Below are 288358 nucleotides of genomic sequence, written 5' to 3'. Positions count from 1 at the left end.
GGAGACTTGAGGAGAGAATCTGTTTCCTTGCCTTTTCCAGCTTCTAGAGGCTACCTTCATTTCTTAGTTCACAGGTCCATTCATCATAGCATCTTCAAATCTCTCTCTCAATCTCTCTCTCTCTCTCAGTCTCTCTGTCTCTCTGTCTCTCTCTTTCCTCCTGATACTCCTATATGCTATTTATACTATTCCTTCTGCCTTGTCACATGGCTAACTGCTATCCCTCTTCAGATTTCCAATTCCTCCAGGAAGCCTTTTCCTCTTGAAGGCTATTGTTACACTCTATATACTCTGACTCAAATAACCTTCATGGCCTTTTATAATTCCCATCATAGCAGCAGAATCTAAAAGCACTGTGAGGGCAGACATAGTGTTTTTATAATAGGTTTTCATTAGTTATCAGATGAAAGAAGAAAGAAGAAATTATTTTATGAAATAAAAGTTGGGTCTGGAGAATTGTAAATTTTATTTCCTTTGAAAATTAGCAGCAATCTTTGGGTGGAGAAACTCATATTTTCTTAAGAGAGAAAGAACCAAAATAATCTCTCATATCTATCAATGATATGCTGAAGTTATACTTTATTCCTTAATAGTGTAGTGATTCTTGAACTGTTTCCTGTCTTTATTAAGGGCTTCCACTTTAATAAACTGATTAAGCAAATGCAAAAAACTTCATGTTGTTTTTGGGTTTGACAAACATCATTTTGAATTGCTGACCATGTCATTATCACTACATGTAAATTGCTGACGAACTTAATCTTGATCATGTCCCATAGGATATGGGCCATTAAAACAAAATACTGTTTAATGTTTAATGATGATAACTAGAAAAGGTTTGGGTTCAGATTTTGCATCTTCATTTCAATAGTATCCTTATGTAAGTCTTAAATGCTTCTTAAATTGGACTTTAAGTTTTATGAGCTAAATTCAAGAGTACTAAATTGTCTGAAAATCATCTGTAAGTTCCAACTGCTAAGCTCTGAACATCTGTGCTTTTTTGTGCCCTATTTCCTTTGATTTGGAGTATAGAGTGAAAAATATTAACTCAAAACAAGGAACTACAAAAAATATGCTCAATATAAAAACTGTTTAAAGACAGTAATCATTCTTGAAACTCCAATGAAAACTGTTTTGTAGAATATTTATTCACTTGCTTTCTCTAATCACAGATTTTTTTTTTCTACACAGTCATAGAGTAAGACTGTTTCCTGTAGGCAAGAAAGCAATGCAGAGGTCTTGATAAACCAAAGAAGAGGTTTCTTTATGGAAAAGGACTACAGTAAATACTCAGAACTTCTTTCCTTTAAGAGAACCTTTTAAAGTTCTAATGATATAAAAAGGCAGGAGGTGACTTGAGTCACTGGCTTCTAGCCACATAATTTAAAATTAACTCTTTTATTATCTCATTATTAGAAAAATGACCCATAAATGTCAAATGAGTGTTCTTACTAATAGTACTCTGTTTTGGTGAAGAGTATCCAACCGTAAAATTTGATTTATAAATATGTAAGCCAGAGTTGTTGAGTTTTGAGGAAGTCAAGCATAACACGTAGTAACTATAAGTAGAAATAAGAAGGAGCCACAAAGAGGAATCCAGGATACCAAGGGGTCTTTAAAGTGACAGAGATAATAAAGGACAGCTTAGTGATATAGAGGAAAGGACATTTTAGTTTTAATCAGTGTCTTGTGTTATTAATCTTAGGCAAGTAACATCCATTTCTAAAAGTCAGTTTACTCATCTATAAAAAGAGATTTCTTCCCTAGGAATTAGTGATAGTGACAATTGCCTGTTTCAGTGACTATTGCATTTTTCTGACATATTCTTAATCAAGATATCAAGGGAAGAAGGAATGGGGGTGAGGTAGGGATTTCTCTACGAGAGGCAGTAAACATTTGCTGTATCCTAGTGGTGAAAATGGAGGGCATCAGTTCTCAAATTCTTGTTCATAAAACACCTGTGAGAAAGCAATGAAATTAGCATTAGCCCATATTAGCAAATGCATATAACCCCAAGTCTATCTACAGCCCAGATTCAAAATTGAGGATATCCATGTCTATGATTATTATGCATGTAAGCAGGTGTTGGAATGGAAAAAATTAAGAACTACTAATTTAGAGGGACAGGAATTAGAAAATAAATACCCAGAGATGCTTTAGAAATAGAAAAAAAAATGATAAAAATAATACAACAGGCTCCTTTTGATGATATTTTAGTTAAGTATCAGAGATTTTCCATAGCTTGAAGTACTGAGGAAAAATTTCTTTAAAATGTCACAGATGATAGCTTTGTATAGCTGTGTGAATCCATCATCTTGCAAGATGTTAAACATTGGTAATTCTGAAGAAAGTAAATGCAATTCTCCTAGATTTAATGGGAAATTTTGGGTTGTGATTTTTTTAACTGCAGGCATCACTGCATAGAGGTCAAGAATCCTTATAGGGAAAGGAAATAAAAGTTATGCCACTATATCTCTGAAAAAAGAATTGACTACTTTTCTAAAAGAGACACAAAAGTGGATGAATGAAGAGTTAGATAGTTAACTGGAGTCAGAAATACTGGGAAGAAAAATAAGGATTCAACTCAGAGTGGATAGGTGTTGATATTGAAAGTTTCTCAGATTGCGTATTGTCATTATAAAACATGAGCTATTATGTGATCACAGGTCCCCCAGCCGTGAAACCAATACATTTTTTTGTAAACCAATACAAACCAATACACCCAAGAGCATGGAAGAACTAGAAAAATTTTCAGATTTTTATCTTTTTTTTTTTTTCATTTTTACTGAGATTGTTCAGATACCACACAATTATCCAAAGATCCAAAGTGTACAATCACTTGCCCCTGGGTACCCTCATAGAGCTGTGCATCCATCACACTTAATTTTATTTATTTATTTATTTATTTATTTATTTATTTATTTATTTTTTAACTTTCCCTTCTTTTTTAAATCAACTGTATGAAAAAAAAAGTTAAAAAGAAAACAAACATACAATAAAAGAACATTTCAAAGAGACCATAACCAGGGAGTAAGAAAAAGACAACTAACCTAAGATAACTGCTTAACTTCCAACATGTTCCTACTTTACTCCAAGAAAGTTACCTAATATAGCAACATTTCTGTGGACTTGCTCCTACTATTTCCATCAGAAATTAACAGACCATAGTCATTCCTGGGCATCCCCAGAACGTTAAATAGCTTATCTGTTCTTCTTGGATTATTGTTCCCCCTTCCTTAATTGCTCTCTATTGCTAGTTCCCCTACATTCTACATTATAAACCATTTGTTTTACAGTTTTCAAAGTTCACATTAGTGGTAGCATATAATATTTCTCTTTTTGTGCCTGGCTTATTTCGCTCAGCATTATGTCTTCAGGGTTCATCCATGTTGTCATATGTTTCACGAGATCGTTCCTTCTTACTGCCATGTAGTATTCCATCGTGTGTATATACCACATTTTATTTATCCACTCATCTGTTGAAGGACATTTGGGTTGTTTCCATCTCTTGGCAATTGTGAATAATGCTGCTATGGACATTGGCTTGCAGATAACTGTTCGTGTCACTGCTTTCCGATCTTCCGGGTATATACCGAGAAGTGCAATCGCTGGATCGAATGGTAACTCTATATCTAGTTTTCTAAGGAACTGCCAGACTGACTTCCAGAGTGGCTGAACCATTATACAGTCCCACCAACAATGAATGAGAGTTCCAATTTCTCCACATCCCCTCCAACATTTGTAGTTTCCTGTTTGTTTAATGGCAGCCATTCTAATCGGTGTGAGATGGTATCTCATTGTGGTCTTAATTTGCATTTCTCTAATAGCTAGTGAAGCTGAACATTTTTTCATGTGTTTCTTGGCCATTTGTATTTCCTCTTCAGAGAACTGTCTTTTCATATCTTTTGCCCATTTTATAATTGGGCTGTCTGTATTATTGTCATTGAGTTGTAGGATTTCTTTATATATGCAAGATATCAGTCTTTTGTCAGATCCATGGTTTCCAAAAATTTTTTCCCATTGAGTTGGCTGCCTCTTTACCTTTTTGAGAAATTCCTTTGAGGTGCAGAAACTTCTAAGCTTGAGGAGTTCCCATTTATCTATTTTTTCTTTTGTTGCTTGTGCTTTGGGTGTAAAGTCTAGGAAGTGGCCGCCTAATATAAGGTCTTGAAGATGTTTTCCTACATTATCTTCTAGGAGTTTTATGGTACTTTCTTTTATATTGAGATCTTTGGTCCATTTTGAGTTAATTTTTGTGTAGGGGGTGAGGTAGGGGTCCTCTTTCATTCTTTTGGATATGGATATCCAACTCTCCCAGCCCCATTTGTTGAAAAGACCATTATGACTCAGTTCAGTGACTTTGGGGGCCTTATCAAAGATCAGTCGGCCATAGATCTGAGGGTCTATCTCCGAATTCTCAATTCGATTCCATTGATCTATATGTCTATCTTTGTGCCAGTACCATGCTGTTTTGGCAACTGTGGCTTTATAATAAGCTTCAAAGTCAGGGAGTGTAAGTTCTCCCACTTCGTTTTTCTTTTTTAGAATGTCTTTAGCAATTCGAGGCATCTTCCCTTTCCAAATAAATTTGATAACTAGCTTTTCCAAGTCTGCAAAGTAGGTTGTTGGAATTTTGATTGGGATTGCATTGAATCTGTAGATGAGTTTGGGTAGAATTGACATCTTAATAACATTTAGCCTTCCTATCCATGAACATGGAATATTTTTCCATCTTTTAAGGTGCCCTTCTATTTCTTTTAGTAGAGTTATGTAGTTTTCTTTGTGTAGGTCTTTTACATCTTTGGTTAAGTTTATTCCTAGGTACTTGATTTTTTTAGTTGCTATTGAAAATGGTATCTTTTTCTTGAGTGTCTCTTCAGTTTGTTCATTTCTAGCATATAGAAACATTACTGACTTATGTGCATTAACCTTGTATCCCGCTACTTTGCTAAATTTGTTTATTAGCTCTAGTAACTGTATCGTCGATTTCTCAGGGTTTTCTAGATAGAAGATCATATCATCTGCAAACAATGACAGTTTTACTTCTTCTTTTCCAATTTGGATGCCTTTTATTTCTTTGTCTTGCCAGATTGCCCTGGCTAGCACTTCCAGCACAATGTTGAATAACAGTGGTGACAGTGGGCATCCTTGTCTTGTTCCTGATCTCAGATGGAAGGCTTTCAGTCTCTCACCATTGAGTACCATGCTGGCTGTGGGTTTTTCATATATGCTCTTTATCATGTTGAGGAAGTTTCCTTCAATTCCTACCTTTTGAAGTGTTTTTATCAAAAACAGATGTTGGATTTTGTCAAATGCTTTTTCAGCATCTATTGAGATGATCATTTGATTTTTCCCTTTTGACTTGTTAATGTGTTGTAATACATTGATTGATTTTCTTATGTTGAACCATCCTTGCATGCCTGGAATGAACCCCACTTGGTCATGGTGTATGATTTTTTTTAATGTGTCTTTGGATTCGATTTGCAAGTATTTTGTTGAGGATTTTTGCATCTGTATTCATTAGGGAGATTGGCCGGTAGTTTTCCTTTTTTTGTAGCATCTTTGCCTGGTTTTGGTATTAGATTGATGTTAGCTTCATAAAATGAATTAGGTAGTGTTCCATTTTCTTCAATGTTTTGAAAGAGTTTGAGTAAGATTGGTGTCAGTTCTTTCTGGAAAGTTTGGAAGAATTCCCCTGTGAAGCCATCTGGCCCTGGGCATTTATTTGTGGTAAGATTTTTGATGACTGATTGGATCTCTTTCGTTGTGATGGGTTGGTTGAGGTCTTCTATTTCTTCTCTGGTCAGTCTAGGTTGTTCATATGTTTCCAGGAAATTGTCCATTTCTTCTACATTGTCCACTTTGTTGCCATACAGTTGTTCATAATATCCTCTTATAATTTTTTTAATTTCTTCAGGATCTGCAGTTATGTCACCTTTTCCATTCATTATTTTGTTTATATGGGTCTTCTCTCTTTTTGATTTTGTCAGTCTAGCTAGGGGCTTGTCAATCTTGTTGATCTTCTCAAAGAACCAACTTTTGGTGATATTTATCCTCTCTATTGTTTTTTTGTTCTCTATGTCATTTATTTCTGCTTTAATCCTTGTTATTTCTTTTCTTCTACTTGGTTTAGGATTGGTTTGCTGTTCATTTTCTAGCTTCTTCAGTTGATCCATTAGTTCTTTGATTTTGGCTCTTTCTTCCTTTTTAATATATGCGTTTAGTGCTATAAATTTCCCCCTCAGCACTGCTTTTGCTGCATCCCATAGATTTTGGTATGTTGTGTTCTCATTTTCATTCGTCTGTATATATTTAGCAATTTCTCTTCCCATTTCTTCTTTAACCCACTGATTGTTTAGGAGTGTGCTGTTTAACCTCCAGGTATTTGTGAATTTTCTAAGTCTCTGATGGTTATTGACTTCTAATTGTATTCCATTGTGGTCAGAGAATGTGCTTTGAATAATTTCAATCTTTTTAAATTTATTGAGGCTTGTTTTATGTCCCAGCATATGATCTATTCTGGAGAAAGTTCCATGAGCACTAGAAAAGTATGTGTATCCTGGTGATTTGGGATGTAATGTCCTGTATATGTCTGTTAAATCTAATTCATTTACGAGATTGTTTAGGTTTTCAATTTCCTTATTGGTCTTCTGTCTGGTTGATCTATCTATAGGAGAGAGTGATGTGTTGAAGTCTCCCACAATTATTGTGGAAACATCAATTGATTCCTTTAGTTTTGCCAGTGTTTCTCTCATGTATTTTGTGGCACCTTGATTGGGTGCATAGACATTTACGATTGTTATTTCTTCTTGCTGAATTGCCCCTTTTATTAGTATGTAGTGGCCTTCTTTGTCTCTCAAAACATCCCTGCATTTGAAGTCTATTTTATCTGAGATTAATATTGCTACACCTGCTTTCTTTTGGCTGCAACTTGCATGAAATATTTTTTTCCATCCTTTCACTTCCAGTTTCTTTGTGTCCCTGTGTCTAAGATGAGTCTCTTGTATGCAACATATTGATGGTTCATTTTTTTTGATCCATTCTGCTAATCTATATCTTTTAATTGCGGAGTTTAATCCATTTACATTCAACGTTATAACCGTGAAGGCATTTCTTGAATCAGCCATCTTATCCTTTGGTTTATGTTTGTCATATTTTTCCCCTCTGTCTATTAATATCCTTTATTGTACCCATACTGAATCTCTTTAGTACTGAACCTTTCTCCAAGTCTCTCTGTCCTTTCTTTGTTTCTCTATCTGTAGGGCTCCCTTGAGTATCTCCAGTAGGGCAGGTCTCTTGTTAGCAAATTCTCTCAGCATTTGTTTGTCTGTGAAAAATTTAAGCTCTCCCTCAAATTTGAAGGAGAGCTTTGCTGGATAAAGTATTCTTGGCTGGAAATTTTTCTCACTCAGAATTTTAAATATATCATGCCACTGCCTTCTCGCCTCCATAGTGGCTGCTGAGTAGTCACTACTTAGTCTTATGCTGTTTCCTCTGTATGTGGTGAATTGCTTTTCTCTTGCTGCTTTCAGAACTTGCTCCTTCTCTTCTGTGTTTGACAGTGTGATTAGAATATGTGTCGGAGTGGGTTTATTTGGATTTATTCTATTTGGAGTTTGCTGAGCATTTATGATTTGTGTATTTATGTTGTTTAGAAGATTTGGGAAGTTTTCCCCAACAATTTCTTTGAATACTCTTCCTAGACCTTTACCCTTTTCTTCTCCTTCTGGAACACCAATGAGTCTTATATTCAGATGTTTCATATTATCTATCATATCCCTGAGGTCCATTTTGATTTTTTCAATTTTTTTCTCCATTCTTTCTTTTGTGCTTTCATTCTCCATTCTGTCATCTTCGAGGTCACTGATTCGTTGTTCAACTTCCTCTAGTCTTGTACTATGAGTGTCCAGAATCTTTTTAATTTGGTCAACAGTTTCTTTATTTTCCATAAGATCATCCATTTTTTTATTTAGTCTTGCAATGTCTTCTTTATGCTCTTCTAGGGTCTTCTTGATTTCCTTTGTATCCCGTACTATGGTCTCATTGTTCATCTTTAGTTCTTTGAGTAGCTGCTCTAGCTGCTGTGTCTCTTCTGATCTTTTGATTTGGGTGCTTGGGCTTGGGTTATCCATATCGTCTGTTTTTTTCATATGCTTTATAATTTTCTGTTGTTTTTGGCCTCTTGGCATTTGCTGAACTTGATAGGGTTCTTTTAGGATTTGTAGACCAATTGAAGTCCTTATCTCTAATTTATCAGATCTACAGCTTCGTGGAGTACACTTTCTCTAACTAACCAGCAGATGACGTCTACGAGCCACCTGTTCTCCACAAGCCAGTTCTCCCCTGCTTAGCCTTTTTGGTGAGTGGGGGAGTGAGTCTTGTGGGGTCCAATTGGTGTACCAAGCTTGCGTGTGTAGTTGGTGTTGCCTGCCCTGTATATGGGGTGTGTTTCTGGGCAGTCAGGGAAGGCTGGGTGGCTCTAACAATGAAATCTCCCTGGTGATCCTAGAGTTTTAAAGCTGCTGCAATAGTCTAATCCTTCAGTTCAGTCCTGCCACAGTTTGTCTCTGCCACTGACCCACAAGTCCTTGGTATTGGCGTATGGCTCCTGAGACTTGCAAGTAGGCCCCTATTCCAGGCTGTGCACCCCGGGTCCTCTGTTGAGGGATGACTGTGCTATGTCACAGGTGAGTGCCGACCCTCCAGGGTGGTTCTGGGCTGCTGGGCTGTGTAGAGAGGCTCCCAGTCTGCTGAAATTATGGCTGAATGGGGCTTTGTTAATTTACACTGCTCCACCTTCCCAACTCTGGTACAATCAGCTGAGGTTGCAGGGAAGGCTAATGTCCACGCCCAGTTTTGTGGTGTGTGACTGTTATTTGAAGCACTTCCATCACACTGGGTTGTCTGGAGCAGCTCTGGGCTATGGGGCTGGTGATGGGCAGGAGTGTTTCCTGTCCACCAGGATGATGGCTATGAGCGGACACCCTCCTTTTCTTGGGAAGTTGTGGTGTTTAGTGAATTTTCTCAGCCACTGGATCATTGCCTTTTGTCTCAGAGCTCTCTTAGTTCTGCTCTTGTCTTGACCTGCCCAAATTGCAAGTCTTTGAAGTTTTCTGTATTGGGCTTCTTAGAGTAATTGTTTTAGAAAAAGAAAAAAAGGATTAAAAAAAAGGGCCCTCCTCAGAGATCTAATGGGTTATTGAAATGCTAAGAGACAAAGCAATTAGGGCCATTAAGGAAAGGTCCACAGGGCAGAGAGATCAGCTTTTCTTCGGGATTTGCATATGAGCCTCAGGGCCTGAGCTCTGCCCTTCCCCTTTCTATGTTCACCAGAACTCCAAAAATCCTCCGCTTTTACTTTGGAGTTTTTCGTGTTGTTTTTTTCTATGTCTGTCTCCTCTCTGCTGGGCTGGCTGCTCTCAGATTCTTTGGTTTCTGGTCTCAGTCTATCTATGGTTGGAGTTTGGATCAGTAGAATGAGTTTCTGATAAGGGCTGCCACTGCAGTTCTCCCTTCTCCTTCCCGGATCTGACAGCCCCTCCTCCCGCGGGACTGAGCCTGGCAGGGAGGGGCGCAGGTCCCCTTGCCGCAAAAAGTTACAGATTTCGCTGATCTCAGCAGTTCCACGTTTTCATGAGTGTTGTATGAAGTATGCCCAAAGTCAGATGGCTCTGTGGTGTCCAGTCCACGCAGTTCCTGGCTTTCTACCTACTTTCCTGGAGGAGTAACTGAAACATACAGCTCACCAGTCCGCCATCTTGCCCCGCCCCCATCACACTTAATTTTTGTTCAATTTTTAGAAACTTTTCATTACTCCAGACAAGAAATAAAGTGAAAGATGAAAAAAGAAAAAAAGAAAAGGAAACTCTAATCCTCCCCATCCCTAACCAACCCCCCTCAATTGTTGACTCACAGTATTGATATAGTACATTTGTTACTGTTTATGAAAAAATGTTGAAATGCTACTAACTGTAGTATATAGTTTGTAATAGGTATATAGTTCTTCCCTATATGCCCCTCTATTATTAACTTCTAATTGTATTGTCATACATTTGTTCTGGTTCATGGAAGTGATTTCTAGTATTTGTACAGTTGATCATGGACATTGCCCACTATAGGATTCAGTTTTATAGATTCCCATCTTTTGACCTCCAACTTTCCTTCTGGTGACATATATGACTCTGAGCTTCCCCTTTCCACCTCATTCACACACCCTTTGGTGCTGTTAGTTATTCTCACATCTTGCTACCAACACCCCTGTTCATTTCCAAACATTTAATTTCATCCTAGTTGAACATTCTGCTCATACTAAGCAACCACTCCCCATTCTTAAGCCTCGTCCTATATCTTGGTACCTTATATTTCATGTCTATGAGTTTACATATTATAATTAATTCCTATCAGTGAGACCCTGCCATAATTGTCCTTATGTGTCTGGCTTATTTCACTCAGTATATTGCCCTCGAGGTTTTGTCATCAATCCATTTTTTTTTTTAATTTGGTTTTGTTCACTCACCATACATTCCATCCCAAGTAAATAATCAATGGTTCTCTGCATGGTCCTACATTTATGTGTTCACCACCTTCACCACTATCTATATAAGGGCATCTACATTTCTTCCACAAGGCAGGAGGGAGAGTCAAAGAAGGTAGAGAGGCAAAAGAAAGAGGGCGAAAAAATGACAGCTAGGAAGCAGCAAAAGGAAAAATAACCTTAAATCAAAGTAGAATAAAGAATCAGACAATACCACCAATGTCAAGTGTCTAACATGCCTCCCTTATCCCCCCCTCTTATCTGCATTTACCTTGGTATATCACCTTTGTTACACTAAAGGAAGCATAATACAATGATTCTATTAGTTACAGTCTCTAGTTTATGCTGATTGCATCCCTCCCCCAGTAACTCCCCATTTTTAACACCTTGCAAGGTTGACATTTGCTTGTTCTCCCTCGTAAAAGAACATATTTGTACATTTTATCACAATTGTTGAATACTCTAGATTTCACCAAGTTACACAGTCCCAGTCTTTATCTTTCCTCCTTTCTTGTGGTGTCGCACATGCTCCCCACCTTCCTCTCTCAACCGGATTCATAATTACCTTTGTTCAGTGTACTTACATTGTTGTGCTACCATCTCCCACAATTGTGTTCCAAACCACGCACTCCTGTCTTCTATCACCCTGTAGTGCTCCCTTTAGTATTTCCTGTAGGGCAGGAGTCTTGTTCACAAAGTCTCTCATTGTCTATTTGTCAGAAAATATTTTGAGCTCTCCCTCATATTTGAAGGACAGCTTTGCTGGATATAGGATTCTTGGTTGTCGGTTTTTCTCTTTCAGTATCTTAAATATATCACACCACTTCCTTCTTGCCTCCATGGTTTCTGCTGAGAGATCCGCACATAGTCTTATTAAGCTTCCTTTGTATGTAATGGAACGCTTTTCTCTTGCTGCTTTCAGGATTCTCTCTTTGTCTTTGACATTTGATAATCTGATTATTAAGTGTCTTGGCATAGGCCTATTCACATCTCTTCTGTTTGGAGTACGCTGCGCTTCTTGGATCTGTAATTTTATGTCTTTCATAAGAGATGGGAAATTTTCATTAATTATTTCCTCTATTATTGCTTCTGCCCCCTTTCCCTTCTCTTCTCCTTCTGGGACACCAATGATATGTACATTATTGTACTTTGTTTTATCCTTGAGTTCCCAGAGATGTTGCTCATATTTTTTCATTCTTTTCTCCATCTGCTCCTTTGCGTGTAGGCTTTCAGGTGTTTTGTTCTCCAGTTCCTGAGTGTTTTCTTCTGCCTCTTGAGATCTGCTGTTGTATGTTTCCATTGTGTCTTTCATCTCTTGTGTTGTGCCTTTCATTTCCATAGATTCTACTAGTTGTTTTTTTGAACTTTTGATTTCTGCCGTATATATGCCCAGTGTTTCCTTTACAGCCTCTATCTCTTTTGCAATATCTTTTCTAAACTTTTTGATTTGATTTAGCATTAGTTGTTTAAATTCCTGTATCTCAGTTGAAGTGTACGTTTGTTCCTTTGACTGGGCCATAACTTTGTTTTTCTTAGTGCAGGTTGTAATTTTCTGTTGTCTAGGCATGGTTTCCTTGGTTATCCAAATCAGGTTTTCCCAGACCAGAACAGGCTCAGGTCCCAGAGGGAAGAAATATTCAGTATCTGGTTTCTCTGTGGGTGTGTATTAGAAAATTGCTCCACCCTTTGATGCCTCGGGTCACTGTGCTTTTCTGCCCAGCAGGTGATGCCTGTTAGCCTATAATTCTTGACTGGTGTGAGGAAGTGTGGCTGTGTTCCCCCAGGCTCTGGGGTCTGGTTCCGAATGGAAAGGGCCCCACCCCTTTCCTCCTAGAGAAGACAGATCCCCCAGGTGGAGGTCATTAGCATTTCAGTGGTCTCACTCTCTGCTTGTGCTGTCTCCACCCTTCCCTGAGTCAAAGCCCTGGAAACTGAAAATGACTGGGGCTTTCGCCGCTGAGCTGAAAAAGAAACAGATAGTCCCCTTCAGACCCAGTCCAAGGTGCTCCTCCGGCTCTCCAAGGTCAGTCGTCACCCAAAGCCTCTGTCTGTTTTTTGGAGATGCGTACCTGTAATGAGCAGTTCGCACTTGCTACTTAAAACCCCAGTTGGAGCTCAGCTGAGCTATGTTCGCTTGCTGGGAGAGAGCTTTTCTCTGGCACCACCAGGCTTTGCAGCTCGGGCTATGGGGGAGGGGGTCTCACGACTTGGATCTGCAGGTTTTACTTACAGATTTTATGCTTTGTTCTTGGGCATTCCTCGCAATTCAGGTTGGTGTATGATGAGGGGATGGTCTCGTTTTTCCCCCTGCAGTTATTCTGGATTATTTACTAGTTGTTTCTGTTTTTTTGTAGTTGTTTCAGGGGGACTACTTAGCTTCCACTCCTCTCTATGCTGCCATCTTGCCCCGCCTCTGTCTAGTTTAGATTTTTATCTTTTTAGTGGGCTACTGTAGGCCAATTTTTGGGGGTTTTCCTTCTTTTCTAATTGTGTTCCTTGCCTTTGATTTTGGACTATGAAACCCACTGAAAATTTCAACATCCATTTTTCTCTTGTCTTTCTCTTCTAGAAAATCAAAGACATTGAATACAATCTATGTCACCTCTTCTCTTTGATCCTATCCAATGTTCTTGACTGCTTCTGTCCATTTGAAAAAGTAAGTGGTGTTTTTACTTTTCATTGTTGCTTTTTCCAGTATGACTGTTAGAGACATTGAACTAATCTTCTCTGTTTTACTGAAAATGACTTTCTCATTTCTTTCTCTTTCTCAGATATCAAACAAGCACCCCAGAGTCAATCCATTTTTTGTCATGTGTTGATCTTAATTTGGGATATAGTCTTGTGAAAATTCTAAACATTTTAGGAAATGAGAAAAAGACTCTAGTCTTAAAGAGGATTGAGGTTTTCAGAGTTATAATCATTTCTAACTTCTTAATATAATGTAATTAATTAAAGCATCAACTAGACATATCCTGTTTATTGCTCTTTTGGATTAAAATAAATTAAAGCAGAAAGGAAACACAACTTAATTGGCCTCAGATAAGTTGTTACACTGTTATTGCAAAGCTTCTCTTAGAATTTAGTAATCATAATTATCCAAATCTTAATTAGATAATTATTGTCCAGCAGTTTTTCTTGACTTAAGGGGGGAAATTCATCAGAACAACCAACCATATCATGCTGCCTTAGGAACTTTAAATCAGAAAATTTCTTAGAGTAAGTTGTAGAGTGCTTTATTATTTACTGGAGCACAATTTCCTATGCAACTAGCAGAGGAAATATCTGAAAATCCTCCCTGAACTGATATTTGTTCTCCTTTGTCATTGCCAAAGTGTTGCTCTGATTTATCAGAATAAGACTGACGGAAGGAAGACAAGTCATCATGCATGGACGATCTTTCATAAAAATAGACAGAGAAAAGAGACTCATGGATTCTTGATTCTTTCAATTTTGAATAAATTTCTTATCTACTTTTGTTATAAAGGATTATGGAAGGAGGAGAAGCTAAGTGTTTCTACTCTAAACCTTATATGCATTCCTGAAAATTTGTATATGGGGCAGAATGCAAATTTTGTATTTTGAGAAAAATGGAGTAAAATAAAATAAAATTTGTAATCAAAGTACAAACAAAAACAATGGTAGGTACTTCGGGAGATAATTTGACTAGGCCAGAAAGGCAGCCCAGCATGGCTGTAGGCTGCCTCAGGAGAGAGGTAAAGTAGAATAGTTTGTGGCACGCAGACTGTGCAAATGGAAGTGGAGCCCAGAGCCAGCACAGCTTTTATAACATGGGCACAGAGGAAGAACCACCTGCTTTGAGCGTGGATTCTTGCAAAGCTGGAAGGCACCACTCTTGGGAGGAAGATCTGGATTTAGGCATTCATTTTTAATTTATAAAAAACATAATTGAGGAACCAGCTGTACATTCCTCCTGGCTCCTTCCTTAATGAGTTAAATAAATCTTTTCACCACTTCATTCTAAGTCACATTTTTAACTTTTTGAAAATTGTACTTTGATAGTTTTGGAGGATCCACCAAGATGTCCAAAAAGCCTTTACCTCTCATTGCATGTTTGAAATATTATCCTACTATGAAGAAATAAATTAGAAATAAAAAATAGAAAATAAACATCTAGTACTTTAAATATGGCATCCTTAATTTTTTTTCACTGAAAATGCTAGCTTAAAAGCATTTTTTTAAACATAAAATTCCCAGATTCCGTAATCAAAGTGAATCCTTGGAGATTTCAAACTGGTTTGACAATTTTGGTTAAAAAACAGTTATATTTATTTTCCCTGATTTTATCTGTATCAGTTTTATATAAATGTACTGACTTCTTATTCTGGTTTACTGATCAGATAAGTAATATTATTCTTATATAACACTCAAGGTATTAAAAAATAAAATGTGTTCTACTAAATTGAAAGTAATTCTGAATTGTTTGTATCAACACTGATTATCTTCTGGGTGTGAAAGCTGAAACACAATTTTCAGGATCTTCAGTTAATTTTAAGATCTGGATATATGGTTATTGGTAAATAATTTTTGGATACTTGGATAATTTCCAGCAAGATAGAACACTGAAACTTGGATAATTTCTAGCAAGACAGAACACTGAAATGTTGGCCACTGTGCATGGTTTTAGTACACATGCAAATTTGCTTCTTATTTTTATATGATATAGAGTAGCTATAACTTTATGTTATAGATACTGTGATCCTTCTGTAGGAGTAAAGTACTTTCTCCTTCAGGAACTGAGACTGTTGCTGAAGGAAGCCTCTCTTCTGCTGTTGGGTTCAGGAAGTGCCTCAGCTGAAGAAATCTGACTCGCCCGCAGTCACACCTCCTTCCAGGGGAAGCTCCTATCCAATGACTAATTAACATGGCGGTATGTGGGCCCCTTGTACCAGCTTGGGACAGCTCTGAAGGGCCATCCCAGTCCTGGGATATGTGGTCATCTGGGCATATGTTGGGCACCAGTGCCAGCTCTACTTCTCTCCCTGTTGAATATTGCTTCATCTCCTTCCTTCCACAGGTCTTGATCTTGAAAGCACTCCTTAATATTTGTCCTTCATGCTCACCTCCATATCACAGTCTGCTTCCTGAAGAACCTGGCCTGCAGAATTTTATGTTAGGTTTACTTTTTTGTCACTTTAAGAAAATGCCGAAAGATGTGTGCAGTATATGTATTTATGAAATTTCAGGTATGCTAAATACCTATATATGACAGGCAGCTCTCAATTACCTAACCTCTAGTTTTCTGAGATAAAAGTTAATTATTTCGTTAAAAGTTACAATGTGTATGGGTGTTTGCAGCTTTACATGGAGCAATAGTGGCAAAGTAATTTAACTGTACATGAGAAGTTATGAGATGTGTTTTTATCAAGGAACAATATGAGCTAATTGGTGTTATAGAAACGTGTGTTGATGAAGAATAGTCATCTCGACCCTCATGGATCTTGAAAATGTAACAAGGAATTTTCCTGAGGAAACTGCCTTCAGTAATTTGAGAGTGATACTTGGCAGAAACTTCTGAAAATAGGATTTAGATAGACTTCTTTGGTACTTAAGCAGCTATGCAGGAAACACGTCTGATGTTAATTACAACTAAACAAATCTGTCTTATTTCCCAGTCTTTTGTCCATGGAAGACTAATAAAGCAGTATTTATTTTTTCAAAAGACAGAAAATAGATGCAGTTGGCCAAGGCCACACAACTCTGATTTGTCCATTACCTTCTTCATGTATCCTGCAAATCCAGGAAACATAATGATTATCACTGTCTTTATTGGAAGCATTAAACAAAGTTTTATAAGTTCTATTAACTTAGTTTCCTCATGGCCTGGCCACTGCTTATCACTTCTGCCTCATCTCTGCACACTGCTTCCCATGCAACCCCTGCCACCCACCTCGCAAATCACATCCGCTGCTACTGCGGGAGGAACACTGATCGTGCTCTGGCTCTGAGTCAGTCAGGTGGTTACTTGGGTGGACCCCGAAGCCAGTCCTGTCCCTACATTTACCCTGTCACTTCTAAACTGTGTGACCTTGAACAAGTTACTTTGCCCCCTTGTGCCTCTATTTCCTCATCTGTAAATCGGGAATATTGTCACTGTCTGTGGGGATAGTTGCTACAGAGGTGCATCGTGGAAACACAGGATAAGGGCAAAACAGAAACTTTCAGCCAATGATTCCTTTATTGCACAGAATAAAGAGTTCAGAAAGGGCAAATCTTTTTACTTACATAGCAAAAAATGTCCAAAAGAGCAAGGGAAAAAGTCCCATCAGGGCCAAAAACAGCTTCCCAGGTTGGCATCCATAGATTGTAGCTCCCCACGCCCCACTTTGCACTGGAGAAGAGAGACCAATCTGTAACCTTTGATGTGGTGTTCAGCCACCTCGGGAGGAGGGGGCTCTGCCAGTGAGAATTCCTCTTCTGATAAGCATCTAGGGCTGGCTGTTTGTTCCTGGTTTCTGGGTTTGAGGTCTGGCCAGGCCTTTTCATTAGAATTAACATCCCTTTCAGGTTGCAGAATTGCACACAGCAGAAAAGGAGGTGGGGCTAGAGAAAGGCAGGAGGACGGTTTCTTAGCCTGTCCTTGTGACTTCCTGGAGAAAGAGGTCGGGGTGGATGAGGTCAGTGTGATGGCTCCTTAACAGGTGCCTGTGACTTCCCTAACCCTGTTGATCTCACTTGGTTGTGACCAGGATTAAGTGAAGAGTGCCTGGTTCATGGAAGCTCAAATATTCTAAGGCACCCAGTTATTTGGTAGCAGTGGCATTCTTCTTTAGTAACTGCTGCTCCATTTTGCTCTCTGAATCTATTACTGTGTTTGGGAGCATATTAAATGTGTGTGTTTAAACATTTCAAACTCTACTTTATGAATATGCATAATGAAAAGCATTCATTTTGATAGATTACTGGTACATGTAGATTGTTGTGTAATTGTTGAGAAATTGATAAAAATTTTATTTAAAAATATTCCTGTTGCCTAGTGATAGCATGATGCCTGAAAATATCTCTACAAATTTTGTTTTGAACAGTTAAGAGATATATGTGGATATGTTTCTTCTTATACAGAAAAATTAAATGTGTAGATGTTCCAAAGAAAAGAAGCAAATCTCTTTCTTTCTCTCTCTCTCTCCCCCCCCCCCTTCTCTCTTCTCTTTCTCTCTCTAACCTCGAACGGCACAGTACAGTACTGGTTTTGGAAAACATGCATTTTCCAGAATCCTCTGGTAATTGGCCCCAGGTGTGATACTAAAGGAGGGGATGCATTCAGCCCCTCACCCTGGTTCTTACTACTGCCAAAGATTCTCTGTGCTCAGCACTGCTGCTTGTGTCCAGGAGACTCATAAACTACAAAAAGGTTGCAGGAATGCTTTAAAAAGTACCTATTTGTTTTTCTGGGGATTAATGGTACCTTTCTTTGTCTAAGTAATGGACTAGACAAAGAAACATTAGTTGAACATTAGTTAATTGCCACAATGTATGGCAACAATCTGATTAAAGCTCATTTCCATTAGATCAATTGTCTGATTAACTGGTTACCAGTTAGCCTCACCTTGTGTAATTTTTCTCCTCTAAGGTTTAAAAATAGCATGCTTACACAATCCTCCAAAATGCCTACTAGAAGCCAGGTGCCACAACCAAAGTGAAATTATTTATTCTTAGCATTTTATTTGCATTTGAATGGTTGACAGTTGTGGTGAATAGCAGCAAAACAAATATGGGGAAGTGTTTTGGATGTAATTGTTCCTCTTTTGACACTTAATTTGCTGTCACACATTGTCTTTAAAACTCTCAGTGTGATATGCAAAATCCTCAAACATTCCTTTGTTTGTTTGTTCCCTTTGATTCCTCATTAGTTTTGCTGCATTCCCACAGACACTATACTCTGTTCACTTTCTCTTTCGTCTAGATCTTGTTTTCTTCATCGTCTTAACTCCTGTGGGGGGAAAGTATTAATAAACCATAAAAACAAGCTTTAGGGAAACTACAAGGCCTATCCAAATTAAAAATATGTATATATGAAGGATTCAAGAATATTACTTAATTTTATTCTGCTCTTTCAATAAGTCAGTCAATATGTCTTTCAAATTCATTATTTTCTTGTCATTCTCTTTTCTACTCCCACAGTCTGAGTCTCATCCTCATCTGCTCACAAAACTGTAATAACTTCTTAACAGGGCTCACTGTCTCTAGTTTATCCCCTTTCTAGTTTCTTCTATTCACCTTGTCCAATGAAATCCCCACTTCCAGATTGGTCATTTATTTCCTTAAAAGCCAGCACTGCCTATTATTTATTTATTGGGTTTAAACTCCTCAGCCCTTCTAACTAAAGTCAAGTGCCAAATCTCCTACACCATTTGCCTTTCGCCACATGCTTGCTCTCTTCCTTCCTCTGTTGGCTGAATGCAGAGGACCCAGTGGAGAACTGTGAGGTGATAAGGGATTGAAGAACCACTGAGTGAAAATGAAGAGGTTCCCTGAATAACTTTGTGGCCCATTGCTTTCTGCCCCCAACTCCCAGTACCGCCACTGAACTCTGATACAAGCAAGAAATAAAATTCCATCATGTGTCATTGAAGCTTTGGGGGTATCGGTTAAATTAGTCAATCTCTTGTCCCAAAATGTATCCATTTTGGAATAAAATTGTTTCCAGTGTGAATCAAGATTAACAAACTTGTTGGGAGGTTAATATACAGGTTTGGAATTTTGGATGTTCTTTTTATTAATCTCTTATTTATAGCCTAGGAAATCTAATAGATTGTTTTGCTTAGTGAGTAGTCTTATTTTTATAATTCTCTAAGCAAATTACATACAATCTTGCTTTGGACCACCTGAAAATTATGTCTGTTCATTTGTTCAGTCATTCATCCATGAATTCATTCAGCAAATATTTATTTGGCATCTATTATGTCCTAGGATTATAAAAAGAGAAAAGTAAAAAAGGTAATAACTTTGATTAAAAATAATCTAATGGATTACATTAAAATCTTACATTGAACCCATTTGCCATGTAAATTTTACTCAGAATAAAACCTCAACAATACTTTCTCTTCTCTCAGGATCCCAAGTGATTTGTATCTTATTTCAAGGCCTTATCTGAGAGACCCAAAATTGGTCCACTGACTGATTCTCTCCAGAGTTTGATGCTAATGGAATAGTTTTCTTTTTCCAGTATTGATTCTGAAGGAAGGGTCCTTTTTTCCCAAATCCCCACCCTTGTGCAACATCACCATAGGTTTTCTTTTGCTTATTACTTCGGGCAATCCTTTTCATAGCCTAGGCACTGTGATGGCAAAACCATGAACAGAAATGTATAAATATATATAAACATAGACACAGATATATATCTACATATACATTAAAATATATTCCAAAAGTTACTGCTTTAATTTTGTAGTTAGTTTTATATCAACAGGCAATTTTTTTGCTCAACTTGATAATTCAGATTTCAGGCAATTAGTGCTTAAGCTAGTAAGCTAATGTAAATTAAATCTACAGTGGAAATTGTCTCTTCAACGAAAAGGTAAAGTGGAATTAGCCATGGTAAAGAAAGCTCCTCCCATCACTTCTGACAGTTGAGTTTTTTTTTTTAATTTTATTGAGATTGTTCGCATACCATACAAACATCCAAAGATCCAAAGTGCACGATCAATTGCCCACAGTACCATCATACAGCTGTGCATCCATCACCACAATTAATATTTTTTTTTCAAATTTTAGAACATTTTCTTTACTCCAGAAAAGAAATAAAGACCAAAAAAAAAAGGAAACTCAAATCCTCCCATACCCCTAACCCCACCACTCCTCCATTATTGACTCATAGTATTGGTATAGTACATTTGTTACTGTTAATGAAAGAATGTTAAAATACTAACTGTAGTATATAGTTTGCAATAGGCATATATTTTTTCCTATATGCCCTTCTATTATTAACTTTTAGTTGTAGTGTCATACATTTGCTCTGGTTCATGAAAGAGATTTCTAGTATTTTTACAGTTAATCATGGACATTGCCCACCACAAGGTTTACTGTTTTATACATTCCCATCTTTTAACCTCCAACTTCCCTTCTAGTGACATATGTGGCTCTGAGCTTCCCCTTTCCACCACGTTCATGTGGCATTCAGCACTGTTAGTTATTCTTACAACGTGCTACTGTCACCTCGGTTCATTTGCAAACATTTAAGTTCACCCTAGTTGAACATTCTGCTCATAATAAGCAACCACTCCCCATGCTTTAGCCTCATTCTATATCTTGGTAACTTATATTTCATGTCTATGAGTTTACATATTATAATTAGTTCCTATCAGTGAGACCCTGCAATATTTGTCCTTATGTGTCTGTCTTACTTCACTCAATATATTGCCCTCAAGGTTTCTTCATCAACCCAAATTTTTTTTAAGTGTAAGTCTGTTTCTTTGTCTGGGCCATATCTTTGTTTTGCCTATTGTAATTTGTAGTTTTCTATTGTCTAGGCATCTGGTTTCCTTGGTTACCCAATCAGATTTTCTCAGACCAGAATCTATTCAGGTCTTAGAATGGGGTTATATTCAGGGTGTATCTTAGAAGAATGACAGGCTTTCCTGTGAGGCCCCTAGCCGCTGTACTTTTCCTAACCTGTCCAGCAGGTGGTGCCTGTCACCCTGTTGCTTCCAACTGGTGTAAGGAGGTGTGGCCCCTTTACTTTCTGTTTTGGCTGTTTTCCCCTGGGGTCTGGGGTCTGATTTCTAAAGGCAAGGCTGGCTCTAGAGCTGGGCTCCACCTCCTTCCTCTTAGGGAAGATATACCCTCTAAGGAGTTATCTTCTGCATTTGAATCGGTGTTTCTTTTATTCTTACCCCTGACTGGGACAAGCACTGTGAACTGAAAATGGCTGAGGCTCTCTCCACTGAACCACTCAGGTTGAAGGTTGATTCGCCTGTCGGTCAGAGAGAGCCCCTCATCTTTCTGGCTCTTTAAGGTCAGTCATCTCTAAAAGCCTCTGCTTGTTAGGGGTTTTGTCTATGTTTATAGCTTGTATTCAGCAGTCCACATCTGTTATTTATAATCCCAGTTAGAGCTGAGCTGAGCTATATTCACTGGCTCTGGGAATGCTGGTTTCTCCTACAATGAGGGCTTGCACCTCAGCCTCCTGGGGCTCCCAGCATGGTTCTGCAGTTTTTACTTAAAGATTTTTGCTGAGATCTTAGCCATTCCACCCAATCCAGGTTGGTGTATAATGTATGGCCAGTCATGGTTGTCCCCCAGCAGTTATTCCAGATTATTTACTAGTTGTTCCTGGTTGTTCATTAGTTGTTCCAGGGGACTAATTAAATTCCACTCCTCTCTATGCTGCCATCTTCCCCTCATCTTGATAATTTATCTTTTTTGACAGTTGAGTTTTTGAAGTTAGGTAACTAGGCCCAGGATCAAGGAGGGAAAATAATGTCTTCTTACATATTCAGCACTGAATTAGTGGGTAACTCATGACAGGTTTTCTTTTCAACCATCTTTCCCTTTGTCATCTGATAAAGTTTATGTTACCTGAGGGGTTGAAACTAGAATTTGCCAGCTCACCACTGTTGGCTCCATTGCACTCCTATTGGCTCCATATTTTGGCCTTAATATAGGGACATCAAGAGGGTCTTGTTGCTTTATTTCAAAATTGTATTCCACTTCCTAATAACATCAATACTTATCCTTCACATTTTCTGAAATTGGATGCCAAAAGCTTGAAATTTGACTTTTGCATTATTTAAAATAAAATGCTGACTCATGATTTAACAGATGAGCTTGGTCAGTGTCATCCTCAGGTATGTGTAGACAGCTAAATAATTTCTCATAATATGCTTCACAACCTTTTGGATGATGTGCTGGTTTGGCTAGACTGTGTCCCCCACAAAAGTCATGATCTGGTAACCCAATCTTGTTGGATAGAACCTCTTAATTGAGTGTTTCCACAGAGATCTGGCTCACCCAACTGTGGGTGATACCTTTGATTAATTTATTTGATTAAATTATTTCCATGAATTTCTGGACCCCGCCCACTCAGGGTGGGTCTTGATTAGTTCACTGGATTAGTTAAGAGAACTCAAGAGCTGACATAGATGCTTGCTGATGCTTAGAGATGGTTGCGGATGCTGACAGAAGGATATTTGTAGATGCTAAGCTAAGAGATGAAGCCCAGAGTTTGCCCCAGAGAAGCTAAGAGAGGACCCCCAGATGCTTAGAGAGAAATGCCCTGGGAGAAGGAAGCAAGGATGCACAGGAGCTGAGAGAGAGGAGCTTAGACAAAAGCCAAGACATTTTGGAGAAAGTCATTTGAAACAACCCAGGAGCAAAAGACCAGCAGATGCCAGCTAACCTTCAGTGAAGATACCCTCTTGTTGATGCCTTAGTTTGGACACTTTTATGACCTTAGAACTTTAAATGTGTAACCAAATAAATCCCTTTATAAAAGCCAATCCATTTCTGGTATTTTGCATAATAGCAGCATTAGCAAACTGGAACAGATGGTGTAAGGGGTGGGTAAGAGGTAGGCATGAGGTTGAGACATGTCACAAAAGGTCAATAGAAGGGAGAGAAGCCTGGGGCCTGGTCTATGAGCCTGGCTCTGGGAATCAGGTTTGGAAGCGCTAGAGACAAGCCCTCATAGGCTCCACACCACTAACCCTCTTTGTTTTTCTTGTAATTCAGTGGACTTTATTAAATGATGACACTTGTATTGTATTGTCATTAGGTGAGTATGTTTGTTTTCCATGCTAGAAGGTAAAGATTACTTTTGCCTACTTTTGAATTATAAACAATGATATTTAATATAATTTTGGTGACTACAGTAGTGAATAAGTGAAGCTACCACTGCATTTCATTATGTTATAATAGGAAGACTTAATTGAACTGTATGAACCATGATTTCCCATCTAGACCTTTATAAAAGAAGGGTAGAAAAGGAAGAAAATTCATAGTGATAAGGGGAGTGAATGATGGTGCAGTGTAAATGGTGAAGGGTAGGTAAAAATTATTTGTTAAGCTGGAGAGAACAGAAGAGATTGGTAGGTGAGAGGAGATAGCATTTATAGGTCGGGATAGAGAAAGAGCTATAAGAGGTTAAACTTGTTGATGGAATCAACCAGTAAGCATCCAGGATTATAGTCAAATAGTTCCTTGAGCTACCTAACATTATGTTGTAAATATGTAGTACAGTAAACCACAGATTTCTTAGAGGGAAACTGCTCTGTAGATAAGAAAGTCCCGTTATTCCATATTATTATTTTCTCTTCATGTTGGGTGGATGTACCAGTGACAGTTGGAGTCTACTTTCAGCTGAATAGCTCCCATATGCTACATAATGCTGCTGCTGATTAAAATCCTATGGAAGATTCAGACTGTATCTGGAAAAAAAGTAGTCTGAATTCAGTTTATCAGTCTTCTGGGGAACCAAAGATAATCAAATTTCTACCTTCAGCTGCTTTGGGACCAAGCCATTTGCCAAGATGACAATGGATGTGAATCGTGCACTGTCAGTTTGTACACCTGCTGCCTGTTAATCACAAGTTTCTGATATTTTGTGAGTTTTTTTTCTCCCTAGTTACATCTTTGGGCTTTTTCATTTAAAGGCAAGGACACTTCTGTGAAAACTACTTATAGAAACATGTGTCAAAAATTAGAAAGATCTGTAGAAGACAACATTATGGTTGGTATGAGGAAAAACACAATCTTTAGTCAGAGAAATCTGGGTTACAATATGATTTTTAATTTATAGTATATAACCTTCATGAGTGATTTAAACCCTCTGAGATTTGGTTCCCTCATCTGTAAAATGGGAATAATGATATCTACATCAGAGGATTGCCTTACGATTAAATTACCTAATTTAGGTTTGGCATGTGTCCTGGAAAAATCTAAATAGAAGCTTTGTGGGAACACCTACCTATCTGTTGCTCTCAGAACTCTTTTCATAAGCATATGTAGTGAGTGTGTGTGTGTGTGTTTTCTGAAGGAGAAGGTGAGGTTGAGTCTTGTCAGGAAAGTTCATGCATAGAAATTGGGAGAATGGTAGAGAATGTTGTCTGTTTTTTGACTCCGAGTTTCTGCTCAGAAATATTTCAAAGGTCAGAAGCACAACTTAACTTTTACTATTTTAGATTAAACCAAATTGGAACTTAAGTTGGAACCAGCTTTAGGCAAGGCTTGATCCAGGAATTCAAAAAAATGAAATTAGGATTCTATTTCTCTTTCTAATTGTGCTGTCCAATAAAATGCTGTGCATAGACAGAAATGTTCTATATCTGGACTGTAAAATATAATACCGTCATGCAACTACCAAGAAATTGAAGTGTTGTTAATAGCTACCAAGGAACTGAATTTTTAAAAATTTAATTTAAATTCAATAGCCACATATGTCTGGTGGCCACCTCATTAGAGAACACAATTCTAGATCATGCTGTGCTTGCTCTCATTGGCTTTATTCTTAGCAGGCTATCTCCATACAGTTCAATGTGACTCCTGGAAGCTCCAGACTTAGCTGGTTCTTAAAGATTGATTATGATCTCACAGAAAGAGAGAACCCATCTGTGTTGGTTTGAATGTATTATGTCCCCCAGAAAAAGCCATATTCTTTGATGCAATCTTGTGGGGCAGACATATTAGTGGGGATTAAGTCAGAACATTTGGATTAGGTTGTTTGCATGGAAATGCGCCCCACCCAACTGTAGGTGATAACTCTGATGAGATATTTCCATGGAGGCATGGACCTACCCATTCAGGGTGGGCCTTGATCAGTGGAGCCATATAAATGGGCTGACAAACGAAGGAACTCAGTGCAGCTGTGAGTGACATTTTGAAGAGGAGCTACAGCCAAGAGGGACACTCTGAAGAAAGCATAGGAGCTGCAGATGAGAGACAGTTTGAAGACAGCTGTTGAAAGCAGACTCTTGATCCGGAGAAGCTAAGAGAGGACAAATGTCCCAAATCCAACTAAGAGTGACATTTTTGGGGAACTGCAGCCTAGCGAGGATCGTCCTGGGAGAAAGCCATTTTTTAAATCAGAATTTTGGGGCAGACGCCAGCCATGTGACTTCCCAGCTAACAGAGGTTTTCTGGACACCATTGGCCATTCTTTAGTGAAGGTACCTGATTGCTGATGACTTACCTTGGACACTTTATGGCCTTAAGACTGTAACTTTGTAACCAAATAAACCCCCTTTTATAAAAGCCAATCCTTCTCTAGTGTTTTGCATTCTGGCAGCATTAGCAAACTAGAACACCATCCCTTCCTCAGCAGCCATACTAACCCCAAGAAGTATTCTAATTTGCATTGCTTGGGTGAATTATTGTGTGCAAGGGCTATCTTAAGATTGAGTCTGAGTCAAATCCTATAGTGGGACATTAAATTCACTGCCCTTCTAGAATTGCATTGAGTATTGGAGAAACAGTTATCATATAGTAGGTGAAGCAGAAGTCAAAGGACTTTGTGAGGCAGGGCAAAAGTGGTGATAGCCTCCTGGCATAGGTGAAAAAGTACCACTCAGAGTTAATGAATGGGTCATTCTCCCTTCACCACAAGAAGCTTTGCCACCTGAGGGTCTGTTCAGGCAACAGCAGAAACCATGTAATATATTGGGCGGTGTCTCAAAACAGCATCAGAAACACATTCAAGAATGATCATGTGAGGCATGGGCGGCTGTGAGGCTGGCAGACATATGGCCAGAGGGTGAGCGCCACCATCCCCACTTGGCCTGGCTCCAGGAAGCCCGGGCAATGAGCACGGCGGATGCAGCCAGTCTGGAGGCTCGAGGCAGGCATGGGGGAACAGTGGTGGCAGCAAGTGGGCTCTGGGCACTAGGCGGGCACCTGGTCATGATGCAGTGTGGAAGATGACTGCAGGTTCCAGTGCGCTCCTCCTGCTGCTCTCACTCTCCATCTCACTCCAGGCCCATACAGGGGATCTTAGGCCCAGACAGACCTGTAAGGCTGGGTTCTCAGAATGAGTTTACACAGCATTAATCTCTCAAAATATTCTGGAAGGAGAAAAGCTACTCAAAGGTAGGGATGGGGCAGGGCAGGTGGAAGTGAATTAAAAATGATGCTGTTGGAGAGTAGGTAAGATGGCAGCATAGAGAGGAGTGGAAGCCAGTTAGTCCCCCTGGAACAATTCATAAATGACAGAAAAATTAGTAAATAACCTGGAATAATTGCGGGGAGACAAACGTGACTGTCCACTCATCATACACCAACCTGAATTGGGAGGAATGCCCAAGATTGCAGCATAAAATCTGTAAGTAAAAACTGTGGACCTGCAATGAGAGCTAAGAGCCAAGAGCCCCTCCCTCATGGAAGCCTCGCGGTGCTAGAGAGCAGAACTCTCTGAGGAAGCGAATATACCTCAGCCCAGATCCAACTGGGGTTTTAATGTTAACCGCTCAACACAGACTGCGAATCCCCAACAAGCAGACAGAGGTTTTTGGCTATGACTGACCTTGGGAGAGTCAGGAGACATACCTGTCTCAGGACGGGGAGCCCAGAGGATCAGGTGCTATCTCTGGCCAGCGGGAGAATCTGGGGGCTTTCTGTCCCTTCTCTTTCTGTCACCCTGGGTGGCTCAGTGGAGAAAGCCTCAGCTGTTTCAGCTTGCAGTGCTTTGCAGTAGAGAAAGCCTCAGCTATTTTAAAATCGCAGCACTATGACCCAGACAAGGGTGGAGATAGCCGAATCAGAAAAACAAAGAATCTATTTATATGCAAATGACCTCTCTCTAGGGGGAATAGCTTCCCAAGGGGAAAGAGGAGGGACCCAGTTCTACTACTGCCTTACATTCAGAACCAGGCCCCAGAGCCTGGGGTAGGAGATCCATGGGCCACACCCCCTTACATCAGCCTGTGACAGGCTGACAGCCACCACCTGCTGGGTAGAAAAGCACAGAGTGTGTCAGTCTAAGACACACCATCAGGGAAACCAGCTATTGAATATTTCCTCCTTCTGTGACCTGAGCTTATTCTCTTCTGGGAAAACCTGATTGGGGTGGCCTAGGAGGTCACATGCTAGACAACAGAAAACTACAACCTACACTAAGAAAAACAAAATTATGGCTCAGTCAATGGAATAAACTTACACTTCAACTGAGATACAGGAATTTAAACAACTAAAGCTAAATCAATTCAAAAAGTTTAGAGAAGATATGGCAAAAGAGATAAAGGATATAAAGAAAACACTGGGCATACATACGGCAGAAATTGAAAGTCCAAAAAACAACTGGCAGGATCTACAGAAATGAAAGGCAAAATACAAGAGATGAAAGACACAATGGAAACAGATCTCAAGCAGCAAACAGATCTCAAACAGCAGATCTCAAGAGGCAGAAGAAAACACTCAAGAACTGGAGAACAAAACACCTGAAAGCCTACATGCAAAGGAGCAGATGGAGAAAAGAATGGAACAATATGGGGAGCAATGTTTCCAGGAACTTAAGGATGAAATGAAATACAAGAATGTACATATCATTGGTGTCCCAGAAGGAGAAGAGAAAGGAAAAGGGGCAGAGGCAATAATAGAGGAAATAATCAATGAAAATCTCCTATCTCTTATGAAAGACATAAAATTACAGATCCAAGAAGCACAGTGTACTCCAAACAGAATAGATCTGAATAGGCTGACGCCAAGACACTTAATAATTAGATTATCAAACGTCAAAGACAAAGAGAGAATCCTGAAAGCAGCAAGAGAAAAGCAATCCATCACATACATAGGAAGCTTAATAAGACTATGTGTGGATCTCTCAGCAGAAACCATGGAGGCAAGAAGGAAGTGGTGTGATATATTTAAGATACCGAAAGAGAAAAACTGCCAACCAAGTATCCTATATCCAGCAAAACTGTCCTTCAAATATGAGGGAGAGTTCAAAATATTCTCCAACAAACAGACAGTGAGAGACTTTTGAACAAGATCCCTGCCATACAGGAAATACTAAAGGGAGCACTACAGAATGATAGGAGAAGACAGGAGTGAGAGGTTTGGAACACAATTTTGGGAGATGGTAGCATAGCAATGTAAGTACCCTGAACAAAGATAACTATGAATATGGTTGAAGGAGGAAGGTTAGGAGCATGTGGGACACCAGAAAAGAGAAAAGATAAAGACTGAGACTGTGTAACTCAGTGAAACCTAGAGTGCTTAACAGTTGTGATAAAATGTACAAATGTGTTCTTTCACAAGGGAGAACAAATGAATGTCAACCTTGCAAGGTGTTAAAAATAGGGAGGCATTAGGGGAAAGATACAATCAACCTAAACTAGAGATTCTAATTAACAGAATCATTGTATTATGCTTCCTTTAATGTAACAAGGTTGATACAGCAAGGTAAATGCAGATAAGAGGAGGGGAGAGGGGAGGGGTGTGAGACACTTGGCATTGGTGGCATTGTCTGACTTGTTATTCTACTTTGATTTAAGGTTATCTTTCCTTTTGCTGCTTCCTAGCTGTCATTTTTTTTCCTCTTTCTTTTTTCTTTTTCTTTTGCTTCTCTACCTTGACTCTTCCTCCTGCTTTTTGGAAGGAATGTAGATGCCCTTATATAGATAGTGGTGAGGGTGGTGAACACATAAATATGTGACTATACAGGGAACCCTCAATTGTTTACTAAGGATGGAATGTATGGCATGTGAACAAAACCATCTTAAAAAAAAATGGGCTGATGATGAAAACTTGAGGGCAATATATAGAGTGAAATAAGCCAGACACATAAGGACAAATATTGCAGGGTCCCACTGATAGGAACTAATTATAATATGTAAACTCATAGACATGAAATATAAGTTACCAAGGTATAGAACAAGGCTAAAGAATGGGGAGCGGTTGCTTAGTATGAAGAGAATGTTCAACTAGGATGAACTTAAACATTTGAAAATGAACACAGGTGATGGTAGCACGTTGTGAGAATAGCTAACAGTGCTGAATGGTGCATGAATGTGGTGGAAAGGGGAAGCTCAGAGTCATACATGTCACCAGAAGGAAAGTTGGAGGTCAAAAGATGGGAACTATGTACTACAGTTAGTAGTATTTCATTGTTATTTCATAAACAGTAACAAATGTACTATACCAATACTGTGAGTCAACAATGGAGGGGGGCTGGTTAGGGATATGGGAAGATTTGAGCTGCCTTTTCTTTCTTTCTTTCTTTTTTTTTTTCTCTCTTCTTTGTCTTTATTTCTTGTCTGGAGTAATGAGAAGTTTCTAAAAATTAAACAAAAATTAATTGTGGTGATGGATGCACAGCTGTATGAGGGTACCGGGGGCAATTGATTATACACTTTGGATCTTTGGATAATTGTATAGTATGTGAACAATCTCAATAAAAATAAAAAATAAAAAATAAAAAATAAAAGAACTATCATGTGCAGCAGTAACAACAAAGGGTAGGAGAGTGAAAGATAATAAAAACAGGGTGAATGTTGCGTGGCTCCTGTAACCGAGATTCTACTTCATGAGCACATGACAGGCTCCAAGCATTCTCATAAGTGCTGTGGAGCATTTGGTAGGGAGTTAGAAGACATGCAGGTGAAGGTGGGAGTTAAGTACAGGAAATGTGACTTTTATTATTTTTGCAACAATATCTATATTCAAAGGCTGGTAAAGCCTGGGGACATATGTATTACATATTTCAGCCCTTGAAACTCTTAGGTGCTCAAATTTTACCTGCCATTTCCAGCACATGCACACACATATACACCAGATTCACTTCTCCTTGAGTAAGTACAAGATATTTCTCTGCTCTATTGATATTGATGGTATGAAGGGACATGATACAGTTAACTTCAGGATTTAGTGTATCATTTAGAATTGTGAGAGATAATCTTCTGAAACCCCAAGTGTTAGAAAAATCTATTGTTGAGAAAGTTGGAAACAAATCTATAGAAGTGAGACTAATATTCAGTGTATACTTTAAATATAAATATTGTTTTAGACAAGTGGCATACAGCAACTGTCCTGAGTCCCTCAAGTTTTCCTCTATCCCCTGTCATCCCAGCCACTCTACCCCTTGCCATTATCCAACATTTCAAGGTTTGATTTCTGACACAGTCAGGGTCTTGGATCACAGTACCAGCGCCATGCTAAACCAGCTTACCTACTGATTGGTCAGTGCCTGGGCCAATCAGCTTCTCCAAAATACTAATTGCTAGGCACCATCTTTGGCTTCTTAAGAAAACCAAAGATGGTCAGTTCTTGCTCTGCCAATATTTTATTTTGCTTGCTTCCAGTCATACACCCGAATCGTTACTGCCTTGCTGATTACATAATTCTTAAGTCCTCTAGTGACCTCCAAGATAAAAGGTAATTGAATATTTAAGATATGTTGCCTTGTTTGGGAAAGCTATAAAGCTATAGAGTCAACATAATTATAGTCATTGGCTTAAATAGGTTTGGTTGGTTAGGCTGCACTAAAAGTGTTTATGGAGTTTGTTTTGGAGGCTGAGTAATAGTGATTAAAATGTCTGGAAAAAAGTTGTGGCTTTAATTCAAACCAGATTGAATCAATACTTCTGAGCACAAAACTATAGATGTTAACTACCCTAAAGCATTCAGAAAAGCAGAGGAGTTTGAAGTTTTAGGCTATTGGGAATAGGAGTCCATTGTTTTGCAGCCTGTGGATGGTTTAAATTAGGGGGACCATCTGTATTATGGAAAAGTCCCAACTCTTTTGTCAGATGACAGGTTTGTTAAGAAGTTGCATGCAAGAGATGAAACAATAAATACAATAAAGTTTTCTTTAGATGTCTTTTTTTTCAAGACAAGCTGTCCTATTCGTTCAGATGTGGGTCAAAACCTATAGAGGTACCCCTTGTCTCCTCTAACCTCTTGCTTTAAAATTATAAAGAAAATTTTAAGCTCATAAATTCCAAAAGTGAAATACAGATGTCCAATTTCCCTAACTCTTAATTGTGTAGCATGACAACACATGAGCCAGCAACTTAGAGTATGTTCCTTTACTTAGATTTGTTTGCTAAGGAAAATTAAGGCAACTGCTGTGACTTCTGAAAGTCCAAACTCAGCATTTGAAAGTATTTAGTATTTAGCCAAGTGACAGAGCAGCAAACTCATTTTGAGTAAGATATTTAAAGAAGAAAGAAGTGCCATATGTCATCAGCTGGCATAATTTAACTTGCAAATCACATGTTCACAAGAGCTAGTTGGCAGCAGATGGCTGAACTCGTCTATGTTTCAGACCCCAAACCTATCCTTTCCCATTTTATGTTAAAAATCTAATTAAAAGCCATTTTTTTATCCCCAGCAGAATAATTATAAACAAGAATTGTTATCTGTTGGAAACTGCTCTGTGTTTAAGAACCACCCCCCCCCAAAAAAAAACACTGTGTTTTCCAAGAGTTCCAAGAAGAAATTTTTTTCCAAGCTGGTTTATTCAAACTAAACACACCTCATCTTTATCTCTGAAACCCCATGAGCTACTACTTAGACCAAATATGAGTCATTTATTTACTATTTATAAACTGCTATTAATTTAAGATATTTGGTAATTTAATTTCAGTAGTTTTACTTAATTTGATAAAATTCATTGAAAGACAACTTCCTTCCAAATAAATATCATCCCAAATAAGATCTTATAGGGTCTAATTTTAAGCCTTTCAACATATGGTGGTATAATTAATATTACAAAGAAGAATATGTGTTTCATTAACTTGCCTGTCACTGCACCAGTTGTGATGAAAGGACTGACACTTCTAAGCCATTTGTTTGTATATCATAAAAGAGAAGCCAAACCTGCCAAAGGGTCAAACTTTTGAAAGATTAAATCTACAGGTATGTGCTCCATATTTCTATAAATATTGACTATTTCCCACAAATAATCTTGTCATTAATAGACTAATTCAAATTATAATATATAGAATCCAAGAAAAGCAAATGCTATTAAAAGAGTTGTAAATGAGTAATTTTTTATTTCCTTTTTATTTCTCAACATAAAAAGGAACTGAATGCTTTAGTGATAAAAATCAAAGAGAGGGCTCTCATAACTTCTGCTTAGGATGTAGAAAGCTGGAAAGAATGTCTTTCATGCCCTTACAACAAAGAGGACAGATGATCTGTGAGCTTGCAATTTTCCTTGAATTCTCCAGATAGTTGAGGTTATGGGGTAAACAACTAACCCAAAATTTAAGGAAGGGCACCCACCTGAAATAAGAAAGAAAACATGAGTACTTGTTTACATGGTGTAGATGCTGGATCCCACACAGGCCATTCAAAAGAATTCAGCTAAAAATTTTAACAAATTCTAAAAGCTTACTATGGGTTAAACTGAAAGTACTGAATCTGTGGGAGTTGCAGACACAAAGAGAAATTGCACATATGTGCATGCTATTCTCTACAGACCCACTAGGCACTTACGAGAAAGATTAGGAACAGAGTAGGAGACTCAAGAAAGCTTTCACCTTGGGGCAGGCATTGGGAAGGGAAATGGAAACTGTTGTGGAACACACATATTGCCCCATGTATACTCTTTTCCTTTACCTTCCCTATGGATCAAAAGACTTAAGCTGGCTGTAGGTAGACATCCACTGCAGAGGGGGAAGTATAATGAAACACTCTCCTTTCTTGTGGAAGGGGTAGAAAGTATCCTGAGCCCAGACCATTTGTGATCCCCTACCATTGGGAAATGAGTAAGACACAGAAAAGGCTATACCTTCAAGACCTTAACAGACAGTGCCTGCCTAAGACTGAAGTTGAGCCAGAACAACAGAGAATATCTTCCCAATCTGCTCTTTCCCAACTTCCTCCCCATCAGGATAACAACTGACCAATAACAAGTAATTACTGCGGGGAGAAGGAAAATGTGAGAAGAAAGACCCTTTCTCAGTCACAAAAAGGGAAGACATAAACATAAAGGAGGAACAAACATTGAAAAAACTATCCACCCATTCTAAGCAAAAGGTATCATGAGAGGATTTGAAGCTTGTGTTGTCTGAAGGTACAAAACAGCAAACATTTGTGGTGCTCTGAGGGTACAAAACAAAACAAAAACAACGAAGTCATCTCAACTCCTGACTAGATTGACTCAAACACAACAGGAGGAGACAAGGTAAGCCTCTTTCCAGGCATACATGTTATACACCCTGGACTCATGTTCTACACAAAATACACATCTTTCAACTAAAATACAGGATGTACAAAGAACCAAGGAAAAAACCAGTGCCCCATCAAGAGACAAAATGATCAATAGAAACAGATTCAGATATGATCCAGGTGTTGGAACTGTTAGAAAGGGAATTTAAACTAACTTTCACTAATATGACGAAGACTCTAGGGGAAAAGGTGGTCAATATGCATAAATAGAATTTCAGCCAAGAGATGGAAACTAAGAGAAAGAATCCAATGTAAATGTGTGAAATGAAATACCTGGTTATAGAGAAGAAGAATGACTTTGGTGGACTTCCCAGTAGACTCAACACAGTAAATGAAAGAATCAGTGAACTTGAAGATAGGTCAATAGAAAATTTCCAAATTGACAAGCATGAAAAAACAAAGCAACATAACAGTGCATCCAAGAGCAAAGGGACAATAGCACAAGGTCTAACCTGCATGTAATTGGAATCACAGAAAAAGAAGAGAGAGACTGAATAGAAGGAATATTTGAAGAGATAATGTACAAGAAGTTTTCAGAATTAATGAAATATACCAAACCACTAATCTAAGAAGCTCAGAGAACACTATGCAAAATAAATATCCTGTCCCCAAATCATTTAGAAACATAATATTCAAACTGCTAAGACCCAAATACAAAGAAGAAACCTTGAAGGTTGCCAGATTAAAAACATAGATTACGTATGGAAGAACAAAAAGAAGAATTACTACAGACTTCTCATCACGAACTATGAAATCTAAGAGACATGAAGGTGGCATCTCTAAAGTACTGGAAGATAAGGCCTGTCAACCCAGAATCCTATACTCAAAATATCTTTCACAATTAAAAGTGAATAAAAGCTCTTTCAGAAAAACAAAAACAGAGAGAACTCATTACTAACAGACCTGTATGAAATGTTAATGGAAATTCTTCACAAAGAAGTACAAGATACCAGATAAAAATAGAATCTAAACAAAGAAATGATGAATGCTAAAAGTGACATCCATGAAGGAAAATATAAAATTAATTTTCTCTTATCTTTAATTGTTTTAAAAGATAACTAAAGCAATAATTATATCAAAGCATTGCATGTTTATGGCACATGCCAAGTAAAATTTATGACAACAATAGCACAAACGATAGGAAAGAAATTGAGATTAAACTATTTAAGTTCCTTATAGAAGATGATTAATTAAAAAAATATATTTTAGATCTCAGGACAATCATTAAGACATATAAAAAGAGGTATAAATAATAAGCCTAAATTGGAGCTAAGATAGTAGATTTTAATCTAACCATATCAATAATAACATTAAATCTAAACTGTCTGAACATACCAAATAAAAATTAGAGCTTTAAAGACCAGATGCAAAAGCAACATCCAACTATATTCTATCTATAAGATTTACTTTAAATATAAAGGATAGGTAAAAATAAAAATATGAAAAAGATATAGCATGTAAACAGTAATCAAAAGAAAGCTAGAGTGGCTTTGTTACTAACAAAGTAGAATTTAGAACAAGGGATATTACCGGGGTTAATATTCATAACAATAAAGGGGCAATTTAACAAAACACAATGATTTTAAGTATGTATGCACCTAAATACAAAACTTCAAAATATACGAAATAAAACTGATAGACCTTAAAGGAGAAATAAATAAGTAGAGTTGGAGTCTTCAACTCTCAGTTATAGATAAAACAAATAAAAAGAGTATCAATAAGGAAATAGAATACCTTAACAGCACTATCAACTAAATGGATCCATTAGACAGAGATATTGCACCCTATACCATAGCAGAATACATTTTTTTTTCCCTAGTGCATATGGATCCTTCACCAAGATAGGTTTTATTCCAAATAGACCAATATAAAAGAATAGATATGATAAAAGGCATGTTCTCAGACTAAAAGGGTTTTAAACTAGAAATAAAAAACAGGAATATACCTGGAAAATCCCCAAATATTTGTAGATAAACAGCACACTTCTAAATAACCCATGGTTAAAAGAAGAAATAACATGGGAAATTAGAAAGTATTTCAAATGTAATGAAAACAAAATACAACATACCAAAATTTGTGGGATGCTGCTAAAGCAATAGTTATAGGCAAATTTATAGCTTCTAATGCTTTTATTTTAAAAGAATCAGTTTTAATCCATTGATTAAAGCTTCCACTTTAAGAAACCAGGAAAAAGGGGAAACAGGACAATTAAACACAAAGCATGAGAAAGAAAACACTAACAATTAGAGCAGATATCAATTAAATTGAAAATAGAAAAATAGTAGAGAAAATCAATGTAACCAAAAGCTGATTCTTTGAAAGTATCAATAAAATTGATGAAACATAATCAGAGTGACAAATAAAAAAGTGAGAAGACACAAATTGCAAATATCAGGAAGGGAAGAGGGGACATTACCACAGACACTATAGACATTAAAATGATAAGCAGAGAATATTATAAATTACTTGATGTCCATGAATTCAACAACTTACATAAGATGGACAAATTTCCTGAATGATACAAATTGTCAAAGATTTCTGAGGAAGAAATAAATAACCTGGCTAGATCAAATATTTTAAATAACCTTCCCTTTGCTTTGGAGGAACACACTATTTCCCTTTTCCCTGGCTGTTCATGATACAAACATTTTTGAAAGGTAGCCTGGAACCAAAGCAGTCAATGCCTCTGCTTGCAAGATATGCAGAAATGCAAGGCAACTATGGAGAATTTTTTCCTAACAGGATTGAGATCTGTCAAATCTGGGTTGCAATTTTCTAGACTCTGGTTCTCCTTATACCTTGGGTAGAGTCCTCCAGAAGTCTCGAATGAGAAATGGAGAGCCTGAGAATTTTCTAGATCCCCTCCTTGTTGAGGCTTTGAGTGACAACTTCTATCTCTCCATCAGTGTAAGACTGCAGAAAACTCTGGTTTTCAGTGGTTTTCCATTTAGCTTTTAATCCCTCACCCCATCCAGTTTGATCAAATACATCAAAGTGAAAACCTGCAGCATCTGGCACATTTTTCTGGGCCTCCCTCTTCTCCAGGATTTTTGGATCCTTATGATCTAAGTACATTGGCAGCTACAAATTTTGTGTCTTTAGACCCAAGAAATTTCCCAAAGAGCTGATGGCTTCTTTGCTTCTTAACAAAAGACATAAGACTCCTGGAACAGTGACAAAGGCCAGTTTTTGTTTTTGTTTTTGTTTTTATAGTAATAGCAGTAGACAGAGAGAATCATATCATCATTTTCTTGTACCAGTTCCCCAGGCCCTGACACACCAGGGGCAATAAAAAGAGGGTCAGGAGACACCTGCATACACACAAGAGTGTGTTACCCATTAACTGAATTCTTGGCATTTAGCCCTACTCCAGTAATCAACCTGAGGAAAAAAAAATGGCCAGCAGAATGTCAGCTCACCTCTCTGTGGTTCCAATGCTTCGATAATTTTGGCTCTTGATGTTTCAGCAGGCTTAGCCAAACTCTAATAATGTAAATTAGAATGTTTATTTTCACTGTATTTCATCTCAATGTTCTAATTTTTCTTGGAAGGAGTATTGGTTTGCTGCAAGTATCTCCATCTTAGCTGTCTGCAAGATGCTTCATCTTAGTAACACTTGCAATTATGTATTTGTTTCTTGTTTATTTTCCATATCCTTCTTTAGGAATATATGCTCTGTGAAATCATGCTACTTTGAGTTATTTTCCATTGGAATCTCCAATGTCTTGAATAGCACATGACAACTGGTAGGTATTCAGTAATAGTGAATAAATAAATACCTGAATGTAGAATAGATAAAAAATAATGAAAACACAATATAAAAAATTTATTTTCTATTTTGATGTCTTCTAACTTATACCTAGTAGTTTCCAGTTCTACCCAAGTATATTTTGGTATGCATTTTATTGGTAAAAATACTTCATATTTTCAGCACATGGCTTTTTTTCTTGGTAAAAATACTTCATAGTTTCAGCACATGGATTTATTAATGCACAGATCTGTCTTAACTAGAGTTAAAGGAGGTGATACATCAGTGTTCTGTGGATTTGGAAATAGTACTTAACTACCTTAGTACTGGTTTTGGAGGGGGTTCTTAAATACAAATTTTAGATACCCGTAACTTACTTTTTTCTCTATGACCTTAAAAAAGGCATAAATAAAGATTATTTTATGTTCACATTCTGTTTCTTCCCTTCCTACTAGGTTCCTTTTAATTCTCTACAGCTTCATGCTTGTTGCCTTCTTCCTTTGATAAAAAACTATGCTCATTTTGGATCCAGTTAAAAAGTCACCTTCTATAAACCTGCGATTTTTTCCTGGTGACTCAATTACTGTTGTCACTGTGCTTCCACAGCTCTGTGTATGTTTTCCTGTAAAAGCACATGTTGCTTTTATTTGTTTTCGCTTCTGGTTCCTACTTGGTTCTGAGCTCCTTACATAAATATCTTTATATTCTTAGTAGCCAGCACACAGCCAGTCACAGAGAAGTATTTCTTAGAAAATGTTTGTGAGGTGATTTGTGAAGCTTGGAATGTTATCTCTCTCAGGATTATGTATATTTTAAATAGATAACAACAAAATGAAACTCTGTCTAACTGTGGATCTTCTTTAGTTACCTGTGTATAGAAGCCACTTAGGGGAATGAGTTCATCTTCCCAGAGCCACAAGACTCTACTACTCTGTTTATTCCTGAAGGTACACACTTTAAATATTTTTCATAGCAGATATCCTTGGAATCAGCTTTGACTTTCAGCGGGGCAGGTATCATCTAAATGGCATAATTTTAAGCAAACCAGGAAGATTTTTTTTCCCTTTAGATCTCTGTGCAAGCTTGAATCTACTATGTACCCCGGAAGAGCCATTTTCTTTTAATCCAATTTTGTGGGGGAAGACTTATGGAGGTGGAACTTTGATTAGATTATTTCTATGAAGGTGTGGCTCTATCCATTCGAGGTGGGTCTTAATTAGTTTACTGGCATCTTCTATGAGAGGATAAAAGGCAAAGAAATTTTGAAGAGAGTTGAGAGATTCTTAGAGGGAAAATGCTCAGGGCCTACACAGACCCAGATGTTTGGAGATGCTAAGCTAAGAGATGAAGCTCCGAGTTTGCCCTGGAGAAGCTAAATGAGAACCCACAGATGCTTAAGGAGAATGCCACTGGAATCAGAAGTTGAATGCAATGCAACCCGGGGGCAAAGGACCAGCAGACATGCCTTTCTAGCTGACAGAGGTGTTCTGGATGCCATTAGCATTTTCTTTAGAGAAGGTATTTACCTCTTGATGCTTAATTTGGACATTTGCATGGCCTTGGAACTGTAAATCTGTGAACTAATAAGCCCCCATTATAAAAGCCAACCCATTTCTGGTATATTGCATTTCTGACAGCTTAAATAAACCAGAACACTCTTCTACTTGTTTTTGAAATTCCACATACAGTGTTCTATTGCCTGGTTTTAGTTCCACAGTCATGCTGTAGGACCATATGTTAATTTATTAATCAGATAATTTCCATCATGTGAGAGGTCAGCCTACCTAGGTAGGAGCAGAACAGAGAGAGCAGGGATGATAAATGGGGGCACCAAAGACTAGCGGTGAGTGATTGACATCTTTGTCAAAAATTTCATCTTCCTTTGAGATGCTATTTTTATATTGTATTGTTCTAATTTGTTGGAACGCTATACTATGGTACAGATGGGGGAAAAGTTGTGGTTTCAGAAATTTATGAAGACCATTTAGTACAGAAACAAATTTACAGGCAGATGAAATCACCCCAACACTTTATATTTCCAATTCAACTATTCAAATCCAATATGAATAGAGTTTTTTTTATCCTTATTTAGCTCTTATCACTACCAAATAACAAAGATTATAATAGCCTTCATGAAAATCGTCTAATTATCTGTATAGTTTCATTTGGTTTTCATAGGTTGATGGCAGTCTAAATATCTTGGATCATTTGGTATGTTGTTGCACTACACTTGAAAAGAATATATTTTTGTAAACTGCTGTGTCTCTCACTTGCAATATTCACAGGATGCATATACAGGTAAAAGGATGTTGGTGCTAGGCTTTTTTTAAAAGTTAGTCACAGTCAAAATTAAAATCTACAAGCTATTTCTCTACGTGTGCTTAGAATATGAGATATGCTGATTCAATAAAATAGCCCTAAACTTGTGGGGGGGGGGCCCTATATTTTTGCATGGAAGGGTTTAGCTAGATAACAGTGGAACTAGCAATCTGGAGGATGTAGATGATGATTAAACTAGGGATCTTTTTGTCAGTGCCCCTGTCCCACTGATCACATGTGAACTTGAGCTCACTTCAATCCTTATTGAATCTCTGCCTTCCTGGTGGCACTAAGGGGTTCCCAGTCCTCAACTGTAGGAGGCAGAAGAGTCTAAGTATTTAAAGCACAGATCCAGGACTTAAGCCACTAAAAAGTATGTAACCCTGGGCAAGATCCTAACCCCCATATTCTCTGTGTATTTGTAAATACAATTAAGGTTTAAAAATAGTACCTATCTGTGAGACTGCAATAGGGTTAAATTAGATCATGTAGGTAAAACACAATGCTGGCAGACAGCAAACCATTCAATAAACAACATTTACTATTATTAACATTATTAATGTAATAATACTTCCCTCTTCATAATGTTTCCTTAAAGGGGAGGTAATTACTACTTTATGTTCCTGGAGAGAAAATTATGGTGGTGGGGAGAAGAGCCCCCATCCTCATCCTGCTGACCACTCTCCCTGGGTGAAAGACTGAGTAATTTTATTGGTTACATTCATTTCGTAATATGTCCAGCTCAACTCCTTCTCACTTTTAGAGCCAGTTTGCCCATAGAACATAAAATATTCTGGTGGTCTCTCCATGAAGCCTGCCTCTGTGGAGGAAGCTTGCTGTTGCCTAACTATGCCCAGTTAATCGCAGATCCTGAGTCACATACAGCAATGAGATTTATCTATAGTAAGTGTGATAATTTTATCTCCATATGTCTAAATTTCTTCTCTCTTTCTATTGGTCTTGAAGTTGCATGAGGAGGGACAAAGGGGCTATTTCCTTGCCTTCTAGCTCCTCAAAGATTTGTTTTCTAAATTATTGCTGTGTCCTTCCATGTTAATTGCATATCACTGTGGAATTTGTTCACATCTTGAGCTGTGGGTGATGTTTCCCATCTGTAGGCTGCCTCCTTGCCAGGCAGTAGCCATTGCCTGTAAGACCGCTTTTGTTAATGCCTTTGGCCTTGGTCCCATCACAGCTGGCAGGCTTACATGGGAGATGGTGCTGCCTTAGACACTTTTCTCAGTGTTTGTTACTGCCACTTCCATTATTGCCACCACAGAGACATGGACGTCTGGAGGGACCAGCACAAGGCAGCCACATGCCATGCCGCTAAGAAAGCAGCAGTTTCCAGTTCCAGGCACCATGGTCAGGCCCCAGGAGCTCTCCTCTGAAAAAGAAGCAAGATGCTACTCTAAATATTCAGGATATGTGATGTGTCTAATCTACCCATACTACAAGAATAGCTACTTTTCCATGCCCATGTAGATTTCCCCCTGATTAGTTCTACAAATTCCCTCAGAAGCAATCTCATTAATGAGTGTTCAGACATAATCCTTCCCTTTTAGGGAGCCTCTGCCCTGTAGTGAGAGGACCCCTCCATCTCTCTGGGTTTAGCTGACAGCTGTTGAAATGAATACCCAGGTCAGGGTTTGGGAGGCTGGAAGCAAAAGCATATTGTCACTAGTGCAGGAATTTCTTGGCCCATGTTTTGTGTAAACAGCTGCTGCAGTTTCAGTTTTGAACTTGGCAGACCTTATTTCAGATAAGCTTTGCCAAAAATTATGGCTCATTTGCTATATTTTCCCTTCTCCCAAATGGAAAAAAAGAAAGGGTCAAATAGAAAGCTAAAGTTGGGTCCATATGGAGTTGAACCTCTAGCAAATGACACTATTTGTCAATGTCAGATGTTTTGGGGGTATTCTTGTGGCCAATTCCATTTATGTATACATGCATGTATGTATGCATGCATGTGTATATGTAACAAATCATACACAGTGTAAACAACCATGAAATTAAAGGTTTGTGATATTTACTAGTGCCTAGGGAGATTTCTGGCCTAGTAAATTGTATCTGTATGTGCTCCATTGTAATCATGTATTGGTGTTTATTTTCCTCTAAAATTTTTCATAATCAGGTATTCTACTTAAAATTATTTCCCATCAGTTGATTTGTATATTATGTTAAAAATTGAGGAAAAGATTTTTTGGTCTTTGTCACCCAAGAGTCCCCATTCTTTTTTAGTTGCTATTCTTAGTTTGGTGACTATAACTGTTGTGGATGTATTTCTGGATCTCTAGTCTATATTACTCAATCACATTTCCATGCTACAGTCTTTCCTCTCCAGTAGATTTTTTTTTTTTTTTATTGAAATATATTCACAAACCATACAGTCATCCATGGTATACAATCAACTGTTCACAGTATGATTATATAGTTATGCGTTCATCACCACAATGTATTTCTGAACATTTTCCTTACATCAGAAAAAATCAGAATAAGAATAAAAAATAAAAGTGAAAAGAGAATACCCAAACCATCCCCCCATCCCACCCTATTTGTCATTTAGTTTTTACTCCCGTTTTTCTACTGATTTTTTTTCAATTTTTTAACTTTGTTTATCAAAAAATTAAAAACAAACAGGCAAACAACAACCAAAAAAACCCCACAACATTTCAAACAAAGCAATGGATTAAGGAAAACAAATAACCTAAAATAACTACTTTGCTTCCAATATGTTCCTACCATACCCCAAGAAAATTAATAAAACATGTCCAAACAGAGGAGTAAGAAAAACACATAATCTAAAATAACTACATTGCTTCCAACATGTTCCTACGATACCCCGAGAAAATTAACAACCCCTAAGAAAACAAAGGAATAAGAGAAAAAAAAAAACCTAAAATAACTCTCTTGCTTCCAACATGATCTTACTATATCCAAGAAAGTTTACAAACCATAATCATTCCTGAGCATTCCCATAACATTGAGATTACCCTCCATAGTTTATCTGTTCTTATTAGATTATCATTCCCCCTCCACTAATTGGTATCTCTAGGTCCCCTACATTCTACAGTATAAAACATTGTACATTTTTCACAGAATTCACATTAGTGGTAACATACAATATCTCTCTTTTTGTGCCTGGCTTATTTTGCTCAGCATTATGTCTTTTTTTTTTTTTTTTTTTTTTTAAATCTTCATTTTATTGAGATATATTCATATACCACGCAGTCATACAAAACAAATCGTACTTTCGATTGTTCACAGTACCATTACATAGTTGTACATTCATCACCCAAATCAATCCCTGACACCTTCATTAGCACACACACAAGAATAACAAGAATAATAATTAGAGTGAAAAAGAGCAATTGACGTAAAAAAGAACACTGGGTACCTTTGTCTGTTTGTTTCCTTCCCCTATTTTTCTACTCATCCATCCATAAACTAGACGAAGTGGAGTGTGGTCCTTATGGCTTTCCCAATCCCATTGTCACCCCTCATAGGCTACAATTTTATACAACTGTCTTCGAGATTCATGGGTTCTGGGTTGTAGTTTGATAGTTTCGGGTATCCACCACCAGCTACCCCAATTCTTTAGAACCTAAAAAGGGTTGTCTAAAGTGTGCGTAAGAGTGCCCACCAGAGTGACCTCTCGGCTCCTTTTGGATTCTCTCTGCCACTGAAGCTTATTTCATTTCCTTTGACATCCCCCTTTTGGTCAAGAAGATGTTCTCCGTCCCACGATGCCAGGTCTACATTCCTCCCCGGGAGTCATATTCCACGTTGCCAGGGAGATTCACTCCCCTGGGTGTCTGATCCCACGTAGGGGGGAGGGCAGTGATTTCACCTTTCAAGTTGGCTTAGCTAGAGAGACAGGGCCACATTTGAGCAACAAAGAGGCATTCGGGAGGAGGCTCTTAGGCACAACCATAGGGAGGCCTAGCCTCTCCTTTGCAGCAACCGTCTTCCCAAGGGTAAAACCTGTGGTAGAGGGCTCAACCCATTAAACCACCAGTCCCCTATGTCTGTGGTCATGTTAGCAACCATGGAGGTGGGGTAGGCGAATACCCCTGCATTCTCCACAGGCTCCTCAAGGGGGCACTACATCTTTTTTTTTTCCTTGTTTTTTTTTTTTTTTTTAACTTTCCCTTCTTTTTTAAATCAACTGTACGAAAAAAAAGTTAAAAAGAAAACAAGCATACAATAAAAGAACATTTCAAAGAGACCATAACAAGGGAGTAAGAAAAAGACAACTAACCTAAGATAACTGCTTAACTTCCAACATGTTCCTACTTTACCCCAAGAAAGTTACCTAATATAGCAACATTTCTGTGAACTTGCTCCTACTATATCCATCAGAAATTAACAGACCATAGTCATTCCTGGGCATCCCCAGAACATAAAATAGCTTATCTGTTCTTCTTGGATTATTGTTCCCCCTTCCTTAATTGCTCTCTATTGCTAGTTCCCCTACATTCTACATTATAAGCCATTTGTTTTACATTTTTCAAAGTTCACATTAGTGGTAGCATATAATATTTCTCTTTTTGTGCCTGGCTTATTTTGCTTAGCATTATGTCCTCAAGGTTCATCCATGTTGTCATATGTTCCACGAGATCGTTCCTTCTTACTGCCGTGTAGTATTCCATCGTGTGTAAATACCACATTTTATTTATCCACTCATCTGTTGAAGGACATTTGGGTTGTTTCCATCTTTTGGCAATTGTGAATAATGCTGCTATGAACATTGACGTGCAGATATCTGTTCGTGTCACTGCTTTCCGATCTTCCGGGTATATACCGAGAAGTGCAATCGCTGGATCGAATGGTAACTCTATCTCTAGTTTTCTAAGGAACTGCCAGACTGACTTCCAGAGTGGCTGAACCATTATACAGTCCCACCAACAGTGAATAAGAGTTCCAATTTCTCCACATCCCCTCCAGCATTTGTAGTTTCCTGTTTGTTTAATGGCAGCCATTCTAACCGGTGTTAGATGGTATCTCATTGTGGTCTTAATTTGCATCTCTCTAATAGCTAGTGAAGCTGAACATTTTTTCATGTGTTTCTTGGCCATTTGTATTTCCTCTTCAGAGAACTGTCTTTTCATATCTTTTGCCCATTTTATAATTGGGCCGACTGTACTATTGTCATTGAGTTGTAGGATTTCTTTATATATGCAAGATATCAGTCTTTTGTCAGATATATGGTTTCCAAAATTTTTTTCCCATTGAGTTGGCTGCCTCTTTACCTTTTTGAGAAATTCCTTTGAGGTGCAGAAACTTCTAAGCTTGAGGAGTTCCCATTTATCTATTTTCTCTTTTGTTGCTTGTGCTTTGGGTGTAAAGTCTAGGAAGTGGCCGCCTAATACAAGGTCTTGAAGATGTTTTCCTACATTATCTTCTAGGAGTTTTATGGTACTTTCTTTTATATTGAGATCTTTGGTCCATTTTGAGTTAATTTTTGTGTAGGGGGTGAGGTAGGGGTCCTCTTTCATTCTTTTGGATATGGATATCCAACTCTCCCAGCCCCATTTGTTGAAAAGACCATTATGACTCAGTTCAGTGACTTTGGGGGCCTTATCAAAGATCAGTCGGCCATAGATCTGAGGGCCTGTCTCCGAATTCTCAATTCGATTCCATTGATCTATATGTCTATCTTTGTGCCAGTACCATGCTGTTTTGGCAACTGCGGCTTTATAATAAGCTTCAAAGTCAGGGAGTGTAAGTCCTCCCACTTCGTTTTTCTTTTTTAGAGTGTCTTTAGCAATTGGAGGCATCTTCCCTTTCCAAATAAATTTGATAACTAGCTTTTCCAAGTCTGCAAAGTAGGTTGTTGGAATTTTGATTGGGATTGCATTGAATCTGTAGATGAGTTTGGGTAGAATTGACATCTTAATGACATTTAGTCTTCCTATCCATGAACATGGAATATTTTTCCATCTTTTAAGGTCCCCTTCTATTTCTTTTAGTAGAGTTATGTAGTTTTCTTTGTATAGGTCTTTTACATCTTTGGTTAAGTTGATTCCTAGGTACTTGATTTTTTTAGTTGCTATTGAAAATGGTATCTTTTTCTTGAGTGTCTCTTCAGTTTGTTCATTTCTAGCATATAGAAACATTACTGACTTATGTGCATTAACCTTGTATCCCGCTACTTTGCTAAATTTGTTTATTAGCTCTAGTAGCTGTATCGTCGATTTCTCAGGGTTTTCTAGATATAAGATCATATCATCTGCAAACAATGACAGTTTTACTTCTTCTTTTCCAATTTGGATGCCTTTTATTTCTTTGTCTTGCCGGATTGCCCTGGCTAGCACTTCCAGCACAATGTTGAATAACAGTGGTGATAGCGGGCATCCTTGTCTTGTTCCTGATCTTAGAGGGAAGGCTTTCAGTCTCTCACCATTGAGTACTATGTTGGCTGTGGGTTTTTCATATATGCTCTTTATCATGTTGAGGAAGTTTCCTTCAATTCCTACCTTTTGAAGTGTTTTTATCAAAAAGGGATGTTGGATTTTGTCAAATGCTTTTTCAGCATCTATTGAGATGATCAATTGATTTTTCCCTTTTGACTTGTTAATGTGTTGTAATACATTGATTGATTTTCTTATGTTGAACCATCCTTGCATGCCTGGAATAAACCCCACTTGGTCATGGTGTATGATTTTTTTAATGTGTCTTTGGATTCGATTTGCAAGTATTTTGTTGAGGATTTTTGCATCTATATTCATTAGGGAGATTGGCCGGTAGTTTTCCTTTTTTGTAACATCTTTGCCTGGTTTTGGTATTAGATTGATGTTAATTTCATAAAATGAGTTAGGTAGTGTTCCATTTTCTTCAATGTTTTGAAAGAGTTTGAGTAATATTGGTGTCAGTTCTTTCTGGAAAGTTTGGTAGAATTCCCCTGTGAAGCCATCTGGCCCTGGGCATTTATTTGTGGGAAGATTTTTGATGACTGATTGGATCTCTTTGCTTGTGATGGGTTGGTTGAGGTCTTCTATTTCTTCTCTCTTCAGTCTAGGTTGTTCATATGTTTCCAGGAAATTGTCCATTTCCTCTACATTTTCCAGTTTGTTGCCATACAGTTGTTCATAGTATCCTCTTATAATTTTTTTAATTTCTTCAGGATCTGCAGTTATGTCACCTTTTTCATTCATTATTTTGTTTATATGGGTCTTCTCTCTTTTTGATTTTGTCAGTCTAGCTAGGGGCTTGTCAATCTTGTTGATCTTCTCAAAGAAACAACTTCTGGTGATATTTATCCTCTCTATTGTTTTTTTGTTCTCTATGTCATTTATTTCTGCTTTAATCCTTGTTATTTCTTTTCTTCTACTTCGTTTACGATTGGTTTGCTGTTCATTTTCTAGCTTCTTCAGTTGATCCATTAGTTCTTTGATTTTGGCTCTTTCTTCCTTTTTAATATATGCATTTAGTGCTATAAATTTCCCCCTTAGCACTGCTTTTGCTGCATCCCATAGGTTTTGGTATGTTGTGTTCTCATTTTCATTCGTCTCTATATATTTAGCAATTTCTCTTGCTATTTCTCCTTTAACCCACTGATTGTTTAGGAGTGTGTTGTTTAACCTCCAGGTATTTGTGAATTTTCTAAGTCTCTGATGGTTATTGACTTCTAATTGTATTCCATTGTGGTCATAGAATGTACTTTGAATAATTTCAATCTTTTTAAATTTATTGAGGCTTGTTTTATGTCCCAGCATATGATCTATTCTGGAGAAAGTTCCATGAGCACTAGAAAAGTATGTGTATCCTGGTGATTTGGGATGTAATGTCCTGTATATGTCTGTTAAATCTAATTCATTTATCAGATTGTTTAGGTTTTCAGTTTCCTTATTGGTCTTCTGTCTGTTTGATCTATCTATAGGAGAGAGTGATGTGTTGAAGTCTCCCACAATTATTGTGGAAACATCAATTGCTTCCTTTAGTTTTGCCAGTGTTTCTCTCATGTATTTTGTGGCACCTTGGTTGGGTGCATAGACATTTACGATTGTTATTTCTTCTTGCTGAATTGCCCCTTTTATTAGTACGTAGTGGCCTTCTTTGTCTCTCAAAACATTCCTGCATTTGAAGTCTATTTTATCTGAGATTAATATTGCTACACCTGCTTTCTTTTGGCTGTAGCTTGCATGAAATATTTTTTTCCATCCTTTCACTTTCAGTTTCTTTGTGTCCCTGTGTCTAAGATGAGTCTCTTGTATGCAACATATTGATGGTTCATTTTTTTTGATCCATTCTGCGAATCTATATCTTTTAATTGGGGAGTTTAATCCATTTACATTCAACGTTATAACCGTGAAGGTGTTTCTTGAATCAGCCATCTTATCCTTTGGTTTATGTTTGTCATATTTTTCCCCTCTGTCTATTAATATCCTTTATTGTACCCATACCGAATCTCTTTAGTACTGAACCTTTCTCCAAGTCTCTGTGTCCTTTCTTTGTTTCTCTGTCTGTAGGGCTCCCTTTAGTATCTCCAGTAGGGCAGGTCTCTTGTTAGCAAATTCTCTCAGCATTTGTTTGTCTGTGAAAAATTTAAGCTCTCCCTCAAATTTGAAGGAGAGCTTTGCTGGATAAAGTATTCTTGGCTGGAAATTTTTCTCACTCAGAATTTTAAATGTATCGTGCCACTGCCTTCTCACCTCCATGGTGGCTGCTGAGTAGTCACTAGTTAGTCTTATGCTGTTTCCTTTGTATGTGGTGAATTGCTTTTCTCTTGCTGCTTTCAGAACTTGTTCCTTCTCTTCTGTGTTTGATAGTGTGATCAGTATATGTCTTGGAGTGGGTTTATTTGGATTTATTCTATTTGGAGTTCGCTGAGCATTTATGATTTGTGTATTTATGTTGTTTAGAAGATTTGGGAAGTTTTCCCCAACAATTTCTTTGAATACTCTTCCTAGACCTTTACCCTTTTCTTCCCCTTCTGGGACACCAATGAGTCTTATATTCGGATGTTTCATATTATCTATCATATCCCTGAGGTCCATTTCGATTTTTTCAATTTTTTTCCCCATTCTTTCTTTTATGCTTTCATTTTCCATTCTGTCATCTTCGAGGTCACTGATTCGTTGTTCAACTTCCTCTAGTCTTGTACTATGAGTGTCCAGAATCTTTTTAATTTGGTCAACAGTTTCTTTAATTTCCATAAGATCATCCATTTTTTTATTTAGTCTTGCAATGTCTTCTTTATGCTCTTCTAGGGTCTTCTTGATTTCCTTTATCTCCCGTACTATGGTCTCATTGTTCATCTTTAGTTCTTTGAGTAGCTGCTCTAGGTGCTGTGTCTCTTCTGGTCTTTTGATTTGGGTGCTTGGGCTTGGGTTATCCTTATCGTCTGGTTTTTTCATATGCTTTATAATTTTCTGTTGTTTTTGGCCTCGTGGCATTTGCTGAACTTGATAGGGTTCTTTTAGGATTTGTAGACCAATTGAAGTCCTTATCTCTAATTTATCAGATCTACAGCTTCGTGGAGTACACTTTCTCTAACTAACCAGCAGGTGGCGTCCACGAGCCACCTGTTCTCCACAAGCCAGTTCTCCCCTGCTTAGCCTTTTTGGTGAGTGGGGGAGTGAGTCTTGTGGGGTCCAATTGGTGTACCAAGCTTGCGTGTGTAGTTGGTGTTGCCTGCCCTGTATATGGGGCGTGTTTCTGGGCAGTCAGGGAGGGGGGGTGGCTCTAACAATCAAATCTCCCTGGTGATCCTAGAGTTTTAAAGCTGCTGCAATAGTCTAATCCTTCAGTTCAGTCCTGCCACAGTTTGTCTCTGCCGCTGACCCACAAGTCCTTGGTATTGGCGTTTGGCTCCTGAGACTTGCAAGTGGGCCCCTCTTCCAGGCCGTGCACCCCGGGTCCTCTGTTGAGGGATGACTGTGCTATGTCACAGGTGAGTGCCGTCCCCCCAGGGCGGTTCTGGGCTGCTGGGCTGTGTAGGGAGGCTCCCAGTCTGCTGAAATGATGGCTGAATGGGGCTTTGTTAATTCACACTGCTCTACCTTCCCAACTCTGGGACAATCAGCTGAGGTTGCAGGGAAGGCTAATGTCCACGCCCAGTTTTGTGGTGTGTGCCTGTTATTTGAAGCACTTCCGTCACACTGGGTTGTCTGGGGCAGTTCTGGGATATGGGGCTGGCGATGGGCAGGAGTGTTTCCTGTCCACCAGGATGATGGCTGTGAGCGGACACCCCCCTTTTCTTGGGAAGTTGTGGTGTTTAGTGAATTTTCTCAGCCACTGGATTATTGCGTTTTGTTTCAGAGCTCTCCTAGTTCTGCTCTTGACTTGACCTGCCCAAATAGCAAGTCTTTGAAGCTTTCTGTATTGGGCTTCTTAGAGTAATTGTTTTAGAAAAAGAAAAAAGGATTAAAAAAAAAAAAAAAAAAAAACGGGCCCTCCTCAGAGATCTAATGGGTTATTGAAATGCTAAGATTCAAAGCAACCAGGGCCATTAAGGAAAGGTCCACAGGGCAGAGAGATCAGCTTTTCTTCAGGATTTGCATATGCGCCTCAGGGCCCTTCCCCTTTCTATGTTCACCAGAACTCCAAAAATCCTCCGCTTTTATTTTGGAGTTTTTCATGTTGTTTTTTTCTATGCCTGTTTCCTCTCTGCTGGGCTGGCTGCTCTCAGATTCTCTGGTGTCTGTTCTCAGTCTATCTATGGTTGGAGTTTGGATCAGTAGAATGAGTTTCCGATAAGGGCTGCCACTGCAGTTCTGCCTTCTCCTTCCCGGAGCTGACAGCCCCTCCTCCCCCGGGACTGAGCCTGGCAGGGAGGGGCACGGGTCCCCTGGCCGCAAAAACTTACAGATTTCGCTGATCTCAGCAGTTCCACGTTTTCATGAGTGTTGTATGAAGTATGCCCAAAGTCAGATTGCTCTGTGGTGTCCAGTCCGCGCAGTTCTTGGCTTTCTACCTACTTTCCTGGAGGAGTAACTAAAACATACAGCTCACCAGTCTGCCATCTTGCCCCCCCTCCTCCAGTAGATTTTTAGTAGATTTTTTATATTATCATCAGTGATGTAGTTCAAGATATAAATCTGATCATGTCACATTCCCCTGTGTTCAAACTCTTGCTAATTCCTAATTATCTGCTGAATGAGTTTCTTATTCTTTATCTTATTACAAAAGGAAGGCACTTATCTCATCTGAAACTCTGTCCAGCCTTTTATCCCGGAGCTCTTCTTTCTTCCTTCCTATATTTCTTCCTTATCCATATCTCCTCTGGTACCCAGAATTCTAATTATATGCTGTTTTTGGAACATGTCATGCATTTCCATGCCTTTGAGAATTTATTCATGATATTTGCACCAGGTATTACTCCTAAATTACCTTCTCTCTCTTGTCTGCTTGGAGAATTCATACTCATCTTTCAGGAACCAAAATAAACATTACCTTATCAGTGAAGTCCTCAAATTAGTTGTATAATACTTCTTTGTTTACATATTTGTCTTACCATCTAGGTTGTGAGCTCTTCAAGGATGGAGATAGTAACTTATTTATAAAGTTTCTTCCCAGTGCTTGTGCCCCTTATTTGGGGGTGGGGAGGAGAGAGGAGAAAACAGATCTCTATCCTCTTATATGACTGCCTGCAATATTACCTTCCCTTTCTGTTTGTCATTACCACTGGTCTCAATTGCTGCCTAAGGACCCAATATAGGTGGTGGCCTTGAGAGGCCCACTGCTGAGGCACTCAGATTCAACCAGTTCCTTAAGGTACTCGTTAGTCCTTGAGACATTCTTCCTCATCTCTGGCCAACCCCTACTGGTCTCATGGTTATGCTCTTTTCCTCTGGATCCTAACTAAACTCTGTCCTGCACATTGTTGGTCCTTGGCTAGCCTGGGGGCTCAAGTCTCATCTGCCCATTATGATTCAGTTATGTGCATTGAGGATACCATTAGCCTTATTCTGAAGAGCAGGTTCCTGCAGCAAGTTCCATGTGGTTCCATGCAGTTATATGAAAGTTCCATGCAGCTTCCTGAACTTTTCTCTCCCTGACTGCTTCCCCCACACCCCCCCAGTGCAAATAAACAAATTCAGTTTGCCCTTATAACAACATTATATGTACTATTATTACCACACTTTTACTGATGAGGAAACTGAGGCACAGAGCAATACAAAGTCAAAAGAGCCAGGACTCAAACCCAAGCAGTCCCGCTCCAAAATCCATGCTCCAACCAACGTACTGTGGAGTTTTTACATTAAACCTCATACTTAAGTTTAAAGATCAGTTAATATTTGTTTATCACCTATAACATGAAAATTTTTATGTGTATCATTTCATTGAATCCCCCTGTGAACTCTATGAGATACATACACATTAATATTTTAGTGAGGAAACTGAGGCTCAAAGACTTTAAGCACTGGGAGAAAATGGTGGAGCCTGATTTATGATTCTAAAGTAGATGATCTTTTCATTATATACAGTTGCTTTACTAGTTTAAATGACAAAAGTAGTTTTTGGAGGATTAACTTTTAAAAGAGGAACAACTATTCACTTCTTTACAAAAGTATTCATTACAAAGGTAGCTAGAAGAACTGTGAATAATTTTAGGTCCTGAAAGATTTTGCTGTGCATGGACAATTCAACTTCTTTTTTCAGCTGATATTACTAAATGGCCTGACTAAAATAAATAAATAAATAAATAAATAAATAAAGGACAAACTGACATTTTTTTTTAGTGACTCAAACTTCATTGTGTGGGGAAGACCAGAATGAATAAGGTGAACTTTGCATATTCAGCACCTCAACTATTAAAAATATTTTTCACAGAAACTAAGTCTGCCAAATTAACTGTGGAGATTGGTATTAGTTTTGAAGGTATGATCACAACCAGTTTTTACCTTTTAATTAGGACATCAGATTAAGATATTAAAACAACATTACTGATTCCTGTAGAACTTTGAAGTATGTACAGTTGTGTGCATTTTAATCATTTATCTCAATTATGTTTCTCACCTAATAAGCTAAAAAGAAAGTTATTGAAATCAAGAGGCATCATATCAGATGGGAGGTGCTGCTCTCACAGGGAGGACAAGATCTCCATTCCTGTAAGACCCACCCAAAAAGGTGCCAATGGCTCTGTGAAAACTTGGAGATACATTGACACTGTATCTGTAATTTTAAAAGTGAAGCACACAGAAATACTTGAGTTGAAGACCACAATAACAGAAATGAAAAATTTCCTACAGGGTGTGAGCAGCACATTGGAGCTGGCAAAAGAAAGCATAAGTGGACTCAAAGACAAAGCAATTGAAATGATTCAGGATGAGAGCAGAAAGAAAAAGAATGAAAAAGAGGACAGAGACTAACAGACCTGTGATGTTGACACCTTAAAACATACCAATATATATATTATGAGAGTCCCAGAGGAAAAAGAAAGAGAGAAAGGGGCAGATGGAATATTCAAAGAAATAATGGTATAAACTTCCCAATTTTAATGAAGGAAATGAATGTGCACATTGAAAAATCCCAACAAACTACAAACAGAATAAGAAGAGAACCTAACCCAGACATATAGTGTTAAAACTGTCAAATGTCAAAGAAAAGGAGAGAGTTCTGAAAGATGCGAGAGAAGAGCAACGGGTTTATGCAAGGAAGTCCCATAATTACAGTGTTGTTTTCTCATTAGAAACCATGGAGTCAAGAAGGCACTGGGGCAAAGTATTTAAAGTGCTGAAAGAAAACAATTTCCTACCAATAATTTTATACCTGGTCAGACTGTGTCTCAAAAGTGATGGAGCGATAAAGAAATTCACAGATGAACAAAAGTTGAGAGAGTTCAACATCGAGACCTGCCTACAGGCAGTGCTAAGGGAAGTTCTTCAGAAAGAAAGGAAAGGACATTAGACACTGGATTGAACAGCATAAAGAAAGATCTCTTGCAAAAGTAACCATATACGTAGTTATAAATGCCAGTCCTATTTCATTGCATTTTTTTGTGTGTGTAACTCTACTTTTGATTTCTTACTGGTTCTAAATTGTAAATGCATAAGAAGTAATGATATTCCTATGGTTTTGGACATTCAGTGTATAAATATATAGTTTGTAATAAACTAAAAAACAGTGAGGGGCAGAGGGGCACAGGAACAATATATGTGTATGCTATTGAAGTTAAGTTGGGATTAAATCAAAAGTGATCATTATAGAGTTAGGATATTACATTTAAGCCCCATGGTAACCATAAAGAAAATATATGAAATATATATATAGAAATAAATGAGAAGGGACTCAAAATGGTATAATACAAAAATCAAATGTTTGAAAATAGGCATTAAAGGAAGAATTGAGGGAAAAAAAGGTATAAGACTTACAAAGACCAATTGCAAAATGGAGTAAGAAAGTCCTGTAGTATTAGCAGTTACTATAAATGTAAATGGAGTAAACCCTCTAGTCAAAATGCAGAGATTGGTTGAATGGATAGAAAAGCATAACCCAAAAGATGCACCTCAAATTCAAAGGCATAAGTAGGTTGAAAGTGAAAGAATGGAAAACAATATGTACCATGAAAATAGTAACCTAAAGAGAGCTGGGATGACTATACTAATATTGTATAAGATATACTTTAAGTTAAAAAGTGTTGTAAGGGATAATGGAGGTCACTATAGACTGATTAAATGGTCAATTCAACAAGAACACATAATAATCATGAATACATATTCCAGCTCTACATTCATAGCTGGAAACTTCAATACATCAGTTTCTATAATGGATAGATAGAAGATCAAAAAGGAAGTAGAAGAATTAATGATACTGTAAACCAATTAGACCTAACATATACACACACACACACACACACACACACACACACACACATATCACATTTCACCCAACAGCAATGATACACATTCTTCTCCAGTACACATGGTTCATTCTCCAGGATAGACTATAATGTTAGGCCCAAAACTAGTCTTAATAAATTCAAAATTTTAACATCTTCCAATGCATTTTTTTGACCACAATGCAATGAAGCTAAAAATCTATAACAGAAGGAACTAGAAAATCCACCAAAGGATGGATATTAAGCAATACGCTCTTAAACAACCAATATTTCAAAGAAGAAATCACAAAGAAAATTAGGATATATCTTGAGGCAAACTAAAATGAAAACAACAAAATACCAAAACTAGTGGGATGTGGCAAAGGAAGAGCTGAAAGGAAAATTCATTGCTCTAAATGCTTACATTGAAAAAGAAGAAAGATCTCAAATCAGAGACCTAGCATCACAAATGGAGTACCTGGAGAAAGAAGAGCAAACTAAATCTAAAATGAGCAGAAGGAAGGGAATAACAAATATTAGAGCAAGATAAATAGAGAAAAATAAAATAATAATAACAACAGAATCAAAAGTTGGTTCTTTGAAAGATCACTAAAATTGACAAATCTTTACCTAGACTGATACAGAAGAGAGGGAATGCAAATAACTAAAATCAGAAATGAAAGGGGGGATTACTACCAACAGTATAGAAATTAAAAGGGTTATAAGAGGATATTATGAACAACTGTATGCCAACAAATAACCTAGATGAAATGGACAATTTCCTAGAAACACACACAAACTACCTACTCAAGAAGAAATAAAGCATCTGGCTCCTGCTCTCACAGCCATTGCAGTACACTGAGCTCCATAGAGACAGTGCCTGGGCAAGTGTGAGTCAGATAAATGCTGGGCGACTCTGTGCCTCGTGGTCAAAAAATAACTAGACATGGGCAAAGGGGACCCTAAGAAGCTGAGAAGCAAAATGTTATCATATGCATTCTTTGTGCAAACCTGCCAGGAGGAGCACAAGAAGAACACCCGGATGCTTCAGTCAACTTTTCATTTTTCTAAGAGTGCTCAGAGAGGTGGAAGACCATGTCTGCAAAACAGAAAAGAAAATTTGAAGAAATGACCAAGGCAGACAAGGCCCATTATGAAAGAGAAATGAAAACCTACATCCCTCCTAAAGGAGAAACAAAAAAGAAGTTTAAGGATCCCAGTGCACCCAAGAGACCTCCCTTGGCCTTTTTCTTGTTTTGTTCTGAATATAACCCAAAAATCAAAGGTGAACATCCTGGCTTATCCATTGATGATGTTGCAAAGAAACTGGGAGAGATGTGCAGATGACAAGCAGCCTTGTGAAAAGAAGGCTGCTAAGCTGAAGGAGAAATATGAAAAGGCTATTGCTGCATACTGGGCTAAAGGAAAGCCTGATGTGGAAAAAAAAAAAAAGAGTCATCAAGGCAGTGAAAAGCAAGAAAAAGAAAGAGGAAGAGGAAGAAAAAGATGAGGAAGAAGATGAAGTTGAAGAAGAAGACGATGATGAATAAGTTGGCTCTAGCACAGTTTTTTTTGCTTGTCTATAAAGCATTTAACCCCCATGTACACAATTCACTCCTAAAGAAAAAAATTGCAATGTAAGGCTGTGTAAGATCTGTTTTTAAACTGTACAGTGTCTTTTTTGTATAGTTAACACACTACTGAATGTGTCTTTGGATAGCCCTGTCCTGGTGGTCTTTTCAATAGCCACTAACCTTGCCTGGTAGAGTATGGGTGATGGAAATTTAAAGCAGGTTCTTGTTGCACAGCACAAATTAGTTATATATGGGGATGGTAATTTTTCATCTTCAGCTGCCTCTGATGTAGCTTATCTGAAATAATTGTCATTCTGTTAAGTGAATACCACTCTGTAATTGCAAACAAACAAACAAAAGTTGCAGCTGTTTTGTTGACATTCTGAATGCTTCTAAGTAAATACAATTGTTTTTTATTAAAAAAAAGAGAAGAGACAGGTATCTCAACAGTTTAATAACAAGTTAAGTGATTGAATCGGTAAGCAAAAACCTCCCAACAAAGAAAAGCCCAGAGCCAGATGGCTTCACAGATTAGTTTTACCAAACATTCCAAGAAGAATTAACAACAATCCTGCTCAAACACTTCCCCAAATTTGAGGACAAGAGACTACTTCCTAAGTCATTCTAAGTGACCAACATCATCCTAATATCAAAGGCAGAGAAAAATACTACAAAAAAAGAGAAGTACAGTCAAATAGCACTTATGAATATAAAGGCAAAAATTCTGAAAAAAAAAATACTAGCAAACCAAATCCAGTACCACAATAAAAACCTTATACACCATCAGCAAGTGGGATTTATCCCAGATGTGCAAGCACAGTCCAGCATAATAAAAGCAATTAATGTAATGCATCACAATAATAGAACAAAGGAAAAATCCCACATGACCACCTCAATTGATGCAGAAAAGACATTTGATAAATTCCAACAACCCACCCGATAAAACACTCTGAACACTAGGAATAGAAGAAAACTTCCTCAATGTGATAAAGATTATGTATATAAAACTACAGTTAACATCACACTAATTGGTCAAAGACTGAAAGCTTTCCCTCCAAGATCAGAAACAAGACAAGGATGGCTCCTGTTGCCATTCTTATTAAAAATTTTGCTGGAAGTTCTAGCTAGAACGATTAGGCAAGAGAAAACAATAAAAGGCATCAGAATTTGAAATGAGTAAGTAAAACTTACCCTATTTGCAGATGACATGATCCTATATAAAGAAAATCCTGAAAAAGTTTACAAGAAAACTTCTAGAGCTAATAAATGAATTCAACAAAAGGTTGGGCTTTAAGATTAACATGAAAAAATAACTAGTGTTTTTATACACTAGTAATATTCTGAAGAGTAAATCAAGGAAAAAATTCCATTTACAAAAGCAGCTAAAAGAATCAAATATGTTGGAATAAATTCAACCCAGGATATAAAGAACATATACAGAGAAAACTCCAAAACATTGCTAAAAGAAATCAAAGAAGACCTAAATAAAATGAAGGAAATTCTATGTTCGTGAATTGGAAGATTAAATATTATTAAGATATCAATTGTACCCAAAGCAATTTACAGATTCTTGGCAATCCCAGTCAAAATCCCAACAACCTTCCTTGCAAAAATGGAAAAGCCAATCATCAAATTTGTATGAAGGTTAAGTGGCCTTGAGTTGCCAAAACAATCTTGAAAAAGAAGAAGGAAGGTGGAGGACTCAGAATTCTTGATTTGAAAACTTATTACAAAGCTACAATAATCAAAACAGCATGGTACTGGCATGAGGACAGACATAAAGGCCAATGGAATCAAATTGAAAGTTCAGAAATAAACCCTCAAACCTATGGCCAGTTGATTTTTGACAAAGGGGCCAAATCTACTCAATGGGGAAAAAAAATCCTCTTCAACATTTGGTGCTTGGAAAACTGGATGTTCATACGCTAAAGAATGAAGATGCACCTTTACCTCAAACCATAGACAAAAATTAATTCAATCTGTATGAAAGACCTAAAATAAGAACCCAAACTATAAAACTCCTAGGAAAAAACATAGGGAAGTAATTTAGGACCTTATGTTAGGAAATAGTTTCTTAGGCTTTATACCAAAATCATGAGCTACAAAAGACAAAATAGATAAATGTAACTTCATCAAAATTAAAAACATTTGTATATTAAATGACTTCTTTATGAAGGTAAAAAGACAACCTATAGAATGGAAACCATATATCCATTAAGAGTTTACTATTCAAAAAAATCCTATAAAATAGATGTAAAGAAATCCTACAAGTCAACAACAAAAAGACAAACAACCAAATTGAAAGGGGTAAAAGATTTGGATAGACATTTCTCCAAAGAATATATACATATGGCTTAAAAGCATATGAAAAGATGCTCAACATCATTAGCCATTAGGGAAATGCAAATCAAAACCATAATGAGGCACCATTTCACTGTAATGGCTACTATTAAAAAAATGGAAAATAACAACTGTTGGTGAGGATATAGAGAAATTAATGTATTTACTATTAGTGGGAATGTAAAATGGTATAACCGCTGTGGAAAATAGCTTGGCAGTTCTGCAGAAAGTTAAATACAGAATTAAATATAGAATTATCTGGCAATCCCACTTCTAGTTATATACCCAAAAAATTGAAAACAGGGACTAGGAAAGGTATTTATATACTGATATTCATAGTGGCATTATTCACCATTGCCAAAATTGTGATGAAAGGAAAAACAAAATGTGGTGTACACATACAAGGGAATAGCATTCAACCATAAAAAGATATGAAGTTCTGATATATGCTGCAGCATGGTTGCACCTTGAAAACATCATGTTGCATGAAATAAGCCAGCCACAAAAGGACACATATTGTCTGATCTCGGTGATAGGAAATAATTAGAAAAAAACAAATTCATAGTCAGAAACTAGAATACAGGTTACCAGATGTGGGTTGGTGATAAGGAATAGAGAGTTGATGCTTAATTGGAACAGAGTTTCTGCTTAGGATAGTGGAAAAGTTTTGGTAAAGAATGGTAGTGATGGTAGCTCAACATTTTGAATGTAATTAACACCACTGAATTATGTATTTTAATGTGCTTAAAGGGGGAAATTTTATGTTGAACATATGCTATTGAATAAAAAATTTAAGAAACTATAGAGCTATGCAACACAAACAGTGAACCCTAATGTAAAATGTGGATTATAGTTAACAGTATAATTATAACTATTTCATCAATTGTATTAAGGATACCACACTAACACAAAGTGTTAGTAATAGGAAAAACTGCCCATGTTGTGGGGTGGGGGTTGGGGGGTGGGAGGAGTTGGGATGGGTGGACCCTGTATTTGGACTCTGTATTTTCTGCATGAATATTTTGTAAACCTTCAGCACATCTAATAAAAAATAATTAAAAATGGTAGTTGTGTAAGAACATAGAAAAATTTGAGAATAGGAGTTCTTTTCTGTTTTCTTTATGCTTGAGTGTCTTTGCAAGGGATGAGGATGTTACCCTCTGTCATGTTACAGATACAAATAAACCTCTTTAATCAAACAACAAAAGGAAAGGTATAGTATCAGATCACTATAATTTCTTCAAATAGATTTCAATTGGTGGTACCTCAATGGAGGAAAGTTTTTGTATGTTTTTGTTTGTTTTGTGAGGGCTTTTTTTTTCCTATTTTGTCTTAAACACCTAATAGGTTACAACATCAGTAGACACATGGATCTCTTTAACTCCTGAGTTCTATTTTTCCAGTACTGGCTTTCCTGGGGATTTGACTCTGGCCACAACATGATGATTGACAGCTTTTGTTTTTCCCTTTCCAGAGACTTCAGTGCACTCTTGGAGAGAGAAGCAAGGGACCTGACCCTCAGCATGTCTGCCTTTGGACTTCTGAATGTTTCCCATGTAATTGGAAAGCTGGTGGCAAGATACTAGAACCACAAATGAGCTGTGAGGAAAAGCATTCAATTAAGAAAGCAAAATTTCTGCCAAGATCCAACACATGACATATAATCTTAGCATCTGCTGTGACTTGTAAATCCAAATAAGGCACTTCTTTGAAAACTCTGGCACATTTGTAACTGATGGCTTTCCTTGAATGAATACTGAGGCAACCAGATTCACAAGCTATGCAGGGAAAAAACTGCTCATTTCTTAGCTCTGTGCTGGGAGGCTTTCTGGCTTCTGTATCAGCTATGACCTCTAGAATTTCAGCCAGTTATCCTGTTGTGCTTTCAGCCAGGTCATTGTGCTGTCAAGTGAAGTAATCATAGAGTTCTATCTGGAAAGAGGTAGAATGAGTATTTATTTTCATCTTGACTTTTGAATTTTTTTTAAGTTTTCAAGAATAAGGGAGATTCGTATTTTTTTTCTTTATTAGAGAACTTGTGGGTTTACAGAACCAGTTATGTATTTCAGTGCTGTTAATTACATTCACAGTGTTGTGCTACCATTATCACCACCCATTATCAAAACATTTCCTTCATTCAAAATTGGAACTCTGTATATTTTAAGCCTTAACCTCCCAGTCCCTATCCCTATCCCCATCCCATATTTTTAAAGGAAAGCCTTATGTGTCTTAGGCTGCTGACCAGATAATCCTGATTTTGAATTTTTGTATCATTGTAGAGGATTCAGTATTTTAGAATTATTGTGCATTTGATGAAATTGACTGTTCTAAAGTTTGGGAGAGAGTCTTTTGTTAGAATGCAAGTTTTTCTCAGTCCAAAACTTCAGGGGAGATTCTGACTTTGAGAAAAGTTAAATGATTGACTCAAGATTGCATAGCTAGTTCTTGGTAAATCAGGAAGACAACCAATATCCCTTAGCCTTTTGTCGGGAATCTTTCCTCTCACACTGTTTTAAAGGAGGTTTAATACATTTAAAAATTAAGTTGCTGTTTGAATTTGTGCTTAAGCCAGAGATTACTAATTTGCCCTCTAATATCCATTATCCTTTTCTTATCTGGTAATAGGACCCCTAATTTTAACATGTCACATGGCCATCCAGAATAAAGTATACATATCCATGCCTCTCTTCAAGTTATGTGTGGCTCTGTGATTTAATAATTCCATGTGGGGTTAGGAAAAGTTCATAACTGACAGTTTTCACCCTTATAAGAAAAGCCTAACATCCCAATTCCCTTTGCTCTTTCCCACCGAGTATAGCAGTGATGCTGCCATGATCCATTTTGGATCGTACTGACAAGGGCAAAATCCTAAAGATGGTACAGGAAAAGATAGAAGCAGCTTAGGTCCCTGATACCATGGAACTGTCTACCCATCCCTAGTTTGCTTATTTCTAGACTTCTATGCAAGAGAGATAAATATTTACCTTGTTTTAACCACTGATATTTAGATCTCAGTTACAGCAACAGAACCTACAGTGCTATTTAATAATTAACATGTTTTATGCTACTAGTTAATATTTTATAACCACCAAGCTTTTTATAAATACAACATAGAGACATTATGCTTGTGTAAATGTCTGGTAGTCTTGGAATTAAACTGGTGCCATCTTATATTACACGAAATAGCTTCCTATTTCATTCAGAGTCCTCACAATAACCTCCATAATAGGATCCCTGATGTTTCATCTTTAACCTTATCCTGTGTACTGCCCTTTCCTGTCAGTGGGCTCAGCCATCCACCATGCTTACCTGTTTGCTGACCTTCAGACATTCCAGATATGCTCCATGCTCTTTCCTCAGGGTATAATTTTATGTTGTTGTTTTGTTTTGTTTTGCTGTGTCCCTCTGCTGAAAAGCCCTTGCCTTGGAAATTTGCATACGGTATTTCTGTTTCTACGATTTTAGAGTTTTGCTCAATTGTTATCTTCCTGGTGAGGGTGATCACTTCAATAAATTTCACCCTCCACTGCCTGGTACTTCACATCTCCTTTAATTTTTCTCATCCCTTTTATTTCCCTTTTCTTTTTCCCTCGTAGGATACTAGCTCTATGAGAACAGGGACTTTGCCCGTCTTACCCATTGCTGTGCTCCATGCATCTACAAACAATATCTGACACCTTGAAGTCACTGGATAAATACCTATTGAATGAATGAATCAATCAACCATTATGTGTTTGAATAGATGTGAATAATGTTATGATCTATTTCAGGGTAATTATATTATGCTGAGAGCATTGCGCTGTTTCTGAAATATCTATAAAAAGAAATATGTTGGCTCCTCTAGAGGCAAAATCACTTTCATGAGGGTATGACTGATGAAAATTTCACAGACTAGGAGGCAAAGCCCATTCATTCACACACACCACTGAATTTTGTCCACAGATCACTAAACGCTTGTCTAGAAATAATGAGTAGAACCCTAAAATTCCAAGGCTTGTAGGGAAGAATTTACCAAATATATTCTGTAATATAATTATGTATTTTACCATTGTAAATATTTCCTTTCTATTCCCAAAGCAAGAAATTATATGCTAAAGCAGTCTTGAAAATAAAAGTAAATGCAGAACAAATAATCCTCTCCTATAATGCCACTAACCAAAGGCTTAACTAGGGTAGTGAGAATGGATTTATTCCACTTTATTTGTGTTCTGGAAACATCACATTACTTTTCTAAGTCAAACCGAATCTGCCACTCAAGTTAAACTACAAATCCAGTATTAGGAATTTTTAGGATTCCTTCTACCATTTGAGAACTCTGAGCTTGCATAGATTTGGAAAATAGGAGTATGGCTGATTCTTAGCCTGTGGGAGTTGCTATCCATACCACTGTATTGTCAGATATAGCATGTTGTTCCATTGCTTGTTTGCTACTTGATTTTAGATTCTGCAGCTCTGCAAGAGGTCACTGCTGTCCCCCACAGCCATGCTTTCTGCTAACACAAACCCAACCACAGATGCCTTTTCCTCTAGAAAGCCCTGTCTCCACCACTCATGAAACTTCAAAAATCATGTCCTCTTTCCTACATATAGGAAATCTTCTTAAACTCCTTAAACTTGTGTCCTAACTAGGGCTGAAGTAAATGCTTCAGTATTCCAAGACTATGGGTGGTGGTGGGACACACTTTATGGCTTGTGCAAGAAGTTTTAAATTATGTGGTAATAGGTTGTAAGAAGAGAAACAAAAATTACTAAATAAACCAGAGTCTACAAATTTAAGGTTTTTTTTTTTTTCTTTTGTTTTTTTTTTAAGGCAATCTCCTTTGCCTTTTGTAAGGTAAATTCAGTTTTTGAATAATTAAAAGTCTACCAAGAAAGGTGAGAAATCTATGTTTAATCATGATGTTGAGGGGAAAAAAGTAATGTTAAAATCACACACTCAAAATAACCTTTGCCATAATCAGTGTGATTAATAAGAGAATTTATGAATTGACAGAATTATAATTATATTAAGTCCTTCAGTATCTATACAGGATAACTACTTGACTATGTTTTCAGTGGTTTAAAATTTAAAAAGCTTATTAAAACTGAAATCTGAACGTTGTCATGTACAATTATAACTAGGTTTTAAAAAGGATAATAAACTAGCAAAGCAGTAAGAATAAGATGCTTAAGGATTAATTTTGGGGGGCAATTAAACATGGAATAAATATAACTGAACAAATGTTAAAAAAAAGTCCTTTACTCATATATATGACTTTATATGATGAGGTAAATTTTTTGAGAACAGCAAAAAAGTAAGCTTTATTACTCTGCTACAAATATGTCTTATGAGAAATGAATAACAGCCAATTGCAATGAACTTTTAATAGGATAATTTTTTGGTATATTTTCCAAATAAAGTTTTTTTAAAGCTTTTTAATATATATTAGCTTCTGTGCTTTGGAAAAGGTTGGATATGAACACTAATAAATTTATTTTGACCATTTTCTGAGGGTTTACTCAACACCAGAAACCACCTAAAGTAATTTTACATTGTTACATCTCATTTAATCCTTCCAATATCCTTGGGAAATGGGGCTGAATTCCTCAGTCTCCTTCAATTACACTAATGCACACATTCTACCTATAATGCAAGAGCTTATCTGCTCTATTATTCTTTTATCCTTCATCCCTCTCTCTCTCTCCTAGCAACTGCATATTATGCATTGAATCACACCAGTGCAATGAATTGTACCAATGAATAGAAGATAGTCTGACTAAACAGAAAAGCACTGTTTTCCTTTAAGAAATAAAAATCTGCTGCACCATAATCATAAGTTTTACTACATGTTGAACACATCCTATATGCTAAGTACTGTTCTAAGCCCTTTTCGTACATAATAATTTTTAAGCCTCGTGATAACTCTATGCAATAGATACGATTATCACCTCTAGCTTTTCAGACAGGAAAGCGTAGGCAAGACACTTGAAGTAATTCATCCAAAAGCAGTCAGTAGGTGGAGGGGCTAGGATTACAATTCTCTTTGTCTAACTTCAAAGCCTGCTTTTTAAATTTTTTATTGTGTACCATTTCCCTGGAAATTGGTGTTTTACAATAGTCTAATTTAATATTTACATATATTTTAAAGTAAAATTTGCATACAGAAATACACAGATTGTAAGGGTACAATTCAAAGAGTTTTGATAAATGTGTATATCCGTGTAATCACCACACACTCAAGATTTAAAAGATACAAATCACCTCAGAAAACTCCTTGTCCCCCTCCAGTCAATCCCCAACCAAACAGGCAAACACCTGTTCCAATTTTTATCATTATGGAGTAGTTTCGCCTGTTCTTGAACTTTATATAAATAGAAACGTACTGCATATTCTCTTTTATGTCTGGTTTATTTCACTCAGCATAATGTTTTTTGGGATTCATCCATGTTATGTGTATAAGTAGTTCATTCTTTTTCAGCGTCATGGTCTTGCATATCTTTTGTCAGTTTTTAATAGATATTTTCTGGTTTTAATGCTATTGTAAATGGATTTTTAAAAAAATTCATTTGCTATGCTTTTGCTGCTATATGGCAATACAATTAAATTTTGTATATTGATCATGTATTCTTCAAAATTGCTAAATTCATTTATTAGTTCAAGTATTTTTTTATAGAGTCCTCAGGATTTTCTACATAAACATTAATGTCCTCAGAAAGTTGAAAATTTTACTTCTTACTTTAAAATTATGTCTTTTTTTCTTTTAATTGCCTTTTTTACTGGCTGGACATTCTAGAATAATGATGAAGAGAAATGGTAAGAATAAACACTCTGTATCTTAGAGAGAAAGTGTTCAACATTTCACATTAAAATTAGGTTCTTCATGGATGTCATTTATCAATAATGAATACTGCCTTCTAATCCTAAGTTTTTGAGGTTTTTTTTTTTTTTTTTAAATCAAGAATGCGTATTGAATGCTGTCAAATGTTTTCTCTGCAATTGGAATGATTATATGGCTTTCTTCTCTGTATCTGTTACTGTGGTGAATTACATTGATTTTGAAATGTTAAACCAAACCTGTATTCCTGTAATAAATCTTGCCTTCTCATGATGTAATTTGTTTATATATTGCTAAATTCTATTTCCTAAATATTTTATTAAAGATTTTTGTTTTTATATTCATGAAGATTTTGGTCTGTAATTTTCTTTTTCTTTTTTTTAATGCAATTTTATTGAGATATATTCACACTCTATATAATCCATCCAAAGTATACAATCAATGGCTCACAATATCATCACATAGTTGTGCATCATCACCACAATCAGTTTTAAAACATTTTCATTGCACAAAAAGATAAAAAGAGAAAAGAAAACCCAAAACATCCCATACCTGTTATTCCCCCCTATTATTGACCCCTAGTATTGGTGTGGTACATTTGTTACTATTGATGAAAGGATATTAAGATATTACTGTTAACTCTAATCCATAGTTTGCAACAGGTACATTTTTTCCAATATACTGATTTATTATTAACTCATTGTAATAGTGTCTTACACTTGTTCTAGTTACTGAAAGAACTTTTCAATATTTGTACTATTAATCATAGTCATCGTTAACCACAGGAGTCACTGTATTATACATTCCCATGTTTTAACCTCTAGCTTTTGTTCTGGTGACATACATAACTCTAAACCCCCTTTCAACCACATTCACACACAATCAGCACTGTTAATTATATTCACAATATACCAGATTTTGGTATTGGTATTAAACTGGCTATAGAAAATATGCTGGAAAATTGCCTCCTCTGCGTCTGAAAGATTTTCTTTAAGATTGGCATACTTTCTTCCTGTAATATTTGATAAAATTTAAATCATATGAACTGAGGTTTTGGAAAGCAAATTCATTTTCTTTAATAGATGGAAAACTATTCACATTTTCTATTTCTAGTGTGTCAGTTTCACTAAGTTGTGTTTTTCATCATTTTTTCCCATTTCATCAGTAGGTGGCAGAGCTAGGATTACAATTTTCTTTGTCTAACTTCAAAGCCTCCTTTCTTAATTTTTATTGTTGAGTTTATTGACATACTGTTGTTCAATATATTTGTTTATCATCATTTTAATGTCTGCATTATCTGTAGCAGCATTCAATTTTAATACTTGGTGAATTTGTGGTTTCTTAATTTCTGGATCAGTTTAGTTATATTTGTTTTCTATTTCATTAATTTCTGTTCTTACTCTTATCCTTTCTCTCCGTTTACTTACCTTGGGAGTAATTTTCCTTTCTTTTTGTTGTTTCCTAAATTGATAATGTGAGTCATTGCTTTAGACCCTTCTTATTTTATAATGCAAGTTTTTAAAAGTATGAATCTCCTTCTAAGCACTACATTTTCTAAATTTTTGTATGTGGTATTTTAATTTGTCATTCAATCAGAAGTATTTCTAATGTTCATTCCATTTTCTTCTTAGAGCTATGCAATTCAGAATGCAGTGTGGATTATTTAATTTCCTTATATTTGGAGCTTTTAAAAGATATTTCAGTTATTAATTTTAACTAGCATAGGCCTAGCTTGGCGAACATTTCATGTGAACTTTTAAAGATGTTTTTCCTGCCTTTGTTGGATGAAGTGGCCTATAAATGTCAATTAAGACAAGCTGCTTAATATTTTTGTTAGAATCTTCTATACACTTACTAATTTTCTTTCTAAGTGTTAAAACATACAGCTATGATTGTGAATTTATTTATTTCTCCCTTTATTTCTGTTATTCTTTGCCTTTATTTCTGTTATTCTTTGCTTCTTTTATTTCAAAGTGTTATTATGTGTATACTCATTAAGGGTTATTATTTTTCTTGATGAAATGACTCTTATCAATATGAAATGTCCCTCTTAATCTCTGTTAATATTCCTTATCCTGCATTCTACATTTTCTTATATTAATATAGTTATTTCAATTTATTATGATTAATATTTGTATAGCGTATCTTTTTATTCTTTTTCTTTCAACTTCTTTTTTTCATTTTAAAGTACCCTGCCTATAGATAGCATATAGTTAAGTTTTGCTTTTCTTTTCAAGTTGGACATTTTCTTACTTTTAATTGGAGTGCTTATTCATTTACATTTAGTCTAATTATTTATCTGTAATTCTACCATTATGGTATTTATTTTCTATTTGTCGATCTTTTTTTTGTTTCCTACTCTGTTCCTTCTTTCCTGTCTGTCTCTTTTATTTTCTCTTTTGTGTTTATTTGTTTCTTTTTTTAATAAAGTGCTATTTAATACTCAGTTTAATTCTTTTATTGACTTTTTAATTATATATCTTTGCATTATTTTTGGTGGTTGCTGTAGGGATTAATAGCCATAACTTACCACAATCCACTTAAAGTTAACATTGTACCATTTTATTCTCCTGTCTTTTTAGCTATTGTTGTCATATTGCTGTCACAGTCATGTTGAAATTAAGAAAGGATTTTTCTTTTACATTTAATCACATATTTATCATTCTTAGTTTCCTAAGGAAGATTCCGATTTCATCTGGTATCTTTTACCTTCAGTCCAAACACTCCCTTTATCACTTCTTCAAGTGCAGGTCTGATGGTGAGAAATGATCTCAACTCTAACTTATCTGAAAATGTTTTTATTTCTTCTACTTGGGAATTATTTTGCTGTTTACTATGTGAAGAATAAACTTGATGCCATATCCATTGGTTCTTATGCATCATTCATCTTGATAGTCATAAACACCTAGATGCTGGGCAGGTGGGGTGGGTGTGGAGACAGCTAATAAAATAAAGCACATGCACACAGTGAAACTTAAAGGAATATTCCCTTTTCATTTTACAAGGTTTTCCTGCTTTTTCTTGGAGGATACATGGAATCTACGTAAGTGTATTATTTATTTGATCTATTTTTGTTGACTTAAGGAAGGCGCCAAGCTATATACCCTTAGTTTCAAGAATCTTACAAAGCCTAGATCTTCCAAGCTTTTTTTTTTTAATATTCATTTTATTGAAATATATTCACATACCACACAGTCATACAAAGCAAATTGTACATTCGATTGTTCACAGTACCATTACATAGTTGTACATTCATCACCAAAATCAATCACTGACACCTTCATTAGCACACACACAAAAATCACAAGAGTAATAATTAAAGTGAAAAAGAGCAATTAAAGTAAAAAAGAACACTGGGTGCCTTTGTCTGTTTGTTTGTTTGTTTCCTTCCCCCATTTTTCTACTCATCCATTCATAAGCTAGACAAAGGGGAGTGCGGTCCTTATGGCTTTCCCAATCCCATTGTCACCCCTCATAAGCTACATTTTTATACAATCATCTTCAAGATTCAAGGGTTCTGGGTAGCAGTTTGATAGTTCCAGGTATCTACCACCAGCTACCCCAATTCTTTAGAACCTAAAGAGGGTTGTCTAAATTGTGCATAAGAGTGCCCACCAGAGTGACCTCTTGGCTCTTTTTGGAATCTCTCTGCCACTGAAGCTTATTTCATTTCCTTTCGTTTCCCCCTTTGGTCAAGAAGATGTTCTCCATCCCACGTTGCCAGGTCTACATTCCTCCCCGGGAGTCATATTCCACGTTGCCAGGGAGATTCACTCCCCTGGGTGTCAGATCCCAGGTAGGGGGGAGGGCAGTGATTTCACCTGCCAAGTTGGCTTAGCTAGAGAGAGAGGGCCACATCTGAGCAACAAAGAGGCATTTGGGAGGAGGCTGTTAAACACAATTATAGGGAGGCCTAGCCTCTCCTTTGCAGCAACAGTCTTCCCAAGGGCAAGTCCTGTGGTAGAATAGTTTTCTTGGAAACAGAATTATGGTTGACTTACATTTTACAATTCTCTGAATAAGTTATTATCCAGTGTATGGATCCTTTCACAAAACTTGGGAAATTTTTGGTCATTATTTCTTTGAAATATATACATTTCCCCATTTCCCCCTTTTCTCCTTTCTTTATTTCTAGGACTCTACTTCTTATATGCCATACTACTTCATATTGCAAAGGTCATTGAGGGCCTGATCCTTTTTGCTCAGTCTTTTGTTTCTCAGTTCTTTAGATTGGATGGTTTCTATTATCTGTCTTTGATGTTACTGACTGAATTTTTTCCATCTGATCTGCTTTTATATGCATTCAGGAAAATTTTCATATCAGATATTATGATTTTTGGTTCTAGAATTTCCATTTAGTTCATTTTTATAGTTTCTGTTACTCTGTTAAATTTCCTTTTTTATTCATTAAAAGCACATTTTTGTTTACCACATTGATCCTAGTTGTAAGAGCTGCTTCAAATCCCTTGTTTTCCAATTCCAGCATCTTGGTCATCTGATTGTTATTTTTATCAGATGTTTTTCAAAAATGATAATTGGTCACATTTTTTCAGTTTATTTGCTTGCTAATTTTTTTTCCTGGAGATTTTTGATGATTGATGTAGAGGTCATTGATCATTGATTCTGTTATCTTCCTCCGAAGAGTATTGCTTTCATTCTCTGTTAAATTATCTGATTGTAATTGCCCTGAACTTGTGGAACCATAATTTTTTCTTTGTTAGGGCGTGTCTGTGGCAAACCTGAGGTGTTTACCTTTTAATGTAGGAGGACTCACACTTCAAACTCTTATTTCCTCTACAGTTGGCAGCCCCTGAAATCTCTGCTCAATTCTTTTAGCCCTCCAACCGCAATATTCCTCTAGGCTCCTTCAAGTATTCATTAGGTGTTTACTATTCAGGGTTCAGTCAAGAACGAAGGGAAATTTGTATGTTAATCTTCAGTCTTCCTCCATTGTGCCTCCCTCCTTTATAGGATGTCCCTCCTCAATTTCCACCTATTTTGGTGGATTATTTCCTCTAATATCTAAGGAATAAAACAAAACAAAACAAAACAAAATAAGTGTAACTTTTTGCTTAAGTTCTATTCGCTAGCACCAGGCAGATTTGGGAGTGCCTTGAGGGGAAAGGTCACAAATGTGCATCTTACCCTGTGTTTCTCCAGGGTTTTGTGTTTGTTTGTTTCTTCTTTTGGTCTTTCTATAGTGTGTTTGAATTTTTAAAATATTTTTCTCAGATATTATGATTATTGTCTGCAGTAAGAGTAGTCTGCTAACAGGAATCCACATTAACATATTTTAGACTAACTGCCTTAAGATATGTACTAGCTGATAGTCTACACTAGTAGGCCTTATATTTGTTTGTGGGCTTTTTGTTTTGTTTTGTTTTCTTTTCTTTTGTCGCCTACTCTAAAACACATCCTCAGGTCTACTCTTCTGCTAGAGGAACTGATCTTTAAATGCTGGCCATAAGCCTTTCACCTCTCACATCACTGCTTTCCTAGTCTTGCTGATCACAGCATATAAGGCACCAGAGGAAACACTGGGTGATTGTACATGATACTGGCCTTGAGTGTCTTTCTGAGGTTTCTTCTTCCATCTGTTTTTACTTTCTCTCTTTACCTACAGTCCAAATTCATGGGATTATTGAACTTTTTTTCTTACCGCAATGATTTTAAGCCCTCGTGCCACAAAGGAGACTCGCCATCTAAAACAAAAGTCAGTTTCTTGTTTCTTTCTGTAAACATTCAAAATAGCCATGTATACTATGTAAATTTGATAGTTTGCTCCCAAGTTATTTCTGTCCCAATAGAAAAATAAAATCAAGCCAGACAAATCCTTCAATATTTCTATTTCACTGTCATAGTCATTACAGAGAAGATTGGCTTTGTATGAAATTGTTTTTTAAACTAATTTAACATGCAACTGCATGTAAAAGCAAAACATTGTTGGGGGGGTGGTGGTGAGGGGCATTTCTCCCCAAATAAGACTTTTTCACTCTCATTAAAATGGAAAGTGAGAACTAATATAAATGTCTAAAAAACTTTCATACAGCAAGTTTGAACCTTGGTTCTAGGCTAATATTCTACTTCTGAAAAATCATTCTGTGTATTCCTAGTATGGAATAATAAATAGGAAAAAAGTTAAACAAGGATAGCCCAGAGAGAATTTGAGACCATTGTAAATAAAATATTAATATCATATGTAAACAATATAGTGAAGAGTTATGAAACAAAACCCCACATTAAAAATACACATAATCCAAAGAAGTTTATTTTTAATAGTTTTTTCTTTAGTATTATCTGTGGATTTTAGTTTTTCATAATACAGAATTTTTATTCATTTAAAAATGTCTATATTATAAAAATCAATATCAAAATGTAAGAAGAACGTGTCCTGCTTGCCCACACTGATACAGATTTTGTTGGATTTATTTGTTATAATTCTGTCAAAATATTATTTTTTTTTTATTGAATTCCTTTCCTGTTTTCTATGAGCATTTCTAAAGATTTGAAATGAGAGTTTGCATACACTCTTGTGTATTCCTTTGATATAATATGCCCAGACATTTTTCCTCATCAATCCAATATTTTCAGTCATCATTTTAATGGCTTCACTATAGGTAGGCTTACTGCAGTTGACTAGTTTTATTAAAAAATAAAAGATTTTCCAAATTTTTACTGTTACATATTTTCGTCTATATAACCTTGGGCTTCATTACCCTTGTCTTAAAAAGGTAATGATACCTATCCTATGGATTATAGTGAGGGATAAATGAATATTCTATATTAAATGTTTAGTATACTACCTGAAACATATTTGACAAAAAGAAAATGTTAGTTCCCCTTATCTTTTGAAACAAATTCTTAGGCCACAGTTGCCATGCCACACAAGAATGGACACATAGGGATGTTGTAAACATTAAATTGTAATTAATATAAGAAGCATACATATTTGACATCAGATATTTGATAGTAAGTGGATTTGGGGAATATAAATAGTTTATTTACTTTAAATCTCATCACCCCATCTCCATATCCAGTATTTTTTTTCTGCTACATTCCTGTGAAGGAAGTTAGCTAGATTTGGAGGCTTACTGTTCCCCAATGAAATGTCCATATTTTAAAAACTCAAATTACTATCTAAAGTAAGTGTCTAAACTGACAAGCAAGTATCCCACAGAAAATTTGAGAAGCAAAGTGATTTATTAAAGAACACTGGATCCAGAATCAAGAGCACAGTCTTCAAGTTTCCACTTCACTAACATTTTGGTTCAGCATCTTCATTTATAACTTGAGATGTATTCTGTTATCTTATCTTTGAGATTCCAGACCAGAAGCATACACAGGAAACAAATAATTTAAGCATTTCACTTTAATGTAAATATCATGTACCTGAGCAAATATCAAGACTTTAAAAAGAAATACTATGAGATTATCTAATGGTTACAACTTCTTTCACACAGGAAGACTGATAAATTGAAATTTATTTTTCCAGAATAAATAAGAGTGAAAAATAAAATAATTTCATCTCATCTCATCTCATCTCCATGTTCTTATAGCCTTACATCCTTCAGAGAACATATTTTTATTTCATCATTTAAAAAGAAAAGTTTTATTGAGTATAACTTCCAGTTGAAAACTAAGAGTCTTAACCTATCAGATATCAATAATTTAGAACCACTTCAATAGGGGAACTTCTAACCAAATGATTCTATCAGGGCTTAAATATATTTTTGCCAGATTAGTTAGTAATAACATAGATATCTATTTTCTAATTATATTTAGCTAAATCAGTATAACAGCAACTAAATGAGTTTAAATCAGATTTTCCTGGGAAAATTTACAATTGCAATCTAGAAACTCAGTTTTAAAATCCTCAGCTTCAGAGTGAGAGTAAGGGTGCCTCCACACTACGGAATGCAAGTAAATTTCACTGATGGGTTATCTAATGCTAATGGAAGAACTAAAACCTGGGGATGATTGAGTTAAATTTGCTTAGCTTAAAGATCTTGAGAAGTAGGTGCACTTTCTTTCTCCATAGCTACATGAGTGAAAACCTAAATGTACTGTTCTACAGAAAATGCCTGTGTTACATAAAAGGAAACCCAGATAAATTGAAAACTCTATTGCTGAAGTCAAGAGGGATGAGTAAAGATTGGGACATTTGTTGTGTTAAAATGTGTGGCTGTAATGAATAAACAAATAAGAACATAAGAAATGTCTTGCTATGTTGAACTGTTCCCTGTGAATTCCATAAGAAATGGAAGTTGACATAATCCATTACCAGGAAATAAAACACATTTTTAAATCAATCAGTAATTTTTCACAAGTTCACAAAAGCTCAGCCAGCAAGAAAGCCAAATGGGAATGGAACAAATGGGCTTACTTAGATCATTTCAAGCTGGTTATGATTCATATCATTTTCAGTTCATAGACTAGTAGGGGGTAAAGACTGTACTAAATGATAGGAGATTTTAATATTAGATATTTGGATTAGTGAAAGAAGGGATGCAAGCATCAATTCCATTACCTTGGCCTATATTATAAAGTAAAAATGGAATGATGAACAGTGCTAGTTGTGGTGACTGTTACCTGTTTCAAAAACTCTTATAGCTGACTTGATAGAAAACACTTCTTCCTATTACATTAAACATACATTTTGCCAATATTATGCAAGCATCTATACTTGGTGTGTGGTTAAAATCATGTCCTGAATTCTCCAAGTTAAAATTCATAACCACCATGTTTCTTCATTTATTGTATGAGAATTTTCACATGAACAATCACTTTCCTGTTAAACATTGTACATAATCTTCCTTACCAAAATTCTGGGAAATAGGAAGAAGCTGTACCTAGTAGAAATAAAATTTATGGAAATAAGAACATTGACTCAGTTATTATTTGCCCTTAAAAAGGTTCATCTTCCAAGCATTTTCAAGTATTTTAAAAAGTAATAGGGCAAAAACCATTAGGGAAACTGGATACTGAATATTTCCTCCTTCTGTGACCTGAGCCTGTTCTCTTCTGGGAAAATCTGATTGAGGTGGCCTAGGAGGTCAGATGCCTAGACAACAGAAAACTACAACCTACACTAAGAAAAACGAAGCTATGGCCCAGTCAAAGTTACAAATGTTCACTTCAATTGAGATGCAGGAATTTAAACAACTAATGCTAAATCAATTCAAAAAGTTTAGAGAATATTTCACAAAAGAGATAGAGGCTGTAAAGAAAACACTGGGCATACATAAGGCAGAAATCAAAAGTTCAAAAAAACAACTAGTAGAATCTATGGAAATGAAAGGCATAACACAAGAGATGAAAGACACAATGGAAACATACAACAGCAGATCTCAAGAGGCAGAAGAAAACACTCAAGAACTGGAGAACGAAACACCTGAAAGCCTACACACAAAGGAGCAGATGGAGAAAAGAATGAAAAAATATGAGCAATGTCTCTGGGAACTTAAGGATGAAACAAAGTACAAGAATGTACGTATCATTGGTGTCCCAGAATAAGAAAATGGAAAAGGTGCAGAGGCAATAATAGAGGAAATAATCAAGGAAATTTCCCATCTCTTATGAAAGACATAAAATTACAGATCCAAGAAGTGCAGCGTACTCCAAACAGAAGAGATCTGAATAGGCCTATGCCAAGACACTTAATAATCAGATTATCAAATGTCAAAGACAAAGAGAGAATCCTGAAAGCAGCAAGAGGAAAGCAATCCATCCCATACAAAGGAAGCTTAATAAGACTATGTGTGGCTCTCTCAGCAGAAACCATGGAGGCTAGAAGGAAGTGGTGTGATATTTAAGATACTGAAAGAGAAAAACCGCCAACCAAGAATCCTATATTCAGCAAAGCTGTCCTTCAAATATGAGGGAGAGCTCAAAATATTTTCCAACAAACAATGAGAGACTTTCTGAACAAGACACCCACCCTACAGGAAATACTAAAGGGAGCACTACAGAGTGATAGGAAAAGATAGGAGTGCATGGTTTGGAACACAATTTTGGGAGATGGTAGCACAGCAATGTAAGTACACTGAACAAAGATAACTATGAATATGGTTGAGAGAAGAAGGTTGGGAGCATGTGAGACACCAGAAGAAAGGAGGAAAGATAAAGAATGGGACTGTGTAACTTGGTGAAATCTAGAGTGTTCAACAATTGTGATAAAATGTACAAATATGTTCTTTTATGACAGAGAACAAGCAAATGTCAACCTTGCAAGGTGTTAAAAATGGGGAGGCATTGGTGGAGGGATGCAATCAATGTAAACCAGAAACTGTAACTAACAGAATCATTGCATTATGCTTCCTTTAATGTAACAAAGGTGATATACCAAGGTAAATACAGATAAGGGGGGGGTAGGGGAGGCATGTTAGACACTTGACATTTGTGGTGTTGTCTGACTCTTTACTCTATTTTGATTTAAGGTTACTTTTCCATTTTGCTACTTCCTAGCTGTCATTTTTTTTTTTTCCTCTATCTTTTGCCTCTCTACCTTCTTTGACTCTCCCTCCTGCCTTGTGGAAGAAATGTAGATGCCCTTATATAGATAGTGGTGAAGGTAGTGAACACATACATATTTGACCATACAGAGAACCATTGATTATTTACTTAGGATGGAATGTATGGTGTGTGAACAAAACCATCTTAAAAAAAAAAAAAAAAGGGTTGATGACAAAACCTCAGGGGTAATATATTGAGTGAAATAACCCAGACACATAAGGACAAATATTGCAGGGTATCACTGATAAGAACTGATTATAATATGTGAACTCATAGACATGAAATATAAGGTACAAAATATAGGACGAGGCTTAAGAATGCGGAGCGGTTGCTTAGTATGAGCAGAATGTTCAACTAAGATGAACTTAAATATTTGTAAATGAACAGAAGTGTCAGTAGCAAGATGTGAGAATAACTAACAGTGCCGAATGGTGTGTGAATGAGGTGGAAAGGGGAAGCTGAGTCATACATGTCACCAGAAGGAAAGTTAGAGGTCAAAAGATGGGAATGTATAAAACTGAATCCTATGGTGGGCAATGTCCATGATTAACCGTACAAATATTAGAAAACTCTTCCATGAACCAGAACAAATGTATGACAATACAACTAGAAGTTAATAATAGAGGGGCATATAGGGAAGAAATATGTATGTATTGCAAACTATATACTACAGTTAGTAGTATTTCAACATTCTTTCATAAACAGTAACAAATATACTATACCAACACTACGAGTCAACAATTGAGGGGGGTTGGTTAGGGGTATGGGAGGATTCGAGTTTCCTTTTCTTTTTTTTCTTTTTTTCTTTTTTCATCTTTCACTTTATTTCTTGTCTGGTGTAATGAAAAGTTTCTAAAAATTGAACAAAAATTAAGTGTGGTGATGGATGCATAGCTGTATGAGGGTACTGGGGGCAAGTGATTGTACACTTTGGATCTTTAGATAATTGTATGGTATCTCAACAATCCCAATAAAAATTAAAAAGAAAAAAAAAGTAATAGGAATATGTGATAGTTGTGTAATTGCAATGGGGGTGGGGTTCATTGCTGCCCTATCCTTCATGTATACATATTTGATTCTTGCAGTTCAAATGAAGTGTTGTTCTCCTGAGTGATCCAAGGCCATTTGTTACAGTTGTGGACAAAAGGCCTTTACTGCATCTGTAGGATGGACACCTCAGCACAGTGGACTAGCAATGCCCACCTGGATGGTGACCCATGGTGTGCAGGCATTGACTCAGCTTCCACAGGGATCCCTGCACTGGTGGGGCATTTATCCTAACTGCTTCCTTCGTTACCTTCCTGCCAGGTGTCTGCAGTGCTCTGCTACTCTTAGAACTCACTCATTCTTTTGTATCCTCCTCATCCCTGTTTCCAGCCCAGGCAATCTTCATAGAGTCTCCAGAGATACACAGAATCCACTAACTACTGTGGTAGAATTCAGTCTCTGGATGTTGTTGTGAGATGGAGAGGCCCACTGAGTTTGACGATTTTTGCTGGACCAAACTTCCAAGATTTTTGAGGCTGAAACTTCATCTTGAAGATCAAGGTAATTTTAAGAAACTGTATCATAAAAATAATTATACTGTTGGCATCTATTGGTTTCTAGGGATCAGTAGATTTTTTTTCAAATTTGTATTATACTAATCATAGCAACATTTACATAAATTGGGAAAAAACTTATTATGAGAAAGGTGGTCTGACATTAGGAATGCAAACTGTGGAACTGTTGTGCCTAAATTTAAATATGAGTCTGCAACTCAGTTGTGTGGCTTTGGGCAACTACCCAAGATTTCCAGATTTCACTTTCCTTGTCTGCAAAATGAGGATGATAATAATACCTCTTTTGTATCTTATAAGGTGGCTATAAGCATTAAATGAATTAATGCCTGTAAAGGACTTATAAGAATAGGTGTTCAATAAATGCTAGAGATGATGATGATGATGATAATGATAATGATTATATGAGGCATATTATTCTTTGAGCCATTAAAGCTTGTTCATAGTACAGCCTTGCTAATTTAAGGGCAAGTCTTTTCGAATTTCTATTAAATAATCTAATTGATCCAGTAGCACATGGCCATCACTACTAAGATATAGTCTGATCCTGTAAATCATGGTGGATAAATTAATGAATTGGCCCTTGTCTGTATTAAGAGACCAGATATTTTAAACCTAGCTGATTAGGAAGAGGTAAGATATAATTCAAGGGACCATGAAAGATCAGCATTAACTTGTGGATCTGCATTTAGGAAATACCCACTGCCTCTAGCCAGGTTAATCACCTCTCCCTGGGTTCCACACGTAATCTTTAAGAATTTGCTTCTGTCTCTTCTGGGCTGATGGGCAATTCTAGTGAAAAATAAAGTTAAAGACTTTCAAAGTAAAATTTGAATTGCTTTGCATATGTTTATACATGTAAACAAAGAAACGTGTCAGGATCAAAAACATTTAATGAATTTATCACCACCTAGTTGGTCCAGAGGCAAGCACTAATTTTGAAGCAATTAATCCAAGCATTCCAAGAGTGAATTAATGAATTTTGAAGTAACTTGCTACAGCCTGCTGCTGTTTTTGCATTTCTTATATCTACTCACATTGAAATCTCTTTCATTTAATTCCTCTCCATTTCTTCTAAATTTAGGAAGCAAAACAAACAAACAGTTAAAGAGATGGAAAAAACAAATTTCTCATTCTTCTCAGTGCAAATATACATGAAAAAAACCATAAAGTTCTGATAGTGGCATGTTATTTATAATCTACCTGATGCCTAGTAACAGAATAACAAATCACTTTCACGAATCAGAGATTGAGAAAAAGGTTTTCTCTTTTCATAGAGCACTATACATGTCAGAGTAGTCAATAGAAAGTATGAATAAGAACATTCTGGAATAAGGGAAAGATGGGGAGAAGACAGTAGTGTGGCACAGCTTTCTTTAAATATTGAACTTGGCAATATTCCTCTGCATTGTCTGTCAGTAAATGAATAAATGTTACCAGCCATAAATAGAAGTTGTTAGAAGAGGCTAAGTTATAAAAAGAGAGGACAATTAAGTCTGCTCAGTGAGGCAAGGATGAGACTATCTTTGACAGAATGATAACCCTGGGCAGTTTTAGGCATTTATTCAGCCAGCAACTGACCTTGGGGCTCACTACTACCCTGTGCTGTTTGTTCTCACTCAATTGGTTTGAAAAATGCAGCATCAAAGAGCAGGTCATTATTTCCTGGTTGCAGGAAGAAGAAACACAGGACTTGAATTGACTATTTGGAGGCTTTCCAGGCTTTACAAAGCCGCAGTATGTGGAGAGAAAGTTCTCCCCTGCAGTGATGGTGTAGATATACAGGAACCCAGGACAAGCACAAAGCAGACATGTCCCTGGCTTCCAGAGAACAATCAAGCAGTTTAGAGGCTTTTCAAATCTAAAGCAACTAAGCCCTCACTCCCATCCTGAAAACTGAGAAACTTCAACCTGGATAGAATAACACTAGAGCAGGCAGAATATAGTAAGCCAACCAAAATCCATGGCTAGTAAAGACTTAGAGAACATCAATTATTTTTCTGAGTCTAGCAAAAAGGACACAGTGATCAATAATATATTTTAATTTAGTAGGAAAAGATTTTCAATTTATGCATATCTTATATTTCTCTAGATCCTGTTGGGTAAGTCACAGACACACTCAGTGACCATCTCCTAGACCTCATCTACCCCCATCCTTTCTGTGCAGATGTTCCAATATGTTTCCATTCTGCAGTTCGGAGGAGATGTTACTTCTAATGGAAAGCCCTGACCTTACCTTACCTTGAAACCGGAAACTGCCAACAAGCAGCCCAGTTGCTTGCCAGTGTGAAACTTTGCACAAAGGTTGCTTGATACCTGCTTTTTGCTTAATGGCAGGGCCCCTCCCCCGGGGGTGTATAAATAGCTAACACTCAGGCTGCACAGACTCTCATCTCTGAGGCTAAGCAGGGTGTGTGGAGCTGTCATCCACCTACACTGACCAGAGCAGTTGGCCTCCCTGGGACCATCTGCAACGGGATCTCTCCCCCTGCTCCTTTGGACCGTTTTTGCAGACTAAGTAAGAAATCAGTCATTTGCTGAAAGTCTTTGTTGTGGATGAACCTGTGTTCCCACCACCCATTGGGTAGCAACTTGCTCCATAGATCCTCCCCATTCAAATCTTAGAATAGTAAAATAATTATTTGGATAATGTTTAAAATGTATGAATGAAAGAAGCTGTAGGTTTTCAGAAAAACTCATGCAGAATATACAAAGTTCCCATATGCTACCCTATTATTAACACTTTGCATTAGTGTGGTACATTTGCTGCAACTGATGAAAGAACATTTTTATAATTGTGTTATTAACTATAGTGCATGGTTTACTCTAGGGTTCATAGTTTGTGTTGTACAGTCCTATGGAAATTTTATTTAATTTATTCTAATAATGAATACATAACCTAAAATTTCCTCTTGTAATCAAATTCAAATACGTATTTCAATGCTGTAATTACAGCCACAAGGTTGTACTACTGTCACCACTATCCACTACCAAAACTTTTCCATCATCCCAAATAAAAACACTGTACAATGTAAGCATTAATTCCCTGGCAAACTATGGTACAGTTTCTTACTTGATGAATTTCCTTATTCTAATTATTATATACCAGTGAAATCATACAATATTTGTCTTTTTTTGTGTCTAGCTTATTTCACTCAACATAATGTCTTCAGGGTTCATCCATGTTGTCACATATATCAGAATTTCTTTCATTTTTAGAGCTGAATAATATCCACCAATCTATACATTTTGTTTATCCATTCATTGATTGATGGATATTAGGGCTGCTTCCATCTTTTGGCAATTGTGAATAACGCTGCTATGAACATCAGTGTGAAAATATGTTTTAGACCCTGCTTTCAAGCCTTTTGGGTATATACATAGAAGTGAGATTGCCAGGTCATGTGGTAATTCTATATTTAACTTTCTGAGGAACCACCAAGCTTTCTTCCACAGAGGCTGACACATTTACGTTCTCACCAATAAGAAATGAGTTTTCCTATTTCTCCACATCCTCTCCAACATTTGTAATTTTCCATTTTGTTTAATAGTTGCCATTCTAATGGGTGTGAAATGGTATCTCATTATAGTTTTGATCTGCATTTCCCTAATAGCTAATGATGGCAACCATCTTTTTTGTAAGTTTGTTGGCCATATGCCTATCTTCTTTGGAGAAATGTCTGTTCAAGACTTTTACCCATTTTTTAATTGAGTTGTCTTTTGATTACTGGGTTGTAGGATTTCCTTATATATTCTGGATACTAAACCCCTATCAAATATGTGATTTCCAAATATTTTCTCCCATTGTGTAAGTTGTCATTTTACTTTCATAATGAAGTCCTTTGATGCACATTTTTTTTTTTTTCATTTCAATGAGGTCCCATTTATCTATTTTTTCTATTGTTGCTTGTGTTTTGGGTATAACACCAGGTCCTAAAGATGCTTCCCTATGTTTCTTCTAGGATTTTATAGTTCTGTTTTTTTATTTAGGTCTTTGATCCATTTTGAGTTGATTTTGTATATATTGTGAGGTTGTGATTCACCTTCATTCTTTTGTATATGGACATCCAGTTTTCCCAGCACCGTTTGTTGAAGAGATTATTCTGTCCCAGTTGAGTGGACTTGGCACATATCCTCAAAATCAGTTGCTCACAAATGTGGGGGTTGATTTCTGAGGTCAATTTTATTCCATTGGTCTGTATGTCTGTCTTTGTCCCAGTACCATGATATTTTGATTACTATGACATTGTGGTAAGTTTTAAGATTGGAAAGTGTGAGTCCTTCAACTTTGTTCTTGTTTGCAAGACGGCTTTGGCTATTTGAAGCCCCTTACTCTTCTGCTTTAGTTTTCTGGTCTTTAAAGCAAATACCAAGTATGGGTTGGCTTAAACTATGAGAATTTTTTGGCTTATGGTTTTGAGGCTAGGAGAAGCCCAAAATCAAGATGTCATCAAGATGTCATCAAGGTGATGCTTTCTACCAGAAGACTGTGGCATCCTGGGGCTGGCAGCCAGCAGTCCTTGGTCCTTGGCTTTTTTGTCACATGGCCATGCACATAAGAGGCCTCTCCTGGCTTTTTCCTTCTTTCTGGGTTCTGTTGATGTTCAGCTTTTGGCTGGTCACTCTGGGTTTCTCCCTCTCTTTAAGTCCTTCAGTAATAGGATTAAGGCCCACCTGGATTAAGCTGGATCACACCCTAACTGAAGTAACCTTCGTAAAAAGTCCTTATTTTCAAGGGCCCAGGACCACAAGAATGGATTAAGTTTAAAACATGTTTTTTTCTGGGGTATAAAGCTTGAAGCCACCACCCCTTCCATTTAAATTTGATGATTTGCTTTTCCATTTCTGTAAAGAAGACTTTGGAGTTTTGATTTGGATTCTTTGTTTCTGTAAATTGCTTTGGGTAGAATTGACATCTTAACAAAATTCCATCTTCCTATCCATGAAAAAGTAAGGTGCTTCCATTTATTTAGGTATTTTTTTATTGCTTTTAGCAATGTTTTATAGTTTTCTGTGTTCAAGTCCTTTCCATATGCAGTTAGATTTATTACTAGATACCGATCATTTTAGTTGTTATTGTAAATGGATTTTTTTCTTGATTTCTTTTTCAGATTGTTCATTATTACTGTAGAGAAACACTACTGATTTTTTGTGTGTTGATCTTGTATGCTGCCACTTTGTTGAATTCATTAATTAGCTCTAGTAGCTTTATTATGGATTTTTCAGAATTTTCTGTATATACAACCATGATATATGCAGTGGGGAAAGTTTTTTTTCTTCCTTTCCAATTTTGATGCCTTATTTTTTTTTTCCTTGCTTAATTGCTCTGGTGAGAACTTCCAGTACAGTGCTCAATAACAGTGGTGCCAGGAGGCAAGCTTGCCTTGTTTCTGATCTTAGAGGGAAGGTTTCAGCCTTTCACCATTAAGAATGACGTTAGCTGTGTGTTTTTTGTATATGCCCTTTATCACATTCAGAAAGTGTCCTTCTATTCCTAGTTTTTTAAGTGCTTTTATCAAGAAGTACTAGATTTTGTCAAATGTTTTTTCTTTTGAGATGATCGTGTGTTTTTTTCCATTCATTCTGTTAATGGGGTATAATACATTAATTGATTTTCTTATGTTGAACCATCTTGCACCCCTGGGATACATCTAACTTGAACATGGTGTATCAGTCTTTCAATATGTTGTTGGATTTGGTTTGCTAGTATTTTGTTGAGGATTATGAAATTTACATTCATAACAGATATTTGACTGTATTTTTCTTGTGATATCTTTATCTGGCTTTGGTATGAGGGTGATGTTGGTCTCATAGACTAAGTAGGGAGTGTTCTCTCCTCTTCAATGTTTTTTTTGGGGGGGGGGGAAGTTTGAATAGGATTGTTGTTAATTCTTTTGGAATGTAGGGTAAAATTCCCCTGTGAAACTGTCTGGCCCTGGGCTTATCATTGTTGGGAGGCTTTTTCCTTACTGATTCAATCTCATTACTAGTTACCCATCTATTGAGATCTTCTATTTTTTCTTGAGTCAGTATAGGTAGTTTTATGTTTCTAGGAATTTCTATATTTCTCATAGGTTCTCTAATTTTTTGGCATACACTTGTTTATAGTATCCTCTTTTAGTCTTTTTTTTAAATTTCTGTGGTGTCAATAGTAAACTCTATCTATTTCTCTCTTCAGAGCTGTCAATATTTGCTTTGTGTAATATGGAACACTGCTGTTATGTGCATATATATTTATAATTGTTATATCTTCTTGGTGAATTGACCCCTTTATCAGTACAGAATGATGTATTTTGTTCATTGTAACAGCTTGTACCTAAAGTCTATGTGATCCAATATTAGTATAGCTACCCCAGCTCTGTTTTGGTTACTACTTGCATGGCATATTTTTTTACCATCCTTTCACTTTCCAACTGCTTAGGTCTTTGAATTTAGTGCGCATTTCTTATAAACGGCATATATTTGGGTCATGCCTTTTTTTTTTTTTTAATGTGTTCTTTAGGGTTCTCTAGGTAAACAGAACAACAAGAGATATCTGTAAATATAAGATTTTATAAAAGTGTCTAATGCAACTATGGGGATGCATGAGTCCAAATTCTGTAGGGCAGGATGCATGAGTCCAAATTCTGTAGGGCAGGCAGTGAACTGGCAACTCTGAAGAAGGTGTTCCATGAACTCCTCAGGAGATTCTGGCTAGCTGAAGAAGAAGTGAAGGCTCTATCTATTCTTCCTTAAAAATCGTCAACTGTTTGGATTAAATCCAGATGATTGAATGCTCTCACTTGCGGAAGACACACCTTCATTGATGTAATCCGCCATAGATGCAGTCAATTGACTGATGATTTAATAAACCAGTCTTCTGGTTTGTTAACCAGCCACACATGTCCTTGTAGTAAAGGTTAGGCCAGTGCTTATTTAACCAGACACCTGGGCACAACCACCTGGCCAAGGTGACACATAAACCTGACCATCACATCTGTTATGCCAACCACTTCCTTTTGAGAGAGTTTAATCCATTTACATTTAAAGTAACTTCCAATAATGCATGATTTTCTTCCACCATTTTGCTAGTCTCTGTATGTCTTATACACTTTTGGCCCTCAGTTCTTCTCTTAATTCTTACTTTCAAATTTTTTGATATTTTGTATTGTACTATTTGAGACCCTTCCATTTTTTCCTAGATATATTTTGGATATATTTTCTTTGTAGTTATCATGTGGCTAAAATTTACCATCCTAAATATTTAACAATCATTTTTATTTGATAAAAAACTTAAATAGCATATGCATACACTTTTCTGATACCCTCACCATTCCTATACCATCCCCCATTCTGTCCTCCACCTTTTTTTGTAGTTGTTACAAATTTTATCTTTGTACACTCTATGTCCAGAACCATAGATTTATCATCTCCATTTATACATTTGCATTTTAATTCCTGTCAAAAGAAAGAAGTGGAGTTACATAACAAACAATTCAAAATATTGGCATTTATAATTACCCTTGTAGTTACATTTACCAGAGGTCTTTATTTCTTTATGCCACTTTTATCTACTACCTAGTGTCCTTTCCCTTCATTCTGAAGAATTCCCATTAGCATTGTTTGTAAGGCAGGTTTAATGGTAATGAACTCCCTCAGCTTTTATCTGGGAATGTATTAATCTCTCCCTTATTCTTGAAAGAAATTCCCATCAGATATAAAATTCTTGTTTGGCAATTATTTTTTCTTATTACTGTATGTATGTCAACCTGCTACCTCTTTGCCTACATGGTTTTTGATGAGAAATCAGCACTTACTTGAGACTTCTTTGTTCATAACACATTGATTCTATTTTGCAGCTTTCAGAACGGTCTGCTTGTCCTTTGCATTTGACAGTTTAACTACCATGTGCCTAGGCATGTTTCTTTACAAGTTTATCATGTTTGCTGTTCAATGGGCTTTTTGAATGTGCATATTCACATATTTCACCAAGTCTGGGAAGTTTTATGTCATCATTTCTTTGAATATTCCTTCTGCTCCTTACTTTCCTTCTCTCTCTGTGACTCCAATCATGTGTATATTGGTATGCTTGATGGTATTCTACAGGTCTCTTAGGGTATTTTTGTTTTTTTCTAATTCTTTTTTCTTTATAATCCCCATCTTGACTGACTTCAATTGCCTTGTCTTTGGGTTCACTTTCTTCTGCTAACTCCAATATGCTGTTGAAACCCAGCTGGGAATTTTTTATTTCACTTACTGTGATCTTCAACACCAGTAACTCTGTTCATTTCCTTTTTTAAATTTTTATCTCATTACTGAGATTCTCATACTGTTTGTTCATTGTTTTCCAAATAGCCTTTGGTTCTTTTTCTGTGCTTTCCTTCATCTCCTTGAGCATATTGAATAACATTTTTTAAAAAGTCTTTTTCCAGTATGTCTACAGTCTGGTCTTCTTTGTTGATATTTACTGGATTTTTATCCTCTTCCTTTGAATGAATCATAATTTCTTGTTTCTTGGTCTTGTAATCTTTTGTTGCACACTGTACATTTTAATCTTTTAACATAAAATGTTAACCTCTGGCCTTTTTTACTTGAGCTGTTTATTTCTTGAGTTGGTATCCTGCTACTGATATGATAAGAGATTTTCTTGAGTTTCAGGATCTAACAAAACCAAGCAAACCAATGCACAAAACATTTTCCACAGTTTTTGCAAATTGGCTTTGCATTGGCTGGTTGTCTCTTTAAGGGGTCAGCCCTCCTATTAAAAAGCTCAGCCCAAAGTGAAGATGAAGTACAGGGTTCTCCCTGTCTTTTCAGGGTTTGTGTCTTGTCTGGGCTTGTGCTTGCTCTTGGCCTGGGAGTTCCCCTGTTTACAGTCAAATGCCTGCCCCCTGTACTCCCTAAGAAACAGAACTTCTCCTTCTCCTGGGTGTTCCACTGCAGGGCTTAAAGCAGGTAAACCTTTTTCCTTGGCTGCCTGACTTAATAGTGTCTTATACAGCTTTCAATGTCTCAAGCTGCTTTCATCTGGAGGATAAATTTTGGAAGGTGGGGAGTGAGCCAGAAAGGAGTTTCCCAGGTGAATCATTCCCTGAACAGGGTCAGGGCCTCCCAGTGGGAACACTGGCCAGCTCCACAATGCCCTAGGGAAGGGGTTGTGGAGGGACCAGCAAGGGTGCCAGGAGCTTCTCCTGTGGCTTGTTAAAGCTGCATTTTCCTGATTCATCTCTTGTCCAGTAAAGCCAGCCCTTTAACTGCTTTCTCTACTTTCAGGAAGGGTACTGTTTTCAAGTCTCCTCTGCTGCTTTTAGCCTGAGGCAGTTTAGAAAAATGGCTGTCCTCAGAGCTGAGCCCCTGGTGATCTGAAGTAGCTAATCAAATCCAGTGTTCAGCTATTAGACCACGAAGTCCCAGGTCTTGGGAAACCAGGTCTTTATATCTCACCCAGACACAAGCAAGTTGCACCAGGGGGTGGGGCTGGATGCCTCACTGTTGCCTGCCTTGAGGCTGAGGATGGGCAGTGGAAGCCATTGCCCATAATTAACCAGTGAAATTCATGGTTAATTATCATAATTTGTCAGCTTTTTCCTCCTGCTCTTCCCTTCATGCTGCAGAGTGTTTTACTAGACTCTGGGGTTTCAAAATAGTTGATTCAGACAATTCCTGCCTATTTAATAGTTGTTCTGGTGGAGGGATTGATTCCTGTATCTTCCTACTCTGCCATCTTCCCCCAGTCCCCCCAGTAGTCACCAACAGAGATTCATTCATCCCCTCTTTGTATTTCAGTGGCATGCTACAGCAACATAACTGATAGCAGTATTTTTAAATTTTGTTTTAAAATTATATCCAAAATCATGACTTCACCACCATCATCATCATAATTAGCAGGAAACTTTTACTAAATATCTACTATTTACCAGATACTTTGCTACCATTTATAGATCATTTATTAATCCTGAGTGCCTACTACATTACAGAAACTGTTCTGGGTACCAGGGAAATAACAGTGAACAAATGAGACCAGAACCTCTGCCCTAATGGAACTTACATTTTAGTGGATGAAAAACTTGTGTTTAGAGGATTAAGTAAATTACTCGAGGTCACAACAAATAATAACAGCCTATGGCTGAACTGGGACTCCAAACTAAGACTTTCTGATTACGTAGGCAGTCACATGGTATCTTCAGGAAAAAAGCAAATGGTCTCTTTTTATGAATCCAAAATATTTCTTCCTAAAAATTTTCTAGCATATTATTTTATTACAACACAATATTTTGCCTTCTGTTTTGAGTTGTTTTGTTCATAGGGCTTTTCTTATCCCAAAGCAAGAGACTGCTATTCAAATTCTTGTCCAGATGTGAGGAAATGAAGACTTCCTTTGATTTGAAATCAATTTTCTCCCCTGCCAGCCATCTAAATTGACTATAGCTTTACAAGAAGTGAAAGTAGCTAAGAATACATGTTTAAACTATGAGATTTTCCCCCAAAATGAACCTTAAAACAGTAATACTATACATTTGAGAAAAACAAAAACAAAAACAAAAACAAAAAAACATAGCTCTAAGTAGCAGCTCAAAGTAGTCTTCAAATCTCCCAGAGCACTATCTTTCCTGTTCCCATAGTACAGCCCTTATGGGAATAGCATCTGACTTCCAAAGTGGTCAAAAAAGAGAGAGTAGAGGCCAGTGTTTGCTTGTGGGATGACAAAGACTCAACAGCTCCTGACTCCTGAGATACAAGTTTCTTGTTAGTGGTTTTGTTTATTGCTTTGCCCATGCAGAAGGGAGGAATGGTGGGGAAAAAAGGACAAACATTCAAAATGGCCCCTAGCCATGTACTTATTGGTCATTCTTTGGCTTCTTTTAACACACTTGTCAATACCCTTCAGCCAAGAACCACTGGGAAACACCTGTAGTAGACAAAGTTTCGTTTATTGACTCATTGTAAAAAAAGGAGAATATATACCATGAGGTACTGTGGACTGGCTCAGTAAGAGGGTTTTAGACCTTAGAGAATTTTGGTTTGTGTTATGTGCTTCTGGGGAGGCAGATCTGTGCTCTGGATTGGATTTCACTAGAAAGCAGAGATAACTCTATATTTGCATTTAATAATTCTTATTGATAAAGCAGAATAAATAAAGGTAGGCTAAAGGCAGTTTTGGTAAAGAAGCAACAGTCACTCATATTAGCCAGGATAGGCAGATACTTGGCAATTTTTGCATGATATTGTCCATGATCTGATCTAATTGTTCAGTGTTCTTATTTTTTATCCTGATTCATCACTGATAGGAGAAGTCTTAACTCATGTTAATATTCAATAGGCTAGTCATGAGTGCCAGCACAACTCCTGGTAATACCAAGGCCTTACTGATAGTGCTATGCCAATTACTGGCTGTCAGGGCTGCACTTTTTTCTTTCTCACTGGTAAGCAAATTCTTTAGGCAGCAAGAAATTCCAAGGTTGGTTTTTGCCAGCAAAATATTGGTTTCATTCTTGAGCATGGGAGTTAACAGGAAACTAAGATTTCATATATTACCTAAGGAACTAGGATTGAGGAGAAATGATACACTCACCCATCTCTTTTTTTTTTTTAATGCAATTTCATTGAAATATATTCACAAACCATATAATCATCCAAAGTGTATAATTGCTCACTGTATCATCATATAGTTGTGCATTCATCATCAATTTTTGAACATCTTCATTACTCCAAAAAATAAAAATAAAAATAAGAATAAAAATAAAAGTAAAAAAGAACACCCAAAACATCCCATACCCCCCACCCCCCCATTATTATTTTACTTTTTGTCCCCATTTTCCTACTTATTTGTCCATACACTGGGTAAAGGGAATGTGAGCCACAAGGTTTTCACAATCACACGCCACAGCATGTAAGCTATATAGTTAATGATCTTCTTCAAGAATAAAGGATACTGGATTGCAGTTCAACAATTTCAGATATTTACTTCTAGCTATTCTAATAAACTAAAAACTAAAAAAGATATCTATATAAAAGGAACAAGTTTACAATATAAAAATTAATTGATATATTACCAAGCCTGGGAGCCCCTGTTTCTCCAGACACAACTGGACATGAGAGCAGAGATACCCCTTGTCTCAGTTACAGAGAATTTATAGCATTTTTGATTTGCATTCAATCAAATCATATTCTACATTTACATTAAATGATGCTTCACGAATATGAGTGGCTCAAGATCAAAGGAGGGGATCCACATTATCAGAGACTTAGCCTTGAATGCCTGAAAATCTATACTGATGATATTTTTACTAATTAAGCTATGATTTCTGTAAGAGCAATATAACATACTTTTACTTGTATAAAAATTAGAAAATATTACTCTTGTCTCTAATAATATAATTTTTTCTCTTTATTCTATGATTAGTTTAGCCATTACATCATATTGTATTCAACCTTGCTACATTATTTACAACTTCTCTGTGATTAAAGTAACAGCTGCAGCCCATCCTGTTTTCACAGAGGACTAGGTGATTGTATGTTATCTGTATCTAAGAAGGTTGAAAGGGTCTTTCTGCTTTCTTGAAAATATTCACAGTTCTTTTTAACTGTTTAGCTTCTCCTTCAATATAATTTTCTAATATGGGACTTGAAGGATATGAATCATCTTTCCCAGTTATTATAGTAAGGCCTTTCCACTTTTTATCATTTGGAAATTGTACTTGAGTGTTTTTAGGTAAAAGTTCTGTTAAATATGATTCTATATCAGAAGGAATAACTGGTTCTTTACTATTAGAACGGAAAATATGAGAGCAGTATAAAGAGAAGGAGTCAACATTCTCATTATTAGATTTCTCAGCAGAGATATTATCCTGTGACAATATCTCTGAAGTCTGATCTCCTTTTCAGCCTCTTTAACAAATTTGCTGCATGGGGCTATGCCGACACACACAGCTGCCAACCTCTGGCTCTGAGTCCCAGGTGCCACATAGACTTCCAGAGCTCCAGCAGATCACAAACAGCTCAGCATAACAGAATTTAGAAATGACTATTACAATTCATGAATAGATGTGACTGCTGTAAGAGCTTACAATCTAGGAACCTTTACACAAGCCTTCCACTGATAACCTGTCCTTCCAGATTCAATTCTCCGAGTTTGCACATTATTGTTAGTCCATATTAGTGAGGTGTTATAATGTTTGTCTTTTTATTTCTGGCTTATTTTACGCAACCTACTGTCCTCAAGTTCAATTCACCTAGTTGCATATCTCACAACTTCCTTCCTTCTTGCCACTGCTCAATATTCCATTGTATGTATACACCTGAGTTCACCACTTGGTTTATCAGTTGATGTACCCTTAGGTCACTTCCATCCATTTCAAATTGTGAATAGTGCTGCCACAAACTCCAGTGTGCAAATGTCCATTGGTGTCCCGGCGCTCAGTTCCTGAAGTGTGCACCCAATAACAGGGTTGCAGGACCATATGGCAACCCAATAATTAGCTTCCTGTGGAACCACCACACTGCCCTCCAGATGGGCTGTGCCACTCTACTTCCCCACCAACAGTGAATAGGTACATCCCTCTCTCCACATTTTCTCCAACACTTTTATCCCTCTGTTTATTTTTAAACAGTTTTATTTGCCCACCATACAATCCATCCTAAGCAAGCTATCAATGATTCACAGTATAATCACATAGTTATGCATTAACCACCACAATCTATATGAGGACATTTCCATTTTGTCCACAATGAAAGAGGAAGAGGAGAGAAAAAAATGAAGAATAAAAAAATGATGGAAGAAAAAATTAAAGTAAAATAAAATACAATGAAAAGGTCATACAACAACAACACCACCAAGAATCCCATTCCACTCCTTTATATCCCTCTCTTTTAGACATTTAGCTTTGATATATTGCCTTTGTTACAATTAGTGGAAGCATATTACAATGTTACTGTTGACTATAGACTTTAGTTGGCATTGATTTTATTTTCCCCCCATACCATTCAGTTTTTAACACCTTGCAATGTTGACATTCATTTGTTCTCCCTCTTGTAAAAACATTCTTACATTAGTACACTTAATCACCCTCATTGACCACTCTAGATTTCACTAAATTATGAAGTCCCAGTCTTTATCCTCTATCTTTCTTTCCGGTATCATACATGCCCCTAGCCTTCCTCTTTCAACTGTACTCACACTCATCTTTTTCAGAGTATTTACAATATTGTGCTACTATTGTGCTACAGTATTGTGCTATATATTTCTGGATCTATAGAATCAATCCTGCTGAACATTCTTTGCTCCTTCAGCAGAAAATGACTGCTCTCTACCCTCTATCTCATGATAACCTGTGTTCTCAACTTTAACTCTCAGGTTTTGCTTATTAATGTTAATTTATATTAGTGAGACCATGCAGTATTTGTCCTTTTGTTTCTGGCTAATTTCACTCAATGTAATGTCGACTGTCTACCATTTTGTCTTTTAGATTTTATGATTTTATATGTCATGCCTTATTTTATTTTTATTTTTCTCTCTCTCTTTTTACCCTTACTGATAGTCTTCATTTTTACACTCTTTTCAGAACCTCTCTCTCCTGTCTTTTCCTATCTGCCTGTAGTGCCCCCTTTGGTATTTCATGTATAGCAGGTATCTTTTTCATAAACTGTCACAGTGTCTGTTTGTCTGAAAATATTGTAAAATCTCCCTTATTTTTGAAGAACAGTTTTGCTAGATATAGAATTGTTGGTTGGCAGTTTTTCTCTGTCAGTATCTTAAATATATCATATCACTGCCTTCTCATGTCCATGGTTTCTACTGAGAAATCTGCACATAGTCTTACTGAGCTTCCCTTGTATGTGATGGATTGATTTTCTCTTGCTGCTTTCAGAATTCTCTCTTTGTCTTTGACATTTAATAATCTGATTATTAAGTGTCTTGGAGTAGGTCTATTCAGATCTATTCTGTTTGGGGTATGGTATGCTGTGTTTCTTGGATCTGAAATTTTATGTCTTTCATAAGAGATGGGAAATTTTCAGTGATTATTTCCTCCATTATTGTTTCTGCCCCATTTCCCTTCTCTTCTCCTTCTGGGACACCCATAACATGTAAATTCATGCACTTCATGTTGTCATTCAGTTCTCTGAGACTCTGCTTATATGTTTCTATTCATTTCCATTTCTGTTCTTTTGTGTGTAGGATTTCAGATGTCCTGTCCTCCAGTTCATGAATCCTTTCTTTTGCCTCTTCAAATCTGCTGTTGTATGTCTCCATTGTGTTTTTGTCATTTCTTCTATTGTGCTTTTCATTCCCATAAGTTCTGCCAGTGCCTTCTTTATATCCTTCAACTCTTTTGCCACATTTTCCATCAACTCATTGATTTGATTTACAGGATTTGTTTGAACAATTTAATTAGTTGTTTCAACTCCTATATCTCATTTGAAATGTAAGTTTCTTCCTTTGACTGGGCCATATCTTCCTTTTTCTAGTGTGACTCATAATTTTTTTTTTCTAGGGCATGTGGTTTCCTTGATTACCCCAATCAGATTTTCCCTGACCAGATGGGCCCAGGTCTCAGGAGGAGTGTGTAATCAGTGTCAGGTTTCCCTGAGGATGAGACCCAGAAGATTGTCAGACTTTCCTGTGAGGTCCCAGACTCTGTGCTTTGCCTATCCTGCCCAGCAGGTGGCACTTGTCAGCCCACAGCTCCCCACTGGCATAAAGAGTTGTGGTGCCTTTAATTCTCAGCAGACCCTGTCCTGGCCATGGGCTGAGGGTGTTGGAAGCCAAGCTCAAGTCATTTCTGTTTTTCTTTTCCCCCATGCCCTGGGATCTGAATTCTCTGAGGGAGGGCCACCACTTGAGCAGGGCCCCACCTCCCATTTTCTTAGGGAAGATACACCCTTTATGGAATTATCTTCTTCACTTGACTTTTTCTTTTGTCTCTCTAATTATCTTAATTCCACCCTTGCCTGGGTCAGAGCTGACAACTGAAAATGCCTGAGGCTCTCTCCTATGAGCTACTTAGAATCAGAGGAAAAAAAAAAAAAAAAAGAATAAAAGAAAGAAATCCCCTGTTCAGATCCAGTTCCCAGCCCCCCAGTTTCACCACTTGATCAGAGTTGGTACTTGATTCTCTGTGCCCCTTTTGTGGGGACACAGCTGTTATCCAGTATTCTGAGTTCATCTGTCTCCAAAAGCCTCTGTTTTTATTTATTTATTATTTTTTCCATCAGTCCCACCTCCTCTTTGCCAGGAGGGACCTCAGTGTTCCCTTCCTACTTGCTCTGGGTTTATCTGTGCATGTAACTTGTAATCAGTAGTCCAAATTTATTAATTAAAACTGTAATTGGAGCTTGCTTGAGTTACTTTTCCTTGCTCCTTAGTAGACTGCTATTTTTTTTTTTCCATAAGGAAGTGCCTGCCATACTTAACAGCTCCACAGTTTGGGGCACTTTACTTACAGTTCAATGTTGCTATCTCAGCCCCTCCACCCATTGCAGACTGGTGTACAATGTGTGTCTGGTCACAGATTTCCCCCAATAGTTGTTTCAGACTATATACTAGTTATTCCTGGCTATTTACTAGTTGCTCTAGAGGACTAACTAAATTACACACCTCCATCTGCTGCCATCTTGACCCCCATATGTCTTTAATTCAGATCTTGTATCATTTTTCATATACAACTTTCCATTTACTAGGACAAGGAACTGTTTGCACACATACTAAAGGGTTAAACATGTTAACCAATCTGATGGATGTGTCTTTATATAGCAGTATAACTAACACATGTTAAAGGTTTAAAACATGCATTTATTACCACTGTAATAGGGTGAAAATAATCATAAAGGAGCATTTCTTTTCTCAGTTGTCTCTTTACTGCTATTTAGTTTAAAGAGATCTCTCCAAAATATCTTAATTACTATATGTCTGAGGGACATGATATAAGGCAAGTTAGGATAAAGGCTGTAGAAGAAGAAATATTCACTGGAATTCAAGAGATCTGCATTCTGGACTTTACCATTGAAATACTTTGACCATGGAAAAGTCACTTTGTGTCTTTGTCTCATATTCTTTTCTGTTTTAAAGAAAAAGTTTGATGTGGAGCAGTGGTTTTAATATCTTCTTTTAGCCTTAGAATGCCTTATTCAAACCATATTTTCTTACAGTTCCAGTGTACAAAAGAGGAAATATACAAGTGATCTGGTTGCAGTGGTTGAGGTTGGTGTGGGTCTGGGGCATTATGGATTTGAATAACATCCGAATGGCCTCTTTCCTGTCCCCTAGGCAGTCCTCAAAGATCTTAGAGAACCTTTAGACTCAAACACAATTGACAAGTTCTGAATCAAATAATCTCTAAGGTCTCCCATATTTCAAGCATTCTGTGAATCTATGATTTTCTTCAGTATGGAATCAAGGAATAAACCTTGAAAGCAATGATTTGGAGAAGTTGATCATGTCTTATAATTTATACACATAAACTTGTCAATGATCTGATAATGCTGAGATTAAAACAACAATTAATAACTACTCCAGTTGATTTCTCTTTGTTGCGTTTAGGAAGGCAAAATAGAAAGTGAATTCTAATCCTGAGATCTTATAAGAGTATAAGAAGAGATGGGAGTAGGAAACATTTAATCCAAATAACATTATAATTTGTGTGTATGTGTGTCATCAATGTCATTTTTCTGTGACTCTTGAGTCATAACCTCATAACAAATTGATGCACTCATGGATGTATCCCCTACAGTGTGGCATGTACATTAATTAGATTTTTTAACTATTTATCTTCGAATAATTTTAGACTCACGCAAGAGTTGTAGAGACAGTACACAGAGTACTTGCATATCCTTCACATGACTTCCCTCTTCCCTAATGTTAACATCTTACATAACCATAAAAGTATCAATGCTAAGAAATTAACACTAATGCACTACCAGTTACTAAACTACAGATTTTACTGGTATTCCACATTTATCCACTAATGTCTTTATTTTGTTATGGTGTCTATTCCAGGATCCAACCTTGCATTTATTTATCATGTCTCCTGAGGCTCCTCTATTCTATCACAGTTCCTTATCACCTTGACACTTTTAAAAATGCAGACCAATATTTTGTAGAATGAACCTTGATTTCGATTTGTCTGATGTTTTCACATAATTAAATTGAGGTTATGGATTTTAGTAAGAATCCTACTCAGCAGATTATTTAAGGTGATATATCTTAAACTAGTGATTTTAATCTTAATTACTTGGCTAAATGGTGTCTGCCAATTTTACTTATCCTTCTTTTGTAACCAGTTTATGTGTTTTGGCAAAAGCATGGAGTTCTGTTTCTACCATCACAATAACCCTACAGAAGAGTTCCATCACTCAAATCATTTCCTCATATTCTTCCTTTGTACCATTTCTGTTTCCACCCTCAATCTTTGGCAACCACTGATCTGTATTCCATCCTTATAGTGTTGCCTTTTGTAGAATGTGATATAGAGAGAATCATATAATATGTAGACTTTTGTGTCTGATTTATTTCATTTAAAAAAATGCATTTTTAGATCCATGCATGCCTTTGTGTGAATCAGTTCATTCCTTTGTATTGCTGAGTAATATTTTACTGCAAAGATATTTGCCAGTTTTTTATTCATTACATTTTTGTCTTATAAACATGAAGTAGAAGTGAGATGGCAGTGAAAACAAACGGGATGAGTGATTTTTCTTTAAGAATTCTTTCTTATATTTAAGCACTGGATTTCAGTTTTTACAAATACTCTTAAAACAATTCAGGTAACTAAGGTTTTGGGGTAAAGTAGTTCTTGTATATGAAGAATTCTATTACATGCTCCATTTTTCTGCAAATAAATATTAGCTGGATTAAAAAACACTGCCACAGAAAGTTTTTGTTTAAGCTATAGAACAATGCATTTATATGTACAAAAAGCCATAAGCAAACATGCATTTCTCCTTTATTAAGATGATTTGAATAAATGTTCAAACATTAAGGCAGTCATGATTCTAAATCATAATGAAATTCTAAGTTAAGGATTGCTTGTTTTGAAACCCATATTCATAGGCAACTATGACCAAAGCAAACTCACTCATCTACTTAGGATTCATCTGGGCTCATCTGCTCAGGATATACATTAACCCACTACCAACACTCCCTCTGTATCTGATGTATGGAATATGAATTAGTAGCAACACTACCATTTAACTTATTAGTCCCCTTGCTAGGTTTTCTTTTGAGGATTTAGTCTTCATTAGCACAAGCATGTACAAAAGAAGGGATAAAGAATTTCTTTGTAAACTTAGAATACTTACAAACTGCACTCATTCTTACTTTTCTGAAAATTGGCCAATAATTAAGCAAGAACTCCTAAATACAGAAAACCCCAAAAGCATACTTGAACATGCTCTCATCTCAAAAAAAAAAAAAGAAAAAAAAATTCTTCATGATTGAAACAATATCTTCATCTTCTTTATTCTCTTTAAAGAAGACTGTTTAATATAACTTTCTTTAAAAAGATAGTAAAGTGCAGGCTACAGTATTTTAGGTGGTTCTGCTCTGTAATTGCTACCTTCAAAGCACAAAATAATAATACCCTTGATAGACTGATGTCTTTCAAAAATCATTCAAGGAAAAGAGGTGAATCGTAGATAAAAGAAGGTGGGTCACTTTAAAATAGTTGTAGATTGCATTCTTGCCCTATTAAGCTTAGTAGAAGTACCGTACATTGAAATTTAGGGGGAGTGTCCTTTCTCTTCCTACTTTATTTTTTGAACATACAGTTTGACAAAGCTCAGATTCAGCCTTTGGGTGCATTTTGAGAAGCAGCTCTGGGGCAACACTCTAAACTACTACTACTGTAGACAATAAGATGTTAGTTGGGCACATCCCAGTGTTTCCATGCTGTGGATGGCTTACTATTATTTCAATTAGGAAGATCACTATTTACACATAAGCCCTCACTATTATTCCTTTACACAGTAATTTTACAGCCATTAGCCTGTTGTGAATAAAATACTGTACACTTACATTGGTATCACTAATAACTCATGTAGAAAAAGAATGGTATTAACTATATGAAAACTGTTTCAAAAGTTAGAGACATCTACAGTTTTCCTTTGTGTTTTCAAGTCAGAAGAGTGAGATTGTCAAAGCAGATGGAGCTGTAGGCAGCATGAGAATTAAACCTCAAAGCATTATGGTTTAAATCCACTTTAAGGTTACTATCAGGAAATGGGAATTTCTAACAAACACTGTTAAAAGTATGTTTTAGGTGCGGAGGCGGGGCAAGATGGCAGACTGGTGAGCTGTATGTTTTAGTTACTCCTCCAGGAAAGTAGGTAAAAAGCCAGGAACTGCGTGGACTGGACACCACAGAGCAATCTGTCTTTGGGCATACTTCATACAACACTCATGAAAACGTGGAACTGCTGAGATCAGCGAAATCTGTAAGTTTTTGCGGCCAGGGGACCCGCGCCCCTCCCTGCCAGGCTCAGTCCCGGGGGAGGAGGGGCTGTCAGCTCCAGGAAGGAGAAGGGAGAATTGCAGTGGCTGCTCTTATCGGAAACTCATTCTACTGATTCAAACTCCAACCATAGATAGACTGAGGCCAGACACCAGAGACTCTGAGAGCAGCCAGCCCAGCAGAGAGGAGACGGGCATAGAAGGAAAACAACACGAGAAGCTCCAAAGTAAAAGCAGAGGATTTTTGGAGTTCTGGTGAACACAGAAAGGGGAAGGGCGGAGATCAGGCCTTGAGGCGCATATGCAAATCCCGAAGCAAGGCTGATCTCTCTGCCCTGTGCACCTTTCCTTAATGGCCCTGGTTGCTTTGTCTATTAGCATTTCAATAACCCATTAGATCTCTGAGGAGGGCCGGTTTTTTTTTTTTTTTTTTTTTTTTTTAAATCCTTTTTGCTTTTTCTAAAACAATTACTCTAAGAAGCTCAATACAGAAAGCTTCAAAGAATTGAAATTTGGGCACGTCAAGTCAAGAGCAGAACTAAGAGAGCTCTGAGACAAAAGGCAATAATCCAGTGGCTGAGAAAATTCACTAAACAACACAACTTCCCAAGAAAAGGGGGGTGTCCGCTCACAGCCACCATCCTGGTGGACAGGAAACACTCCTGCCCATCGCCAGCCCCATAGCCCAGAGCTGCCCCAGACAACCCAGTGTGACGGAAGTGCTTCAAATAACAGGCACACACCACAAAACTGGGTGTGGACATTAGCCTTCCCTGCAACCTCAGCTGAATGTCCCAGAGCTGGGAAGGGGGAGCAGTGTGAATTAACAGAGCCCCATTCAGCCATCATTTGAGCAGAATGGGAGCCTCCCAACACAGCCCAGCAGCCCAGAACTGCCCTGGGGGGACGGCACTCACCTGTGACATAGCACAGTCATCCCTCAACAGAGGACCCGGGGTGCACAGCCTGGAAGAGGGGCCCACTTGCAAGTCTCAGGAGCCATACGACAATACCAAAGACTTGTGGGTCAGTGGCAGAGACAAACTGTGGCAGGACTGAACTGAAGGATTAGACTATTGCAGTAGCTTTAAAACTCTAGGATCATCAGGGAGATTTGATTGTTAGGGCCACCCCCCCTCCCCGACTGCCCAGAAACACGCCCCACATACAGGGCAGGCAACACCAACTACACACGCAAGCTTGGGACACCAATTGGGCCCCACAAGACTCACTCCCCCACTCACCAAAAAGGCTAAGCAGGGGAGATCTGGCTTGTGGAGAACAGGTGGCTCGTGGACGCCACCTGCTGGTTACTTAGAGAAAGTGTACTCCACGAAGCTGTAGATCTGATAAATTAGAGATAAGGACTTCAACTGGTCTACAAACCCTAAAAGAACCCTATCAAGGTCAGCAAATGCCACGAGGCCAAAAACAACAGAAAATTATAAAGCATATGAAAAAACCAGACGATATGGATAACCCAAGCCCAAGCACCCAAATCAAAAGACCAGAAGAGACACACCTAGAGCAGCTACTCAAAGAACTAAAGATGAACAATGAGACCCTAGTACGGGATATGAAGGAAATCAAGAAGACCCTAGAAGAGCATAAAGAAGACATTGCAAGACTAAATAAAAAAATGGATGATCTTATGGAAATTAAAGAAACTGTTGACCAAATTAAAAAGATGCTGGACACTCATAGTACAAGACTAGAGGAAGTTGAACAACGAATCAGTGACCTGGAAGATGACAGAATGGAAAATGAAAGCATAAAAGAAAGAATGGGGAAAAAAATTGAAAAACTCGAAATGGACCTCAGGGATATGATAGATAATATGAAACGTCCGAATATAAGACTCATTGGTGTCCCAGAAGGGGAAGAAAAGGGTAAAGGTCTAGGAAGAGTATTCAAAGAAATTGTTGGGGAAAACTTCCCAAATCTTCTAAACAACATAAATACACAAATCATAAATGCTCAGCGAACTCCAAATAGAATAAATCCAAAAAAACCCACTCCGAGACATATACTGATCACACTGTCAAACATAGAAGAGAAGGAGCAAGTTCTGAAAGCAGCAAGAGAAAAGCAATTCACCACATACAAAGGAAACAGCATAAGACTAAGTAGTGACTACTCAGCAGCCACCATGGAGGCGAGAAGGCAGTGGCACGATATATTTAAAATTCTGAGAGAGAGGAATTTCCAGCCAAGAATACTTTATCCAGCAAAGCTCTCCTTCAAATTTGAGGGAGAGCTTAAATTTTTCACAGACAAAGAAATGCTGAGAGAATTTGCTAACAAGAGACCTGCCCTACTGGAGATACTAAAGGAGCCCTACAGACAGAGAAACAAAGACAGGACAGAGAGACTTGGAGAAAGGTTCAGTACTAAAGAGATTCGGTATGGGTACAATAAAGGATATTAATAGAGAGAGGGAAAAATATGGCAAACATAATCCAAAGGATAAGATGGCCGATTCAAGAAATGCCTTCACGGTTTTAACGTTGAATGTAAATGGATTAAACTCCCCAATTAAAAGATATAGATTCGCAGAATGGATCAAAAAAAATGAACCATCAATATGTTGCATACAAGAGACTCATCTTAGACACAGGGACACAAAGAAACTGAAAGTGAAAGGATGGAAAAAAATATTTCATGCAAGCTACAGCCAAAAGAAAGCAGGTGTAGCAATATTAATCTCAGATAAAATAGACTTCAAATGCAGGGATGTTTTGAGAGACAAAGAAGGCCACTACATACTAATAAAAGGGGCAATTCAGCAAGAAGAAATAACAATCGTAAATGTCTATGCACCCAATCAAGGTGCCACAAAATACATGAGAGAAACATTGGCAAAACTAAAGGAAGCAATTGATGTTTCCACAATAATTGTGGGAGACTTCAACACATCACTCTCTCCTATAGATAGATCAACCAGACAGAAGACCAATAAGGAAATTGAAAACCTAAACAATCTGATAAATGAATTAGATTTAACAGACATCTACAGGACATTACATCCCAAATCACCAGGATACACATACTTTTCTAGTGCTCACGGAACTTTCTCCAGAATAGATCATATGCTGGGACATAAAACAAGCCTCAATAAATTTAAAAAGATTGAAATTATTCAAAGCACATTCTCTGACCACAATGGAATACAATTAGAAGTCAATAACCATCAGAGACTTAGAAAATTCACAAATACCTGGAGGTTAAACAACACACTCCTAAACAATCAGTGGGTTAAAGAAGAAATAGCAAGAGAAATTGCTAAATATATAGAGACAAATGAAAATGAGAACACAACATACCAAAACCTATGGGATGCAGCAAAAGCAGTGCTAAGGGGGAAATTTATAGCACTAAACGCATATATTAAAAAGGAAGAAAGAGCCAAAATCAAAGAACTAATGGATCAACTGAAGAAGCTAGAAAATGAACAGCAAACCAATCCTAAACCAAGTACAAGAAAAGAAATAACAAGGATTAAAGCAGAAATAAATGACATAGAGAACAAAAAAACAATAGAAAGGATAAATATCACCAAAAGTTGGTTCTTTGAGAAGATCAACAAGATTGACAAGCCCCTAGCTAGACTGACAAAATCAAAAAGAGAGAAGACCCATATAAACAAAATAATGAATGAAAAAGGTGACATAACTGCAGATCCTGAAGAAATTAAAAAAATTATAAGAGGATATTATGAACAACTGTATGGCAACAAACTGGATAATGTAGAAGAAATGGACAATTTCCTGGAAACATATGAACAACCTAGACTGACCAGAGAAGAAACAGAAGACCTCAACCAACCCATCACAAGCAAAGAGATCCAATCAGTCATCAAAAATCTTCCCACAAATAAATGCCCAGGGCCAGATGGCTTCACAGGGGAATTCTACCAAACTTTCCAGAAAGAACTGACACCAATCTTACTCAAACTCTTTCAAAACATTGAAAAAAATGGAACACTACCTAACTCATTTTATGAAGCTAACATCAATCTAATACCAAAACCAGGCAAAGATGCTACAAAAAAGGAAAACTACCGGCCAATCTCCCTAATGAATATAGATGCAAAAATCCTCAACAAAATACTTGCAAATCGAATCCAAAGACACATTAAAAAAATCATACACCATGACCAAGTGGGGTTCATTCCAGGCATGCAAGGCTGGTTCAACATAAGAAAAACAATCAATGTATTACAACACATTAAAAACTCGAAAGGGAAAAATCAATTGATCATCTCAATAGATGCTGAAAAAGCATTTGACAAAATCCAACATCCGTTTTTGATAAAAACACTTCAAAAGGTAGGAATTGAAGGAAACTTCCTCAACATGATAAAGAGCATATATGAAAAACCCACAGCCAGCATAGTACTCAATGGTGAGAGACTGAAAGCCTTCCCTCTAAGATCAGGAACAAGACAAGGATGCCTGCTGTCACCACTGTTATTCAACATTGTGCTGGAAGTGCTAGCCAGGGCAATCCGGCAAGACAAAGAAATAAAAGGCATCCAAACTGGAAAAGAAGAAGTAAAACTGTCATTGTTTGCAGATGATATGATCTTATATCTAGAAAACCCTGAGAAATCAACGATACACCTACTAGAGCTAATAAACAAATTTAACAAAGTAGCGGGATACAAGATTAATGCACATAAGTCAGTAATGTTTCTATATGCTAGAAATGAACAAACTGAAGAGACACTCAAGAAAAAGATACCATTTTCAATAGCAACTAAAAAAATCAAGTACCTAGGAATAAACTTAACCAAAGATGTAAAAGACCTATACAAAGAAAACTACATAACTCTACTAAAAGAAATAGAAGGGGACCTTAAAAGATGGAAAAATATTCCATGTTCATGGATAGGAAGGCTAAATGTCATTAAGATGTCAATTCTACCCAAACTCATCTACAGATTCAATGCAATCCCAATCAAAATTCCAACAACCTACTTTGCAGACTTGGAAAAGCTAGTTATCAAATTTATTTGGAAAGGGAAGATGCCTCGAATTGCTAAAGACACTCTAAAAAAGAAAAACGAAGTGGGAGGACTTACACTCCCTGACTTTGAAGCTTATTATAAAGCCACAGTTGCCAAAACAGCATGGTACTGGCACAAAGATAGACATATAGATCAATGGAATCGAATTGAGAATTCAGAGATAGACCCTCAGATCTATGGCCGACTGATCTTTGATAAGGCCCCCAAAGTCACCGAACTGAGCCATAATGGTCTTTTCAATAAATGGGGCTGGGAGAGTTGGATATCCATATCCAAAAGAATGAAAGAGGACCCCTACCTCACCCCCTACACAAAAATTAACTCAAAATGGACCAAAGATCTCAATATAAAAGAAAGTACCATAAAACTCCTAGAAGATAATGTAGGAAAACATCTTCAAGACCTTGTATTAGGAGGCCACTTCCTAGACTTTACACCCAAAGCACAAGCAACAAAAGAGAAAATAGATAAATGGGAACTCCTCAAGCTTAGAAGTTTCTGCACCTCAAAGGAATTTCTCAAAAAGGTAAAGAGGCAGCCAACTCAATGGGAAAAAATTTTTGGAAACCATGTATCTGACAAAAGACTGATATCTTGCATATACAAAGAAATCCTACAACTCAATGACAATAGTACAGACAGCCCAATTATAAAATGGGCAAAAGATATGAAAAGACAGTTCTCTGAAGAGGAAATACAAATGGCCAAGAAACACATGAAAAAATGTTCAGCTTCACTAGCTATTAGAGAGATGCAAATTAAGACCACAATGAGATACCATCTAACACCGGTTAGAATGGCTGCCATTAAACAAACAGGAAACTACAAATGCTGGAGGGGATGTGGAGAAATTGGAACTCTTATTCATTGTTGGTGGGACTGTATAATGGTTCAGCCACTCTGGAAGTCAGTCTGGCGGTTCCTTAGAAAACTAGATATAGAGCTACCATTCGATCCAGCGATTGCACTCCTCGGTATATACCCGGAAGATCGGAAAGCAGTGACACGAACAGATATCTGCACGCCAATGTTCATAGCAGCATTATTCACAATTGCCAAGAGATGGAAACAACCCAAATGTCCTTCAACAGATGAGTGGATAAATAAAATGTGGTATATACACACGATGGAATACTACGCGGCAGTAAGAAGGAACGATCTGGTGAAACATATGACAACATGGATGAACCTTGAAGACATAATGCTGAGTGAAATAAGCCAGGCACAAAAAGAGAAATATTATATGCTACCACTAATGTGAACTTTGAAAAATGTAAAACAAATGGTTTATAATGTAGAATGTAGGGGAACTAGCAGTAGAGAGCAATTAAGGAAGGGGGAACAATAATCCAAGAAGAACAGATAAGCTATTTAACGTTCTGGGGATGCCCAGAAATGACTATGGTCTGTTAATTTCTGATGGATGTAGTAGGAACAAGTTCACTGAAATGTTGCTATATTATGTAACTTTCTTGGGGTAAAGTAGGAACATGTTGGAAGTTAAGCAGTTATCTTAGGTTAGTTGTCTTTTTCTTACTCCCTTGCTATGGTCTCTTTGAAATGTTCTTTTATTGTATGTTTGTTTTCTTTTTAACTTTTTTTTTCATACAGGTGATTTGAAAAAAGAAGGGAAAGTTAAAAAAAAAAAAAAAAAAAAAAAAAATAAAAAAGACAAACAAGGGAAAAAAAAAAAAAAAAAAAAGATGTAGTGCCCCCTTGAGGAGCCTGTGGAGAATGCAGGGGTATTCGCCTTCCCCACCTCCATGGTTGCTAACATGACCACAGACATAGGGGACTGGTGGTTTGATGGGTTGAGCCCTCTACCATAAGTTTTACCCTTGGGAAGACGGTTGCTGCAAAGGAGAGGCTAGGCCTCCCTGTATTTGTGCCTAAGAGTCTCCTCCTGAATGCCTCTTTGTTGCTCAGATGTGGCCCTCTCTCTCTGGCTAAGCCAACTTGAAAGGTGAAATCACTGCCCTCCCCCCTACATGGGATCAGACACCCAGGGAAGTGAATCTCCCTGGCAACGTGGAATATGACTCCCGGGGAGGAATGTAGACCCGGCATCGTGGGATGGAGAACATCTTCTTGACCAAAAGGGGGATGTGAAAGGAAATGAAATAAGCTTCAGTGGCAGAGAGATTCCAAAACGAGCCGAGAGATCACTCTGGTGGGCACTCTTACGCACACTTTAGACAACCTTTTTTAGGTTCTAAAGAATTGGGGTAGCTGGTGGTGGATACCTGAAACTATTAAACTACAACCCAGAACCCATGAATCTCGAAGACAGTTGTATAAAAATGTAGCTTATGAGGGGTGACAGTGGGATTGGGAATGCCATAAGGACCAAACTCCACTTTGTCTAGTTTATGGATGGATGTGTAGAAAAGTAGGGGAAGCAAACAAACAGACAAAGGTACATAGTGTTCTTTTTTACTTCAATTGCTCTTTTTCACTCTAATTATTATTCTTGTTATTTTTGTGTGTGTGCTAATGAAGGTGTCAGGGATTGATTTAGGTGATGAATGTACAACTATGTAATGGTACTGTAAACAATCGAAAGTACAATTTGTTTTGTATGACTGCGTGGTATGTGAATATATCTCAATAAAATGATGATTAAAAAAAAAAAAAAAAAAAGTATGTTTTAGGTGCAATTTAAGTTAAGTATGTTACACTCCAACTAAAATATTTTAAATATTTAAAAGTTTGTGTCCTAGTACCCATTAAGCTTGACTTCAGCTGAACAGTTAATATTGCTTTTAAAGCTGTGAAACACATTTATTTTTTACAAGGAAAAATTAGCTTTAAAGGGGCAGTAGGGGAACAAAAACAATAATTTTTAGATCAACATCATACACTTTACAATACACTCACATTTATACACAAATTTCTTGTTTACAAGTACGAAAGGCAAAGAATCACAAACAACTTAAGCAACTGCATTAACTACATTCAATAGTTAATACTGTTGTCCCTATTCTCCATTTTTTATATCCAGAAGAAAACTGTAAATGACACCCTGCATATAGACTTTTAGAAGTTGGAGACTTGTGTAGTTCTGCACATGTCTTGGTTTTCACAGAATTGAACTGAGACTCTAGGTCAAATCAGTTAAAAGGAAGTTGTCCATGGTTGTTTGAGTTTCATTGCTGGTGAAAAACAGACTCCCCAGGGTTTCTAACTAGAATTCATTTTCTGTGTTCCTGTACTGTTCAACACAACTTTGCTTTATAAAGCAGGTAGGTTTTTAGTGGAAATCCCTTCTGTTTGGGTTTCTTTGTCAGATGAATCAGTGCTCATGGAAAAGCTGAAGTGTTTCAGAATACTGCCCAGAGGTAGATGGGGGCTACTGTCTAAAAAGAAGTTTTAGTCTCTCTGTGATTCATCAGACATTTCAAGGCCTAAGAGTTTAGCATTTTCCCTATGATTGTAATGCTGAGCAGAGGTGTCTGCAAGTAAAAAGTCAGTTTGGCTCTCTAAGTCCAGGGTTTCCAAGACTGGTTCAATGTCCATATTGCTAAGGTCACACTCTTCCATTTGAGTTTGGATATTTGAGTCTGAAAAGAACTCTTCAATATCAAAATCTATTCTGGGATTCTGGGTTGGGCCAGAAGGGAGCTGTGTGTCAGGTCCATTGTTGGTGCCAGACAAAAGACTATGATTATCCAAAGTCTGACACAGCAGGTTACTTGACATGATGTTTTCTAAATGGCTTAATAAATCTATGGTTTGGGACTATTCTGTTCACTGAAGTTTAGAATTGGTGCATAGTTTTCAATATCTTGATTTAAAGTCTTGGGGTTTTTCTGAAGTAGCATACCATGAGTTACAGTCTCTGTTACCAAACTGTTGCTTATTATATTGTCTGCAGAAACCCTATATGATGAGTAGACATTCTTAAAAATGTCTCCACACATTCCTGCTTGGTCCATTTGTACATGGTCATCTGTGGAACTTTGCACTCTACTGGATTGAGTTTCTCTGGAGATCCCACCTGACTGGAAACAGGCATCTAAAAAAGCATCAATTGGAGTGGCTATACATGAAGTTACTTTAGAACTGGGTAACAGTGTTTGAGTCTGAACATTAATGGGAAGTGAAATTTGAGAAATGAATGTCAAATCAGTTTGAGAAAAAAATGATACAGAGGACTCTGGGGAAACCCACTATACAGAAGTCATGAAGCTTTGTGAGGCATAAGAGAGATCTATTTGCACATTGATGGATGAAATGCTGTTCTTCTGACGTGTTCCTTAGTTGTTGTAAAGTAGATGGTGGACTTTTACCCAAGTTTGGTTGAACACCTGTACTAATTGTCTCAACAGCAACAGTATTCACAACTTTTGAGAGAGGAAGGCTCTCCTTAGGAAAGCAAGCCTCCAAATCTAGGCCGAGGATCAGGGTTCCTATGGACAAGGGAAGTAAATGAACGGTGTCTATCTTAGAGCCCTGATGATCGACACTGACTACCACAGGCTGGGCCCAGGAGTCGGCCATCTGGAGTTGTTCAATTTACAAGATCTCCCACTTCCTAGTTATTCAACCCCAAATCAATGACTTTTTGTCAGTGAGAAAGTCTAAGAAAATGACCTGAGTAAATGGACAGAGAGAGCCACAGACTTGAATATACCCTATAACAAGATAGAGAAAACTCAGTGTCAAAACAAAATGATCATCTAAGCACATAGTGAAATTGGAGAATGCTTATATTTTGTAAATATTTCCATAGTAGGCACAGAGACAGGCATAGGAGAAAACTGCATAAGATGCAGTTTAACCAAAGCCACTTTTGAGGATATCTTGGAGATGTTTAAGAGTCTGTTTGCTGGCATTAGAGTCGTATGAGTCTTCCAAAGAAGTTACTAGCTTTGTTTCTGAAGTTTGTAGTTCTTTTGAGTGTCTGGAGTAGAGGTTGGTTTATCGATCAACAATTCTATGGTCTTTTTTTTTGACAGCTTCTGATTGTTCATGGAGTTCTCCATTTTCCTTTTCTTACTAGGTGGATCCCTGTGTTCAGCATAAGTTCTGCTGGCATAAGGACAGCCACATGTGCATTGGAAGGTCTTGCCACAATCCTCTGCATGTCTTTTCAAGTCCCATTCAGTACCATTAGAATTGCCACACTCACTACATTTATGCATCTTTTCAGCATGCATTTTCATAAAGTGCTGTTTTACAAGACGGAATTGAGAAAATGGTCTGTCAGGACCTCTAGGGAATCCTTCAATTGGGCAACAGTAGAATTTCAGTACAGTTTTCAAATTTTTCCTTATTACTGGATTTACTATACCATCCTGCAGGCGGTAGCTCTGTGCATGTTGAGCACGGGGCTGTTGGGCAGGATCTTGCCACAACCATGCACAGTGCACAGGATGTTGTTGCACACGGCTCGGGACAGCTGGATCAGCTTCCAGGTAGGTGGCACTGAAGCTCCGGGGTGCTGCCTTGCTGCCATGGGCCCCAGCTGGCTGTTCCTCAGCCTCTCTGGGGGGACCCCCATGGGCCAGAGTTGGTGGCACCTCCCCTCGCGGCTCCCAGGAGGGCCAGGGCCCCGAAGCAGAGAGCCATGGGCCCTGCCGCCATCACCTCAGAGGCTGCCGTAGCTCCTCATTGTGAGTGATTTTTATACATTGTTTTGTGCATGTTTTTCTTTATGACCATTATTGAATGACATTTTGAATGATGCAAAAATATTTTCTCGAAATAACTATCAATTAAGGGTAAGTTAAAGTTAATTCCTAAGGAGACTTTACTCCACACATATTATCACATGGAGACTGGTGTATTTTTCTAACTAAAAGAGGGTGCAGAGTAAATCTGTTAATAATTATGATATGCCAGCAGAAACTCTTGACTAATGTGAAGTCTTATATCTTGCTATTGTTTGGGGCAGGAGGGAAGGTAGGCATGAAATTAAGTTTAACATCTATGGCTATCTTGGAGTTGTTAATTTACAAGATCTCCCACTTCCTAGTTATTCAGCCTCTAATCAATGACTTTTTTTCTGGTGAGAAAGTCTAAGAAAATGACCTACATAAATGCAAAGAACCACAGAATTGAACATGTCCTATAACAAGGTAGAGAAAACTCAGTGTTAAAATGATCATCTAAGCACATAGTGAAATTGGAGAATGCTTATATTTTGTAAATATTTTCCCTTAAAAGCCTTTGCAACTAGTTCTGTTCTGTTTTTTAAAAATTTTATTACTGATAATATTAAGGGGTTGCAAGCAATTTATGAAGTACAGGCTATAGACTATCTTATCAATAACCCCTACATTAGTGTTCTATGATAATATGCATTAACTTGATAGATGAGGGGCCATTACAGTCTATCACTGCAGTGATCCATACATTGAAGACTCCCTAAGTACATGTTGACACAATATTGCAGCAGTGATCTGTGAATTAAATGTGCCTTGGATTCAAGTCATTACAAGTTTAATGGGAGAAATGCACCAATTTCATTGAAAAATGCCAGTTTTGACTCTGTAATCAATTTTTCCATAAACACATTTCCAATGTCTTCTGGTAATGAATATCCTTGCTGAATCATCCCTGCTTATTGTCATGTGACTTCATCAACATTCAAAGTCTCATTTTATGTTGACTCTATTAGAAACTCCTTGAGTGTCAGAGAAAAGATCTATGGAATAATTGCACAATAGTATCCACACAAATGTAATTCTTTTGTGAATAATGGAAACCACTATTTTATCCTTTTAAAGAGCTAGGCATAATAACTATTCAATATATTTAAAATGAAAGAAAATTAAATTTTTATTTGGGTCATTATTCAGTCCACCCTTAATTATAAAATGTTCATGAAGTTATTGTCATGGCAGAGTGAGCATGAGAAATGTGACAATGTTCCCTGGCACTTAGCATTTACTCCTTTTATTCTATCATTTTTCTTTTACATATATTAATTTTTCCTAGTACATATCATTCAGAAAAATAGTAATAGTTGCTCAAATATTTATAATAGAGTTGCTCTATATATATTATACTTAGAAACATTCTTTACTATGTTGACCACATACCGGATATGGCTTCTGAAGAGAAAGGATGCTAATTATGGGGCACAAAATTGAAGAAAGAGGAAAGGAATAAAGAACAAAGAAGCTGAAGGTTAGAAGAAATAGTCCCCAAAATAATGGGTTATATATTCCTTTGAGATGGGAGGTGAGTTGAAGAGAATAGGTGAAACAACAGGAGACAGTGAGAAAGAATTTAGACAAAATTAAAATGTTCTCATGGCCTCACTTCTATAAGTAAGCCAAAGATTGAGTCATCTTGCCATTTGGGTATATATAGATGTGGGGGCCAGAAGAAAATGAAAAACAACTTGGACTTTCCATTGTGAGGAGCCTTACAGTCTTTTCCCACCATACTGTCCATTCTCTCATGCTTCTTTAAGGCAATTTTCACCCAGCACCATCTTCCCTGCTTTTCTTTCATGCTGCAACTTTCCAATCCTTGAATAAATGAAACAGAAACAAAAACAAAAAATAAATTTTAAAAATTCTCCTTTTACTTTTTAAAAGTAATTCTCATTCTTTTTCCTCATTTTTCTTTATACCTTTTCTGACGTAGTTTTTTTCCATCTTTTTCTGCTCTTCCTGTGTCTTTTATTCTCTTCATTTTGTCAGAATCAAAATACTCAGAATTTCTATGAGTATTTGTTCATTGATAGAATTTACAAGGTCTCCAACTGCATCTCTCTCATGCTGTGGATGCCAGAGGTAAATTCTGCTATTGTAGCTGACCAATCTAATTTGCTCTGTGCCTCTTAATACTAACTAGTGCAGAGAGTTTGTAGGAGAAACCCCAAATGGGATGTGCATGTATGTACAGGCAGAAAGTAATACCAAGAGAAATGAGAAGCCACTGATACCACTGGGGCTGTGGATCCAGAGACAGGTACAGTGTTGTCAGCAGGAGAGTTACACTACCACAAGTAAGGGCAAGAGACAAAGGGTAAAATGCCTGGAAAAAAAAGAAGAGAAAGTAGAGTGGCAGGGCTAGTAAGAGGAGGTAAAATAAATCATGAAAGATCAAATCACTGGAAAATATTTCTTAACTGCTAACTGTTTCCCAGAGACAGTGCAGATGCATTCACATTCATTATCTCATTTATTTGTCAGAACAATCCTGTGAGGTATATGCTGAGTCTGAGTAGGAGATAATCACTAGGGAGTTGAACAAGACAGATATAGGGAAAGGTGGTTGTGGTGATTTGAAGTTATATGTACCCCCAGAAAACCATGTTCTTTAACATAATCCATTCCTGTGGGTGTGAGCCCATTGCAAGTAGGATTTTTTTGATGAGGTTACTTCAGTTAGGGTGGGTCCAACCTCAATCAGGATGGGTCTTAATACTATTTCTGGAGTCCTTTATAAGTGGAGTGAAATTTAGACAGATGGAGAGAAAGCCACAGATGAAGCAGCCAGAAACTGAACATCAACAGAACCCAGAAGAGAAGAGAGAGACCAAGAGACATCACCATGTGCGTTGCCATGTGACAAGCTAAAGACCACGGATTTATAGCAGCTAGCCCCAGAGTGCTAGACTTCAGGAAGAAAGTATTACCTGGATGACTCCTTGATTTGGATTTCTTTTAGCCTTAAAACCATGAGCAAATAAATTCCCATTGTTTAACCTGACCCATTTCATTGTATTCACTTGAGCAACCCAGGAAACAAAAACAGATTTTGGTACCAGAATAGTGGAATGCTGCTATTGCAAATACCAAAGAATATGGAAACAACTTTGGATTGGGTAATGGGGAGAGGCTGGAAGAATTGTGAGGTGCTAGATAGAAAAAGCCTAGATTGCTTTGAAGAGACAGTTGGTAGAAATATGGATGGTAAGGGTACTTCTGATGAGGTCTTAAAAGGAAGTGATGAATGCGTTATTGGAGGGAAAATGATTCTTGTTTTAAAGTGGCAGAGAACCTGGTGAAATTGAGTTCTGATGTTGGATGGCAGGTAGAGCTTGAAAGTGAAGAACTTGAATATTTAGTTGGGGAGATTCACAAGCTAAATGTGGAAGGTACAGCCTGGTTTTTCCTTGCCCCTTATAGTGAAATTAGAAAGGAAAGTGATAAGCTGAGAAATGAACTCCTGGGCAGAAAGGAACTAGAAATTGATGTTTTGAACCCCTGTGAACTACCTGCAAAGCTGACAAGATTTTTGCTAGATTTGTATGAGTAGAACCACTGCCAGTCTGGACTGAAAGGGATAGAGAAGGGACAAATTAAAGGAAGAATGACTTCAAGGGCAGAACCATAGAAACCGACACATGAAAGTGTTCACGTCATTGCTCATCGTGCCAGTTATCAATTTATTGCCTGAGCTCCAGATTCACCTTCAATATATGCTCTGTGATAATAGACAAAGATTCCTTTAAGCATTTTTCTTTTAAAATGAGCATGATGCTAAACTTTCTCAGTAGAGGGCACTGGAGGAGCACTACAGGAGGAAGATTATCTCTCGCTGTTTCTGGCTACTGCAAAGTGGATCAACATTATGGGAGAAAGGCTCTCGATTGAGCTGTGCCACAGCCACCTACCTGGAGGTCACGGATCACTGGAGACCTTGTATCCCCAGCCTGGCCAAGTAATAACTTTCCCCCTGCCCTCTCGGAATGGAAGTCAGTGCCCCCAGAGGCCCCCACATGCACCAGTGCTCTGATTATTTCTGCAGGCTCTGGTGCAGCCTGCCTGAGATCTAAAGGCTCCCTCCCAGCCACTGCTTCCTCTGCAGGCCCTGCATGGCTTCCCACCCCCTCTGCACATCCACCCATCAGTTTCCTGATCACCTCAGGCTCCTCCTCACCTGGACGCTTTGAGGAGTGCTTCCTGCTGGCCCAGTTTTGCTGATCAACTTTGGCTGGGGTGACTCAACCAACTTCCTACTATCCAGAGGCTCAACTATACCGTCTTCAAAAGCATCTGTAGCCCAACCTTGGGGAGGAACTCCCTTCCCAGTTTGTCTTTCCTTGGATACTCTCTCTCAACTCTTTGGTACCATATACAGTTTTCTTATATCTTGTAGTTATTATTTTATCATGGTTTAATTTTTTATATTAAACTTTCCCTGTTTAATTCACTTTGTGGTTTCTATTTGATTAGACCTAGACTAATACAGTCATCTAAATAGCGCACATTAAAACTGCAAACAAATACTAACTAGATAAACATTTGAATGACAACAATTAAATATGGACAATATCAAATATTGGTGAGGATGTAGACCATGTGGAACACTCATTTATTGTTTGTGGGAATATAAAACATTATAGAGACTTTGGAAAAAAGTTCTGCAGTTTCTTGTAAAATTAAACATACACCTATTTGTCATTCATCAATTCCACTCCAAGATAAATCAAAATATGTTCACCAAAAGGCATGTATAGGAATGTTCTTAGCAACTGTTTTCAAACATTCCAAAGCTGGAAAACACCCAAATGTCCATCAACAGATATAGGGATAAATGGACTATGGTGTGTATTCACATGATAGAATACTACTCACAATAGAAAAAAGTATTATATATGTAACAGCATGGAAGAATAAAAAAAAAATACTAAGTGAAAAGGGTCTTAAACAAAATGCTTATAATGTATAATTCCAATTTTATGAAGATCTAAAACAGGCAGACTGATTTTCAGGGTAAAAATTCAAAACAGTGGTTGCTTCGAGAGAGAATAGAGGCAGGGATTGATTGGGAAGGGACATGAAGGAACTTTGTGGGGTAATGGTAATATTCTATATTTTGATATTCTACACCAAAGTACTGAAAGTGTGTTTCTTAAAAAATGGGGCTTTAGCTTATACAGATGTATGAATTTGTCAAAACTAATCAAATGGTACAGTTAAGATTTGTGCATTTCACAATATGCAAATTTTACTTAAATTTGAAAACAAAAAATGACATAAACACTGAAGTGTTCAGGTACAAAGTGAACTGATGTTTGCAACTTATTTTGAATTGCTTCTAAAATATAGATGGATTGATGGATGTGTGGAGGGATGGATAGATGAATAGATATATGATCATGTAGAAAAGTGTTAATTGTGGATTCTGATGGTCAGGATATAGATGTTTACTTTAAACTTTTCAATTGTACTGCATTTAAAAAATTTTATAAAAAGGAATTGGAAAAAAATTAGAGGTGATCAAAACCATCTTAGTTTTTTGACTCAGAAAATTGTTCCAACCATTCCCTGACTGGCTGTGTTAACAAAGCACCAGTTTTGTGCGAGTACTGAGAGCTGAAGGTCTATTTTCAGCCCATGCAGCCTCTCTTATAATACAGGTAATTTTCCAGTGCTAAAGACTGAGAAAAACTGACTGGCTTGATTTACTATTATAGCACCTCTCTTTTTTTTGCAATTTATCATGGTCTGTGTGATGGTTCAGAGTATCTTGTTTTATGTGATGAAGGCATCTGTGCTTGTTTTGAGGTTATGTATCTGTATTCTGTAACTCATCAGGACTTCACCTGACTTTAAACCATAGAATCTAGAAATTAATGTATAAATGGTTTTTATCTATTGACTTTTTGTTTCATACCTTTACATCTTGATTAGGCTGTAAACTCTTCAATGGAAGGGTCCATTTTCTATTTATTTTGTATTCTCTACCTACAGAATATTGTACAGTGTCAGAGACACAGGGGATAATTAACTGTTTATGGCATTAATTATTTAGATGCTTAAAATCTTTTTAAAAGACCCAGATAAGGCCAGGAAACTGACCAAATAATGCTTAATTCACTTGAAGTCAGTTTTAGAACTAAGATTATGTAGTTTTAATTAACTACACAATCTTTGATTTTTTTGAAAAAAAAAATTCTGTACTATACAAATTTCCAAATAGCTTTTATATTAGGCATTGGTTTAATTTTCATACAGGAGAAAAAGTGTGAGCAACTGTGGAGCCCACTTTGGATATAAACCCCACACTCACTCCCAACAGGACTATTATAAGGACGCCTTTGAAGGGTAACAACTCAGGTGGAAACAACCATTTAAATACCAGTAAGGCAAAGACAACTAGAGAGCAGATGAGATCTTAGCTCTTAAATGGTCACAGAAGAAATAAAAGGATATGCAGAGAGTAGGCCCTAGGTGATGGCATTCCCTTAAAAATATGTTTACTTTTTTTTTAATTAAATTCAGTTTTATTGAAATATTTTCACATACCATACAATCATCCACGGTGTACAATCAGCTGTTCACACTACCATCATATAGTCATGCATTCATCACTCCAACCTATTTTTGAACAAAAAATGTGTTTACTTTTAAAGCTGCCAGGGGAAATGCTAAAAAAATTTAAAAAAAGGAGACATTACTATATATAAGTAGGAGAGGTTCTTAATCAACCTCCCAAGTATCAGGAATATTTTCTACCTTCAATATAACTATTCAGATAAAAAGAGACTGCTTTACCAATATGTAAAAATGACAACTAAATATGTTATACATTTCTTCTAAGTCAATAGGCCATGAAGTTATCAACTCAATGCTAACTTAAAGACCCCAAAATATGCCTAAAGTACAAATATGAGAAATATCAGGGCATTTACCAAGAGTCACTATATTATTATTGCAAGCAACAAGAACCCATGAGGGTGAGGTTAGCTATCTTCAGGAATGTTTCCCAGAAGCAACTGGTTCTGTTTCTGCAATTTGTAGACATTACTGTTGAGATTAAGGGGACTGGCTTTAAGGCAGTAGAGAATGACCAAGGAGAAAGCAATCACTGATAATCCTGTAACACATGACATGTGATGGAAATATGCTGAGATGACAGAGAGACATGAAAGCTAGAAAATGGTAGTGGGGATGGCTGGTGGAAATAAAAACTGGTCAGTGTTTAATATTTTCCAAAACATATTACCTAAAAGATACAGACAGTCTTGCCTCTTAGAAGCACCAGGGAACCCATCCAATTCTAATTTTAGCCTGAATGAAAAAATATTCATTGAGACCATAAATATCTTTTGCTTCAATACCATATTAACCGGACAACACTATAATTACTAATTTGATTCCTCAGGTACCATGATACTGAGAAGGAAATAAACTTGGTAGGAAATATGAATATTCTATTCTGCTTACAAGGTTTACCTCTGGTTTCAAATTAATAAACCAAATTTCTAGCACAAAACAGTCTAAGTTTGTATATTCCATGTCTATATCCTGAATCCTGAATCAAAAGATAATAAATTTTCAGACTCATAGAGTGTGTTACTGAATTGTAGCTGCCATTAATTCAATAGTAGTTTTTTATTTCTGAGCTACTTAAACATATCACTAGCAGAAATACCTATTTATTAGGTTTCATTTAGTCATATTTATGGCAATTCCAAATCATTCCACAATATACATATCTTCATCTTGAACACATCAATATGGACCAGTATAAATTTAACCTTCTTGCCAAATAAATATACTTACCAATTATTTCAAATCATTTTTCGCCACTGCAGAATTCTATAGTAAAATGTTATGCATTTAAACATAATTTTTAATTTAAAAACTAATCAATTGAGAGGCGTGGTGATATGTTCTTTCTCCAAAGCCTTCTCCCATAAAATGTGAGCAAAAATGGCAATTGTATTCTTCTTTCCTGTAATTTTCAGTACTCTTCTATTTTTCTGTGACAATGGGAGGATAATTCTATTCTATTACCTGTTGCTGATTACACATCTGATTATTTATTTTTAAACAAGCTAGTGCTCTTCTAGTCAAATACCTTACAGTAATTCCACTAACAAAATCAAAAGGCATTCCTGCCCATAATAGAAAAATGCACAGCTAATTTGGAGAAGCTAGAGGTTGAGAACTTTAGAGAAGACTGTTTATCTTCCTGATTCTAGTGGTGGATTAGTGTGCAGGGAAATTTAAAATGCTGGACAGATGTTAGCATATCAGTCATAAACTGGGGGCCAAAGTTAAATGGATTTTTATTTTTAGGCTTTTGCCCACCCTGTGACATATCTGCTGGTTAAGAGGCAGTCATGAAGACTATTTAGGCTACATAGCTTCAGGAAATAGGTTTAGCACTCCATAAATCCTATGTTTTGCCTTATTTACACCCTTCACATGTGCAACCTTTATTCTGTTCATCTACTTGGCGTCTAATTTAATTTACTGAAGAGTGTGCATTACTCATCCAACCTTAACAGGGACTTGATTCAACTATAACTATTGTAAGCTAATTGTGTTGTGTTGGATTTGAAGCTGATAATGATGTGCAGTGACAGGTTTAACAAATTTTTGATTACCACATTCAATTACTTTAGGTGCATGCCACTTATCAGTGAGCCAAACAGTTAATTCATTTAAGGCTTTGACAAAGAATATGGGATTAGTTAATTCATTGGAGAGACTCCCAGTACAGGTCTGGCACTCTGGATGTTATGAAACAACTCCTATGTTGTTTTTACAGGCTGATTTTAGAATGTAGCACTGTTGTGGAAAATCTGTCACTTATTTGCCATGTTTCTATCTGTAAAAAGATTATCTAACATGCTGAGATTTTCATTAATGTATGTATCAGCAAATTAATATTTGTGGTTCACTAATTTAGAAATTTTAAAAATGTAGTTATTTTCAAAGATCAGTGATAATAAGATAATCAATTATTTATTTTATAATAGACTTATTTCTAAGTCTCCATTTATCAATGGTATCACATTAAAAAGAACAATGATTTTAAAAATTAAGTGAAGACCACCTTATTTCAATTATATTTCTGTAATTCTCCATAGATGAGCTTAACTAAACACCTAAGAAAACTGAGAAATTGTCACTGTTTGAGCTGATAAAAAACAAAAGAATATTTGGTAAAAGGTCATTTTAGGGTATGTCCACAGATAAAGACGACTTTGACTTGTTCTTATAAATATGAGGGTTGATGAGAATTGGGAAGAAGATTCTTAAGCTAGAAAAAGAACAGTAGATGGTGATAGTATCTTTTAGATGAGTTAACAGATACATCAAATAGAAACTAATTGCCCTTTACAAAATAAAATAAATATATATGTAGTGGTTAGCATCTCTTCTTCCTTTTAACCTTTTAATCAAGGAGGTATTTGAATAACACTGGCGTTCACCATTGTGGTTATTGTGGGGTTTTATAGTGCTGAGTCATCAGATTTGTTGTTGAAGGGGATTTACAGGTCATCTGGTGCTCTCTCAGGTTGGTGTGGGACACCTTGTTCATTATTGGACATCTGTACACAGCATGCCAGTGATAAAAGTGATCCATAATAGATCTAGAAGTCTCTTTGTGTACATACTTACTAAAATGCCATTTAAAAATCGATCTTACCCACATTGACCAAGATGTTATGATTTACAAGTTATTTGAAATATTGTGATAAACTGGAGAAATTTGCAACCAATATTGTCATTTCTATTGTAATTAGTGATGCATATTTTGTAAGGTTGCATTCCAGTTTGTTCTAAGTTTGTCTTCCTTCAGAGGTCAGCCTACAACACTGCTTCAGACCTTTGAAACTGCTCATTTGCAAAGACGGATGTAGTTGCATTCTTCCAGTAAAGGAATGACTTAAAACTAATGATCTGTTCTGGAGACTTGCAATTTAACTTTGTAATTTAAGATCTGGTTCTGATCGAGATTTTTGGGGTAACCCTCTTTTAGTGAATGCTGTTGATGACTGCCCCAAGCCCCTTCATCCCAGTGCATTTACCTCTCACTGCTGTACCTGTTGACTTTTTTGAGTGACTGACACAGGGGTAAAAAGTTGGCCCCCATTCTTTAATGTGGGTCTAACTCCGTGGTACAATTTATGCTTCAGGATTTCCTGTGGGACCAGGCTGAAGCTGGTCTCCAAGACGGACCACGTGCTTGCTTAGATTTCTTCTCCTGCCCTACCCTGCTTCTGTCACTCCCCTTCTCCTGAGAGCACTCCCCCCACCCAATACATCACTTTCGCAGGAATTACCATTTTAGGCTATGCTTCTAGAGAACTCAATCTAGGACACTCCAAATAAGTCATAGTGTTTGAGGAGTAGCCATTCAGATGGACTTCACCATGGTCTGTAAATATTGGTGATTTGTGTATTTGACTGTAGTAATAAACAGAATATAATTCAGAAAACATTTTCCATAGCTCTCTGGGAACCCACATTCTGTGAATGCTGTTAAAATATTTCCTTGATAAGAGCACAGAAATGTATCTAAAATGTTTTGTTAATTTTTACATTTTAAAAAATGGTGATTTAAGGAACTTTCTCATATAGTAACTCGATTTTTGACAATGAAGGGTACAGACAATAGTGAAAAAAATAGAGGCTTTGGGCCTTGTAATTCAGTCTTCATCCTGTCTTTTTGTTGTTGTGAACTTTGAACTAATCATATGATTTCTGTATGGCTTAGTTAACACTTTATAAAATGGCAATAATAATTAGCTAAATTTGATTCAGTTAGGATGTATTATTCATTGGCCATTGTTTAAATATTCATTCATTTGATTATTTCAGTAACCCTTATAGATATAATTACTTTCATCATAGAGATAAAGAGACTGAGTATCAGAGCTTTTTAAACACTTTTTTCAGTATCATACAACTACTACATGACAAAGTAGAAATTCAAACTCAGGTGTATTGCATGTCTTAGGCTAGGTTTTCTCCACTGCTACAACTCACTATACTTTGTAAATGTTCTGAGGGGACGATTCATCTAATGCAGGTGTTGTAGTAGGGATTAGTTGGGGCAGGAGGACAGATAAGAGAAATAATTGGCTTTCTTTCACTATTCCTTATTTTTCATACTATCTTTTTCTCCTCTGCTGAAAGAACAATTTTTCACTCTTGCTGAATAGCATTTTCAAAATTTCCACTATTAATGGTAGTAGTATTCCATTGCTTCTGGAACAAATTACCAGAAAGTTACCACCCTGAGTCAACACAAATTATTATCTTACAGTTCCGTAGGTCAGAAGTCTGGCACAGGTTTCACTGGGCTCAAGTCAAAATTTCCACTGGGCTGTGTTCTTTTTTGGGGGCTCTAGGAGAGAAACTGTTTCCTTGCCTTCTCCATCTTTTAAAAGTCACCCATATTTCTTGGCTCATGATCCCCTTGCTCCATATTCAAAGCCAGCAAAGTCACAGTTCTTAGAGTCTTCTTCCATCGCCATATCTTTCTCTGACAACAGCCAGGGAAATGTTTTCTGCTTTTAAGGATGCATGCGATTAGATTGGCCCATCCAGATAATTCAGAATAATCTCACCATTAGAAGATCATTAGCCTTAATCATATCTGCAAAGTCCAGTTTGTTATGTAGGGTAACATAGTCACAGCTTCCAGAGATTAGGACATCTTTGGGGGCTATTTTTTCTGCCACAGTAATAGAGATGCACTAAGGATTCTCATCAGTATATACACATTTTTAAAAATAACCTGGACACTTAATTTTTAGAACAACATTTTTTGTATTATTCTAATTCTTTCCTAGTGTTTCCTGTTCTAATTTCACTTTTCCTTTCTGGTAGATATTGGCAATGGTAATTACGACAATCCCAGCCTGTTTACAAGCCAACCAACAGAATGACAATGTTCCTTAAGGAAGCAAATCCTAAGGGAAGAACCAGCAAGACAATGTGTGATTAGACTATTTCATTCAATAAAACTGATCATGACAAAATCAGTGGTGGCAACTACGTATACTTAGCTTCTGGAAACTTACTGGTATACAGGCTTAATTTATCCCTTTTACATATAAATCATATTGATCCCTGATGATCTCATTCTTTATTTACTGCACAAAACCTCTCAGCTCTTAGTCTAAGTCTTTCCTCCAAGGTGAACTTTGTTTGAATACGTTGTATCACTAAGGTTTATTTCATTTGGATGAGATTTTCCCTCATTATAAATTGCTGTCGTGAGTTGAAGACCCTGCTACCAAGTTCACTGGGAAAGGCGAATGTGCAGTTCACACTTATTGAGTTCTACTTGATCAGACTCCCCTGCATTTTCAGAAGCAAAAATGCAAAACATTTTGCAGTTCTACTGTGTCCTTATTTGCTCTGTTTTCCTACAAGTTCTTTTTGACTTGAAATACTTCCCTAAATTTCTTACCTTAACTCATTTAACTCCTAAAACTTGACACCTTTTCCTCTTTCAGTTTAATAGACTCTCTTCCATTCAATCCTGCCATTTATCATCATCTGACAGAGTTTCTGAAAAACTGTTTTTAACTTGTTTTTCTTTTGTTGTGTTTTTTTTTTTTCATAAAAGACACTAGTTGCCATATATGCTGTGCACTTATCACAAAAATAAGGGCTCCATTATTGTGCCAGTTTGGATGTATTATGGCCCCCAAAACACCATTATCCTTGCTGCAACTTGTGGGGGCAGATTGGTTAATCTTTTTGATTAAGGTATGGCCTTTTGATTGGATGTTTCTATGGAGATATGACCCACCCAACTATGGGTGATGACTTTCATTGGATATTTTCCATGGAGGTGTGGCCCTGCCCATTCAGCGTGGGCATTGATTAGTTTACTAGAGCACTATATAAGCTCAGACAGAAGGGGGGAGCTTGCTACAGCCAAGAGGGACACTTCAAAGAATGCATGTAAGCTGAGAGAGGAGCTGAAGCTTACAGAGACATTTTGGAGATGGCCTTTGAAAGCAGACTTTTGCTCCAGAGAAGCTAAGAGAGGACAAACACCCAAAGAGCAACTGAAAGTGGCATTTTGGAGAGAAGCTGAAGCCTAGAGAGGAATGTCTCAGGAGAAAGCCATTTTGAAACCAGAACTCTGGAGCAGATGCTAGCCACATGCCTTCCCAACTAACAGAGGTTTTTCAGATGCCATTGGCCATTCTCCAGTGAAGGTACCCAACTGTTGATGCATTACCTTGGACACTTTATGGACCTAAGGCTGTAACTTTGTAACCAAATAAACACCCTTTATAAAAGCCGATACATTTCCGGTATTTTTCATAATGGGCAGCGTTAGCCAACTGGAACAGATTTTGGTACCAGGAGTGGGGTGCTGGTACTGCTGTGTTTGCAAAAACCAAATATGTTGGAATGGCTTTTTAAATGAATAAGGGGAAGATTCTGGAACAATTGTGAGGAGCTTGATAGAAAAGGCCTAAACTGCTTTGAAGAGACTGTTTGTGGTAATATGGACTCTAAAGATACTTCTGATGATGCCTTGAGCAGAAATGATGAATGTAATGTTGTAAACTGGAAGAAAGGTGATCGTTGTTTTAAAGTGGCAGAGAATTTGGCAAAATTTGAGTCCTGTTATCAGATGGAAGACAGAATTTGAAAGTGACAAGCTGCAATACTTGACTGATAAGATTTTGAAACTAGAAGTTGTAGATATGGCATGGCTTCTCCTTGCAGCTTACAGTAAAATGCGAGTGGAGAGAGATGAACTTAGAACTCAACTCTTGGGTTCAAAGAAACCAGAAACTGATGGTTCATAAAATTCTGGGCTTCCAGGGGGTGGAACTGCAGAAGCTACAGCCCACCTTGAGGATTTAACCAAACATGGAACCCGACCACCATTCCAGTACAAGCCAAAATTGGAGCTGGAGTTATCCAGAAAGGATTAGTGGAAAGTCCTATTGTCTGATGGCTTTGACCCCTGTGTGCTTCATGCGAAGCCAACAGAACTTTTGTGAGATCTTTATAGACAGAGATGCTGCCAGTCTGGACTGGATGAGACAGACAAGGAACATATTGAAAGAAAAATTTCTTCAAAGGCAGAGCCATGGAGGTTGAGGTCTGGAGTCAAGAGTTTGTGGGCTGGGAGAGCGGAGTGGCCCACATGCATGGAAAGGGTAAGTTTGCCCCAGAGTTCGAGGGTGGGCCTTCCACCTAGATGTTCAGGAAAGGTGTTGCCACCTCAGGCATCAAAGAGGGTAGCGCACATTCCCAGGGGACTGGGGAGAACCTGGCTGCCACCCCACTGTTCTGAAGGGGTTGAGCATGTGCCAGGAGATGGAAGAGAATCCAGGTGCTGCCCCAATGTTTGAGGAGGGTGGGGCCAAGAAGGTGGTCTCCCCAAAGTGTGGATATGTTGGAGCACTCACCCCAGCATTTGGAGAGGAAAGGGCTGCCGCAAAGGCCCTTAGGAAGGGTTAGACTCCCACTCTCTCAAGCTCTAAGGGTGCAACATCATTCCGTAAGTGACTCTCAGACTTTGAAATCTAATGGAGATTGCCCTGCGGGTTTTAGGAACTGTTTTGGTCCCTTAAACCCTGTTTTCCTTACTGTTTCTCCTTATGGCAGTGGGAATGTTTATCCTATGAATGTCCCTCCTTTGTATATTGGAAGCACATAATTTGTTCTAAGTTCACAGATCCACAGCTAGAAGGGGAATTATGCCTTAGGACTGACCACGTCTATAATTGATATTGTTGGGATCTTGTACTTACCTATTGTCACTGAAATGATTTAAGTTTTCATGATCTTGCAATGGATGAATGTATTTGCATATGGAAAGATCATGTCATTTTGGGGTCCAGGGGGTGGAATGTGCCAGTTTGGATGTATTATGGCCCCCAAAACACCTTTATCTTTGATTGGTTGTGGGGGCAGTTTGGTTAATCTTTTTGATTAAGGTGTGACCTTTTGATTGGATGTTTCCATGGAGATATGACCCACCCAACTGTGGGTGATGACTTTGATTGGATATTTTCCATGGAGGTGTGGCCCTGCCCATTCAGTGTGGGCCTTGATTAGTTTACTAGAGCACTATATAAGCTCAGACAGAAGGGAGGAGCTTGCTACAGCCAAGAGGGACACTTCAAAGAATGCATGTAAGCTGAGAGAGGAGCTGAAGCTTACAGAGACATTTTGGAGATGGCCTTTGAAAGCAGACTTTTGCTCCAGAGAAGCTAAGAGAGTACAAATGCCTAAGAGCAACTGAGAGTGACATTTTGGAGAGAAGCTGAAGCCTAGAGAGGAACCCAGGAGAAAGCCATTTTGAAACCAGAACTTTGGAGCAGATGCCAGCCATGCGCCTTCCCAGCTAACAGAGGTTTTCTGGATGCCATTGGCCATCCTCCAGTGAAGGTATCTGATTATTGATGTGTTACCTTGGATACTTTATGGCATTAAGACTGTAACTTTGTAACCAAATAAACACGCTTTGTAAAAGCCGATCCATTTCTGGTATTTTGCACAACAGGGAGCATTAGCAAACTGGAACAGTTGTTATATGCTTTTGATAATATATAGAGAAAATATATACTCTTGAAGCATTACTGTGGTTTGTTTCTCTAACTGTCCCTTAATCCAGCCATAAATTAACTTTTCCTTTATTTGCCAATTTACGTAACTTTGATTAAATTAATCCTGTTAATAGTGTAAAGGTCTTTTGTTTCTTTCCAAAGCAAAACCAGCCATTATGTATATTCTTTTTCATTTCTTTACTCTTTTTTTTTAAATAGTGTTTATTTTCTATAGAGTGGTTTAGTTTTTGTTTTTATATGATTCAATCTTATTATTTTGGAGGCAATACTTGTCATTGGCAATCTGGGGGTGTTAACACTCATTATTTTCTTCCACTTTCTCTATGGATTTTCTGATGTATTTTGTGATGTTTCTGCAATTTAAAACATTATTATATCAAAATCAATGTCTGCTAAACCTATATTAGAAGATTTTATAATCTTGTTTTTCTTTTCACTGATGCTATTATTTTTACACTATAATCATCTAGGAGTGTTAACACTCATTTTTTTCCTTCACTTTTTCATGACTTTTCTATTATAGTTTTCAATGATGTTTCTGCAGTTTAAATCATCACATCAGAAGCAATATCTTTTAAGCCTCTATTAGAATATTTTATAATTTTTCTTTTCTTTCCACTGATGCTTTTTCTTTTTTTTTACACTAAATATCTTAAAGGTGAACCTTGGACAAATCTTTGAGATAGTGTATTGAAATCTCAGGAAAGAAGAATATTGTTGCTCCAAATGTATGCTCAAAGATATTTTTAAATGGAGGTGTGTGAAGAAATGTACATCTGAATCATATTTTCAAACTCATTTTAAATGAACAATGCCACAGCTCACATTTAATAATAATAATAATAATAATTAGTAGTAGTAGTAGTAGTAGGCAGCATTCCAAGATGTTCCCCAAGAAGTCCTTTCCCTTGAGTACAGGTGAGAACTATGAATATGAAAGGATCTCACTCCCATGATTAAGTTGCCTTAGGTGACAAAGGTAAAGGGATTTATTAGATGTAATTAAGGTCCTTAATCAGCTAGCTTTCAGTTAATTGAAAGAAGATTATCCTGACTTTATGAGGTGTGCCCTTTATAAGAGGCTTTAGAAGTTAGAGGTGGACAAAGTCAGAGGGAGAGAAGTAGCAGCAGATGCTCTCCTGTTACTTTGTAGAAACCAACTGCTATGCATTGAAGAGCCATGTGGGAAGGGATGAGGGAACTCACTAGTTGCCGAGGGCCTCAGTCTCCCAACCACAAAGGACTAAATTCTTCCAACAAGCAGTGGTGCTTGAATAGGACTCTGAGCCCCAGGGGATACCCTGATTCCCTCTGGCGAATCCCTGAGCAGAGGAACCAGCTACCTTGGTGCCCAAAAATCTATGAGATAATTGTGTATTGTTTTAAGCCCCTAAATTTGTGGTGATTTGTTACACAACAATAGAAAACTAATATAACAGCTAACAATTACTCAGCTCTTTCTATGTGCCAAACTCTGTGCTATGGATGTTACAGAGATAATTTTATTTAATATTCATAACAACACTATGAAGTAGGATCTATTATTTTTAAAGTTTTACAGATGTGAGGAGTAAGCTTTAGTGAGATTAAAATACTTTGTGCAGGTCACAGAGCTGCTAATGAAAAGAAGTTAGATTTGAACTTGAGCTTTAACTTCACTAGACTGTGTTCTTTAATGTGAAACTTTCCACAAGATAATCCAAGTCAATTTTGCTCTGATTACCACCTGTTCAAATTGTGTGTCTTTCCTTGTGCATATCCAACAAAATGTGACAAATGCTAAAGGATAAACAGCCTTTGAAATCCGTTTTTTCCTACGTGGTTTCTCAAAAAGATCTTTATACAAATTCTTCACCAATTATAAAAGAATGTATTCTGAAAATAAATCCTTTAAAAGTTATTTAATTGCTATTTTACCTAAAAGAAGAGCAATCTATTTCTATCTATCAGGTAGTAATGAGAAGTCATTATCCTGCACTCTTCTTTAATTAACATCAATCCTGATTAGTCAGAATACATTAGGCTCTTTGTCTTTTTCCATAGTTGTGATTCTTCTGGTACAGGAGGCATTCAATTATGTGTTATCATGTGTTATCACTTATATAAGATGTCAGTATAATTATATTACCGTATTTCAAATTTCACTTTTAAACATATCTGAATGTTAAAGCGTACTTTTTCTTATGCTTCCTTTTTTCCTTGGGAAAGAATCAAGTAATATTCTGTAAAACATTTTTATATTAAAAACAAAACATACAATATTTAACAAAGCTGGGATTTTAACAGTTATTTTTCTTCATAATATGCATCAAACATAATAGTAAAAATATCAGAGATGATAATTCTTGTTACTACAAACTGGTGATGTAGGAGATTATAGGGAGGGACACAGAATTATTCTAACTAGGATTTGGAAAAGATTCCTAAAAATTCAAATTGGTAGTCTGGATTATCTCTATTGGGAACTAATGGCTATCAATTAAAACATTATTTTCCATTCCTTTTTAGGGTCTTGTATATGCATTGAGATAGCCACTATTTTGTTGTTTTATAATCAAAATTGTTTTCCCCACCACTGCTGTGATCACTAAAAATTGAATGATGCAAATAATGTCCCCACAGGGATGGAAGTGAGTATACAGGTCCTGCATTGTCTAAGTAAGTGACACTAAAATGGAAATAATTATTGGCTTCCGCTCAGATAAAATAGGATAAGAACAGGTAAACAGTATGGAACTCCATCATAAAAGTACTATTTCTTGGGTCAGGACAGAGACAGCTGATGTATCAGTTTGAACAAAAATCAGAAATTTCCCTGTGTCTAACCTTGCTTTGAAGAGAAAACTTCATTCTGTAGTCATATCTGAAAAAAAAAATCTTTTAAGATCAGAGCTCCTAGAGCAGGGGGAATTTCCAGACCTGTACATGGCACAGACATCAAGGTAAAAGCAAAGGGTGATTTGCTGCCCTGAGCAGCCTTTTCAAATTACACTTCTAAGTGTGGCTGCTTTCTCCCTGTGCTTCTTGCTTTCACATTTTCATCAGTTCAGCATCTCCTAGTGACTTATCACCCCAAACCCACCACATTCCTTTTTTTTTTCTTTTTCATTTTTAAACTAAAGAAATAGACCAGAAATAATTTCTCTCTAAGAATTTTAGGTTGTGCTCTTTTCTGTGGCATTTATTTGGTATTTTTTAAGGTTAACTGATCATGTTTGAAACATAAATGAAAACAACAGAATAGTCTTCATCTTTTTTGATCTAGCAATGTTACAGATCATAGATTTTGCAAAGAAGAAACCATGCTTTTTACTTGCAACTAAATGATTTTTATTTGAATTGTTTGCTCTGTTTCCATTATTTGACATAATCACCTGACAAAAAATTTATTGTTCAGGCGTAGCACCATTACTGAATTAATGACGGATTAAAATATGTTTGTTTTTCTGTTCTAAAATTTAATTAAGATGATTTAGAAATAAAATCAAGGAAGGGAAGGGAAAGATGCTGTCGTGGTTTGTAGCTGCATGTTCCCCATGTTCTTAAATCTAATCCATTCCTAGTTACAATGGGTATGAACCCGTTGTAAGTAGGACCTTTTCATGAGACTACTTCAGTTAAGGTGTGACTTACCTCATTCAGGATGGGTCTGAATCCTATTACTGGAGTCCTTTATAAACAGAATGAATACAGAGAGAGAGAGAAAAGAGAAAGCCATGGAAACAAGAAACTGAAGGCAATGAAACCCAGAAGAGGAGGGAGAGACCAGCAGAAGCCACCATGTGCCTTGCCATGTGGCAGAAGAGCCAAGGATCGCTGACAGTCTTCAGGAAAAAGCATCAACTCAATTTGGACATTTTCTTGGCCTCAAAACTATAGACAAATAAGTTTCATTCCTTAAGCCTAACCATTTCATGGTATCTGCTTTAAGCAGCCTAGGAAACTAAAACAGACGCATTTGTGGATTTTGTATCCTTCTACTAATTACTTTTTAATTTTTTTATTACAGTAGAAGATAAAGAAGATAAATCAGTGTTATTGTAGTAATTTGAGTATTGGGACTAAAGCTGACCACATATTTAAAGATATGCCTTATTATACAGTATCAAACTCCAATATTTATTCTATCTTTGGTAAGCAATTCAATATATTAAATCTTAGGAATTTAGAAATTCAGTTCTATTAAAAACTAACATAATTGTTGAGTACATGCTCCGGTTGAGATGGACAAAAGTAGTTATATATATGGCACCCATATGTAAAGTTTTCAGGAATACTTTGGATCTAATCATAGGAGACACAACAGAAAATTTCAGTTGTTCACAAAATGGTTGCCAAACCATTGAGATTACTTACTGCAAGACTGTGAGACGTCTCTGTGCCTTGTTCAGTGTCTGGCACAGAGTCAATTAAACATTGGATTTGAAGTGGGCTCATTTAAAACCCAAGAGCAGGGATCTTTTCTTCTCAATCTTTCTAACGCTAGCACCTAATATAAGATCTGACATTAATTGATAATAAATTTTATCTAAATATTTATTTCTGAATATATAAATTAGACTGTTTTCTGAATTCCATTTTGAATGTTGAGCACAGTATCTTAGTATTTCAACTTTATTTTGTGTCTTTCTAAAACTACAAGGTATGTAGTTTTTTTGTCCGGGTGGCAGGAATTAGAAAACACGTGTTAATCTTAAAAGGAAAGATAGCTAATGGAGAAATCTTTATGTGCTCATACATCAGTGCTTTATGAAGTATTGTCAAGAGACCATCTGCCCTGGAATCACTTGCATTGTTGGTTAAAATGAAGATAAATCCTCTTACTCTGAGACTATTGAATTGTGGTATCTGGTGGTAGGACTCAAGAACCAAAAGTTTTTTAAGATCTCCAGGTGACTTTTACGTTCACTAAATCCTAATTGTGCCAGTTTGGATATATTGTGTCCCCCAGAAAAGTCACAATCTTTGATGTAGTCTTGTGGGGGCAGACCTATTAATCTGTTGATTAGGGTGGAATCTTTTGATTGAGAGTTTCCACGGACATGTGACTCACCCAGCTGTGGGTGATACTTTTAATTAGATTATTTCTATGTAGGTGTGGCTCCGTACATTCAGGGTCAGTCTTGGTTAGTTCACTGGACTACTTAAGAGAGCTCTGAAGCAGGAGCAGACAGAAATGCTTAGAGATGCTTGGAGATGTGGACAAAGGGCACTAGGAGATGCTAAGGCAAGAGATGAAGCCCAGATTTTGCCCCGGAGAAGCTAAAAGAAGACCCCCAGATGCTTAGAGAGAAACTCTATAGGAGAAAGAAGCAGGGACACACAGGAGCTGAGAGAGAGGAACGAAGACAGAAGCCCAAAGACATTTTGGAGAAAGCCATTTTGAAACAACTGGGGTGCAAAGGGCCAGCAGACTCCAGCCATGTGCCTTCCCAGCTGACAGAGGTGTTCCAGACACCATCGGCCATCCTTCAGTGAAGGTATCCTCTTGCTGATGCTTTAGTTTGGTCACCTTTATGGCCACAGAACTGTAAATTTGTAACTTAATAAATCCCCTTTATAAAAGCCAATCCGTTTCTGGTATTTTGTGTAATGGTAGCTCTAGCAAACTGGAACACTACTCAAACTGTGTTTGCAGATAAGCAGCCTTGAAAATGCCAGGGAGCTTGTTGCAAATGCAGAAACTCAGGCCCTACCTCAGAACTACTGAATCAGAATCTGCATTTTAACAAGATCTTCAGGGGATTTAAATGAACTTTAGAATTTGGGGAGCACTACACTGAAGTTTCAGAACTTCCATGATTATCTTAAATTATAGATTGAGTCATCTGTCTAAGGACCCATTTATAAGTTTCTACTATCAGGACACATTGTTGGTCCCTGATGAAATTGGGGAAAAAAACCCAAAACACTATTTTTTTAACCCTGATTCCTTGGACATATTATGAGATAATGCTATAATTGTTTCCCCACTAGGCTATGGATTCCAAGTTGAAAACAGCAATAGCTTTTCATCTTTTAATTTCAGTACCTAATATTTACAGAGTAAGTACTCGACAAATGTTGAATGAATAAATGGAAACTACTCTTACATTGGGGGAAGCACATATTTCAAAAGAAGAAACTTAAGACTATGTTTTTTATTAGGTTATTGACTGCAACTCTGATTTTTGTCTTGCCCTCTGTTGATGAATAAACTGGCTATAATGGGAAAGTGATGATTATTTTTGTAAACTTTAAGAAAAAATGGTCTCACTATATCACCAACCATCAACTTTTCCAAACTCAGATGTCATAACTTTGCTCCAACCAATTCCCAAACCTCATCCCACAGAGCTAACTCAGTTATATTTAGCCAGTTCTTACTTTCCTGTGTCTCTCAAATTACAACCCTTAGCTTCCCGTATCAATGGCCTTGATCCTAATTTCTTAGCAGCCACAAATATGGGCAGAGGCAGAGCCCAGGGTGGTGAATGGGCACAGGCTTGGAGAAATGGGGGTCAACAAAGCTCTGATGTTTGGAGGCCTTTGCTCCCTTAAGTTCAGCCTTAAGGCCATCTGCAGATAATTGATGCGCTAGAAAATTTATCATTTTTTTGATCTTGTTTATATTGTCTTAAATATATAACACCCCCCCAAAATTGTAACAATACCATGTTTTGGGTATTCAGAGTCTTCCTTAGTGTTTAATGCAATGTTCTACACAGAGATATATATTGAATTAATGAAATGAGTCCATCTTTTTCCTGGATTGAAAAGTCTTCAAGATAAGCCTATGATTGACAAGTCAGGATTAGATGATAAACTTTTGTGTATATAAATATACAGCATTACATGAAAACACAAAAAATATCAGAACGTGCATCAAATAAATGGAACTGCAATTTATTGGGCCCTAACTTTGTGCTAGGCATGTTGAGAGCTTCAAAGATGCCATCCCCTTTATGGAGGCCCAAGATGGTGAAGTTATATAGTCAAGTTCATACCTCTAATAAGTCCTAAACTAGAATATAAAATCCTTGGTCTTTCTGGCTTGTAAACTCATGATTTTAATTAAGAGGCTGTACTGCCTCCACAACTTTTTAAAAAAATTTCCACTTCTAATAGCTTTTGTTAATTTTCAGATTATAAAGTTTAATGTTCTCCACGAAAAACTATTTTAAAATTTCTTCCCGTCTATTAGTGCTTATCATGTTTGCTTTATATTTATTTTAGATGTTGCCTTTTTTTTTTCTTTACCTTTATATAATTAGTATTTAAGAGTAGGAGGGAATGCTTTAGTAGTAGATACAAAAATAATCTGTGGTGAGGACTCAAGAGCTCAGTCTTTTTGTGGAAAGCAAGTATTTATTTTAAATGTTTGGAGAAGGTTGATTTAAAACAATATAGAGTTGTAGGGGTTAGGTTCTGTGACAGATTGTGTTTTCCAAAGATGGCCCCTACACTGTCTCTCTCTCTCCCTGAATGAGAGAAGTGGAGTTCATTTCTTCACCCTTTTGAAACTGAGAAAGCCTCACGACTGCTTTGGCCAATAAAATATGCAGAACTGACACTATGTCCTTTTCTGGCCTCAAAGCTTCTGCTTCCTACCTCTCAGAAGCCACAGTGTAAGTGCAACTACCCAAGCCCAAGTCCATGTGGTGAGGCCCTGGAGGATGAAAGGCTGTGTGGAGAGAGAGCGTCCAGGGAACACTAAGGTGTTAGACATGTGAATAAAGATGCCATCTTGGAAGACGCAACCAGGAAGACCTGGTTGATGTGGATCAGAGAGGATCCTCCCTCCTGAGCACTTCCTGACTTCCTGACCTTTAAAATTGTGAACAAATAAAAATGAGCAGTTGTTTTAAGTCACTTCTTACTGAAATAGTTTTTAATGTAGTAATTGATTATTGGATCAGAGTCAACAAAAAGAACCTGCCCTGCCAAAATGACTTTTTCCTTTTAAAATTTTTGACTGGCCAGTGAGAACCTTTTTTCCCAGTGCATTGGCTCCAACCTTTACTACCTGTGCTCTGGAGAGATAGGAAACTGAAATCAAATCCCATAGCCAGCACTCACTAACTGTGTGACTGGACAAGTTGTGCAACATCTTAAAACCTCAATTCCTCAGCAATCAAATGAGGCTACAGTGGGAATTAAATGATTTAATGAATGAAAAGCATTACTTACTATGAATTATAATCATTCTTATATTATAACATTGAATATAGCCATCTATTTTCCTGGTTTGGAATGAATAAAATTGAATTCCCTCTTTGTTTAAAATTAAGCACTGACATTTTTTACTATGATCCTGGAGCCTATTGGTGATGATGAGCACACTGGTTAAATATACGTGGAAAAGAGAATGAGAATTCTCTTTCTTTTGTTTGGTTTACAAAGTCATGTTATTCAATCACTGATTTGTAAACTGATTTGTTTATTATATTTTCATGTACTGTATGTGCTCTACAATTTTTGAAATAGTGTTCATGTCTGTTTTTACATTTTGCATATTTTTCTAGTATATAAAGCATAGCGTACTTTTTGGTCTTTGAACAACTGCTTAACTGTTACAGAGGTTTATAATTGAAGTCATTGTCTCTTCTCTCTAATTGGAGTTTCACAAATTAGTCACCAGGCCAAATCTAGTTATTTGAAGCCTATTCCTCCACTTTGATCCTTCCCTCTTCTCTCTTTCAATCTCCCTCTTTCTATGCCCCCCCCAATATAGATAGATAGATAGATAGATAGATAGATAGATAGATAGATAGGGAGATAGATAAACAGACATATTTATGTTTGACTTTTCAATTCTGGGCCCTTGGGTTAGGAATTCCGTTTAGAGCAGATTACTGAGATATCAGGTCCCTTTTATTTCAGCCCCTTCCAACCATTCATTTGCCTCAATGAGCTATAATAAAATATTATAAACTTCAGGGTTATTTGTAGTCTTGGTTTTGGTGAAACCCAAGACCAGAACTCCAATAACAGTTTCTCATCAGATAGACATGTACAATAGATATGAACAGAGAATAAGTTTAGTAACTGATTTGAAAATTAGTGATCTGTTCTATTTCCATACTGTATGTGGAAGCCTCTTACTTCCATACCCATGAAATCTTCATTTTCTCTGGCATCTGCCATCATGTTTCACCACATCATGCTAATTCATTCTGCTATGTAAGTTATAAACTGCAGGAAGCCTAAATAAGCCTGGGAAGTGCTATTTGTCACTCTTTTTTTTTTTTTTTTAAGAAACACAGAATATATTTGCTTTATTTACAGTATTGGTTTCACGCAAATCAAATTTATGTGAAACGTAATTGCATCAAAAGGCAGTAATGTGCATTTCTTGCATGGTACTAAATATATTCTAAGGAAACAGAGACAAGTGAAATAGAAAATAGCCTCTAATGCAAACTTGCCAGACAATCTGTCATCAAACTTGTGTTTTTCTGAGTTAAAAAGTTATGTTTTTGAACCTATTTAAACTATAAATTCTAGTATTGCACAAAGTCCATATTATGCTAATTATCAAAAAGTTTCTTTCTATTCATCAAGTCACACTTTATTGAGTAAAGTTAAGGTACAAAAGACAGTGCTAGTCATAGAAGGGGCTATAAAGAGGTTTAAGATCTGACTCTTGCACTCATGAAGATTTGAAGCTAGAAATTTGATTAATAGATATAGAAAATATGAAAGCATAAAATTTTCCACTCTTCCAGACCATAACTTATTCAGGTAAGAATGGGATATGCTAAAGGAAATATAACCTCTGTTTTTAATTAATTAGCCAAGTAACATGTAATTAGCCAAGCAGATGTACTAGTTCAGTTGGGAATTTGTGATTATTGCAAACTGAAACACCTTAGAGTAGGAGCAGAGGAAAAACAAATTCAGAAAAGAAATTAAGATACCAAGTTGCAGCCAAACTCAGCTTCATTGTCCTCAAAAATCAAGCCTGGAAAGCACATGCTTTTAAAGGTAAAAGGGATTTTGGAGTCTAATCAAAAGACAACTCCCTTATTTTAGAGAATTGAGGTGGTCCTGCGTTTAGGAAACTATTTGGAGCATTGACTACTCAATATATGTTACTTGAATGAATGAAAGCTGGAAAGTCGAATGAGCATCTTGCACAATGTTCAAAAATCCAAAATCAACATTGTAACGTCAGTATACTAATTCACCTTTCACTACCTTGACTATGTTGCTTCTCAGTAGTTTATCTTGGACCATAAATGAGGCATACAGCATATGTTATAGGCATAGAGCACAAAACATCTAAAATTTATGATTACCAAGAATTTAAATTGCTGAGTTGATTTCCAGGGCTCTATGAACTTTTCTTTGTGGTTTTGAACTGTACTCATTTGTATTATTCTCTGCTTTCCTTCTTGTATGCCTGGGAGTAAACTCTACAGAAAACCTATAAAAATGTTATCCTAATGTAAGAAAGAGTAGCAGAAAGGTTTAGAATGGAGAACTGCATTCTGGTTTATCCATAGGTAAACCAGAAGAGCCCAGGAGCTAACAGGCTTTACCTCAGGTAAAGGGTATCAATCAGATGGTCCCTGAAGATTTAGAAATAAACACATGGGGCCACTCTATTTTGTTCAGAATTACACGGATTATATGGGAAAAGGTGAGGCCTCATGAGCCCCTGTCAGTTAAGTAATCAGGACTATTAGCTTTCTGGCTTGTTGAGCAAAATGACATTCATAATAGAATAAAAAACTTTCCTGAAGGTCAGATATATTTATTCTTTCCTCCTTGTCTATGAGCCAGAACATTCTGTCACTGTTGTGATAGAAGCCAACAAAAGTCAAATAAATCTTTGATCCTTTTGGATCACTTTGCCATTAAACACAAGCCATTTTAAAGTCATGACAACTACCCAAGGAGGATGTGGAGAAATTGGTTGGTTCTGAAAAGATGGACCACTGTGATTAAATGGATGAAAAATATGATGTATCTGAAAACTCTTAAGGAGTAGGGTTATAGAATTGAAAGAAGAGGAGGTTGAATTAAAATTTCTTTCAAGAGCACTATTGATTCTGTTTTATCATCTCTACAGAGTTTGAAACTACCAAGAAATTATTCTGAAATTTTCTTTGTAACCAGCACATTTGACTCATTTTCTACTGATTCCTGTAAAGTTTTCTCATAAAAAATATCTGAGCTTGTATTTGGTATTCTTCCATTTAAAAATATAAGTAGTGAGAAGAGATTGTCAAATAAAGACTTCTGATTCTTATATCTGAGAGGTAGTATTTTCTTTTCTTGGCATAAACATGCTTTGACAAACCTTGCCATCTAACAAACTCAAATACCTATGTATTAAACTCTTTTGTTACTTGGCTCCAGCATACCATGAGTTATTATTGCTAAGCCTTACAAATAATGCCAAAAAGGGGAAATAAACATGTTTGAAGCAAATTGCATTGCTTGTTGGTTTATAATCAGAAATAACTGTACTTGGAATCATTACTTTGAATATTTCTAAGGATTAATTTATAGGGACTCAAAATTGTTTTGAATCAATCAAAGAACATTTAAAAAATGTCAAATATTGTGTAGGTACTGTGGGTGATAGGTAAGAAAAAGATAAAGAATAAGACAAGGTCTCAGAGCTCAAGAAACTTATAATTTGGAGATGCTGAGATTTAAGTATTGGTTTTTCTCATTCCAACTTTAGTGGTCTTTTTACTTTCTACCCAATATTGGTGCAGGTAAGTGATTTAGCATTGAGTGTATGTCTTTATTAGGCAATGTTAATGGCCAAATTTTAAGATGCAAAAGAGGAAATGCACATCTCTAATAAAGCGCTAAATTCCATTGTCAAGATGATTGGAGTTGAGGAATGTTACACATAAGATGCTAATTGAGGGATACAACTCCAAGTCAGAGGAAGGTTAGAGAGGGTATAACCAATGTGGGCTAGTATCAGGAGGAAGACTTCATGGTGAATTTTTTTAAATTTCTTGAATGTTAGTAATAACCACATGAATAAAAAACTTAGCTTTCCCTTCTTTCATTTTCTTTCCTCCCTCTCTCATTTCCTCCCTCCCTCCCTCCCTCCTTCCCTTCCCATTTGCTGCATATCTGCAATGTGTCAGACAGTAGTTGTTGCTATTTTCAATTGTTTTCATATATAACATCTCATGTTATTCTCACAACAATCTTTTCAGCTAAGTACAGCAGGTGTTACTTTTGCTTTCTGGTGAAAATCCCTAAAAGTTGTTGCCTTAGTTCTTACCCTGCATACTAATATAGGACACCAAACCCATTCAAGTCCATCAAGAGTTGCTAGAGTCCCCACGGAATGTGTTTCTTGTGGGTTTACTTCATCTTCCATTGTCACATTCACTGGGTACTACCAAACACAGAAGCCACTGCTGCCACTTACACTGGTCTCCCAATTAGTGCACTATGTTTGCTAAGGCAGCCCAAACTGCACAGAACTTTCTGGAACCATTGAGGAGATTGCTTTTTCTCCCTCTCTATATTATAGCTTATAAAGGTTACAAATGTGTCAAAAATTTTTAAGAGAAATGACCACACCAATTTTCATTCACAGCCTATTTCCAGAGCCAAGATATGAGTTCAAAGGGAGCTTAGGCAAGAAAATGTCTCTTACTTATATGCCTACTTTACGCTGACTGAGGCTGTGTTATTCAGTTAAACTTGGTTTCCCTGGGCACAATTTTTTTAGTCCCTCTTGCAAACATGTTCTTTGCAAACTCATACATGCCTTGTTTTTCCCTGAGTCCCAATGATGATCGATCAAGATGGAACTTAAAAATAAGAGGAATTTTCAAAACTAAATATTTTTAGTTTCAAAACTAAGAATTTTTAATTTTTAGAAAATTTTTAGTTAATAGTTGATTTTTTTTCAACCATATTCCTTTGCATTCTAGGGTAGGATATAAAGGAGTACATAGTGGGACTTAGATGGGATCAGTTTTAACAAGGGCACAGAGATGTTTATAAGCTTATTTTTTATGGGGAGGCAAGGGTTTTCATATGCTATGAAAGGTTGCTGCTGAGTAGGTAAATTTGTAGACCCTTGAATGCCAGACTCAGAAATTTCCAAGTAGTTCAATCTCCTTTTAATAACCTTAAACTCTTTGCATGCCATAGTTTATTTGTAGCCACCTATAATATACAGGTTATCATTCCCTCTATTTCCTAAGTTTTCAATTACTTCATGGTTGTAAACACAAATAGAATTTTTATATTGAATCAATTTTAAAGTAAGATAATTTCCATTGATTGACATTCTTTAAGAATATGGGAAAACATACCTTAAATTTAGAGTTTTTTTAAAAAACATATTGATTTACTCATAACATATTCATATCTTCTATCAATCATCTGTTGTAATAGAAGCCCCAACATTGTTTTTTAATGCAAAGAAAAAAAATAACAAAAAGAAAATATTTTAGAGCTACTTTCAGATCACAATTCAAAATCTTGGCTTAGACTAAGGACTCAGTGGGACTTCATTAGAATTGCTGCAGGAGAACCTAAGATGGTGGCTAGGTGAGATAGGGCAAAAAAGCATCTCCATGAAAAATCCTAGATAAAAGCCAGAAAGTGACCCAGAATACCACTTCCAGCAATGCACCAGCCGGACAAGATCTGGTAAATCCACAGGGGCTGTGCACTTGGTGAAACCGGGAGTCTGCATTCTGAAATGAGTGAGTAAGCCAGCTGAAAGTCCTGTGGCCGCACTGTGGTGTGGGGAAACTGTGGGTTGGCATTTGAAGATGGACTAGTTCTTTTTAAAAAAAGAAAACCCGGGAGCGGCTGCAGATATGACAGTGAGAACCGCGCAGTGAAGCACTGCAGGAGCGGGCTGTAGCCAATGCCTCGGTTTCTGGCATGGAGGATAGCCCTCCTCACACCTGCTGCTGATTGTCCTGGGGCCAGAGAGACAGAGGGGAGAGCCAAAAGGAGAAAGAAAGCACACCCCTTGCAGCTGGTTTCCCAGCGTGCTGGCAACACTCCTGCCCGGGGCCATACCCACAGCCCAGAGCTGTGCCAGGAAACCCAGTCTGACGGGGAGTGTATCCCACAGCACCCTGCACATGCCACAATATCGGCCGTGGACAGCGGCCTTGGGTGCAACCACAGCTAGTTGTCCCGGAGCTGGGAAGGTGGAGCTGTGCAAAGCCGGGGGGGGCGGGTTGAGATGCCCCATCGAGCCATTTTTGCATCAGGCTGGGAGCGCCCCTGCACGGCCCAGCGGCCCGGGGCTTCCCTTGAAGGAAGGTGCGCACGTGTGATGTAGCACAGCCTTCCCTCAGCAGAGATCCTGGAAGATCACAGCTATCAAGCAAAGCAAATGCCAAGAGGCCAAAAACAACAGAATATCTTAAAGCATCTGCTAAAACCAGACGATATGGGGAACCCAATCCCAAACACCCAAATCAAACAATCGGAGGAGACACAGTACTTGGCACAATTAATCAAAGGACTACAGTCAAAGAATGAGAGCATGGCACAGGATATAAAGGACATGAAGAAGAACATGGCACAGGATATAAAGGACATAAAGAAGACCCTAGAAGAACATAAAGAAGAAATTGCAAGAGTAAATAAAAAAAATAGAAGATCTTATGGAAATAAAAGAAACTATTGGCCAAATTAAAAAGACTCTGGATACTCATAGCACAAGATTAGAGGAAGCTGAACAACGACTCAGTGGCCTAGAAGACCACAGAACAGAAAATGAAAGAACAAAAGAAGGAATGGAGAAAAAAATCAAAAAAGTCAAAATGGATCTCAGGGATATGATACATAAAATAAAATGTCCAAATTTAAGACTCATTGGTGTCCCAGAAGGGGAAGAGAATGGTAAAGGTCTAGAAAGAGTATTCAAAGAAATTGTTGGGGAAAACTTCTCAAACCTTCTACACAATATAAATACACAAAGCATAAATGCCCAGCGAACTCCAAATGGAATAAATCCAAATAAACCCACTCCAAGACATATTCTGATCAGACTCTCAAATACTGAAAAGAAGGAGCAAGTTCTGAAAGCAGCAAGAGAAAAGCAATTCACCACATACAAAGGAAACAACATAAGACTAAGTAGTGACTACTCAGTGGCCACCATGGAGTCAAGAAGGCAGTGGCATGACATATTTAAAATTCTGAGAGAGAAAAATTTCCAAGCAAGAATACTTTATCCAGCAAAACTCTCCTTCAAAATTAAGGGAGAGCTTAAATTCTTCACAAACAAATGCTGAGAGATTTTGCCAATAAAAGACCTGCCCTACTTCAGATACTAAAGGAAGCCCTACCAACAGAGAAACAAAGAAAGGAGAGATATAGAGAGTTTTAACAGACATATATAGAACTTTACATCCCAAATCACCAGGACACACATTTTTCTCTAGTGATCATGGATGTTTCTCCAGAATAGACCATGTGCTGGGACATAAAACAAGCCTCAATTAAAAAAAAAAAATGGAATATATTCGAAGCACATGCTCTGACCACAATGGAATACAAATAGAAGTCAGTAATTTTTGATTTGTAAATCCACTATTTACTTCCTGCAGGATATAAAATACATAAACTCTAATGACAAATCAGTGGTTTTGGACTCAATGTAAAATATGTGATATTTGACAAGAACTATATAAAGGTGGGGGAATGGAGGAGTATAGGAACATAGTTTACAGGTCCTATTGAAGTTAAGTTGGTATCAAAGAAAACCAAGATTGTTATGGATTTAAGAGGTTAAATTTAAGCCCCACAGTAAACACAAAGAAATTATCAGAGAATATGACCATAGAGATGAAAAGTAGAGTATGGGTTATCAGAAGTGGGGGAAGGGGCAATGGGGAGCTAAGAAATGAGTGTAGGGTTGCTGTTTGAGGTGAAAGGAAATTTCTAGTCATGGATAGTGGGAAGGTGATACATTACAACATTCTAAATGTGATTAATCCCACTAATGGAATGCTAGGGAGGGGGTGGAATGGGAAGATTTAGGCTGTATATCTGTTTCCACAATTGAAAAAAAAAAAAAAGACAGTCTAAATAGATGACAGTGGAATGCCAAGGATGAGCTTGGATGGGATCTGAGGATGGAGGACAGGAGGCTCAAAGGGACACAGTTGGGACATAAGGAAAAAAAAAAAAAGGAAATACAGAATGCAAGCTTTGTATCAATGTTGAATTTCTTGAACTTCTTAGCTGTGCTTAATGCGATTGCATAAAAGAATGTTCTTGTTCTTAGGAATTGTATATGTGAATTATAGTGTTTGTTCAAGGATGTGTGCAGCTTGCTCTCATATGTTCAGAAGACAGAGCAGTAGATAGATGATAGATAGGGAGGGAGAGAGGGAGGGAAACAGAAATGGTGGTGTGACAGCATGTTCAAGTTGATGGATTGGGGTATCGGGGGAGGGGGTCAGGGTATGCTGTGTCTGGGGTTTGTATTGTTTTTGCAACTGTTCCTGTAACTTTGAATTTATTTCAAAATAAAATTTAAAAAAAAAAGAAAAAAAGAATTGCTGCAGAGGATTTGATTGAAAACTCAAAAGAATTTCTGCATTCTCCCACAAAGGCAGGTCTACAGAATTTAGAATAACACTACAGAGAAGCATTAAGCAACAAGTCATGCTTTCTCACTCTCCTGTCTCATTTGTTTAAGAGGTAGTTTTCCTTTCATGAGAGAGGGTAAAAATGAGGCCATTAGGTTTGGTTTTCACTGGCTTGCAGTTTCTTATCAAGCTTAAGTCTCTGGATAAGCTTTCAGCTATTTCTCTACTTGAAAGGATAATGAAATGTGCCCTTTGCAGGTAAAATTAATATTGAAAATTGACATAATAAGAGAGAGTATTGTAAATTGACAGTTTTCCACTTTAACTTATGATCCACAAATCAAGTTCTATTAGGGGTTTTTCCTATCAAAATCAGGGATGAGGATTTTTCCACACCAAAATAAAGAATGCCAAGGGACAGAATGCAACTTGCTTTTCCTTTTGTTAACTACATTGTACAAAGCTGTCTTAAAACATTGATTTTCCTAAATATGAGATACATGTTTCTGAGGTAATCTAAAACATAATATTTACATGGACACTAGTGTCCATGATTTTGCTGGTTTTGTAAATGTTGGTAGAATGGACTCTAATATTAGTTTAAAAAGGAAATAATTCAGTGCTGTTGCTTCATTTTTTAAAAACTGATTTTTCTTTTCCAACAATTTTATGATGTGACTGAAGACTTTCTTATAGATAAAGTAAAATAGGTGGTCTTTCTTATAGATAAAGTAAAATTTGTGGTCTGTGATTTGAAGGGCAGGCACCATGACCATTTTCCCAAGTCTTGCTTCCCACTCATCAGTGAAGAATCCTGAAATTTTCTCCTTTTGAGGCCCATTTGCTTTGGGAATTAAGGAGGGCATGCTGAGGAAGTGAGGCAGCATTATTTCTCAAAGGCAAGAAAGGGTGTGATTTCCAGGGTAACTTGAGATCTTTATAGTACTAGGTTTCATGGGTCTTGTTCTAAACTTTGTTGTGCAGCAGTTCATGAGGACCTTTAGTTTCCAAGTCAACATGCTAGCTGCTTCAGGCAGGGAATGAAGATGTTGAAAAAAAGAGAATAGAAGATACAGTGAAGGGTGACTAAGAGAAATACATGTCTCCCAAATTACAGGAAAGACAGTGATATCACAGACCAAATTTAAGATTATTTACAAAGACATGGATTAGATTGAGAAAGTAGAGTTAATAAGAGACAACCATGACATTGACATCATTAAACCCAGGAAACCTGGGCTCTGCACTGGGCCCCTGTGCTTTAGAAGTTCCCACTCTTGCCTTCCTCTGACTCTGCCCATCATCTTGGTATAGGAATTCTTGAGTCTAAGGGGAAGTTTCCATCCAGAATGTGTGGTCTCCTTCCAAGCCATGCTCCACAGACCCCAGAATTCATCAGCCCACTTCCAGGGCTTACACAGGCCTCTTTCCTATGTCCATTTCCTGGCTACACATAGGTGTGTACCCCTAGGTCCAAGAGGGGTTTGCTGGTTTGGATGTATTATGGCCCCCAAAATACCATTATCTTTGATGCACTCTTGGGAAGGTATTAATGGTGATTAGATTGGAATCCTTTGATTGAGTGTTTCCATGGAGATGTGACTCAATCAACTGTGGGCAAGACTTTGATTGGATAATTTCCATGGAGGTGGTATCATGCCCGTTCAGGGTGGGTCTGAATTAAATCACTGGAGACATATAAATGAGCTGACAAACAGAAGGAACTCAGAGCAACTGAGAGTGACATCTGGAAGAGGAACTGCAGCTCAGAGAGAACAAAATGCCCCAAGAGCAACATTTTGAAGAGCACCATTTTGAAATGCAACCTGGGAGCAAGCAGACACCAGCCACATACCTTCCCAGCTAACAGAGGTTTTCGGATGCCATTGGCCATTCTTCAGTGAAGGTACCCTTTGTTGATGCCTTACCTTGGGCAATTTATGCCCTTAAGACTGTAACTTTGTAACCAAATAAACCCCATTTATAAAAGTCAATCCATTTCTGGTGTTATGCATTCTGGCAGTGTTAGCAAACCAGAACAGATTTTGGTACCAGAGAAGTGGGGTGCTGATGCTGCTGCATTTGCAAATACCAAACATGTTAGAACAGCTTTTTAAATGGATAAGGGGAAGATTCTGGAAGAATTGTGAGCAGCTTGATAGAAAAGGCCTAGACAGCTTAGAAAGACTGTTGATAGAAATATGGACCCTAAAGATACTACTGATGAGGTTTTAAACAGAAATAATGAATGTGTTGGTGCAACCTGGAAGAAAGGCAACCCTTGTTTTAAAGTGGTGGAGAATTTGGCAAAATTGAGTCCTGGTGTTGAACGGAAAGCAGAATTTGAAAGCAATAAGCTGGAATATTTGTCTCATGAGGACTCCAAAATAAAAATAGAAGTAGCCTGGCTTCTGCTTGCAGCATATAGTAAAATTCTTGGGTACAAAGAAACCAGAAATTTGGAAAATTCTGGACTTCCAAAAAGTGAGATCCCAGAAGCTACAATTCCGCATGAGGATTTAACCAAACATGGAAATCGACCACCATTTCAGTACAAGCCAGAATTAGAGATGGAGTTAAGCAGAAAGTATTTGTGGAAAGTCCTATTGTCTGATGGTTTTGACCCCTGTGTGCTTCACGCCAAGCCAACGAGATTTTTGAGAGAATTCTATAGCCAGAGCTGGAGGGGCAGAAGAACAAATTGAAGGAAAAATGTCTTCAAAGACAGAGCCATGGAGACTGAGGTCTGGAGTCAAGAAGCCTCGGGCAGGGAGAATGGAGAAGCCCATGCACATGGAAAGGGCGAGTTTGCCCCAAAGGTTGAGGGCAGGCGTTCTGCCTTGATGCTCAGGAAGAGTGTTGCCACCCCAGGCCTCAGAAAGGGTGGAGCACATTTCCTGGGGATTAGGGAGAGCCTGGCTGCACCTGTTCGGAGAGGGTAGAGCCCTTCCCCCAGAGAGGCAGAGTCCGGGTGGCACCCCAGTGTTCGAGGAGGGTGGGGCTGATGAAAACGTGGTCTCCCTAATGTGTCAATATGTTGGAGCACTCACCCTAGTGTTTGGAGAGAAAAAGTCTGCCATGTAAGCCTTGGAAAGTGTGGGATTGCCACTTTCTCAAGCCCCAAGGATAAATGACTCTCAGACTTTGAAATCTAATGGAGTTTGCCCTGTGGGTTTTAGAATTGTTTTGGTCCCTTGAATCCTGTTTTCCTTTCAGTTTCTCCTTATGACAATGGGAATGTTTACCCTGTGACTGTCCCTCCCTTGTATATTGGAAGCAGATAACTTGTTCTAAGTCTCACAGGTACAGAGCCAGAGGGGAATTTTGTTTTTGGACAGCCATGCTTGTAACTGATTTTGATGGGATCTTGTACTTACCTATTGTTACTGAGATGATTTAAGTTTTTGTGATATTGTGATGGGATGAATGTATTTTGTATTTGGAAAGAATGTGTCATGTTGGGGTCCAGGGGGTGGAATGTGACAGTTTGGGATGGACCCCAAAACACCATTATCTTTGATGAAATCTTGAGAAGGTAGAGGTATTAGTGTTGATTAGATTGGAATCCTTTGATTGAGTGTTTCCATGGAGATATGACTCAATCAACTGTGGGCAAGACTTTGATTGGATAATTTCTATGGAGGTATTACCCTCCCCATTCAGGGTGGGTCTGAATTAAATCACTGGAGCCATATAAAAGAACTGACAGACACAGGGAACTCAGAGCAACTGAGAGTGACATCTAGAACAGGAGCTGCAGCTAAGAGAGGACAAAATGCCCCAAGAGCAACATCCTGGAGAACGTCATTTTGAAATGCAACCTGGGAGCAAGCAGACACCAGCCATGTGCCTTCCCAGCTAACAGAGGTTTTCGGATGCCATTGGCCATCCTTCAGTGAAGGTACCCTTTGTTGATGCCTTACCTTGGGCACTTTATGCCCTTAAGATTGTAACTTTGTAACCAAATAAACCCCTTTCATAAAAGCCAATCCATTTCTGGTGCTTTGCATTCTGGCAGAATTAGAAAACCAGAACAAGGGGCCTCCATTTCTTCTCTTGCCCAGGCCCACTAATGTTATGGGCAGCCTGACAATGGTCATTCCTAATAAGAGGTGCATACCTGGAGACTATCAGAGAGGGAAGGGGAAGGAAATCTAATCAACTACCTGCTACTGTTCTTAGCGCAAAGGAAATTTAGGTCTGAATTTGCTCTCATCTGTGGGCATATTCTCATAGAAAATATCAGTGATGTGTGCATGGAAATCTGAAAAGTTGACTTTTACAACTTTTGAATCAGGTGGCTCTATTACATGGCTGTATGGGAGGAATGTAGGAGAGCCATCACTGCAGATAGAAGACCCAGTAATGGTGAGATTAGTGGTTCAAAAAGATAGCAGGATTGAGATAGGATTTGATTTGGAAAGTGGTGTTGGAATATGCTTATAGGCAGAAAGAAGTGAGCAAGTCAAGAGGGAAAGGAAAACATGCTTTATTATACACTGACATTGCTAAAGCATGTTCTTAGAAATTACTGGAGAGTAAAATTACTCTTTATATTGCAAATATGTAATGTTTATGTTTGGGGGAATGCATAGAATTTTCCTATAACATATTATAAACTACTTATTCCTTAAATGTGGGAAAGGCAACACTAATTCACCTAACATTGGTGGCTCAGAGACATTGGTAGGCTTGACAGTTGTTTTGATACCCTGTGGGGCCACATAGATTTGAAGCTATAGATATAGATGTTGATGATCTGGAATATAGGGATTAACAGATGCTGAGCCCTGTAGAACTGGTCCCTACAACTTGCTTTAAGAAAATATCCTAGAATTCCTTATGTTTCTTTGACTCCTAAAGGAAGCATATACAACTTCCTGTCATAACAATAACATTGCTGACTTTTTGTACAATTAATTTATCTGTAGTCTCCTAAAAATATTTAAGTGATCCCCCAAGAGGCAAGAAAACAGAAAACAGGGGAAAGAGAGCCAGAAGAATCAAATATAAAATACATAATAAGATGTTAGACCTAAGCACTAACATATCAATAATTACATTAACTGTAAATAACCTAATTACATGAATAAATAGCCAGAGATTTCAGAGAGTCTAAAAAATAAGGTACAGCTATGTGTTGCTTAAAGGAAACTCACCTTGAATTCAATGGCATTGATACATCAAAAGTAAAAGGATGGAAAAATATTTACCATGCAAATATTAATTTAAGAAAGCAGGAATGGCTATAGCAATATCTTTCACAGAAAATAAAATTACTGGAGACAAAGAGAGACATTACATAATTATAAAAGGATCAATCCACAAGGAAGACATAATTATTCTAAATGTTTATGCACACACACACACACACACACACACACACACACACACAAAACAGAGCCTCAAAATTCTTGAAACAAAATCTGATAAAACTGAAAGGAGAAGTAGAAAACTTCACATTACATTTGGAGATTTGGACACCTCCTCCTCAACCAAAAGAGCTAGTTGACAATAAAGAACAGCTGACAATATCCAAATACACAGTTTTATAAGCACCCATGAAATATTCACCATGATAAACTACATCTTGTACTATAAAGCAAATGTCAAAAATTTTAATTAATTTAATTCATAGATTACATTCTCTATACATGATGGAGTCAAATTAGAAACCAATAACAGAATGACAACAAGAAAATCTTCAAACACATGGAAATTAAACAACACACTTCTAAATCATCCATGGGTCAAAAGGAAGTCTCAAAGGAAATTAGAAACTATGTATATAAGTCAAAAAGAAAACACAATGTATCAAAATTTGTGCAACTCAGCTAAAGCAGTGCTGAGTAGAAACTTTATAGCATTACATACTTATTAGTAATGAAGAAAGGTTTGAAATAAAAACCTTAAGTTCTAGCCTTGACAAAACAAAGATCATAATGAACCCAAATCATGCAGAAGGAAGGAAATAATAAAGACTAGAAATCAAAGAATTTGAAAATAGGAACCATAAAGAAACAAATGAAACAAAACCAAACTTGGTTCTTAAAAAATCAGTAAAATTGATATATGTTTAGCAAGAGTGACAGTAATATAGGGAGACACAAATGACTAAGTTAAATGAAAAAGGGGGATATTGCAACAGATTCTGCAGCTATTAAAAAGATAATAAGAAAATACTATGGTCTTTACTTCATAAGTTCAATAATTTAGAAGAAATGAACCAATTCCCCTAGACAAAACTCAAAAAAATGCAGTAGAAAATACCAACAGCCATATAACCATTGAATAAATTGATTTCATAATTAAAATCTCCTGAAAAAGAAATCTCCAGGCCCAGGTGGTTTCACTGGAGAATTCTGTTTAATGAATTAATACCAATCTTATACAAGCTCTTTCAGAAAATAGGAGAGGGGGGAAGACTTCCCAACTTATTTTATGAGACCAATATTATTTTGATATTAAAACCAAACAATGACAATACAGAAAAGGAAATTACTGACCAGTATTTCTTATAATCTTAGATACACAATTGAACAAAATGTTAGCAAACAAAATCCAACAATGTATAAAAATAATTATACACCATGACCGAGTAGGCTTCTTCCCAGGTATGCAAGGCTGGTTGAACACTGGAACATCAATAAATGAATGCACCATATCAATTAGTTATAGGAGAAAAATCATATGATCATATCAACTAATGCATAAATAGGTTGACAAAATTTAACACCATTTCATGCTAAAAACTATCAGCAAATTAGAAACAGAGGAGAATTATTTAAACTAGATGAAAGAGCTCCTACTGTTAGCATCATACTTAATGGTAAAAAATGGAATGCCTTAACACTATGTTTGAAAACTATGCAAGGATGCCAGTCTCACCATTTTTATTCAGTGTAGTACTAGAAGTTATAGCAGCTGCAATATGGCAAGAAAAAGAAAAGCATGCAGATTCAAAAGGAAGAAATACAACTAAATCTCTTCAAAGATAACATTATTTTCTATATACAAAATCCCAAGTAATCTAAAAAAAAATTCTAGAACTAATAAGTGAGTTTGGCATGGCCACTGGACATAACATAAGGATACATAAATCGGTTGTATTGCCATGTGTTAGCAATGAACACAGGAACACCAAAATCAAAAATACCATCCCATTTATAATTATACAAAACAAATGAAACCCTGAGGTCTAAATCTAACAGAATATGTACAAGACTTATATTCTGAAAACTACAAAATGCTGATGAAAGAAATCAAAGAAGACATAAATTGAGAGACGTACCTATTCATGGATTGGAAGACTTAGCATTATAAAGATGTCAGTTTTTCCCAAATTTGATATGCAGGTTTAACACAATTTCTGTCAAAACCCAAAAACATTTTTTTGTTGAGGTAGACAAGCCTCTTCTAAAATTTGTAATGGCAAGCAAAGAATTAGAATAGCTAAAGCAATTGTTAAAAGAAGAAAAACAAATTGGGAGAAACCAGTCTGCACAATTTCAAGACTTATTTTAAAACTACAGTAGTCAAGACAATATGAATGAGGGATACACATATAGGTCAATGGAACAGAATAGAATACCAAGAAATAATCCCACACACATATGCTCAACTGATTTTTCACAAAGTGCAAAAGAGTTTCAATGGAAAGATAGCCTTTTTGACAAGGAGTTGGGGCAATTGGATTTCCATAGACAAAAAAAAAAAAAAAAAAAAAGGCCCTTGATACAAACCTCATACCTTAAGAAAAAATTGGGAGAACCTAAGATGGTGGCTAGGAGAGACAGGGCAAAAAAACACCTCATGAAAAATACTTGATAAAAGCCAAAAAGTACCCAGAACACCAGTTCCAGAGATGCACTAGCTGGACAAAGTTTACTAAATCCACAGGGACCATGCACTTGGTGAAACTGGGAGTCTGTGATCTGAAATGAACGAGTAAGCCTGCTGAATATCTGGCAGCCACATTGTGGTGGGGGAAACCATGAGTTGGCATTTGGAAGCAGACTAGTTCTTTTTTAAAAACCCAAAAGTGGCTACAGATACGGTAGCAAGAACCGCACAGTGAAGTGCAGCAGGAATGGGCTGTATGAACGCAATATCTGGCGTGGAAGATCACTTTTACACACCCACTGCTAACTGTCTTGGCGCTAGGAAGGCAGAGGTGAGCCAAAAGGGGGGAAAAGCCCATGCGCCTTACATCCATCTTCCAAGCGGGCTGGGAATGCTCCTGCCTGGCACAGGCAACACAGCCAAGAGCTGTGCCAAAAAAACCAGTGTGACAGGAAGCGTTTCCAGCAACATACACACACGCCATGCTATTGGGCATGGACAATAGCCTTTCGTGCACCCACAGCTAATTGTCCCGGAGCTGGGAAGGCAGAGCTGTGTGAAAAGGGGGAAATTAACATGCCCATTCATACTGCAGGCTGGGAATGCACCTACATGGCCCAGCAGCCCAGAACTTCCCTTGGGAGATGGCACACACTTGTGATGTAGCACAGCCTTCCCTCAGCAGAGGCTCTAGAAGGGCACAGCTTGGAAGAGGGACCCACTTGGAAATCCCAGGGACCATACACCAACACCAAGGACTTGTGGGTCAGTGGCAGAGACAATCTCAGGTGAGACTGAAATGAAGGTTTAGACTCTTGCAACAGCCTTAATCTCCAGGAACATCTGGGAGGTTTGATTATTAAAGCTGCCCTCCCTCCCTAACCACTCAGACACACACCCCACATTCATGGCGGACAGCACCAACAACACACCCAAACTTGATGCACCAACTGGACCCCACAAGAATCAGATCCCCACACACCACAAAGACAAAGTTGAGGAGAACTGACTTGAGAGGAATAGGTGACTCGTGGATGCCATCTGCTGGTTAATTAGAGGAAGTGTATGCCACCAAGCTGTAGATCTGACAAATTAGAGATTAGTCTTTGAATAATTCTACTTATTCTAAAAGAACTCTATCAAGTAAAGCAAATGCCAAGAGGCCAAAAGCAACAGAAAATCTTAATGCATATGATAAAACCAGACGATATGGAGAACCCAATCCCAAACACCCAAATCAAAATATCAGAAGAGACACAGTACTTGGCACAATTAATCAAAGAACTAAAGACAAACAGTGAGAGCATGGCACAGGCTATAAAGGACATGAAGAAGACCCTAGAAGAGCATAAAGAAGACATTTCAAGAGTAAATAAAAAAATAGATGATCTTATGGAAATAAAAGAAACTGCTGACCAAATTAAAAAGATTCTGTATACTCATAGTACAAGACTAGTGGAAACTGAACAACAAATCAGTGACCTCAAGGACCACAGAACAGAAAATGAAAGAACCAAAGAAAGAATGGGGAAAAAATAGAAAAAATAGAAATGGACCTCAGGTATATGATAGATAAAATAAAACATCCAAATATAAGACTCATTGGTGTCCCAGAAGGGGAAGAGAAGGGTAAAGGTCTAGAAAGAGTATTCAAAGAAATTGTTGGGGAAAACATCCCAAACCTTCTACACAATATAAATACACAAAGCATAAATGCCCAGCAAACTCCAAATAGAATAAATCCAAATAAACCCACTCCAAGACATATTCTGATCAGATTGTCAAATACTGAAGAGAAGGAGCAAGTTCTGAAAGCAGCAAGAGAAAAGCAATTCACCACATACAAAGGGAACAACATAAGACTAAGTAGTAACTACTCAGCAGCCACCATGGAGGTGAGAAGGCAATGGCATGACATATTTAAAATTCTGAGAGAGAAAAATTTCCAACCAAGAATACTTTATCCAGCAAAGCTCTCCTTCAAATTTGAGGGAGAGCTTAAATTTTTCACAGACAAATGCTGAGAGAGTTTGCTAATAAAAGACCTGCCCTACTTCAGATACTAAAGAGAGCCCTACTGACAGAGAAACAAAGAAAGGAGAGAGAGAGATATAGAAAAAGGTTCAGGACTAAAGAGATTTAATATTGGTTCATTAAAGGAAAGTAAGAGAAAGAGGAAAAAAATATATCTGCAAAACTAAAAGATGCAATGGATGTTTCCACAGTAATTTTGGGAGTCTTCAACACATCACTGTCTCCTATGTATGGATCAACAAGACAGAAGAGCAATAAGGAAATTGATAACCTAAACAATCTGATAAATGAATTGGATTTAACAAACACATATAGAACATTACATCCCAAATCACCAGGATGCACATTCTTCTCTAGTGATCACAAACTTTTTCCAGAATAGACCATATGCTAGGACATAAAACAAGCCTCAATAAATTTTAAAAAATTGAAGTTATTCAAAGCACATTCTCTGGCCACAATGGAATACAATTAGAAGTCAATAACCATCAGAGACTTAGAAAATTCACAAACATGTGGAGCTTAAAAATGAGGGGGAGATGAAAACATTCCTGGATAATCAAAAGCTGAGGGACTTCATCACTGGTAGATCAGTACTATAAGAAATGCTAAAAGGAATTGTGCAGGCTGAAAGGAAGGAACACTAAACGATCGACTGAAACCACATGAAGAAATAAAGATTTCCAGTGAAGATCACATGGTAAATATAAATACCAATACTACTGTATTTTTGATTTGTAACTCCACTATTTACTTCCTACAGGATCTAAAATACATAAAATATAATGATAAATCTGGTTTTGGACTCAATGTAAAATACGTAATTTTTGACAAGAACTACATAAAGGTAGGGGAATGGAGGAGTATAGGAAACATAGTTTATGTGTCCTATTGAAGTTAAGTTGGTATCAAAGAAAACAAGATTGTTACAGATTTAGGATGTTAAATTTAAGCCCTACAGTAAACGCAAAGAAAGTATCAGAGAATATGATCATAGAGATGAAAAGTAAAGTATGGGTTACAAGAAGTGGGGGAAGGGGCAAGGGGGAGTTAATAAGAAATGAGTGTAGGGTTTCTGTTTGGGGTGAAGGGAAATTTCTAGTAATGGATGTGGGAAGTTGATGGCATTGCAACATTGTGAATGTGATTAATCCCACTAAATAGAATGCTTGGGAGGGGGTGGAATGGGAAGATTTATGCCGCATATATGTTTCCACAATTGAAAAAAAAGACAGTCTAAATAGATAATGACAATTAAATGCCATAGATGATCCTGGATGAGATCTAAGAATAGAGGAGAAAAGGCTCGAAAGGACACAATCGGGACATAAGATAAAAATGCAATATAGAATGTAAGCTTTATATCAATGCTAAATTTCTTACATTTCTTAACTACACTTAATGTGATTACATAAATGAATATTCTTGTTCATAGGAAATGTATATGTGAATTATATTATTTGTTCAAGGATGTGTGCAACATGCTCTCACATGTTCAGAGACAGAGCAATAGATGATGGATGATAGGGAAGGAGGGAGGGAAAGAAAGAAATGCTAAAGTGACAAAATATTAAAGTTGGTAGATCTGGGTATTGGTGGAGGATGTTGGGGTAGGCTGGAGTTCTGTGTATGGGGTTTGTATAATTTTTGCAACTGTCCTGTAAGTTTGAATTTATTTCAAAATAAAAAGTAAAAAAAAAAAGAAAAGAAAATAAAAGAAAAGAAAAAATTAATTCAAAATGGATCACAGGCTTAAATGAAAATGTAAAATATAAGTTTTTAACAACAACAACAAAAAAATAGAAAAATCTTCAGGATCTAGAACTACAGAAAGAGTTCTTAGATATGACACTCTAAGAAGATGCATAAAAGGAAATATTGCATCAAAAAGTAAAAACTTTTACTGTGAAAAAGCCCATGTTCTGAAGATGAAAGCCAAACTACAGTCTGGGAGAAAATATTTGCAAGTCACATATCTAATGAAGGACTAGTATCTGGATAACATGCACATCTACAAATGAGTACAAGTAAACCTGGGAAAATCTGAGTAAGCTTGGTGGATTGTATCAGTGCCAACTTTCAGGTTATATTATATAGAATAATTTTGCAAAATGTCACTATTGTGAGAATACTAGAAAAAGTGTATATGGCATGTCTTCATTATTTGCTACAACTGCCATGTAATCTACAGTTAATCAATAAAAATGTGAATTAAAAAAATAATTCCCAGACAGTATGTCTTCTTCCTCAGAAAAAGGCCTAAAATTCTCCAACACTAGACGTTCTTACTTTTCCTTAGCCTGTAGCTATTAATATAATATTGTTAGTCTACTACATGTACAAGACAAGGAAAACTAATAAATATAAACAAAAGAAAATTTTTATCATTTCTGAAAGCATACGTCAATGACACTTTCCAACAATGTAAAATATTCATTTTCACTAGTTTCTAGCACTATAAATGTGATTAAACTCAATTTATACATTTTTTTAATTTAGCTTATTTGATAATGTCTTCCAAGTGAAATTTGGCAAAAATTGGCAATTACAAATACTATTAACTAACTGATTATAGTTATACCTAGTTTTGTAATGCTGTTTGATTTTAAATTTTCGGAGGTCATTCTTCTAAAAAATGTGTTCAAATGTAGTAAAGTACTTGTGCTTGTCTTCAGTCTTCTCCCTTAACATAGAAACTTGTTTACTATAAACAAATACTAACAAACAAGATACAGAAGTAATGTAGTGTCATAGTTAAGGCCAGGATTTGAGTCCACAATCTGCCACTTTCTGGCCATCTGACATTGACCAAGGTACTTCAGTTTCCTCATCTATGAAGAGGGAAGGATATCCAGACCTTCTTCATAAAGTTTCCTATTTAACATATATAAGTAGAGATTTCTCCATGCATTTTACCTCTTATTATAGCTCCAGGGGCACTAATTTAGACAGTTTCCTAGAGTTTGAATAACTCTCAGTTTGCAAAGATTTTTGAACCTCTGATTGTTTGGTATTCTGAACTCAGATATTGCTGATTAACTAATATGGTAGTGAGGCATGGCTTTTTGTCTGTGCTCAGCTTTTTTCAGGTAATGGAAACATCTTCACTTTTTCTTTTAGTAGAGCAGCATTTTTAATATTCTGCCTTTTATTGGAATCCATATTGCATAATAGTTCTTGAGAATTTACCTAACATATGGCTTTAGGAATACTGTGTTTTATTTATGAATCAGCTAGTCATGCTGTCTTACATAGTTTTTCATAAAGTACATTTTCCTTTCTCTCAGATTGCTGAAATATATTAGGTAGTACAACTTCAGAAAGATATACTGTTGCTAGGTGCTTAGGAAATATGTTTCTGCTACTGAAAAAAAAAAATTGCCCCACCACTTTTTTTTCCGTTAGCTTATTTCTGGATCCAGAGACATTCTAGAAGCCTGTGAAGGCTGATTTCAGATAAACAAAGTGTTAATTTTATTCAACTAAATGGAATCTTAATAATTCTTTTCCCTTTGATCACATACTTTCTTTATAGTAACAAAAAATATATCATCCTTGTTGAACAAATTGTTATGAACCCTCCAGTGGTTATCATCAGAAATACTTAATATTTGTTTTACATCCTTATTAATGTTGGTTTAAAGAAACATACATGCCATTGCAGTTGCTACCAACCTCTAAGCATGCTTTCAATAATTCCAGTATGAATTATTGAGTATATAACAATATATTTTAAATGAATTTCAATTTTATTCCTCATATGCAAATTACAAGGACAATTTATATAAAATATTATTTCCTTATATTTATCCATTGAGCCATTATTCATTGAGTATCAACTGTTTCTAGAGCATTGTTTGACAATTTCTTTGTCTTTTGAGTTCCCTTATATTTACTTTTTAATTTGTTATACATATTAATTTGTTTATACTTGTCAAACAATATTGTTTATGAATGACTTTCATTCAACTAGCATTTATTGATGGCTTGATAAATACCAGGTTCTAGGGTTAATGAAGATAAGTGAATTCTGTACAAAAAGTTCAATAAAACTCATTTAAATTCATAGATTTAGACAGTGTTAGAGTTGGGACTAAAACTTAGGGTTCCTAATAGTTCTATTATTTCTACTGTATTGCACCATTAATCAGATTTTTTTTAACACTGATATTTCAAAAGTAAAATAACTCACATTGGGTCAGTTATCTCAAATTCCAAACAAATGCCTGAGATAAAATACATATATATGTCCACATTAAAGAGTTACAGTTATTTTTGCTCCTACACTAATAATAGTTTCAGTGGAAATGTTTATGGAAGGCATACTCATCGATGATAACATTTTCTTTTTTACAGTCATAAATAAAAGAAAAATATGAGCTATAGAGAATTTATATTTATTCTCTCCCTTTACCCACACATAATCTGTAGACTTCTCTAGAACAGGGACCAGTCTCTGGACACAGCAATTTAGACAGTAACAATCCTGGGTGCCTGCACATTTTATATTGAAGAATAACCAGCTTTTCTCTGCCTTTCTCCATCCCGTTCTCTTCCTATTCACAAATGCTCTTGTTGAATAAACTTGATCCAAAGTTGCTTTTCGATATCACTCTATTCCTTTCTTTTACCGGAGAGTTTGGAGGGAGATTTGAATGCAGAATCTAGTATTTTGGCTGCATGCATTCATGGCTTGAATTGAGATGAAAGAAAAAAAGTCTTTTGCACACAGTGCAAATTTCATCTTACTCTCCATTGCCCAATTCCACTAGTTGTCGTCAATTTTTTTAACCTAGGGCAACTTATATTGCTAAATTTAAGTTTACCTGTCAACATTATTTAATTAATATTTAATTTTCAATAAACATTTATAAGATCAGAAAGTTGAGAAATCAGATCTTAAATGACTGCTTTTTGTTGTTCTGTGGCATATTTTTGTGTCCTCACAAGCCAGCTACTTACTTAGAGAAATTTTTTTTCTCTTAGATTTGTTAACTCTCCTTTTGTATCACAGGTCTTCTGTGTTTTGGGATATGTGTCATAAATAATATTAGCCATTGTACATTTTGCTGGTTTTATCTTTACTGTGGGTACTTAATCTTTTAAATGTTTCAGAAAATCATCATTCTTCATTTTGATTTGTTGGAAGTGAAACCCACCTACTCAACTAAAAGACACTGTCAAATCACAATGATTTTCTTTGTTTTGTTCTGCTTGTCCAAATTTGCTGCAATAGACAGTATCAAGAGACTAGAATTTTCCATAAATGGAAGTAACAAAAATAAGGAAAAATGCTAATCAGACAAATAATTCGGATTTGAATACTTCTCTATCAGGATATAAAAATTAAAGGTTAAAAAAGAGGAGTGTTTTAGCTTTGCTCAGGAACACTCATCTGACCACTGAATGTTGTTCAGTGTAGCAAAATGATAATTCTCAAATTAATATGAAAACTGATGTCTTTACCTGGCATTTTTTTTTTTTTTTTCTTTTTCCTGTTTTATTACAGTTGATTCTGTATTTCTATCATTTCATGTATCATTTCTTTTAGAATTGTTTTTTTCATTTTTATTGAGATTGTTCAGATACTATACAATTATCCAAAGATCCAAAGTGTACAATCACTTGCCCCTGGGTACCCTCATACAGCTGTGCATCCATCACACTTAATTTTTGTTCAATTTTTAGAAACTTTTCATTACTCCAGACAAGAAATAAAGTGAAAGATGAAAAAAGAAAAAAAGAAAAGGAAACTCTAATCCTCCCCTATCCCTAACCAACCCCCCTCAATTGTTGACTCATAGTATTGATATAGTACATTTGTTACTGTTTATGAAAAAATGTTGAAATACTACTAACTGTAGTATATAGTTTGTAATAGGTATATAGTTCTTCCCTATATGCCCCTCTATTATTAACTTCTAATTGTATTGTCATACATTTGTTCTGGTTCATGGAAGTGATTTCTAGTATTTGTACAGTTGATCATGGACATTGCCCACCATAGGATTCAGTTTTATACATTCCCATCTTTTAACCTCCAACTTTCATTCTGGTGACATATATGACTCTGAGCTTCCCCTTTCCATCTCATTCACACACCATTCAGTGCTGTTAGTTATTCTCACATCTTGCTACCAACACCCCTGTTTATTTCCAAACATTTAAGTTCATCCTAATTGAACATTCTGCTCATACTAAGCAACCACTCCCCATTCTTAAGCCTCGTTCTATATCTTGGTACCTTATATTTGATGTCTATGAGTTTACATATTATAATTAGTTCCTATCAGTGAGACCCTGCAATAATTGTCCTAATGTGTCTGGCTTATTTCACTCAGTATATTGCCCTCGAGGTTTTGTCATCAACCCATTTTTTTTAATATGGTTTTGTTCACTCACCATACATTCCATCCCAAGTAAATAATCGATGGTTTTCTGCATGGTCATACATTTATGTGTTCACCACCTTCACCACTATCTATATAAGAGCATCTACATTTCTTCCACAAGGCAGGAGGGAGAGTCAAAGAAGGTAGAGAGGCAAAAGAAAGAGGAAAAAAAATGACAGCTAGGAAGCAGCAAAAGGAAAAATAACCTTAAATCAAAGTAGAATAAAGAATCAGACAATACCACCAATGTCAAGTGTCTAACATGCCTCCCCTATCACCCCCCTTATCTGCATTCACCTTGGTATATCACCTTTGTTACATTAAAGGAAGCATAATACAATGATTCTATCAGTTACAGTCTCTAGTTTATGCTGATTGCATCCCTCCCCCAATGCCTCCCCATTTTTAACACCTTGCAAGGTTGACATTTGCTTGTTCTCCCTCATAAAAGAACATATTTGTACATTTTATCACAATTGTTGAACACTCTAGATATCACTGAGTTACACAGTCCCAGTCGTTATCTTTCCTCCTTTCTTGTGGTGTCTCACATGCTCCCCACCTTCCTCTCTCAATCGTATTCATAGTTACCTTTGTTCAGTGTACTTACATTGTTGTGCTACCATCTCCCAAAATTGTGTTCCAAACCACACACTCCTGTCTTCTATCACCCTGTAGTGCTCCCTTTAGTATTTCCTGTAGGGCAGGTGTCTTGTTCACAAAGTCTCTCATTGTCTGTTTGTCAGGAAATATTTTGAGCTCTCCCTCATATTTGAAGGACAGCTTTGCTGGATACGGGACTCTTGGTTGGCGGTTTTTCTCTTTCAGTATCTTAAATATATCACACCACTTCCTTTTTGCCTCCATGGTTTCTGCTGAGAGATCCGCACATAGTCTTATTAAGCTTCCTTTGTATGTAATGGATCACTTTTCTCTTGCTGCTTTCAGGATTCTCTCTTTGTCTTTGACATTTGATAATCTGATTATTAAGTGTCTTGGCGTAGGCCTATTCAGATCTCTTCTGTTTGGATTACGCTGCGCTTCTTGGATCTGTAATTTTATGTCTTTCATAAGAGATGGGAAATTTTCATTAATTATTCCCTCTATTATTGCTTCTGCCCCCTTTCCCTTCTCTTCTCCTTCTGGGACACCAATGATATGTACATTATTGTACTTTGTTTCATCCTGGAGTTCCCGGAGACGTTGCTCATATTTTTTTCATTCTTTTCTCCATCTGCTCCTTTGCGTGTAGGCTTTCAGGTGTTTTGTTCTCCAGTTCCTGAGTGTTTTCTTCTGCCTCTTGAGATCTGCTGTTGTATGTTGCCATTGTGGCTTTCATCTCTTGTGTTGTGCCTTTCATTTCCATAGATTCTACTAGTTGTTTTTTTGAACTTTTGATTTCTGCCGTATACATACCCAGTGCTTCCTTTACAGCCTCTATCTCTTTTGCAATATCTTCTCTAAACTTTTTGAATTGATTTAGCATTAGTTGTTTAAATTCCTGTATCTCAGTTGAAGTGTACGTTTGTTCCTTTGACTGGGCTATAACTTTGTTTTTCTTAGTGTAGGTTGTAATTTTCTGTTGTCTAGGCATGGTTTCCTTGGTTATACAAATCAGGTTTTCCCAGACCAGAACAGGCTCAGGTCCCAGAGGGAAGAAATATTCAGTATCTGGTTTCCCTGCTGGTGTGTCTTAGAAAATTGCTCCACCGTTTGATGCCTCAGGTCACTGTGCTTTTCTGCCCAGCAGGTGACGCCTGTTAGCCTATAATTCTTGACTGGTGTGAGGAGGTATGGCCGTGTTCCCCCAGGCTCTGGGGTCTGGTTCTGAATGGAAAGGGCCCCACCCCTTTCCTCCTAGAGAAGACAGACCCCTCAGGTGGAGGTCATTAGCATTTCAATGGTCTCGCTCTCTGCCTGTGCTGTCTCCACCCTTCCCGGATTCACAGCCCTGGAAACTGAAAATGACTGGGGCTTTCTCCACTCAGCCGAAAAAGAAACAGATAGTCCCCTTCAGACCCAGTCCGAGGCGACCCTCCGGCTCTCCCAGGTCAGTCGTCACCCAAAGCCTCTGTCTGTTTTTGGGGATGCGTACCTGTAGTGAGCAGTTCACACTTGCTACTTAAAACCCCAGTTGGAGCTCAGCTGAGCTATATTTGCTTTCTGGGAGAAAGCTTCTCTCTGGCACCACGAGGCTTTGCAGCTCGGGCTATGGGGGAGGGGGTCTCATGACTTGGTTCCGCAGGTTTTACTTACAGATTTTATGTTGTGTTCTCGGGCATTCCTCCCAATTCAGGTTGGTGTATGATGAGTGGATGGTCTCGTTTGTCCCCCCGCAGTTATTCTGGATTATTTACTAGTTGTTTGTGGTTTTTTGTAGTTGTTCCAGGGGGACTACTTAGCTTCCACTCCTCTCTATGCCACCATCTTGCCCGAGCAATATCTACCTGGCGTTTTTTTCCTATTGAGGAAGATGATTAATATGCTTTTCAAATTTTTCAGAAAATAATAAAAGCACAAAGGAAAATTGTTCAAAGAAATCATGCTAAAAATGAAGTACCTTTGTGTTAGTCTGCTTGGCAGCGTTTTCAATAAAGGACAAACGTCATCAAGTTAAAATATATCTGAACAAATATCCTTTTAAAAAGATTATTTTATTTCTATGTACAAACATAGGTATCCTTAGCCTATAAACTCTTTGTTTATGTGCATTTTAGAAAACGACAGCATTTTACCCTGCTTATCCAGTATCCAATCTAGTGTTTCAGACATTAACAGGCAACATTTAACATTAGACTGATTTATGCTAAATTATACCAAGAAAAATTTAAATACTACCAGTTTGGTGAATAATAAATCATATTAGGAAAGAAACACCACAAAATAGTTAATTAATTGAAAATAATATATCAGTTTGAAAATCTTTTTATTAAAATAGTTTATTTTCATTAAGAAAAAGTTATGAGAGAAATATAATGAACAATATTTCAATTACCTCTGTAATGATATAATTATTGAATTTAAAAAAAAAAAGGTAATGAGTGACGTTTTGCTATACTTCACCTAAAAGTCATTAATTTAGTTTTTCACATGATGTTTGGGTGGCACAAGTTTACCCATAGTTTAACCCTTATAGCCTCTTTGTCATGTAGAATAACTATATTTCTCCTCCTCATCCAGGTTTCCCAGAATTTGGTACTCTGAGTCTTAGTTTATCTTTATGTGTATGACATTGAAATGCAGTTTTTACATAATGAATGCATTTAATTCCTAAAACCTTTTGTCTACTTGCTGTGTCCTAAATCCTCCATGCTTTCTGTCCCCTCTAGGCTTTACACTGTTTTTTTCTAAATTGAATGTCCCCACCTTATTTGTCCATTTTACCTCTATTCTGAAAGGTCTTTGAGAATCAACATAATAAGAACTGAACATAATAAGAACCCCATAAATATTTGTAGAGTGAATGGGAGTTATATATAAATGCTTCAGAAAGTTGGTGAGTCTATTGATTTTTTTCACAAAGCTTTGTAAACTACTTCAACTCTACAGATATCCATGAAGACAAAAATAAAAGAAACTAACAATCATTGGTATTATACTGCTATATTCCAGGCAAGAAGCTAGGTGCTTTGCATACAATATCAGAGAGAAAAGCCTCAATAATTCTAATTTCCTCCTTCAATAAACAAACAGATTAGTAGGTAATAATCTCAGTATAATTAACTAATCTAACATTCCCAACCCCATTCTTACACACCAATCTCTCAAATTCTCACTCAAGCCTATATGGTATAAGACAAAAATAAAATTTTCATGATGTGAAAAACATACAAATAAAATAGAGTTCTCAGAATAATTTATATGTGCTGAAAACAATTTCTTTTCCTATATGAATATATAAAACTATCTCCTTTCCATATATGCTAAATCATGAATGTAATATATAATATATATGTTCATGGTAGATAATGTATCTATTTATAGTAACCCAAGAGTGCAGAGGGGGTCAGAGCAGTTTGCAGAGCAATGGGTTTGGCTTCCACTCACATAACCCTGTCCAAAGGGGCCAATGTGGTCTGAGTGCTTTCTATTTCTGTTTTTCTTGCTTTTACATACTTTTGTGATTAATCAATCCTACATCAGTTTTTAAATTCTTTGAAAAAGGCATATCCTATTTTATCTTTTCTTTTATCAAGTTTGACTTGGCAAAAAGTGAAGCTCGTGATCCACAATTGACAATTATAATTGATGGTATGTGAATATATCTCAATAAAAATGAATTTAAAAAAATTGATCTAACTACACACTCTCAGCTGTGTTGATCAGCAGTGCAGGCACAAGCACAAATATACACGTACAGGGGCTTTCCATGTACAGTATGAGGTCCTAGAGCAAAACAACATAATCCATGGGCTCCAGAGGTTATAATCCAGGTGAGGCTTAGTTAGCAAAGCAACCTAGCCAGGGAAACTAACTCAGTCTTTCACACTGTGATCATAGCTGTCCAAAAAAACCAAAAAAATAAAAAAACAAACAAAAAAGAAAACTGATGAATTACTGATATGTCCTGTATATTTATATGCTGTGTTTAACACTACAGGTAGTACAGAACAATCTTGTGGTGTTGTGCCAGTATAAATGTCAAGCAATAGGCAATTAACTGGAAAAAACAATAAATGAACAACAAAAATTTCTTATCTTCCTTTATTCTTGCTTAAAGGAAAAGTAACCTGTATGGTTGGTCTGTATTTTTTTTCGGCAAACTTTATTATGCTGCAGTTAAAAAGCAATTAAAACTGCATGTTTACCAGACCAAAACCTAAAATAAGCTCTTAGCAAAACCTAAAATATGCTTTTTATCATATTTTCTATTTGATACGTGAATGCATATCCTTTGAAAGGAGTACAGAGAAAACCAGCTCTTTAAACAAGATCCCTGCCATGATGAAGCATATCTTCTAAACTTAAATAGATTCTTTAAGTATTTTCTTTAAGATTTCCATGCATGACAAAAGTTATGGAAGTCTGAATGAGTATAGCAACTCAGAGATCATAGTGGTTTCCGAGTGATGGCAAGCATTTCCCTCCCAGAAATATGTTAGGCAGCAGTTGATGGGAAATGGAAAAACAGAGGGATGTACATATAAAATGTGCTGTTTATAACAAATGTCACACATGGTTTCCAAATGGATTTTTCATAGACCATGAAATTATTTGAAAGCTGCTTCCAAATTGTTTGAAATTATTATTTGAGCTCAGATGCCAAAAGAACAGATTATACTCAGAAAAAAATAATTATTTGTATCTTAATTCTTTACTTTTTTGGAACTGATAATTGTGATCCAGGATTTCAACAAATGTGACTTACATTAGATGAATGTAGTTGTTTTCCTAAACTGTGAACTCTTAGTGAATATCTATTCAAAAAACAAAAAACAAAAAACCCAAACTTTAAAATATTCACCCTTTTAACATATGGTTAATTTAAGGGTCAAAAGCCCTTTATTCATCAGTTACAAGTTCTTTTGCAATAAAGCCTAATGATTTTCATTTATAAGAATAAGAAGTAAATAAAAATATCTATACTGATTTTATTTATGAAAGCACCAAAACAGTAGTCAGTTATTGGTTTGGGGCTCCTCTCTTTAGAATGAAAGCAAACTAGCAGAGTAGACTTCTCTAGCAGTGATGGGTACTAATTCTAATACTAGCATCATGAATAATTTCTCCTGAGAGAATTAGATTATAATAAAGGATCAAAGAAGCATTTTCTTATTTTTTCTCAGTGAGGTTGGTAGAAAATTGTTTGCCTTTACATTATCTGTCTTTAAATGTGTGAGTGAGGAGGGGTGGATTAAATGTTTCGAGTTATAGCTATCTAGATTCCTCAAACTGTGCTAATGAGTGCCAGCCACTGGGCTTCCCTTTTGGAAGGTACAGTAGGAAGGTCAAAAGTGGAGAGGCCATGAGCAGCAGCAAACCACAAATTTGGTCATTTCAATTCAAAATTGACATAACTTAGTGTTCTAGTTTGCTAATGCTGCCAGAATGCAAAACACCAGAGATGGATTGGCTTTTATAAAAGGGGGTTTATTTGGTCACACAGTTACAGTCTTAAGGCCATAAAGTGTCCAAGGTAACACATCAGCAATCGGGTACCTTCACTGGAGGATGGCCAATGGTGTCCGGAAAATCTCTGTTAGCTGGGAAGTCACGTGGCTGGCGTCTGCTCCAAAGTTCTGGTTTCAAAATGGCTTTCTCCCAGGATGTTCCTCTCTAGGCAGCAGTTCCTCAAAAATGTCACTCTTAGTTGCACTTGGGGTATTTGTCCTCTCTTAGCTTCTCCAGAGCAAGAGTCTGCTTTCAATGGCCATCTTCAAACTGTCTCTCATCTGCAGCTCCTGTGCTTTCTTCAAAGTGTCCCTCTTGGCTGTAGCACCTCTTCAAAATGTCACTCACAGCTGCACTGAGTTCCCTCTGCCCATCAGCTCATTTATATGGCTCCAATGATCAAGGCCCACCCAATGGGTGGACCAACACCTCCATGGAAATTATCCAATCAGAGTCATCACCCACAGCTGGGTGGAGCGCATGTCCAAAGAAACACTCAAAGAAATCTAATCAAAATTGATAATGCTTGCCCACACGAGATTACATCAAAGATAATGGCGTTTGGGGGACACAATACAGTCAAACCGGCACACTTAGTAAGGGAAGTTTGTATGTTGATTGAAAGATAATGCATATCCAGAAGGAGGGTCACTCTTCTGGGGTTGTGGGTTTTTCAGTTTGATTTTAAATTTAATATTTAAAATAACATTTAAACCAATATCACAAGTGGGGCATAAACCATATTTACCAGAAATCTCTATGTACATTATCTTACTATTTTATGGATGAATGGAAACTTAAGGCTTTAGAATGTGCTGAAGTCATTTAGGAAATATGTTTTCATTTTCTTTTCCTTAATGTTAATATATTTTCTGTACCTATTTACCTTGTGTTTCCTCTTCCTAACATTCATTCCAATTTACAGCTTATGCTTACACATGTTTTTGCTTAAGCACTCTTTACCTAAAGAATACCTTACACGAATGTCCATTCTTTTTCCTGTATAAAACAGATTGGGAAAAGGGATGGGTTAATGAGGGGAATCTGTTAGGGGGTGGATTATCCTCATTTAAAAGTCTTTTTCTTATCTGTATAGCTTTTATAGATTTATCTTGACATGCAATTATTTCTACTTGAAAACTCTTGGCTTTTTTTTTCAAAAGTGACATTAAAGTTTAAGCACCACTGCATAACATTTTTATCTTCTGTTGGCATTTAGAGAAGGCCAAAAGGCTTTATTTGTGCTTGCCCATCTCAGACTCACTGAAATAAAAACTGTACCATCAGAAAGAAAAGGGGAAATGTTGAAAATGATCTTTTTCTAGTCCCCCTCTATTTTTCCAGAGACCCAAAGCTTGAACCATTTTAAGTGAAACAAATACATTTTAAGCAAATGCATTTAGGGCCTCAGGGCCTGTCTCCCCATGTTTATCAGAGCTCTGGTTCACATGCCTGCATAATAAATAGTATCCATTCTCCTAGGACAACAGCTCACAGAATTCCTTCTTGAGCCTCTGTGATAGACTATGAAAGGTGTGATGAGAGGTGAAGGACTTGGAGAACTGGGAAAACAGCCAGGATTCATCTGATGCTATTTGCACTCTGGTTTCCTAATTTTCTCAGGTTAACAAAAGAATGGAGCTACCATTTGGAATTAAAGTTTAGAAAATGAAGACAGCCCACAGGAGTTCCTTGGTTAAACTCCCATTCTTATCCAGGTGGATTTGAACAGTTCACAAGCCACTGTGGAATTTGACTGGTTTCATAATGCTGATCAAACAAAGTTTTAATTTTGTTTGGTAAATGAAAGCTCTACCTTGGGCCAGTACAGATGTAGCTGTTAAAATTGGCATGGCTTAAATTAATGAATTTTTTTTTTTTTTAGTGTTCTGTGTTGATCTAGGACCTTATTTTAGTTTTTACTTTACAGTAAGATTAGCTTTTCTGATTATCTCAGCCTTAAATTTCTCCTTAAAATATTCTCCATAAAACATCTTTTCAAAGTGAATCACTTGCTTTATCCTGCATCTATTAACAAGCTGTCTTAGAATACATTTCATTTGCCTTATGGATGTTACTTTTTGTGAGTCCCATATATGCACTTATAATGCTTCTAACTCATCATTACAGTTGACCTGATTCAAATTATTTGCCCAGTAATGGAATGGATTGTGCTGATCCATTCACCCATTTTTCCCAGTTTATGATCCATTTTCCAGAAAGGAGATGTCTATGTGGTGTGATTTTTAAAGAAATCCTATAAGGCCATGTATCCCAAAAATCTTACTCCCTATGGCAGCAATTCTACCAATAGGGATACATTCTTTTGAATCTTAGGTATTATCCAAATTTAAAATCCCTGTTTAATTGAATGTATCTCTGAGAGGCATAGCACTTCAAGTTTCCACCTTTTATATTTAATAAGAGAATAGCTGATGGTCTTCTTTTGAAAGCTTCCCATAATCCTTAGAAGGTAGGACTCAAGGTAGTAGTGAGCTATCCCTTATAGGACCAAGGATTGACAAGGAGGAATGTGAAACCACCAAAGGCATACTACCTTTTATAATTCTGCCCTGAGTGTATTATCTTCTGGTCTTCCTGTATTGAAATGAAAACTTTTGTGTGAAAATTCTCTGGGTGAATCAGAAATTTTGTTGGTGTGTGTGTGTGTGCAGTGAATGTTTCTATACTTAGCTTTGTTGGGCTATACAATGAGCTGCTAATAGCTTGGTTTATTTATTTATTTATTTTTTGGAGGTATAATCCATTTATTGGTATTATTTTAATTTTTAAACAGCATATCAGAAAATCATTTATGGTTAGTCTCAATAAAAGTTTTGTAGTTGTTCTGGTTTGTTAATGCTGCAGAATGAAAAATACCAGAAATGGATTAGCTTTTATAGAGGGGGTTTATTTGGTTACAAAGTTACAGTCTTAAGGCCATAAAGTGTCCAACATAAGCCATCAACAACAGAGTACCTTCACTGAAGGATGCCCACTGGCATCCAGAAAACCTCTGTTAGCTCAGAAGGCACGTAGCTGGCATCTGCTTGCTCCCAGGTTGCATTTCAAAATGACGTTCTCCAAAATGTTGCTCTTGGGGCATTTTGTTCTCTCTTAGCTGCAGCTGCTCTTCAAAATGTCACTCTCAGTTGTTCTGAGATCCTTCTGTCTGAGCTTCTTATATGCAACTCCAGTGATCCAGTAACACCCACCCTGAATGAGTGGGGTAACATCTCCATGGAAATTATCCAATCAAAAGTTTCACACACAGTTGATTGAGTCACATCTCCGTGGAAACACTCAATCAAATAATTCGAATGTAATCAACACTAACACGTCTGCCGCCACAAAATTGCATCAAAGATAATGGCATTTTGGGGGACATAATACATCCAAACTGGCACAGTGGTGAACATTTTCCCATTATTAAAGAGTTTATAAAAAACAATTTTATTGTCTACATAATATGCATATGAATGTGCAGCAATTTAATCACTCTTTAGTTATTACTCCAATTACTTATTATTATATATATCACAGTTATATATTTATGTGTGTACATAATTTTTCACTATAGATTCTTAGAATAGAATTATTGGATCAAAGGAAAAAAAACATGTTTAAGGCTCTTGCCAAATTGCTTTCCAGAAAGGCTGTCATGATTTTTCATTCCCATCATCTGTGTTTAAAAGTACAGATCTCACCATGTCTAAATTACTTTAAAATATCTTTTAAAAATTATTAGGAAACAATGCCATTTTATTGTCATTTGAATTTACAGCATTTTCTTAACAATAGCATTCAAAAAATTTCATGTTTATCAGTCACATGTATTTCTTATTTGAATAATTGAGTTCTTAATTTTGCTTATTTTTCTATCTTAAAGAACTTATAAAAATGAAACATTTTATTTTGAGACAATTATAGATTCACATGGAGTTGAAAGAAATAACGCAAAGAGAACTCATGGACTCTACCTTATTTCTTCCAATGGAATCATATTGAAAACTATGGTACCGTATCACAACGAGGCTACTGGTTATCTTGTCATTAATTCTGTTGAGATACCAAACACTTCCATCACCACAAGGATCCCTAATGTTGGTCTTTTCTAGCCACATCCCTCATCCTCCTTAACCCCTGGTAACCACTAATCTGTTCCCCCTTTACGTAATTCGTCATTTCAAGAATGTTCTATAATTGGAATCGGGCACTATGCAACCTTATGGTATTGGCTTTTATCACTCAACTTAATTCTTTGGAGATTCATCCAGGTGGTTGCATTTATAGATAATTTGTTCCCTTTTATTACTCAGTAGTATTCCATGATATGGAAGTACTGCAATTTGTTTAACCAAAGGTCATCTAGTTGTTTACAGTTTGGGGCTATTATGAATAAAGTGGCTATAAACATTTTTGTATTGTTAAGTCTTCATTTCTCTGGGATAAATGCCAGAGGGTAGTTATTGTATTATATAGTAGTTTAATGCTTGGTTTTTAAGAAACTTGCAAGCTGTTTTCCAGAGTGGGTGTTAAGTTTTTGCATTCCCTCCGGAAATGTATGAGGGATCCAATTTCTCTGATCCTCACCAGAATTTGTTTGGTGTTGTCTTACTTTTTATTTTAGCCATTCTGATAGTGATGGCTCATTGTAGTTTTAATTGCATTTTCCTCATTTCTAAATTGTTGAACATCTTTTCATGTGCTTATTTTCCACCTGTATAACTTTTCTGATGAAATGTCTCTTTGTGTCTTTCACCCATTTTGTAATTGGATTTTTATATTTTTTGCTGTGTAGGTTTTAGAGTTCTTTATATAGTCTAGAAAATAGTCCTTTGTCTAATATGCGGTTTGGAAATATTTTCTCATAGTCTGTAACTTGTCTTTTAATTCTCTTAACAGGGTTTTTCACAGAGCAAACTTTTTAATTTTGATGAAGTGTACTTGATCAGATTTTCCTTTCAGGGCTCTTGCTTTCTGTGCCAAGCCTAAGAATTCTGCTAGTCCTAGATACTGAAGATTTTCTTCTATGTTTTTTTTTCTAAAATTTTTATAGTTTTACATTTTACAGTTAGGTCTATGATCCATTTTCATTTAATTTCTACATAAGCTACAAGACAGGTTGAGGATTTGTGTGTGTGCTAGTGGTGGTGGCAGTGTTGAGGCAATAGACTTTTAATTGTCCCAGAACTATTTGTTAAAAAAGTTGTCCTTCCTCCACTGAATTGCTTTTGTACCTTTGTCAAAAATCAGTTGAGCATGTTTGTGTAGGATTACTTCTGGATTCTCCATTCCATTCTGTGGTTTGACATGTGTATACTTCCACCAATTCCATGCAGTCTTGATTATTATAGCTATATAATAAGTCTTGAAATTGGTAGATTGATTCCTTACAATTTGTTCTTCTTACACAAAATTCTTTTAGTCATTCTAGTAATTTTTCTTTTCCATATAAATTTTAATATAATCTTGTCTATATCTACAAAAAATGTTTGTGCCAGTTTGGGTGTGTTGTGTCCCCCAGAAAAAGCCATATTCTTTGGTGCGGTGTTGTGGGGCAGACATAATAGTGGGGATTAAGTTGGAACGTTTGAATTAGGTTGTTTGCATGGAGATGCGCCCCACCCAACTGTGGACGATGACTGATGGGATGTTTCTGTGGAGGCGTGGCCCCGCCCATTTGGGGTGGGCCTTGATCAGTGGAGCCATATAAATGAGCTGGCTCAAGGAGAGGAAACGGAGTGCAGCTGTGAGTGACGTTTTGAAGAAGAGCAAGCTTGCTAGAGAGGAATGTTCTGGGAGAAAGCCATTTTGAAACCAGAACTTTGGAGCAGACACCAGCCACGTGCCTTCCCAGCTAACAGAGGTTTTCCGGACGCCATTGGCCATCTCCAGTGAAGGTACCCGATTACTGATGTGTTACCTTGGACGTTTTGTGGCCTTAAGACTGTAACTGTGTAGTGAAATAAACCCTCATTTTATAAAAGCCTATCCATCTCTGGTGTTTTGCATTCTGCAGCATTAGCAAACTAGGACAATGTTGTTGGGATTTTTATAGGAATTGTGTTAAACCTGTATCTCAATATGGGACAGAACTGATTTATTTGCTATGTTTAGTTTCCAATACACAGACATGATATATCTCTCAATTTATTTAGGTCTTCTTTGATTTCTGTCATCAGCTTGTAGTTTTTAGCACACATGTTTTGTTAAAGTTAGATCTAAGTATTTCATTTGTTTTGATTGGTGGTGAATGGTGTCGTATTTTTAATTTTGATGTCCATGTATGCGTTCATTGCTAGTACGTAGCAATGCAATTAATTTTTGTATCTTGTATCCTGTGACCATGCTGAACTCACTAATTAGTTGTAGGAGTTTTCTGTGAATTCCTTAGGATTTTCTATGTAGGCAATCATGTCATCTACAAATAAGGACAATTTTATTTCTTCTTTCCAGTCTGTATGAATTTTATTTCCTTCTCCAGGCTTATGGTCCTGGCTTGAACTTCCAGCCTTATGTTGAATAAGAGTGGTGATAGCAGGCATCTGTGCTTTGTTCTTGTTCTTAGAGGGAAATCATTCATGTTTCATGATTAAGTGCAATATTAGCTGTAGCTTTCTTGCACATGTTCTTAATCAAGTTGAGGAAGTTCCTCTCTATTGCTATTGTTCTGAGATTTTTTAATTTTTAATCATGAATGGGTATTGCTTTTTTGTCAAATGATTTTTCTACATAGATTGGATATGATTATGCAATTTTTCTTCGTTGGTATGGTGGATTATACGGATTGATTTTAGAACTTTGAACCAGCTTTGCATCCTTGGAATAAGCACCATTTGATGTTGGCTTATAATTCTTTTCATATAGTTCTGAAGTCACCAGTGACTGTAGCAAGAGTTCTTTCATTATAGAGAAGAGAAAATTCAGACTGACATAGGCCAAGGAATGAATGCTAAGTGAAGAAGTTAAGACAAGTTTGGGGAACACTTATGAGATGTTGAATATTGAAGAGAAGGTGAAAAATAAGGCAGTATTTAGGGTGTGAAATTCAGTTTTGCTGTTCATCATGAACCTGTTCTTTGATATCTGATGTAATCTTGTGCAAACTAGAGGTTCTCATCTTGCAGATTATTTTACTTTTCCTTTGAATGCCGCCACTTCCAGCATGGGATTTCCAATGTTTTATATCTCGGTCTGGGCATTTCTGATGAACCCAGTAGTGCATGACTTTAATTAATATTACCATTTTTCTTAAGTGATTCAATCACAGTGTGCTAATATATTTACATAATGTATTTTAATTTAATACTATGCAGTTAACTGAGAAATGTACCAAGGTCCCAAAAACTTATTTGTCCTGTAGGACCAACATACTGATTGTACTTACCTACAAAATAACTTGCTTGTTATAACTCAAACAGTAATTAAGAATCTATATTAGAAAGATTTCAATGGTTCTGAAAGAGTCTTTTCTATGTTATTGACCTGAGAGTTAGTTACTGAATATTCTTGAGTACAGGTGTTTGCATTATTACCTGATTTCTGCATAGTAGTGCTATATTAATGGGGAAAACAATTTTTTCTTTTCTTCTTTCAGAGAAAGTTAGTAGATTTACATTTTCTCTGATTAAAATATTATCTGAGTTGGAGTATAAATGAAATATTTTGGCATGAATAGAAGGGGGAAGATGAAGTATTTTGGCTGAAATTTTTGAAACGAGATCTCAAAGTTCATTACAATTGCTTGGTTCTAGGATTTTGAAAACTTAATTGCTAAATGTTTTCCACTTTGAAAATTCACCTAATGGGAAGTTACAAGATGTTTGTTATCAGGCTGACTTTAGTAGTAGAGATGTAAACTTAGGAGAAAAATAATGCATGTGAACTCTAATAATAATATTTTTACTTTGGTAGTAGGTAGTAAAATTTTGAAAGGCGCAATCGATGGAAATTTACATAAACCACCAAAATAAATTATTGTGACCTTAAAAAAAAACACCCGATTTTTTTCCCCTTTATAAAAAAGTATTTTTCTCTCTAACAATGTGCTTTATAACTTTTATCTTAGGAATCTGTTAAATGACTGGAAATCCACAACCATTCCCAATCTTTTTTCAGTTCTGATTAATTACCTCCCCTTTATGAAAACCATGGCTGTCATCTTTCCTATGCTTTAGTTGGAACTAGTTATCAATTCCTCTTAAATATCAGACATTTATCCAAGGAACAGGCATTAAGTATGTTCTATGTGCAGGCTGTGTTATAAATTCACAGAAGCGCATTTGAAGGGCTTAGTGTCTACTAAAGTGCAATGGATATTTAAACACATTGATTCAATTAGGGTTGAATGTGCTCCAGCAGGCAAATGTTCGAGTTGTAATGGGAGTTTCAGAGAAGACAGATCATAGAGGGTGCTAGACTGATGATTGTGGAGTAATTGGTAAGTCTTCAGAGAAAGGACACCTCTTGAGGTGCATTTTGACAGATGAGCATGAGTTCCATAGGTAAGAGACAAGGAAGGAGAGGGAAAAATGGATATTACCAGAAAAGGTCATGTTGTAAACAAAGATATGAGGCTGGAAACAACTTGTTGCAGTCAAGGAACTACCAGCAGTGTGATGTGGCTGGAGATTGTGATTGAAATAATAGTTTTATAATATTCAGTGGACAGAACATGTGAGGGTGGGGAAGGTATTTCACTGAAGAATTTATTCTGCAAAGGCAAGCTTCAGAAGAGGTTTGATTTTAATTTTTTTTAAATTAGAGAAATTGTAGGTTTACAGAAAAATCATGTACATGCACTCAGTTTTACCTGTTTTTAACACTTTGTATTATTGTGGTACTTTTGTTACAATTGATGAAACAATATTATAATAATTATACAATTAACTGCAGTCTATAGTTTACATTAGGGTTCACTGTTTGTATTGCACCAGTCCATGATTTTTTAAAAATTTTTATTCTGTTAACATATATACAACTTAAAATTTCCCATTTTAGCCACTTTAAAATATACAATTCAGTGGTGCTAATTACATTCACAATGTTGTGCTACCATCGCCATCATCTATTACCAAATTTTTCCATTACCTAACAGAAACAACCAATTGGAAATTAACTCCCCATTCCTTATACCTACCCCTGCTAGTGTTAACTGGTATTCTCATTCTGACTCTATAAATTTACATATTCTAATTATTTCATATCAGTGAGATCGTACAATATTTGTCCTTTTGTGTCTTACTCATTTCACTCAACATGATGTCTTCAAGCTTCACCCATATTATGTATCAGGACTTAATCAGAGAAATTTCATGATAAGATTTGAATCTTAGAGATATTGCTAAACTAGCATGCTAGTAGAGATATATGAAGGCCAGAGAACATTTAGGAGGCTACTGTCCTGCTGCATAGTGGAATTAAAGTTGCTTGAACAAAAGAAGTGGCCATGGGAAAGGACAGATCAGTGATCTGCTAAGAAGATACAGTCTTCAGGATTTGCTAATTGATTGGCTATGTGGAGAGATGGAGACTTCTAGTTTTCTGATTTTGGTGATTGGGTGGCTTGTGTGGCTTGCAATAACAGGAAATATTGGGGGAAAGAGCAGTTTTATTGTAGGCAGACAGAGATTAAGGGATTGTACCAATATATTCCTTTTTGTATTGTATTTAGTACTTATTATTTGACTGCCATGCTTTGTTTTAAAGTCTAATACTTCATTTATTTCTCAACAACCATATGAAATAGGTATTATTATCACCATTTTGCAGATGAGGAAACTGAGGCAAACACTGTTAACAACTGGCTTAACATTGCTCTGCTTATAAGTGGCAGAGTCAGAGTTCAAATACAAGAAGTTTGATTTCAGAGTCTTAACCATTCCGCTATACTGTTTTCAAATGTATGAATCCTTCACACATGGAAAGAAGCATCCTGGGAATTAAAAATTTAGTGGCAAAATGCGATAGTTTGTTATTTCAGTAAGACAATTCCAAATAATTATCTTTCTCACTTACATTTATCATTTTAAATCCAGCGTTTCTATTAGTGGCACTATTCTCCTAGACACACTGATAAACCTGGAGTGTCTCTGATTTATCTCATTTCTTTTTCTTCCTTATTCAGCGAGTACTTAATCCAGTCAATTCTCTCACATGTGTCTTCTAACAGTGGATTCTCTGGCAGCTACTTAAATTCATACCCTCAATATGTCTTGCCTGGACTATTCTGCCTCTAAATTTGCCTCTTTACCTTCATTATTTCCCTGCTCCAAATTCATCACACATTATATGGTCTAAAGTGCAGCTTAAAAGTCACCAGTTCTGTGGAGACTTTTATGATGTTACACATAGATTGTAACAGCCTAAAAGGCAGGTACCTTAATTTTTATACCTTTATCTCCAATACCTATCACAGTTATTGGCACATAGCAACCACTTATTAAGATTTTATTGAATAAGTGGGTACATGGGTGTGATCTCTCTCTCTGTCTCTCTGTCAGCCATAAAATCCTGTTACTGTTCTCACGATACAAATCAGTATCTTATATTGTCATCATCAGAGATATTTTCTAGTATTATATATAACATTATTAAGTTCTGGCAGGATAGATTCTATTATTTATCTTTAAAGGAACTGAAAAATTACCTAGCATAACAGAGGAAAGGCTGAACCTACTTATGATTGTGCCTGAGTCACCCCGAGATAACCTCTTCTGTTGCTCAGATGTGGCCTCTCTCTCTAAGCCAATTCTATAGGTAAGTTCACTGCCCTCCCCCTACATGGGACACGACTCCCAGGGGTGTAAATCTCCCTGGCAACGTGGCACATGACTGCCGGGGATGAGCCTGGACCTAGCATCATGGGATTGAGGAAGCCTTGTTGAACAAAAGGGGAAAGAGAAATGAAACAAATTTAGTTTCAGTGGCTGAGAGATTTCAAATGGAGTTGAAAGGTCATTCTGGAGGTTATTCTTATGTGTTATATAGATATCCCTTTTTAGTTTTTAGTGTATTGGAATAGCTAGAAGGAAATACCTGAAACTATTGAACTGCAACCCAGTTGCCTTGATTCTTGAAGACAATTGTATAACTATATCGCTTAGATGGTGTGACCATGTGATTGTGAAAACCCTGTGGCTCACACTCACTGTTCTAGTTTGCTAATGCTGCCAGAATGTAAAACACCAGAAATGGCTTTCATAAAAGGGGGTTTATTTGGTTACACAGTTACAGTCTTAAGGCCATAAAGTGTCCATCAAACAAAGGGTACCTTCATTGGAGAAAGGCCATTGGCATCCAGAAAACCTCTGTTAACTGGGAAGGCACGTGGCTGGCGTCTGCTTTAATCCCAGGTTGCATCTCAAAATGGCGGTCTCCAAAATGTCTGCATCAGCTTCCAATGGCCATCTTCAAAATGTCTGTCTCAGCTCCAGCTTGCCATGAGCTCCTTCTGTCTGAGCTTATATGGTGCTCCAGCATACTAAACAAGGCCCACGCTGAATGGATGGGGCCACGCCTCCATGGAAATTATCCAATCAGAGTTATCACCTACAGTTGGGTGGGTCACATCTCCATGGACACTGAACCAACAGGTTCCAACCCAATCCACACAAGAATGCAGTAAAGAATACGGCTTTTTCTGGGGGACATAAATACACAAACTGGCACACTCCTTTTATCCAGTGTATGGACAGATGAGTAGAAAAATGGGGAAAAAATTAAATGAATAATAGTGGGGGAGATGGAAGGGATGGGGAGTTTTAGGTGTTCTTTTTTCATTTTATTTTTATTTCTATTTTTATTTTTTATTATTTTGGAGTTATGAGAATGTTCCAAAATTGACTGTGGTGATGAATGCACAGCTATATGATGGTATGGTGAACAACTGTTTTTACACTTTGGATGATTGTATGGTTTGTGAATATATCTCAATAAAATTGGATTTAAAAAAATTACCTAGCATAATGTCTTCAATATATCAGGGTTCAGTAAAATGTTGATGATTAGTGACTTAGTAAATTAATTAGCCAAACAATTATGGATAATAATAGAATTCTAGTAAGAAGAAAATGTAAATTTAGTCAACTAGCAAATGAAGGGTGTCTAACATTCAATAAAAATTATATGTGAATGCATTAGAACAGAGCTATAATATGCGTGTCTATTTGTTATACAACAATTCAAAGCAAATGAGTTGGATATCCCTATCTTGTTTTATGGCCAAGCTTGTATTTTTTAATTTGTTATGTCTCCAAATATGTTTTTGTGCAAGGTGGCCTTGGCCTTATCTATTTAACTTTAAAAATGGTAGAACAATGGCAAAAGAAAGTCCACATTCTTGTGTGCACTTAATTTGTTGCCCAGGGCAAAACTGATGTTCAAAAAATGTTTCCTTAATGTTTTATAGTAATTTTTCTTTCTGATAAAGTATGTGGGAAGAGGTCATTTGACTGGTTTTGGAAATGTTGTAGACATAATTTACCCGAATTGGATAGGTTTTATAAGTTATGGTCACTAAAATGTGGAAATGTCTGCTGAGAAATAAAAAATTGAGCACATTGGTAACTGATTGAGTGCTGCTTCTCGAGTTAACATCAACATAGAAACCCAAGTGCTGTTCCTTGGTCCTGTTTGGTTCCATGTTTTAATTAATGGCTTAAGTGAGTAAGAGGGAGATGTAGATTAAATATGATATGTAGCCAATGGAGCCATGAAGAGAAAGGAAAAGGAAGAGAGAGTGTGCAGGTGACACATTCAATGACACAATCATGATCCCAAGAACTCTTAAAAGGTCTGAAGAAAAGCCTAAATACAATGATGAAATTTAATATGAAGTAATATAAAAATTTACATTTTGGATCTAAAAATACCCACTTTAGAGGGACCATGATCCCCAATAGCACATGGAAAAAAGAAAAGGGCTTTAGGAGTTTAGTAGATTCTAGGCTCAATGGTTCAAACATTTTGTGTGATTTCTAAAAATTCCATTGCCATCTTGAACTGCCTTACTAGAGGTATCAAGTACAAGCCATGTTGATGATAACCTTATTTCTACTTTTCACTCATAAATGATGTGTGGTCTAGTGATAAAAAGACTAAATGACGGAAAATATCAGATGACTTCAAATTTGTAAAACATATTAACCTTGCTCTATTTGACTCCAAATGTCAAAATAAATTTGAGCTACAAAAATGGACATTTTAGCTAAAGGAGCAAAAACTGCTTTTAAACAACCTGAGCTTTCATGTATGTATCAAACAGATATTTATTGTGCAAAGATCTGTGTGAGGATCTGGCATAGTAAGGTAAATAAGACATGTTCTCTGCCTTCAAAGGGTTCCTGGTCAAGGGAAAACTAGCCTTGTATTTATCCAAAAATGGCATAACCTTTTTCTGGAAGTAAAAATGTTAAGGAAATGTTCAAATATATGTGCGGTAGGCAAAATTCCAAGATAGCCCCCAAATCCCTGTTTCCTGATTACACAGTTATGTAATCAAACACTAATGGAGGTGTAGCTGAGAAAGGAGTTTGGAGATGTACTTAAGCCAAATCTGTTGACTTTAGCAAGGGAGATTATCCTGGTGAGCCTGATCTAATCAGGTGAGACCTCAGAAGAGATTGCACTCTCCCTGGAGAGATTCGAGGCATGAGAAGACTTTAACTCACCATTGCTGGCTTGAAGTTGGAGGAGGCCATGTGGCAAAGAATGCAAGTGGCTTGTAGGAGTTAATGTAGTCCCCGACTGAGCACGTGCAAAGAAAAGGGGGCCTGGGTCCCCACATCTGCAAGTAACTAACTCCTGCTAACAACAATAATGAGCTTGGAAGCAGATTTTTCCCCACAGCCTCCAGATGAGAACTCAGGCTAGCTGACCCCTTGATTCAGACTTGTGATTCTTTTAGCAGAGAACTCAGTTACACTGTGCTGGGTTTCTGACCTACAGAAATGTGAAATAATATATAATTATTGACTTAAGCTTGGTGGTAATTTGTTACACAGCAGTAGAAAACTAACCCAATATGTTTGTTGACCATTTTCAAGTATGCCTGGATGAGGAAGCTGTCAAGCTATGCCTTGAGGGCAGGCTCTTCTCCTTTGCCTCTGAACTGTAGAATGGAGATCTAATGGAAGTCAGGGCCAAATAACAAAGGAAATCTATTCCATTGATTACAAAGGACAGTAAGGTGGAGCAGACCCCTAAGCCCAGAGATGCACAAACAACTGTAAGCATAAAATGCCATATCCATCTCACCAGAATGAGGTAATATATACACTAATGTAACAAACAGCTGATAGCTTTTCAAATTATATGTTTATTAATTGCTCTGTGACCTTAAAGAAAATAATTCTCAAACAGACTCCGTCTTATAGCACTTTCATAGAGTGACAAAGAAAAAAATATATATCTATAAACACTAAATCCAAAAGAAATTTTGCTCTTGAATTATAATTTCTATACTTCTTTCAGAAGTTTAGAAAACATGTCATATTTATAAAGGTTTACTTCTTCTTCTAAAGACTTAATTGCCTTCATACATGATTCAACCCATTCATTTAAAACATTTTTTGCCCAAATTTTAAATTACTAAAATATTTGATGCCAGCTCTTTCAAGAAAGATGTCAGTAGGAAAACAGTAGGATTTTTTAAACCAACTGTTTCTTAGATTCCTACTTGATGGGTAATCGAGCTACAAACATTTTAGCTATAGCGGTGTCATTCTGGTGATAAATCTCCATTTGTGAGTATAAAAGATCCTAAGTCAGATATATTTTTGAAGACCTCAGACCAAACATGTAATTCTGTTTCTATATGTTAGAACATGCTTTTTAGAAGGAATTGATAAAAAAAAATCCTTGTTTCCCTGTCCCAATCATCCAAGATTTAGAAGAAAGTATAACTTTCAAGTTTCATATGTTACAGGAATACTTTATTACGAGAAGTATAATAGAATGGAAAAGATGGTTTTCTTTCTCTCTACTTTGCAAAACATGTCTATGTCTGATTATATCATCTATATCTATATCTATATCTATATCTGTATCTGTATCTGTATCTCTATCTATATCTGTATCTATGTCATCTATGTCTAAATTCACATGCAGTGTGAATCAACTCACGCTTTTGTCAATTTCTGTTGTATTAAATATCAATAGAAATTTTAACTCCTATTCTGCTCTATTCAACTTTCTGAGATATGCTACAATATAATACTGCACTACCCATTGTCAGGCCTGCATATTGCATAATATTCCACAACTTGAATTACTTTTCCACATGTTGACCTTAAGTTGTGAGTAACTATCCTTATTTAGAAGGTGGCATAAAGCTGGCATCTCTTTATAAACACACTATACTCATAAGCAAGCATTCAGTATTCCTCTTCTCAGTTGTAAAAAAAGTACTTATCTGAAGATGAATTTCTGTTCAGCTTGAAATGTTTTGCTGTTTCTCATTCCACTTGTTAGCATGCAGTGATTGGCAAGTCACCCTCCAGACAAAGCACCATCTTCTATGTGTCAGTTTAAGAGTAAGTGCCCAATAAAGCATAGCCAAAAGGAAATATATAAATCTGTTTTGAAACTCAATAAATTCATAAGCCATGCTACTCCCCAAGGCCTATGGGAGCATATATATCATAAAACACCACTGTAAAACTATAAAGATTTCAAGCACTTAGCAACAGCTGAGAACACACTGCTGAAAGCCTGGCTAAAGATGGACAGTGTGTGATGCCCTAGTCAGAGCTTGTACAAGGTCTTTGGGGTAGTTTTGTTTGGTTTGTTTTCCTAGGCAAGTGAAAAGGCACAGAGCCAGCTGGCATCTGGCACTCCTTTTATTTTAAGTCACAGAGAACTCAAAATTGACTCAAGCTCAGCTCTGGATTCTGTTTGTACTCTCCTACACACCATCTTCTTTCCTTTCTTCATCAGCTCTGTGAGATTGCTGCTTCCCACAGCTCAGGATGTGAGGAAGCAGTAACTTGTCCAGCAGATCTGTAGACACATCAGGGTTGGCGCACAGGAGGATGTGCCTTAGCACTTCAGGTCTTACTATCGGCCACAGCGTTCAATCCAGAGCAACCACATTTAACCCCAATCTAATTCATGGACACGGTTGTGCTTTATTTCATTAATATTTGCTCTTATTTTTAAAGCTTTTCTTCCTGCTGCCTTATTTGGATGTATTCTGTTCTTTTTCCAACTTCTTAACTTGGATGCTGAAGTCATTTATTTTCAGCTTTTCTTCTTTCCTCACATAAGTGTTTTAAATATTAGCTGCTTTCCATGAGATTTAGTGTGTTAAATTTACTTATTATTTAATTCTGAGTATTTTCTATTTTTTGTTGAGGATTCTTCCTTGACTCAGCTATTTAAAAGTATCCCATTTAGCTCTCAAAAATAAGTATTTCTTTCAATTATCTTTTTGTTATTAATTTCTAATAATTGCATTTTGGTTGAGAGTGTGGTCTGCATGAAACTGACTCTTTAATATCTGGTGGGATTTGCTTAATTTTATGGTTCATGATCATGGCTTTTTTCATGGCCAGGTTTTGTAAATTTGTTCCATTTTCCTATTACTCAATTGGAAGTTATGTGCCCTTTTTTTAGTGTATTATTCTAATCTCATTTAGTCTATTGGCATTACATTTTAGTCATTGTCCTAGAAATTCTGATATAACTTTAACAAAATTAAAATTACTATCTTAACACTCTCCTTGAATAAAAAAATGGTCCCAGACTGTTTTAGACTCATTCAATTTCTTCCAGTTTGGGTGCTATTTTTGTCAAGTATTTGTCTTTTCTGACTTTTTTACCCCACAAATTATATATTGTTTTATACTGTAAATGTTTGTTTACGTTTAACCAAAAGCACATTATGTTTTCTATTCATTTTCATACTTATTTGAATCTTACACCTCCTTTTTGAGATCTTTTATCAAAAGTACATCCTTTAGAAATGCCTCTAGTGTGGGTTTTCTTTTGGTAAACCCAAATTTTGTCTAAAACTGTCAGTATTTCACTCTCGTTATTGAAAAATGTTACATGCTATCTTCTTTCTGCACTCTGAAGATACTAGTCCCCATTTCTCGCTGCCATTAGTTAATATTAAAAAGCTAGGTGTCTGTCAAACTGCAATTCTCTCTGGTTGCTTCTAAATCTTACCTTTGCTTCTGGCCATTTGCATTTTCAACACAGTGTCTGATAATGGGCTTGCCTAGGACAAGATATCTTGAAATGATGGTTAGATGTTTTTCATCAGATTTGGAAGATTCTCAGCTATGATCTCTTCTAATATTGTTTCCCCTCATTAGCTCTATATTGGATCTTCTAATCATTTCCTACATGTTTCTTAGCCTCATTGTCATGATTTTATTTTCTCTTTTTGACTTTCCATGCTATTTATTTATAATACAGCTTGTTGGTTTTATATTCACCAATGCCTTAATTTACCATCAGACGTATGTTTGTGAATATGTATCATTATCTCTCTTTGGTAAATAGCTAGGAGTGAAATTGCTGTGTCAGAGGTAAGGTAACAGTTTATGGTATGAGAAACTGCTCAATGGTTTTCCAGTTTATACTATTTTATGTTCCCACAAGAAATCTTTGAGAGCATCCAATATTCTAAACTTCACAACATTCATTATTGACCGCCTTTTTTATTTCAGCCATTCTAAGAGTTGAATATCCTACTATAATGTGATTTTAATTTATATTTCTCTGATATCTTATGATATTAATACCTTTTCATGTGCATATTGGCCATTGTTTTATCTTCTTTTACTTTGTGTCTGTTGAAATCTTTTGCCCATTGGGTTATTTTTCTTTTTTAATTGCCTTATTAGAGTTCTTTATATATTCTAAATATATCAGTCTGCTGTCAGGTATATGTATAGTACATATTTTCTTCCACTAATTGTTTGTTTTCATTTCCTTAATGTTGTCTTTACCTTAATAAAGGCCAATTTATCACTTTCTTTTATGGTTAATGCATTTTTGTGTCCAAAGAAATCTTTGCCTACTCCAAGTTCACAAGATTTTCTCCAGTTTTCTCTCCATTTTGTGTTTAACTAAATAATCCATTTTGATTTATTATTATTTGTTTTTGATATATTGTGATGTAAGAGGAGAAAAAAAATTTTTAAGTATGACACTAACTTCCTGCAGGCCCTGTTTTTGTCCTAGTTAACCCAACTGAGAGTGTCCTTCTGTGGAATCTACATTTTTCTGGGATATCTCTGATTCAAACTCCAGTCATGATGGGGCCCAAAGTGTTTTGCCCTTTCCCTGGCATATTACATTTTTAAAATCCAGGCCCTGCATCTATGAAAAATCTAGCTCACAGCATACTTACTGGTGAAAAGCAAAATAGATCCCCCCTAATATCAGGTACAAGGCAAGATGTGTTCAATCTTACCACTTCTATTCAGCATTATACCAGAGGTCCTAGCTAATGCACTAAAGAAAGAATAAGAGGCAAACAAATTGAAGAAGAAAAATGAAACTTCATTTGTTTATGGATGACATGATCATATATGTCTAAAATCCTAAGGGATTTATAAAATCCTAGACCTAGTGAGTTTAGCAAGGTCACAATACAAGTCAATACACAAAAATTAAATGTATTTCTGTAATATAGCAGTGACTAATTGGAAAGTAAAATCAACATTTATAATACCATGAAACATGAAATGCCTACCAAAATTCATATAGTGACTGTACCTGAAAGGTACAAACCCTACAAAGAAAACTTAAGGAAGACTTAAATAAATAGAGTGATCTACCAAGTGTATGGGTCAGAAGACTTAGTATTGTTAAGATATCAATTCTCCCATAATGATTCTGTAGATTCAGTGACATCCCACCTGATATATTCTGTATGCAGAATACATAACTCTTAAATTCAATGAGGAGACCAACATCCTACTTCAACAAAGTCAGCAAAAGAGTTGAACAGACACTTCACAAAAGGCTATATACATACAAATAGCTGATATACACATTAAAAGTTACTCAATATCATTAGTCATCAGGGAAATGTAAATTAAAACTTCTATGAGATACTATCATAGACATATCTACTTCTGGATATTTACCTGGGAGAACTGATAGCATATGTCTATACAGAGACTTGTATATTTACAGGCATATTAGTTTTATTCATAAAAACCCTGAGTTGGAACAATCCAAATATCCTTTAACTGAATATACAAATATACAAATATATTAAATTAGAGGTATAGACAAATCCCTCTAATTTAATGTTACTTGGCAATGAAAAGTATGAACCATGACTCATTCTCATAGCTATTACACTGAGGGAAAGAAAAAAATCCTGTATGATTTTATATGTATGATTATAGAAAGCAGATTACTGATTGTCTGCGAGTAGGGGAGGGACAACTGATTGGGAAAGGGTGTAAGTGTGGAGGTAGTGATGCTTGTATGAGTGTGGACATTTGTCAAAACTCTTCGGAATGGACCCTTAATATTGGTGCATTTTAAATTAAGTATTTTCTACCTCAGTAAGACTGACACTAAAAACAAACAACGAAAATGAAAACCAGCCTTAGGCAGGCAGAGATTATCAGATGGTCCAAGGGCAGTTTTGTTCACTTATCTCTGTTGATTTGTTCTTTCTTGCCATTTCTTGCCTTCCAGTCATAGCCTTACTTTCCTGCACTACAACAAACTTAAAACAAAATATTTTTGTCCTGGGCTCTTCAGAGAATGATTTTACTGAATATCTCATCTGCCTTTTTGCCCTCTTGGTGTTCCCAAGCTGACACTTCTTTTCTAGCAGAATCTTTTGATGATTATCTCATATCCTCCTCACACTGTTAGCCTTCTGGATGCTTTACCAGGTTAACACTTACATTAGATATTCAGTCACATCTATGCTGCCATACATTATTACACTTTAAGCCATGAAAATACTCTAGGATCTGAAACTCTTCTTTAGAGAATGTTTTACTTTCAGCTCCATGAACTCTAGCTCTAAGGCAGAAGAACCTTAGTGCATCTATGTAGCCTATGGGTCTTAGAGTCTCTGGGTGAATTATTTCATAAGCCAATATAGTATTTCCTATGTAAGCCACAGTTTTTTATATTCAGGACTCATTATTGAATTTTGAGCTTATGCAAAATATTCAGTATTTACAGATTGATAAATATTATCGATTACCAATCTCAACACATTTATTAAATAATTTGGTTTAATTGTTTGCTTTTGCTTTTATTTCTGGTTTCCTCTTTTAATTTCTATTTATTTCCAGCAACTACGACTCTGTTTCAGAGAAAGATGAAATTTATTGTTGTTTGTGCCTTAATGCTATCTGGTCTTATTCCAAAATGTTTTAAGGTGAACAGCATGTAAATAAATGTACTAATTAAAACACAGTACAGCAAAGAAACATTATTTATAATTTATTAAAATATATCACTTTTTATAGAAGGAAATTGTATTTCTTTAAATAGCTTTCTTCCAAAGAAAGAACAAGGTATCTCAGATCCATGAATGCAATATGGAGTTATTGTCACTTATATCTTAAGCCCTGAACTAGAAACAGGGCATTCAAAGGTGAACTAAAGGAGAGGCGGGGCAAGATGGCAGACTGGTGAGCTGTATGTTTTAGTTACTCCTCCAGGAAAGTAGGTAGAAAGCCAAGAACTGCGTGGACTGGACACCACAGAGCAATCTGACTTTGGGCATACTTCATACAACACTCATGAAAACGTGGAACTGCTGAGATCAGCGAAATCTGTAAGTTTTTGCAGCCAGGGGAACCGCGCCCCTCCCTGCCAGGCTCAGTCCCGGGGGAGGAGGGGCTGTCAGCTCCGGGAAGGAGAAGGGAGAACTGCAGTGGCAGCCCTTATCCGAAACTCATTCTACTGATTCAAACTCCAACCATAGATAGACTGAGACCAGACACCAGAGAATCTGAGAGCAGCCAGCCCAGCAGAGAGGAGACAGGAATAGAAAAAAAACAACACGAAAAACTCCAAAATAAAAGCGGAGGATTTTTGGAGTTCTGGTGAACATAGAAAGGGGAAGGGCCCTGAGGCACATATGCAAATCCTGAAGAAAAGCTGATCTCTCTGCCCTGTGGACCTTTCCTTAATGGCCCTGGTTGCTTTGTCTCTTAGCATTTCAATAACCCATTAGATCTCTGAGGAGGGCTCGGTTTTTTTTTGTTTTGTTTTGTTTTTTTTTAATCCTTTTTTCTTTTTCTAAAACAATTACTCTAAGAAGCCCAATACAGAAAGCTTCAAAGACTTGCTATTTGGGCAGGTCAAGTCAAGAGCAGAACTAGGAGAGCTCTGAGACAAAACGCAATAATCCAGTGGCTGAGAAAATTCACTAAACACCAAAACTTCCCAAGAAAAGGGGGTGTCCGCTTACAGCCATCATCCTGGTGGACAGGAAACACTCCTGCCCATCGCCAGCCCCATAGCCCAGAACTGCCCCAGACAACCCAGTGTGATGGAAGTGCTTCAAATAACAGGCACACACCACAAAACTGGGCGTGGACATTAGCCTTCCCTGCAACCTCAGCTGATTGTCCCAGAGTTGGGAAGGTAGAGCAGTGTGAATTAACAAAGCCCCATTCAGCCATCATTTCAGCAGACTGGGAGCCTCCTTACACAGCCCAGCAGCCCAGAACTGCCCTGGGGGGACGGCACTCACCTGTGACATAGCACAGTCAGCCCTCAACAGAGGACCCGGGGTGCACGGCCTGGAAGAGGGGCCCACTTGCAAGTCTCAGGAGCCATACGCCAATACCAAGGACTTGTGGGTCAGTGGCAGAGACAAACTGTGGCAGGACTGAACTGAAGGATTAGACTATTGCAGCAGCTTTAAAACTCTAGGATCACCAGGGAGATTTGATTGTTAGAGCCACCCCCCCCTCCCTGACTGCCCAGAAACACGCCCCATATACAGGGCAGGCAACACCAACTACACACGCAAGCTTGGTACACCAATTGGACCCCACAAGACTCACTCCCCCACTCACCAAAAAGGCTAAGCAGGGGAGAACTGGCTTGTGGAGAACAGGTGGCTCATGGACGCCACCTGCTGGTTAGTTAGAGAAAGTGTACTCCACGAAGCTGTAGATCTGATAAATTAGAGATAAGGACTTCAATTGGTCTACAAATCCTAAAAGAACCTTATCAAGTTCAGCAAATGCCACGAGGCCAAAAACAACAAAAAATTATAAAGCATATGAAAAAACCAGACGATATGGATAACCCAAGCCCAAGCACCCAAATCAAAATACCAGAAGAGACACAGCACCTAGAGCAGCTACTCAAAGAACTAAAGATGAACAATGAGACCACAGTATGGGAGATAAAGGAAATCAAGAAGACCCTAGAAGAGCATAAAGAAGACATTGCAAGACTAAATAAAAAAATGGATGATCTTATGGAGATTAAAGAAACTGTTGACCAAATTAAAAAGATTCTGAACACTCTTAGTACAAGACTAGAGGAAGTTGAACAACGAATCAGTGACCTCGAAGATGACAGAATGGAAAATGAAAGCATAAAAGAAAGAATGGAGAAAAAAATTGAAAAATTCGAAATGGACCTCAGGGATATGATAGATAATATGAAACGTCCAAATATAAGACTCATTGGTGTCCCAGAAGGGGAAGAAAAGGCTAAAAGTCTAGGAAGAGTATTCAAAGAAATTGTTGGGGAAAACTTCCCAAATCTTCTAAACAACATAAATACACAAATCATAAATGCTCAGCGAACTCCAAATAGAATAAATCCAAATAAACCCACTCCGAGACATATACTGATCACACTATCAAACACAGAAGAGAAGGAGCAAGTTCTGAAAGCAGCAAGAGAAAAGCAATTCACCACATACAAAGGAAACAGCATAAGACTAAGTAGTGACTACTCAGCAGCCACCATGGAGGCAAGGAGGCAGTGGCACGATATATTTAAAATTCTGAGTGAGGAAAATTTCCAGCCAAGAATACTTTATCCAGCAAAGCTCTCCTTCAAATTTGAGGGAGAGCTTAAATTTTTCACAGACAAACAAATGCTGAGAGAATTTGCTAACAAGAGACCTGCCCTACTGGAGATACTCAAGGGAGCCCTACAGACAGAGAAACAAAGAAAGGACAGAGAGACTTGGAGAAAGGTTCAGTACTAAAGAGATTCGGTATGGGTACAATAAAGGATATTAATAGACAGAGGGGAAAAATATGACAAACATAAACCAAAGGATAAGATGGCTGATTCAAGAAATGCCTTCACGGTTATAACGTTGAATGTAAATGGATTAAACTCCCCAATTAAAAGATATAGATTCTCAGAATGGATCAAAAAAAATGAACCATCAATATGTTGCATACAAGAGACTCATCTTAGACACAGGGACACAAAGAAACTGAAAGTGAAAGGATGGAAAAAAATATTTCATGCAAGCTACAGCCAAAAGAAAGCAGGTGTAGCAATATTAATCTCAGATAAAATAGACTTCAAATGCAGGGATGTTTTGAGAGACAAAGAAGGCCACTACGTACTAATAAAAGGGGCAATTCAGCAAGAAGAAATAACAATCGTAAATGTCTATGCACCCAACCAAGGTGCCACAAAATACATGAGAGAAACACTGGCAAAACTAAAGGAAGCAATTGATGTTTCCACAATAATTGTGGGAGACTTCAACACATCACTCTCTCCTATAGATAGATCAACCAGACAGAAGACCAATAAGGAAATTGAAAACCTAAACAATCTGATAAATGAATTAGATTTAACAGACATATACAGGACATTACATCCCAAATCACCAGGATACACATACTTTTCTAGTGCTCACAGAACTTTCTCCAGAATAGATCATATGCTGGGACATAAAACAAGCCTCAATAAATTTAAAAAGATTGAAATTATTCAAAGCACATTCTCTGACCACAATGGAATACAATTAGAAGTCAATAACCATCAGAGACTTAGAAAATTCACAAATACCTGGAGGTTAAACAACACACCCCTAAACAATCAGTGGGTTAAAGAAGAAATAGCAAGAGAAATTGCTAAATATATAGAGACGAATGAAAATGAGAACACAACATACCAAAACCTATGGGATGCAGCAAAAGCAGTGCTAAGGGGAAAATTTATAGCACTAAACGCATATATTAAAAAGGAAGAAAGAGCCAAAATCAAAGAACTAATGGATCAACTGAAGAAGCTAGAAAATGAACAGCAAACCAATCCTAAACCAAGTACAAGAAAAGAAATAACAAGGATTAAAGCAGAAATAAATGACATAGAGAACAAAAAAACAATAGAGAGGATAAGTATCACCAAAAGTTGGTTCTTTGAGAAGATCAACAAGATTGACAAGCCCCTAGCTAGACTGACAAAATCAAAAAGAGAGAAGACCCATATAAACAAAATAATGAATGAAAAAGTTGACATAACTGCAGATCCTGAAGAAATTAAAAAAATTATAAGAGGATACTATGAACAACTGTATGGCAACAAACTGGATAATGTAGAGGAAATGGACAATTTCCTGGAAACATATGAACAACCTAGACTGACCAGAGAAGAAATAGAAGACCTCAACCAACCCATCACAAGCAAAGAAATCCAATCAGTCATCAAAAATCTTCCCACAAATAAATGCCCAGGGCCAGATGGCTTCACAGGGGAATTCTACCAAACTTTCCAGAAAGAACTGACACCAATCTTACTCAAACTCTTTCAGAACATTGAAGAAAATGGAACACTACCTAACTCATTTTATGAAGCTAACATCAATCTAATTTCAAAACCAGGCAAAGATGTTACAAAAAAGGAAAACTACCAGCCAATCTCCCTAATGAATATAGATGCAAAAATCCTCAACAAAATACTTGCAAATCAAATTCAAAGACACATTAAAAAAATCATACACCATGACCAAGTGGGGTTTATTCCAGGCATGCAAGGATGGTTCAACATAAGAAAATCAATCAATGTATTACAACACATTAACAAGTCAAAAGGGAAAAATCAATTGATCATCTCAGTAGATGCTGAAAAAGCATTTGACAAAATCCAACATCCCTTTTTGATAAAAACACTTCGAAAGGTAGGAATTGAAGGAAACTTCCTCAACATGATAAAGAGCATATATGAAAAACCCACAGCCAGCATAGTACTCAATGGTGAGAGACTGAAAGCCTTCCCTCTAAGATCAGGAACAAGACAAGGATGCCCGCTGTCACCACTGTTATTCAACATTGTGCTGGAAGTGCTAGCCAGGGCAATCCGGCAAGACAAAGAAATAAAAGGCATCCAAATTGGAAAAGAAGAAGTAAAACTGTCATTGTTTGCAGATGATATGATCTTATATCTAGAAAACCCTGAGAAATCAACGATACACCTACTAGAGCTAATAAACAAATTTAGCAAAGTAGCGGGATACAAGATTAATGCACATAAGTCAGTAATGTTTCTATATGCTATAAATGAACAAACTGAAGAGACACTCAAGAAAAAGATACCATTTTCAATAGCAACTAAAAAAATCAAGTACCTAGGAATGAACTTAACCAAAGATGTAAAAGACCTATACAAAGAAAACTACATAACTCTACTAAAAGAAATAGAAGGGGACCTTAAAAGATGGAAAAATATTCCATGTTCATGGATAGGAAGGCTAAATGTCATTAAGATGTCAATTCTACCCAAACTCATCTACAGATTCAATGCAATCCCAATCAAAATTCCAACAACCTACTTTGCAGACTTGGAAAAGCTAGTTATCAAATTTATTTGGAAAGGGAAGATGCCTCGAATTGCTAAAGACACTCTAAAAAAGAAAAACGAAGTGGGAGGACTTACACTCCCTGACTTTGAAGCTTATTATAAAGCCACAGTTGCCAAAACAGCATGGTACTGGCACAAAGATAGACATATAGATCAATGGAATCGAATTGAGAATTCGGAGACAGACCCTCAGATCTATGGCCGACTGATCTTTGATAAGGCCCCCAAAGTCACTGAACTGAGTCATAATGGTCTTTTCAACAAATGGGGCTGGGAAAGTTGGATATCCATATCCAAAAGAATGAAAGAGGACCCCTACCTCACCCCCTACACAAAAATTAACTCAAAATGGACCAAAGATCTCAATATAAAAGAAAGTACCATAAAACTCCTAGAAGATAATGTAGGAAAACATCTTCAAGACCTTGTATTAGGCGGCCACTTCCTAGACTTGACACCCAAAGCACAAGCAACAAAAGAGAAAATAGATAAATGGGAACTGCTCAAGCTTAGAAGTTTCTGCACCTCAAAGGAATTTCTCAAAAAGGTAAAGAGGCAGCCAACTCAATGGGAAAAATGTTTTGAAACCATGTATCTGACAAAAGACTGATATCTTGCATATATAAAGAAATCCTACAACTCAATGACAGTAGTACAGTCGGCCCAATTATAAAATGGGCAAAAGATATGAAAAGACAGTTCTCTGAAGAGGAAATACAAATGGCCAAGAAACACATGAAAAAATGTTCAGCTTCACTAGCTATTAGAGAGATGCAAATTAAGACCACAATGAGATACCATCTAACACCGGTTAGAATGGCTGCCATTAAACAAACAGGAAACTACAAATGCTGGAGGGGATGTGGAGAAATTGGAACTCTTATTCACTGTTGGTGGGACTGTATAATGGTTCAGCCACTCTGGAAGTCAGTCTGGCAGTTCCTTAGAAAACTAGATATAGAGTTACCATTCGATCCAGCGATTGCACTTCTCGGTATATACCCGGAAGATCGGAAAGCAGTGACACGAACAGATATCTGCACGCCAGTGTTCATAGCAGCATTAGTCACAATTTCCAAGAGATGGAAACAACCCAAATGTCCTTCAACAGATGAGTGGATAAATAAAATGTGGTATATACACACGATGGAATACTACGCGGCAGTAAGAAGGAACGATCTCGTGAAACATATGACAACATGGATGAACCTTGAGGACATAATGCTGAGTGAAATAAGCCAGGCACAAAAAGAGAAATATTATATGCTACCACTAATGTGAACTTTGAAAAATGTAAAACAAATGGCTTATAATGTAGAATGTAGGGGAACTAGCAATAGAGAGCAATTAAGGAAGGGGGAACAATAATCCAAGAAGAACAGATAAGCTATTTAACGTTCTGGGGATGCCCAGGAATGACTATGGTCTGTTAATTTCTGATGGATATAGTAGGAGCAAGTTCACAGAAATGTTGCTATATTAGATAACTTTCTTGGGGTAAAGTAGGAACATGTTGGAAGTTAAGCAGTTATCTTAGGTTAGTTGTCTTTTTCTTACTCCCTTGTTATGGTCTCTTTGAAATGTTCTTTTATTGTATGTTTGTTTTCTTTTTAACTTTTTTTTCATACAGTTGATTTAAAAAAGAAGGGAAAGTTAAAAAAAAAAAAAACAAAAAACAAGGAAAAAAAAAAAGATGTAGTGCCCCCTTGAGGAGCCTGTGGAGAATGCAGGGGTATTCGCCTACCCCACCTCCATGGTTGCTAACATGACCACAGACATAGGGGACTGGTGGTTTGATGGGTTGGGCCCTCTACCACAGGTTTTACCCTTGGGAAGACGGTTGCTGCAAAGGAGAGGCTAGGCCTCCCTATGGTTGTGCCTAAGAGCCTCCTTCCGAATGCCTCTTTGTTGCTCAGATGTGGCCCTGTCTCTCTAGCTAAGCCAACTTGAAAGGTGAAATCACTGCCCTCCCCCCCTACGTGGGATCAGACACCCAGGGGAGTGAATCTCCCTGGCAACGTGGAATATGACTCCCGGGGAGGAATGTAGACCTGGCATCATGGGACGGAGAACATCTTCTTGACCAAAAGGGGGATGTGAAAGGAAATGAAATAAGCTTCAGTGGCAGAGAGAATCCAAAAGGAGCCGAGAGGTCACTCTGGTGGGCACTCTTACGCACACTTTAGACAACCCTTTTTAGGTTCTAAAGAATTGGGGTAGCTGGTGGTGGATACCTGAAACTATCAAACTACAACCCAGAACCCATGAATCTCGAAGACAGTTGTATAAAAATGTAGCTTATGAGGGGTGACAAGGGGATTGGGAAAGCCATAAGAACCACACTCCACTTCGTCTAGTTTATGGATGGATGAGTAGAAAAATAGGGGAAGGAAACAAACAGACAAAGGTACCCAGTGTCCTTTTTTACTTCAATTGCTCTTTTTCACTCTAATTATTATTCTTGTTATTCTTGTGTGTGTGCTAATGAAGGTGTCAGGGATTGATTTGGGTGATGAATGTACAACTATGTAATGGTACTGTGAACAATCGAAAGTACGATTTGTTTTGTATGACTGCGTGGTATATGAATATATCTCAATAAAATGAAGATTAAAAAAAAAAAAAAAAAAAAAAAAGACATAATGCTGAGCAAAATAAGCCAGGCACAAAAAGAGAGATATTGTATGTTACCACTAATGTGAATTCTGTGAAAAATGTACAATGTTTTATACTGTAGAATGTAGGGGACCTAGAGATACCAATTAGTGGAGGGGGAATGATAATCTAATAAGAACAGATAAACTATGGAGGGTAATCTCAATGTTATGGGAATGCTCAGGAATGATTATGGTTTGTAAACTTTCTTGGATATAGTAAGATCATGTTGGAAGCAATAGAGTTATTTTAGGTTTTGTTTTTCTCTTATTCCTTTGTTTTCTTAGGGGTTGTTAATTTTCTTGGGGTATGGTAGGAACATGTTGGAAGCAATGTAGTTATTTTAGATTATTTGTTTTTCTTACTCCTCTGTTTGGACATGGTTTATTAATTTTCTTGGGGTATGGTAGGAACATATTGGAAGCAAAGTAGTTATTTTAGGTTATTTGTTTTCCTTAATCCATTGCTTTGTTTGAAATGTTGTGGGGTTTTTTTGGTTGTTGTTTGCCTGTTTGTTTTTAATTTTTTGATAAACAAAGTTAAAAAATTGAAAAAAAATCAGTAGAAAAATGGGAGTAAAAACTAAATGACAAATAGGGTGGGATGGGGGGATGGTTTGGGTATTCTCTTTTCACTTTTATTTTTTATTCTTATTCTGATTCTTTCTGATGTAAGGAAAATGTTCAGAAATAGATTGTGGTGATGAACGCATAACTATATGATCATACTGTGAACAGTTGATTGTATACCATGGATGACTGTATGGTTTGTGAATATATTTCAATAAAACTGAATTAAAAAAAAAAAAAAGGTGAACTAAAGAATGTTAAAACTGAAAACAATATATAGTAGATAAAATAATAAAGTCAAAATTTATTTTTAATAAGAATATAGTTAAAACAGAAAGAGAGTGATGGGGGAGTCTGTGAGATAGGTGAAATAGGTGATTCTTAAACCAGTTTATAAAACAAAGTGTTCACTTTATTCATCTGTTTTCACGTTTGACTTGTAACAAAGAAGTGAAAATGCAATTCTCTTTACAATAAATAGCTAGCAGCTTATCTTGGAAAAAAAAAAAGATTCCAGGAGTAAAGAAAACAAAACAGAATCAAGCAATCTTTAAAATACCAAGGAAAATTGGCAAAACAATTCAGGAAGCTTGCTTCCCTATTAACTGAGAGTTTTCACATTATTGGACTTTCTCAAAGGGTATGGATAAGCTGCACATTTTAGCATTACCCCAACTCAGCATTGTCCATCTGGCCACCAAAGCTGAGCATGAGAACAGAAAACACCATTTCCCAAGCCTGTGCAATAACTTCCTGCAATTCCCCCAGAATCCAACTGCCTCATAAAATACTCCTAAGGTGACACATTGTTTGGTATTCCCTTTTATGAATTTTAGAATATCAAGTCACAGATGCATTGGTCATTGGGATGCTCTGGCCTGTGAGTCATAGATTTTAGTTGCTCTCTGTGCTTAAAATTGTGAATTCCTCTGTGAATTAATTAAGAAAATCTTTTCCTTTTGCTTTTTCCACATAGCCCAGTGATGAAGGGCTGGTTGGTGTGTCTTTGACTAACCTGGTCATCTTTGCATTTTAGTGTTTTGAATGTGATGACATAAGAACAGTTGCATTACCTAAAATATTTCAGAAATATTTCTTCAAATATAGATGTTTCTACAAATGCATCCTTAATTAGATTGGAAACTGTAAGTTAGATATAATCTTGATAAAATACTCGAGCTGCAGGGTAAAGACTCCATTTTTTTTGTTGGTCACATAATAACAACACCCAAATGTTTGCAGTCTTCTGTTACCCTTCCTATTAGTTGCTTGTGAGTGGATGCTAGTAACATAATTTGGATAGTTTATGATCCTGGACTTCTCTTATCAATTTTCAGCTTTAATAAATCTCCCCCATCTTTGCTCCTATTCTACCAAATTGTTAAACAGTATTTTAGACTTTCTGTGTAACATTTGTACATCTGTAAAATGTTCCATGCTTTGCACAATGTAAGCTGTACAAATGTTTGAAGCACCTAAATGTTTTTTATAAATCATTGGAAGTAGGGAACTCCAGCTGAGTTATATTTCCACAAAGGTTGATGTATTAAAGCTGAAACACACATTTAAAAATGTGTATCTTGTTAACTGATGTATATGTATATTTCCCGCATGGCAAGTCAGGGTGGCCTTCTATAGCGAAAGGTAAAAGAGAAGAGAGGCCTATTAGCATCACTTACTGGCCAACCTGAATCTAAGGAAAGGTAGCTATTCCCTCATGCTACTGTAAGCAGAGATCTGAATATATCTAAAACTGGGAGATCTGTCAAATTCACCAGACCCCTTGATTTCAGGGAAAGAACAGTTACTGCTCTGAAACAATTCTACTGCAAGCTCACTTGAGTTAACAAGTCATATTTTGTTGCATGTCAGTGACTGTAATGATCCTTACTTCTAATAATCATTTTTGTGTGCTTCATGAAATAGAACATTCAGAAGCGCACACGTAGAGGTAATGGACATGTGAGAAGACATTTTTCTTAGTTAGTATGTATTTAGCCTTTCTCTTTTCTTCAACGGCATCAGCAAGGATGAACCTTTTCACTTTGCAAAGAGAACTGATTGGTTTAACTTGTTCAGAATTTTACTAGCTTTTTTTTTCCTTAGGCATCTATTTGTTGCAAGATGAACTAAGCCGTTTCTGATTCAGCATCTCTGGATAATCTTTAGTAGCAGTAATTCTTCCCTAATTAAATGAGTTAGGGATGGGGACATTAAATTGTAGACACAGGAAACATTAATTATAAAGAATCATGTAACTTAAGAATTTTTTTTCCTTGTAAGAATTTATATAAAACATGATTGAGAACTGAAAGCAATGGCAGCCACCTAGCCACCTGTCTCCCAATAATAATACAAAAAAATAAGAACAGAAAAATAAATCTACACAAAAATCAGGTCCTTAAAATGACTTGAAGACAAAAAATCCTGAAACTGTAAATAAAATAACTGTAAATAAAAAGAAATAACTAAGAAAAATCACTAAATCCTAGTGTTGTATTTTATGCTTCTAACCTCACTCCTCCCTTGCTTTTTGGTGAGCTAAGGTGTGAAAATCTATGAGGAGGTCTGAAAAAGAAAACTGGAAAGGGACCTAATGTTGATCTAAAATTGTTGTACAAAGACCAGGCAAACTCTAAGCCTAAAAAATACTAAAAATGTTTCCCAGCAGTTCAGAGCTTGAACTACAGTGAAGGGAGTTCAAAATACTCATGATTTAGAGGGAAAGTCACAATCTAAAGGGGGAGTCTTTGAAAGGCATAGTTTCTGGAAGATAAAACGGAAGCCAGAAGGAAGTGTAATCTATTTAGCACTTAAGTGGTGAAGGGGAAAAGAAGTAAGAAGGAAATGTAGGTTCCCGAAAGACAAAAGAGGACTCATGAGCCCTTCTTTCCCCACTACCAAATAAGCATAAAAATCTGCTAACATATTGGGACTAGATAGAAATCTTGTAAAACAACCGAATGCCATAAAAAAATGGCAAACCATGAAACAAACCCAAATAAAAGGACATTAAACAAAATAACTGACCATTACACTTCAAAAATGTCAAGGTCATGAAAGACAGGGATGACTGATGAAGTCTTGGGTTGGGGGAAATAAGGAGACACAAATAAATGGACTGTGGGATCCTGATTGGATACTGGAACAGAAAAAAAATGACATTAGTGGAAAAAGTGGTGAAATTTAAATAAGGTATGTAGTTTGGTTAATAGTATTGCATCAATGTTAATTGTACTATGGCTGTATTTTTTTTTAGCATTAGTGGAAACTGAGTAAAAGGTATACAGCAATTCTTTTATTACATTTACAACTTTTCTGTAAGCCAAAATTATTTCAAAATAAAAAATTAGAAATGATTTGTTTTCTACTCTGTAATGGTGTTTGTATATCCAATCAGATAGTAAATATTTACACATTTAGCAAATTGGACTTACCTATAGCTAAATAACTCTTGCCATTACACTTGTCACAATTGTGAAAAAGATTTTGCATAGCAGATTACATGTGTTATTTATATAGTTTACAACTATGAAAATACAAGATTTTATTAAAACTATGTGATGATTCTCCTTCAGGCTAACATAAAAATCAATATGGAGTAAAATAGAAGGAACCAGCTTTGAGTCTAAAAATGAGCTCTTGAGCTGAGATGCTCCAAATACATGTTGAATTATATGAGTAAAGAACACTATCTCTTGCTGAGAACAGAATAATCATTACCATCTTGTGTGCTGTCCTGAACAATGCATTTCAACTCTGTCATTGGTCAGGAAGTCCTTGAAACTATTGCCCCAATAATTCAATAGTTCTCACGAAGAAGTATTGAATATCCTTTCCCTGGGGCACACTTCCACTGATAGTGAGTGAAATGGCAGGAAAATCAAATGGGTCTCTTCTCTCTTCTTTCTTCCCTTTCCTTCTCCTTCTCCTTTCCTCTTTTATTCTTTATTTCATGATGCCCCGCAGTTATGCAACATTGATGCCACTGAGGAAGTTCCTGATGATTACTCTTATCTTTATCAAAATTCAGAGGATCTATTACCTCTGCATGGTACCTGTCATGGCAAGTTTCCAGAGCACAATTAATCCAGGGGCTACAGCTTTCTGACTCTATGTCAGCTTAGAATTTAGAAGCCATCCTCCTATGAGCCTGAGGTAGTGTGAGAATATGGAGCCCTGTTAATTCCTTAAGGTGTCTCATTTCTATCAAACGAACTGAGTGAGAATTCTTTTCAGTGACCTTGGCAGGGGAAATGTTGGAAAATCTTATATATTCATTAAGTGCTAGATACAGAATAAACACTCAGTCAGTGACAACAATGATATGTAGAAGTATAGTTAATCCTTGTCCTTATGCCAAATTTTACAAGTGATACGATTTTTTCAGCTTAATGAGTTAGATGGCAAACATGACAATGGAGAATTGCCCAATTCACTTTTTCGGTAGAGATGTGTCCCGATAATTTTGGTGTCCTTGCTGTGATGACCAATAGTACTGAGAATCACCTTTTCTCTGGATTCATGTCTTGACCCTTAATTGAGATATCATTCTAGAGCTTTTTGTCTAGGATATTAAGTGCCTGTTTCATGGTAATGACATTTTCAGAGTCACTCTGCTGTAATGATAAATACCTAAGAATTTTATGGATGTTTCTTTCTGTGAAAAATCTCTTATTCTCTGAATAATATAATCATAAATATCATTTCTCTATCAAGGCCATCAAAATGTGTTGAGATAGAGAGTATCCAATATATCATAATTTAACTTCAGGTAGGTTAAAAATGATGCGAATCTAAAATAAAATAAACCCTGTGGAATAAAACTTTGAAAAATCCATGTTTTTAAAGTAGGTCCTTGAATTCTTTTTTTAACATTGCCTCATTAGATTGATAGGATCTAGACTTATTTGCAAACAGACTTTATCACAAACTCAGGTAATTCATCATTGTCGTTGCCCTCACTAATCTTTTCTTCTTTTATCTGAAATAATACCTCCTGCTTTAACTCATATATTCAGAAAAGAATTAAATATTGTCCAATGAAGTTGATCTATGTGCCTCATATGTGTTTAAGATGCTTTAAAATCTTTGTCACTTACCTGTCTTCTGATTTGAGCAATGTGAATATTTCCTTTCCTGTCTAAGAGGATGGAAGAAAAGGGATTCTTAGCTGCTTTTCCTTTTCAGTACTATTTACTATCTGATTTATAAAACTAAAGAAAGACTGAAAAAATGAAAACAGGAAAGAAAGGAACTAGAATTGAGATAATCCATTAAAATAGAATAATACTGTTATAAGAAGAGAGAAAATGAAAGTATCCTTTTTCAAATATACTTCTGATTTGTTAGGTGTTCTGGTTTGCTAATGCTGCCAGAATGCAAAACACCAGAAATAGACTGGCTTTTATACAGGCGGTTTATTTGGTTACAAATTTACAGTCTTAAGGCCATAAAGTGTCCAAGGTAACTCATCAACAACTGGGTACCTTCACTGGAGGATGGCCAATGGTGTCCAGAAAACCTGTTAGCTGGGAAGGCACATGGCTGGCATCTGCTCCAGGATTCTGGTTTCAAAATGGCTTTCTCCCAGGACGTTCCTCTTTAGGGTGCAGTTCCGCAAAAATGTCACTCATGGTTGCTCTTGGAAAGTGTGTCCTCTCTTAGCTTCTCTGGAGCAAAAGTCTGCTTTCAAAGGCCGTTTCCAAAATATCTCTGCAGCTCCTCTCTTAGCTCCTGTGCGTTCTTCAAAGTGTCCCTCTTGGCTCTAGAAAGCTCACTCTGTCTGAGCTTACATAGGGCTCCAGTAAACTAATCAAGGTCCATGCTGAATGGGCAGGGCCACACCTCCATGGAAATTATCCAATGAAAAATCTCACCCACAGTTGACTGATCACATCTCCATGTAAACATCCAATCAAAAGTCTCCAACCCAATCAACACCAATATGTTTCTTGCCCACACAAGACTGCATCAAAGATGGCATTTTGAGGGACACAATCCATCCAAACCAGCACAGCAGGTATAAAAGATAAACTACCTGAGTATGAATCATTGATTAATATTTTTCTTGCTTACCACATTAGTACTTTGAAAGCATTTTAAGTATACTACATTTGCATGTTAAGAAGAAAGAAAATTTTTTCAAACTTGTTTTATAAATTTGTACAAAAACCTAATATATAACAGGGTCCTTATGTTTACAGGTGGTGAGATAGTGGTGAAGAGTCAAACTTACATGAATGCTCCTATGCATACAAAGATGATCTTCATTATAATAAAGGAAAAATATCAAGACTATAAATTACAATTAGACCTATAGAAAGCTTTTAAAAAAACAGTACTTAAAATAAATTTTAGTAACTGATTTAGAAAAAAGGAAATATGATCAACATATAAAATTTTCCACAAATTGAAAAGGAAAGAATAAAATTCTTAATATAAAAATGAGCACAACCAAGTAATTCAGAGAAAAATAATTGCAAATGACTAATTAAAGATCACACATAAGTTAAGCAGAAATTTCAACTATCATTATATCCATTACTGGGGACTTTGAAAAAATGGTTACTCTTTTGTACTACTGGTGAAACTGCACAAAAATCTTTTGGAAAGAAATCTGGCATTATCTACTAAAATTTAAACTATTAGTCTCTTGTTTTACAATACCACTTTTGAGACTCCAATCTACAGAAATAAAGGAAAGATATATGAGGATATAAAGACACACATACAAAGATGTTTGTTTGAGTTATTTTTGCTGCCAAAGAAAAGCTGAGAATGACTAGATATTCAATAGGGAGTGATTGACTAAATAATATATTCTATGCTTGGGTATATTATGCATCAATCAAAAGGTATGAATCAAATCTAACTCTTCTTTCTCTCTCTGTTTCGCTCTTTCTGTCACACACATATATAAAAGAAAAGCATGATTTTTAAGTACAAATACAAGTTACAGAATATATATGGTGGTTTTATCCAATTTTTGTCAAAACCAAATCTGTAGGTTTGATAATCATAGAGAACAATGTAGATGTATATATCCTACACTCTTAATTATTTCTGTCTGTGGAGTGGACTGAAGAGAAGTGTAGGGGGCTGGTTAAGTATAAATTCCTATATTATTTGATTTGCTAAAGAAAGCAATATTAACTTTAATAAAGTTTAAAAATTGAGGGATTCCTCATCCACAGTCTCCATTTTTGAGTGTGTAATTACTCTTATTTTAGTTTTCTGTTGTCACCAGAAACTGTCTAATGGCTTTATTTGAGAAGGCACACTCAGACAGCATCCTGGAGTACATGTATCTTTAATTCTGTCAGTCAGAGGTCTGTTTTAACCACTTGCTTCCTTTTTGAACATTTTCTTAGCCTATGAGTTCCAGTAGTTCCAGTAGGAAAATCTATAATAGTGGTATTGAACATGGCTTGGGGAGGGCATATTCCCCAGGGTAATGTTCAATCCATACATAATCCCTCTGAACATTTAATCCCTAGCCACCACCACCCCCCCCCCTTCTTCCTCACCATCATCAATGCTATGGTGAGCCACTCTTACTAACAGGAATGTACTTCATTGCTTGGTACATTGGCTTGGGGAAAGTTTGGAAGTCACTGATCCATAAAATGCTTTTGCAGATCATCCAAAGTCAGAGATGCTCAACTCTCTTCAGCAGAATAGATCTATTCATTTCAAATATGAAAGCATTAATTTAAAAGACAAGAATAATTTAACTTTTACTGCTATTTTAAGAGGGTACCATCACTGACTTTTAGACTGAAGTAGAATTTCCATTTCCAAAAGGGCAAATCAGAGCCAAGAAGGTGAAGTGACTTGTTCAAAATCTCACACATTAATGGTTAACTGGAATATGATTTCATTCTAATGGTTCCCGGGACATCTCTGAGGTGAATGTGAGCAGAGGCTCAATCCAAGCCTGAAGAGGAAGGATCCATTAGGCACCCTGGGTGGCTTTCCTTAATTGTAACTTTAATTCACTCTCTTTTATAATAAAGGGATTTTAGTACACTTTTGGCAGTGAAAAATCTTGCTAAGATTTCCCCATTACCTTCCTCCCTGATGGAGTTGGATAGGACCAATAGGCAGCAGGACACAGGCAGTGTTACTGTGACCCCTGTAGTCTGTTCTCACCTTGGTTGGTACCATTTTTAGTATGTCAGATACTTTTTCTCAAGAATCACTAACCTATCTGGAAGCCACTTCCTCTACTTCCATCTGTGCCTTTGTGCACATGTCCTAAGGTCTAGGATTTACGTCTCTTAAGAAATAGTCCAAATACTGTCCCTTGTGCTGGAAATTCTGGAAATTTATGCCAGGCAATAGCTATAAACCTTCTAGCCAGCTGGTGTTAGAAAGATACAGTGTTATTCCTGGCATATCTTCAGCCCCAAATACTCTTTACTGTGGAGACCAAAGCATTGGGACTGAATTCCTGATGGCCAGCATTTTCCCATTTAACAACATGGACACATGGAGATAGAAATTTTTGGTTTATTTTCCAACAGGTCTTCCCCGGTCAATGGGGTTGTGTTGGGCTGGTGGTTGTTAGTAAGCTAGCAAGCAGAACTGGGCCAGCAGAATAAATTCTTGCAGAGAGCCAAAAGGCAGCCACTGAACCCAGTTTCTTAAGGAAGAACTGGCTCTGGGCCTGGTAGTGGGACATTTGTAACTGCTACTGAGTGAGAGAAGGCATGGGAAAATGAAAGGTAAAGCACAAAGCCAAGTAAGACCAGACATAAGGGCAGAAATGAGAAAGGGTCTCAAAAATAGATGGGGGGGCAGAGCAAGATGGCAGAGTGGTGAGGTGTAGGTTTTAGTTACTCCTCCAGGGCAACAGGTAGAAAACCAGGAACTGCATGGACCAGACACTGGAGAGAAATTTGACTTTGGGCATTGTATTAGTTAGGGTTCTCCTTGGAAACAGAATCAATGAGAAATGTCTCTGGTTATCAAATTGTAAAAAGTGACTCATGCAACTGCGGGAGCACACGAGTCCAAATTCTGCAGAGCCGTCAACAAGCTGTCAACTCCAAGGAAGACGTCCGACGAACTCCTCAGGAAACGAACCGACAACTTTGACGAACTCCTCAAGAAACGAACTGGCAACTTCGACAAGCTCCCCAGGAAATGCTTCACTGAGCAGCCGAAGAAGAAGTGAAGGTTCTCTAACCGTCCAGCTTATAAGCTTCCAACTGATCACCCAGACCAAATCCAGCCAATTGCATTCTCTCATTGTGGAAGGCACGCCCCTTGATGAGTCATCAGTCAGCTGCAGTCAATTGACTGATGATCCAACAAACCAGCCCGTTGGTTTATTAACCAGCCTCAAATATCCTCACAGCAATCGTCAGGCCAGTGCCCGCCTGACCAGACAGCTAGGCCATCTAGCCAAGTTGACACATGAACCCAACCATCACAGTCCACCCCTTGTCAACTTGGCAGTTGTACACATCACCTAAAACCATACCTTCAAAATGAACGTTACAGCTTATGCCATATGATAAGGGGATACGACAGAGAAGAAAGCAAAAATATTTTCTTTACAGACAAATACAAACATAATCATAACAAAATGAGGAGGAAATATTCATGTCATCATAGTCCTCGTTTCTGTAACTGGTCACGTAGCCGTAGTTCATATTTATCACGACCTTCTTCCACTACCCATTCCATGTTCCCTTTACCCTCAGCAAGCACTTCAGCTGGCCATGGTTCTTTGCTTGGTGGGGTGACCCAAACCTTCATTCCTGAAGTTTCTTGGCCATTGGTAGTCCTGCCTGGATTGGGTTGTTGCAGTTTTCCATTGACTTGAATCACGGGGCATGGTAGTACTAAGAGACACCCTAGGGGATCTCCTGTATTCCAGGAAAACTCTTCTTTACTTCCATTGTGTAGTTGCAGTGCTATTTCCCCTTGATAGTCAGGATCAATCACCCCAGCCAGTATAGTAATCCCCTTACTTGCCTGTTGATTCAGAGGCATAAGAAGCCCAAAGTGGCCAGGTGGCAGTCTTAACTTCTAGTTCAATGGGATTATTGTTGTGTTTCCTGGTGGAAGCACTCCTCCTTTTGGAACAAAGACTTGTAGACCAGCAGAGCTTAAACTTGCAGGGACAGGAAGCAAAAATTTCCCTAGTGGATCACTAGGAGTGATAGTGAGTGGTGCTACTCCTGTTTCCACCCCTGGATTCCTGGACCCATGAATCCTGGCTATGGGAGAAACAGCACCATAGAGTGGACACTGATTCAGAGCATACACAGCCTCCTGGAGAACACTGCCCCAACCCTGCAAGGTATTGCCCCCTAGTTGGCGCCGTAATTGAGTCTTCAATAGGCCATTCCACCGTTCTATCAACCCAGCTGCTTCTGGATGATGAGAACATGGTAAGACCACAGAATTCCATGAGCATGTGCCCATCCCCTCACTTCATTTGCTGTGAAGTGGGTTCCTTGGTCCGAAGCAATGCTGTGTGGAATACCATGACGGTGGATGAGGCATTCTGTAAGTCCACGTATCGTAGTTTTGGCAGAAGCATGTCGTGCAGGGAAGGCAAACCCATATCCGGAGTATGTGTCCATTCCAGTAAGAACAAATCACTGCCCTTTCCATGATGGAAGTGGTCCGATGTAATCAACCTGCCACCAGGTAGCAGGCTGATCACCCCGAGAAATGGTGCCATATTGGGGACTGAGTGTGGGTCTCTGCTGCTGGCAGATTGGACACTCAGCAGTGGCTATGGCAAGGTCAGCCTTGGTGAGCGGAAGTCCATGTTGCTGAGCCCATGCATAACCTCCATCCCTACCACCATGACCACTTTGTTCATGAGCCCATTGGGCAATGACAGAGTTGCTGGGGAAAGAGGCTGATTGGTATCCACCAAACGGGTCATTTTATCCACTTGGTTATTAAAACCTTCTTCTGCTGAAGTCACCCTCTGGTGAGCATTCACATGGGACACAAATATCTTCATGTTGTTTGCCCACTCAGAAAGGTCTATCCACATACCCCTTCCCCAGACTTCTTTGTCACCAATCTTCCAATCATGTTCCTTCCAAGTCCCTGACCATCCAGCCAAACCATTAGCAACAGCCCAGGAATCAGTATACAGACGCACCTCTGGCCAGTTCTCCTTCTAAGCAAAGTGAACAACCAGGTGCACTGCTCGAAGTTCTGCCCACTGGGAGGATTTCCCCTCACCACTGTCCTTCAGGGATATCCCAGAAAGGGGCTGCAGTGCTGCAGCTGTGCACTTTTAGGTGGTGCCTGCATATCATACAGAACCATCTGTAAACCAGGCCCGAGTCTTCTCTTCCTCAGTCAACTGACTGTAAGGAACTCCCCAAGATGCCATAGCTGTGGGCTGGGAAAGAGAAGGTAAGGTGGAAGGAGTGGGGGCCATGGGCATTTGGGCCACTTCCTCATGTAACTTACTTGTACCTTCAGGACCTGCTCGAGCTCTATCTCGTATATACCATTTCCATTTTATGATGGAGTGCTGCTGTGCACGCCCAACTTTATGGCTTGCTGGGTCAGACAACACCCAGCTCATGATAGGTAACTCAGGTCTCATGGTAACTTGGTGGCCCATGGTTAAGCATTCTGTCTCTACCAAGGCCCAGTAGCAGGCCAACAGTTGTTTCTCAAATGGAGAGTAGTTATCTGCAGAGGATGGTAAAGCTTTACTCCAAAATCGTAAGGGCCTGCGTTGTGATTCTCCTATAGGAGCCTGCCAAAGGCTCCAAACAGCATCTCTGTTTGCCACTGACACTTCCAGCACCATTGGATCAGCTGGATCATATGGTCCAAGCGGCAGAGCAGCTTGCACAGCAGCCTGGACCTGTTGCAGAGCCTCATCTTGCTCCGGTCCCCATGCAAAACTAGAAGCTTTTCTAGTCACTTGGTAAATGGGCCGGAGTAGCACACCTAAATGAGGAATATGTTGTCTCCAAAACCCAAAGAGGCCAACTAAGCATTGTGCCTCTTTTTTGGTTGTAGGAGGGGCCAGATGCAGCAGCTTATCCTTCACCTTAGAACGAGTATCTCGACAGGCCCCACACCACTGGACACCTAGAAATTTTACTGAGGTGGAAGGCCCCCGTATTTTTGTTGGATTTATCTCCCATCCTCTGCCACGCAAACACCTTACCAACAAATCTAGAGTAGTTGCTACTTCTTGCTCACTAGGTCCAATCAACATGATATCATCAATATAATGGACCAGTGTGATGTCTTGTGGGAGGGAGAAATGATCAAGATCCCTAAGGACAATATTATGACATAGGGCTGGAGAGTTGATATAACCCTGAGGTAGCACAGTGAATGTAAACTGCTGGCCTTGCCAGCTGAATGCAAACTATTTCTGGTGGTCCTTGCTGACAGCAATTGAGAAAAAAACATTTGCCAGATCAATAGCTGCATACCAGGTACCAGGGGATGTGTTGATTTGCTCAAGCAATGATACCACATCTGGGACAGCAGCTGCAATTGGAGTCACCACCTGGCTAAGCTTGCAATAATCCACAGTCATCCTCCAAGACCCATCTGTTTTCTGCACAGGCCAAATAGGAGAGTTGAATGGGGATGTGGTGGGAATCACCACCCCTGCATCCTTCAAGTCCTTAAGAGTGGCATTAATCTCTGCAATCCCTCCAGGAATCTGGTATTCCTTCCGGTTCACTACTTTGCTAGGCAGGGGCAGCTCTAGTGGCTTCCATTTGGCCTTTCCCACCATAATAGCCCTCACTCCAGGAGTCAGGGAACCAATGTGAGGATTCTGCCAGTTGCTGAGTATGTCTATTCCAATTATGCATTCTGGCGCTGGGGAAATAACCACAGAATGGGTCCAGGGACCCACTGGACCCACTGTGAGATGGATCTGGGCTAAAACTCCATCAATCATCTGACCTCCATAAGCCGCAACTCTGACTGGTGGACCAGAGTGACATTTTGGGTCTCCGGGAATTAATGTCACTTCTGAGCCAGTGTCTAATAATCCACGAAATATCTGATCATTTCCTTTTCCCCAATGCACAATCACCCTGGTAAAAGGCCGTAGATCCCCCTGGGGAAGGCTGGGAGGAAGATTAACAGTATAAATTTTTGGCAGTGTGACAGGGTCCTTCTCCAAGGGTACCCGGCCTTCCCTTCATTCAAGTGGCTCTGGATCTGTAAACTGTCTTAAGTCTGGGAATTGATTAAGGGGCCGTGACACTCTGTTTTTGTAATTCAAGGGAGACTTTTGTTCACGTGACCTAGAATTCTTCTGCTTATATAGTTCAAACAAGAATTTAGTCGATTGCCCATCTATTTTACTACTTGGTACGCCATGATCCACTAGCTAACGCCATAAGTCTCTGCAAGTCATATTATTTTGATTGCTGCTTTGAGCCTGTTTTCCATTATGGTAGCCATGCCCACCTTGTCTGTGGCGATTAACCGCAGCCACTTGGCTTCTGCTGACTCGGGACCCGATTATCCCCATTGTGTTTAAGGATTCCAGTTCAGTGACAGCAGTTCCTACAGTAATATCTGACCTACAGAGAAGGGCAACTACAGAGCTCTTCAGGGATGATGGAGCTGGTTTCACAAATTTATTCCTTACAGTCCTGGTAAAAGGTGTGTCCTCTGGACATTCCAGGTCTTCCATGATAAATCCACTCTAACATTCCAATCTCTCTAAGCCTTTGAATCCCTTCCTCCACATTATACCAGGGCAGTTCTGGCATTTCAACCTCTGGTAATGCTGGCCACCTTTTGATCCATGTTTCAGCCAGCCGTCCAAACAAACTGTTAACGCCCTTTCTAACCCCTCGAGCTACAACATTGAATGCAGAATCTCTGCTTAGTGGGCCCATATCAGTAAATTCAGCCTGATCCAACCTTATATTCCTTCCACCATTATCCCACACTCTCAATATCCATTCCCACACATATTCCCCTGGTTTCTGTCTGTATAAGTTGGAAAATTCATACAGTTCTTTTGGAGTATAGCGTACTTCCTCATGGGTCACACTTTGTACCTCACCCTGTGGGGCTTATTGGGACTTGAGCCTAGTTATAGGTCTTGAAGCAAAAACTGGTGGTGGGGGTGGGTCATGAAAAGAGTTAGAATTATCTCTCCTCCTAGACCCTTACCCTTTTCTTCCCCTTTTGGAACACCAATGAGTCTTATATTTGGATGTTTTATATTATCTATCATATCCCTGAGGTCCGTTTCAATTTTTTTTATTTTTTTCCCCATTCTTTCTTTTATGCTTTCATTTTCCATTCTGTCATCTTCCAGGTCACTGATTCATTGTTCAACTTCCTCTAGTCTTCTACTATGAGTATCCAGAATCTTTTCAATTTGGTCAACAGTTTCTTTAATTTCCATAAGATCATCTATTTTTTTATTTAGTCTTGCAATGTCTTCTTCATGCTCTTCTAGGGTCTTCTTGATATCCTTTGTATCCCATACTATGGTCTCATTGTTCATCTTGAGTTCTTTGATTAGTTGTTTTATGTACTTTGTCTCTTCTGAATTTTTGATTTGGGTGCTTGTGCTTGGGTTATCCATATTGTCTGTTTTTTTTCATATGCTTTATAATTTTCTGTTGTTTTTGGCCGCTTGGCATTTGCTGAACTTGATAGGGTTCTTTTAGGATTTGTAGACCATTGAAGTCCTTATCTCTAATTTATCAGATCTCCAGCTTCATGGAGTACACTTTCTCTAACTAACCAGAAGGTGGCATCCATGAGCCACCTGTTCTCCACAAGCCAGTTCTCCCCTGCCTTGCCTTTGTGGTGAGTGGGGGAGTGAGTCTTGTGGGGTCCAATTGGTGTACCAAGCTTGCGTGTGTAGTTTGTGTTGCCCGCCCTGTATATGGGGCGTGTGTCTGGTCAGTCAGGGAGGGGGGGTGGCTCTAACAATCAAATCTCCCTGGAGTTTTAAAGCTGCTGCAATAGTCTAATCCTTCAGTTCAGTCCTACTACCGTTTGTCTCTGCCACTGACCCACAAGTCCTTGGTTTTGGCTTATGGCTCCTGAGACTTGCAAGTGGGTCCCTCTTCCAGGCCGTGCACCCCCTGGTCCTCTGTTGAGGGCTGACTGTGCTATGTCACAGGTGAGTGCCATCCCCCCAGGGCAGTTCTGGGCTGCTGGGCTGTGTAGGGAGGCTCCCAGTCTGCTGAAATGATGGCTGAATGGGACTTTGTTAATTCACACTGCTCCACCTTCCCAACTCTGGGACAACCAGCTGAGGGTGCAGGGAAGACTAATGTTCACGCCCCGTTTTGTGGTGTGTGGCTGTTATTTGAAGCACTTCCATCACACTGGGTTGTCTGGGGCAGCTCTGGGCTATGGGGCTGGCAATGGGCAGGAGTGTTTCCTGTCCACCAAGATGATGGCTGTGAGTGGACACCCCCCTTTTCTTGGGAAGTTGTGGTGTTTAGTGAATTTTCTCAGCCACTGGATTATTGCCTTTTGTCTCAGAGCTCTCTTAGTTCTTCTCTTGTCTTGACCTGCCCAAATTGCAAGTCTTTGAGGCTTTCTGTATTGGGCTTCTTAGAGTAATTGTTTTAGAAACAGAAAAAAAAAAAAAGGTTAAAAAAAAAAAGCCCTCCTCACAGATCTAATGGGTTATTGAAATGCTAAGAGGCAAAGCAATTAGGGCCATTAGGAAATATCCAGGGAGCAGAGAGATCAGTTTTTCTTTGGGATTTACATATGAGCCTCAGGGCCTGAGCTCTGCCCTTCCCCTTTCTATGATCACCAGAACTCCAAAAATCCTCTGCTTTTATTTTGGAGCTTTTCTTTGCTGTTTTTTGCTATGCCTGTCTCCTCTCTGCTGGGCTGGCTGCTCTCAGATTCTCTGGTGTCTGGTCTCAGTCTATCTATGGTTGGAGTTTGGATCAGTAGAATGAGTTTCCGATAAGAGCTGCCACTGCAGTTCTCCCTTCTCCTTCCCGGAGCTGACAGCCCCTCCTCCCACGGGACTGAGCCTGGCAGGGAGGGGCGCAGGTCCCCTGGCTGCAAAAACTTACAGATTTCGCTGATCTCAGCAGTTCAGCGTATTCATGAGTGTTGTATGAAGTATGCCCAAAGTCAAATTGCTCTGTGGTGTCCAGTCCACGCAGTTCTGGCTTTCTACCTACTTTCCCAGAGGAGTAACTAAAGCATACAGCTCACCAATCCACCATCTTTGCCCGCCTCCTGCAACAGCTTTAAATCTCCAGGAACACCTGGGTGATTTGATTATTAAATCCACCCCCCTCCCTAACTGCTTAGACACATGCCCCATATGCAGTGTGGGCAACACCATCTACACACGCAAGCTTGGTGCTTCAATTGGACCCCACGAGACTCACACCCCCACTCACCACAAAGACAAAGTGGGGGAGATCTGGCTTTGCAAGGAATAGGTGGCTCATGGACCCCACCTGCTGGTTAGTCAGAGAGAGTGTACTCCACGAAGCTGTAGGTCTGACAAATTAGAGATAAGGGTTTGAATTGGTCTACATATCCTAAAAGAACCCTATCAAGTTAAGGAAATGCCAAGAGGCCAAAAACAACAGAAAACTTTAAAACATATGAAAAAACCAGATGATATGGACAACCCAAGCCCAAACACCCAAATCTAAAGATCACAGGAGACACAGTACTTAGAGTAATTAATCAAAGAACTAAAGATGAACAATGAGAGCATGGCACAGGATATAAAGAACATGAAAAGACCCTAGAAGAGCATAAAGAAGAAATTGCAAGAGTAATAAAAAAATAGACAATTTTATGGAAATAAGAGAAAGTGTTGACCAAATTAAAAAGATTCTGGATACTCATAGTACAAGACTAGAGGAAGCTGAGCAGCAAATCAGTGACCTGGAGGAGGACAGAATAGAAAATGAAAGAACAAAAGAAAGAATGGAGGAAAAGAAATCAAAATGGACCTCAGGGATATGATAGATCATATAAAACTTCCAAATATAAGACTCATTCATGTTCCAGAAGGGGAAGTGAAGGGTAAAGGTCTAGGAAGAGTATTCAAAGAAATTGTGGGGAAAACTTTCCAAATCTTCTAGACACTATAGATACACAAATCATAAATGCCCAGCAAATTCCAAATAAAATAAATCCAAATAAACCCACTCTGAGAAATATTCTGATCACACTGTCAAATATGGAAGAGAAGGAGCAAGTTCTGAAAGCAGCAAGAGAAAAGCAATTCACCACATACAAAGGAAACAGCATAAGACTAAGTAGTGACTACTCAGCAGCCACCATAGAAGCAAGAAGGCAGTGGCATGACGTATTTAAAATTCTGAGAGAGAAAAATTGGCAACCAAGAATTCTTTATCCAGCAAAGCTCTCCTTCAAATTTGAGGGAGAGCTTAAATTTTTCACAGGCAAATGCTGAGAGAATTTGCTAACAAGAGACCTGCCCCACTGGAGATACTAAAGGGAGCCGTACCAACAGAGAAACAAAGAAAGGAGACAGAGATATGGATAAAGGTTCAGTACTAAAGAGATTCAGTATGGATACATTAAAGAACATTAAGAGAGAGAGGGGAAAAAATATATCTGACAAACATAAACCAAAGGATAAGAAGGCTGATTCAAGAAATGCCTTCACAGTAATAATATTGAATGTAAATGGATTAAACTCCCAGATCAAAAGATATAGATTCGCAGAATAGATCAAATAAAATGAACCATCAATATGTTGCATACAAGAGACTCACCTTAGACACAGGGACACAAAGAAATTGAAAGTGAAAGGGTGGAAAAAAATATTTCATGCACGCTACAGCCCAAAGAAAGCAGGTGTAGCAATATTAATCTCAGATAAAATAGACTTTAAATGCAACGATGTTATGAGAGACAAAGAAGGCCACTACATACTAATAAAAGGGGCAATTCAACAAGAAGAAATAACAATCATAAATGTTTATGCACCCAATCACGGTGCCACAAAATACATGAGAGAAACACCGGCAATACTAAAGGAAGCAATTGATGTTTCCACAATAATTGTGGGAGACTTCAACACATCACTCTCTCCTATAGATAGATAAACCAGACAGAAGAACAATAAGGAAATTGAAAACCTAAACAATCTGATAAATGAATTGGATTTAACAGGCATATATAGAACATTATATCCCAAATCACCAGGATACACATTCTTCTCTAGTGCTCATGGAACTTTCTCCAGAATAGATCATATGCTGGGACATAAAACAAGTCTCAATAAATTTAAAAAGATTGAAATTATTCAAAGCACATTCTCTGACCCCAGTGGAATACAATTAGAAGTTAATAACCATCAGAGACTTAGAAAATTCACAAATACTTGGAGGTTAAACAACGCGCTCCTAAACAATCAGTGGGTTAAAGGAGAAATTGCTAAATATATAGGGATGAATGAAAATGAGAGCACAACATACCAAAACCTATGGGATGCAGCAAAAGTGGTACTGAGGGGGGAATTTATAGCACTAAATGCATACATTAAAAAGGAAGAAAGAGCCAAAATCAAAGAACTAATAGATCAACTGAAGGAGCTAGAAAATGAACAGCAAACCAATCCTAAACCATAGAGAAAAGAAATAACAAGGATTAAAGCAGAAATAAATGACATAGAGAACAAAAAAGCTAAATAACACCAAAAGTTGGTTCTTTGAGAATATCAATGAGATTGACAAGCCCCTAACTAGATTGACAAAACCAAAAAGAGAGAAAACCCAAATAAATAAAATAATGAATGAGAAAGGTGACATTACTGCAGATCCTAAAGAAATTAAAAAAATTTCCTGGAAACATATAAACAACCTAGACTGACTAGAAAAGAAATAAAAGACCTCAACCAACCCATCACAAGCAAAGAGATCCAGTCAGTCATCAAAAAGCTTCCCCCAAATAAATGCCCAGGGCCAGATGGCTTCACAGGGGAATTCTACCAAATTTTACAAAAACAACTGAAACCAATCTTACTTGAACTCTTTCAAAACATCAAAGAAAATGGAACACTACCTAACTCATTTTATGAAGCTAACATCAATCTAATACCAAAACCAGGCAAAGATGCTACAAAAAAGGAAAACTACAGGCCTATCTCCTTAATGAATATAGATGCAAAAATTCTCAACAAAATACTTGCAAATCGAATCCAAAGACACATTAAAAAAATCAAACACATATGACCAAGTGGGGTTCATTTCAGGCATGCAAGGATGGTACAACATAAGAAAATCAATCAATGTATTACAACACATTAACCAATCAAAAAAGAAAAATCAAATGATCATCTCAAAAGATGCTGAAAAAGCATTTGACAAAATCTAACAGCCCTTTTTGATAAAACAATTCAGAAGGTAAGAATTGAAGGAAACTTCCTCAATATGATAAAGAGCATATATGAAAAACGCAGAGCCACCATAGTCCTCAATGGTGAGAGATTGAAAGCCTTCCCTCTAAGATCAGGAACAAGACAAGGATGCCCGCTGTTACCACTGTTATTCAACATTGTGCTGGAAGTGCTAGCTAGGGCAATATGACAAGGCAATGAAATAAAAGGCATCCAAATTGGAAAGGAAGAAGTAAAACTGTCATTGTTTGCAGATGATATGATCTTATATCTGGAAAAACCTTAGAAATCAATGATACAGTTACTGAGCTAATAAACAAATTTAGCAAAGTAGTGGGATACAAGATTAATGCACATAAGTCAGTAATGTTTCTATATGCTAGAAATGAACAAACTGAAGAGACACTCAAGAAAAAGATACCATTTTCAATAGCAACTAAAAAAAATCAAGTACCTAGGAATAAACTTAACCAAAGATGTAAAAGACCTATACAAAGAAAACTATACAACTCTACTAAAAGAAACAGAAGGGGACCTTAAAAGATGGAAAAATATTCCATGTTCATGGATAGGAAGGATAAATGTCATTAAGATGTCAATTCTACCCAAACTCATCTACAGATTCAACGCAATCCCAATCAAAATTCCAACAACCTACTTTGTAGACTTGGAAAAGCTAGTAATCAAATTTATTTGGAAAGGGAAGATGCCTCAAATTGCTAAAGACACTCTAAAAAAGAAAAATGAAGTGGGAGGACTTACACTCCCTGACTTTGAAACTTATTATAAAGCCACAGTTTCAAAACAGCATGGCACTGGCACAAAGACTGACATATTGATCAATGGAATCGAATTGAGAATTCGGAGATGGACTCCCAGATCTATGGCCGACTGATCTTTGATAAGGCCCCCAAAGCCACTGAACTGGGACATAGCAGTCTTTTCAACAAATGGGGCTGAGAGAGTTGGATATCCATATCCAAAAGAATAAAAGAGGACCCCTATCTCACCCTACACAAAAGTTTACTCAAAGTGGATCAAAGACCTCAATATAAAAGACAGTACCATAAAACTCCTAGAAGATAACGTACGGAAACATCTTCAGGACCTTGTATTAGGCGGCCCAGTTCGTAGACTTTACACCCAAAACACAAGCAACAAAAGAAAAAATAGATAAATGGGAGCTCCTCAAGCTTAGAAATTTCTGTACCTCAAAGGAATTTGTCAAAAAGGTAAAGAGGCAGCCAACTCAGTGGAAAAAATTTTTGGAAACCATGTGTCTGACAAAAGACTGATATCTTGCATATATAAAGAAATCCTACAACTCAATGACAATAGTACAGACAGCCCAATTATACAATGGGCAAAAGATATGAAAAGGCAGTTCTCTGAAGAGGTAATAGAAATGACCAAGAAACACATGAAAAAATGTTCAGCTTCACTAGCTATTAGAGAGATGCAAATTAAGACCACGATGAGATACTATCTCAGACCAATTAGAATGGCTGCCATTAAACAAACAGGACACTATAAATGCTGGAGAGGATGTGGATAAATTAGAGCTCTTATTCATTGTTGGTGGGACTGTATAATGGTTCAGCCAGTCTGGAAATCTGGCAGTTCCTTAGGAAACTAAATGTAGAGTTACCCATCGATCCAGCGATTGCACTTCTCAGTATATACCCGGAAGATCTGAAAGCAGTGACACAAACAGATTTCTGCACGCCAATGTTCATAGCAGCATTATTCACAATTGCCAAGAGATGGAAGCAACCCAAATGTCCTTCAACAGATGAGTGGATAACTAAATGTGGTATATACACACGATGGAATACTACACGGCTGTAAGAAGGAATGATGTCATGAAACATACAACAACATGGATAAACCTTGAAGACATAATGCTGAGTGAAATAAGCCAGGCACAAAAAGAGAAATATATGTTACCACTAATGTGAACATTGAAAAATGGAAAACAAATGGTTTATAATGTAGAATGTAGGGGACTAGTGATAGAGAGCAATTAAGGAAGGGGGAATGATAACCCAATAAGAACAGATAAGCTATTGTGGGTAAATTTAACATTCTGGGAATGCCCAGGAATGACTATGGTATGTTAATTTCTGATGGGTATGATAGGAAAAAGTTCACAGAAATGTTGCTATATTAGGTTATTTTCTTGGAGTAGAGTAGGAAGATGCTGGAAGTAAAGTAGTTATTTTAGGTTAGTTGTCTTTTTCTTACTCCCTTGTTATGGTTTGTTTGAAATGTTTTTTTTTTTTTTATTGTATGCTTTTAAAAAATTTTTTTTTATATAGTTGATTTAAAAAAAAGGGTTAATAAAAAAATGAAAAAAATATGCAGAGTCCTCTTGAGTAGCTGGTGGAGAATGCAGGGGTGTTGGGCTTCCCCACCTCAATGGTTGCTGATGTGCTCACAGACATAGGGGACTGGTGGTTTGATGGGCTGAACCCTCTACCACAAGACTTGTCCTTTGGAAGACTGTTGCTACAAAGGACAGACTAGGCCTCCCTATAATTTTGCCTAAGAGCCTCCTCCCGAATGCCTCTTTGTTGCTCAGATGTGGCCCTCTCTCTCTAGTTAATCCAACTTGGCAGGTGAAATCACTGCCCTCCTCTCTACATGGGATCTGACACCCAGGGGAGTGAATCTCCCTGGTAGCATAGAACGTGACTCCTGGGGAGAAATCTGGGTCCAGCATCGTGGGATGGAGGACATCTTCTTGACCAAAAGGGGGATGTGAAAGGAAATGAAATAAGCTTCAGTGCAGAGAGATTCAAAAGGGAGCAGAAAGGTCACTCTGGTGGGCACTCTTATGCACAATATAGACAACCTTTTTTAGGTTCTAAAAAATTGGAACAGCCAGCAGTAAATACCTGAAACTATCAAACTACAACCCAGAACCCATGAATCTTGAAGACAATTGTATAAAAATGTAGCTTATGAGGGGTGACAATGTGATTGGGAAAGCCATAGGGACCACACTCCCCTTTGTCTAGTTTGTGGATGGATGAGTAGAAAAATGGGGGAAGGAAAAAAACAAAATGAAACAAAACAAAAAAAAAAGGCACCCAATGTTCTTTTTTACTTTAATTGCTCTTTTTCACTTTAATTTTTATTCTTATTATTTTTGTGTGTGTGGTAATGAAAATGTCAAAAATTAATTTTGGTGATGAATGTGCAACTATGTAATGGTACTGTAAACAATTGAATGTATGCTTTGTTTTGTATGACTGCATGGTATGTGAATATATCTCAATAAAATGAATTAAAAAAAAAAATAAAAGAAACCAGGGCCTTGGAGAGAAGGACTAGCAGACATCACCATGTGCCTTCCCATGTGACAGAGGAACCCCAGATGCCAGCAGCCTTTCCTCACAGAGAGTCTCTTCCTCTTGATGCCTTAATTTGGACACTTTCTTGGCCTTACAACTGTAAATTTGTAAACTAATAAATCCCCATTGAAAAAAACAATCCATTTCTGGCATATTGCATTCTGGCAGCTTTAGCAAACCAAAACACTCATGTAAGTGGAATTATGCAATATCTGTCCTTTTCCGTCTGGCTTGTTTGACCCAGCATGTTGTTCTCGAGGTTCATCTGTGTTGTAGCATGTATCAGAACTTCCTTTCCCCAGCTGAAAAATATTCTATTCTTTAAAATAAAACATTTTGTTTATTCATTCAAAAAAAAAAAAGTACTTGCCACATCTTAATGTTCATTATACACATTTGATGCTTATTCATTTCTGAGTACTTACTGGGCTGGGCTTAGTTTACTTGATTTGCCTTTCCCCGTATTAAGCAATTTTTTGGTTATTAAAAAGAAAGATGTACAATTGCCCATTATTATGGCTTCCAGTTATGAACTTATTAATGCTTTCTTGTTTGTTTATAACATTCCTGATAATTTTCATCTTAAATTTTGCCATGAACCCTAACGTGTTTTCCAAAATCACAGTTTCTGCAGAGAACAACATGTTCTATTGGATTCACTTGAAATGGTGTAACAAAGTACTCTTGGAGATATTGTGAGCCAGGTGCAATGTCATGTTCATCTCAGTTAGTTATTGCTCTAACTGCTTTGCCACACTGATACTCAGACTGTACTAAGTAGATGTGACTTATTTGGGCCTCACCTTGCTGGCAAAGCTGATGGAACTGTTTCTCCGCTTGGCTCGATGCATGCTGTTTAACACCACAGTGATGCCCGATTTACTACTCCTTCCATTCACCATGTGGCTCGGTTCCCGGCCCACTATCCCCTGTCTGTCCTTTTCATTCCACTGCTTAACATGATAGCTGGATAGCAGCCTTGGAAGGAGATTCTGCACAGAAGATTTATCATTTTGTGCAGGAGTTCAAGTCAAAATCTATTTCAAAACTTCGGGGCTGTAAAGATGAAGTCATAGATTGCTTAAAGTTTCTTTAAAGTGTAAGGAGGTGTCATAATCAAAACCAGAACTTGATAAATTAACCTGTAAATACGAAGCCTAATTATACTTGTTCTTAAAATATTGATGATAGCATAGCATACTAAAATTTACTGAGTATTTATTGTACTATTTGCTCCAAACATTTTACATACACTATCCCATTTTAATCCTCACAATAGTTCTATACACTTTTTTAATCCTTGGTTTTCAGATAAGGCACAGGAAAATTAAGAAACAGGCCCAGCATCACTCAATTACTAGTTAGTGAAGTCATGATTTGAACTCAGACAAATCTGACTGCAGACTCCATAGCTTTTAATCACCATGTTGCTGACAGAAAGGGGAAGTCAGAGGTAACTAAACAAACTCTTCACAGGTAAAAGGACATAATATTCCAATCTCCAGGTGTCTCTTAGGGTCAACTTAATTGATTACAAATCATCAGCCTTAACAACTTTCATTTGTGGATGTGGCAGTTTTAATGTCTTTAGAAACAATTTCTTACTCTTTTGTTCAATAGATGTTGGTTGAACAAGCATCTGCAAAGCCCCATGCAAAGGTACAGATATGACACAAAGTAAAAGAAAAGCCACATTCCTTGCATGAAATTTCTCCCTCAGAAAAGAATCAGGCATGGGAATAATTCAATGAAGTACAATGTGGTAAATGTTATAATGCAGGCATACAAAAAGTATAGGGGTGGGGAAATGTGACCACTCCACTTGGATTTATGGTAATACATCAACATATTCTGATGTTCAACTATGTTTCTCAGCAATATAGTTACTCTGAAAAGAATTCAAAACACCGTGTCTTTGGTGTGACTGTGGGATTTTGAAAACTTTGTGGCTCACACTCTCTTTATCCAAAGTGTGGATGGATCAGTAGGAAAATGGGAACAAAAATTAAATGAATAATAGGGGTGATGGGAAGGATGGGATATTTTGGGTGTTCTTTTTTACTTTAATTTCTATTCTTATTTTAATTTTTATTTTTTTGGAGTCATGAAAATGTTCAAAAATTGATTGTGGTCATGAATGCACAACTATATGATCGTACTGTGAACAATTGATTTTACACTGTGGATGATAGTATGGTATGTGAAAATATCTCAATAAAACTGAATTAAAAAATTTAAAAAATAAAAAAAAAATAGATGGTGGGGAAGAAATCCTGCAGTAATGCAGATGCCAATATACACATGTCTGTAGCAACTGGGTGGATGTGTCCATGGCATATAAAAGGAGTAGTCATATTAGGATCATTATTAGAGTCCTTTCATCCACATCTCCTTTTGCTTCTAACGTATCACTTCAAGGTGGCAAAGGAACTGAAGTTCTGAAGTTCAGCATCTTGTCCAAGGTCACCCAATTAGCAAATGAAGAATACAACATTTAAAGCGTAGTTCTTCCAATTTCACACAAACGTTTTGTTACATCAATAAGCCCTGTCTTCCATTAAAAGCTGTTTTCAATTTTTATTTTAAAAAGACTATGTGTCAATGTTTTCATTATTTTGTCTGTCTTGGAATTTTGGGTAGGAAGAGTAAGAAACATACAGTGAACATGCTTAAGGCCCATGTAAGGTCTTCCTGAGGATTGCTAGCTATGTAGTAAGTTTGACAGTGTGATTCTGAATATGTGTATTTTGGAAAAGATAACACACTGCTTGTATGCTTCTTAAAATGGCACATATTTAAGAACATATGAAACAATGGTCAACTAATTTTCAATAAGGGTACCAAGACCATTTTAATGGAGAAACAAAGAAAAATATTTTCAACAAATGATGCCGGAGCAACTGAAAAACCACCTACAAAAAGAATGAAGTTTGACTCCTAGCTCACATTATATACAAAAATTAACTCAAAATGGATCATAGACCTAAATGGAAGAGCTGAAACTATAAAACTCTTAGAAGAAAACACAGGGACAAACCTTCATGACCTTGGGTTTAGCAATGGGTTCTTAGATATGACACCGAAAGCACAAGAGCAAAAAAAAAAAAAAAAAAAAAAAAATCAATAAATTGAATTTCATGAAATTAAAATTGTTTGCATGTCAAAAGACACAAGAAAGTAAAAAGACAACTCAAAGAATATGAAAAAATATTTGCAAAACATATATCTGATAAGGGACTTGAGTCTAGAATATATAAAGAAGTCTTACAACTAAATAATGAAAAGACAAATATCCCAATTTAAAAATGGGCCAGGTTGTGAATAGATATTTCTACAAGGAAGATACACAAATGGCTAATAAGCACATTAAAAAACACTTGGAATTATTATTCATCAGGGAAATGCAAATCAAAACCACAATGAGATACCACTTCACACTCACTAGGATAGCAAGGATAAAAATGTTAGATAATAACACATTGATGAGGGTGTGGAGAAACTGGAACCCACATATGCTGCTGGTGAGAATTAAAAGGGTAAGCAGTTTTGAAAACCAGTTTGGCAGTTGCTCAAACAATTAAATATAGTTATCACATGACCCAGCTATTCAACTTCTAACACATACCCAAGAAAAAAAAAAGCATATGTCCAAACAAAAGCTTGTACGTATATGTTTATAGCAACATTATTCATGATAGCACAAAGGTGGTAACAACCCAAATGTCCATCTCTTATGGTTAAACAAAATGTGGTAAAACCATACAATAGACCATTATTTGGCCATGAAAATGGAGTACTGATACATGTTACAACATAAATGAACCTTGAAAACATAATGCTAAGTGAAAGATACCAATCACAAAGACTACATAGAATATGATTCCATTTATATGGAATATCCAGAATATGCAAATTTATAAAGGCAAAGTAAGTTAGTGGTTGCTTAGGGCTGATACAGGATAGGGGCTAAGAGGGTGATAGGCAAAAGGTATGGAGTTTCTTTTTGAGGTGATGAAAATGTTCTAAAAATGATTGTAGTATTAGTTGCATGTATTTGTCAATATACTAACATCCAATGACATATGCTTTAAATTGGTGAACTGTATAGAATATGAAGTATATCTCAATAGAGCTTTTTAAAAAAGAATATATGAAACAAATCAGTTCTCTCTCACTAAAAATTATGCCTTCAAATCTTTAATCTTTAAAATATCTTGGCCAGTTTTTTCTCATATATATATCCTAAATGTCTCTGACTTTTCAATATCAGATCCAAATATCCATGTTCAAACTTCTGCAGTTGGATTTGAACCTCAAAACTGCCACAGTTCTATCAGTTTAACTCCTTAGGGAGCTGAAGGGAACTCAAATTCTGCATTAATTGACATTTAGCATTACTACTTGTGTTTCTCCTGCCAGATAATAATAGCTATGAACCGTTGCTAACACTTACTGAGCATTTTCTTTATGCCATATAGCGTGCAAAGCAATTTTCTCATTTCACCTCATTAATTTTCACAACTAAGCCGTATAGAATATTATCTTCATTTATAGATAAGGACACTGATGCTCAAAGAAGTGAAGTAACTCTTCCAAGATAAGACAGTAATTGATCAGACAGGATCAAATCAAGTGTGCCTGACTCTGTAGCCCATATTACATAGTGCATGGTGGGAAATGAGAAAGACAGACAGAAAGAAAGGGAGGGGAGGGGGAGAAAGATAGGGAAGGAGCAGGGGGGGAGGAAGGAAAGAAATAGTACACTTAAAAATACAAACCCCACATAATAATGCAGAAAGGTGTTTACTTTAAAGAACATTTACAGTGTTTCTAAGGAATGAGAAATAATGATTTCTTCTTGTATAACATAGAGAATTAGTCTTGTTTTCTAGCCCCTGAAGATGTAATTTTGTATTATGCTTCTTTTTAAGCAATTTTTATTCTTAAGGGGAACTGAAGTGATTTGTACAATAGCAAACAGCTGTGCAACAATCCAAAACAGCAAGAGAATTCTGTACACATGTAGGAAACTTGTGGCCATGAGTGAAAATAATGTGGTGCTTGTATCAGCTGTTGATGTGTAAAATTGTAAGGCTGATCACTGGGTCTGGACATTCCTAGTCATGCCTTCAGTTTTCCTTTGAATGTTGAGGAGGTAAATTCATATTTACTAAACGTTTCCTGGGCTGGCTGTTTAAGGTAATTTTCACGCAAAAAAAATACTCATTTACTGCACTTAGAAAAGCTTTTGTTGAAGGTCTTACTATCTCCATTTTACTAAAGAGAAAAGAGAGATCCTACATCTAGAAAACAATAGAACCAGGAATCAAAAGTATGTTTCTCTGACTTCAAAATAAGCCAGACACAAAAGGACATATGTTGTATGATTCCACTTACATGAAATGTCTAGATGGGCAGATTCACAGAGCTGGAAGGTGGATTAGTGATTATTAGGGACTGAAGGAGGATGAAATGGAGAGTTACTGCTTATTAAGTACAGAGTTTCTGTTTGAGATGATGGAAAAGCTTAGGTAAGGGATAGTGGTGACATTAGTACAACATTGTAAAAGTAATTATTTCCACTGAATTTCACACTTAAAAATAGTTAAAATGGAAACTTTATGTCACAATAAAATTTTAAAAATGAAAATATAAGTAAATGAGGACTCTGGGTAGTGGTTGCACTTGATTATAAATCATGGAGTTGTACACATAAACCTTGTGTACTTCTGTGTGTCTAAAATATTATTGACCAATATTTGTTCAATAAGGTAATTAAATATTTCAATACAAAGTTTGTAAAAATGAAGTGGGGACCAAAAATTATGGGTTCTGGGCAAGTTAGGTTTTAAAAAGATGTAGTTTTCATCATGAATGTCTGAGTAAAATGAACTGTACAAAATACATATTGCATGAGAAAAATGGATTTTGAGTTAATTAATGGAGTTAAGACTGGTTTGTCAAAAGAAGAGCAGTTTCTTTGGGAATACTTTCAATAAAGTAAGACTACTTAAAAAATAAATAAAACCCATATGTGATCCAGATTACAACTTGACTTTGACTTCCATTTTAAATTCCAGTCCATCAGGCAGCTTTCTGTCACTGAACTTCCTTTGTTCCACAGTCCTCATACTCCTTTATTTGGAAATCTACAAAGCCTTTCTTTTAACAAACTTCTCTTATCTAAATACTTTTTCTTAATATTAATATCTTTAATAAGCAATCTTGCTCTAGCCAGCCAACTTGAGGCTATAGAAGCACAGAAGGGAGCCTTTGAATGAGACTAGAAGGGAAGAGAAGCAGGATGCTGTTATTATGAAAGATTTGCAGCTTTAAAGATTTTGGTGTGAGGGATGTATAACTGTTTTTAGCTCCCTGACAGATATATCTGTGCTTTATTGGTCTGTAAGGAAAATGTACTGTTTTTCTCTCTCACTCTTCCCTACTCTCCCCCTTAGCACACTTAGTCGCTTCCTGTGGTTGTTCTGCCTGATCTCCTGTCCAGCGTTCCACCACTGGAAAGGTTGCTCTCTAACCCCATTATTCTGTTCTGAGACTCTCCTCCTGATCCATCTCTCACCTGGTCTATCTGGTCCCTGAGGACAAGGAAATAAGGAATTGAAATTTCATGAACAAAGATAAAATAAAATGAACAAAAATGGGAAGATGGATATTGCAGTGAGAATGAGGTGCTGTCTTCTTTACTCAAGATAATATAAAGGCTGCATTTGATCCAGAATTGATTTTTACTCCCAGCATTTCTTTAGATTAAGACCATCAACTCTGAAACAAAATATTGGGTTCAGGTGAACATTTCGAGATCTGGGTCAGAAAAATGATGGGTGAGACTGCAGATTGATACTTTTTCCTGGTATTTTGTTGTTGCTGTCAAAAATTTGTATGTTTAGTCAATAAGTCTACATGAGAGGTTCAAATGCCTTTCCATACAATTACAATCTTGTGTTCTTGTAGTAGGAATTTGGATGGAGGCCAGTGAGAGAAAACTACTCTCTGGATCCATAGCTCCATGGATTGGTAGCATGGAAGAAACTAGGAAAATGGATTTTAACTTATCATCATTCTTAATTAATATAATATTTTTTCATCCACTCTGGCTCTTTGTACTGTGGGTTATAAAGTGAGCCTACAGCCAATATCATGTGGTCTCTTCACTTCTTTTTTGATTTCCTTTGGGAGCCTTAGTTGTATGTGGAAGTTGCCTATTAGACGTACCATGTTTGGTGAGCTTTAAGTTTTACCTTCTGTCTTCTGCACCATGTGGCTGTCAAAACAGTAGCTTAAGATCGCCAAGATTCAATAAAAATTTCCATGTTGAAAGCTGAGTTTTGTTGATCTTTATCTCCTAGAATCGCTGCTTTCAAGTACTTCATGAGCTCAGCAGATTCCTTCCTTTTCTGACAACTCTTCATTGTGATTAAAAAGCTGTTTTTTAAACAAGAATTTTAGGAGTTTCAGCTAGATGAGTCTTCCAGAACTCCTAGACCATCCATTCTGCTGGAAATGGAAGCCAATCTTCCCTTATGCTTTAATTCTTGAGGGGTGATTGATTATTTTGGACCCAACTCTATCTTAGGACACATCAGTAAACTGGTTAAGAGTTGGTGTCTCTAATTCGAACATCTAAGTTTCAGTCATGGATTTATTAGCTGCTGGTTCTCTGAACTTGCACAAAATTTTTTATCTCTAAGCCTTAGCTCCCTCATTTGTAATGTTGGGGTAACAGTAATATTACCTGCCTCATAGGATTATTGTAAAGATTAAATATGTGTCATGGGAAATGTGAGTGGGAAAATAAACAGGCTAGTCTATTAAAGATGGTGAGGGCATTGTGTTTATTTATCGTAAATGTCAGAGCCATCCCTTGGAGCTAGCAGCAGGAAGGCTTTCTAAAGCGCAGACCAGGATTATTTTGCTGTGCCAGTCACCATATACGGAGAATAGCTCTAGCTTTAATTAAAAAGAGACAGAAATAAAAGGGAAAAGAAACAAATTATCTAACAATTACTGAACATTAGTCATATTCTTAAATTCTGACTGCTTTACATTAAGAATTATTAAGTCCTCATAACATTACTTTGTTCTAGTCTCCTTTACAAAGACGAGGAAACTAAGACTCAGGTTAATTTGTTCAAAGTCAGAGTTAGAAATGAATAGAGAATTTTTGCCTTTTGAGCCTGTACTCCTAGTGCTTATGAAGTCAAGGGTTACACAATCTGTGTGAATATTCATATTTGAATGTTTCTGTTCTCTGATATTCACCCCCACACACCTGATATTGTGCCTAATAGAGTACTACTGGTATTTCAAGTTCTGATGAAATGTCATCGCATCTCTGAGATGTTCCCCAAAGACTAACAGAATTAAATATTCCCTATTCTCTGCTCTCATAACACTGCACATAAAAAGCACACATCCCATTGCTTAGTTCTTTCTTCTCTACCCTCTATCCTGTGACTTTCCTGCATGTAGGAAGCATTATCTTACTTCTTAACACTCCCTTAAGACTATGCTTGTTGTTGTTACTACTATTTTAATCATTGCAGATGAGCTCAATACCCAGTATCTTGAAAGGGCTCAATATTTGTGTCTTAAATGGACAGTCAATTTTTAAGTTATTTTCCTCACAATGGAAAATCCAAGAATTCTAACTGCTTACCATAATTATTCATGATTGACTGTGGATTTTGAAATTTGTTTTATTCTGGGTCCACACAATTCTGCTATTGGCAGTCTTTCAAGGTGCAGAAACCATACCTTGTCTATTTGCTTTATATTGGTCCCCAGTTTGCCATCAGTTCTTAGTAAATCTTCTTTCTAATCAGCTTTTGAAAATGGAGCTCCCTGCTTTACTGCAGCCAGTTATGTAGATGGCTGTCACCAGGGCCTTCTCTTTAGCTACAGCCACCTTCACAGAATTGCTTTTCTTTCTTCAGCTCCATTTATGAGGCTGAAACCCTCCAGAACCATATGGTACAGCTGAATTGTGCTTTCTGCTCAGAGCAGATTTCAAAATTTTTAACACCATGTTATTTACTGGTCCCTTAGTTATACAAGAAAACTAGGAATCTCACATGTGTTAGCAATTGTAGCTCCAGTAGCTGCAGATTTACAACAGGCAAGCATACGTTTACAACCTTGTTTTCGGATCTCATCTCTTAACTTCCTAGTGTTATAGCAGAAATGTATCTGAGCCGGAACCTTGTTCATGCTCCAGGGCTAGACTTGAATCTGTGTGTAATATGGATGATTGCCTAATCCAAGAAAATGATGCTTTTTAAATTTAGTTATGTTTTCAAATTCATCCTTGGTGTTACATGTCTGACCATTTTCCCCTGGCAAACATAGTAGCCTTCATTACAAAATTGAGTCATGAAATTTGCGTGCTTTAGAGATAAGCCTAATGCTCTGTCAGAGCACTTAACCACAGTGCAAAAATGTTGTGATTAAAAAGAAACTGCACATTTAAGTAGGAGTAATTAGAAGTGAATTCTTAATTGTAAAGTTACACAAGCATTTATGCTTTGCTTTGCTTTGAGATCCCAAGTATATGAAAGGTGCTATATAAATGCAAATTACTTGTCACATCATTCATGCCATGTATTCATGACATTGAAAATATGCATTTATGCTGAACTAAACTTAATAAAATAATAAATATGAAGTATCTATTAAATAGGGCTACATTTCCATTAGTCAAAAAAGTGCATTTCTTTATTATCCTTTTAAATATATACCTGTGCCAAGTAAGATGCCAAGTTCTGTCTATATCTGATTAAGAGAATGAAGTTTAAAAATAAACTCTCCACTGATTAAACTAAAAAAAAAAACTGTAAACAGTTTTTAAAAATATTACTATTGCAGCTTAAGAGCATTTAAATTAGTCTCTGAATGTGAACAACATGCTAGTCTAGTACATTCATTGCCTATTGATAATTTAAAGAGCATCTTTCTCTAAGACTCATTAGATGATAATTTACAAATTAGAATATTTCATTGCTATAAATATTTTAACCATGGTTTTAGCCTCCTGAAATAGTCTCTACATCAGAAGTTTGAGTTTGGACTATTTAACATCAACTTTATGAATAGCAAGATTTAAAAACTACATAAGAGAACACTTAGGGTCTAATCCTCACCAGTTGATGCCAGAAAATAGTAAACATCTTGTCTCCCTATACCTCCATTTTCCATGTATTTGCCAATTAAAAAAAAATGTTTTTTAGGGCAGTGCTTCTCAGTCACTAATGTGCTCCTGAGTCACCTGGAGATCGTGTTAAAAGGCAGATTCTGATTCAGTAGGCTCAAAGTGAGGCCTGAGATTCCGCATTTCTAGCAATCTTTCACGTGATACGAATGCTATTGTTATGCAGACTACACTTGGAGTAGCAAAGTTTTAGGGCAGGGGGCTACAAACTTCTTCTGGAAAAAAATAAATGGCAAATATTTTAGACTTTGTGAGCCGTGCAGTCCTGTTACAACAAGTCAACTCTTCCACTGAAGCATGAAAGCAGCCATAACTAATACATACATGAATGAGCATGGAAATGTTCCAATAAAACTTAATTTAAAAAAACAGGCGGTAGGTGGATTGGGCTTCTGAGGTGCAGTTTACTGCTGCCTATTTTAAGTGAACTCTAGATGTTCTCTTAAGCAATTTATCTATACTCTTAACTTGAACCTATGCAAAGTTAATGCAGCAGAGCTTAAGTCAAACTCTTCAATAGTCTTCAATGACTGTTAGGCCCTGGAAGTCCCAAATAAAGTTTATATAGACCCCACTTACATTGTCAGTCTTCCTTTTCCTTCATCTCCTAGTATTTTCATCTCCTTTCCTGACTCCCCACATTAAAGATCTCTAAGGAAACATTTGAATCAGTTGGTAGTTAACATATTCGTAGAATCCCTAAGAGACTCCTCAAAGAGCAGAGTGGAAATGCTGTAGAGTAAGAGTCCCTTTATTTATTGGGTAATCTCTTCTTTGCTAATTTCTCTACATTAAATAATCCAAATTCTCAAATAAAGCCACATAATTAATTAACCAGGCAGTGTTGGATGCTAAAGTTGAAATCTCCTGTCATTTTATACATATCCAATCTTTTTCCCTATCTATGTCAAGATCTGACTGTCCTTTCTGGTCGGACCTTTTGTCTTTCCCATCATCTAGCCTCAGGATCTTCCATGGGCTCTGTCATTTGACAACTCCAGGGTTGATGTTTCATTAAATTGATCAGGCCAGAATTCCCTATCCATGAGTTACCTCAGTACCAATGTCTAAAGATATTCTTTACTCTATTTCCACACTTAAAGAGAAATAAAACTAAGGAATGTGCTAAACTGTGTTAGGGATATTTAACATTGTAAACTATTATTAATAATACCATATAATAGTAAGTCAATAATATCACATTTTCATTAAATTGACTACTAAACAGTCAAGTATTTTTTTAAAGGAGTTATACATGATTTCTTCTTTAAATAAAAGATATATCAGTCAACAGTCCTAGTAGAAATTATGGGCTACAGTAGGGGTTGGTGAACTGTGACCTGAGAGCCAAATCCAGCCAGCTCTGTTTTGTATGATCTGCTAGTTAAGAATGGTTTTTATATTTTTTTAGTTGTTGAAAAGAATATCAGAAGTCAAGTAATTTTTCATGACACATGAAAATCATGTGAAATTAAAATTTCAGTTTCCATAAACACAGTTTTATTGGAACACAGCCAGGCCACTCATTTTCCGATCATCTCTATTGTCTATGGCTGCCTTTGTACTACAGTGGCAGAGTTGATTAGTTGCAAGGGACTACTTGACCCTCAAAGCCTAAATTTTTCACAATCTGTCCATTAAAAGAAAACATTGGACTGATCCCTGGGTTAGAATATAAAATATCCCATGATTTATATCTATGTACATCACTAAAACTAGATTACTCCTAAAATCAATTAGTTAAAACAAAGCAACTAAGGTTGAGCACATGGAAGCTATATTTGGAAGACAAGGATAAAAGAAATTGATTAAATAGGTATATCTTGTCTAGTTCACAATATAACCACAAAGTTTTTCATTAACATTTAACAAGTGCTAACTATTTTCCAGGAACTCTTCTAAGAGTTTGTAATGGAATTATCTGACTAATCTTTACCTTCAAAAATTGGCAGTACGGTTTTATCCATCTGGAGATGAGGAATTGAGAGAGGGTGACCCAACAAGCAAAAGCAAAGTCAAGATCAGAACAGCATCAATTTGACTCTTGAGATCAATGATATGACTGATTTCCTTATACAAGTGTTGATTATTTGGTAATCTGTATGAAGGGAACTATCTATTTTCTCAAGATCTAAGTGATCTTCTGGACCAACTGTGGTTTTAGTCAATTTGAGATGAAATGGAACGCCTATAGATTATTATTACTGTCACTGAGGTGCCCACATCTTATAAAATGGATTCTTATGTTTGCCTCTGCATTTGAGTGACTGAAATAAAATAAAAGCAGGCAGGTTAAAGTTTAACCCAGGTAAAATGGAGGCTTCCACAGAAGGTGAAGATTATTTTCTGTACACTGAATTAAGGTCTTCCCTATCCAGAAGCTATTTAGCATAGGGACTGAAAAAAAGGAAACTTTGCTTTATGCTTTGTATAATATACAGACTGTGACTTTTTTCTTTGCCTGGTGACCTCATTACAATTCTTAAAGGCTTTACTTAAATACATTTTAAAGATGCTATGTTTATGTATATATGCATACATAAAATCAGGTGAGTTAGGTGGCATAGTCAGCACTTTCATTACTGAAATTAGATGCATTACCAGCTTTTCTCCTCACAAAAAATTTGGTTTCCACAGAGAACAATAGGTCATGCATAAAGCAATTAGTGATATAGGTCAGGGCAATCATTTTAATTCAGAGCAAGCTTAAAACGGATTGTTTACTTACTCTTGACTTATTTGAATTGCTAGTGGAATTTCTTAGGTTTTAGAGTAAATTCTGCTACGTAAAGTAGACATGATCTCTATGTGACTCCACTGTTGGAATTAAAATCAATTGGGATAGATGTGAGGTTAATTGTAGATAAAACAAGCGCTTCAGTTTGAAGTTAAGGAAATAGAAACATGGATACTTTGAATTCTCTGTGTATTTTTTTCCTCCCATTGCATCACAGACCTCAGATGAGTTGACCTTCAGATAAGTCTGCTTACAGAGGCTTTTGCCCACATAATTTGTGGAGGTCTCTTGACTGAGTAATTGGGCATTCAGTTAGAAGCTTTATTTTGACAGTGGGCTATTAGGTTAATTCTGCATTCAAAAATGCATCCTATAGTGAAGACAACTTTTTTTTTTTTTTTAATAATGAGTTGTCAAGCCAATTCCCATTTTTCAAGCATTTTGCTTTCTTCAGATGGCACAACATTTGGTAAACAGATCATGTTATTTAACTATATTCACTTCTTGTTCATCCACAGCAGAAATCTTGTTTCTCCCCTAAAGAGAAACTTAAATGTGATATTTATAATTCACATGAAGGCTGTAGGAGTAATGCTAGCATCAAGTGCTTATGATTATATTTAGCTAATAAAAAATATATAAGGAATTTCTTGTAGATCTTGCTTATTACCATTGACCTGAAACACAGCATCATTTAAATTTCAACAACACTGCCCTCTGCTATGAAAAATTGTCCGAAGGCCAAAGAATTATCTCCAGAGCTATTCATTGCTGTACATTAAAAGTTGGTGGAGATCAGATTTCCACTGACAGTATGAAAGGGAGAACTGAGTGTTTTGTGGAAACTACTAATTTCAATAAATAATTTTCAAATGATTTCATTAGATAATTGGAGCATTTCAAATACAAATTTATAGAGAATTCGGAAAAAAAAACGAATAGTGGCATTTAGTACCCCACCATGCAAACAAATTTGACTGTCACTTTAAAAATGAACATATAATTATTAAAGTCCCATCATCTTATTTTATTATTTCAGAGGATCATGGTTTACTAAGTTTTCTATATCTTGATGAAAAACATAAATTTTTAATTAGCAGTTCTGAGAATAACACAAATCTAGCGCTGGGTTTGATTTTATTAACCAAAGAAAGACAAGTAACACACACACACACACACACATGCACACATACCACAACTGCTCTGGAGGTGGGGGGTGGGGGGTGGGAATCAACAAACAAACAAAATAATGAAAGCAAAACACACAAAAGGGAAAACTTCATGTAGTTCCCCTCTTCTATATTTCCTAAATATTCAAGTCTATATTTATTGTGTTAATCAGGTTTATTTGACATAAGACAAACATCAGCATTAGAGAATATTAGGAAGTAGCACTTGATTGTGTAGGTGGAATGGTGAAAAAACCTTTCTATTTATTAATTTTTTTCCTTTTCACAAGAATAAAAGTGACATATTTTGATTTGATATGGAAACTTGAACAAATCATACACTTAATTCTCTATAAAAGGAAATGTGGACAACAAGATTTATCAATTTTACCTCATTGGGTATTGATAGTATCAAACAAAAAACCTCTTCAATTATATCAGCACACTCTGAATTTGTTTGCATGCTACCCCTAATATTGTTAATTAAACCAATTATTGTCTTCAATTTTCTTGAGGAACACAAGAACTTCTTTATCTTTTCCTAGTGGAAGGATATAAGTAACAGTTACCAAATTCTGGTCAACTCCGTTATGCAATTATTTCTGATTCTTTCTCTCTTTTTATTTTAAACTTTATTTCTCAAAAAAATTAAAAAAAAAAAACACATTTCATACAAAACAAGGGAATAAGAAAAACAAATATCCTAAAATAAAATAAATAAATAAAATAAATAAAAGCTACATTGCTACATTTGCTTCCAATATGCTCCTACTATACCCCAAGAAAATTAACGAACTATAGTCATTTCTGAGCATTCCCATATGATTAAGATTACCCTTAATACATTATCTGTTCTTATTAGAGTATTGTTCCCCCTTCACTAGTTGCTGTCTATCTCTAGGTCCCCTGTATTCTATAACATAAGACACTTGTTTTATGTTTTTCAGAGTTCATTTAGTAGTATCATATAATATCTCTCCTTTTGTATCGGACTTATTTCACCCAACATTATGTCCTCAAGGTTCATCCATGTTGTCATATACTTGAGGACCTTCTCTAGCTGAATGCTCCTTTCTCAAAGAAAATAATGTGAGTGAAAGAAAACATATATCCACACTTTTGTTTGATTTAAAAAAAAAAAATTGGTAAAATTTTCCAGGTGTTAAGGCACTGGTTTTCAGCTTCTGATCTTTGGTCACCGTGTCACAGTGTGTCTCTGAGTTCTAGCATATCCAAATAAACCAATGTTTCAATGTTTTGCTCTAATGCATTTGACCCATTTTACTGATATGATTATGTATTTCTTGCTACCCAGATTTCTAATTTTCCCTTTCAGCTTGCTCCTTGGTTTTTCTAATTAGATCATTGACGTTTTGTTGGTGCTGTTTTTTAATTCCTTGAAGAATGAGCCCAAACTTACAAAATTACAACATCTACTCCATCAATTAACTAAAAAATGAAGTACATTTCAGCCAATAGGCAGCTTGGATAAGCTCAGTTGCTTCTCCTTCTTGACAAAACTGAGCTTCAACTGTGTAATGAAGTGTACTGTACATATTAACTGAGAAAATGATGAAAGGTAAAATGAGGTAATACAAACACAATGTTTTTGTCTCCTCACAATACCTGGCTTTATGTCCATTATGTCCATTGAAAGCTTCCCATTTAAAAGAAAAATTTCATGCGAAACACCTACAAATACAAGGTACTCAGAAGAAGACTTTTTCCTGGGGAGCAACTTCTGATACTTTTTAATATGTTTCTTACAGGTGTATACATATATATCGCAACTGATACTTACTACAAGTATTTAAATGAAAACATTGCTCCCTAACCTATCATCAAGATATAGATACTCACTGCTGTCAATGATTTCCACTTCAACACAAATAACCACAGTTGGAGAAGAGGCTTTAGTTGTCCATTAGACAATGAAGTTTCTGCTGGCAGAGCTCCTGTTGGTTCTGCTCTAGAGCTACACTGTCCAGTGTGGTAGCCACTAGCTACATGTAAACATTTGAATCTATATTTAGATTAATTAAAATTAAACAACATTAAAAAATCAGTTTCTCAGTCACACTAATCACATACCAAGTCCTTATGACCACACATGGCTAGTGACTACTGTATTGGATAATACAGATTTATTAGTTTCATCATTGCAGAGAATTTGTTTGGACAGAATTGCTTTAGAGCCTATCATAGTTTCTGGAAAAAGAAATAAATATTAATTGAATTAATTTATTAATCAGTCTCTAGAGATCAGCAATCCTGAATACTTTGCCGTCAGATGGGGAGGTGAATTTTGGAGTGACAACTTAGGGGCAAGTGTGCTCTGGGGTTTTTGCTGCTGTTGTTTTTGTGGGAAGATCCTAATGCAGTTATTTTCCCCTATAATCTACTTTCTATATCAGAGAAGCAGCATGGATTATCAAATCTTAAGAAATCTCATGAGTAATTGTGATCATTAACAGGCATTCATGACATGGTGGTAGTTGTGTGGATATTCAACAAATAACCCTCCTGATTGAACAGCACTGAAAGAACTCGGCAATAGGAGAATATATATTTTCAATTGCAGCATTACAACTTCTTTGACTAACTAAATAAGATGCAAGGAAAATGTTCCGAATCAAATATGTGAGTTCAGTGTTATTGCAAAAGGAGTATAGAAAAATAATTGTTAAAGAAAGATGTTTTCAATTAAATGTTCTATAACTTTCTCTCATTATAGAAGTTTTCCATTAAATCCCCAAAAGCTAGATCCAATTTAAGGCTTGTCACTCCATCTTTGGTTCACACTGCTTTCCTAGATACAATAACACCCTGTAACACAGTATTACACTGGCCACAGACCATAATATATAAGAATTTACTGTTTCCTTGTCATTGAAATTCTGCAGGGCATTTAATATCTGTCCACTGTAAAGAACTGTTTCCTTTTGGGCTATAATACTAAAACAAGGAAAAACAAGTGATGAGATTCTTTTAATGTGGTGTTTTAGTTTCAACTGAAGTGAGTGGAACATCTCCTTAAGCCACAAATTAAGGAGAAATGGAAATTGACACAGCAATTTGTAAACAAACAAACAAAAAAAACACAACCAACTCATTAATCTTTTTCCCAGTGTTCATTTCTCCAAGGAATTCTGTAATCTAGTACAAGAGTTAAAATCATAGGAAACCTATTGAAAGGAAGCCCTGAAATCATTTAGCCAAAATTCTTCATTGGGCAGAAAAGAACAGGATGCCACCAAAGTTCTTCATAAGTTTCAAGAGCTAAAGTTCAGAAATCTTGCACTTCCATGGATACTAGAGAAAGGGTACTTTGAAATGAATTCTTGTAACAACAAAAATGTATTGAGAATTTACAAGGGTCAAGCCATTGAGGGTTTTCATTAAAATATTAGGCGGGTATAGTTTCAAAAAATAATTGTATTGGTTCTCACTATCTTAGAGACTTAGATACCCTTCTTTGGCATCTGTTCTTACCAAAGGCAATAGTTCTGTTTATGACTTAAAAGTAAGCCGACTTCATCCTGTTAACTTGACATTTTATAAGGTAACACTCATCAGATCTCAACAATAAAATATAGCTTTTCACTAGTAATTGCTCTAAACACTTAGCAAAAATAAACACTGGTGGAATTATATTTATTAATGTTTCCCTGGTGAAGGAGTGGCCAATTAGAGAAGTTATTGACTCTTTACATTGTAGCTCTGAAAAACTAGATGACTGTTTAGAGACCAATTTGGTTGTAGAAAGTGAGATACTTTCATTCATCCATTCTTTCATTGAACAAATATTAATTCAGTACCTACTGTTTGGGCACTGAATTATATCTACTGTTTGGGCACTGAATTAGATGCTTGGGACTCATGAGTGAACACAGTGAACATTCTTGCTCTGCAGGAGCTTATATTTTAGCAGAAAGTCATAAACTTTTAAAATGAGATAATACGTAAGTAGCTTTTCTAGTGTGTTAGAAGACGATAATTGACATAGAATAAATAATAAGTGGAGCAAGATGAGGAGTAACAGGAATAGTGAGTGAGTGGCAGATCATATCTAAATGAGATAGCCAGAGTTGGTCTTACAGTGTCTACTAGCAAATGTTTTCAGAAGAGGGAATTAACCATGTGGATGCTTTGAAGAAAGTTCCAATCAGAAGGAACAGTGGGTATTAATGCCCTAATGTAGGATGGTATCAAGTTTGAGGGACAGTAAAGAGGCCAACGGGTCTGGAGCCAAGTGTGTGAAAAGAGAGTAGCAGGACCTGAGATCAGAGAAGCCACAGGGTACTAGATCATGTAAGATCACTGTGAGAACTTTGACCTCCTCAAAGTGAAATGTGAAGTCATTTCAGGGTCTTAAACAGAAGAGTATGTGATCATTACTGACATTGCAACTTACATGTTGTTTGACCAAATTATGTTTATCTGATTATCCACAACAAACTTTGTATAAATTGCATTTTGACGTAGATATGGAAATAGTTGAAACTTGCATCCAATTAAAGTCATATTGCTCATTCAATATTATTCAAAATTATAGATATTCATTAAACACCCTGTATGCCATAGCACGGACTTCATGGTAGAAAAGAAAATGTGTCAGGTTTAACATCTTTCAAACATCTACTTCAAGTGTAGGTTTTCATATTTCTAATTAAGTCTTGTTTGTGTGAAGCTATTCCCTAAGTGTTCCTCTAATAAAAAAAGACGATATCTGACAAAAATCAGACAATGAACTCATTGTTATTGTTTCTTTTCCATAGGAAAATGTTCTTTGAAACTTTTCAAGAATTTTCTGTGGGCAGGTTTTTCAATGCTGCTTTTGTGCCTATTTGAAGAGAAACTACAAAAAAAAAAGAAGGGATGGAAAGATGCTTTTAAGAAATATAGGTAAGGACAAAGCTAATTTTTTCTTAAGAGACCTCTCTGAAGAACTGCATTGTATCATCTCTACTAAAAACATATTGGGGGAAATTATTCAGATGAAACCAAACCATCACCTGCAGAACAATCTGGTAAAATGAGTCTGTTCTGAGATATCTGCAAATTGTTTTTATCTTGATTTTTTTTTCAAACCCATCTAGGATAAAGGCTATCATTCGCTTGACCACATAATTCAGGAAAAGAAGGAAGCATATTCTGGCAAAGAAAATGCATATAATATAAATATATTCTCACTCAAAAATTTTTATTCCTTAAATGTGTTGCACCTTCACAGTGCTGTTGAATCTGATAATGACATCCTTCACATTGTCTTTCATCCTTCCTTATAGCTATTGTAGTTACACTGTAGAACAACTCATTTCAACAGACTTGTTTTAAAAACTTATTAACTTTCTTCCTTGCCTTCAGAACTATGGCCTAAAGACTTACTGCAAAGTTTTTGAACCTAAATTAGTCTCATTTTCTTCCCTGTAAAAGGAGATAATTATACAGGGAAGAGTATCAGTGTCAGTGTGCTTAAAGAGTTTTAAAGATGAGACAATTCGTGTTGGTCACCTAGAACAGTACCTAAACACAATCAGTACTGAGTAAATTTTAGGTATTAGTATTATTATCTGTCTCACAATCCATATTGTTTCTCTGATCTGGTTAAATTTTTTGCAGATTTTATTGAGATACATTCACATATCATATTTCCATCTAACGTATATAATTATTGTCTCACAGTATCATCAACCAGTTGTGCAATCATCATGCTCAATTTTAGACTGTTTTCATTGCTCCAAAAAGACAATTATCAGATAAACACAAAAAAAGAAAACTCAAAACACCCTCTATCCCTTATCTCCCCCTATTATTGACCCCTAGTGTTGGTGTGGTACACCAGTTACTGTTGATGAAAGAATTTTAAGGTGTTACTATTAACTATAGTCCATAGCCTGCAATAGGTATTTTTCCCCATATATGCTTGATTATTAACTGTTTGTACCAGTGTCACACATTTGTACTAGTTCATGCAAGAACTTATTTAAATCTGTAGTGTTAACTGGTGACATACATGGCTCTAAACAACGCCTTTCAACCAAATTCACCTACAATACAGCACTATCCTTTATATTAATAACAAGATACCCTCACCCCATATCTATTTCCAAACATTTTAGTTCAGCCTCATTATACATTATGAACATATTAGGTAACCATTCTCCCTCTCTAGCTTCTGTCTAAGTATCCTATATTCTACATTCTAAGACTCTGAGTTTACATATTCTAGTTAGTTAATATTAGTGAGCTCAAACAATATCTGTCCTTTTGTGTCTGACTTATTTCACTCAGTATTATGTCCTCAAGATTCATCCATGTTGTTGCATGCTTCAGGACCTCATTTCTTCTTACTTCTACATAATATTCCACCATATGTATATACCACATTTTGTTTATTCACTCATCTGGTGATGGGCATTGGATTGTTTCCATCTTTTGGTGAACACTGTAACTTCTGGTTATATACCCCCAAGATCTTCTGGTTATATACCGAGGAGGGATGGGGGGAGAGACTGAGAAATGGCACATGATTTGGCTTCCATTGAACTCTTGCATGACATGGAAAGAAGTCCCTGTCAGTTCTCAAGGGCAATATCACCCATCGCTCTGAGACTCCCTGGATCTGCACAGCATGAAAACAAGCTCCTACCACCTCCAAAGAGGGAGCTGGAGAACTCAGAGTAGACCAAGATTATGTCCTGGAGGGTCAGGTCAGAGTCCTCAGGTTCACAGGGACACAGAGTTGAATGAGGACATCAGGGAAGATAACAATGTTTTAAGCAAGAAGATAGGTGAAAGTACATGACCAAGTCTTCTAGTCAATAGCCATGACTCACCAGTCCAGATGGTCAGAGAGGAAAAGTGTCTCCTGGCAGGCTTGCCAAAAGATGTTGTTGCATTGAATTTCTAGGTTCTTGGCTATGCCGCAAGAAAGAATTCAAGGGCACAGCACAGATTGAGTAAGCAGGCAGAAAGCATATTAAGTACACATGCAAAGGGGAACATGTGGCCGCTCTCAGAAGAAAAGAGAGGTTAGAGGCCCTCTAGTAGATTTTTAATTTGATCTACAGCATCTTTCATTTCCACAAGATCTACTATTTTTCTATTTATTCTTTCAAATTTTTCTTTATGTTCTTCTAGTGTCTTCTTCCTATCCTTTCTCTCTTTAGCCAACTCACTGAAGTTATTTAGATTTGTTTGAACATCTTTGATTAGTTGTTTCAAATTCTGCATCTCCTCTGGCTTTTTAATTTGATTTGATCATTTGGCTTGGCCATATCTTCTCACTTCTTCACGTGGTTTGTGATTTTTTTGCTGATTTCTTGGCATTTTACTATCTTGATAAGGTTATTTTGAAAGTTGGTTTCCCAACTGTCAAATAGAGGCAAGAGGCTATCCTGGAGGTTACTCTTATGCAAGCTCCAGCTAGATATCCCAAATGACCACAGTATGCCAACCCTAACCAACAGTAGTCCTGAAATACCTAGGTCCCTATCTGTGACTATAAAAGTTTAACACACTAAATATATTTTTCAGAATCTTAAATCCACTAGAGTGATCCCATCCCAGTCAAGTCCTAAAACCTGGAGGCGCCAGCCTCTCTAAGAACATCAACTGATGGGACCCCCTTTCCCATAATGTCGACACCCCTTTTCAATATGAACAAATTAGGGTGGTCACTGTCTAGACATCCCTGAAGATTGAGAAAGTGATTAAATGAGAGGAAGGGGTAGCAACAGACAGGATGGTATTTAACAAAGGATTATGAATACTGAATCTTTATATAAATATATATATTTGCATATACATATTTTTGATACTGGGTATTAGAATATCTAGAAGAAAATACTGAAATGGTGGATCTGTAACCCATAACATTCTTTTAAATTTGCTCTATAGCTACTTGTTAAATTGTACTTTGAAAGTTATCACCTTTCTGTATATATATATCACAATAAGGAAATAATTGGAATTGTGGAACTGTAATCCATAACATTCTTTGCAATTTGCTAAATACTTGTTAAATCATACTTTGAAAGTTAACACTGTTCTATATATATGTTAAATTTCACAATAAAAATGTATTATAAAATTTTTTTTAATAAAGTCCAACTTATCAATAAAAAAAAAAAGAAAGTTGGTTTCCCTCGCTCACCTAATGTTTTGTTGTTGCTTGGGTTTGCATTGAAAGTCTCCTTTGGCACTTGGTTTGTCAGCAATTCCCAGCCAGTCCAAGGTCAGCACCTAACTCAGGGGGTTCACCCCCTTCCAGAAGTCTGTTGGAGTCTGGGCAGAAACACAGCTTTCCAGACTGCACTTTCCCAGTAGTTCCAGCAGATGGCACTCTTGTGCCATGTCTTTTCCACAACCTACCTCTCCCTGACTGTGGCAGATGGCTGGGCATGGTTCAGACCAGGTGAAAGTCCAGTCAAGGCCATGGGCCCCAGGGCATGCTGGGAGCCACCAGCTCTGGGGTTGGGGGGTGGGCACTGTGCACATGGCGAAGACTCCAGCTTGTAGGTGCATTGGGTCTGGTCATTCCTGGACTCCTATGTGGAAAGATTTTGGGCTATGGGACTCAGAGGTTCAACTTTACCAGCCAGCTGTGCCCAGGAGTGCACTGCTTTTCAAAGGACAGCAAGACCACCTCGGGGGTTGGGGAAGGGCACCTGACATTGCAATGCAGCTCCCTCACCCCTGCAGCTCTGCTTGTGTATGCAGTGAGTGCTCTGAGCACCTGTGTAGAGAGGATCGAGCAGCAGGACCAGAATGTCTCTCTCAGCAGCCAACTGTCAGATCAGCTCTGCTCTGCATCCCCCTCTTCTCCCAGGGGAGGGATTCCCAGATTCCCCCAAGTCCAGGCATCTGCAGTGGCCTGCCTTAGGGGTGGGGGTGGGCACTAGGCAGTGCAGCAGGTCTTGGTATGTGGATAAAATGAATCTACTGGCTCCCGGGTACCCATTCAGGAGCCCTAAGCTGTGGGATGAGAGGAATGCCTTCTCCATCTCTCTGAAGTAGGGGTGTGCTGCTTCTTAGCTGCCAGATCTGGCCACTGCACAGGAGCCGACCTTAGGAGTGGTCATGATTGACTACATTTCACCTCAATTTCTCAGTCAGTTTCTCTGCTTTTCCATCAAGGTTTTCCTTATATAATGCAGAGGTCCTTCTATGGTCACTCAGACTCTGGAACTGCTGCTTTGGTCATTTTCTGTCTGTTCTCTAGATGTTTTATGGTGAGTTCTGCCTCTTGGTGGTTGTAGATGCTAATGTAGGAGATGCCCACAGCCATACACCACACCACAAGGCTTGCCATGTCAGAGATGCTGAGTTCCTGCTCCTCCTCGGTGATCACCAGGTCCATGTATACCGACAGCTTCTGTGCACCAGTGTAGCCCAAGGTGCCCTTGACCATGACATTGTTGAGAAGCTTGGGGTCGCAGTTCATCAGATCGATCTCCTTGGTGTGGGCATTGTACACTTGCTTTTCATTCATCTCCTCCGCCATGGCCTTGTTGTTGTGCTTGTAGATGTTGCCCTGTTCCCGGATGGGAGCAGTGTAGAGATGTCCCACTGCATCTACATATTTGCCCCCAGACATGCTGGCCTGTGGCTGGGTGAAGTCTCTGAAGAGGTTGCCCTGGGCAGTCTGACCTAGGTTAATTTTTGTAAAGCATTCTATTCATTAACACCTTGTGCCAGTTTGAATGCATTGTGTCCCCCAAATGCCATTATCTTCGATGTAATCTTGTGTGGGCAGATGTTATCAGTTTTGATTAGATTTCTTTGTGTGTTTCTTTGGAGATGCGCCCCACCCAGCTGTGGGTGATGACTCTGATTGGATATTCCCATGGAGGCATGGCCCCACCCATTTATTGTGGGCCTTGATCAGTGGGGCCATATAAATGAGCTGACAGGCAGAGGGAACTCAGTGCAGCTGTGAGTGATGTTTTGAAGAGGGGCTACAGCCAAGAGGGACACTTTGAAGAATGTACAGGAGCTGAGAGAGGAACTGCAGTTTACAGAGACATTTTGGAGATGGCCTTTGAAAGCAGACTTACGCTCCAGAGAAGCTAAGAGGAAAAATGCCCCAAGAGCAACTGAGAGTGACATTTTGGAGAGAAGCTGAAGTCTAGAGGGGAATGTCTTGGGAGAAAGCTATTTTGAAACCAGAACCTTGGAGCAGACACCAGCTACATGCCTTCCCAGCTAACAGAGGTTTTCCGGATGCCATTGGCCATCCTCCAATGAAGGTACCTGATTGTTGATGACTTAACTCGGACACTGACACTCTGTGGCCTGAAGACTGTGACTGTGTAACCAAATAAACCCCCTTTTATAAAAGCCAGTCCATCTCTGGTGTTTTGCATTCCAGCAGCATTAGCAAACTAGAACACACCTCAAATAAAAGATGTCAAGAACTTCCCTCTTCTCATAGGGTAAAACCCTATTTCCTTAGACTGGCATTGGAAATCTTTAAGACCTAGACTCCACCTATAACCTACAATTTTTCCACTTAAAGGCTCTTCCAGCCAGATGGGTCTGCTCTCTCTTCCTAAGCCAATCCCCTACAACATGTCTTGCCCAGGTCTACCTCCATTCATTTTCTCACACAGTTACCCACACCTAAAAGACACTTTCCTTTTTCCTCTGCAAGTCTGCATCCCAATCATTTACAAGGGTCATTTTCAGATAAATCTCTTCTATGAAGCAATGACTACCCTTCTTCTTGGAAAAGTCTAGAGAGACCCTATTACCTTTCCATTCATTTGCTATTTAATTTTTTCTTTGTGGGTGATTACTCTCCAGATAGTTTAGAAGCTTCTGGAAATGAAACGCTGCATTTCTCTGTGTATATCATAGCTCTGATACAACACTAGGCACAGAATTATACTCAGATAGTGGCCAGTGTATTGTTCCTAATACCGTTTACAGTAAATTTAATCTTGGCAAAGTGATGGGTGAATTCTTCTGAGAGCAGAGCAGATACATGTCAGAACAAAAAGCAAGGGCACTAAATCATTCAGACATTGATAATGAAAGTCCTGGAAAAGGTGTTTTATTAATGAGACATTAATCTTTTTTATGAATACTGTTTTAGGCATTTTTCAGCAACTTTATTTGGAACCAGGAAGATACTGATAATCTAAGCTGATTTTGATACCTATGTAGATTCAATCATTATGAGTATTAGAAGTATGTTGGGTGTTTCTATGTGTGTGTGTGTGTGAGAGAGAGAGAGTTCCAAATGTTTCTCCTGTATCTGCAATAATATATCAAACATATACTAAATTTAATACCTCATTTTGGAAGGACGTTTTGAAATATAACCAAGGTTCTCAAAGAAGTTCAATAAGAAGGGATATATTTTAGCACACATATTTAAGGATAAAATATTGAAAAAATATGTATTTTTTTTTTCATTTTTGGAAGAGCTGCACACAGATGCACTTCCAATAGATGCCTGAATCCTGTTTTTCACTTTTGGAGTTCTCTCCATTTGTCAATTTGCTTACTAGAAATTGAAGATCTAATAAATCTGTAGACCCTGGTTGTAAAATCTGACCACTATACCACTACGCAGTGACCAGACTGGTTCTGTTTACTCTAGACCTTAAATTCTTCCAATCTAAAATACTTACTATTTAATCTCCTTGTCTAAATAGAATAGTTAAGTACAGTGAGGATAAATTTTCAAACATCTTAAGTAAGATGCCCTCTTTACATCCCCAGTCAGTAGAAAACATAGGAAAGAGAAGATATCATTGAACCATAGGTTGGTTCTATATCAACAAAAATGGTTAGGAATTAGGAGGTATCAACTTTGTCCCACAGTTACTTAAAATGTTTAGGGATTTTTTAATGCCTTTAAACATGAATCATTCAAGTGTTAATGATGCATGTTTTATGCCATTTGGCATCAAATAATCTTAGTCACTTTTATAATATTTAAAATTCAAAGAATAACTGCATCTGTTATAATAATTTCTTAATTTGATAAAACTCAAGTTCTAGTTTTGTTTTCATTTTAAATCCTACAAATTAGTGACTGCTATTGTCATTAGGGTTGCGCTCTGCTAAAATCCAAGGTCATTGCTGGCCATCAAATATTTTTCCCAGAGCATTTTCTTTGTTTAGGTTTTGTTTTTTAAACAAAAAATTAGTTTACCTTGTGGTCAATTGTTGATAAACTTTAAACTTTTGAAATTTATTGCATGCATACCTCGTTAAAACATATAACATTTAACTGACGTAATTTAAAATGAACTAATTTAATTTAAAGTATAAACTTACAAATTTTTAGATACAGAAACATCACTGCTAAGAATTTATCCTAACAGATCATTCACAGAGGCACACAATGATGTATTAACAAAGATATCATATGGAGTGGTGTTTCTCATATCAAAACTGAAAATAATTCATGAGACTCTCATGAAACAAATCATGATACCAAATTACAGTGAAGTACTATGCAGTTATTTAGAAGAAGGAGGCAGCATTATATGGACAAATAAAATAAATTAAATAAATTATTTATGAAAATAAATACATTTCAGAAAAGCATGTTGCAGAAAAATATTGTCTTATCCAATGTGTTATGAAATAATATATATAAAAGCATGTGCTATGTAATATATGTTAATATATGTCTATATATAAACACCTGTAGAATGTATATATCAATTCATAGAATACATCTGACAAAATCAATGAAAAATTATTAATAATAATGAAGATAGAAATTAGACGGCCTAGGATTGGGAATGGGGTAGACTTAATCTTTAATTTCTTCTATATTATTTGATTATGAGTGCGTTATTTAATAAACTACAGAATAATTCAATTTAACACTTTTTTATTGAAGGTTTAAGAGAAGTCTTATTTCTCACCTCAAGAAATAAAACGGAAGGAATTAGTCTCCAGGATTTTTGTCATTGTTTGTAAGAATAAAAGGTGAATGCATTAAGGATGTGAATTTGTTGTATTCACCATTCAGGGAAAAGATTATAGTTGGCACTTTTTGACATTTTCATAAGAGGACTTTGAAACTATGCAATTTCATGAATTTAGAATTACATTTGAAAGTATATCCTTCTGTGTAACTGTGTAGACTTGTTGCCCTACTGGCAGAATTGATTGACACTTAAAATTAGGTGAATATATAAAGGATGTGAATCTTTAAAAAAACGGAGCTTGACTACAGGTGGAAATTTTCAATTCTCCTCTCAGAATACCCACCTAGAACATCAAGATCACAAACTATCTTTTTCCAATTTCCTTGAGTAAAATCATTGGCCTGTATGTTACTAAAGATGATTTATTAAAAAGAAGACCAAATCTCTTTCAGTATAGTTTAAAGGACAGTGGCTAAAACATTGATTTACTCACCCAGTGGTTAGCATTTAGAAAAAAAATTTCTCCATTTTAATCAGACTATCCAAATCACCCTATTCAACTTTCATAAATACTTTATTTAATGCTGAAAATGTTACTTTAAAATGTTGAACAATATCCACACCATACAGAAATAGGGCTTCCCATTACTTCATGAATCTAAAAAAGACTGAAATCAGAATATAGCCTTGAATGGGACTGTATGAAATAACCAATTTCTTTTTAAAACTTAAGTATGTTAAGTTAATGACCACTAAAATTCTGGAACATAAGTGAGGTATATTTGATATATTTTTGTACAACTCAGTGATGTCATTGTGTGGAGAATTCTATTGATGGATTCCACATTTCCTATCCAAAAGATAGTATTTTATATCATTTCAAATGTAGAAAAACAATTGATAGAGTCATCTCTAAAAGTTCTCCTGCCTTTTTATTATTTTAAGATCCCTAACTTTTCTTTATGTCTTTGGTAAAGGAAGTTTAACAAAATCACTCTTTTGCTCATTCTTAAAAGTTGCCATTTTTTGTTAACTTTCAAAAGCCATAGGAAATTCCTTGATTATTATTTTTGGGCTGTTCTGACCACTTTATATTTGTACATTTCAGGTTTCCCATTTTCTCACTTTCTTTTTTTTTATTGAATTAAACTGATATGTCCACATATTGCTATTTTCATTTGTTTTGTTGTTGTCCCCAAGGTCTCCTAACATTTTTCCAAAAGATCACTAGGAAATTAATTTTTAGAAAATACATGAGTTTACCTAGTAACATTTTGAAATCTTTGATTTATAATATATAATTGATTGTTATGATTTTTGTTCTGTGAAGTTCAGATTAGACCCTAGACACACATTTTTTGCTAATCATTCTTTATTTGGAAATTGAAAAAGCTGAATTGTAAACATATGTCATATGGAAAAGTTAAGACTGGATGAATTAGGAGAGAAGTGAGAGGAATGAATTAATAGATTATGTGTCTTTTTGTTGAGCACTGGTTGGAAAATCAGAATGGCATCTGAAAGTAGACATAGCGTGAAAATCAAGTAATTACTACAAAAGAGTGATGTTAGGTTTTTAAGTTTTTTGCTTAACTCCCTTATATCAAAATGACTGTTAAGATTTTTCCTTCCACCAAATTCCACACTTGAAAATGAGATAAATAAGTTTCATTTTGGTTTTAATTGAAAAATCTCTTTGTGATGTTGTGCTGTACAGAAAATTTTTCTCTTTTACTGACTATGAAAAATAATGGAATAATGACATTTAGATCTGTACAATGGAAAGAATGCCAATCCATTTGTTGGGAAGTTTGGATTTTGATGAAGATATGCAAATAGTTGGATCTGATTTCAAAAATGACACTATCAAAATGTGAGCCTTTATTTCTACCTTTGTAAAAGAAGTGGTTCAACTAGATAATTGTTAAGGCCCCTTCAGCCCTAATATGCTAAGTCTCTATAATACCAAACCCCTTTTGGAGTCCATATGATGATTAATATATTCTTACAGTAGCTCATGCAGGTCTCATAAATAGGAAAATTTAACAATATCTGTGGAATTGATTATCAATACTCTTCATAATGAGTGAGAATTTCATTAATTCATCAACAAGTATTTATTGAGTCCCTACCACGCTTTGGTCTCTGAGGCATGTGGAGCTTTTGAATGGAGCATGAAAGTTCTTCTAACTTTATCATGATCTCACAGTTATAATAAAAGACTATATTTCATATGCCACTTGAAATTCATGAGGATATATAGTTCTGGTAGGTACAAGAGTATTAGAATCATACATATTACTAAATTACATAATGTTCATATAATAATTTTTATCTTATAAAAACATGTTTATACATTAACATATTTCAAACTTGATGCATTTATGAAAGACACACACACAGCACCCTAGATCACATGGTTATAAAGCATCCTATGTACCATAGATCACATAGTTGTAAGGTAGCAGAACTAGATTTTGAACCCAAGTCCTCTGACTCCCAGACAAGTGGCCTTCCCAAAACATAATATTTTGGTTGCTTCTCATCAATACCAGAAAGAGAAAAGTGTCCTGGTTTTGATATCTTAGTATAGCTTCTGAATATGACTGATTGGTTTTGCTAGGTTCCCCCATACAATTAAGAATTGAGTGTATCTGTTTTATTTTAAATTAATTTGTGCTGTGTGGTTTAGTGATAAATGATTTTAAATGAATTTGTAAGGGAACATGCAACAATACTTTATAACTATAATTTATTTTAAGTATGAATAATGTATATAACATCTGAAACACTGAATAACATGAAGTTAAATGAATTTTGCTTCTATGGAAAGATCTAAGAATTGTGCTAAATTACTCTCCAGTTTACTGGTGACCTTTAATTGGTGTCATGTAGCAAATGGGGAAGGGGGGAGGGATGTAATTGACACTGTGACTACTCTTCAAGAATGAAGGGCTTCTCCCCTAGCTGCTGGGAGAGATGCCATCTGAGGGTCCTCAGTTATCAGTCCTATTCAAATTGCCTCAGCTTAAAGAGCCATCTCAGCCAAGGTGACATCCTTCACAGGTAGCCTGCATCCAAGGATGGCTACAACTTGGAACACCTCAAAGTTTCAGCACTCCCTGGGAGATCAGCTAATATCTGATGGAGACAGCATCACAGTCCAAGTTTTCCTTCTATACAATCCTATAACATTTACTTTTCCATAGGTGTTGATCCTGAAAGCACTTCCCAAAAAAACTTAACTGCTTGGAAATCTCCATATAGAATCTGCTTCAGTGATAACCAAACTGCAACATTTCTTGTTAGGAGCAATATGAGAAAACAAATATGTGATTCTGGAGCACTGCTAAACACAGTTGATACTTTGAGAATAGAAAACAAAAGACTGGAAATGATTAATTGGCAGTTAAAAGCTTAAATGTGAATGCCAGGAAACTTCTCCTTGATGTTGTATAAATAGGCTGACATCTCCTATAGCAGGAAGGTAAAGAAGGATGAGGCTGAGGCACAGGACTTAATCATAGATGTCTTGGAACTTCAAAGAAGGGTGAACTCTCAACCTGAGTCATGGAATGGGAACATCTATACTAGTGTACCTCAAAATCTTGAATTCCCAAATTTCCATGGACCCTCTGTGCCTTTAGTTCCAAGCACCCCTTTCAGGATCTGTCCTAACCTCTCTTCTTGACAGTAGGACAATAGCTAGGGTTAAGTCAAGACTTAACTCAGGTAAGGAAATGCTGGGCTTGCTAAAAGAGTTTAGCAACTATAGTTCAGTGAAACTGCAGGACCAAGCCAAGATATATGAGCAGGAGACAAGAAGGTATGAATGAACTAGATTTCAGGGTGCTTAAACACAGCAGGGAAGAAAAAATAGCTGAAAAAGGGCATTTTTTGTTTTTTTTTTTAATTGAAGTTCTCACCCAGGGTACAGGACGTACACCCTTTCAGGAAGCACAGAAAATGTACACTAGTAGAATGGCTCTTCAAAGCTTGGGAAAAGTGATGGCCATACTTGGGCATATAGTAGAAGAGAAAAAATGGCTGAAAGGACTGGGTATGATAGATAGGATGTACTACATAAGGCCAAAAAATAAATCAGCAAATGTTTACCAAAATGATAAGGAATGTGCTGGTAAGAGGTATCACTAAGAATCTCAGTACTATTTCTACCCTAAAAGCTAGGCTGATAATAACAGGTACTATTACAGAACTTAGGTCATCTAAACCAATGTGGATGAAAAGACTTCTAAACTATAGATATCAGATAGCATGGCTTAACTCTCAAAGGCCAGTTGGGCACAATTATTATAATGAACAGCGTTTGTAGTGGAAGCTGGTGGTGGGAGTGGGCAGCTGACCTATATATAGTCATGGTTAATAAAACGCATGTGCCAAAGGGCAAGATAAACAGAGCCTGAATTGACTTTGATAACTGGAGACCAAAAACATCTCCCTGACCCCCAGTTAGAGTGGGGGGGTCTTCGGTGCAGGAATAATTCAAGCTGGGTACATTTGTCCATGGAATCACTTGGCTTTGATTTTCCTGGTTCCTAAATATATAATTGGGATGAACAAAATTGGCAGTGTACACAACCACTTCATTGGTTTCTTGGTCTGCAAGGTAAGTGCTCTTGTAGTGGGAAAGGACAAATGGAAGCCTATGGAAATATTCCCTTCCCCAGCAAAGACAGTAAATCAAATTCAATTATGCATCCTGAGGGAAGTGACAAAGACCCAAAAGGGAAAGGTAGCATTTCCCATCATTGTTCCATTTAATTCACCCAAAAAAACAAGTGAGACCCTGAAGGATAACATAGACAATCAAAAATGAAATTAAGTGGTATTGCTCTAAATGTGAAATCTCTGCTAGAGCAGGTTGACTTGACCCCAAGTACGTGATATGTAGCCATTGATCTGGCAAATGTATTATTTTTCTGTCCCTATTAAACAGAGGATAAAAGACAGCTTGTTTTCCTCAGACTGACAAGAATATACATTAATGTCTTGCCCCGAAACTATCTTAATTCTCTTGCCCTCTGCCATAATACATTCTGAGGAGATGTGAATAATTTGGACATCTTAATAAACATCACCCTGGTATGTTATATTGATGAAACCTCATTAATCAGATTGTATAAGCAAGAAGTAACAAGTGAATTTGAAGTATTTGTAAGATGCAATGCATTCCAGAGGGTGGGAAGATTCAAGAGCATGTCATATCAGTAAAATATTTCGTGGTCCATTGGTCAGCGACATGCTAGCATATACCCTCCTAAGTCAAGAAATATTATTGCTTCTGACACTTCTCACCTTGAGGAAGGAAACACAACACCTGGGAGTCTTCTTTAGGTTCTGGAAGCAGATGACTCCACACCTGGGAAAACTGTTCTGCCCATCTAAAGGGTTATATGAAAGACTTCCAACTTGGAGTGGGTCCCAGAGGAGGAAAGGTCTCAGGTAGGTCCAGGCTGTAATGCAAACAGCTCTGCCACTTGGGCCTTACCCCATATTGGAGGTATCTATGGAGGGAAAAGTTTCTTTGTAGAGTGGCAAGTCCCAGCAAGAGAAACACAACACAATTTGTTCTGAAACAAGGCTCTATGGAGGATTGTAAGCCTTTTGAAAAGTATTGCTATAGTAGTTCGGAGGTTGTGTGTACCCGCAGAAAAGGCCATGTTCTTTTAATCCATTCCTGTGGGTGTAGACCTGTTGTAGGTGGGGTCTTTTGATTAGATTATTTCAATTGAGATGTTACCCATCCCATTCAAGGTGGGTCTTCATCCTCTTACTAGAACCCTTTGTAGAGGATAAACTACATACAGAAGCAAAGAGATGAAACTAAAAGAAGCTCATAGAAGAAGCCCCAGAAAAGATGAGAGAGGAAGCCACTGAAGCTAGAAGCTGAAAGCAATGAAACCTAGCAGAGAAGGGCCAGCAGATGTTGGCCATTGTGCCTTCCCATGTTATAGGGCTGTCATGATACCAGCAGCCTGTCTTCAGAGTCCAGGTATCATCCTGTTGATGCCTGAGTTGAATATTTTCATGACCTAAGAACTGTAAATTGTAAGTTAACAAATCCTCATTGTAAAAGCCAACTCATTTCTGGTATATTGCATTTTGTCAGCTTTAGCAAACCAAAACAATCTCCTTTTGTGCCACAAACACTGGTAGAGATGGAACACCTCATCATGGATCATCAAATGACCATGTGGTTAGAGCTTCCCTCATGAAGAGGATTCTGTCATTAAGGTAGACAAGTTCATCAAGATTCCACCGTAATATGGAAGTAGCACATCTGTGGTCAGGCATAAGCATTGCCGGTCAACACAAGTTAAGCCACATAAACAGATGGCTGAGAGCGCCTCTATCCCTACACCCACCGCATCATCCACTTTTGTGCCAGAACCTCTTATTCAGCTTATACTTATGGCCACATGAGGATTCAGAAGAAGGACAAAGCAGAGCTTGTTTCACAGATACGTTGGCTTAATATGTGGGTTAATGCATTCCTATGTAGTAATCTCACTCAGTGGGTAGGGAGAAGGGAAAAGGTTTCAAAGAGACAATGGTGAGGAAAATAATTTTGATGAGTAGAGCTTCAGTTAGTATACCTGTTCCTCTTTGTGAGGAAAGAGAAATGGTCCAACATTAGAATATATAGAGATTCATGGGTGGTAGTGAATGCCTTGGCTTGAGGGTCAGGGGCCAGGAATGAGAATGAGTAAAATGTAGAGGATAAGGAATTCTGGGGTAGAGGCATGCATATGGTCCTAGGAGGAATGGGCCCTAAATGTGAATATCTCTGCATTGCATGGTAACACCACCAGAGATTGTCCTTCATGAAAGGGGTACTAAATGGAACAAATAGACAGAATTACCTAGCCAATTGATATGAACAATCCTCTGTCATTGGCCACCCAAGTGCTTGCACAATGGGCACATAAAGGGAGCAGCCGTGGTGACATGGATGGAGGTTATGCATGCATTCAGGAGCACGGGCTCACACTCATCGAAGCTCATCTAGTTCCTGCCACTACTGAAAACTTCAACCTGTCAACAACAGAGAAAAACAATGAGGCCCTAATATGCCACCATCCCTCAAGGAAACCAACTAAACCCTTCATGTCAAGGTGACTGTTGGATCCCTTCTACACTGGAATGGCAGTGATTCATTTTTATAAGAATAGGCATATTTTCTCAGTATGAGTCTTACTTTCTGTCCTAGTTTGCTAATGCTGCAGAATGCAAAACACCAGAGATGGATAGGCTTTTATAAAACGGGGGTTTATTTCACTACACAGTTACAGTCTTAAGGCCACAAAGCATCCAAGGTAACACCTCAGCAATCGGGTACTTTCACCGGAGGATGGCCAATGGAGTCCGGAAAACCTCTGCTAGCTAGGAAGGCAGCTGGCATCTGCTCCAAAGCTCCGGCCTCAAAATGGCTTTCTCCCAGGACGTTCCTTTCTAGCAAGCTTGCTTCTCTTCAAAACATCACTCCCAGCTGCACTCTCTTTTCTCTCTTTGAGTCAGCTCATTTATATAGCTCCACCAATCAAGGCCCACCCCGAATGGGTGGGGCCACGCCTCCATGGGAACATCTCATCAAAATTATCTCCCACAGCTGGGTGGGGCACATTCCAAGCAAATCTAACCAACACCAAAACTTCTGCCCCACACAAGACTACAAAGATAATGGCATTTGGGGGACACAATACACTCAAACCGGTACATTCCACCCCCTGGAACCCAAAATGACATTATCTTTCCAAATACAAAATACATTCATTCCACAATACCACAAAAACTTAAATCATTTCAGTAACAAAAGTTAAGCACAAAATCCCATCAAAATCAATTTAGGCATGGTCAGTCCCAAGGCACAATTCTCCTTTAGCCTTGGATCTGTGGACTTAGAACAAGTTATATGCTTCCAATATACAAAGGAGGGACATTCATAGGATAAACATTTCCATTGCCATAAGGAGAAACAGTAAGGAAAACAGGGTTAGCAGGAGCAAAACAGTTCCTAAAACCCACAGGACAAACTCCATTAGATTTCAAAGTCTGCGAGTCATTAACAGAACAACGTTGCATCCTTGGGGCTTGAGAGAGCGGGAGCCTAACCCTTCCCAAGGACCTTTTTGGCAGCTGTTTCCTCTCCAAATGCTTGGGTGAGTGCTCCAACATATCCACACATTGGGGAGACCACCTTCTCGGCCCCACCCTCCTCAAACATCGGGGCAGCTCCCGGATTCCCTTCCATCTCCGGGGCACACGCTCAACCCCTTCAGAACAGTGTGGTGGCAGCCAGGCTCTCCCCAATTCCCTGGGAATGTGCTCCAACCTCTTTGGGACCTGAGGTGGCAAAACTCTTTCAGAGCATCGAGGCGGAAGGCCCGCCCTCGACCTCCAGGGCAAACTCACCCTTTCCATGCATGTGGGCTGCTCCGCTCTCCCAGCCCGAGACCTCTTGACTCCAGACCTCAACCTCCATGGCTCTGTCTTTGAAGAAATTTTTCCTTCAGTTTGTTCCTTGTCTGTCTCCTCCAGTCCAGACCAGCAATGGCTCCGTCTATAAAGATCTCGCAAAAATTCTGTTGGCTTTGCATGAAGCATGCAGGGGTCAAAGCCATCAGACAATAGGAGTTTCCACAAATCCTTTCTACTTAACTCCTTATCCAATCTTGGCTTGTCCTCAGGTTGGGCTGTAGCTTCTGGGATTCTACCCACTGGAAGCCCGTAATTTTCCAAGCCATCAACTTCTGGTTTCTTTGAACCCAAGAGTTCAGTTCTAAGTTTATCTCTCTCTGCTCGCATTTTACTATAAGCTGCAAGGAGAAGCCAGGATACGTCCTCCACACGTAGTCTGGAGATCTCCTCAGCTAAGTATTCCAAGTTGTTGCTTCCAGATTCTTCCTTCCATCTGACACCAGGACTCAATTTTGCCAAATTCTCTGCCACTTTAAAACAAGGATCGCCTTTCTTTCAGTTTACAACACATTCATCATTTCTGTTCAAGTCCTCATCAGAAGTATCTTTAGAGTCCATATTTCCACAAACAGTCTCTTTAAAGCAGTTTTGGCCTTTTCTATCAAGCTCCTCACAATTCTTCCAGAGTCTTCCCCTTATCCATTTGAAAAGCCATTCCAACATGTTTGGTATTTGCAAACACAGCAGCAAAAGCACCCCACTTCTCTGGTACCAAAATCTGTCTTAGTTTGCTAATGCTGCAGAATGCAAAACACCAGAGATGGATAGGCTTTTATAAAACGGGGGTTTATTTCACTACACAGTTACAGTCTTAAGGCCACAAAGCATCCAAGGTAACACCTCAGCAATCGGGTACCTTCACCGGAGGATGGCCAATGGAGTCCGGAAAACCTCTGCTAGCTAGGAAGGCAGCTGGCATCTGCTCCAAAGCTCCGGCCTCAAAATGGCTTTCTCCCAGGACGTTCCTTTCTAGCAAGCTTGCTTCTCTTCAAAACATCACTCCCAGCTGCACTCTCTTTTCTCTCTTTGAGTCAGCTCATTTATATAGCTCCACCAATCAAGGCCCACCCCGAATGGGTGGGGCCACGCCTCCATGGGAACATCTCATCAAAATTATCTCCCACAGCTGGGTGGGGCACACTCCAAGCAAATCTAACCAACACCAAAACTTCTGCCCCACACAAGACTACAAAGATAATGGCATTTGGGGGACACAATACACTCAAACCGGCACACTTTCCTAACAGTAGCATGTCAACCAGCATCTCTATCCATGGGCTTAAAGAGCAACCCACCACAACAAGATCACCCTTAACATCATGTCGAATCAAAATACCAATTTAACTTACTGCAAAAGAGGTGTGGAAATGGGCATCTGATCCTGGAATCCACTGACCCCATCATAACTATAATCTGCAGAAGCTGTCAGCCTGATAGAGCAATGGAATGGTCTCGCAAAGAACATACAATGAAGTGTAAGTTTGGAGATGATTTCTTGCAAGGATGGGACACCATCCTTTTGGATACAGGATACATACTAAATCAAGTAATGACATACTTTTTAAATAAAGAGCCAGGTAGTAAATATTTTAGGTTTTGCAGGCCACATGGGCTGTGTTGCAACTACTCAACTCTGCCACTGTAGTATGAAAGCATTCATAAAATGTGTACGTGACTGGGTGTGCCTGTCTTCCAGTAAAATTTGATTTGCACAAATAGGCGGTGGGCTGGATTTGGCTTGAGGACAAAACTGTGCCAACCTCTGCACAAAATCAGTGGACTTCTTAGAGTGCAGTATCCTGAACAGGTAGAAAACATGAGTTTGAGAACCAAGAAGTTGAAGCATGAGTATCTCCATTTCCTGTAACATCTAGTGATCCTCTTGGGAAATGTGTGCTTTCTGTCTCCACAACTCTGGGCTTTGCATATTTAATGGTCCTGTTATCCAAAGAGGGAATACTTCCACCAGGGATACAGCAAGAGTTCTACTGAATATAAGCTGTGATTGTCCAGGTGACAAGGGACAAGTACCCAAGAAAAGGTGTCACCTTTCAGGTAGGCAGATGGTAAAGGTGCTGTTACCCATTAGGGACAGAAGTTCTAATGTTAGGCTCCCAATTGATCAACCTGCACATTCTTGTTATCCCTTACTCTATTTTGTTAGTAAATGGACAACTCAAACAGCCACAGTCTGAGAAGGGCATGGTAACTAGGGACTCAGTCAAAAGATCAGCAGAGGTGCTAGCTGAAGATGATGGGAATATAGAGTAGATGAAAGAGAAGGGACATTTTGAGTATTAATTGCAGTCCTAAAATAAGCTACAGTGGCATGGGCTTTATTTATCCAATCAATCTTATTCCTTAAGTTTGCACCAGTAAAAGAGACCCACTAAAATCCTGGAGAAGTGTGGTCCCAGCCAAATACACATGAAGGAGTGGATCCGAGCAATACAAGGGGTACTATAGGGGATGCTTTACATGTTGTTCAAATCCTCGTTTAAAACTAAGGTGCTTATTCTGGGGTTGATAACAGCTGACAGACCTCAAATAGTTTGTCCTCTCTATAAACTGCCTTGGGCTGAAAAGAGCTGCTGAGTCTAATGTCACTTCCCCTCATATGAGCAACCTGTATCAAATAACTGGTCAAGGCCAGAATGTAAAGATCTGGGACTCTAACCATAATGCAAAACCACTCTGGAGGCCCCCATGGAGTTGGCTGAGGCCTTTGTTGAAAAGACACTGTAGCCTAATTTCTTCCATTGTCCAATATTGCTTTTCTTCTCTTCTTTTCCCTTCCATTTTCTTTCTTCCCTTTCCTTTCCTTCTCTCCCATAAGTTTTGATCTCAAGAGCCCTTCCTAATGATTTTCTGCTTGATAATCCCTAAGCTCAGAATCTAATTCCCAGGGAACTCTACCTGCATCAAGAGATAAACAGTTCTAGCCAAGCCATCTTATCCAAGATCACCAAAGATGATAGGTCATTAATGCCTACAAAAGCTCCAAAATCACTTGATTCAAATCTGCCAAAGAAAGGACAATAGAGTTCCCTCTTGTCTACCTGGGGCCTCCTCTGTTGAATCTACTGGCCTGGCCTTTTCAGTAGAGCTCCCTGGTAGGCCACCTATTTAATTATGGAGCCTAAGAGCAACAGTTATGATTTAGTGAGCACAATCTTTCTTCATAAGTGGAACTGTCAAAATGAGGAGTTCCTCTGGAGGGTGGCAACTCCATTGATAGTGCCCAGATGTACTGACCAAACAAGTTTAAAAGTTTCCCCAGGAAACTGGATAAGGGATTGCTCTGTATTATTTCATACAACAGAATCTACTATTATCTCAAAACAAAAGTTTACAGAAAAGCCCCCCCCCCAATACATTTTTCATCCCCCTTCCCTCCAATGTACTTCCTTCTCCCAGGAAATGGCTTCTGTTTTAAATAGTTAGGATCCATTGTGGCTGGATGCAGACTTAAAACCCTAGGCCATTTCCATGGCTTTCATTGTCTTTCTGTTTCCCCTTAAGGAGAGTCAAGGGCCTCTTCTGCAAGAGACGTAACTCTTAAGATAATCAACTTTTTTTGGTCATGCTTCTAAATCCACCAGTTTTGCCAATATGCAAATTAAGTGAGGTGTTCTGAAGTTGCTCATATTCACCCATTTAAAAGTTTTTGCTCTCATTGATATTCTATTTTACGGTTTGTTTGAATGAGACCTTCTTTAAACACATACGTTTTTGAGATTTCTGCTATTTTAAGACTTTTGAAAGAATCTTACTAGCTTGATTGACTCTTTTGAGGCAATATTTTGGAAAATGGGAAAATATCGAATGGACCTGAAAATTGAGAACAAGGAAACCTACTATGAATACACTCACAATCAAATAAATTAAGATGCAAAATACAAAGTAGTGAACCACCTTGTAGCAGCACATTAGATTTAAACCACCAAAATCCTAGAACTATGTTGCTACCTAGCTGACGTTTGTATTCAGGCAAGAGATTAGTAGGGTCCCTCCGTGCATCGGGTGCAATGTAAGTGCAATATAACTGTGTGCTGATATAGAGCACAACATAGGCAACTGAGAGCAGGGAAAGATGGAAACAGACTGACAATACTGCTCACCTCCTGAGAGGAGCATTTTCTTTGAAGAACTCCACTGTCTGCTCAAGTTATTTAGCACCTTTTCCAGGCTCAGTACTTGAGATTTATTGTTTGCATTTACAATCTGGTTCAGCCCACTAGAGCTATGGTTGCTAGGATACCAGCACTTACTTGGAGCCTGCGTTGTCATCTCCCATCTAGTCATACTGATAATTAGGAAAAGCCATCAGGTAGCAAGTTTTTACTCATGCAGCTCCTCATTTGAAAGAGCACTGAGACTAAAGACCCCTTCTATATCTATTTCCCATTTCTCTATATTTGAATAACTCTTTGTGTCATACATTCCTTTGTAGTCTTGATTAAAGTGTCTCCATTAAATAAGCCTCTGCCTCCCATTGCACTTATTTTTTTCCTAACTTCCCCAAATGTGAATTTCCATTGTGAACAAAGCAACTTGTTTTCCCAGGGAGCAATGTACACTTATGAGACTAGCTAAAGGGTTAAAAATTACAGTTGATAATTTAAATACCAGAAACGTTATAGGAGAGTGAATTAGTTAAATAAATCATAATGGATTCTTTGTTACTGCATTTCTCAAATTGGCAGAATTTGGGGTCATACGACATATATTTACAATTTCCAGTCTGAGACTTAGGATAGTTTCTTTGTTGCCATTTCTTCTTACCTCCTCTCTAAAATAATGTTATTTTCTCAAGTTGTTGGGCTGTGACACTAACAATTTCCTGAAATGGTGGCAACATGATCTTCCAGTTCCATATACTCAAAAAGTTGGATAGAGCTTAATAGCCTGAGAAAATAATATCAGTAAATTATGCTTTCTATCATCTAGACCAGTCATGCAAATTACAGAATCTTAGATTAGCATATTCCCAAGTCATAGAAGAAAGAGTTATAAAGACATATATAATATATTTCATATCTCCTTATTAACTAGCTGCATTTTCAAAAATACATATGTGGCAATGTGATCTGAGGCCATTTCTGTATGTCATATGTGACAGGAGACACAGGCAGTTTGCTAGTGATTTGGAGATCAGAGCAGAGTTCAGTTTATCCAGTGAGTGCTCTTGTCACTTCACAGGAGCTTTGCTAGTGACCAAGGATAAAAGGAAAAAGCAATTATACTTCCTTCACTAAAGGGACTTTTATTCCAGTTAAAGAAGGAAGAAAGGCATGTACAGGAGAAGCATATAAATACATAAGAAAATATTTCTTGAGGGCAAGGACTATTTGTACCCCCAAGCTATATGGGATATTATGCAATAGTCATGCTGATTCTGGCCTGTCTTATGTTAATATAATCTTTTGGGCACCTAAGATTGAAAACTGTCTTGCCAAGCATTTATCTCCCTCAAATACTCATCTTAAGAGCTTATATATATCTTCCTATGATATCAACATCACTCAAAATATTTCTGAACACCTCTTTTGAAAATTGCCTTCAAAGTCTGTCACTAACATTTTAAAAAATGTATTTATTTTTAATTGTGGCAAAAATAAGTAACAAAATTCATTTTAACCATTTTAAGTGCACATTATGTTCTTTGACATTGTGTACCTTTCATCACTATCTAATTCCAGACTATTTTCATAATCCTAAATGAAACTTCCTACTCATTTAGCAATTACTCCTCATTCCCTCTTTTTCCCATCAACCTTTGTGACCACTATTCTGCTTTCTGACTCTAAGAATTTGCTTATTTTAAGTATTTAATATAAGAGAAACCATACAATATTTGTCCTTTTCAGTCTGGCTTATTTCACTCAACCTGATGTATTCAAGATTTATCTAAACAGTAGCATGTAACAGCACTTCCCTTATTTTATGGCTGAATAGTATTCCATTGTAAGGATATACCACATTTTGTTTATCCATTCATCTACTGATGGACACTTGGGTTGCTTACCCCTTTTTGTAATTGTGAATAATGCTGCAATGAATATTGGTGTACAAGTATCTCTTGGAGCCTCTGATTTTAATTATTTTGGTTATATACCTAGGAGTGGAATTTCTGGGTCATATGTTAATTCTATGTTTACTTTTCTGATGAATCACCAAACCATTTTCCACTGTGGCTGCACCATTTTACATTCCCACCAAAAATGTACAGTGTTCCTATTTCTCCACATCCTCTTCAACATTTGTTATTTCAGCTTTTAATATAATATAGTAGCCATCCTAGTGGGTATTAAGAGGGATCTAATAGGTTAAATTTGCATTTCTCTAATGGCTCATGATGTTGAACATCTTTTCATATACTTATTGGACAGCTGATTTTCAACAAGCGCATTCAATGCGGAAAGAATAGTCTCTTCAACAAATAGTGCTGGGACAACTGAAAATCCACATAAAAACAATGTATATTAATATTTGTATACTATATGCAAATATTAAATCAAAATATACCAAGGACTATTACCATAAAATTCTTACAAGAAAGCAGAGAGAAATATCTTTATGACCTTGTAATAAACAATGGATTTTTAGATATCACACTAAAAGCACGAGCAACCAAAGAAAAATAAATAGGGCTTCATCAAAATTAAAAACTTGTGTGCATCAAAGGACAGTAACAAGAAAGTGAAAAGACAACCTACAGAATGGGGGAAAATATTTGAAAACCACATATTTGATAAGGGTTTAATGTCCAGAATATAAAATTAACTAATATAGTTCAACAACAAGAAAAACAAATAGCTCAATTAAAAAGTAGACCAAGGATTTAAATAGCAATTTCTCCAAAGATGATTCTCTAATGTCACTAACAGGATAACTTTGAATATCCTTTATAATAACATTTTACAGACTATGAAGTTGGTTTTGGGTTTTGGAGTAATTGAGTGTCATTTAAAGATAAGTCCATTGTATGTTATGGGTGATCTTTGAGTCTGGTAGACCAGTTTGGTGTTGGAGATTCAATCGTATTCCCCACAGAAGACATGTAAGTTTTAACCCCTGGTCCTGTGAGTGTGAACCCATTTGTCAACAGGACCTTTGAAGATGTTGTTATTAGTAAAGGAGTGGGCTCATTTCTGAATAAGATCCTCAAAGATCTAATTACATGAAGTCAAATTGAGTCAGGTGGGCCTTAATCCAATATGACTGAAGTCTTTATAAGCAAAGGAAATTGGACAAGGAAGTAGAAGCCAGAAATCAGCTGACACCAGAGGAACAGACACAAGGAGAGTATCTTAGTTTGCTAATGCTGCAGAATGCAAAACACCAGAGATAGATAGGCTTTTATCAAACGGGGGTTTATTTCACTACACAGTTACAGTCTTAAGGCCATATAGTGTCCAAGGCAACACATCAGCAACCAGGCACCTTCACCGGAGGATGGCCAATGCTGTCCAGAAAACCTCTGCTAGCTGGGAAGGCACCTGGTGTCTCCTCCAAAGCTCCGGCCTCAAAACAGCTTTCTCCCAGGATGCTCCTCTCTAGCAAGCTTGCTCCTCTTCAAAACATCACTCCCAGCTGCACTCCATTTCCTCTCTTTGAGTCAGCTCATTTGTATAGCTCCACTGATCAAGGCCCACCCCGAATGGGCGGGGCCACGCCTCCATGGGAACATCTCATCAGAATCATTACCTACAGCTGGGTGGGGCACACTCCAAGCAAATCCAACCAGCACCAAAACTTCTGCCCCACACAAGACCACAAAGATAATGGCATTTGGGGGACACAATACATTCAAACCAGCACAGAGAGCGAGCAATCATCATGTGACAGAGCGCTGCCAATACCTTGATGTTAGACTTCTAGCCTCCAAAATTGTGAGACAATACATTTCGGTTGCTTAAGCCAACCAGTTTGTGGTAGATGTCATAGCAGCCCTGGAAAACTAAGACATATGGTTTTACTTTAAAACTAAAAGTTGGCTCTAAAGTAATGAGATGCTAAAATTTTCCCTTACAAAAAAGAACTACCTCCAACAACAAAAAAAGGGGAAGATAAAAATATTTTGCATATTGGTAACATGGTTGAAATAAGTACATGGCCTCCAAATTGTCAGCATTTTTATGAATGTGTTTCTCCTGGCCAGCTAACGTTTAATTTTCTTATAAACTCAGTGATTCATACAACAATAGGCTTTTTTGTTGTTGCTGTTTGTTTGTTTGTTTTGTTTTGTTTTGTTTTAACTTTACTGGAGCTGTTAGGAAGCTCAAAACCAAATTCATGACTTCTTTTTAATTCCTTGTACTTTCATGCATTATTGGAGATTAGCATCTGAATTAGTGAATGATGATGACAGCAGTATTTACAAGTGAAGTCTTTCAAGTAAGTTATTTGAAATTCAGAAAGGAAAAAAAGGACAAAATTCAAAATCTAAATTCAAGATCTATTTTCTTCTCACTTAGGAAGATAGTGTTTCATAGCACTGGTGTTAAACATTTGAATTCCCATACCATGTTAAGTTCTGTGCAAAATGTTTCATCATTTGCCCTTGGATTCTGTGTATTAAGATAACTGATTACATGTGGCCTGAGAATAGATTCTCTTTTGCTCTCTATAGTCCCCAGAGTACTTAAGAGGATGGACTTTGGAGTTAGATAGATCTGGATTCATTATTTAACAAGTCATTTCATTTCTCTGATGCTTAATGTATTTACCTGTAAAATGAGGATAATTAAACCTGTAGTATAGCCTTGCTTTGAAAATTATAGATATGTAAATTGCTTAGCTCAGTAAGCCATCAATAAATATTAACTAATAATAATAGTGGTTGTAGTAGTAGAAGAAGTAATAAAGGGATTAGTGATAATAGTTAAGAGGAATTGTTCAAGAAACAAGGATATTATATATTAAAATGAAAATATTAAACCATATTTCTCATAAACCCTATTAATCTTGTGGATCTATAAAACATTTTGTAGTTTGCCTTTCGAGTTTAGAATATGAGACACACGTTCTTGGGGAAGTGAAATTGAAGGGCAGCAAAATGAGGTTTTACTACTTTTGATGACTTTAACACTCCACCACTCCTAAACTAGTGTAAACAGCTGGGAGCACCCCAACCCTCTCCCTCTCCTGGCTGTCCTTTACTTCCACTTCCCCTCCCCTGATCTCTTCCCTACCTTGACTATGGGTATGGCTGTGAAAGGAGGGTTGGGATACACAGGTGGTGGTGTGGGAACGGTAGTACTTACCTGTGTATCTCCTCTCTTTCTGGACAAATAGGAAGATTAAGTGTATTGTCCTTGCATTTAAGGTGGTTCGTGTGGCCAATTTCTGCCAAAGACTGTTAGCAGAAGTGGTCTGTGTCATTTACAGGCTGTAGCATTGAATTGCTAAGGTGAGACCTCCAAAACACACTCTTCCTTGTTTTGTCATCAAAGAGAGTTCCCGATGGTGCAGTTACAGGGTGGTGCATCCCCCACACTGGAAGGAGTGTTGTTATTCTGGAGATTATCCTGGACCTATAACGGACTGTGAGAAAAAGAAATAAATCTTAAGGTTATTTTAAGATAAATCATATCTTATGTTAAATCATAAGATTATTTTGTTTTTATTATGGCCACTAAAATATCCTGGTTGATGTTGGGTAGCTTCAACTCACTCTCTCTCTTTCTAGCTCTCTTTTTATTGAAGTAAAATTCACAGAACATAAAATTAATCATTTTGAAGTATACAGTTCAGTGTATTTAGTACATGCACAATTTTGTGCAACCACCACCTTTATCTAGTTCCAAAATATTTCCATCATCCAACAAAACCTCTTACTCTTTACACAATCATTCTTTGTCCTCCCCATATCCCAGCCCCTATCAACTACCAGTCTGCTTTTTGTCTCTACAGATTTATTTATTCTTGATATTTCATTTAAATGAAATCATACCTGTGATGTTTTGCATCTGGCTTCTTTCACATAGCATGTTTTTGAGGTTCATCAAGCTGGAGCATGGATCAGCACTTAATCCATTTTTATGGCTCAATAATATTCGATTGCATGTATATATCGCATTTTGTTTATCCATTTATCCATTGATGGACATGTGTTTCCACATTTGGCTATTGTGAACAGTATTGCTATGGACATTCACGTACAAATATTTGAGTACCTATGTTCAGTTCTTTCAGGTATATAGCTAGGAGTGGAATTTCGGGTTATATGGTTATTATGCATGTATCTTTTTGAGGAACTGCCAAATTGTTTTCCACAGTGGCTGCACTGTTTTACACTCCCACTAGTAATGGATCAGGGCTCCAATTTCTCCACATCCTTTATAACTTTTGTTATTTTCCATTTCTTTCGTTATAGCCCTCCTAGTGGGTTTGAAGTGGTATTTCACTGTAGTTTTGATTTGCATTTTCCTAATGACTAATTATGTTGAGAATCTTTTCATATGCTTGTCGGCCATTTATAGATCTTCCTTGGAGAAATGTCTATTCAAATTCGCAGCCCATTTTTTAATTGGGTTGTTTGTCTTTTTGTTGTTGAGTTATAACAGTTCTTTACATGTTCTGGATACTAGATCTTTATCAGATATATGATTTGAACATATTGCCTCCCATTGTGTTTGTTATCTTTTCAATTTTTTGATAATGTCCTTTGATGTGCAAATGTTTTAAATTTTTATAAAGTCCAATTTATCAACTTTTTCTTTTGTTGCTCATGCTTTTGTTGTCACATCTGTCTCTTATTGTCATTATCAGTGGTAGCAGTATTTCCTCTGGGGAGAAAAAGCAAGTTTAAAAGAAACACATGATTCACACAAAAGGGGCTTAGTTTTCCACTCTACATATATTAAAGGAGATGAGCAGGAAAAGATAAACTTTATGAAAACACATGGGCTGGTTTACTCTGTCTTCTTCCTCCACATACATTCAAGTTCTTCATAAAGCATGGTTTATATTAGTTAATATAGAGTTACAATCTTGCATCTGCTTTAGAAAATCTAGTGCTCTCCTATTAAACAATGCCCATTTTGACATGAGTTTCTTCAACCAACAGAAGAAATCTTGAGCAAAAAATAAAAAAAAAAAGTAGGTCTCCCAACTCCTGCAAACTAGGATATAGGCAAACAAAGGAAGAGGAAGATAGTAGGACATAAGATTAAAGCATTTTCCCACCTTGAAAAGAGATGCAACCGAGTTCATAATTCAAATATCTTTTGCCTGATGCACAACCTATCAGAGTTTTATTATTCTTTTCTTTATAAACTTAAGAAATCTGGAAAAAAAATTAAAACCCTGAAGAAACTGGCATAAGCCCAATACTGTGTATTTTGAAAGACTTCAGCTTACCCATATGTTCACTCATTATTAAAACTTGTGAAGCACTTTGAAGCTCAGAAAGATAGAATACTAGAGAGTAGGAGAATTTAGGAGAGATAGGAAACTAGAATCAGTGATATATGACGAGTGCCTGACATTGCCTTTGTACCATTTCACCATACAGATTGTATTTAGTTAGGTCAATGTGCACAGAATTCACAAATATCAGATAAATAACATTTTTTCCATTAACTACCACTTTATGTAGATAATGGGAAAAAGGCAAGAAAAAGGCAAGAAACTGGGCCCTGAACCCACCTGAGTTTATCCAATAGATTCAGAAAGAAGGTGAGCAAGAGATGCAGAATTTTTAAGACTTACTAATTGGAGATTTCCTTTTGCATTATATCTCTAAGAAGGGTGCAGAGGTTATCTTCTTAAAACGTAAGCTAATCTGACAATTTTCCACCACATAACTTTACGTGTAACAAGGCTATATCAATCCAACGAAGAATGTGTTCTCCAGACCAGTGACGAGGTCTGAGGCAGAAATCCACACTAGCCTTGACCACAGTCCCCAACCTCCTTGGGGCCACCAGACCTTTCCATGATCCTAGAGTCCCTGATAGTCTCTGAATCTTATTCCAGTTCTTGATTATGCCAATGATAGGGTGTAATCTCATAGGGAGACCTGATTAAAACTCCTCCATCTCGAAATGGTTTCAATAACTATGTGGCAGAGAAATCTGCCATAATTGGCAAAATGAGGTTGACGACAAGTTATGTATTATAAGGAGCTGTTTGCAAAGATAAAGCAACAGATATGTGTGTGTGTGTGTGTGTGTGTGTGTGTGTGTGAGTGAGTGTGTGATGTGTGTCTGCTCTGTAATTCTGGCCATTGCTGACTTATCTTTGAGAATGCTTATGTATCTAAAAACACAGGGTAGGAATGAAGGATGTCTGAATTAAGATAAACAAAAACAAAACACAGCTAAAATAATTACCTTTAAAGATGGGGAAAATGTTTAATGACCATGTCATTCTTCACCCAGCTGGGGTGGTTGGTATCCTGAGAGGAAGCAATGCTGAAGGTGCATATAGGCAAAGGAGCAAATAACAAAAATCTCACTAGCAAGAATGACATAAGGGTGCAGGTGTAGCAGTATCAGGACTGCAACTATTTGACCTGACAACCCCTTTGCTGTCATCTCAATGCACTGCTTGCAGAGGCTCCTTGTCTCCTGTCACTATAATAGATTTTGAAAGATATAAATAGGAAAAAGCCTTGGAAATTATTGAGAGAGAATCTTTCATAAAACGTGGCCTTTAGGATTGAGCACCTCAATCCTGCCCTTCATTCCGTCTTTCCACTGTGGCTTAAGAAACATTCTTTCTACTTCCACAGAAAGCAAATTTTCAAGAGCACTTTCCTTCATTGGAACCTGTAGGAAGCTTGGCTGATGAATCTAGGTGTAGGGTCTTGAGCAGGTTCTAATATAGGACACCAATATCCCTGCTTGCATCTAGAGAGAAGCTGTATAGGGTCACTTTTTCCTTAACCTCTCCCTTCACCAGTGAAAAGACCATTAATTGTGTGGGACCCTTCCCAGTTCCTCTAGCAGATCCAGCTGCCCTTACCCTCCCAACCCCACTCCTCCATCCCTAGCAAATATACCCTTGCTTTTCAAGGATATCTGATTTCACAGAAAACCTCTTCCTACTTCTCTGTATGGGGTGGTGGCAGTGTCCTTTCATTTCTTGCAGGGATGGTTTGCCACTTCCCCTCAGCCTAATTGTAGTGCCAGGAGTCATGAATGGGAAGCCAGTCTCCTCCCCAGTTCTTGGGGTGTTTTGACCTTTAAATTTTAGAGTGGACTCAACATTACGGTCATCAGCTCTTATAGTCCTGGGGCCTCATAAAGTGAATTGAAGCAAGATAAGTCCAGAGACTCTAATTCACTTTTATTTCCCCGATCAAGACTGATGACCTCAACCCTGGTGATGGATATTTCTCAGTTACTTGATTTTCTCTCAAAATTACTGTCTTATATGCAGCAAATTAAGCAACAAAATAGGAATGTCTGGAAAGTGTTGGACTGTTCTAAAATCTACTGAAATTCTTTAGGTTGACTTTTTAAAATACTAGAGTGTTGCTGCTAGTTTCTTATCTACAGAATAAGCCCAGAAACCCCTAGAGAGTACCAAAGAAATGTTTATGTACTTTCAAGTTGGTTCCCCTGTGTTGCAAGCTGTTTATTGATGTTTCTAGTGATGGGCAGTTTAGGCTAAAGGATGCAGCCTGAGGCAGTGGAACTGACTTTCAGAAACTGAATCCATGATTGTGTCATCCTAAGAATATCCCTGGCAAAACACACTGCTTTTGGCTACCACCACTGCCAAATGCAACCAATGTGTTCCCTTGCCTGCAACCCCCATGAGACTTTTTCAATGTAACCTTCTGAGGTACCCAAGCCCTAGTTTGAATAAACCCCCTGACATGGAGTCATATGTTCACGTAAACTGGTATAATCACAGGAGGTCAAAGTACTCTATTTCGTAGCTGAGTCTCAAAATGAGTTGGATAATTTTATGACCTGCAATAAACTCAGTAGTTATGAGGGCTAAAATAAAAAAGCTAATCAGATCTCATAATTCAGGACACAAATTTGCCAACCTGAGCATTAACAAGATTTTTCTCCTTAAATGGTAATGCAGTGTGTTGTAGAAGATTTTCACTTTTTAGTAATCTGTGCCATATGTTTGTTCCTGCGAAAATTAAGTTAGCATGCATTTATTAGGTGCCTAGTGTGGAAAAAAGCACCATCCTAGGCAAGATTTCCATGGGGTTGAGGCACTTACAAAACAGAATTAGGCATAGTCTGGTTGCCAAAGGAGTTCTGAACAACCAAAGCCTACATCAATGCCTTTGAGGTCCCAAGAGCCATAGGATCCCCAGGAGTTAGCATTGCAAAATGTACCCGGTATTCCTCAGGATGACTGTGAAAGAGATGTTACAACCAGGGGTTCATTCTTTACAAATATTAAAATCCTCGTCCAAGGCTGAGATGAAGATGTCCACTCAACCCGGTGACAACTTTAAATGTCACTGGATATTTAATGGACTAGATTTGAGAGATGAAGAATGCTAGAAAAAGCCCAAGTATGAGTTTCTTATCTAAGGGAGCTTTAAATCTAAAAAAGCAAATACCCCTTTAGGGGATTTTAAAAAATCCATAATTCTCAGAGGCAAGTCCATATCTATGATTGTTTTGTCACATTTGGAGGAAAGCACGCCCCTCCACCCCCATCTAGGGCAGAAAGAGCAATCCCAGATGGGAGTTAATCAGCAATAGTGGACAGTGAAGTGGCAAGGTGATGCCAGAGGCTCAGTCTAACAGGGAAGTAAAGAAATATAAGGCATAGGATAACTCCAATTCTACATGGGGAATACCACTGCAAACTTCTGGAATCAAGTTATCCCTACTACTGGAGAGAGACAGAAAATTGTGGGCAATTCCTTTTTAACTGTAGTAGGATAAGAGAGAAGGCTTTCTAGACTGACGTGTGAAACTAGGAAATCTAAAGGGAGGTGTTTTGGTTTGCTAAAGCTGCCAGAATGCAATATACCAGAAATAGATTGGCTTTTACAATGGGGGGTTATCAGTTCACAAATTTACATTTCTAAGGTCATTAAAATGTCCCAATTAAGGCATCAACAGGATGATATACATTCTCTAAGGAAAGGCCGATGGCATCCAGGGTTTCTGTCACGTGGGAAGGCACATGTCTGGCTCTGCTGATCCTTCTCCCCTGGGTTTATCTTCTGGTTTCAGTGCTTTTTCCAAAATGTCTCTGGGCTTCTGTCCCAGCTTCTCTTGGCTCTCTGCTTGTTTCTCCCTGGGTGTTTCTGTCTGAGTGCTTCTAAGTTCTCTTCAAAAATGTCTCTGTCTTTTATCCTCTCACGGAAGACTCCAGCAGGGGGATTAAGAACCACCCAGAATGGATGGGGGTCACATCTCCATGGAAATGACCTAATCAAAACGTCCCACCCAAAATAGGTCTGCCCCCCCAAGATTGGATTAAAAGAACATAGGTTTTTCTAGGATACATAACTGATCCAAACCAGCACAGAGGTATTTTGTTTTTCAATGTTGCTTGTATAGCCAGGCTTCACCTATAAACAAAGAACTAGGAAGCAGAATAAAATAGGTGGCATATAATAGAGATTAAAAAATGGACTGTGAAACTTCAGAAAAATAAACAATTAATTCTGAATGGAGGGACTAGGGGAAGCTTCTGGAAGAGATGGAATTTCAACAGAGATCTAAAAGATAAGTAAGGTTGCAATTGATGGAGGAGGCACATCTGTGTGGGGCATTGCCATATGTGCAGATAGCACAAGCAACAAAAGTAAATAGGATAGCTGTTTCTATTGTTGAGTAAAGGGCGAATGCTGCAGTGAAATTGAACGATAGTGCTCTCTGAGGGAGAAGATGAGACTGGAAACTTAATCCCAAGTTTGTAATTTCTTCAGTAGACAATAGAGAGCCCTTTGACAGAGAAAGGTCATGACTTGAAGTATTTTTAAGAGCATAATTCTCTATGTACAGTGAAAGTTTGGAAATGAGAGTCAAGAGTCCAGAAAAATAACATTCTCTCTGCTTGGAAAATTCTTCCCTACCCTCTTTGCTTAATTAGAGAAGGGGCTCACCATTAGGCCTTTGCTTAGAAATCACTTATTCCAGAAAGACTTCCTGATTCTCAGGTCTGGATTAGGACTGATTTGCAATTATCAATTCATTTGCCAGTATCTGCTCTAGATTATCAACTTTATTAAAACAGATATTCTGGTATGACTTACTCCCCATTCATCATTTTCCTTCTAGTGCCTGCTTTCTAGTGGATACTTAATATACAATTTTTGGATAATTAAATGTAGAATACTTTGAATAAATTAAATGAGAGGCAAGGGCCTAAAAAGAATAATTACAATGAGAATGATAAACATGGAAATCGTATGGAAAATAGTATTCAGAGTATTGGAGACCTGTGAGATGTGGAAGCGGAGAGATGGATTTAAGTGTCCCTGACATGTGTAGCCTGGGTGTCTGGTAGGATAGTGATGCTGCTACAATGATGCAGTTATAGTTTGGTTTCCTCTGACATAGAATCTATTCCCTGTATAAAAGAAGTTTTGGTTAAGGCATTTGGTCCATTATTAATTCTAGAAATGTGACAAAGGTCTCCCCTTACGTGTTCCTTGGGAGGGAAAGGTAGAAGAAAGATACTGGTGCCAACTAAATAGGGTCTGATATCCCTCTTGAGAGTGATTCCCTGCCCTCCCACAATCTGATGTAAAGAAAAGACATAAATGGGGGAATTTAGATTTGATGCCACAGAAGGTGGCAGTCCAGAAATACTGTCAACGGACTCCTTCTCTATCTTCAGATAATATGTCTGAGAAAGCTGACAATGCAAACTTCTATTGAATAATTTCCAAACACAAAATGGTTCAAGTGTGAGGTAAATCTGTAACCTTGGCACTACAGTGATAGAACAATCCATAGAGATTCTTGTTCTACAAAACAAGAGAGCAATTGAGCTGTGCCCAGCCACATGAAGTTAGTTATGGGGCTTGGGCTGGAAGATAAATCTTTCATATAGTTAACCATATTTTGTAGGAAAATGTATTAAAGGGATTACTGTATAATGAAATATGTTTCAATATGTTTATTGTAATCAAAATTCTTTGTTTCAAGAAAGAAGGAAAAAAATGAAATTCTAAATCTTGGTTTGAAGGAAAAGTTAAGTTAATCTTCATTGGATAAACATCTGCCTAATTCTCTAGCCAAATCTCAGAATGAAAAAGAATCTCAAAGCTGCGATTCAAAACTTGAAAAAATTAAATTGTTAATTTAGAATGGAATTATTATAACTGAACGTGTTTTTCTTCATGTTAATCTAAAAGAATTTTGTACTTGGATTATTTCTTTCTTCTGTACCCAGCCACTTGGCAAATTTAGCCATTGGACATGCACCTGCGTCTCACATTGGCAAGGCAACAATTTCCTGCAAAGAATTGGTTGCTTTGAATGGCTAATTGGTTACAGGTGCAATGAATTAACTATCTTCCTTAGAGACTGACTCAATTAAGAGGAAAGGAAAATCCCTTTCCTTTCTGTCACTTTGGGAGTACATCCACAATGGAGTTCAGTGAGACATGGTTTGGAATTTCTTCATCCTGTGATGGGTGTGGTGAGGTGAGTGGGAGGAAAAGAAAGTTCAGTGGTTAGTCAGAAGAATATTATAGTCATATGAGAGACTTTGGATTATTAAATTTTTAGAAATAATCTATTTATATTTTTGAATTAAACATGGCCCAACACTTCAGATTAAAGATATATAATATTTAGATTATATCTGGAAAACAGCAATGGAATGCACCAGTGTACTTGTTGTTGTCTTGTTTTAGATTTTTATTTTCCAGCTCTTCTTTCCTGGTTCAGATCAAATTTTCAAAAGTTTCTAAAGGATTATGGCATTAACCTAATGATGTTTCACAATATTTGGTATCAAGCATTTCATCTTATCAGAGAATAATTTATCTGCCATTGAGGTCCAAGTGTAGTCATCTGACTTTCTGATTGCTCAGTTGAAGTGAGTCATAACATCTCTAAATGGGTACCAGCCATTTCTTTCTGGATGGCCACAATCCCCTGGCTCTAAGAAGATAAAATAAAGCCCTTGTTAACTAGGAAATGGCAATCTGCATTGGGTGTCTGTGTAGTAAATGATGTTAGGTAATTGGGTCTGACTATTCTTTTTGACTTTAGGCCCTTTTTTTCCCCATTCCTAATCAGAGATATTTATTTCTTTATGCTTCTTTGATCCACTGTCTAATGTCCTTTCTTTCAGTCTGAAGAACTCCCTTTAGCATTGCTTGTAGTTAAGGTGTAGTGTTGATAACTCCCTCAGTTATTGTTTATCTGGGAATGTCTTAATCTCTCCCTCACTTTTTTAAAGAAAGTCTTACTGGACATAAAATTCTTGATTGGTGACTGTTTTCTTTCAGCACTTTAAATATTTTGTCTCAGTGCCTTCTTTTTTCTATGGTTTCTGATGAGAAATCAGCACTTAATGTTATCAGGATTCCTCTTTACATAACTTGTTGCTTTTCTCTTGCAGCTTTCAGAATTCTCTTCTTATCTTTAGCATTGGACTATTTGATTCCTTTGTGTCAGGATGTGGTTCTCTTTGAGTTTATGCTGTTTGGGGTTCATTGGGCCTCTTGGATGTGCATATTAACCTCTTTCACTAAACTTGGTATGTTTTCTTTGAATATTACTTCTGCCCATTTCTCATTTTCTTCTTCTTTTGGGGCTACTATGATGTGTATATTGGAATGCTTGATGCTGTTCCACAGGTCTCTTAGGCTCTACCAACTTTTTAAAAATTCTTTTTTCTTTCTGCTCTTCAGCCTAAATCATTTCAATTTTCTTGCTTTCAAGATCATTGATTCTTTCTTCTGCGAGCTTCAAACTGCTGTTGAAACACTCTAGGGAATTTTTATTTCAGTTATTGTGGTCTTCATCTCCAGGATTTCTGTTTAGTTCCTATCAGGGATCTCAAAGAGATACTCATATTTTTCATTAATTATTTTCCTCATATCCTTTAGATCTTTCTCTGTCTTTTCCTTTAGCTCCCTGAGCATATTGAGGATTTTTTTTTTTTAAATAAAGGATCATCTTTTAAAAGTCTTTCTCCAGTATGATCTTCATTGATGGTTTCTGGACCGTCATCTTGTTTCTTTGGATGGATCATCATTTCCTGTTTGTTTGTTTGTCATGTCATTTTTTTGTTGAACTTTGTACATTTTAATATTTTTAAGTGTTAACTCTGGTATTTAGTCCCTGAGCTGTCTGTTCCTTAAATTTGTATCCAGCTAGTGATATGACAGCAATTATCTTGAATGACAGGAACTAAAAAACAAACCAGCCAGTGCGAACAAACAAACAAACAAACAAAATCAGTCACAATCTTTGCAAATTGGCTCTGCTTTCACTGGTGATTTTCTTTTATCAAGAAGACCAGCCTTATGTTCAAGGGCTCCTCTGTCTTATCTGAGCCTGGGCAGAGCTGTGCAGCCTGCTACTTTTTCTGGACTCATGCTGGCTTGTGGCCTTAGGAATTCTCCCATTCCTTAGTAATTCCTCCATTTACAGTTTACAGGAGTTCAAATGCCCCCTCTATTCCTTGTGAAATAGACTTTCATCCCTTCTGGGCACACTATGGTTTGACTTAACGCAGGCAGTCCTCTTCCCCAGTCTGCTTCAACCATATGGTTTCTTACACTGCTTTAGCTGTCTGCAAGCTGTTTCTCTGCCTTCCAGGCAAATTAGGGGAGGGCAAGCCTGAGTCAAATTTCCTGGTTCAATTTTTCAGGATCCCACCAGATAGATTTGCACTGACATACAGGTACCCCAGTATGCACAAAGCAGTAAATCTACTCCCTCTGGAACAAGGCCTGGGACCCACATTGGGAGCATAGGCTGGTTCCATATCACACCAAAGGGGTGAGAGAGGGGATAGCAAGGGCACCATGAGCTTCATTTAACATTTTTCAGTCTGCCTTTTTTCTTATTCATCACATGCCCAGTTACTGCAATGCTTTAACTATTTTTTGGAGTTTTGAGGAAGATGGCTCTGTTAGTTTTGCTAATTTTTCAAAGACTCTGTTGAGGGACAGCACCCTGGAGCATCTTATGTCACCATCTTAGTCAACCCAGAGCCCTTGTGCTGCTGAAATATGAGAGTTCTTTATATATTCTAGATACTAGTCCTTTGTCAGATATGTGGTTTACAAATACTTTCTCCCAGTCTGTAGCTTGTTTGTAATCCTCTTAACAAGGTTATTGCTTGTTACAAATTTTTGTCACAGCAACATATTAGACCCTTTTTCCCAGATACTTGCCAGGTTATTAAACTCTGTATCAAGGAAAGGTGTCCCATATCAATAATCTCCCTTTTCCAGCTTTACATTATGCTCTGCATCCCACAGCACTCACAGGATTGTCTCTCTTCTTTGGGTTCCTGTCAACACATGTAGGAAAGGTCATGTAGCTTGTTTAGCATATAAGTCCTTTCCTCCTTTTGCAGGCTTGGTACTACCCAGTGGAATCATGATGATAATTGACCCTGGTTATTGATTTGTTGGCCATAAGGAGAGATGGAGGCATAAACTGAGGAGAGCAAGTAAGTATATCTTGTGAAATGCCTCCCTTGAGGTCTCCCACAGTCTTCAAGAAGGGGATGTATCAATCTTGCTGCAAGTTCACTTTTAACAAGTTATTTAGTTGACTATGCTTAACTTTTAATAAATCTATATATATTTAAGAATTCCAGGTGACTTAGCATGCTTCCATAATCTAATGTAAATAATATATCCTCATTCTCCTGTTTGAGAGTCACTGAGTCCTGTACCCTGTTCTGATTAGAGATTTTTCTGTAAGTATTTCTGACCACCCATATTTATCTCAGGGAATAGGTAAAATCAAAATGAGCTTTTCCTCACAAAGTGGTTTTGGAAATTTTCAAGATGCATGCACCCCAGAGGCATAATTTCTCATCTAGTTGGGCTTATAAAATAGCATAAAGTTTACTTGAATCAGCTACACAGATTAATACTTTTGCTGTCTTTAATTATTTTCTGCTCTTTTTCAACCACTTGTTTTTTCTGCTAGAAAACTGAGGCATAAACAGATTATTTAGCTTATCTAAAGGCAACCAGTAAGTTATTAACAGAGTCAGAAGGAAAACTAAGTTCTCTTGACTTCTAATCTGGTATATTTCCATTGCTAAAATACAAATTTTAATATCTGAATCATCCAGATGTTTTCTTTTGTATTGGCTAAAATGCCCCAGATCACTTACTTCATTCGACCTAATCTATATAGATGAAGATATTGTGACATCTATGTAGATGAAGATCCCCACTTCTCTGAGCTTGTGATAGCCTTAAATCCCAGTATTTAGGACTCTCAGTGTCTAAGTTTAGACAGCTGATTATGCCAAATGCTTAGCATAGGACCACTAGCTGGCTCGAGGCTACTGATGATTTCATTAAATATTTCCCAGTTTATTTATTTATACAGTTTTAACTGGGAAATTGCACTGAATGAAACATCTCATTTCCAGTTCTGTCCTGAGGCAGAAAGTGGCAATGGTACACATCCTCAATTTAGACTAGAGAAAACTAGTCACATTTCAAATTAGAGAAGTCACATTGTGAGTTTAAAACCTTGTTTACCTTAAAGGAAAGGTTTCCTCCCTCTAAATCTGTACATGGTTTCAACTGATTGCCCTATGAACTTTGTATACGAACCCAAAGACACAATATTTCTAAAGAAGTTTAAAACTAGCAAACTAAATCAAACATTTCCTTAGGTCTTCCTCCTCTATTCTTTTCCCATAGTGATGGTCTCGGCATTCGCAGGTGGTGAGTGGATGAAAAAGTGTCTTATTGAATTATTGTGATTTCCATGTTGATCAATTTTTTGCACTTGTTCTTAAGTGCAACAGTAAAAGAAAGCAGTCAAGCAATGTTTCACTTTGACCAAAAAAGAAACAGAAAAGAGAGAGAGGGAGGGAGGGAGGGAAGAAGGAAGGAAGGAAGGCAGGAAGGAAAGAAGGAAGGAAGGGAGGAAAGAAATTAATACCAGGACAGAAAAAGTTTGTTCTAGTTAAGAATCAGTTAAAAAGGTTTTTCAATTTGTTTTGTAAAGAGGACTTTGCCAATTAGCTACAAACGAACTTGTATATTTTCTTTATTGTCATGAGGGATGATGACTGAACTGATGAGCCACACATATTTTATAGTTTGTCTCTGCGTTAGGTCTTTTTCATTACCTGTTGTGCTTCAAGTAGCTACAAATATTAAGTTGTCGATAACTGATCAACATTTTAAAATATGGTTTCATAGGAAATAGAATTAGATTTCATAATTAAGTTTTAGCTAATGTTTATTTCTACAAAAGTTCAGGTGCTTAGATTATACTTCAATTTACAATTGCCATCTGGTAAAGATTGTTTTTCCCTTCTCTCTCTCTAACATCAGATCTCCAAATTTCCAAATCAGCTGTCACTGTTCAAGACTTACTCTAAATTTCAAATAACAGTTTGATTTCTTACTGTCTATGTACTCCATGGCTGCTTATACTTTTATATAACATAATCCATTTCTTATTTATTATGCATAGTGGTATTAAGATTTATTTATTATGCAGTATTCTTGTAGTTAACAACGTGCTCTTTTATAACATCTCATTGGAAATATTTATGCTCTGAAACATTTTTTGAATTGTTAAATATAAATCATTTATACTGAAACACTTCATGGGAGAAGCATATGCTGAATTTTAATGGTATTTTAGTTTGCAATCCAAAATTGTGAATATTGTGAATGTGTGCCTACAAAACCAAGAAATGGCTAATGAAATTTTTCCATCAATGGTAAGCTGGCTTCTTGAGATAAAGTAGTTATGTATGTATGTTTGTGCATGTGTGTATTTTATATATATATATATATATATATATATATATATATATATATATATATATAATATATCTATCTATCTATCTATATATATATATAAAGAAAATATTATTTAACTATCAACTAAATGATGTTATCAAACCATCAAATCCCCAAATGGTATTCAGGTAGACAGTATAGAGGTTGCTGTTTTGGGAACAGCTGATCTAGATACTAGACAGCCTCAGTAGGCATCAGAATCTGAATCACATAGGAAACAGCTGGATTTTAACATCGACCTCAATTATCAAACTCTCTAGGGATGGGAATGACCTTCTGCCTATTGAATGAGTTATCCAGGTGATTCTGACACTGGCATTAATCTAGAGAGATTTTCTGTAAGAATAGGTAAAGGTCTGTGCTATCCTTGTTTGCTTCTGGATGCTTCCATGTTTTTACTCTTTGAAAATTATAAATGTTTGGTATAAGCTTGTAATATTTGAAGGAAGATAGCTGAACTGACTGTTTATTGCTTATTGATTGGAATAGGCCATTAATAATTTTGGCAGCATTTCCTATAGACTGATAGTCTAGTGCCATCAAGAGATGGGCCTAGATAGTAAACAGTTTGAAGCCAGGACTCTTTTTTGTCAAAGTATATAATGCTAGCATCTGAGATAACTCATGTGACATTTTAATTCTTTGAATTTAAACTGTAGATAAAGGTGTTCTATTTTATTACACTTATTTATTATCTCCCTACTCTAACGTATACTTTGTCTTAATTTTACAAAATATTCTTAATTTTGATAGTAGAATTAGAATGATTTTAAGGAATGAATACCTTGCTTATATTTAGACTTTAAATATTATCTAGGAATTTGTCTAAAATATAATGTAAGTAAAAAAGTCTATGAAATCAACTGAACAAATCCTTGGACATTTCTCCTGACTTTAAAAGTGGATATATATCTTCCATATTCTTATGCATATTTTCCCTTTGAACATTTCCTTTTTGTTTGTTTGAGGAGAAAATTAAGAAGAATTGTTAGGTTTAGAGCCATTCAAGAATCCACACAAATGCAGCGAGTCATGGTTTAAGTAGAGAATTTAAGGTTTATTAGAGGAAGAAAGCAGAAGAAAGCAGGTGGGAGCCATCAGAAAAGAAAGAAAGGAAAAATGGCTCTGACCCTCTATCTGAGAGCAGCATTTTTTAAAGGAAAAACCCACATTGGGTATTGGGGGGGAAGATCCTGCTGAGTGTGTTCTGGGCCTCGATTGGGTGAGTGCTTATCAGTTTCTGCTGACTGGTTACTAGGGTATTAACACACTACTCTTCTTTGATGTGCACTATATTATCTATGTGGAGGAAGCAGGCCTTTCGGCTTGTTTGCGGTCATTCATCTTTTTGGGGATATCTGATCTTGCCTTGTCTGCTCCCTGGGGTCTAGGTGCCACTGTGACTGGGATTCCTAAAACAGCCTTCAACCCTTAGTTTATGGCACACCTGGTATTTATGAGATAAGCAGCAGGGCCTGTGGATTAGACATGCCTTCTATATGTTAGGCTCTTTTCCTGGGGCCTGACAAGAATGTTTTCCTGGTATGCTCTCTCTGTCACAACCCATGTTTTTCCTGTGCTTTGCATCATTCAACTCCATGCCTTCAAGAACATGAGCCTCACAGCTGGTTCTTCCATTAAGAGACCCTGAATCTTCAAATTGTGTTGTATAAGGAAAAATAATTGGCTAAGCTTCAGGATGGATAACCTTCAGGAATTTTAAGAATAGTTTCCACTTCCTGAAATTACTCCCATGTCATGGTGCTCAGTATGACAAAACTGCAGCACTAAAGATACAGAGTTTTTCAAATGACAGTATTGTTATTCCTGGAGACCAAAAGCCTCCGTGCAAACTAATAGCATCATGTAGTGTAATGAACATGGAACCTAAATTCTAAAAGTCAGCTTTCCTTTTCTTAGTGTCAGTTAGTAGTTGTGTGGATTTGAGTCTCCATTTCCTTATTTCAGAAGAGCATCCCTGCTGAAAGAAGAGAGCCTGCCACTTAGTCATTGTGTGATTTTAATACATTGCTTAATGTTTCTGTTCTTCAGTTCTATTATGTGTAAAATAGATTACTACCTCATAGGGTTGCTGTGAGCAATACATTATTTAATATGAGTAAAGTTCCTAGAGCAGTATTTGGCATGGAAAGCATTCAAAAAATGTTATCAGTATTCAATTCATCACCCAAATTAGAACTTTACATTTTACCCCTTGGAAAAATATAAAGCGAAGAAAATAGCCACATAAGCATAAGGTAACCTTGGCACCATATACAAGCCTGGAAAAGATTGGAAGATTAAGTCTCCCTGGCTTCCTGGCTCAAAGGATCAAGCATATTAATGCAAAGTGTTAATAATAAGGAAACCTGTGTGTGAAGAGGGTATATGGGAACTTTATACTTTCTGCAAGATTTTTCTGCAGTAAACCTATACCTTCTCTAATTAAAAAAGAAAAAAACTTGAAAAAGTAATTGCATTGAGAAAACTCTGCTTTCTCCAAGATTTCTAGGGTAAAGACTGCATGAATCTTGCCCCTGTGCATTTTAAGGGGACTAAGCCCCAAGAGAGCCACTTGGTGAGGAGTTGGGTTCAAAAATTTTGTATGGAATAAACTTCTCAAAACCAGGATGGTGAGAGAATATTCATAAAAACCTACCTGGAGGAAACAGCCTGAATTTTGAAAACTGCACCTTGCTGCAATGCAAGGGAGAGGGGAGAAGGACTAAGTTTGAACATCCTCAAAGCCCAGAGGGTCAGATATGAATACCTTTCAAGCTCAAAGAAGATCAAAGTTGAAGTATATTAATACTGATCAGGTTATCACCTCTCCTGCCCCTTACAACTCCTTCCTCTTTCCACCTTTTTTTTCACCCCACAGGACCCATCAGCAGTGGGAATAGAACAATAGAAAAGATGGAAGAGAATAGAGTCGAATAGTAGAAAAGATAGGCAGGGAAACTGAGAAGTCATCCATACCCCTTTTGTGCCATTGACACATTTCCAAAGTTAAAGTTAAGACAGAACTGGAAATTACTGATCATAACAGAAGAACAAACTGAAGATTGCAATGATCCTTTTTATAACTAAAGTGATTGGAGAACTTTTTCTCTACTCCCTTTTACAGCAAAACTTGAAAGAGTTAATATCTGCCAGCTCATTCTCTTTTGAATCCCATATCAATCAGGCTTTCACCTACATTGTTCTACAGAAACTGCTCATTTCAATGTGACAAATGACCTTCAAATGTTAAAAATAATCCAGGGATTCTCTTGTTGGTCTTAATTTTGTTTTATCCAAAAGCAACATAAGCTACACTATCTTTCTCCTTCTTATGCTTTTCTTCATAGGATTTGCAAAACACAATCTCTTTTGGATGTTCCCCTACAATATCAGCTATTTCTTCTCGATCTCTGTAGCTTCCTTAATTTCTCTAACTCTAAATTCTGAAGTGCTCTGGCTATTGTCCTTGCACTTATCTTCTCTAATTATACTCACTTCTGAGAAAGGTTCTTCCAGTCCCATGGCTTTAAATACAATTTATAACCATTATTGGCTCCTAGACTATCCTAGCTGATTCCTGGGCTCCTCATATATTCTACTGCTTATCCATCTTATTCATTGGATGTCCATTGGCTTCTCAAACTTTATATGGCCAAAACTCTTGATTTCTATCTGCCCACTAAATCTATTTCTATTTTGGTCTTCTTCCATTTCAGTATATAGTGACTGCGGTCTTCCAGGTGGGAAGGCCAGAAAACACTGGGTCATTCTTGATTTTCTCTCACATCAGATATCCAATTCATTAAGAAATCATGTTGACTCTACCTGCAAATGATACTGTAGAATCTGACTACTTTCCAATGTATCCACCAGAGACCCCTTCATCTAAGTTGCCATTGCTTCTTATCTATTTAAATTTAAAAGCCCCCTAACTGTACTCCCCTTGCTTCAGTACTTGCCTCCTACCAGCTATTTTTCAACGCAATAGCTGGGGTGATCCTGATGGCAGAGAGCCCTGGAGAGTTCTTGGAGAGGATGAGACCTCAACTAGGGACTGACACTGTTAAGGTTCTTGACTTTGTCACAGGAAAGAATTCAAGGACAAGTCAGTGTGTACAGCAAAGAAATGTTTAGTGTGTAGAGAAAGTACATTCTCAAAGGGGGTGAGCATGGGCATGCCGCAAGGGATGAGAAGGGCTCACCAGGGATGGGATTCCTGTATTATAAGGACATGGAGAGGGCTCAACCCATCAAACCACCAGCCCCCTATGTCTGTGGTCAGCCCTCTACCATAGGTTTTATCCTTGGGAAGACGGTTGCTGCAAAGGAGAGGCTAGGCCTCCCTATAATTGTGCCTAAGAGCCCCCTCCCGAATGCCTCTTTGTTGCTCAGATGTGGCCCTCTCTCTCTACCTAAGCCAACTTGGCAGGTGAAATCACTGCCCTCCCCCCTACGTGGGATCAGACACCCAGGGGAGTGAATCTCCCTGGCAACGTGGAATATGACTCCCAGGGAGGAATGTAGACCCGGCATCGTGGGACGGAGAAAATCTTCTTGACCAAAAGGGGGATGTGAAAGGAAATGAAATAAGCTTCAGTGGCAGAGAGATTCCAAAAGGAGCCGAGAGGTCACTCTGGTGGGCACTCTTACTCACACTTTAGACAACCCTTTTTAGGTTCTAAAGAATTGGGGTAGCTGGTGGTGGATACCTGAAACTATCAAACTACAACCCAGAACCCATGAATCTCGAAGACAATTGTATAAAAATGTAGCTTATGAGGGGTGACAAGGGGATTAGGAAAGCCATAAGGACCACACTCCACTTTGTCTAGTTTATGGATGGATGAGTAGAAAAATAGGGGAAGGAAACAAACAGACAAAGGTACCCAGTGTTCTTTTTTACTTCAATTGCTCTTTTTCACTTTAATTATTATTATTGTTATTTTTGCGTGTGTGCTAATGAAGGTGTCAGGGATTGATTTAGGTGATGAATGTACAACTATGTAATGGTACTGTGAACAATCGAATGTATGATTTGTTTTGTATGACTGCATGGTATGTGAATATATCTCAACAAAATGAAGATTAAAAAAAAAATCAAAAAAAAAAAAAAATAAGGACATGGAGAGGCGCTTCCCCTTTGGGTTATGCTAGTGAGAGACAGACGAGCTGCATCTTTCATTGGTTCTTCTCGGGGTGCCAACCAGAGTGAGGACTGGGTGTGCAAGCACCAAAAGGAACTTCCTGTTATGGGCCTTAAGGTCACATCCCCCCCCCTTCCTTCCCTAACATCCTCAGTCCTTTTAAAATAAAGGTCAGATCAAGCCATTGTTGGAAAATATAATTAAAACAAAATCTGCTCTCAACCCAGAATCTCTCCACAGGGGTAGAAGAGAAAAGAAAATAATTTTATTAATTAAATAAACATTAAAACCAAAATGGGATACATTACAGACAATCCACTGAAGAGACTGAAAAGAAAGAAATCTCACCCTTTTATATAGCCTTTACAATATGGTTTCAAGATAAATAATAACTAGTCCTCAAGAGGGGTTGACAGCAACATTTGTCACACATAGTTCATACTCAATTCAGCTGGTAAGTGGGATAGCCACCAGTGGTTGCTAGTTGCCCTTATCCATAGGAAAAATAAAATCTCTTTCATCTTTATGACAGGAAGTAGGTTTGCAACTTGGAACCAGGTCCGTCCTGGTAGTATGCTCCTACCCTCCCACAGAACCTTGCGATAGCGTGCTACCTTCCTTATATCTACATTTCAAAGAGATGGCTCCCAGGTCCTTGAGAAAAACATTCCTGGGCTGTAAAGCTGGCAAGAGGCTTACTTAGCTTTTAAAAGATTTACATGCATCTCAAGGAGACCAAGAAGGAATTTACAATTCTGAACCTTCTAAAGAAAATACTCTAAAGAAAGGTGGGGAAAGAAGGGGATATTTTTTCCCTTTTTGCACCAGGGAACACTAATTATTTTTTTCTTTTCAATTAGTATTTACTCTTACATCATCTTTCAACTCTAAATCATCCAAGTTCTTTCCCTTTCTTTTAAATTGAAATCCAAACTTCTTTACATGATTTATATGTCCCTATATGATCTGCCCCCAATATATCTTTGCTCTCATTTTCCTCTGCTTTCTTCAGACAACTCCAGCATCCCTGGCCTCCTCACACAGCCCAGGAGATACAAGCCTGCTGCTCTCACAGAGTATTTGCATTTTCTGTTCCTTCTGCCTGGATTCCTCTCATGGCTTACTCACTTACTCTTTCAAATCTCAGATCACACCTTGCAGAGATATCTTTCCAGACCACCTCATTTGAAGTAACTCCCACATGAAAGTCCTTTTTCTATTCCCATTAACCCTAGAGCATTTGTCACCACATGACATATTATAAAGCATTTAAACATTATTTGTTTATGCTTCATGTTTGTTCCCTGCTGTACCTGGATATACTTGGTATGGGAGCCCCAGACCCAGGGCCTTCTCCAAGTTCCTTGAAGACTGCACACAACAGCTTGCTTGACCTAGGACAGTTAATGTTTGACCTACTCTTCTTGTAAAATCAGGCCTCTGGTGCTAATTGTAATCTCCTGAAACTACCTCCTTCCCTGAAACTCCCTGAGGTACAATTAGAATCTATAATCCTCCCCTGTTCCCTGTTGACTACAACCTATCCCTCCCTACATCACAAGACCCCCGCTCCTCTCATGCCCATTTGAATGTCTTTGCCCTAACCCTTATAAACCACTCCCTGGCACCCCCTGCTTTTGTGGAATATCTTCACGTTGAGCTCTGAACCCACCGCGATTCAGAGCAGCTACTGAATTCAGGGCAATGTGACTGACTTCCCACCCTGTAGGTAAACCCAAAATAAAAGTTCATGTCTCAGAACGTGTCTGGTGCTTTCTTTAGTCCTTCAGTTGCAAAAAGCTCTTGGGCTGTGACACCTGGCAAACAAAAAAGTACTAAGGACATATTTAAATGAATGAATTAGCAAGAGCAATTGGAGGAAAACATGGTAGCTATCAGAGAGCTCATCCAAGAAGAAAAGAACACATTCCACAGTGCTGGGGTTTGAAAGGACCCTAAGTGGAGGGTGGGGCAAAATAGTGATGTTTTCTGCTGCATCCTTTGTACTCTAGATATTTCAACATATATAGTGCTATTTATAGTAATATAACAAATTAATATCATTAATATATAAATATATTAAATCATCATTAATATTTATTAAGCAACTATTAATATATATTAAGCAACTATTTGTAATTAGAACCTTGCACATTGCTATTAATTTGATAAAGTTCATTTACTGTCCTTCATTCTTAAACAGAATAAATATTGCCATTATTTGTGCTATTTTGCTCCTTTAACTATGCTCTCCTGATGTTTTATGTTTTCTGCTAGTATTAGGAATTCTTGGATCTCATTGTAATCATTTGTGTACATGCTGCTTCTTCTTTTAGACTGTATGGTCTGCAAAGACAGTTTTATTTTTGTTTTTAGTAGCCTCAACATCTAACTCAGTGCTTGACGCATAATAGCAACTAAAATTGATGCTCATCAAATTTATATTTAATAAGCATTTGACTCAGTAATTTCTGTTAACATAAAGAGTACCCTACAAGATTCTCACAAAAAGAATATGTGAGCCAGGGATTTTGCATATAAGCAAGTTGTTCTTCAAATATAAAGACTACAACTATATATAATTTTTATGCTAGAACTCTAGGAATATTGCTTTCATAAGTCCCTCTGAGAAAAATACTAAATTTATCCAGGAATCAAGGAAATTTTAACAAAAGAAGTGACAATAAGTATTGCATATATTTAATTGCAAATCTAAGCAAAAATAAAAAAGATAGGAAAAAAAAATCCCAAGGAGAGGATAAGTAGATACAAAGGATAATTAAACTTGGGGAAAGGGGGAACAAATACTAGAAGCAGAATAAGCTCATGATTGCTCATCTGTGAGGGTGGGAGTCAAAGGATAACATTTAAGTGGACTAATCAAGTAGTGGGAACTTTAGCATATTTAAGAGAACAAAGATAATAATTAAGAAAGGTAATTTTATTACAAAGAAGCAGGAGAAGTAGGAGGAAAGAGGATTGCAACTAATTTTATTGTTTTTATAGGAGATACAAATAGATTCTATCTAAAAGCAGAAGTTCTAAGGGTTTGCATCAAAGTATAAAAGTAACCACTAGAACAAAAGGTTGAAACTTCTAAAATTTCACCGGAACTGCAAAATGAAGAAAACAGAAAGTGTATGTGTATGTAACACATATACTGCATATATATAATACATGTGTGAAGAATACACATACTTATGTAACTGAGAAATTAGGAATTAATAAATAATAATAATTACTGAATCATTACATAGATGCTCTTCTTACTTTCTGGTATATTGGAATCCAGAAGGAAGTACCTGAAATTATTGAACTTAACTCAGCTTGCCCGATCTTCGATAATGATTGCATAACTATGTAGCTTTTATCTTGTGATTCCAAAAACCTCGTGACTGGCCCCACTTGTAACCCCTTATCCTGTTTTTCAATTTTAGAGTCTTTCGATCACAAAAGAGAGTCCCTAATTTTTTCTGGTCTGCTAAAGCTGCTATTATGCAAAATATCAGAAATGGATTGGCTTTTGTGGGATCCCTGGGCCCAGGGCCTTCCCCCAAGGGCCTTGAAGACTATACACATAGCAGCTTGTGTGACCCAGGTCAGTTAAGGTTTGACCTACTCTCCTTGTAGGATCAGGCCTCTAGCACTAAAGATAATCTATAGCTTACCTCCCTCCTCCTTGAAACTCCCTGAGATACTATTATCTATAAGATAATCTATAAGCCTCCCCCCTCCCCTGTTGACTACAATGGATCCCTTCCCATGTCTCAAGACCCCCGCTCCTGCACTTATGCTCTCATACCCATTTGAATGTCTTTGCCCTAACCCTTATGAGCCACTCCTTGGCACCCCCTGCTTTTGTGGAGTATCTTCACGTTGAGCTCTGAACCCACCGTCATTCAGAGAAGCTCCTGACTTCAGGGCAATGTGACTGACTCCAACCCTGTAGGTAAGCCCAAAATAAAAGCTCATGTCTCAGAATATGTTAGGTGTTTTCTTTGGTCCTTTGGCTACAAAAGTCCCTTGGACTTTGACAACTTTTATAAAGGGGATTTATTAGGTTACAAATTTATAGCTCTAAGGCCATAAAAGTATCTAATTAAGGCATCAATAAGAGGATACCTTCACTGAGGAAGGGCTGATAGTGTCTGGAACACCTCTGTCAGCTGGGAAGGCACATGGCTGGTGTCTGCTGGTCTTTTGCTCCCAGGATGTGGTTTCAAAATGGCTTTCTTCAAAATATCTCTGGGCTTCTGTCTTTCCTAGCTTCTCTCTCTCTCTCAGCTCCTGTGCATTCTTGCTTGGGCTTCTGTCTGTTTTAGCTTCTCTCAGCTTTCTGCTTGGTTCTCCTGGGGCATTTCTCTCTAAACAACTGGGGGTCCTCTCTTAGCTTCTTTGGGACAATCTCTGGGGTTATCTCTTGGCTGAGCATCTCCAAACATCCTTCTGTCTGCATCTCCCAGCATCTCCAAGCATCTGGGTCTGTGTCAGCTGTTAGCTTCTCCTGGGGGCAAACTCTAAGGTTTTCTCCAAAATGTCTCTCTCAGCTTCTCTTGAGGCAGCTCATCTTGTCTTCTCTGCTCTCTGTGTGAGCTCTCTTTAAAGGACTTCAGTGGTTTAATTAAGACCCACCTAGAATGGGTGGGGTCACACCTCCATAGAAATGATCTAATCAAATTGTCTCACCTACAGTTGGGTGGTTATATCTCCATGGAAACAACCTAATCAAATATCCCACCCTAATCAAAAGACCAATAAGATTGCATTAAAGAACATGGCTTTTGTGGGGGACATAATAGATTCAAACCAGCACATAATGTTTATTAGTGAAGGGCTTGACTCAACCCATAACTAACCAACCCCATTTCCTAAAAATATCTTACTAGATGAAGCTAGATCTAAACAAAATTGGCCTGCCTGTCATGCACAGTAGCTTAAACTTCCACCTATAAGTGACCTATACCTTGTTATACTAAAAATCACACCCATCATCATATTAAGGCTGCCGTTTTCTTACATATGTTCTGTGACTAAGCACGTAATCAATTTGTGCATGCTCAATAATTAGATCATCTCTAACTTCATAGCCTCGAGCCATTGTACTCATTACCCTAAAACCTGTCTGTCTTTTGATACTATAAAGCTATCAGAGTTACTGCAGTTTTAGGTTGATCAGCCATCTGCTCTTCTGCTTTATACCTAGCAATAAACTCTTTCTCTCTTTGAAACCTTGTTGTCTTTAGGAACTGGTCATTTAAGTGCATCAAGCAGAGGAAACTCTCCCCCTTTTGATCAGTATCACATATAAAAGGTATACATGTTTATATATGCATTTACATATGTAAATGCTGTAATGTTCATGTATACTATACAGTGTTTTATATTTTACTTGCTATCTGTTATACATTATAACATAAAATTTGAAAGACTGCCATATTTATTTTTCAATAAATATAAATGGCTTTATCTTACCTATTAGAAGCAAGATAATTTTAGTGTGTGCATTACAAATTAACACTGCTTTACAAAAGTGATATACCTAAAATAAATTGATTCAGAATGGTTAATTATAAAATAAGGTCTAGGTATGTCAGGCAAATACAACTAAAGGAAACTACAGCTAGGGATATTAATCTCAGATGATATGGAACCTAGGCCAAAAATATTTGTAATGCTAAGGAGTACAAGATGCAATGAAGATCTAAAAGGTATAATGTGTATATATAAATGCTGTAGCAACAAATTTCATACTGCAAAAATGACAGAAGATCTGCAAAGGGAGAAAAAGAATAACTTCACTGTGTAGAAACTGAGCAAATACTACCACAGCCTGTGATAAATCTCATCACCAGTGATAAATCATGTTGATAGCGTGTGTCCTTGATAGGATCATATCCTTGATATGATATATGATATGATATATGATACTATATATGCTATGACAGGAGATGAGATAGCCCTTTACCTCTATGGTTTTCCTCCTCAAATACATAATTCTAGTCTAATCATTAGAAAAATATTAGACAAAATGAGAGACATTCTACAAAATACATTGCTAGTATTCTTCCAAGCTGTCAAGTTTGTCAAAAATAAGGAAAATTTGAAAAACTGTCATAGCCAAGAGGAGTCAAAGTAAACATGACTGCTAAATATAATGTGATATCATGGATGGAATCATGAAACAGAAAAAAAAAATGAAGTAAAAACTAAGAAAATCTGAATAACATGCAAAGTTTCTTTAATATTAATGTATCACTATTAGTTCAGTAATTGTGACACATCACATACTAATGTAAGGTGTTAAAAGCAGAATATGGGTACAAGGTATATGGGAACTCTGCTCTATCTTTGCCACTTTTCTCTAAATTTAAAACCATTCTGAAATAAAAAGTTTATTTAGAAATATGGAATATGCAGGGAAAATAGGCAGAAACATACTAATAGCAAGAGGTTTTAAAATCATTCAAGAAGACAAAACATATCAAAAAAGATAAGGATATAGAAAACATGACTTTATAATCAATAAGGGAGAGCTGGTAGAATTGAACCAGATTCTATACCCTAAGAATGCACCTTCTTTTTAAGTCAGCATCAAACTTCCATAAAAAAATGACCATATATTAGGCCACAAAGCAAATCTGAAATAAATTCTAAAATATAGAAATAATTCAGAAAACATCCTTTGATCATCATGAAAAAAATAATATATAAAATAAAAATGAGTAATAATTACAGAAAATGAAAAGGCTCACTAGGATTAATCTCACTAATAATACATGGAAAGCTCCTAAAAATCAAGAAAAAAATTCCAAAAATACAACATAAAAATGGTTGAAGAACATAGTTCATAGCAAATTAATAGAAATGAATATTAGATGTAAGAAAAGTTATCCTATCTCATTTGATAAGGGTTAGATTGGCAAAAATCCAAAGGTTTGGCTTAATCATTGTTGAGACACTATGGGGAAATCAGAGTTCTCATACAGTGCTGGAAGGAGTTTAAAATATCACAGGCTCTATAGAGGATACCCTTTTTCAATTATCTCTGGAAATTCATCTTACAGATATGTGTGCACATATGAAAACTGATAGGTATACCATTTTATGCATTATACTTTTGCTTAACAAAAAAAAAATATTAAAAATAGCCCAGGTGGCCAAATATGGGGATTGATTAAATCATCAACAGTATATCCATAAAATTGATGCTAAACTGCTGTTAAAAAATGACAAGTGAAGTGTCATGATTAAAAAGTAAAATAACGTGATCTCTAAGGTATAATTTTTAGAGCAAAAAGAGGTAATACAAAATGCTGGTGAGGATATGGGAGAAATAGGAACTCTCATTTATCTCTTGTGGGAATCTAAAATGGTACAGTCAGTTTGGAAGACAGTTTAGCAGCTTCTCACAAAGCTAAACATAATCATACCATACATTCCAGCATACAGCCCAGCATACAATGAACCAACTGATTTGAAAACTTGTGTCTACACAAAAGCCTACTTATAATGTTTAAACAGCCTTTTTAATAATTGTCAAAATTTGGAAGGAACCAAAATGTCCTTCAAAGGTGAATAAATGAACTGTAGCATTAAAATGGCCCAAATTTCAGCAAATCATGTTAGAGTCATGAAAATTCAGAAAAGATAGAATCTCAAAGTATGTTTTTAAGTTTCTCAATTCTGTTAACAGTTTAGGTCTGTGCAGTAAAGTGGCCAAGACAGTTAGGGTCATTACACATGTCATAATGAACTGTATTAACATTATTCTTTAAATTTTGCAGTACACTTTCACATTCATTGACTCCCCTCATGTATTTATATGGCTCGGAGGAAGAAGGAAGAAGGAAGATAATTGGAGCATCATACAGGGTAGGTGTTCTGCCCAGGTCAGTGAAATAGAAAAAGTGGTAAAGAAATTGAACATATTTTCTAGTGTGATCTTATATGGATGGACCTTGTAATCCAAGCTAAAAGAGGAAAGTTAGAAGAAGAAAAGAATGATGGGTAGTGATAAAGCGCTCAAGTTACTAAATTGGAAGAAATGTGGTAATGATGATACTAGAATAAGTGGGCTTGAAAAACAAGAAGTGATAATCAGAATGTGGAGTGCTTCATTTGTGATTTCAGAAGTGGAACAGTTTCTGGTAATGATAGTAGGTAGCTGTAAAAGCGATCAGATAGTCCATCTAGACCCCTTTGGATATGAAAGTCATGGAAAGACATTAGTTGAGTGAAAAACGAAGAGTGTGAGACAGGAATTAAAGTTCTCAGAGGAATGACCAGAAATTTGGTAAATGACAGCAATGTGGAGGAAGAGGATCAGGGATTAATAGCTAGATGACCTGAAACTCAAACTCAATTAAGCGCTTGTGGGTTCATTTTCTTGTTGTTTGTTTTATAAGAATAAGGAGGAGTAAGATTCTAGAAGCAGCAATGGGGAAAATGGAAAACATGGGCCCCACCTGTATATATATGTGATGCAGAGGAGAATAAACACCTATAATAAAAAATCTAAAGGAGACGTAGTGTCCTCAGAAAGCAGGCAGTGAAGACAAGTTAGGAAGCTCAAGAGAGATAAAGAGAAGGATTTAGAGGGACTGCAATTTGAGTCATATGAAAGGATGCATGGAGCAATACAGAAATTAAACTTTGAGGAACAAGTCACCAGAGGGACTTTGATTTCCAGTTTTAACTATTATAAACAAAGATGTAAAGCGTCATTCTTTTGCTTATATTCCCAGCTGTAAATATACATATTGTAGAATATGTAACATTTCAAAAATACTTGTAAATTGAGGGATAAGAAAAGAATAATTACCTTTTTCATTTTATTAATACATTTTATTTATGTATATATCCCCCTCTGATAGAATATTGTAACAAGTAAAACAATGTAGAGATTTATAAGGGGAAACTTAGTATTCTATCCCTATCCCTCTGTAATCCCAACCCTTTCCTAATTCTAATGCTAACAGTTTGTGTATCCTTCCATACATTTCTTTCTACATATATGCATAGTTATCTATATAGCTAGTTATATTGTTGCTTTTTTTCACATCAACTTTATTAACTTGACAATATATCTTGGGACATCCCTTCAAATCAATAATGTAGAAATGACTCATTATTTGCAATACCTATATAATGCTACATTATTTGTACAAAAATTAATCGAGCCATTACCTTGATGATGACCAAGCATGTGTTTCAAGGGTTAGTTAGTGCTTATTTTTGTTTGTTATTGTTTTTGTTTTGTGTTTTTTTTTGGGGGGGGGCACTATAAATACTGCTTTCATAAATGCTTTATATACCTATCTTCATATACTGGCACTTTTATATCCATATGATAGATTTCCAAAAGTGGGTGGGGATTTAAAAAAAAGAACTGAAAATATATTACAAAGTTACTTAATCTAAAAGTTTATAGCAACTCACATTTACACCAAAAATACATGAGTACTCACTGTATCCTCCCAAGCATTATTTATGATTACTTTTCTTGTTAATCTGATTTAAAAAAAAGCAACTAATTATTTGGTGATCACTCTGTTTATTCTATGAACATTTCTTGTGTTCTTTACTGTACTCGACATTAAGGATACATTGGCAGACTAGATAGAAACAGTACCAACCTTCCTGAAGTCTTGTGGGCAGGAAGTTAGTTTATTATTAATTATGTTACAAATGATATCAGGGGAAAAATGCAGAGGGCTAAGTAATATCATCTGTTAAGGTGAAGCCAAGTGAAGTGGAGATGGGATAGCAAGACCCTCCCAAACAGAGTAAGTCAAGTGCAACTGTCAGTCCAGAACTAGAGAACCTGGCCAATGCCTAGCATAAGTATAGAAAAGGCCTGCAATGAACAATAATTTGCCACCGAAGCCAGGAATAGCAGTAAGGAAATGTTGGAAAGCTTTACACAGTAAATGGAATGACAAGATTTGCATTTAAAAAAATCACTTATTATATATTATGCAAAACTTATTGTCCAAGAGTGAAGGCAGTTGAAGCCATTTGAGCAAGAGATGCTGGAGACCTGGACGATGGTAGTAGGGAAGGAGATAGAAATGGAGTTGAGGATGCCAAGTGAAGTAAAGAGGAG

General features: G+C 37.1%; 2 pseudogenes; one reads left to right on the top strand and one right to left on the bottom strand.

Annotated features, from left to right (window-relative positions):
• The first annotated feature begins 55426 nt into the window (after positions 1-55426).
• LOC119534836 lies at positions 55427-56030 on the top strand (annotated as a pseudogene).
• A 49646-nt stretch (positions 56031-105676) lies between these two features.
• On the bottom strand, positions 105677-237867 carry LOC119515496 (annotated as a pseudogene).
• Between the last annotated feature and the right edge of the window lie 50491 nt (positions 237868-288358).

This window comes from Choloepus didactylus, chromosome 1, assembly GCF_015220235.1.
Source record: "Choloepus didactylus isolate mChoDid1 chromosome 1, mChoDid1.pri, whole genome shotgun sequence".
Taxonomy (NCBI): Eukaryota; Metazoa; Chordata; class Mammalia; order Pilosa; family Megalonychidae; genus Choloepus; species Choloepus didactylus.
This window is presented reverse-complemented; position numbering and strand designations above follow the sequence as displayed.